This window comes from Diabrotica virgifera, chromosome 4, assembly GCF_917563875.1.
Source record: "Diabrotica virgifera virgifera chromosome 4, PGI_DIABVI_V3a".
In the NCBI taxonomy this organism is placed as follows: Eukaryota; Metazoa; Arthropoda; class Insecta; order Coleoptera; family Chrysomelidae; genus Diabrotica; species Diabrotica virgifera.
Genome location: NC_065446.1, coordinates 230,790,675 through 231,079,032, shown reverse-complemented (window position 1 = coordinate 231,079,032; position 288,358 = coordinate 230,790,675). Strand labels below are relative to the sequence as shown.

The window sequence follows — 288,358 nt, the reverse complement described above, 5'->3', positions numbered from 1 at the left end:
AAAATCAAACTTTCTCACTGATGGACCAGATAAATAAATTAAGGGTTATTATCCGTTAAGATAGGTGAAGGGGTGCCGGTGTTCAATAACCCTTCGGGGAGAGTCTTGAATAGTTATCAGTGTCTCTTTCAGCGGTTTTCACTTGCAGTAAGTTCAATGTGCCTCTAGCCTTCGATTGCTCAGTGGAGAAAATTTTAATGAACTTCCATAAGGTGCTGTAATTCTGGCCTGTTGAATTGGTTATTTAAATAAAACACTTGCTATTTTGTTATAACTGTAATGGAATTTGTAAGGGCAAGAAATAGAACATTACATGAACAATTGAGTAAACAGCTACCGTAAACAGCCACAACACGACTTTTTACACATTACCGGCTTTATTTGCAACGTGCAACGTGGAGAAAAAATGCTCTCCGAAAAGCGTAGAAAAAGATTATTTGCATGTTTTCGTAACAAGTGTCAATAGCTGACTGCCGACGCCGACTCCCGCCATACCCCGCTAACTACTTTCCCCTCGCATATGGCAGGCGGGAAATCAACAAGTTTTGGAACCTGATCTGCACACACTGCGTAATAAAATTATTTATGTTTTTGTCAGAGGCGTCATGGTATAAATATTATTGGTGAAATATAATTATTTGTTTTTTAATTACAGTTTTCCAACAATAGGCATAATGCCCTCACTAAAAGAATTACATTTTTTTACGTTCTATGTGGTTAAAAGATAAGACAGTAACCCAGGGACTTAAAAAAAATAAAAAAGAGCAACATCAGTCGGTGATTCGACTTTAGTTTTTAGAAGGGAAATCCCACAGGAAAATTAAAAAGCACTTGAATGCTGTAAACGGCGACTCTTCTTCTTCGATGGAAACCGTCAAAAAATGGTTTAACGAGTTTTGACGTGGTGGCACGTCGGTTTTGAAAAGTCACTCCTAGTTGCTCCGAAAACGGCTACCACTGAGGATAACGTGAAAGAAATTCACGATCTCGTATTAGTAGATCGCCGATTGAAGATGCGTGAGATAGCTGAGACAGTAGGCATCTCAAAAGACCTTGTTGGTCATATCCTACATGATATTTTGGGCATAAAAAACCTGTTTCTACATTGTTTCATACCCAACTATGAAACATGGTTCCACTGGTATACACTAGACTCCAAAGAATAGTCGATACAGTGGACGTCACTCGGCGAACGTGCTCTGAGGAAAGTGAGGACTGCTAGTGATGTTGATTATAGTACTTTCGAGTATTCATTACAAATCGTTACTTTTGTATAAAGTAATCATTTACAGTATTCGTTACTTTGATTACTATTATTACTTTTGTTACTCTTGTATTTGAGTACCGGTAATAATATCGAGAATCGTATTTCACAGTAGGTAGGTATTTTGTATAAAGTAATCATTTTTACACTATTCGTTACTTTGATTACTATGATTACTTTTGTTACTTTGTATTTGAGTACCGGTAATCATATCGAGAATCGTATTTCTCGAAAGGTATTCCGATATAACAACTACAATAGTCGTAGTCGTTATTCGCTCTGATACGATTGGTACGAAGTAACGAAGTAGTCAGACTAATCAAAGTACTCAAAGTAGATACAACAGTCGTTATTCGCTCTGATACGATTGGTACGAAGTAACCAGGGCCCCCGTAACCGGGCGTGCAAAGCGTGCGGCGCACGCGGGCGTAACCCCAAAGGGGCGCCAAACCGAAGGTTTGGTAAATAAGAAATATTTATTTTAAATGAGATAATCATTTTTTATATACAATTTTAATTATTTCATGAACAGCTAGAGAAATCTCAAAAATCAAATATTGTGTTATTACTGAAAAAATAATTATTCTCGTCCTGAAATGTTGAACTTACTCCGTCAAAAACGTATTTTGTTGTTTCTTCCTAATTTTTTTCTTTGAAGTAGATTGAATTACGCTTGGCATAACATCCAATCGATTTTATGTTGTAAACTAAACGACACTCAAAATAGTCAAATAAACATCAAATCACACTCCTTGACGAGTAGAAACATAAATCATTAACACCCATAAAACGCAACTTAGCAGTTTACTCCTTCAAAAACACAACTTGCTGGATCAAGCAGCTTTACTCCTATAAAGTGAATCTTTTACTCGAAGTAAAAAGATACTCTATGAATTATGATTATGTATTTGATAATACCTTTTCCCTTCTCGTCTATTAGGCACAAACATTATTTACTGTTACTGGTGAACGGGTGGTTTCCTGCAGTGAAAGGTTTAAAATTTTATTTTATATTGAAGTTAATCATTACGACTATTATTGCAGTATCCGTTGGGTTTATTTTGCCCTGATTTTTTGTTTTCGTCTAAAAGATATTGGACAATCTTTTTTATTTGTTGTTATTTTAAATGGTGTGTAAATTAAATGAATAATTGTAAAAATAGTAAGTATCAAAATCATTACATAGAATAATAATAATTCATTTTAAATACAATCGGGTTTCCTCTAATAAAATCCACAATTTACAATTTTTTTTGAAAAAAAGAAAATTAAGACCTTGTGCCTGCGTAACTTGGAACCATATGGGAAACTTTTTTATTAATAATTTTACGGAAAATTCCACACCTGTAATTTTGAACCAATCAAAATACGTTATTTTGACAGATCACCATGGCAACGGAGGTATTTTATCGGAAATTTTTTGCTCGTGGGGTACCCAACAGCGAATTATAGTGGAAATTTTTTGACGTTTACAATAACAGAACATTTTTGACAGACTGGTTTTTATTTGTTTACATAATTTAGTTTTGATTCATTTTCTATCACTTGTAGTTACTCAAAACTTATGTGAAATTGAAGAATATACTATTTTCTATCTTCAAATGGTATTCCCATGCAACTACAATGAGTAGAAATTACGAATTTGAAAGCCTAAATAATTGCTGACAAAGCTATGGCGCGCTATTAATCTGTTCATGCAGCTTTGGATTTTCGAATGCAAATTTGGTGTGGAATTTTCTTACCGAATACCACGCGAAGTCAAATTAATATCCGGAAATTTTTTTTTGATCATGAATATTTTTAGAAAATTTCCCTCGTCTGCGACTCGGGAAATTTTCAAAATATTCATGATCTCAAAAAAATTTCCGGAAATAATTTGACCTTTAGTGGTATTACTAGTGAAAATTTATTCTTCATAAAATGGTTTGCATAGTTTAAAAACTAAAATACAACCAAATATAAAATTGTATCAATCTTATACGATCACTATTATACGAGTGTAATTGTATCAATCTTATACGAGTATCAAAAATATGAATTTCGATCAAGAGTACCTTATATTTCACAATATCGAAAATTATCTATTATTATGAAAAGTTGTTTGGAATTAACTCAAAACTACTTTTTAATATGCAATTACATCCTTTTCATTGAATTTTTTTTCTCAAATTACAGACACCCAACGCCCTTTTTATTTATTATGAATAATGTGATAACTCTTTTATTATTGATGATTAAATAATTAATAATAATAAAAGAGTTATCACATTATTTGTAATAAATGTAAAGGGCTAATTGTTAATAATAAAAGACATAATATTAGTTCTAATAAACGAAAAGGGCGTTGTTGAAAAGTACAATTATTGTATGATAAAAAGTTCTTTATAAAAAGCTTTGCATAGTCTAAAATCTAAAATGCAACCATCAAATCCTATCAAATTTTATCAATTTTATATGAGATATGTGTAAAAAATATGAGTTTCGATCAATAGTAAAGTGCCTTTCTAGATCACAATATTTTAATTAGAAGGATGTAATTGCATATTATAGAAACATAGTTTTTAATGCTGAACAACTTTTCATAATAACTTTTCAATATTGTGAAAACTAAACGTAAGTAAGTACTTTGCTCCTGACCGAAACTCATATTTTTTGACATACCTCGTATAAGATTCCTAAAATTTGATATTTGATGATTGTATTCTAAGTTCTAGACAATGCAGATCTTTTTATGAAGAATAACTTTTTCTCGTAAAATTAATAATAAAACAGTTTCCCATATGGTTCCTAGTTATGCAGACAACCTATAGACAGAGATGGGCATCGACACGTCGACTTTAATTGTCGACACAGACGTGTCGACAATGTCGAGAACGTGTCAACAATGTCGACAATGTCGACAATGTCAGCAACGTGTCCATAATGGAAAAAAGTGAGGTTATGTTATGAAATTATTCAGTTGTAAACTTTGAATGTGATCTGATCTGATCAGAATCAAAATGAGTGGCAGAAAACTGAATAAAAACTATGATATATTATCATTCAAAGTATTAAAGATAGAAGGAAAGCACGCGGCTAAATGTTGTGTATGTGGAAATGTGATAAAAAATACAGCTGCAGCAAGATTGCAAAGTCACAGGTAAGAAGAAATATTTTAATTAATTTTAGCTGGATAGCTATAGAGATTTATTCTCTGAAATTGATATTTGTATCGGCTGATAACTAACCCCGTCCCGTACTTTCATTTTAAGAAACGTCTGCAAGTTAGATCGTGGCAATGGTAATCAATCCAATAATGAAATGTCGCATGTTTCGATATACGAAAATACTGGCTCAGACACAGGTTTTACACCTACAGTTAATCCACAAGTGAGTATATAGGACGTATGTTCTACTACATATTTAGCAGGGGCGGATCTAGAAAAAATTTTGGGGGGAACTTTTTGAAATTACATTTATCTATAATATAAAAATGAATCGTAAAATGTGTTCGGAGCCGCATAACTCAACAACGCATGGATCACCATTTCGGTAGTAGTATATTGGAGAAAACATGCAACAAGCACGAAGAGATTCAACACTGTTTCAGTAATTATTATACTATAATTATTATAATAAAGAGTTAGTAAAATTTAAAAAAAAAGTAAACGAAATGTTAGGAAACAAGGTAAGGTTTCAATGTACTGAGATATGTTTGATTGTGGTTTTGAATCTTACCTCGTTTACTGACGTTTAGGTTTACGTTTCTTTTTAATTTTTTTAAACCTTTCTGTAAATGTTACGAGTTTACGAGTAACGATAGAAAATTAAAAATCTATGAAAATTTGTTTTGCTGGTTTTTTCTGGTTTTGCATCTATATGGTAATATTTTAGATTCATTACATTGCATTACTCTATCATGAGGTTTGCACATAATAAATTGTCTCTATATGAATCTATTTAAAATTCATTTACACTTGAAAAACCTGCAATCAAACAATTATGGAATATCCTATGAATTTGACAATCGCAAGTTAATAGTGAGGTTAAAAGTTTCAAAAGTTTGAGATTATTTGGTCTCTTTGCAACTTGTTGAAACATTAATGCATACTTTTTCAATAAGTCAGCGCAGCCAGATTAACCTAAAATTTCAAATTAGTGCGCACGGAACGTCATTCTGATCGTTTGCTAATTGTCGACATACTCGACATTGTCGACATTGGCAACAACTTTAAATCACTCGACATCGACATGATTGTCGACATGTCGACAATCGAATTGTCGACATGACATTATCGACACCGCCCATCCCTGCCTATAGATATAAAATTTGTTTGAAAACTTTGAAATGACCAAATATTATTGTTAATTTACTTAAATGTATAATAATATTTTTAATTTATATACAGGGTGCTTCATTAATGTAGCAAAAAAATTGAAGGGAAAAGGCACAAAATGTCGCCTGTCAAAATTTTTAATGTGTTTTAAATGTACCTATTCATTTTTTTCGAATCCTGAGAAAACTAATAAGTATTTTTAAAAAATTTAAACGCAGAATGAAAGATAACGTTATTGCCGAGGGCCGACAGTCACTTAGAATAAATAAAAAGTTTCTTTTGAATTAAATATTTGCAATTAACCCGGGAACAGTCGGTCCCTTTTCTGTTGCGTAATCGGTCGTGCGTTAGATTTTATCTAACAAAACGAATTTAAATACGAATTTACAACAAACTTTTAGTTTATAGTATTTTTATTTACTTGTTATGTTAAAAATATTATTTCTAACAATTATTAAAGCTAATTAATTCTCACCAAAGCCATAAATTCCAAAAAAAGAAGAAGATGAAAAGAAAAAAGAAAAAAACCCACGCATTACTACACCCTTCCTCGAAGCACTTACGAGTGGAAAGTTATGTTGCAAAATTTTTCATCGAGTTATCACGAAAAAGGAAAAAATGTTAGATTTTTCTAACGGCGCGACTGCTTCCAGGTTAAAAATCACACTAAATTTTCTCTTTTATTTTCACCCTTGTAACTTATTAAAATAAAAATTATAGAAGTTTTCAGAGACTTTCGGCCTCAGTAATAATGTAATCTTTCATTCTGCGTTTAAATCTTTCGAAAATATTTATTAGTTTTATATAGTAGATTTAAAGGGCGCTAAAATATGCCGCGCACGCGGGCGCCTGTCAGTCTTGCGGGGGCCCTGGAAGTAACGAAGTAATCAAAGTTATCAAAGTAGATACAATAGTCGTTACTCGCTCTAATACGATTGGTACGAAGTAATGAAGTAATCAGAGTAATCAAAGTAATGAAAGTAGATACAATAGTCGTTACTCGCTCTGGTACGATTGGTACGAAGTAACGAAGTAATCAGAGTAATCAAAGTAACGATTTGCCTCTCTGTATAGTAATCGTTCCTTTTGGTATTCGTAAGTAACGAGTACTTTGTAACGAATAGTTACTTTTTCAACATCACTAAAGACTGCCCAATCGACCAAAAAGGTGTTGATCACCATTTTCTGGGATTCACAAGGTGTGATCAACTTTTATTTATTTATTTTTATTTTTTTATTTATTTATTGTTTTTACTTATGACCTGGCCTCTAGTGACTAATCCAGGTCGTTTTTTCCTGATGGGATTACAGATATTTTTTTATATTTTTACATTTTTTACTAAACTACTAAATCTTTTTTTACAATTTATTAACTAATTTGCCATAATCTATTAATTACATTACAAACATTTACAAACAAATACATTTAACAAATTTAAGTAAACATAAAATATTTTTGGTACCATCAACTCCCTTCTAAGTTATAAAGACAGATTATATTATCCACTTCCTGAAAAATGGCAGAACGATCACAGGGCTTTACTATGCCGCATTATTAGCCCGAATTTCACAAACCGCATTAGAGCCCCAATTGGAGAAGAAAAATGATCTTTAATTATTATCACAATGCTCCGGCTCACACATCCGATATAGCCATGGCCAAATTGGGCTACACACAGCTGTTCCATTTAACGTATTCTCCAGATTTGGGCCTGTACGACTTTTTTTGTTTTCCAACTTGAAAAAGTTACTCGCCCGGGAGAAATTTAAGTTGAATAAAGAGTTCATTACCGCCACAGAAGCCTACTTTGCAGTCCTCGAGAAAAGGTATTTTTTAAATGGGTTAAAAGAAGGTGAAGCATCGCTGGGTCAACTTATTTATTTATTTATCGTATGGGAATACAATAAGAACACATGATTTAAAAAAAGTATATAAAACATTACATGAAGTATCACAAACGAACATCTAATGTATTAATATAATGTAAAACATTTTCGGTCGCATTCAGGAACTCATCGAAAACTCCAGGGTACTGCCTTCGGGGGCATTCCTCAATAATGTGGCGGACGGTCTGCCGTTGCGCACCACAGTCACACTCAGGAGTAAGGGCCTTTCCCCATCTATTCAAGCTGTCAGCACATCTACCGGTACCTGTTCTTATTCTGTTCAGCGCCGTCCATATATTGCGGGGCAGTTCAAAGCCTGGCGGTTTCTGATCGATACAGGCCATTTGGTGTGCTTCCTGTGGTGAGTCGCTCTCCCATTGTCTTCTCCAAGTGTTGGTGAGGTCGAAATTTTCCTGATGTAGAGAGGTGGCCCTTAACAATGGGGATATCTGGAGCGCAGTCTGTTTATTTCGATATCAAGCTTATGATGGTGGATGGGTAGTTGATGGTTAGCCTCGATTTTTCGATATTCTCTGAGAAGAGAATGACTTCTTAGTTTCGGCGGTGGAATATGACTCAGAATGGGAAGCCAATAGTTCGGTATTGGTCGAATTGTACCTGAGATCATTCGCATTGTCTGGTTTAATTGGGTGTCAATGATCTTCGTGTGTTTGCTATTGAGCCATACCGGCGAAGCATATTCAGCCGCCGAGTATACGAGTCCGAGAGCGGATGATCTGAGTACGGAGACTGAGGACCCCCATGTAGCTTTTGGATTATATTATTTCGCGTCTTCAGTTTTTCTGCCGTTCTTTGTAGGTGTTCCTTAAAACTTAAAGTTCTGTCAAGAGTCACTCCAAGGTATTTTGGTGTTGAGTTATGAGTGAGTAGTCCGTTTTCAAAGTGAACGGAGAGTTTTTTGTTGGCTTGGGCATTATTCAAATGGAAACAGCACACTTCAGTTTTCATTGCATTGGGCCGTAGCTGGTCAACTGTGTCGAACTAAAAGGAGACTACGTTCAAAAACAAATCGCCCCTTTTCCAAAATTTTCGTTTTTCCTTTGAAGGCTAAGTACTTATCCCTAGTAAACGTGATCAAGAATATCTGCAAACATTGTAGATACCTGGATGATCTTGATCATATCGTTGGATCTATAAGGTGTCACCTTAAACAGGGTGTCCCGAAAAGGTTGGTCATAGATTATATCGCACATTCTGGGGTCAAAAATAGTTCGATTGAACTTAACTTACCTTAGTACAAATATGCTCATAAAAAAAGTTACAGCCTTTTGAAGTTACAAAATGAAAATTGATTTTTTTCAATATATCGAAAACTATTAGAGATTTTTAATTGAAAATGGACATGTATCATTGTTATGGCAGGAACATCTTAAAACGAAATTATAGTGAAATTTGAAAACCCCCATAAAAATTTTATGGGGGTTTTGCGGTACCATTAGTTAAACACAATGTTTTCAAAACTTTTTTGCCTCTTAGTATTTTTGCGATAAGGCAGTTTTTATCGAGATGCGGCTTCTTTTTTAATACATTTACATAAAAATTTTATGGGGGTTTTGTTCCTTTAAACCCCCCAAATGGCCCCAAATGTTTGTGTACGTTCCAATTAAACTATTATTGTGGTGCCATTAGTTAAACACAGTGTTTTTTTTGTGGTGCCATTTTTTTTTTGAAACTTTTTTGACTCTTAGTCTGTTTTTGATGTCACCTTTTATCGAGATGTGGCTTCTTGATCAAAATATACCTAAAATGTAAATTTTACATAAATTTTCAGATTATTAACAGGTCTCTATAATCGTACTTAACCATATACAAACAGTATATTATGGTGGATTCGACAAATATTGAAAATATCTCGATAAACACTGGCTTATCGAAAAAGTACTAAGAGGAAAAACAGTTTTAAAAATATTGTGTTTAACTAATGGTGCCACAATAATAATATAATTGTAACGTACACAAAGTTTGGGGGGTTTAATGGAACAAAACCACCATAAAATTTTTATGGAGTGCACAAATTTCACTTTAATTTTTGTTTAAAGATGTTGCTGCCATAATAATGCCACATGTTCATTTTCAATAAAAAGTCTCTAAGAGTTTTCGGTATATGAAAAAAAATCGATTTTCATTTTGTAACTTCAAAGGGCTGTAACTTTTTTGTGTGTACTATTGTGTATAGGTAAGTGAGGTTCAATCAACCTATTTTTGACCCCAGAATCTGTGGTATAATTTATAACCCATCTTTTCGGGACACCCGTATATTCCCCTAAATATTTTTTTCTACTTAATAGTTTATTTCGTATTAAGGATATAATTGCATGTTTTGCTAAAAAAGAAAATTTATATTTCTTTAAACTGGCTGAGTGACGAAAGTTATGCCACCAAAAAAAATTACAATTCACAATTCTTTAACTACTCATTGATTTTTGCCTACATACATTACGATACATTTTATTGATTTTTAATTAGTTTCCAGAATGCAATTAAATCTCCGTGGCAAAATGCTAATCACTAAAAATAGAGATATTGTAACTGATAATATTATTGATTTGTAGTATCCAATAAAGATACATAAATTACGAAACAAATTTTAAAAAAACCTATACAGAAGTAAAAACTTCAAATTGTATTTTGGTATAAAATCGTTTATTTAAAAACTATCTAAAAGTCATCCACATGGATTGCAAAACGTTTTCGTTCTGAACAGAACATCTTCAGTGCCTGGAATGAAGTATTTCCACGTTAGAATATGGCAAAAAGGTTAAAATTGTGACTGTTAATGAGAAAAATATGTGGAGAATACTTACATTCCGCAAAGTAGTTGTAACTAGCACACCAATGAAGGTGGTAACTTCATAATATATGGCTTACATTATAACTTTTGATAAAATATTGTGACTACAAGTCGATGTTACAAGATAAAATTATGTATGTGCCTAAAGAGCAACATGCTTCCCTGCTCGAAAAAACTAGGTACTTGCCATTTGAATTAGCACAGACCAACTGATGTAAAATGAAAAGGAATGACAAAGAGTGACATGACAAGACAAGGTAAAGTTAATTTTTGGTTACGAACTTCAAAAAGTGTAGTTTTAATTTTTGGATTTTATTTAAAATGTAAAGGTAGGTAATAGCTGATTGAAAATATAATTAAAACTGTTTAAAAAATATGTTGAGAATCTATTGTAAAGTCTAAAATAGCAACTCTCTAATCCAGAAAAAACTTTAGGTGTGTTGGAAATAAGATTGGTATATTTCACGGTTAGAAGGGTGACGTCATCGATTGTAAAATTTAAAGGTGAAAGTTTAATTTGGTATAATAGAATGAGATATACTATATGTAAACAATAAATGACCTGAAGTGGAGAGATTGGATGGTAAATAAAGCAGATTTTAATTTTAAATGTTATAGATATATGTACTGTTGGTTGCCTAACATGGTGAGGAATGTTTAAATTTGGCTGTATACTGTTGTAATCATGATTCTGTCTGTTAAAATTAAAATCTGCTTTATTTACCATCCAATCTCTCCACTTCAGGTCATTTATTGTTTACATATAGTATATATCTCATTCTATTATACCAAATTAAACTTTCACCTTTAAATTTTACAATCGATGACGTCACGCTTCTAACAGTGAAATATACCAATCTTATTTCCAACACACCTAAAGTTTTTTCTGGATTAGAGTTGCTATTTTAGACTTTACAATAGATTCTCAACATATTTTTTAAACAGTTTTAATTATATTTTCAATCAGCTATTACCTACCTTTACATTTTAATTAAAATCCAAAAATTAGAACTACACTTTTTGAAGTTCGTAACCAAAAATTAACTTTACCTTGTCTTGTCATGTCACTCTTTGTCATTCCTTTTCATTTTACATCAGTTGGTCTGTGCTAATTCAAATGGCAAGTACCTAGTTTTTTCGAGCAGGGAAGCATGTTGCTCTTTAGGCACATACATAATTTAATCTTGTAACATCGACTTGTAGTCACAATATTTTATCAAAAGTTATAATGTAAGCCATATATTATGAAGTTACCACCTTCATTGGTGTGCTAGTTACAACTACTTTGCGGAATGTAAGTATTCTCCACATATTTTTCTCATTAACAGTCACAATTTTAACCTTTTTGCCATAATCTAACGTGGAAATACTTCATTCCAGGCACTGAAGATGTTCTGTTCAGAACGAAAACGTTTTGCAATCCATGTGGATGACTTTTAGATAGTTTTTAAATAAACGGTTTTATACCAAAATACAATTTGAAGTTTTTACTTCTGTATAGGTTTTTTTAAACTATGGTATACAGCCAACTATTGGGATTTTCCCATTGATTTTATTTTAAACAAATTTTAGTTTCTTTAGCAAAGCCATTTTTTCGGTAATATTGTGCTTTGTGTGGTACAATTGAAACCATAAGGATGGAGGATACTGGATACTGGCAAATGAAACGGACTCAACTATCGGAGCTCCTATTTGCAGACGACATGGTATTGACAGCAGAAAACAGAGAAGACTTACAGAACAATCTTGAAATCCTAGAAGAAGAACTATCAAACATAAATATGAAAATTAATACAGAGAAAACAAAACCATGATAATTTCAAATACGAGAAAGGCACACGCAATAGAATTAGACGGGAAACAACTAGAGCAAGTGGAATACTTTAAATACCTAGGAGTAATAATCGAATCAAATGGTAAACAAGACATGGAAATAAACGAGAAAATGAGACGAATAGGAAGCTTATTTAACACTATAAAAACAATATTTTTGGGGAAAAAAGAGATACCGGAGAAAGTAAAAACGGCAGTCTTAAATCAGTAGTTAGACCAAAAATCATGTATAGCAGCGAGACATGGACATTGACGGGAATACAAAAATCCAGAGTCAATGCTATGCAAATGAGGTTCCTGAGGAAAATAGCAAACAGAAAGAGGACAGACAAAATACGAAACGAAACAATTAGACAAAAATTAAAACTAGAACCAATCAATGAAAAAATAGTGGAGGGACAACTTAGATGGTTCGGGCACGTGTGTAGAATATCGAACGAGAGGCTAACAAAACGAGTGTTCGAAACGAGAGTGCAGGGGAAAAACAAAAGAGGAAGACCAAGAGTTATGTGGGTAGATGAAATCAGGAAAGAAGCCGAGAAGAAGGGACTTGACATTGGAAAGGGCAAGAAACCTAACGCAAGATCGGAAAGCATGGAGACTACAATGCCAAACTCAACTCCACCAGCCTTACACCTAAAGGTAGAAAGGCTTAGGACTAAGTAAGTAAGTAAGGATGGAAGATGGGCAAATGGAAGTAAAACAACTTAAAATAATTTGCTATGCGGACGATACAATACTAATCTCTCAAAGTGACGATTATTTACAAGGTATGCTGCACCAATTTAATACAGGGTGAGTCATGAGGAACTGTATATACTCCTACCTCATATAGAGACCCCTATGGGGAATAACAAATGACCATTAAAAAGTGTCTGCTCCCATTGTTTAATAATATACAGGGCGAGTTTCGCATTTTGACAGAAATTTGTATTCGTCATAATTTTTGAATGGCCTGATCGATGTATCCGTTATTTTGGTCAATCTTTACACTATTACTACCTAATCAACTGACTTATTCAAACTAGAAAAAAATCAGGTCCGGCTTTAAAAAATTAGTTCGTTTTGGTCTTAGAAAAAATTTCACCCTGTATACGCTTTTTAAAAACTCTAATATGAATTTTACAAATTAGAGAAATAGGCAATTAAAATGGCCTATTTATTTTTTCCCCACACAAGTACTTAATTTTTTATAAAAAAAATCATATTTGACTATGAATTAAAAGTTTGGTAAAGTTAACCATATATTTAAAAAAATTAACTTTTATTACAAAAATTAATTTTTTTTAAACAAATATTTAAACTCGAATATAAATATTTAATTTATGTTACAACTCAATCAACTGATTTATTCAAACTAGAAAAAAATCAGGTCCGGCTTTAAAAAATTATTTCGTTTGGGTCTTAGAAAAATTTCACTCTGTATACGGTTTTTAAAAACTTTAATATGAATTTTACAAATTATTGTCTACAATGTCTTAGAAATTAGAGAAATAGGCAATTAAAATGGCATATTTTTTTCCCCACACGATTAGTTAATTTTTTATAAAAAAATCAAATTTTACTATGAATAATTAAAACTTTGGTAAAGTGAACAATAGATTAAAAAAATAACTTTTATTTCATTTTTAGGTTAAAATTCCGATTTTGACAAATTTGATTTTTTAATAAAAAATTAAGTAATCGTGTGGGGAAAAATAAATATGCCATTTTAATTGCCTATTTGTCTAATTTGTAAAATTCATATTAGAGTTTTCAAAAAGCGTATACAGGGTGACATTTTTTCTAAGACCAAAACGAACTAATTTTTTAAATCCGGGCCTGATTTTTTTCTAGTCTGAATAAATCAGTTGATTGGGTGGTAACATAAATTAAATATTTGTTCAAAAAAAATTTTTTGTAATAATAGTACATTGTTTACCGGGTAGGAAAAGCTTAACATTCCTGGACGACTGTGAAGATTGCTAAGTCGAGGCGCAAGCCGAGACTTAGCAACACAGAGTCCAGGAATGTGGCTTTTCCTACGAGGTAAACATACTATTTTTCCGCAAATCGTTTAAAATTCGACAGATATTGATTGATTTAAAAAAAACGCGATAATTTTATTCCCAAATAAATGGTGCTTTGAAATTCCTAATAAAATTACTTGGGTTACTATGGAAACGTATTGAGGTTGAATTGTCAAACTTGACGCTTATAAATTTAATTGCTGGTGTTCTCGAAAGTAAAATGATAAGTGATGATGAAATTTCCATTCCTGGGACTCCTCCAGAGCTGGTTGAGGCAGTGAATACTGCTTCATTAGAATTATTGCCAAAGAAATCAAGAGAAAAGTACGAAAATGCATACAGACGTTTTATGGATTATCGCATGAGTAAAAATACGAGTTCTTTCTCAGAAAATGTTGTAATGGCATACTTCCTAGACCTTTGTTTAAAGATGAAATCTTCAACATTATGGGCCAATTATTCAATGCTGAAGTCAACCCTTGCACTTAAACACAATGTAGATATATCTACATACTCAAAACTTCGTTCTTTATTGAAACGGCAAGCTCAAGGTTATAGGGCAAAGAAATCTAAGATTTTAACGAAGGAAGAAATTGAAAAATTTATCCAGGAAGCTCCAGATAAAGAAAATTTAATGATTAAGGTAATTTACAAGGTTTTAATAGCAATGTGTTTTCTATCATTTATGTAGAACACTAACAACTGTACGGAAATATCATTTCCTTACAGTAAGGAAATGACATTTCCTTACAGTAAGGAAATCCTGACTTTTTCTTCAAGAAATTTTGACAGGAATGTCAAAATTTCCTGGCGATTTGCGGAAAAAGTTATTTTTTTTTAATCTATGGTTCACTTTACCAAACTTTTAGTTATTCATAGACAAATTTGATTTTTTTATAAAAAATTAAGTAATCGTGTGGGGAAAAAAATAAATGTGCCATTTTAATTGCCTATTTGTCTAATTTGTAAAATTCATATTAGAGTTTTTAAAAACCGCATACAGAGTGAAATTTTTTCTCAGACCCAAACGAAATAATTTTTTTAAGCCGGACCTGATTTTTTTCTAGTTTCAATAAATCAGTTGATTGAGTGGTAACATAAATTAAATATTTGTTTAAAAAAAATTAATTTTTGTAATTAAAGTTAATTTTTTTAAATCTATGGTTGACTTTACCAAACTTTTAATTCATAGTCAAATTTGATTTTCTTATAAAAAAATAATTAATTGTGTTGGTAAAAAATAAATAGGCCATTTTAATTGCCTATTTCTCTAATTTGTAAAATTCATATTAGTTTTCAAAAAGCGTATACGGGGTGAAATTTTTTCTAAGGCCCAAACGAACTAATTTTTTAAAACCGAACCTGATTTTTTCTAGTTGGATTAAATCAGTTGATTGGGTGGTAATAGTGTAACGATTGACCAAAATAAGAGACACATCGATCTGACCGTTCAAAAATTATGACGAATACAAATTTCCGTCAAAATGCGAAACTCGCCCTGTATATTATTATACAATGGGAGCAGACACTTTTTAATGGTCATTTGTTATTCCTCATAGGAGCCTCTATACGAGGTAGGAGTATGTATAGTTTCCTCATGACTCACCCTGTATAACCGCCAGGAAATTTAACATGTTTATTTCCCCAAAAAGACGATGTGCATGGTTATAACAACCAATTTACCAAAATATAAATTAGAGCTGAAGGGTAAGATAATAGAACAAGTGATGGAGTTTAAATATCTAGACATCACACTATGTAGCTACAGAAAGCTCGAAACAGAAATGGAAGATCAAGCGAATATAGCAAATAGAGCCATAGGTTGTCTGAATGCAGCAATATGGAGAGATAACGGTAAAAAAATGAAGGGCAGAATTTACAAAACACTTATCAGACCAATAATGACATACACGACAGAAACACGACCTGAAACACAGAGGACAAAAATAATGCTAGAAACAGCAGAGTCGAAACATGAAAAATATATGATGATACTCTGTGGGACAGAGCTAGAAGTACAGATATACGACGGAAAAAAGGTGGATAACATTAAGATCTGGGCAAGAAATAGAAGAGCAAAATGGAATGACTTAGGCGACTCGTCACATTTTTTGCCATACCAATACGTCTCCGAACTTCTGCTTCACAGTTACCATCGTTAGTTATACTAGACCCGAGATAGACAAAGGTGTTTTCCACCTACCTCTACCGAAAGTATACTTTTCCGGACCTGATTGTAGGGAGCAAAGATGTACTATTCCTCTCTAGGGGGGAAAATATTTTTCCTCCCTAGGGAGGAAAAGTAAAAGCGACATCATGGTATTTCATTCATGAAATAAAACTTATTGACGCCCTGTACAATACCTATTTTCTATTACGTAAGTATCTATACATTTTAACGTTTATTTAAAAACACTCTGTATTTTGCAGAATGGTAAAAAACAGCAAATTGTTATTCTGATTTAACAATGTTTACATTAATAATTTGACTTATATTTGAAAGTTGTATTGTACCTACTTGTTAGTTTTATTTCTTATAAATTTTGTTGGTTAGTTACATAAATAGATTAAGTAAAAATGAAAAAATAACTTGTTATTTGAGGAAGGTGGAAAAACCATATGTATAACATGGGAGTAAAGTGCCTTTTCCTCCCTTGAATGATTACTAAACTTCATTCTCGGGAGGAAAAGTAGCACTTTCCTCCCTTGTTATACAAATAGCTATTACTATCTGGTATTCCTGTAACATGTTAGTCAGTTGAATAGTGTCGAATCTGTCGACCACCATTATTTTTGTCTTAGGTTTATTGATTTTCACACCAACTTTATTGCTTTCGTACTCAACTCTTCGCAGAAGATCAAACATTTCTTGCTCATTTGCTGCTATAAGGTAGTGTCATCAGCAAATCTTAAATTTAAGATTTTCCTACCAGCTACTGTTACTCCACCGGCCCATCCTTCTAAAACCATCCTCATGACATGTTCACCACAAATGTTAAATAAGTCAAGTGACAACACGCATCCTTGTCTAACACCTCTCTCGGTCTTGAATTGATTTGAGAACTTCTGATCTAGTCGTACTGTCGCTATATTAGACTGGTACAGATTTTTAATAAGTGTCACCAGGGGCATTGTTGCACCAATTTCTATTAAAATTGACCACAGATTTATCCAGCTTTCACAAGCAAATACCTTTTGGTAGTCAACGAAGCATACAGTGTGTCAATTTTAAAACTTACAATGACTATATCTCACGAACAAAAGCTGATATCGAAAAATGCTTGAAACCGTTTCTAGGATAGTAAGGGGGAACTAAAATGACATGAAAGAGAACTCACCCCCATCAACCTCCTAGGCCCCACCCATCACAACCAAAAAAGTTTAAATTGCAAACCCCTTCTTGTGATACATCATTGAAAAGGCTATAAAAAATACTATTCAATGGTATAAATAATAATTATACAGGGTGAAGCAATAATTGTGAAACTTTGGCTTAAATGAAAAATTTAATAAGGTTTTGTTGAATTAAAAATTTATTAAAAATGTCAATTAAGTAAATATTTAATGTGAATTCCGTTGTTAGGTAAACAATAATACAGCCTATTTTCAAATTCTGCACGAAATTTAGCAAATGTTGTAGTAATAGGGCGACATGCTTGAGTAATTCTTTCTCGCAATTTCCCAAGTGAAGCAAGTTGAGTTTTATAAACAACTGATTTAGGGTAACACCATAGAAAAAAGTAATATACTATTCTACTATAAAAAGTACTATCCAATGGTATAAATAATAATTATACAGGGTGTTAATATCAGCTGGCTTACTATGACTTTTGTATTTGTAATGCTATCTCCCGGACTATTATTTTAAATGGTAAGTGTCCGCTCGTACTTTTTTTTTGTTAATTAAAACTTAATTTGCCATTTTTGCCTTAAATCAGTTGTTTATAAAACTAAACTTGCGTCACTTGGGAAATTGCGAGAAATAATTACTCAAGCATGTCGCCCTATTACTAGAAAAACATTTGTCAAATTTCGTGCAGAATTTGAAAATAGACTGTATTATTGTTTACAAAACAACGGAACCCACTTTGAACATTTACTTAATTGACATTTTTATCAAATTTGTAGTTCAACAAAACCTCATTAAATTTTTAATTTAAGCCAAAGTTTCACAATTATTGCTTCACCCTGTATAATTATTATTTATTCCATTGGATAGCATTTTTTATAGCCTTTTCAATGATGTATCACAAGTAGGGGTTTGCAATTTAAACTTTTTTGGTTGTGGTGGGTGGGGCCTAGGGGGTTGATGGGGGTGAGTTCTGTTTCATGTCATTTTAGTTCCCCCTTACTATCCTAGAAACGGTTTCAAGCATTTTTAGTTTTCAGCTTTTGTTCGTGAGATATAGCCTTTGTAAGTTTTAAAATTGACACACTGTATATATAATCATAGGTACTTGAAATTCTCTAGACTTTTCAATGAGTTGTCTCAGGTTCAGGATTTGTTCCCTTGTACCTTTACCCTTTACAAACCCCGCTTGTTGCTGAGGTATTTGGTAATGTAGATAGATTTTTAATCTGTTTTTGATGATATGCAACAAGATTTTACTAGCATGTGTTATTAGTGACAGTGTGCGGTAGTTTTCACATCTGGTAGTAGTTCCTTTTTGAAGTTATACTTCTTTAGGCGCGATTGAGAGTAAAATTTCATAATATTGCGCGCATGCGCACACAGAAAGTATGGCGTTTAGTTGCTAAAACTTTCTAGTTATGTATAAATATATCAGTGCAAGAAAAGGTGTGAAAATAACATATTAGTGTTTTTAGTAAATATATTTATTATAATTTTTGTGTCTTTGGATTTGTCTTCCTCAGGAGTAAGATGAGTATTATTAAAACATTTTATTGTATATTTATTCACCTTGTCTGTTTGTTACCGTGAATTGTCATTAGGTACGTCCGAACCGATACAGACACAGTCCTCGTAGCGTATTTGGTATAGCATTTAGTCGAGGCATTGAAGGATTGAAGTGTCGATTTTTCGAAAGTTTTGTATAAATGTACCTATTTACGAATGTTTCTTCTAAAATTTAGGAATATATTAATTTTATAATACATTTAAGTATGTAGTAATTTTCTTTACAATTTTTACTTACCTATTTGTTTTTGTTTATACCTAATATCGCCCGTGTCTAGCAAGTGTCTGCGTAGGCTAGCGGTATGTGTATCTAGTTACGGACGTGTTAGTACTTGGTTCATTCCCCTTAAGGAAATTGTTTTTGTTTATTATTAATGGTTATTGACATCTTAGACTATTAATGTGGACTTAAAAATGATTAAAAATAATTAAAATAATTAATCGAGATGTTGCCCAACTATTTACCGAGTTGCAAATTTATAATAATTGCCTATTTCAAAATGCACTTTTGAAATGTATTTTTCTTGTGCACAAATGCAATTTCAGATTTCTTATTCATTACATTAGTTCACAAAATTTCCTGACATTCTCACGAATCCAACGCACCAAACTGCATTAAAATCCGTCTTACTGCGCCAAAAATCGACAGTAAGGCCTTTTTTTGTGCTTCAATGCCTGGACTAATTCGGCCAGAGATCGAGAGGTCTTGAGTTCGAATCCAGTGCAATCCTATACTTTTTTTTAATTTTTTTGAAAGCGGTAAGCACAAAATTAGTTTGGTCTTTAAAAAAAATTAAAACAAACTGTTTAAAGTATATTTATTTTTAAGAAATCATATAATAGAAGTTTAACTTCTTACGTGCGTACAAAGTACACATACATTCTTTTTTTGTGTAGTGGTATACAAATTGAGGTACATCAATCAGATGGCCATTTTCCTGAATTCCAAACAGCGACACAGATAGAATGAAAATTTTAAACTTTTTAAACCATACACCCTCTTTAAGGGCCGGGTCTTTTTCTTTAAGTGCCATCTCCGCGACGGAGGTCGACTTTTCATCATAGCTATTCGGATTTTAGAGGCGGCTACCCTGAAAAGTTCATTTGATCTATATTCGTACCATTCTCTCAGGTTGCGCAGCCACGATATTCTGCGTCTCCCTATGCTTCTTTCCTTGAATCTTTCCCTGCATAATCAATTGGAGCAAGTTGTACCTCTCTCCACGTATAATATGTCCTTCTTCTTCTTGTGCCACTCCTATCGGAGATTGGAAATCATCAAGGCTACCCTGATCTTGTTTACAGCTGACCTAAAAAGTTCATTAGTGGTGCAGCCAAACCACTCTCTCAAATTCCGCAACCATGACATTCTTCTACGGCCTGGATTCCGTTTTCCTTTTATTTTCCCTTGCATTATATTTTGAAGTAATGCGTATTTATTACCTCTCATCAGGTGACCCAAATACTCGAGTTTTCTTCGTTTTATCGTTAACAAAATTTCTGGGTCTCTTCCTATCCTTCGTATTACTTCAAGGTTTGTGATTCTTTTAACCTAACTTATCTTCAGCATTCGACGGTAGCACCACATCTCGAAACTTTCAATATTTTTTATGTTGTTCTGTTTGGGAGTCCAGGCCTCGACACCGTATAATAGCGTGGTAAATACGTAGCCTCTTAGCATTCTTAATCGTAGAGGGATGCTTATATCTCTGTTGCAGAAGAATTTTCTCATCTTTATGAAGGTGACCCTGGCAATTTCGATACGTCTTTTTATTTCATTGTTTTGGTCTCCAGTTTCGTTTATTAATGTTCCCAATTATTTGTAACTTGATACTTTTTCAATTTGAATGTCGTTTGTACTAATATGTGCTGGTTGTGTCATGATTTTACTGAAGACCATATACTTGGTTTTTTTGATATTAATGTTTATGCCGTAATTGTTGCAAGCAATATTTATGTTTGTAAGTAATCGTTGTAATTCTTCTACTGTTCTTGCAACTAGTACAGTGTCGTCCGCGTATCGAATATTATTTATAACCTCTCCATTGATTACGATTCCTTCATTTGCTTGCAAAAGGGCTTCCTGGCAGATGCTTTCACTATATACATTAAATAGCAGTGGTAACAAAATGCATCCCTGTCGTATTCCTCTACGTATTTCTATTGCTTTTGATATCTCATTTTCTATTTTGATGTTAGCTTTCTGATTCCAATATAAGTTGAGAATTATTCGCAGATCTTTATTATCAATGTCTTTTCTTTCAATAATGTCTCTTAGCCTATCGTGGCGTATATGGCTCACTACCTTCACTCTATATATATGAGACGCTGATTGAAATTCATTCCAACAAAACTAAGTTTAACATAAACTCCAACTTCCATGATCACCATACAAGATCGAGCGATGATATTAGAGCACAACGTTTTAGGTTGACGAAAAGTATAAAAAACTCAACTGATGTTAGTTTGTACAATTTTTTGCCAGATGAAGTAAAAAGTCTTCATTTGCAGTCGTTTAAAAATAAAATAAAATCACACTTTTTAAAACATTGTTTTTACACAATGACAGAGTACTTAGGTACCGCTTATAATACATTATAATAAGTACACGAGTTTGGTCAGGGTTTTTTTGCCGATTATGACGATATTTCATGTTTTTAAGTTTATTTCATGTCTTTAAGTTTTTACATAGTGTGTTAAATTGTTTAAATTTGTTACTACCTGTTTGTATATCTGTTCATTATAATTTATAATATTTATCTTTTAAATTTTGTCAAAATTTTATAATGTAGGTACGTACTCTTTTGACTTGTCAAAAACAAAAAGAAATTTTGTATATTTGATGAAATAAATTCTATTCTATTCTATTCTGTCAAACGCTTTTTCAAAATCGATAAAACATGCATGTACTTCTTGATTAACGTCTAGGCATCTTTGTGTAAGAACATAATATGTCCGAGATATTCTAATCTTCTTTTTTTTAAGATTTCCACTTCTTTAATCATCTTTTTCAGAACCTCTTTGTTGGTGACGTGTTCTGTTCACGATATTTTCCGAATTCTCCTGTACACCCACAGCTCGAACGATTCTAGTTTTTTCATTGAAGCGGCATTCAAGGTCCAAGATTCCATTCCATAAAACAAATTCGAGAAAACTTAGCACCTAACCAATCTAACTCTTAGCTCCAACTTCAAATCTCTTGTGCAGAGCACTTTTCTCTTTTTGTTCAAATTTTCTCTAGTCTTTTCTAGTTTGATTTTGATTTCCTGGAATTAATCACCTGTGGAGTTTTCTTGGATCATTGTTCCAAGATATGCATATTGGTCTACTCGTTCGACATTGGATCGGTTTAGGAAGAAATTCTCGTTATTTGTTGGAGTTTTCGACATTCTCATAATCTTCGTCTTCTTGTCTTTCATTGTTAGACCGTGGTCCAAACTTCGCTGTTCTGGTCACCAGCCGGTCCCCAATATTTTCGGTTAAGACGACAGTGTCATCCGCATATCTAATTTTGTTATTGGAAACTCCATTTACCTTTATTCCAGCTGTTTCACCCTCAAAAGCTTTCTTCTAGATCTCTTCTGAGTAAGAATTAAAAAGAATTGGCGACAACATGCATCTCTCTCCCACCCCACGTCTGATTTCAATTTCCTCTGACAGCTGATCGTTAACACGTACTTTTGCTCGTTACTGATAGTAGACATAAATTCGATATAATCCTGAGGTCATTGTAGTATATCTTCTTTGATTTCAGGATATGCATTAATTGTTCATATCGTGCTTTGTCGAGGCACCTTTGTATTTAGTCCATTCTTTCACGGTTTTTGCTCTAAATTTTAAAGAACCGCTTGGATTGACAAGAAATTTGGCATACGTATAGCTTATATGTCAAAGAAAAAAAGTGATACTGTGCCGATGTGTGCTTTTGCCCTGGGGGTGACTTTCACCCCCTGTTGGGGGTGAAAAAATATATGTCCAAAATAAGCCCGGAAATGGGTAAACTGACTAATTTTAAGTAACTTTTGTTATATAGAGCTTTTTCGCCAAGTCAACACTTTTCGAGTTATTTGCGAGTGAATATGTTCATTTTTCAACAAAATAACCACATTTTTAGACGGTTTTTCGCATATAACTCAAAAAGTAAGTATTTTGTCGAAAAAAACGTTCTCAGCAAAAATATAGCCTATAAAAAAGTAAAAAAAATGGTGTACGCGTTAGGTCTTTGGATCTCGCAGAACCAGAGTTATAGCCAATGAAAAATAGATTTATATTCACCAAATTTCAAATAGAATATTTCGACGTGAAATATCCAAAAAATTAAGCACTTTTTGTGGAAAACCCATTAAAACTTTTTTAAAGTGTTTAAAAAAGTATCTTTATTTCTGTTTTTACAAAAAGTTTTTAGCATTAAATTTAAGCAAGTTACGCTCAAAATAAAGTTGGTCCCTTTTGTTATTGCAAAAAATATCGGGAAGACCACCCCCTAATTAGCAACTTAAATGAAATTAATCGTTACCGCTCCACAATTTTTTTTCTTATGTTGTGTTTATATGATCTGTAAGATTCATCGATTCAAAGTGCTTACTTTTGAAAAAATTTGGTTTCAAAGTAAAATTTTTAAAAATTTAAATTTTGAAAAATATGATTTTTTTTCAAAATAACTTAAAAATTGTTAGAGATACCAAAAATCTCGAAAAACAAAAAAGTCAGATTTGCTTTTCTGAATATCATGTATTTTTTTTTGTTTTTCTGTTAGATTGAAAATTGATTAAGATTTGGTGTTTCTAAATTTGCATACATACGTGATCAGTGACTCGTTCAACCCCTTTTAACTACAGCCCTTTCAATAATAAGGACTTTGAACCGATGAAACTTACAGATCATATAAACAATATATACACGAGTCAAGAAACTTGTGAAGTCGTAACGTTTTAAGATAATAATTAGGGGGTGATTTTCTCGATTTTTTTACCAAAACCAAAAGGGACTAACTTTATTTTGAGCGTAACTTGTTTAATTTTGATGCTAGAAATTTTTTTATAAAACAAAAATGAAGCTTTTTTTAAACGCTTTAAATAAGTTTTAATGAGTTTTCCCCGAAATGTGTCTCATTTTTGGTTATTTCCCGTTAAAGTATTCCATTTGGAATTTGACGAATATGAACCTATTTTTCATTAGCTATAACTCTGCTTCTATTAGGTGTAGAGACGTGATATATACACCATTTTTTTTTTTTAATTTTTACAGGCTATATTTTTGCTATGAATATTTTTTCGACAAAATACTTACTATTTGAGTTATCTTCGAAAAACCGTCTAAAAGCGTGGTTATATTGTTGAAAAAATGAACATATTCCCTGCCAAATAACTCGAAAAGTATTGACTTAGTGAAAAAACTCTATAGAATAAAAGTTACTTAAAATTAGCCAGTTTATCCATTTCCTGATTTTCTTTGGACGAAAGAGGGGGTGAAAACCACCCCCAGGGCAAAAGCACATATCGGCACAGTATCACTTTTTTTGTTTGACTTGTTAGCTATGTGTATGCCAAATTTCATGTCAATCCAAGCGGTTCTTTAAAATTTAGAGGTTTTGCAATATTTTACCGTTAAAGAAAGGACTAATAAGTATTAAGTGAAAAAAGAGCTTCACAAGTTCCTAGGCCTTTGCGAAACCCAAACTGCGTATCATTAATATCTAAGGGCGGGGTGGGAAGGTGTAAATTAGTAGGCCTGAATGAAAAATTAAAATTAATCGCCGTATCTCACTGTTTTTCGTTTTTTGCACATATTATTGATTTTCCAGAAAGGATATGTAATAATTGTTCATGTTCATAATGTAACAATCTGTAGTTTAGTTGGTATTTTCGGATATATATTTTTTTGAGAACTGGGTCTGTTTTACCTTGAAATTGTACGGAAATCTTGCTCGCTTGTCTGGTATTGATCCAGGGGCGTAGCATGACGTCATTGTGACGCTTCGCCTACAGACGCGTCCATAGCTGCCCTTACCCATTCCGTCCTTATAGCGAGTTCTGGCGTATTTAAAATATTCTACGTTTACACGATTTACAAATATCTATTATAAATAGTGACTTACAATTTGGCGGGGAACTGTGTTTTCTAATGCAAACGTTTCTTTTATTATGGTTCTGAGGTTATTTTCTTTTGGTATATTACTTTTGTTTTCACCAAATAAAAAAAATATGTGAGAACGTTGAATTGTCCACGTCCGACTGTCCGTCCGTCTGTCCGTCCGCCTGTCTGTCTGTACACACGTCATTATAAAAGATAGAGTGACAAATGAGGTGTCGAATGAAAGCTTATAACCCAAGGATGGTACTAAAGGTGAGAAATTTCAACTAGGACTTCCGGTTTAGAAATGCAACTGGAAGTACCATTTAAAAGTCACCGAAATAGTATAAGCGATAAATTATTCGACGTGTCTTAACAAGATAATAACAAATGTAGGTACTTACTATACTTTTAATTTTAATTTTTAATTCTAAGCGGATGTGCCATATTATAGTCGCAGAAACGGTACATGTGACATATCAATCGAAGCGTATTGAAAATTTGAGCTTTAATCTTTAGTTCCAGTTTTCAAGCAATAGTCTAGGCGCCAAATAGAGGTCACCGTGTCCTTTTCAATTCTGATGGACAAACTCAACGGTTTCTTATGGATTTTTGGCTGCTGATTACGAATCTAGAGGGTGGATTTCGATCCGAGTGGTCAAAAAATTGTTATAAACAATGTAATTGCTTATAAATTGTTTATAAGGCTCTGGCTCATAAACAAAAAGATAAAAAAAAATTGTGTCAAATAAAATTTGTTCGTTAATAAAAAACGAAGAAAAAAACTTTTTCCGCAAATCTCCAGGAAATTTTGACATTCCTGTCAAAATTTCTTGAAGAAAAAGTCAGGACTTCCTTACTGTAAGGAAATGTCATTTCCTTACTGTAAGGAAATGATATTTCCGTACAGTTGTTAGTGTTCTACATAAATGATAATACATATTTTTACTCATGCGATAATCCATAAAACGTCTGTATGCATTTTCGTAATTTTCTCTCGATTTCTTTGGCAATAATTCTAATGAAGCAGTATTCACTGCCTCAACCAGCTCTGGAGGAGTCCCAGGAATGGAAATTTCATCATCACTTATCATTTTACTTTCGAGAACACCAGCAATTAAATTTATAAGCGTCAATTTTGACAATTCAACCTCAATACGTTTCCATAGTAACCCAAGTAATTTTATTAGGAATTTCAAAGCACCATTTATTTGGGAATAAAATTATCGCGTTTTTTTTAAATCAATCAATATCTGTCGAATTTTAAACGATTTGCGGAAAAATAGTATGTTTACCTCGTAGGAAAAGCCACATTCCTGGACTCTGTGTTGCTAAGTCTCGGCTTGCGCCTCGACTTAGCAATCTTCACAGTCGTCCAGGAATGTTAAGCTTTTCCTACCCGGTAAACAATGTACTATTACTAAACTTAAATCTAACAATTATAACTCAAGATATTGTAAAATTAGTGCACAATGCAAATTGCAAATTGCAAAATAAGTATTTTTCGACGCTTTATCGATCGCAATTCGGCTTCTGCGCATGCAAATGAGATTTAGAATGTCTCATTCTAAAGCATAATGAATGGGCTTCCACACATAGTTTATTAAATTACTTTGTCTTCATTTGTTTTAAAGTTATAACCGTTTGAATTTATAATTTTCTTTAAAAAATTGTACATTAATTTGTTTATAAGGGTTTCAAGCAAATTTGAGCTATAAACATTTATACTTTAATTAACAATAATAATAGAAGAACTCAAAAGGAACATTTTGAGCTTACGAAAATATTCGTAAGTTTATTTTTGGCCAAAATATCGATATTTTAATAGCGCGCTCTGAGGAGCAAGATCGGCTCACCGCGTAAAGGTTCACGCGCTAACTTCTCGATGCAAATTATAATTTCTATGAATATATACGTTATCTTTATTTTTCATTGTTGAAGATACTAATAAAATTTTATCATATAATTCTTATAATTAAATCATCATACTGTACCTCGTGTCCCCTTTCATTCTATTTACATTGTCTTCTATTTTTTGTACTAAATGAGAAAAAAAAACATTAAAAACTAATATTTCAGAAATATAACTAAAAAGTAAGTTGATATTATTTATTAATACTATTTTAACAAAAATTTTCTTTTATGCATCTGCATCGAGATATACAAGGAATCTCAGGTTTTTACATCTACATAAGTTCTTAGAGCAATTTTTACAGTTACATGGTGGTACTAAATCAGTTCTTGTAGGCAGTAAAACTAAAACTTTCTGGGGCTTCAGAGTCTCATTATCTATATGATGTCCATATAAAGAAAGTGGTTCTAGTTCTTTTGCAGGATCATCAAGGCACGTCAATAATGTGTGTATGCCGCCACAACATACATAAATGCTCGTTTTATATGCAATGATAATGCTGCACAAGAACTCGATCCAATTTTATATGGATATCACATATTGGTTCATTTGGATGTGTAGTAGCCGAGTTAATGCTGATTAATAAAGCGTCGAAAAATACTTACTTGACTGTGAGCCGATCTTGCGCCTCATAGCGCGTTATTAAAACATCGATATCTTGACCAAAAATAAACTTACGAACATTTTCATAAGCTCAAATTGTTCCTTTTGAGTTCTTCTATCATTATTGTTAATTAAAGTATAAATGTTTACAGCTCAAATTTACTGAAACCCTTATAAACAAATGAACGTATTTTAATTTTTTTAAGAAAATTATAACTTCAAACGGGTATAACTTTAAAACAAATGGAGATAAAGCAATTTAACAAACTTTGTTTTGAATCGTATTAACTAAGCTTTAAAGTGAGACCTTCTGAGGCTTACTTGCATGCGTAGAAGCCGAGTTACGATCGATAAATCTTCGAAAAATACTTATTTTGCAATTTGCATTTTGCATTTTACACTAATTTTAGAATATATTGAGATCTAATTGTTGGTTTTAAGTTTAGTAAACTTTTTTTCTTCGTTTTTTATTAACGAACAAATTTTATTTGAAACATTATTTTTTATCTCTTTTAGTTAATATATTAATAATTAAATTGTTTATAACAATTTTTTGACCACTCGGATCGAAATCCACCCTCGAAATTCGTAATCAGTAGCCAAAAATCCATAAGAAACCGGTGAGTTTGTCCATCAGAATTGAAAAGGACACGGTGACCCCTCTGGCGCCTAGACTACAAATTTCTTAAACAGTTTTGACCGACAGTTTAGTAAAAATGACTCAAAATTAGTGAAATATTGAGTTTAAATCAAAATCAACATTCAAAAAGAGCTCAAATATTGACTTCCGGTTCTACTTTCGGTCATTCTGGGTGAAAATCTAGGACGTACGAAGTTCAATTACTTGTATATACTTGGACCAATTTTTTGGAGGATAATTTATTTGATTACATGAAATTTACTTAAACTACAGAATCCCTGACTTTAGTATGCTAGTATCATACAAACAATCTTCAGCAGTGTCTTTCTCTCTCTATCTCTCTCACTCTCAAATGTCACTAGAGCTTAAGTCGGGCCTTGGCCTCCCCCAGCAACCCTCTCCCTCTCCAAGTATCTCTTCCCTTGGTTGTTCTCCTCCAATTATCAACACTCAATATCTATTTAGTATCGGCTTTTACTTTGTCTATCCACCTCTTACTTGGTCTTCTTACTGGCTGACGTCCCACCATAGTCCCTCTACGCCAGGGGTGGGCAAAAGCCGGCCCGTTGAGAAATCCCTCAAGCAATTTTTAAGAGCATAGGCGCAATGCTTTTTAAATGCATTCATTTTTTTTAATCCTGAGAAAACTAATAAGTATTTTTGAAAAATTTAAACGCTGAATGAAATATTACATTATTGCCGAGGGCCGAAAGTTCCTGAAAACTTCTATATTTATTTAATAAGTCACAGGGGTAAAAAAAAGAAATTTTAATGTGTTTTTTAATTTCAAATATCTCATTAAAAAGAAACTGTTTGTTTATTCTGAGGAATTTTCGGCCCTCAGTAATAATGTAATCTTTCATTCTGCGTTTAAATGTTTTAAAAATATTTATTAGTTTTCTTAGGATTCGAAAAAAGGAAAGCATTTAGAAAGCATTGGTCCGAAATTTTGCGCCTACGCTCTTCATCTCTTTTATGCGATTTTATTGAAATCAACAGTATTACTGTTCGTAGTTTATAATGAAATGAATCTCTATCTTGTGCTTTTCTTAAAAGCATCTGTGTTTATGCCGGTCCATGCGCGAATATTTTTCGGCCAGGGTATTTTTGTCGTCTACCAGGACCCTTTTCCTTCGATTCTACCCTTCATAATCAGCTGCTGCAACAACTTACAACAACGTACTTATCATTTCTAAGTATGTGCCCTTTCTCCTTGCTGTCTTTCTCCTTTTAATGATGGTCGAAAGTTCTCTGTTCCTTTTCCAACACACCATTTCGTTCATAATATGATCGGTCCATGGTATTTTCAAAATTCTCCTAAAGAGCCACATCTCAAAAGCTTCCAACTTTCTCATTAAGTCAGCATTAATAATCCAATAAACGAGAATAGAGTGGACATACCATTTTTATTAAAACTTAAAAGGGGTAAACCCTGTAGTTGGCTGTATACCTTCGTTAAAACAACGTAGAATGAAGTAAACACTTCTGTTTTATGTAGGTATATTAATTTACTTCATTCTACCATTTTTACTATTATCCCGGTTTTTTATAGGGTTCTCCGCCTTCCGGTTCCAAGTTTCCAGCTTCGTCCGTCCGTCGTTGCGTTCGCCAGGGTGAAGGTTCCTTTTTGACATTACCTTCTGAATGCCACACAGCTAGGATTGTTTCGGCCGTTCTCTCTTCTACCCCTTGGCGTCAATTTTAAAATTTGTTTTGGCAGCCTGTCGTCGTCCATTCTTTCTACATGACCATACCAGGTCAGTTGTCTCCTTTGAATGTCGTCGATAATGACTTGACATAACGTTTTACCATTCGATATCAGATTTGCAGATTGAATCTTTGGTTACTCAGAAATTTCCTTATCTTCATAAAGGCTGCTCTTGAATTTCTGAATTTCATTTTTTATCTGGATCCCTGTTATGGCTTAATATAATGGACCACATTAAAAATTTCGTAATTTTACTGGGAACAAATTGTTTTGTTCGCATATACACCCACACCCCAACGATGACAATTTATTATTAGTATTATCTATTACTAAATGTCTTTGTTTAAATGCTTTAAAATGATACTTATAGTATTTTTGTCAAAAAAATTTCTTGGGCAGAGGAAAACCTTCACCAAAAACTTAGCGTACATACTGGGTATAGTCCTCCGGCCCGGGAGACATTTTGAAAATTTCATTTTGGCCCGCGCTTAAAAGTATTTGCCCACCCCTGCTCTACGCGGTGTTCTGTCATTATCCATTCTTATTAGGGACGAGCCCAGTGGAATATTAAGCGTATTTCTGCATAATTTGCTATATATGGTTGTTGGCAATATTGATATAATTCGTGGTTGAACCTTATTTTGTATATAACATTGTCGTAGATCGGTCCCAATGTCCTTTCTTTCAAAAGTATTAATACGATTTATTGTCTTTCTAAAACCTTCTTCTTTATAACCGAATATGTAACACAATTATTGAGGACGCTGTACCAATTGAGCAAGCTGGATTTAGAAGAGGACGAATCTGCTGTGACCAAGTACTCTCCCTAACTACATTTATCGAAGCTGGCTATGAAAGACGTGAAATCTACCAGAAAAATCTACAATAACATTTATAGATCTGACGTTTGCCTATGACACTGTGTGGAGAGAGGGTCTTATTAAATGAGACTCTCTCTAAGATTATAAATTTTATAAGTTGATGAAAATCATAAGCTGCCTAAAACTTGTCAGCTGATAAACAATCTACTAACTAACAGACTGTGTCAGGTATATATAAGTGATGCACGGAGTGACGTTAGAAAACTTAACAACGGTTTACCTAAAGGCAAGATTACGACCTGTCACAGAGAGAACAAAAACATTTACTAAAAACAGCAAAAATGAACACCCTGAGAAAAACGGATTTATTTATTTAGCGTATGGCTTAAGTATATCACAGAATATATTTAGATTTATGCATTATACAATGCATCACAAACAGATGTCCAATTTTTTATATATTCGATTGACCCTTCGGTTGCCATTACAAAGTCTATAGGGTCGCCTGTGTATGCTCTGCGTGGGCAGTCCTGAACAATGTGACTGATCGTCTGTCTTGCAGCGCCGCAGTCACAAGAAGGCGAGGGGAGTTTACCCCATCTGTGGAGGGAGTCGGCGCATCTTCCACAGTTTGTTCGAATTCGATTAAGGGCTGCCCAAATCTTACGGGGACGTTCAAATTCGCCAGGTTTCCCTATGATGTCCGGTAGACTATGGTAATGCGGATCTGTCCTACTTTCCCAATCTTCTCTCCATCGGGTATTTAAGTCAAAGTTGGATTGCTGCAGCGCTTGAGCAGATTGTAGAGGGGGTAACCTGGATCGGAGACGGTTTCCAAGAATATCGGGGATGTCGTTGTGGACTAGAAGCTGGCGACTGTCCATTATTTTGTTATATTCTTTAACCAATGCATGTTCGCGGCGTAGGTTGGGTGGTGCTATATTACTAAGGGTAGGTAGCCACATTGTAGGGGTGGGCTTAATTGTGCCTGTTATCATACGCATAGTACGGTTTAGTTGGGTGTCGACCAGGTGGGTATGCCTGCTATTTAGCCACACTGGAGCACAGTATTCTGCCACCGGATATATCAGGCCACGAGCAGAGGATCTTAATGTTGATGCTGTGGACCCCCATGTAGTGCCGCAGAGTTTCTGTATTATATTGTTGCGTGTTTTCAATTTTGCTGCTGTTTTCGTCAGGTGTTCTCTGAATGTTAGCGTTCTGTCTAGAGTAACCCCAAGGTATTTCGGGTATTTATTGTGTTTTAACAGCTTGTTATTAAAATACACTCGCAATTCTCTGTTTGCCAACTTGTTGTTTAGATGAAAAGCTGATACTTCAGTTTTTGTAGTACTTGGCTGTAGTCTCCATTTCTTAAGGTATTAGCTGAGGATGGATAAGTCATTCGTGAGAGTGATTTCTATAGTTTCTAAAGATTGGTGGCTTGTTGCAAGGGTCCAGTCGTCAGCATATCCAAACTTCCGAGATTCGGTTTCAGGCATGTCAGCAATATAGAGGATGAAAAGTAAAGGGGCAAGGACAGAACCCTGTGGAAGACCATTGTTAAGTTTCATCTGTCTACTCGTCTCCTTTCCCATTATAACCTGGAAGGCTCTGTTGGTCAGCATGTTGTCAATAAGGTTAATTATCTTTCTGCAGGGGATAATGCGGGCCAGTTTATATATTAATCCCTGTCTCCAAACAGTATCATATGCTGCTGTTAGATCTATAAATACTGTTGCTGTCTTTTGTTTCTTTTGAAAACTAGCTTCTATAAAAGTTGTTAATGACAGCACTTGGTCCGTACAGCTTCGATGAGGGCGGAAGCCAGCTTGTTCAATGGGGACATTTTCTAGTATCCTGTGACTAATTCTGTTGAGGAGAAGCTTTTCTAATAGTTTATATACCATGCTGAGTAGAGCTATGGGGCGGTAGTTTTCTGGCTTATCGTTTGATTTGCCCGGTTTCGGAATTGCAATTATCTTTGTTCGCTTAAGTGAGAAAGGAATGTTACCTGACTGAAGTATATCATTAAAGAACATTGCAAGCCACTGTTTCGTGTATGCACCACTGTGTATCAAGAACTCTGGATGGATACCATCAAAGCCAGGTGCTTTACCTGATTTCATTTCTTTCAGCGCATGTGTGATTTCAGAAATAAGTATTCTTGCTGAATATTCGGAGTTCGTTCTGTTCATTTGTTTTAATGCCCTTAAGTCTCTTTTCACGTTGGTAGTATGTGTTCGATCTCGTGGAGCTCTGGATAGAGATACTATATGGGAGGCAACCTTGTTAGGAGACATTTTAGACTCTCTGGATTCCAGCTGGTTAGCTCCTCCAATTTTCCGCAACAAGGACCATGCCTGCCGGCTTGATTTTTTGAAGTCAAGGTTTTCGACAGTCTTTATCCATTTTTGGCGTCTAGCTGTATCGATGTTGTGTAAAAGCTCATCGGCTATTTCTCGGTCACCACTTTCGAGAAACTTCGTGTATAAGTCTTCACATGTTTCAGTCCATCCAGGCACATATTCTTTGCGATACCCCCTAGGGATGGTTTTCTTGGCAGTGCTTATTACTGCGCCCACAAACCTCTCATAATGTTTGCTGGTTGGAGGGACCCAGCTCAAGGTCCGGTCTAGTTGTTCAGAGAACTTCTTCCAGTTTGCTTTTCTAAGATTCCACCTGGGTCGAGGATATGATCTAATTATTGGAATTGATTTTCCGATGGTGATAAGCACCGGACGATGTTGAGTATGTGGGAAGTCTGCAAGGACACTTCTCGCAGTTGTTAGTGGTCTGTCATTGGTATCTTTTGAGACAAAACATAGGTCTGGGTTATATTTTTTTCTCCATGCAGCTGATTTAAATGTTCCTCTGTCTTTGGCATCAAAAACTAGGTATGTGTTTTGCTCTTCGGACCATTCTACTAGTGCCTCCCCATTTTCATCATTCGTGGTGTACTTCCACATTTCGTGGTGGCTGTTGAAGTCGCCGATGTATATAGTAGGATGTGGATGAGTCTTTAGCACTTCTGGGTTCCATGTAGTGGCTGGAGGTTTGTATATGTTAACTACGGTAATATCTCCAATCTTGGTGACTACTTCATGTATATTATTTTCATTGGAAGCAGAAAGTAGGAAACCATTTTCTATATTGCAGCGAATGTAGGTTGCGACGCCGTAATGTTTATCATAGGTGGCTCCCAGTAAATCGTAGCCAGGTATCTTTCCCCTTAAATCAAGCTGGACTTTGTCTTCAGTATGGGTCTCTTGTATGGCAACCAGGTCAATGTCGTTATCGTGTAGGATTTTTTGCAACACTTGGCATTTTGCCTGGCTTATGCCCTCGATGTTAAGGTGACAGACTCGGATACACGGTCCGAGATCTCTAGTCAGTTGGTTCTGAGAAGAACCTTTATTTGTTCCCATCGTATGTTTACGTATAGATAAGATTTCTGTTTGTGATCTGTGATGTTGGCAGGATATTGTTTTTGTTTTTCGTTCGTCTGCCGCCAAATTTTTGCTAGTTCATTTAGCGTTACCCAGGGTGCACCACATGGAGGCGAACTAGCATTACACCCCAGAAAAAAAAACGGATGGTGAGACACTATGGGACAGAGCTAAAAGTACAGATATATGAGAGAGATGTAAGGTGGAGACCATCAAGGATAAGATAATAGAAGAGTAGATTGGAACGATCACATAAACTGAAAAACAACAAATAGACGGCCAAAGATGGATCTCTAATAGGAAGACGATCAGTGGAAAGACCACTACAACGATGGAGCGACAACTTACTAGAGGCACATGGAAAAACAGACAGTCATGTTTTCTTCTAAATGTGCCTATCTTCTAGAGATTGGCGACCACATTGGCCCATCTTATTCTATTCACAACAGCTCGAAATAGATCAGTTGACGTTAGACCAGTCCTGGGGTGAGAGCACGCCAAATAGAATTCTATTTTGCTGACGTCACAAAATATAATTTCACAATGGGAGAATCGACGGTTGCTAGGCAACGTGACGTCACTAAAATAGAATTCAATTTTAGTGACGTCATGTTGCCTAGCAACCGTCGATTCTCCCATTATGAAATTCGATTTTGTGACGTCAGAAAAATAGAATTCTATTTGGCGTGCTCTCACCCCTGCCACAGTATATAGAGGTTCCCTCTTTTATACTGTGCCCCTGCTGTGGGAGCACGCTAAATAGAATTCTACTTTAGTGACGTCACGTTGCCTAGCAACCGTCGATTCTCCCATTGTGAAATTCTATTTTGTGACGTCAGCAAAATAGAATTCTATTTGGCCTGCTCTCACCCCAGGTAATGTCTACTAAAAAAAAGGGAAATAAATTTATCTCTAGACGATGGGAAATTTTCGTACAACTCTTACGTAAGAATGTGTCGATTGTATTGTATATAGATATTAATTAATTATAAATATTTCATAAATATTTTCGCAGAAGTACTAGCAAATACAATAGTTATAATAGTGATATTACGACATAGATAAAACTGATAGTCCTGATAACAATAATTATGGAATAAAAGCGATAAAAATTTATTATGAAATGCGTGATAAAAAAATAAGTAAGAAGAAATTAAAAATATTTGTACACAACTAATGATTTTGTTTCTTCTTCTTTAAGTACCGTCTCCGCGACGAAGGTTGGCAATCATCGTGGCTATTTTGACCTTCGAGGCAGCCGCTTTGAACAGTTGCATTGAGCTTCAACCAAACCATTCTCTCAGGTTCTTCAACCAGGAACGCGTCTCCTTCCTACGTTTCTCTTACCCTCTATTTTTCCTTGAATTATGAGTCTCAAGATGTTATATTTTTCGCCAATCATCACATATCCGAGATATTATAATTTCCTTTCTTTTATTGTGTTCTCAATTTCTGTCTCTCTGCATATAATAAATAATGTTTATTCAGAGAAGAGATACAATACATACAATGGTAATACATTAAAATCATTAGAATTCCCTATAAATAAATACAAAAATACCACTTGAAGCAGAATGCTTGTGCAGTGGTTAATTTGGTTCATTGTAATGAAACAAAAATATCCTGAGTAGGTACACATCCTGAGTCTCGTTGGAACTTTACCGCGCTGAGCAGATGTGACGTGAATTGTAAATTGTAGAATTCCCTCATCTTCCTTAGTCTCAGCATCCGTATGGCTTGCAAATTGTAGAAGCCTCGGAGGTGTAACCAGAGAAGGTTCCCATTGTTTTCATTCTGGTGGGATATGTTATATGCCATTAGAGTGAAAACTTAGTCTTTTGCTAGCAGTTGCCGCTAGGGCATCTATGCCATTTCGTTCGTTGCAATTCGGGACTGCACGCTGGGGTTTGTTTTGGTTGGATCAGGGAGAGCAGCATATGTGCCTCCTGATGAGAGACTAATAAGTTTCGAAACCGGTAGAGGTGCTTGCAGCACTCTCTGATTGGACTGGAATATGGTTCGGCTGTATTTTCGTTTTGCAACGAAATTGAAAATGGTTATTCATTTTTGATTTACATTTACTCTGTGTGGAGTATGAAGGGAACCAGTCTCGTTGGAACTTTACCGCGCTGAGCAGATGTGACGTGAATTGTAAATTGTAGAATTCCCTCATCTTCCTTAGTCTCAGCATCCGTATGGCTTGCAAATTGTAGAAGCCTCGGAGGTGTAACCAGAGAAGGTTCCCATTGTTTTCATTCTGGTGGGATATGTTATATGCCATTAGAGTGAAAACTTAGTCTTTTGCTAGCAGTTGCCGCTAGGGCATCTATGCCATTTCGTTCGTTGCAATTCGGGACTGCACGCTGGGGTTTGTTTTGGTTGGATCAGGGAGAGCAGCATATGTGCCTCCTGATGAGAGACTAATAAGTTTCGAAACCGGTAGAGGTGCTTGCAGCACTCTCTGATTGGACTGGAATATGGTTCGGCTGTATTTTCGTTTTACAACGAAATTGAAAATGGTTATTCATTTTTGATTTACATTTACTCTGTGTGGAGTATGAAGGGAACCAGTCTCGTTGGAACTTTACCGCGCTGAGCAGATGTGACGTGAATTGTAAATTGTAGAATTCCCTCATCTTCCTTAGTCTCAGCATCCGTATGGCTTGCAAATTGTAGAAGCCTCGGAGGTGTAACCAGAGAAGGTTCCCATTGTTTTCATTCTGGTGGGATATGTTATATGCCATTAGAGTGAAAACTTAGTCTTTTGCTAGCAGTTGCCGCTAGGGCATCTATGCCATTTCGTTCGTTGCAATTCGGGACTGCACGCTGGGGTTTGTTTTGGTTGGATCAGGGAGAGCAGCATATGTGCCTCCTGATGAGAGACTAATAAGTTTCGAAACCGGTAGAGGTGCTTGCAGCACTCTCTGATTGGACTGGAATATGGTTCGGCTGTATTTTCGTTTTGCAACGAAATTGAAAATGGTTATTCATTTTTGATTTACATTTACTCTGTGTGGAGTATGAAGGGAACCAGTCTCGTTGGAACTTTACCGCGCTGAGCAGATGTGACGTGAATTGTAAATTGTAGAATTCCCTCATCTTCCTTAGTCTCAGCATCCGTATGGCTTGCAAATTGTAGAAGCCTCGGAGGTGTAACCAGAGAAGGTTCCCATTGTTTTCATTCTGGTGGGATATGTTATATGCCATTAGAGTGAAAACTTAGTCTTTTGCTAGCAGTTGCCGCTAGGGCATCTATGCCATTTCGTTCGTTGCAATTCGGGACTGCACGCTGGGGTTTGTTTTGGTTGGATCAGGGAGAGCAGCATATGTGCCTCCTGATGAGAGACTAATAAGTTTCGAAACCGGTAGAGGTGCTTGCAGCACTCTCTGATTGGACTGGAATATGGTTCGGCTGTATTTTCGTTTTGCAACGAAATTGAAAATGGTTATTCATTTTTGATTTACATTTACTCTGTGTGGAGTATGAAGGGAACCAGTCTCGTTGGAACTTTACCGCGCTGAGCAGATGTGACGTGAATTGTAAATTGTAGAATTCCCTCATCTTCCTTAGTCTCAGCATCCGTATGGCTTGCAAATTGTAGAAGCCTCGGAGGTGTAACCAGAGAAGGTTCCCATTGTTTTCATTCTGGTGGGATATGTTATATGCCATTAGAGTGAAAACTTAGTCTTTTGCTAGCAGTTGCCGCTAGGGCATCTATGCCATTTCGTTCGTTGCAATTCGGGACTGCACGCTGGGGTTTGTTTTGGTTGGATCAGGGAGAGCAGCATATGTGCCTCCTGATGAGAGACTAATAAGTTTCGAAACCGGTAGAGGTGCTTGCAGCACTCTCTGATTGGACTGGAATATGGTTCGGCTGTATTTTCGTTTTGCAACGAAATTGAAAATGGTTATTCATTTTTGATTTACATTTACTCTGTGTGGAGTATGAAGGGAACCAGTCTCGTTGGAACTTTACCGCGCTGAGCAGATGTGACGTGAATTGTAAATTGTAGAATTCCCTCATCTTCCTTAGTCTCAGCATCCGTATGGCTTGCAAATTGTAGAAGCCTCGGAGGTGTAACCAGAGAAGGTTCCCATTGTTTTCATTCTGGTGGGATATGTTATATGCCATTAGAGTGAAAACTTAGTCTTTTGCTAGCAGTTGCCGCTAGGGCATCTATGCCATTTCGTTCGTTGCAATTCGGGACTGCACGCTGGGGTTTGTTTTGGTTGGATCAGGGAGAGCAGCATATGTGCCTCCTGATGAGAGACTAATAAGTTTCGAAACCGGTAGAGGTGCTTGCAGCACTCTCTGATTGGACTGGAATATGGTTCGGCTGTATTTTCGTTTTGCAACGAAATTGAAAATGGTTATTCATTTTTGATTTACATTTACTCTGTGTGGAGTATGAAGGGAACCAGTCTCGTTGGAACTTTACCGCGCTGAGCAGATGTGACGTGAATTGTAAATTGTAGAATTCCCTCATCTTCCTTAGTCTCAGCATCCGTATGGCTTGCAAATTGTAGAAGCCTCGGAGGTGTAACCAGAGAAGGTTCCCATTGTTTTCATTCTGGTGGGATATGTTATATGCCATTAGAGTGAAAACTTAGTCTTTTGCTAGCAGTTGCCGCTAGGGCATCTATGCCATTTCGTTCGTTGCAATTCGGGACTGCACGCTGGGGTTTGTTTTGGTTGGATCAGGGAGAGCAGCATATGTGCCTCCTGATGAGAGACTAATAAGTTTCGAAACCGGTAGAGGTGCTTGCAGCACTCTCTGATTGGACTGGAATATGGTTCGGCTGTATTTTCGTTTTGCAACGAAATTGAAAATGGTTATTCATTTTTGATTTACATTTACTCTGTGTGGAGTATGAAGGGAACCAGTCTCGTTGGAACTTTACCGCGCTGAGCAGATGTGACGTGAATTGTAAATTGTAGAATTCCCTCATCTTCCTTAGTCTCAGCATCCGTATGGCTTGCAAATTGTAGAAGCCTCGGAGGTGTAACCAGAGAAGGTTCCCATTGTTTTCATTCTGGTGGGATATGTTATATGCCATTAGAGTGAAAACTTAGTCTTTTGCTAGCAGTTGCCGCTAGGGCATCTATGCCATTTCGTTCGTTGCAATTCGGGACTGCACGCTGGGGTTTGTTTTGGTTGGATCAGGGAGAGCAGCATATGTGCCTCCTGATGAGAGACTAATAAGTTTCGAAACCGGTAGAGGTGCTTGCAGCACTCTCTGATTGGACTGGAATATGGTTCGGCTGTATTTTCGTTTTGCAACGAAATTGAAAATGGTTATTCATTTTTGATTTACATTTACTCTGTGTGGAGTATGAAGGGAACCAGGCTCGTTGGAACTTTACCGCGCTGAGCAGATGTGACGTGAATTGTAAATTGTAGAATTCCCTCATCTTCCTTAGTCTCAGCATCCGTATGGCTTGCAAATTGTAGAAGCCTCGGAGGTGTAACCAGAGAAGGTTCCCATTGTTTTCATTCTGGTGGGATATGTTATATGCCATTAGAGTGAAAACTTAGTCTTTTGCTAGCAGTTGCCGCTAGGGCATCTATGCCATTTCGTTCGTTGCAATTCGGGACTGCACGCTGGGGTTTGTTTTGGTTGGATCAGGGAGAGCAGCATATGTGCCTCCTGATGAGAGACTAATAAGTTTCGAAACCGGTAGAGGTGCTTGCAGCACTCTCTGATTGGACTGGAATATGGTTCGGCTGTATTTTCGTTTTGCAACGAAATTGAAAATGGTTATTCATTTTTGATTTACATTTACTCTGTGTGGAGTATGAAGGGAACCAGTCTCGTTGGAACTTTACCGCGCTGAGCAGATGTGACGTGAATTGTAAATTGTAGAATTCCCTCATCTTCCTTAGTCTCAGCATCCGTATGGCTTGCAAATTGTAGAAGCCTCGGAGGTGTAACCAGAGAAGGTTCCCATTGTTTTCATTCTGGTGGGATATGTTATATGCCATTAGAGTGAAAACTTAGTCTTTTGCTAGCAGTTGCCGCTAGGGCATCTATGCCATTTCGTTCGTTGCAATTCGGGACTGCACGCTGGGGTTTGTTTTGGTTGGATCAGGGAGAGCAGCATATGTGCCTCCTGATGAGAGACTAATAAGTTTCGAAACCGGTAGAGGTGCTTGCAGCACTCTCTGATTGGACTGGAATATGGTTCGGCTGTATTTTCGTTTTGCAACGAAATTGAAAATGGTTATTCATTTTTGATTTACATTTACTCTGTGTGGAGTATGAAGGGAACCAGTCTCGTTGGAACTTTACCGCGCTGAGCAGATGTGACGTGAATTGTAAATTGTAGAATTCCCTCATCTTCCTTAGTCTCAGCATCCGTATGGCTTGCAAATTGTAGAAGCCTCGGAGGTGTAACCAGAGAAGGTTCCCATTGTTTTCATTCTGGTGGGATATGTTATATGCCATTAGAGTGAAAACTTAGTCTTTTGCTAGCAGTTGCCGCTAGGGCATCTATGCCATTTCGTTCGTTGCAATTCGGGACTGCACGCTGGGGTTTGTTTTGGTTGGATCAGGGAGAGCAGCATATGTGCCTCCTGATGAGAGACTAATAAGTTTCGAAACCGGTAGAGGTGCTTGCAGCACTCTCTGATTGGACTGGAATATGGTTCGGCTGTATTTTCGTTTTGCAACGAAATTGAAAATGGTTATTCATTTTTGATTTACATTTACTCTGTGTGGAGTATGAAGGGAACCAGTCTCGTTGGAACTTTACCGCGCTGAGCAGATGTGACGTGAATTGTAAATTGTAGAATTCCCTCATCTTCCTTAGTCTCAGCATCCGTATGGCTTGCAAATTGTAGAAGCCTCGGAGGTGTAACCAGAGAAGGTTCCCATTGTTTTCATTCTGGTGGGATATGTTATATGCCATTAGAGTGAAAACTTAGTCTTTTGCTAGCAGTTGCCGCTAGGGCATCTATGCCATTTCGTTCGTTGCAATTCGGGACTGCACGCTGGGGTTTGTTTTGGTTGGATCAGGGAGAGCAGCATATGTGCCTCCTGATGAGAGACTAATAAGTTTCGAAACCGGTAGAGGTGCTTGCAGCACTCTCTGATTGGACTGGAATATGGTTCGGCTGTATTTTCGTTTTGCAACGAAATTGAAAATGGTTATTCATTTTTGATTTACATTTACTCTGTGTGGAGTATGAAGGGAACCAGTCTCGTTGGAACTTTACCGCGCTGAGCAGATGTGACGTGAATTGTAAATTGTAGAATTCCCTCATCTTCCTTAGTCTCAGCATCCGTATGGCTTGCAAATTGTAGAAGCCTCGGAGGTGTAACCAGAGAAGGTTCCCATTGTTTTCATTCTGGTGGGATATGTTATATGCCATTAGAGTGAAAACTTAGTCTTTTGCTAGCAGTTGCCGCTAGGGCATCTATGCCATTTCGTTCGTTGCAATTCGGGACTGCACGCTGGGGTTTGTTTTGGTTGGATCAGGGAGAGCAGCATATGTGCCTCCTGATGAGAGACTAATAAGTTTCGAAACCGGTAGAGGTGCTTGCAGCACTCTCTGATTGGACTGGAATATGGTTCGGCTGTATTTTCGTTTTGCAACGAAATTGAAAATGGTTATTCATTTTTGATTTACATTTACTCTGTGTGGAGTATGAAGGGAACCAGTCTCGTTGGAACTTTACCGCGCTGAGCAGATGTGACGTGAATTGTAAATTGTAGAATTCCCTCATCTTCCTTAGTCTCAGCATCCGTATGGCTTGCAAATTGTAGAAGCCTCGGAGGTGTAACCAGAGAAGGTTCCCATTGTTTTCATTCTGGTGGGATATGTTATATGCCATTAGAGTGAAAACTTAGTCTTTTGCTAGCAGTTGCCGCTAGGGCATCTATGCCATTTCGTTCGTTGCAATTCGGGACTGCACGCTGGGGTTTGTTTTGGTTGGATCAGGGAGAGCAGCATATGTGCCTCCTGATGAGAGACTAATAAGTTTCGAAACCGGTAGAGGTGCTTGCAGCACTCTCTGATTGGACTGGAATATGGTTCGGCTGTATTTTCGTTTTGCAACGAAATTGAAAATGGTTATTCATTTTTGATTTACATTTACTCTGTGTGGAGTATGAAGGGAACCAGTCTCGTTGGAACTTTACCGCGCTGAGCAGATGTGACGTGAATTGTAAATTGTAGAATTCCCTCATCTTCCTTAGTCTCAGCATCCGTATGGCTTGCAAATTGTAGAAGCCTCGGAGGTGTAACCAGAGAAGGTTCCCATTGTTTTCATTCTGGTGGGATATGTTATATGCCATTAGAGTGAAAACTTAGTCTTTTGCTAGCAGTTGCCGCTAGGGCATCTATGCCATTTCGTTCGTTGCAATTCGGGACTGCACGCTGGGGTTTGTTTTGGTTGGATCAGGGAGAGCAGCATATGTGCCTCCTGATGAGAGACTAATAAGTTTCGAAACCGGTAGAGGTGCTTGCAGCACTCTCTGATTGGACTGGAATATGGTTCGGCTGTATTTTCGTTTTGCAACGAAATTGAAAATGGTTATTCATTTTTGATTTACATTTACTCTGTGTGGAGTATGAAGGGAACCAGTCTCGTTGGAACTTTACCGCGCTGAGCAGATGTGACGTGAATTGTAAATTGTAGAATTCCCTCATCTTCCTTAGTCTCAGCATCCGTATGGCTTGCAAATTGTAGAAGCCTCGGAGGTGTAACCAGAGAAGGTTCCCATTGTTTTCATTCTGGTGGGATATGTTATATGCCATTAGAGTGAAAACTTAGTCTTTTGCTAGCAGTTGCCGCTAGGGCATCTATGCCATTTCGTTCGTTGCAATTCGGGACTGCACGCTGGGGTTTGTTTTGGTTGGATCAGGGAGAGCAGCATATGTGCCTCCTGATGAGAGACTAATAAGTTTCGAAACCGGTAGAGGTGCTTGCAGCACTCTCTGATTGGACTGGAATATGGTTCGGCTGTATTTTCGTTTTGCAACGAAATTGAAAATGGTTATTCATTTTTGATTTACATTTACTCTGTGTGGAGTATGAAGGGAACCAGTCTCGTTGGAACTTTACCGCGCTGAGCAGATGTGACGTGAATTGTAAATTGTAGAATTCCCTCATCTTCCTTAGTCTCAGCATCCGTATGGCTTGCAAATTGTAGAAGCCTCGGAGGTGTAACCAGAGAAGGTTCCCATTGTTTTCATTCTGGTGGGATATGTTATATGCCATTAGAGTGAAAACTTAGTCTTTTGCTAGCAGTTGCCGCTAGGGCATCTATGCCATTTCGTTCGTTGCAATTCGGGACTGCACGCTGGGGTTTGTTTTGGTTGGATCAGGGAGAGCAGCATATGTGCCTCCTGATGAGAGACTAATAAGTTTCGAAACCGGTAGAGGTGCTTGCAGCACTCTCTGATTGGACTGGAATATGGTTCGGCTGTATTTTCGTTTTGCAACGAAATTGAAAATGGTTATTCATTTTTGATTTACATTTACTCTGTGTGGAGTATGAAGGGAACCAGTCTCGTTGGAACTTTACCGCGCTGAGCAGATGTGACGTGAATTGTAAATTGTAGAATTCCCTCATCTTCCTTAGTCTCAGCATCCGTATGGCTTGCAAATTGTAGAAGCCTCGGAGGTGTAACCAGAGAAGGTTCCCATTGTTTTCATTCTGGTGGGATATGTTATATGCCATTAGAGTGAAAACTTAGTCTTTTGCTAGCAGTTGCCGCTAGGGCATCTATGCCATTTCGTTCGTTGCAATTCGGGACTGCACGCTGGGGTTTGTTTTGGTTGGATCAGGGAGAGCAGCATATGTGCCTCCTGATGAGAGACTAATAAGTTTCGAAACCGGTAGAGGTGCTTGCAGCACTCTCTGATTGGACTGGAATATGGTTCGGCTGTATTTTCGTTTTGCAACGAAATTGAAAATGGTTATTCATTTTTGATTTACATTTACTCTGTGTGGAGTATGAAGGGAACCAGTCTCGTTGGAACTTTACCGCGCTGAGCAGATGTGACGTGAATTGTAAATTGTAGAATTCCCTCATCTTCCTTAGTCTCAGCATCCGTATGGCTTGCAAATTGTAGAAGCCTCGGAGGTGTAACCAGAGAAGGTTCCCATTGTTTTCATTCTGGTGGGATATGTTATATGCCATTAGAGTGAAAACTTAGTCTTTTGCTAGCAGTTGCCGCTAGGGCATCTATGCCATTTCGTTCGTTGCAATTCGGGACTGCACGCTGGGGTTTGTTTTGGTTGGATCAGGGAGAGCAGCATATGTGCCTCCTGATGAGAGACTAATAAGTTTCGAAACCGGTAGAGGTGCTTGCAGCACTCTCTGATTGGACTGGAATATGGTTCGGCTGTATTTTCGTTTTGCAACGAAATTGAAAATGGTTATTCATTTTTGATTTACATTTACTCTGTGTGGAGTATGAAGGGAACCAGTCTCGTTGGAACTTTACCGCGCTGAGCAGATGTGACGTGAATTGTAAATTGTAGAATTCCCTCATCTTCCTTAGTCTCAGCATCCGTATGGCTTGCAAATTGTAGAAGCCTCGGAGGTGTAACCAGAGAAGGTTCCCATTGTTTTCATTCTGGTGGGATATGTTATATGCCATTAGAGTGAAAACTTAGTCTTTTGCTAGCAGTTGCCGCTAGGGCATCTATGCCATTTCGTTCGTTGCAATTCGGGACTGCACGCTGGGGTTTGTTTTGGTTGGATCAGGGAGAGCAGCATATGTGCCTCCTGATGAGAGACTAATAAGTTTCGAAACCGGTAGAGGTGCTTGCAGCACTCTCTGATTGGACTGGAATATGGTTCGGCTGTATTTTCGTTTTGCAACGAAATTGAAAATGGTTATTCATTTTTGATTTACATTTACTCTGTGTGGAGTATGAAGGGAACCAGTCTCGTTGGAACTTTACCGCGCTGAGCAGATGTGACGTGAATTGTAAATTGTAGAATTCCCTCATCTTCCTTAGTCTCAGCATCCGTATGGCTTGCAAATTGTAGAAGCCTCGGAGGTGTAACCAGAGAAGGTTCCCATTGTTTTCATTCTGGTGGGATATGTTATATGCCATTAGAGTGAAAACTTAGTCTTTTGCTAGCAGTTGCCGCTAGGGCATCTATGCCATTTCGGTCGTTGCAATTCGGGACTGCACGCTGGGGTTTGTTTTGGTTGGATCAGGGAGAGCAGCATATGTGCCTCCTGATGAGAGACTAATAAGTTTCGAAACCGGTAGAGGTGCTTGCAGCACTCTCTGATTGGACTGGAATATGGTTCGGCTGTATTTTCGTTTTGCAACGAAATTGAAAATGGTTATTCATTTTTGATTTACATTTACTCTGTGTGGAGTATGAAGGGAACCAGTCTCGTTGGAACTTTACCGCGCTGAGCAGATGTGACGTGAATTGTAAATTGTAGAATTCCCTCATCTTCCTTAGTCTCAGCATCCGTATGGCTTGCAAATTGTAGAAGCCTCGGAGGTGTAACCAGAGAAGGTTCCCATTGTTTTCATTCTGGTGGGATATGTTATATGCCATTAGAGTGAAAACTTAGTCTTTTGCTAGCAGTTGCCGCTAGGGCATCTATGCCATTTCGTTCGTTGCAATTCGGGACTGCACGCTGGGGTTTGTTTTGGTTGGATCAGGGAGAGCAGCATATGTGCCTCCTGATGAGAGACTAATAAGTTTCGAAACCGGTAGAGGTGCTTGCAGCACTCTCTGATTGGACTGGAATATGGTTCGGCTGTATTTTCGTTTTGCAACGAAATTGAAAATGGTTATTCATTTTTGATTTACATTTACTCTGTGTGGAGTATGAAGGGAACCAGTCTCGTTGGAACTTTACCGCGCTGAGCAGATGTGACGTGAATTGTAAATTGTAGAATTCCCTCATCTTCCTTAGTCTCAGCATCCGTATGGCTTGCAAATTGTAGAAGCCTCGGAGGTGTAACCAGAGAAGGTTCCCATTGTTTTCATTCTGGTGGGATATGTTATATGCCATTAGAGTGAAAACTTAGTCTTTTGCTAGCAGTTGCCGCTAGGGCATCTATGCCATTTCGTTCGTTGCAATTCGGGACTGCACGCTGGGGTTTGTTTTGGTTGGATCAGGGAGAGCAGCATATGTGCCTCCTGATGAGAGACTAATAAGTTTCGAAACCGGTAGAGGTGCTTGCAGCACTCTCTGATTGGACTGGAATATGGTTCGGCTGTATTTTCGTTTTGCAACGAAATTGAAAATGGTTATTCATTTTTGATTTACATTTACTCTGTGTGGAGTATGAAGGGAACCAGTCTCGTTGGAACTTTACCGCGCTGAGCAGATGTGACGTGAATTGTAAATTGTAGAATTCCCTCATCTTCCTTAGTCTCAGCATCCGTATGGCTTGCAAATTGTAGAAGCCTCGGAGGTGTAACCAGAGAAGGTTCCCATTGTTTTCATTCTGGTGGGATATGTTATATGCCATTAGAGTGAAAACTTAGTCTTTTGCTAGCAGTTGCCGCTAGGGCATCTATGCCATTTCGTTCGTTGCAATTCGGGACTGCACGCTGGGGTTTGTTTTGGTTGGATCAGGGAGAGCAGCATATGTGCCTCCTGATGAGAGACTAATAAGTTTCGAAACCGGTAGAGGTGCTTGCAGCACTCTCTGATTGGACTGGAATATGGTTCGGCTGTATTTTCGTTTTGCAACGAAATTGAAAATGGTTATTCATTTTTGATTTACATTTACTCTGTGTGGAGTATGAAGGGAACCAGTCTCGTTGGAACTTTACCGCGCTGAGCAGATGTGACGTGAATTGTAAATTGTAGAATTCCCTCATCTTCCTTAGTCTCAGCATCCGTATGGCTTGCAAATTGTAGAAGCCTCGGAGGTGTAACCAGAGAAGGTTCCCATTGTTTTCATTCTGGTGGGATATGTTATATGCCATTAGAGTGAAAACTTAGTCTTTTGCTAGCAGTTGCCGCTAGGGCATCTATGCCATTTCGTTCGTTGCAATTCGGGACTGCACGCTGGGGTTTGTTTTGGTTGGATCAGGGAGAGCAGCATATGTGCCTCCTGATGAGAGACTAATAAGTTTCGAAACCGGTAGAGGTGCTTGCAGCACTCTCTGATTGGACTGGAATATGGTTCGGCTGTATTTTCGTTTTGCAACGAAATTGAAAATGGTTATTCATTTTTGATTTACATTTACTCTGTGTGGAGTATGAAGGGAACCAGTCTCGTTGGAACTTTACCGCGCTGAGCAGATGTGACGTGAATTGTAAATTGTAGAATTCCCTCATCTTCCTTAGTCTCAGCATCCGTATGGCTTGCAAATTGTAGAAGCCTCGGAGGTGTAACCAGAGAAGGTTCCCATTGTTTTCATTCTGGTGGGATATGTTATATGCCATTAGAGTGAAAACTTAGTCTTTTGCTAGCAGTTGCCGCTAGGGCATCTATGCCATTTCGTTCGTTGCAATTCGGGACTGCACGCTGGGGTTTGTTTTGGTTGGATCAGGGAGAGCAGCATATGTGCCTCCTGATGAGAGACTAATAAGTTTCGAAACCGGTAGAGGTGCTTGCAGCACTCTCTGATTGGACTGGAATATGGTTCGGCTGTATTTTCGTTTTGCAACGAAATTGAAAATGGTTATTCATTTTTGATTTACATTTACTCTGTGTGGAGTATGAAGGGAACCAGTCTCGTTGGAACTTTACCGCGCTGAGCAGATGTGACGTGAATTGTAAATTGTAGAATTCCCTCATCTTCCTTAGTCTCAGCATCCGTATGGCTTGCAAATTGTAGAAGCCTCGGAGGTGTAACCAGAGAAGGTTCCCATTGTTTTCATTCTGGTGGGATATGTTATATGCCATTAGAGTGAAAACTTAGTCTTTTGCTAGCAGTTGCCGCTAGGGCATCTATGCCATTTCGTTCGTTGCAATTCGGGACTGCACGCTGGGGTTTGTTTTGGTTGGATCAGGGAGAGCAGCATATGTGCCTCCTGATGAGAGACTAATAAGTTTCGAAACCGGTAGAGGTGCTTGCAGCACTCTCTGATTGGACTGGAATATGGTTCGGCTGTATTTTCGTTTTGCAACGAAATTGAAAATGGTTATTCATTTTTGATTTACATTTACTCTGTGTGGAGTATGAAGGGAACCAGTCTCGTTGGAACTTTACCGCGCTGAGCAGATGTGACGTGAATTGTAAATTGTAGAATTCCCTCATCTTCCTTAGTCTCAGCATCCGTATGGCTTGCAAATTGTAGAAGCCTCGGAGGTGTAACCAGAGAAGGTTCCCATTGTTTTCATTCTGGTGGGATATGTTATATGCCATTAGAGTGAAAACTTAGTCTTTTGCTAGCAGTTGCCGCTAGGGCATCTATGCCATTTCGTTCGTTGCAATTCGGGACTGCACGCTGGGGTTTGTTTTGGTTGGATCAGGGAGAGCAGCATATGTGCCTCCTGATGAGAGACTAATAAGTTTCGAAACCGGTAGAGGTGCTTGCAGCACTCTCTGATTGGACTGGAATATGGTTCGGCTGTATTTTCGTTTTGCAACGAAATTGAAAATGGTTATTCATTTTTGATTTACATTTACTCTGTGTGGAGTATGAAGGGAACCAGTCTCGTTGGAACTTTACCGCGCTGAGCAGATGTGACGTGAATTGTAAATTGTAGAATTCCCTCATCTTCCTTAGTCTCAGCATCCGTATGGCTTGCAAATTGTAGAAGCCTCGGAGGTGTAACCAGAGAAGGTTCCCATTGTTTTCATTCTGGTGGGATATGTTATATGCCATTAGAGTGAAAACTTAGTCTTTTGCTAGCAGTTGCCGCTAGGGCATCTATGCCATTTCGTTCGTTGCAATTCGGGACTGCACGCTGGGGTTTGTTTTGGTTGGATCAGGGAGAGCAGCATATGTGCCTCCTGATGAGAGACTAATAAGTTTCGAAACCGGTAGAGGTGCTTGCAGCACTCTCTGATTGGACTGGAATATGGTTCGGCTGTATTTTCGTTTTGCAACGAAATTGAAAATGGTTATTCATTTTTGATTTACATTTACTCTGTGTGGAGTATGAAGGGAACCAGTCTCGTTGGAACTTTACCGCGCTGAGCAGATGTGACGTGAATTGTAAATTGTAGAATTCCCTCATCTTCCTTAGTCTCAGCATCCGTATGGCTTGCAAATTGTAGAAGCCTCGGAGGTGTAACCAGAGAAGGTTCCCATTGTTTTCATTCTGGTGGGATATGTTATATGCCATTAGAGTGAAAACTTAGTCTTTTGCTAGCAGTTGCCGCTAGGGCATCTATGCCATTTCGTTCGTTGCAATTCGGGACTGCACGCTGGGGTTTGTTTTGGTTGGATCAGGGAGAGCAGCATATGTGCCTCCTGATGAGAGACTAATAAGTTTCGAAACCGGTAGAGGTGCTTGCAGCACTCTCTGATTGGACTGGAATATGGTTCGGCTGTATTTTCGTTTTGCAACGAAATTGAAAATGGTTATTCATTTTTGATTTACATTTACTCTGTGTGGAGTATGAAGGGAACCAGTCTCGTTGGAACTTTACCGCGCTGAGCAGATGTGACGTGAATTGTAAATTGTAGAATTCCCTCATCTTCCTTAGTCTCAGCATCCGTATGGCTTGCAAATTGTAGAAGCCTCGGAGGTGTAACCAGAGAAGGTTCCCATTGTTTTCATTCTGGTGGGATATGTTATATGCCATTAGAGTGAAAACTTAGTCTTTTGCTAGCAGTTGCCGCTAGGGCATCTATGCCATTTCGTTCGTTGCAATTCGGGACTGCACGCTGGGGTTTGTTTTGGTTGGATCAGGGAGAGCAGCATATGTGCCTCCTGATGAGAGACTAATAAGTTTCGAAACCGGTAGAGGTGCTTGCAGCACTCTCTGATTGGACTGGAATATGGTTCGGCTGTATTTTCGTTTTGCAACGAAATTGAAAATGGTTATTCATTTTTGATTTACATTTACTCTGTGTGGAGTATGAAGGGAACCAGTCTCGTTGGAACTTTACCGCGCTGAGCAGATGTGACGTGAATTGTAAATTGTAGAATTCCCTCATCTTCCTTAGTCTCAGCATCCGTATGGCTTGCAAATTGTAGAAGCCTCGGAGGTGTAACCAGAGAAGGTTCCCATTGTTTTCATTCTGGTGGGATATGTTATATGCCATTAGAGTGAAAACTTAGTCTTTTGCTAGCAGTTGCCGCTAGGGCATCTATGCCATTTCGTTCGTTGCAATTCGGGACTGCACGCTGGGGTTTGTTTTGGTTGGATCAGGGAGAGCAGCATATGTGCCTCCTGATGAGAGACTAATAAGTTTCGAAACCGGTAGAGGTGCTTGCAGCACTCTCTGATTGGACTGGAATATGGTTCGGCTGTATTTTCGTTTTGCAACGAAATTGAAAATGGTTATTCATTTTTGATTTACATTTACTCTGTGTGGAGTATGAAGGGAACCAGTCTCGTTGGAACTTTACCGCGCTGAGCAGATGTGACGTGAATTGTAAATTGTAGAATTCCCTCATCTTCCTTAGTCTCAGCATCCGTATGGCTTGCAAATTGTAGAAGCCTCGGAGGTGTAACCAGAGAAGGTTCCCATTGTTTTCATTCTGGTGGGATATGTTATATGCCATTAGAGTGAAAACTTAGTCTTTTTTTTATAGAGTAAACTTCGAAGGTTTTTTGTCACATTCGCAATATGTAGGTTCCATTTTAAATGACTATCAATTGTAATTCCCAAATACTTTACAGAATGAGCAGACAGAATATGTTGATTCTTATGTCCTTCATTGGATATTATTAGTGTTTCGTAGTTAGGCAGACTTATTTTGTAAGATCCAAAAGGCAAAAAGAAAGTTTTTGTGAAGTTAACAGTTAGTTGTTTGTGTGCAAACCAATCAAAACAATTTTTTAAATTTTCTTCAGCCAATAATTTTAGATTCTCCCAATTATCAGCAGTATACAGTAGAGCTGTGTCATCTGCATAACTAATAATTTTACCTTTTAATTTCATTGACAATAAATTATTAACATAAATTATAAACAACAATGGACCAAGAATCGTTCCTTGCGGAACACCGTACTTCACCACATTTCTCTCACTCACACTTTCATTTATTTTTACCCTTTGTACCCTATTATCTAGATAACTTTCAAAAAATCTTAATACGTTGCCTCTGAAACCTACATCAGCCAAAGTTTCCAAGAGTTGCTTATGGCTTACTGTGTCGAAAGCTTTAGCCAAGTCTAAAAATACACATAATGTGGGCTTACCTCTATCAACTGAATCATAAATGCAACTCATTAGTGAAGCAATTGCATCATCTGTACCTCTGCCTTCAACAAAGCCAAATTGATTATTAGATATGATTTTATGTAGGTCTAAAAATTTTAGCATCCGAGTTTTAATCGCTTTTTCCATAATTTTTGCAAGGCTAGAGATTAGTGAAATTGGGCGGTAATTTTGGCTTAAATCCTTATTTCCCGATTTATATACAGGTTTGATAATTGCGTCTTTAAATTCTGTTGGACATTTTCCATTTTCTATAATTTTATTTAATAAATATGTTAAAGGGGATACAATTTCTCCTGAAACTTCTTTTAATATTTCTGCCTTTAATAAATCAGGTCCGGGAGCTTTATTCAACGTAAGGGATTGAATAATCGCTATAACCTCACTTTCACTTATTGGATCAAAAAAAGCACTTTGAGCGACTGAGATTCTATTCGGATTATTGGATGGCGGTTTTTTTATATTGTTAGCCAGTTTTTCACCAATAGTTGAAAAATAATTATTGAAGGTATTAGCGATATCCAAATCAGAGTTCATAATCCGGTCACCCTCTACGAACTGTTTAATGCCAACAGAATTTACCTCAGTTTGGGTCAGTTCACGAATAACCTTCCACGTATTTCTACTATCGGGTTTATTAGTAATTACGTTTTTGAAATATTCTGCCTTAGTATTTTTTATTAAATTTGTCAAAAAATTTTTGTAATTTTTGTATTCTTGTTTAAGAATTTCATTATGTGGATTTTGGATCATTTTTTTATATAATTTATTTTTTGTGTCTATTGATTTTATTATGCCAGACGTTATCCATTTTTTCCGTTTAACTTCGTTCCGTTTTATTTTTTTTTTTACATAAGTAGATTCTTTTATTTTCTTTTGAAGAGTTGTTACAATTTTAGTTGCAATATCTTGTACGTCACTTAAAAGGAAAATTTCGCTCCAATCATACTTTCTTAGTATTTCTCTTAATTTGTTATAATTAATGTAACTATTTTTAAATTTATTAATATTGTTTTTACAAATAATGTTCATGTTAATGTTTAGTTCTCCTATTGTACAGAAGTGATCGGTAGTTAAAGATGTAATAATGAAAGGAGAACAAATATCTTCAATAGACTCTTTAGTGGATTTAACAAACATATGATCTATACAGCTACCTCCCGATTTATTTGGTCTCGTTATTTTGTTTATTAATGAATGAAAATTATATTCGGACAGTAAATTTAAATAAGTATTAGCGATTTCATCGTCTGCAAGTATGTCAATATTAATATCGCCAACAATAATGTTATATGTGATTGGTTCTGCTTTTATTACATTTAAATAATTTTCTAAGGCTACAATAAACGCACTTTCTGAGGTTGCAGGCGAACGGTATATTGCTGTAGTAAGTATCATTATGTTATTGAGTTTAATTTTTAATTTTAAGAATTTAAAAATGTTAAGCTCTACTATTTCCACCTCGTAGTCAAGGTTATTTTTTATGAATATTATCACACCGTCATTTTGATTGAAATTACCTTCGTTATAATGGATATTATATCCATCCAATTTAAAAATATCTGTACATGCCACTTGTCTGGTCTCAGTTAATACAAAACAATCAATATCATTTTATATTTGTTGTGTGTAAATATTAAACTCATCAAAATTTTTAATAATCGACCTAATATTTTGGTGCAAAATACGAAAAAGTAGTTCTTATTGGAACACAAATTATATTCGTTTCTGGAGTCAACTACTTTTGTATCAATAGGAGTGTAATTAATATATTCCAGAAACGAATTCATGTTACAATAATTATTCTATATTCTACTTAACACTTCTATATTCCAGACTCTATCTACCCATGAAATCTTTAACACTCTTCTAAATGTCCGCATTTCAAACGCGTTAAGTCGATTTATTGCATTTCGTTTTAATGTCCATTATTCTGCTCCATAGTATAGCACACTGTGTACATAACATACGTGAGGACGTTTGAGTTGGAATAAATTCATTGTCTCGAGAATAGGCGACTCAGGAGATAAATCCCGAAACAGGTCGATTTTTATTTTTAAATTGTAATTTTTTTAGCATATACAGGTTATCCAGAAACTGTCTGTATCCCGAATAAAGTACGTGCCTTCTAGTGGCGGGATACAGACAACAATACATTGGCTTATAGGGCAGTCCTTACAGTAGGGATCCTGGCCTATACAGAAAAGTGCAGGCGGGTGTGGGGTAATACTGCACTTTGGTTGCATTGGTGGTGTATTGGCTTAACGTGCAGGGAAGGATATGGTGCTGATAGAAAAGGCATTGAGGCATCAAATATCCAAAAATCTTTTCGGGCCATAATAATGAAAAGACCTTCTCCAACGCAATAAAAACTTAAACTGAAATGATGGCATCTCCTGAGGTAAAATATTCCGGAAGTAAAATGAGCCTCCGTTCGGATCTCCGGGTGAGGACTATCTCAGGGGGAACACCATTACAGGTTAAAAAAATCAGGATAGGGTCTTGGAATCTTTGTAGTCTTACAGGTAAGATTCTGGAGTTCGTGGATGCGCTCAAACGAAGAAGAGTTCAAATTGCTTGTATTCAAGAAACTAGGTGGAAAGGACAAAGGGCGAAAAAACTAGGTGAAGGATACAAATTGTGGTATGTAGGGAGTAGTAACACTAGAAATGGAGTTGGTATAATTGCTGTTCAATTTTCACATGCAAAAAATATTCTTATATTTTTTACTGCATTAAATCTCTTATTACAACCCTTAACTTTAAATAAGTACCAGACCAACCCTGTCCTCTCCAGTACCACCTAGTTCATCCCCTCCTTTCACTCCCTTCCAATCAGTGGCGGCTCGTGGTAATTTAAGGAGGGTGTTCAATTAAAGAATGTAATTATACGAACGGTGAATACGCGCCGCAGGCGAAAAACTTTTGGGGCCTCGCCAAAAGATGTTCTGTAAAATGAAACCTATCTTTGACCCGATTAGTCAGGATGTCACACACTTTTTTTGTTTTGTGCAGAATATGATACCTACTGAATGATGGCGCTTCTTCGGTGGTGAAGGTGGAGGCAGAAGTTACGAATAATGAAATGGCTTTGTCAAAACTGTTTAAAAATCCGTTTATTTTAACGGCATCCAAAGACCGAGATTGAAATTATAGTTTTATTCTTTGAAAATACTAAACATGGAAAACAAAATAAAGAATGTAGTTTATCACACCCACATAATCACTAAGTTTTTCTATATTGTTCAACTTTAAAACAATGTTTAAACTTTTTGTTTCTTATTGCACATTCTTGTGCCAAGTTTATCTCCGGCCAAGTAAGTCCATTCTTTTTATAAGAAGTCGATTTTCAAAACTATTTGCATTTTCTTTTATAAACTTTACTGAATAAGGCTCCACCATCCTAAAAAAAACTACCTACCAATATTGTATTTAATAAAATCCCACAACAGAAAATGCCAAACTGTGAATCGAAACGCTTCGCCTCGGTCTCTGTGTGCAGTGCACAAATGGTCAATGTTTTACGATAGGAGAATCCCTGGTTCATGGATTTACGAGCTATCGTTCTTCTATAGGGTTACTGTATAGTGGCTGGGTTCAATTTGAATTCTGCACTTACCACGTTCTAGCGTAGCGGTGTTGTGCAAACAAATTATGTGATTAATAAATACAGTTATATTTTAATGATACTATGATATTTATTTATGATATATGAGATTTAAGAAAAAATATTTTAATGATATTTATGAGATTTTTAAAAATATGTATTTTAATGAAATATGATTGGGTGTTCACTGCACAAATGAACCAATGGAGAAACCGCCCCTGCTTCCAATAGACAATATTTGGACAATTTGCGATTGAGAATTGCTCTCTTCTCCTACGCCGTTCAAACGGTTAACAAGTATCTCTTGCAACACGCGAGGGTGCAATCTCTCAACTCTTACACCCGCAAAAGGGTGAGCTCTCTCCGCTTTATCTCATCAGTCGTTCTACTGTCAAGAAGTAACGCTCTCCTGCTATACCCACCGTAGGGTGTGTCCCTCTCGACCTTCTCAGCCTTTCTTTTGGGCTGAAACGAAATAGCAATATGTACGTTACGTGCACGAACAGTAATCATAAACAGTAATTCGGGAGTGACGCCATACAAGATTTCGCAACAGTCAAAACGCGAGGCACGTGGTACGAAAACAGTCATCTCGTATGTGACCGGCTTCCGCTTCAGTGTGTCCCGGACAAGGCTTCACAGTTTGGTAAAACTTTATACACATGTTAATATTGTCTGTGTAAAACCTTATATTTTATCTTTCCTTTTGAACCTAACCTAACCTAATTACAGTCCACATCCTCTTAAAGTATATTCATACTTTCACATACATATGTACAAGTTATCCTACAATTGCTGATAGTGAAATAAAAGATAACGTAGTAGAAGTTGTAAGAACGAGTGATAGAATGATGTCAGTGAAATTTGTAATTGATAAAGAGGTATTGGATATTGTATGTGTATGCTCCTAAAACAGGTCTGGGTGAGAATGAAAGAAGAGCTTTCTATGACCAATTAGGAGACGTCCTGAGTGATATTCCAGCAGAGGAGAAAGTTTTAATAGGAGGTGATTTCAATGCACATGTGGGCCAAGCCAAGACAGGATATGAAACAATACATGGGGGATTAGGCTTTGGAACTAGAAATGAATCTGGAGATGACATGCTTGAATTAGCAACAGCATTGGATATGGCGATTGTTAACACATTTTTTAAAAATAAAGAAACTCAACTTACCTACAAAAGTGGACAACATCAATCCCAAATAGACTACTTCATGATAAGGAAAGAAAACATACGTGCATTGTAAGGCAACTGATGGAAAAATACAGGAATAAAGAGACCAACGCTCATATGGTATTCATTGATCTTAAGAAAGCATATGATAGAGTTCCTCGAGAGATTCTGTGGTGGGCACTCAATAAGAAAGTCCCTGGCGAATATGTAAAGATTGTAAGAGATATGTATGACGGAGTAACGACTAGTGTTAGGACAGGTGTGGGAGAGACTGATAAATTTCAGGTGAAAGTAGGATTGCACCAAGGCTCGGTGCTTAGTCCTTATTTATTCTCATTAGTTTTGGACCAGATAACAGCGAAACTACAGGGTAGCATTCCATGGTGCCTAATGTATGCTGATGATGTAGTGTTAGTAGGAAATAGTGAAAGAGACTTAGAACAAAAGCTGGAACAATGGAGACAAGCTCTGGAGGATAAAGGTTAAAAACTTAGTAGGAAAAAAACAGAGTATTTGGAATGTTCATTTAAAGATGGAGTTACTACAAATAAAATGGTATTTTTGGATGGTGAAATGATTGTGAAAAGCAATAGTTTTAAATACCTAGGATCGGTATTACAGAGTAATGGAGAAATAGATGGAGATGCATGCAGTAGAATTAGGGCTGAATGAATGAAGTAGAAAGAAGCGAGTGGTGTGTTGTGTGACAGAAAAATTCCAATGAAGCTGAAGGAAAAATTCTATAAAACAACCATAAGACCGGCTATGATGTACGGAACTGAATATTGGGCAGTGAAAAAGAAAGAGGAACAACGAATGCATGTGGCGGAAATGAGAATGCTTAGATGGATGAGTGGAGTGACAAAGAAGGATAAAATTAGAAATGAGTATATTAGGGGAAGTCTAGGTGTGGCACCAATTGATGACAAAATGAGAGAGCATAGGTTAAGATGGTTTGGTCATGTTCAACACATCATCATTCAATGCATGTGGCAGAAATAAGAATGCTTAGATGGATGAGTGGAGTAACAAATAAGGATAAAATTAGAAATGAGTATATTAGGGGAAGTCTAGGTGTGGCACCAATTGATGACAAAATGAGAGAGCATAGGTTAAGATGGTTTGGTCATGTTCAACACATCATCATTCAATGCATGTGGCAGAAATAAGAATGCTTAGATGGATGAGTGGAGTAACAAAGAAGGATAAAATTAGAAATGAGTATATTAGGGGAAGTCTAGGTGTGGCACCAATTGATGACAAAATGAGAGAGCATATGTTAAGATGGTTTGGTCATGTTCAACGTCGAGACGTTAATCACCCAATACGAAGAATAGCTGAAGTGCAGATTCCTGGAAGGAGTAGGAGAGGAAGACCAAAGAAGACCTGGGGGGAGACGATAAGGCAGGACATGTTGGTAAAGGGGATTAACATTGATATATGACCCAAGATAGAATTGTGTGGAGAAATGCGATTAGGAAAGCCGACCCCGCATAGGGATAAGGCAAAGAGAATGATGACAGGGTGTCCAGAAACTCTATCGACAAACGAAAACAGAAGATTCCTCAGATAATTTTAAGATAATTTAACCCAATTGACCTAGTCCGAAAATGTTTACTAAGGGAGCTAAAGCTCCCTTGAGCTCATTTGAAGATGGCGTCTGGTAATTAGTTTTTCTTAAATACCCCCAGAACTCTTCTATTTAGAAAAACTAAAATTGGTACGCGTATTTATCTTCCAGAGATAAATGGATTCCATCCAATGCGAATTTCTGGTACCGGTCATAGGCGTCAGTTTTGGGTATGGCAACGGTTATTTTATCGCACAACTTTTTGTCTCTAGTTTTTAAGCATTTTTCACACTGTATTATTAAATTGTGAGGTATTCTAGTACTAAAGAGTAGTCCTGATTTAAGTCGATAGAATACACCGTTTTTCTTGAAAAATCGATTTAAAAATGTTTCGTACTTTGAATAAAAAAAAAATTAAAGAAAAACCCCTTAAAAGTAACCAATTTAGTTGGGAGATAAATCTTTAATACAAGATATAGTGTTATTTTGCATTCAAATATACAAAAATTTTGTTCAGCATTATGGTATAAAAATAAAGGGGTTCCTGTAAGCTGAAATTTAAATAAAAATGGTTAACATTCCTATTAATAGTCCTTCTTTAAAGGTTTATACCTAAATAAAATAAAATATTTTTTTATTACATGTTTAATTAATAGAAGAAACAGCAGCCGGACTATAGCTTAAAACCGTACTGATGAAACCTACAAATTTAACTATGTATACACTTGCGTCCAGGGTTCTTTACCCGTGCGTCATTAATACCTAGCGAGATAAAACACATACTTTTTATCTACCATCATTCTCTTCCACGCATGAAACTAAAGACCAACCAGCTACCGTCTGTTATTAAGTAAAAACACATGTTATTTTTATGAACACTCTAGTCTCAGTATATTGAAAAGAGATAGGTACAAAAAAGACGCATAGGACTGTTTTCAGATTTTAAGTACATTGTGACGTTTCTGATTTGTTTACTTTTGTGGCTGTCAGTCTGTTGAATTTTTTGCTGTTTTTTTGTCGAATTTTTGCATTTTGAAGTTTTTTATATTACACAAACAGTTTTTTTCACAACTAATTTTATATTGAAATTTGAAATTTTATGGTCAGTATTTTATTTTTATACCATAGTTAAGTGACAGTTAAGGAATAAGAATATAAGGTTGTGTTAAGTTTCCGCCAAAGTGTATGAAATAACAAAAAGAAAATATGTTATTGAATTTTTTTATAAATTGTTTATTTATTTATTAATCACTAATGATATTAAAATAATTTATTAAGCTACTTCAAATGTAGCTGCAATTCTGCACTAAAATTTTAAAGCAAAACTTACATTTGACAGTTTATTTATTTGATATCGTCAAATTTTAACCCGTGATCGGAGCCGTAGCTACTTACTGTCACTTGCTGTTGCGTTTAGTAAATTTGCGTACTATGGAATCTTTAACGCGAGAATTTTACTGTCATCGTTGCATTTGGTTGTCCTTTTAAAGACAGATCACATGCTATGATTTTTTTGCGGCGGATATTCTTGAGTTGGGATTGATTTCATGTAATCGAATGAACTATCTTTTAGTAAAGTAGTCCCAGGAACGCAACTCATAAATATTGGCGATATCATTTTAAAGTCTTCTACTTTAAAATGTATAATTTACGTCTGAATTGCCAATATAAATGAGTCAGATTAAATAAATTATTAGAATAATTTTTTTACTTAGCAACAACATTTTTGTTTATTCTAATAGTATTTTGTATTTTGACAACGAAACCCGATTTGGGCTTCGAAACGTTAATAAATTCATTTTTTAGTAAAATTGTGGCTTATTTCCCATAGAAAATACTTACTTATAAAAATTCCACAAGGAAATAGCTTCAGAACAACATTTATTTGCAAGATTTTTAACTGTTGCCAATGGTAACAGTGGTTACATGGACGCTTCGCCAGTGGCCACAATATAACATCGTAGACCTTACGAAGGTAAACCACCAAGAGAAATATCGCAGATGAGATGGGTAGATGACATAAAAACAATAGCTGGAACAAATTGGAAGTATGTTGCTCAGGATGGAAACTGATGGATAGAGTTGGGAGAGGTCCATGTCCAAACAAGGACGGTAGAAGCCTAAGAAGAAGAAGACTTAGACCATATTTTTTTGAAGGCTTCCTAACCCAACACACTTATCTGCCGATGATCAACGAGTGGTTACTATCGTAATTAAAAGCTCAAAGAACTGTTGACACTGTTTATTTTCAACAAGATAGCACTCCACTCAATTTTGCTCTCGCTGAATTATTCAGGCGCATAAAATGGGATAGTGATGCGCATCATAAGGTGTTGCTTCCAGATAACACCTCTAGTCTCTCCTACTAAATTCCTATCCTCACCTCCGAGAAGTATGATCCGGATCACACGGGTGAACCCCGGTAAACCTGAGCAACCCTACTGGAGACTGGGTAACCAACCCCAGTGGAAGGTGGGGTCAGGGCTGACGAGGAAGGGAGAAATGGTCCTCCGAAAAGGGGGTTGGGCATGAGGCTAACTCCCTCATCCGGAAAAAACCTATTGTTACGAAATCTCGAGATAGAAAAGCCGGACTGAATTCAAGACGACGACCCAGGCACCGAACTAAGGGCAATGATTTAAAGATTAGTACTTGGAATGTAAGAACGCTGTATAGGACAGCGGGACTGAAGCTGCTCCAAGATCAACTCCTAAAATATAGAATAGACATTGCAGCTATTCAAGAAATGAGATGGACAGGAACCGGCATTATGCAGAAAAAAGAACATGATATCTATTACAGCTGCAATCCGAACCGACATGAGTTCGGAACTGCGTTCCTAGTATCAAAGAAAATAAAAAAAATTATTATTGGTTTTAAAGCCATAAATGATTGGTTATGCATCCTTCGAATAAAAGGAAAATTTTTCAACATATGCCTGATCAATGTGCACGTGCCAACCGAGGAAAAAGACGAAGCAATTAAAGATTTATTCTACGAAGACCTCGAAAGAGCACATGATAACTGTGCCAAAAACGACATTAAAATAATCATGAATGCCCAGATAGGAAAGGAGATATGCTACCAAGATTATATTGGTAAACACAACCTTCACGACGTTACTAATGACAATGGCTTAAGACTTATTAGTATGGCAGCTTCCAAAGACTTAATTGTGGGAAGTACATATTTTAATCATAAGAATATCCATAAAGCAACTTGGATATCACCAAATGGACACACTACAAATCAAATTGACCATGTTATAATCGACAGAAGGCATTTTACAAACCTAATGGACGTCAGAAGTAACAGAGGCGCAAATATTGACTCAGACCATTTCATGGTAGCGGCCAAGTTACGACAAAGAATTTTCAATGCCAAGAGAGAAAGGGGCATTAGACAAGTAAAATATAATTTACATATGCTAAAAAAATGAAAACATAGAGAAACAGTTCTAGTCACATATAAAAGACCCTATATGAAACCCTAGAACACACCTGGGTAGTCGACCAGTCAAGCACGGAAATGTGGAACAACTGCAAGGAGGCTCTGAAATTAGCAGCCGAAAGCACATTAGGAATATCCCGAACCCAAGAAAGAAACGACTGGTTCGACCAAGACTGCAAAGAAATAACAGATGAGAAGAACGAGGCATTTAGGACCATACAACAACGGAAAACTAGGACAACAATAGATAGATACAAAAACTTAAGGAGAGAGGAAAAACGCATACACCGAAAAAAGAAACTAGACTCGGAAAATTACATATTACATCGGCTCGAAACCATATGAGTCACGGAGAAACAAGAAAGTTCTATCATCAAATAAATATTATTAGAAAAGAATTCAAACCGAGAATCAACTATTGTAATGATAAGGAAGGTAACTTACTTACCAACAAAGAGGATGTCCTGTTACGATGGGTAGAGCACTTTCGAGAGTTACTGGAAGGGTAACCTACTAACAATATAGAGCTGGAATACCGAAATGAGGAACTCGTGGAACCCCCCTCGGTAGAAGAAGTGAAAATATCTATAGAAAAACTAAGAAACCACAAATCCCCAGGCAGCGATGGCATCCCAGCAGAGTTATTTAAGCATGGTGGAGAGCAGCTCATTAACGTGATGCGAGAAATTGTTTGTAAAATTTGGTCGGAGGAGCAAATGCCTGAAGAATGGAGCTTAGGCTTAATATGTCCGTTACACAAAAAGGGAAACCAACTGGAATGCAATAATTACCGCTGAATAACTCTCCTAAATACAGCATACAAGATATTGTCAAACATTTTGCACGAGAGATTGAAGCCTTATACCGAAACGTTTCTAGGAGAATATCAGGCAGGATTCAGGCGTGGAGGCTCAACCATTAACCAGATCTTTACACTACGACAGATCCTGGAAAAAGCGCAAGAGTTTAACATAGATATGTACCATATTTTTGTCGATTTTAAAGCTGCTTATGACAGTGTATTAAGACCAAGTCTCTACAACGCTATGAATGAGTTAGGAATTCCAAAAAAACTCATATGTATGATAAAAGTGACAATGGCGAAGATGATATCAGCAGTAAAAATTCAAAAGGACTCGTCAACCCCATTTGAAATACATAAGGGGTTAAGGCAGGGAGATGCGCTGGCGTGTCAACTTTTTAATATAGCATTAGAAAAAGTCGTACGAGACGCTAATATAGATAGCAGGGGAACAATATTCAATATATCTGTCCAAATTCTAGCATATGCAGACGACGTGGACATTATAACAAGAACCAGAGCGAGAGCTGTGGAAATCCTAACCGAGCTAGTAGCAGCAGCAGAACGAATGGGGTTACATATAAATCGAAATAAAACAAAATTCATGGCGACTAACACAAACACAAGAGCTGGAAATATTGACGCAGATCTAATCATCAATGACCAAAACTTCGAAGCGGTCAAAGAGTTCATATATCTAGGGACATCGGTTAACCCCAATAATAACACATCAGAGGAAATAAAAAGACGAATAATAATTGCAAATAAGTGTTATCATAGTCTATCAAAGTATTTAGCTAACAAACGTCTGTCTCAAAAAACTCGTATAAGGCTGTATAGAACATTGATAGTCCCCGTTCTCACATACTCACATATGGATCAGAGGCATGGACGCTAACTAAAACAGATGAATCCGCTCTGTAGATTTTTGAAAGGAAGGTGCTACGTAAGATATTTGGAGCGGCCTGTCAGAACGGAATATGGATATAACTTTGAACCGCAGAATATCTACAAGCATATACGTTTGGTGGAAAAGATATCACTATAATTAAGCCAAACCGCCTGCAGTGAGCAGGACATGTAGCCCGGGTCCCTAAATCGAACATGATAAAAAAGATTCTAACAGCGCAACCCGTGGGAATGAGAAGACGGGGTAGACCAAAGCTGAGGTGGATAGACGGGGTAACACAGGATGCCGAGAAGATCGGAGTCGGCAACTGGAAAATGCAAGTAAGGGACAGAACAGAATGGCGTAGAAAGCTTGAGAAGGTCGAGGCCCTCTAAGGGCTGTAGCACCAAGATGATGATGATGATGATGATGAATTATTCAGGCGGTCTGGAACCGCCTGAATGAAATTCTTTTGGATTGATGGATTGGATTACTGTCCTGCACTAACGCCTTGGCCTCGAAGAAGTCCAGATTTGAAACAACGGACAATGCTTGGGTGTTGTTTTATTAAAGAGGTTTGAAAATGCAGATATGTTACCAATGAGGACTTATGAAACAGAGTTCGCCAAACTTTTACGTCAGTGACTTTCTGACACGGACGAACATAGGAACATGGCGTCGTATTAAGTTGTGTTGCGAAGATCGAGGTATGCTTACCGATGTTTTACATAAATTTATAAACAATAAATAGCTTACAAACAAAATTGTGTTAGTATTTTCCTCCTACATTATAACAAAAACAATTCCTTACTACAAAAGGACTTTCCAGCTACCCTGTAGAGCTGTACTAATAGAACGATAAATTCCGACCCACGCCGAAGAATGTAAATCGATAATTTACAGCATTCAGGAAGTCCTCTAAGGGCAAAGGGCACAAATATGTCCTAATTTTATTATCAACTACGCAAAACTATATTTTAAAATGTGTTTCATTCATTGGATATAACGCTGCTTAATTAATACACAAAGTGTTGCTTACTCTTTGGGGTGAAAAAGGGTAAATTCTTTTTATGTATTTATATTTAGGATATCTAAAATAGATGGCAAGGCAGCTAATACAGGAATATAGAAAATGGGGTCGGGGGGCGAATACCAAAAAAGCACAATATCTATGTTTAGGAAGGGAAGAAACGGAGAACTTGAACCTGGAACAGGAGACAATTACAAGCTGCAATGAATACATATATCTGGGATTAAAAATAACTAATACAGGACGAAATGAGGAAAATATAAAAAAACGATATTAAAGGGAAAACAGGTAATAAGAGCCCTGAATTCGGTACTGCGGCAAAAAATATGCGAACAGAAAATAAATAACGAATTTACAACACAATATTAAAACCAGCTTTAACCTGTGGCGACACGCTTCAATTACTATTTTACTATTTATTTTTTAATTGCTAATTTTGAATATTAACTTTCCTTTCTAAACGAAATAATATGGGTCATTTAAAATTCACATGCGTTTCGTTCCTAATATACAAACCGTATGCGTAGAGGGACCTGTTATTTTTTAAGAAACGAAATATATCCCTATTCAAGTAAAATGCCTATGCAGTTTTTAAAACACCAGATCTAATAAATTGTCGCCTGTCTGGCCATATGGTAGAACCACATAATGACAAATTAATGTTTGTGATCTAGTTTAGTAGAGTCACAGCGGGCACCCCGTGCGGTCACACTCTCGCTAAAGTGACAAACCCTCTTTCGAGACATTTTCACGTTCTTTTTACCGATTGAAGTAAATGTATTATTGACAGACAGTTTGTTGTTTTTACATTTATTTTAATTTCATTTATTTGTTTCCGTGGTCAATAAGGTTATTACACGCAACTCAACCATCCCACAAAACATTGGTGACCTTGCGAATAATTAAAACGACGCGAACTTTTAAAACTAGTGTTAATAATATACTTTTGCCGGTTAAAACAGTGAATAGTGAAAATGACGGACAGTGCCAATAACAGTGCTTCAGGAGTTGATCGGATTGCAGTTAAAATCCCACCGTTATGGGCCAACGAACCCGAAATTTGGTTCCTGCAAGTAGAAAACCAATTTGCACTAGCAACTATTACAAGTGACGTGACAAAGTTCAATTATATAGTTTCTAATCTTAAACAGCATATATATTAGAAGTTAGGGACGTCATTGTGTCACTACCAGCTACAGAGAGGTATGTAAAATTAAAATCAGAACTTATAAAGAGACTTAGTACATCACAGCAACAAAAAATTAAGAGATTACTTGAGCATGAAGAATTGGGCGATCTAAGACCTTCCCAATTCTTACGGCATTTGCAGTCTTTAGCAGGCACAACAGCACCAGACAATATTGTAAGGTCTGTGTGGTTAGGTAGACTGCCATCGTCTACATGGAGTTGAAGTCTGGCAATTAACCAAAAAGTAGATGGATAAATTACTAGCCACTGAGATGGATTTTTGGAGAAGATCAGCAAGAAGATCACTAGAACACATAAGAAACTACGACATAAGACAACAAATGAAAATGGAAAGAACAATCTTAGATGACATCGAAAAACAACAGCTACTATAATACGGATACGTAAGACGAATGGAGGAGAGAAGAATCTCCAAAAAAAGTGTTAGAATGAACCCCCACAAAAAAAAAAAGACGAGGAAGAACAACAACTGCATGGATAAAGGCATCTCCAAAGCGATGGCGGAAAGAAATTTAAGAGATGAATACTGCCACAATAGAAAGGAGTGGCTATTAGGAACGGAAAGGCGTAGAACGCTATAAAACCAATGTACCTATTATATGTGTCTGTGTTCTTTGGATAAAACTATCCACCTTAAATAACTTTTGAACCACTGATTTTTAGGAAAAGCGCAAAAACAAGTCAAATAATAATTGACGGGGGAGACATTACAGGCGAGCGGCAGCAACCCCTAAAATTACATTATACCGACCACGAAAATCAACTTTAAGGTAAATAACCAATTTTGGTGGTTCTTTATGTTTTCGAGGTCGCTGAATCTGAATATAAAGTTTATTTTTATCTAGAATTGGTGGAACATGTTCAAATATCAAATATGCAAAAATGCGAAAAATCAATTTTAATGAATTTTCTACTTTAACTCACTGTCCTGCATACTTGGTCGCTGTAAATATTTCCTCTTGAAAATTTTACTGTGTTATCTTTGATGTATTTAGATAACAACGAGCTTTGTACAATATGTTTATACAAATTAAAAGAAGAGTTGTTAATTTTTAAATATTTTGTCGTCAGGTTTCGTTAGTTTCATGTTTACTTAAAAAAGTTAAGTGACAAAATTTTTAGCTTATAATTTTAACCAACATAGCAATAATAGCCCGATCAAGTAACAAAAAACTTTACAAAAACCTCAAAAAAATTAAAGGAAGGATGAAAATTTGGGAATAGGTAGTTGAAATTGTCTATTGTTATATAAGAAAAAGTTTACAATTCTGAACCGTCTCCATTTTACAAAAATAGGGAAATAAGGGTTGGTTTTTCATTAAAAGTGCTGTATTTGAAAATAATGAAATAATAAAAAAATGTAACAGTGAAAAATAAAATAGTCATCAGAGTGATTTAACCTTAAAGATTGGTTTTACATTTTTTTTAGATCTCGATTATTTTATGAGATATAGCCTGTTTTTAATAAGGGTTGAAAACCAAAAATTTTTAAAACGGTCTTATTCGGTTAGTTTTGTATCAATTAATCTGAAAATTGGTGAACACACTCTTTACAGATCTATTAAGGGCTTGAGGTTAAGATTTTCCAAAAATTTTCAAAAAAAATTTACGGCTAGTGGAAAAATTTTTGAAATTTTTTTTTTGAATTTTTGGAAAAAAAACTGAAAACTTTGATTTTTCTTGTAAGTATGTACTTACCTGAACGAATTACATGCACGTGCACGTATCCTATATTATTTTATTTTTGAATTAAGTTAATAATTTGAAAAACTATAATTTTAAAGTACATAATTGTATTTTTAAGTTAATTATTTCAATATAAACATATAAAATGAAAATATATCAACATTTCTCAAAAAAATATTTCTTTTATTAAATATTAATTAGGTTTTCTAAAGTTCATTAAAAATTAAATTAACTTAATTAAAAAGAAATGTACTCTATTAAGAGGCTACATCAGCGCGTCATCAATATTTTTTTTCGATAATTCTCCGAACTTTCAGAAGTGCGGTAACAGTGTGTCGGCAGTACTACAGTGTCAGTGACACCATACACTATACACTATACTATCAAAAACAAAGGCACAGTAATGTGATACAATAATTATTATACTCATAGGCGCGCTAAATGTTGCCATGTCAGTCAAGTTCGATTTCTTCTTATAGATCATCGTTTTTTAGTAATTCCATTGTGACACAAAATCTAGACATGGGATAAAAAAGTTTATTTGAAGAAACTGTATTTTTTTTTTGTTCTTAAAACGGCCCAGACTCGTTTTTTATATTTAATTTAATTTTAGAGTAATTTCTACATACTAACATGTTTCTTAAAATGAGCTCTGTAGCACAATTTTTTACTATATAGCGAATATGTGTGCCAGATATCTCGACAGAATATTCAAAATTAAAGTTGCAATCTTGGAACGCGTTTTTTGCGCGCTGATGTTGCCTCCTAAGTTATAAAGGATCAAATGAGTATGAAGTACTAAAATGATAAAAGGTGAAATGAAAAATCGTTTATTGTATATCGAACTGGATCGTCACTGCTTACATTTAATTAATTAATCTAAATTATTCAAAGTTCATTTTCATCTTCGTCTGATGTAAAATTTGTGTCTGAATCAACTTCATTTATAATAGAATCAACTGTAAAATCATAATTTTGGGTCTCTTGGCAGCTAACATCTAAACTATTATCATCTTCATCATCAGAAACTAGAATGTCTTCCTTTTTATGATTTGTACAATTACCAGTTTGACAACTTCCGCATGCAGCATGAAAACGTTTCTCCTCTTTTTAATACATATTTTTGTCTACATTCTAATTTCATTACAGTCCAAAAGCATTTTGTGTCTATCATCTTTTCTTTCTAATCTTACACTTTTTAATGTTTCAATTCCACGTTTGACAATTACAATTTTTTCGTTATCACATTCTAAATGTTTTTCACAAATAAAACAAGAATTATTATTTGTTTCACTGTTCGCACTCACTGTAAATATTTACACAATTATTTTAAAACAAACAGATCACTTTTATTGATAATAAGTTATAAATTCAAAAACTTTGACAGCCGAAAACGATAACAAAACATTGCAGCGTGAACATTGCTCAAATTTTTTAGGTTATGTTCGTCTACTGTGTTTAGGAAGCGCGCCGTTTTCTCTTTTAAGCAACTTTTTCACCTGTGTTTACGTGCCCCATATATTTTTACCTTTGCAATAGACGTGTTGTATATATATGTAATATGTTATTCAAGCCTTTTTTAATATGTTCCCTTATTTTCATTAAAAAAAGGCTTTCAGAAAAGAATGGCATCGATTTTATTAAAACATGACATTTTTTTGTAGTTGTTTATAATGAGTGAGCCTTATTTAAAAAGTATTCTATGCATAAGAAAAATAGATACCGCTTTCGAAAGAGTACATTTTCAAGTACCGACAAGCATATTTTTAAAATTTTTTATGAATTTTCAACAAAGATATTATTGATTGAAATCTTGAAAATTGACTTAAAAAAAATCAAAAAAAATATCCATTTTTTATCGCCATACAAATTTTTATCCTTTACAGGAACGTTGTGCAATTTTAAATCTAAATGTTAATTAGCCATGTTAAAACGTAAATCTAAAAGGAATTTTAATTTAAATGTTTATGTAAATTTTTGTGACAAAAAATATGTGTTGCTCTCAAAACTTGTATTAGTATATTTTAAAACATATTTTTCTAAATTAAATAATTTGTAATTCACAATGAAAGTATATTCACGTTAAAATTGATATTTTTCTAAAGGTATTGTGTTTTTTTCGTACATTTTAATGTTTGATAAATGCCCCAAATTATCGATTTAAAAGTTAGTTAATTTTAAAATGTAACATTTTTGTTGCGCGCGCAATCCAAATAAGCGCCCCTGTTAAGTACTTTAAAGAGGGCAATAGGTTAGAAACGAATCAAGATGCAAACAAAGTTTTTAGTCAAAATGTTAGGATAAAAGTACCTTGATGATTTTTAAATAGAATTTTTTGTTATTATTGCCTTATTTTCCAAAATAGAGCACTTTTAATGAAAAACCCACCCTTATTTCCCTATTTTGTAAAATGGAGGGGGTGTAAAATTGTAAACTTTTTTTTTATAAAATAATAGACAATTTCAACTACCTGTTCCCAAATTTTCATCCTTCCTTTAATTTTTTTGAGGTCAGATTGTTCTTTGATCGGGCTATAAGTAAACATGATACTAACGAAATTTGACGACAAAATGTTTAAAAATCAACAACCCCACTTTTAATCTGTTTAAACATTTTGGACAAATTTTGTTGTCATTTAAATACTGGAGAGATCATACAGTAAAATTTTCAAAAGGAAATATTTACAGCGACCAAAGATACAGCGAGGTAAATATTACTTTTCTAATTATATATGCATTCTTCTGTCTGTAACACCATATTTCAAATACTTACTCCCAGTTCTAATCTAAGGTCTTTATTGTAAACAACTGTTTTCATTTTTACAAACGTATTTCTTGCTCTTTCTATCCTGGCCCTTATTTCCATTGTTTGATCATTATTTTCTGAAATCTAGGTTTCCAGGTATTTGTATTTATTAATCCTTTCTATCGGTACATTTCCCAATTATATGTTGAATAGTAATGGATACGTAATACATCCCTGTGGACTCCTCCTCCAGTAAAGAATTTTTTATTATTCCTAAGTCCCCCTTTTCTATGTTTTTTTGTCTTTAGAATTTGAAGTAATTTTTCGTCAAATCCTTTTTAAAAATCAATGTAACAATTATGCACATTATTGCACATCCACATCCATACAGAATTATTCACTGCAGTCTTTAGTGTTTGTATTTTTGGAAATATCACAAAAGGTGGAAGGTTAGCATTGTTTCGGTATGTGTCTTGTGTTGTACATTCTGTTAAACAAGTCTACTGTAATGTCTAAGATGTCATCATTTATGTACTTTAAGCTTTCAACAGGAATTTCGTCTGGAACGATAGCTTTGGTCTTATATTACTGAACATCATACATCGTCCAACATCATACATGTTAAGATATAGTGCAGCTAAACTACAATCCAAAATTTCTAACCTGACTAAGTATTGCCTTTTCATATCATATCATAATATAATATCTAACCTCTTATAAATTATTGAAATTTAAACAATGCTAATGTTTTGACCAACTCTATACAAAATTGAATGAAACCAGGCAGTCGTTTGATAAAACTGACCTCACCAGTATATCCCCACCCCTTTAAGCAAACATCTCGCACATTTTCAAGGCAAACCGTTTTAAGGTACTGTGTAAACGTTGTCCATTTTCAACGAACAGGGCCGTATTAGGATCAACATTTTATTTCCGGGTTACAACCTAAATAGAAAATAGCATATCCATTAGATCGTGTTAACAATTGAGTTAACCAAGTGTCCAAAAATCTTGAAAAGATCTTGGATTAGAGATGTAAGCACAGGTGCAGGATCGTAAATAGAAGAGCTCTTGCTTTAATATCGAAATATCAATATTGTGCCTCAATAGAAATATTGTAGATGGCAAAGGTACTAAAGAGAAAAATGAGCTGACATATAATTCCACTAAAGCTAAAGATAAATTAAAAAGAACGTATAACTAGGACAATTGTATATTGTAAATGAGAAAAACAAAATAATAGTAAACAAGAGTACAAAAAATATATAGTTAAATGAAAAAAAACCTGAAAGCCCTATTCTAGCTGAACTTTAGAAATAAATATAACAATAACTTAACTTACAAACTTGCAGACATGCTGTGAATAGTCCGTGATACAAACTTATACGAATAAACGCAAAAAATGTTCGTCTTCGGATCACAAAGGGTGGAGGCTGATGTTGTCTGCTGGTAGTACAAAGTATTCTGTTATCTGGAGTACAAAATGTGAGAACAAGGTATTGCTTCTCACAGTCAGTGAAAAAAAAACTATATTCAACGCAAAGTATTGCGTAAAACTTGGAGGAACAAGTTACTGTTTCTTGAGGGAAAAACTATCTTAACTTTTGCACAAAGTATTGAGTAAAATTATGTCTGAGAGGTATTGCTTCTTAAAAAAAAAGGGAAAAATTCAATTGACTTTTCTACTTGAAGTTTTTTGTGACAGTCCAGAGCACGGTGAATTGTTTTCATTTCCTTACACATTGTCACTTATTGCTAATCTTAAACTATACATACAAATATATTATAATGACAAATTGACATTAAGAGGATCGGTACGTATTTTCGGCTGCAATGCTATTCAAATGGGGATTCATTTTTTTCGAATCCTGAGAAAACTAATAAGTATTTTTGAAAAATTTAAACGCAGAATGAAAGATCACGTTATTAGCGAGGGCCGAAAGTCCCTGAGAACTTCTATAATGTTTATTTTAATAAGTTACAGGGGTGAAAAACTAAGAGAAAATTTAGTGTGATTTTTAATTTCAAATATATCATTCAAAATAAACTTTTTATTTATTCTTAGGGACTTTCGGCCCTCGGCAATAATTTAGTCTTTCATTCTGCGTTTAAATTTTTCAAAAATATTTATTGGTTTTTTCAGGATTCGAAAAAAATAAACACAATGCCGTGGTAATATTTTCCAAATCTATCTTTGTCTTACAACGCACTCAGCTGAATATAATATTGTCAGCATATATTGTCAGTCAGACACTGACAATCAGTGACAATTTTAAATATTTGACATTGCATCGGGAATATGTTGAGTTATTGATTAAATATTATTGGAATATAGTGTATTTGATAAATAATTGATTTAAGACGTGAACTTAATAAAAAGTTATTTATTGTGTATTATTTGTGGAAGATCCAAGCAGAGAATACATCAGGATAATATATTCTGTGATCCAAGTATTTTGTTGTTAAAGATGTTCAAAATTGTAAGCGTTCCATAACAATATATTATTAAAAAATCACTTTAACACTTTTCCTCTTTTCTCGATTGAGTATTAGTCTTTGTTACATTGTTACATCGATTGAGTACAAATAAATTATTACAATCACTGAATACATAGTTAGTGAGAAAATTATCACGTTTATTAACTGAATTAATAATTTCCAATTATAAAAATAACAGTTATCCAAGAACATTCAAAACCCATCTCTTTAAATTAATGATGACATTTTCAAGTAGAATGACATTCTAGTAATGTTTACATATCCATACCAGTGTGAATTTTACTACACGTAATTTGCCGTGTAAAGACAGAAAAAGTAGGGATACACGTAAAATATTTGCGAATTATGTACCCATAGCCTTAAAGAAAATGGAACTTGACGAAATATTTTAAATTATTTCGTATGTTTAAATGAAATTTAAACATACTCCACACCGCCGAGAAGAGAAGAAGAAAACAAAAAACTAAATGTTAGCAATGTATTTTCAAGACATAACTGCTACTACTATTTAATCGTACCCTGTATCGATAGGGAGATGGGCGATCTTACGAATTGAGCGAGTATAATATTTGTCTCTAGATTTTAATCTAACATTTCGAACTACTCCATCTTTACTAAGAATTAATTCTGTAATGAGAGCGATATTCCATTTAAGTGGAGGGGAAAAATCGTCTCTGACTAAAACAGCATCCCAAACTTTAAGTGTGTCTGTGATTTTTTGCCATTTTGGGCGATTTTGAAGTAAATTGAGATAATCGATTGACCATCTCTTCCAGAATAGCTGTTGTATCTGAGAAATTCTTTGATACATCGATAACTTGTTTGTTGGTGAATCTGTGACGTCTACTTCTGGAGGTGCCATGAGTGGTTTGCCTATAAGAAGGTGACCTGGCGTTAAACAACTAGGGTCAGATGGATCAGATGACAGTTTGGTGATTGGACGGGAATTTAATATGGCCTCAATTTGGCACAAAATTGTATAGAAAGATTTAAAAGTAAGAATCTCCTTCTCCATGAGTCGTTTAATATGATATTTTGCAGATTGGATTCCCCGTTCGTGAAGTCCGAACTGTTCTGGGTGCAAAGGGGTACCAAATTTAAAATCTATATAATTACTTATGCAAAAATCTCTGATTTCATCTGAAACATCTTGTTTTAGAAGTAATTCGTATAATTCATGCAACTCGTTCTTGGCTCCGTAAAAGTTTGTGGCGTTGTCTGACCAAATGCATGATGGTGCAGAACGTCCAGCTATGAATCTTTTGAGACATAGTATATAAGCTTGAGCAGTAAGACCAGTCACCAACTCTAAATGTACACATTTGGAAGTGGTACATATGAAAAATACAATATAAACTTTATATACGGGAGCTTTACGAAGGTGAGAGGATTTCACATGAAAATATCCTCCATAATCTACCGAAACATACTGGAACGGACGTGTACCAATCACACGATTATAATGCAGATCTGCCATAAGCTGCGTGGAAGGTTTCGTGGAGAATCTGTGACACTTGACACAGTTGTGAATGACCTGTTTGACTTGACGAAGTCCATTCAAAGGCCAGTATTTTAGTCTGAAGTGTGAAAGAGTTGATTGAGCACCAATATGCCCTAATGAGATGTGTGTATTTTGAAGCATTAGAGAGACTATATAATTTTTTCCTGGAAGTAAAATGGGATGTTTTTGGTCAAAACAAATATTTGCATTCTCAAGGCGACCGCCTACTCTTAGGGTAGAATCCGACGGGTTATAAAAGGGGTTCAAAGATCTGAAATTTTTAGTCGTGAGTGGTTTTTTGTTTTTCAGTTCTGAAATTTCCTTAGAGAATGCCTTAAGTTGTAGGTATTGAATAATAGTGAGTGTGGATTTATGGATCTCTTCGACAGACAAGGGTCCAACAATTAGAGCTGTTGACAATCTTCTATTTTTAAGATTAGTTATGAACCGCAATATTTGTGCCAAAACACGTAGCATTCTTATGAATGTTGAATAGCGAGAGAAAATCTGTTCAAGTGTATCATTATCGAGATCCTTGTTTACGATATTAGCTAACGAGGTTTGTGTTGTACGTAATTTACGTACATTCACTGTGAGAGGAATTAATTTAAAGGAAGAATAATCAATTTCTGGATTTCTTAGAAAATTTGGACCAGTCGCCCACATTTTAAAGAGGTCTGGGTCATTTACTAGATTTTTACATCTTGTGGGAATATCAGCGGGGTTATCCGAAGAGCCAATGTGATGATAAATGAATGTATCATTGATACATCGTATTTTATTTACCCTGTTCTGAACATAAGGCGTATAAGAGAATTTTTTAGAGAGCGACCATGTGAGAGCTATCAAACTATCTGAGTATATATGAGTACTTGAAATAGTGAATCTATTGTGTAAGATCTGAAGAACGTTTTGTGTCAGAGTAACACCTAACAAAATTGCATTTAATTCTAGGCGCGGAATTGTTAATATTTGTTTTATTGGAGCAATTCTACTTTTTGATGTTATTAAATGAGATGATACTGACTGATCATTATAGAGTATTCTGAGATATATACAAGTGGCGAATATGACATTTGAGCTGTCGCAAAATGTATGCAACTGAAAACAGCAACTGAAGCAACGTGGAAAACTCAGTTGTTGAATTGAACTAAAATTTTCAACTAATTTGTCCCACTCTTTCATTAAAGTAGAGTCGTTTATAGGCTCATCCCATGAGAGAGTTGCAATCCAAAGCTTCTGCAACAATAATTTTGCAGCAGAGAGACATGGTGAGATTAGTCCTAGGGGATCAAAACATCGTGCAATCACACTTAAGATTTTTCTTTTCGTGAGTAGTGGCTCAAAATCAATACACGGGGGAGAGAAAGAAAATGTGTCTTCTTTCGAAGACCATTTAATTCCTAATACTTTAGAAGATGAATTTTCCAAATTTAAATTCATTTCAGAGTGTGGATTTAGGTTGTGTCGATTTACAAATTCTACATTGTTAGAATGTATTTTATGCAAAGAGAAATTATGCCTTTGTAACAATGAAGAAAGTTGTTAAAAGGGTATCTCCAGCTCATTTGGTGTGTCTGCGCCGCTGAGAAGGTCGTCGACATAAGTGGACCATAAAAGAGTTTGTGATGCGAGTGATGCATCTGAGTTGTTTTCTGCAATATGTTTTAAAACACGTGTTGCGATAAAAGGAGAGCACTTTAATCCAAAAGGGAGTCGAGTCAATTGGTAACATTTTAGAGGATCTCGTGGATTATCACGCTACAGGAAATTGAGCAAATGTCTATCCTTTTCAGGAACACTAATTTGCATGTACATAGCCTTTATGTCGCAGGTTAGTGATTGGCGGAAGGTACGAAATCTAACGAGAATTTGAAACAGATTTGGTTGGCAAACAAAACCTTTGTCTAATACTTTATTTAGAGAGATATTTGTAGAACTAGAACTATTGGGATCAAAAAATACTACTCGAATACTAGAGGAATTGTCTTTGAGTACTGGAAAGTGTGGGAGAAAATAATTTTCCTTATTTTGAGGAGTTCTTATAGCCAATGGAACTTGTTGAATTTGATTATTTGTTAAATAATCATCAATAATTTTTTTATACCCTTCAAATAGACCAGGGTTCGAGTGGAGTTTTTTTCTAATTGAAAAAATCTACTTTTTGCTACAGAGAGAGAATTACCGACGTTTAAGTCATCGACTATTTCTTTAAAGTTTAGAGACACTTGATATCTACCTGAATAAAGAATTTTTACTGACTGTAAGAAGTTAGTTTCTGCAGGATGAATTGAGCTATTAGAGATGGAAAGTGGGATTTCTTCAGATTCCCAAAAGGATTCAAGCAATTGCGCTAAGTTTTCTTCTTCCGAAAAGTCTTTGTTTGCATGACAAGTAACTAAAAGTATGTCACTGACATATTCTGCGCTTAAAAGTATATCAATTTCTGAAGGAGTGCAAAAACTACTATCGGCAAGTTTTATTTCGGGAGAGATATTCAGTTCATTTGCATTAATGCTTACTTGAGGAAGTTTGCATGTGATCTGATCCAAAACCAAACAACGAACATCCAAATATGACTTAGATGATACCGAATTTATGCGAACTATGGTCTCCTGGTTGAAGTCACTAGACAAACAGCCAATTCCACGAACCTTTACTATGTGTTGTTGTGAGGGAATATTTAAAATTTTTAACAGTGAGCTTCTAATAAAAGATATTTGAGAGGCTGAATCAAGCAATACCTTCACAAATACTTTCTTCCCGTTTGAAGAATTTATGTAAGCTTCTAATGTACCCAATAATATAATAGAATCCCTATTATTGACCTTAGAAGTAGCTAAACTTATTGAATCTTTTTGTTTCGAAGTAGAGGGTCTATTTTGCGATAGAGAATCGGAACGTGGTTCATTACGAATCGGAGCGGCATGTTTTTGAGAGTTACTTAAGAGAGTGACTGATTCTTTTTGTTCTGCAATGTTTACGTTAGGTCTATGAGGTTGAGGATCTTTATTACCCGGTTTATTAGAATCAAAATGTAGAAGAGTGTGGTGTTTATGTCCACAATGAAAACAGGTTCTCTTATAAACGCAATCCTTGATAGAGTGTTTACTGCCCAGCAATTAAAACAAGGTGAATGTTGTTTGGCAAAATTTCAACGAATGTTAACATGTTGAGCTTTAAAATCGTTACATGAATAAATTAAGTGATATGTTCTTTTACAATAACTACAAGAATTGTTAGAGATAGAATGAGTCGATAAACTGCTTTGTTTATCATCAAAGCTAGTGTGTAGAGAATGCTTTACATGTTTTGGCGAATGAGAGTTTAAGTGTAAGTTTTCCAAATGCTGGCACGAACATTAATATTTTCTAAGAATTTACTGAAGTCATCCATTTGATCACCTTCTGAGGTAAATTCAAATTGTCTAAGAGTATTAGAGTCTAACTTATTAGATACCAGATATATCAAAATTAAATTTAACAATTTTTCAGGTGAGAGGTTCAGGTTCAAAAGAGAGTTGTATGCATTTGATACAGAAATGTGTAGATCTCGCAATTGTGAAAAATGGGCATTGTTTTGTAAACTTTTACAATCAATGATCTTAGAAAGCAAATTCTTAATAATCAATTTGTTATTTGAGTATCTATTAACTAATGTGGTGAGAGCTAACTGATAGTTAGTTGCAACAAGTGGCAAGTTTTCTATTAGCTTGTATGGTTCGCCCTGTAACAGCGACCGCAAATAGACAAATTTTTCAATAGTTGACAGAGAAGAGTCTGAATCAATTATACTTAAGAAAATTTGATGAAACCTTTGAAAATTGTTAATGTCGCCATTAAAAGAATTTATTTTTAGTTCGGGAAGTTTTACTGTTTTATGAGAAATACTAGAGTTGTGACCTACTGATTCGGAACTTAAATTGTGTGATTCATTACTTGCGGGTGATTGAAAATTTCGCAGCTTATCTTGCAAAGTTGAGATTATAGAAAAATATAAATTATCAATAACATCTGAATCTTCTGAGGAATTGTCATAATCTTCCTCAGAGTCCAGCAAATCTTGTGAAGAGGTATACAGAGTGTAGGCCTCCTTTAAATGAATAATTCGTTCTTGAACAGAGTGAATATTTAAATCATCCAAATTATTTGTCAACCAATTGCTTATTTTGGTAATTTTAATCTTAGCTAAACGCCGTGACTTTAACGATTTTTCAAGCTCCATTTTCCGTTTATTTTAAATCCAACAATTAAATCTAATATACAATTGTCCTAATATATTTGAAAACCTGGAACGCTAATAAGGGAGTCTAGCAAGAAATTTGTGAGTTGGGATGAGTTAGAACAAGATTATCGTTATTGTGGTGCTTGGGTGGTGTTGTCAGATGATTTAGGATTTCAGAGGTACTAGAGAAAACGTTTGAGGACGATTTTAGTGGAATTTTTTAACTTTTCACAAAGTGGAAATTTCGGGGTTTGAGCAATAAATTGAGAACAATGATTAGAGCAGAATAGAGCCTTTAAGATCCGGCTCGAAGGACCAAACAACTTGTGTTAACAATTGAGTTAACCAAGTGTCCAAAAATCTTGAAAAGATCTTGGATTAGAGATGTACAAGCACAGTTGCAGGATCGTAAATAGAAGAGCTCTTGCTTTAATATCGAAATATCAATATTGTGCCTCAAAAGAAATACTGTAGATGGCAAAGGTACTAAAGCTAAGAAAAAGTACAAATCTACTAAGAAAATAAGAAAGAGTACAAAAAATATATAGTTAAATGAAAAAAAACCTGAAAACCCTATTCTAGCTGAACTTTAGAAATAAATATAACAATAACTTAACTTACAAACTTGCAGACATGCTGTGAATAGTCCGTGATACAAACCGTTTATACGAATAAACGCAAAAAATGTTCGTCTTCGGATCACAAAGGGTGGAGGCTGAGGTTATCTGCTGGTAGCACAAAGTATTTTGTTATAAAATGTGAGAACAAGGTATTGCTTCTCACAGTCAGTGAAAAAAACTATATTCAACGCAAAGTATTGCGTAAAACTTGGAGGAACAAGGTACTGTTTCTTGAGGGAAAAATTACCTTGACTTTTACACAAAGTATTGCGTAAAATTATGTCTGAGAGGTATTGCTTCTTAAAAAAAAAGGGAAAAATTCAATTGACTTTTCTACTTAAAGTTTTTTGTGAAAGTCCAGAGCACGGTGAATTGTTTTCATTTCCTTACACATTGCCACTTATTGCTAATCTTAAACTATACATACAAATATATTATAATGACAAATTGACATTAAAGAAAATGGAACTTGACGAAATATTTTAAATTATTTTATGTTCAAATGAAATTTAAACAGATCGATAATATTTTAAAATAAAGTACCGAATCGTCTTCTTATTTTTCTAGCAATTTAATTAACAGTTTTTCGTGATGTGAGAAAATAGGGAGTGTAGAAATTGTAATGGGTAGTTCTTTCAGACAACAGACAAAGTAAAATGCAAGTTTAACTAGAATCAATAAATGTACTTTTCTGCAGCCGTTCCGAAAATAAAACTTTCGGTATGATTTATTAAATCGAAAGTACCATTTTACACAACTCCTACCGAAAGTAGCTACTTTCGGGACTAATTTTTTCACTTTCGGGACGCCTTTTTTACTTTCGGGACGATTTTGGGTAGCTAGGTAACGGTTTTGACAATAACATCAACTTTGTATTTTATTATGACAACGCTTGCCATTTATGATTCGTCTGTGTAAAAATGACCGCAAAAAATTAATATCTCAAAAAATAGTAAAAGTACTGACACATCTAACACTAATTTTAACACTGCGACTTCTGTCAATATTCCTAACAATATCAATGTAAATAATTGTATAATTGTGTTATTAATATTCATAAGTAGATTTTTCTAATGTTGAATTCACGAGAGGAACTTAAAAGTGTTTAATAAAAGTTCATAAGTAAAATTTAACCATATATTGTTTATAACATAAAAAACGGCTGCAGAAAAATGTTGTACGTAACACGATCCAAAAGCGAATTTACGAGACTCGCAGGATTCCAGGACTCACCTACGGCTTGCCCTGGAAACTTCCTACTAGTCTCGTAAAATATTACTTTTCGAAATTGTTACGTAAATTACTATTAAATAATTATTTCGTTGTAAAACGAAAACAAGAAACAAGAGCTGTCTTATTTTTCTTTAATTCAGAAAGATCCAAAAGCACTGTGACCGGTTTCCATCCTTGTTAAGATTTTCTTTAGAGAGAATCTTATATTAGTGGAGTCACTGAAGGTGGGTATGAGCTATTACCTCCGAGGAACAAAGGTGACATGGTGCCAACTTGCGCTTTTACGTTGGGTGTGGATGCCACCCCTTCTCGGAGGTGAAAATTATTTCTATTAAAATTAACCCCATAATTCGATAGAGGGACAAATTTCAAGCAAAATTTGTTATATAAAGTTATTAAAATAAATCAAAACTTTCTGAGTTATTAAAGATCAAAGATTTTAATTTTTCTTGAGAAAAATGCATGTTTTTAACCAATTTTTCATCAATAACTCAAAAAGTGTAAGTTTTTACAAAAAAGTTACTATTATTAAAATTAAAGTTAATAAAAAATGAAATAAACCCCTTACTAGAAAAAACCATTTAATTTTAAATAAAAGTAAGTTATAGGTAATTGAATGTATATTTTTTTCGGCGAATAAAAAACTCTAAGTATTCAAGCTGAAATAACGGGAAATTGATGCATTTTATAACATAAACTTATAAAACATTTGTCAAAGTACTTAAAAATATCTATCAAATGAGCCCCCGAATATGTTGATAGCGTTAAAATTTATGCTCCAAAATTTTTTCAAAATTTAACTTTTAAAATTTTTTCCAAAAAATGTTATTGTTTTTTTAATAACTCCGTTCGTGTTTACGATATCAGGTCCATCTAAAAACTGTTTCAAAGCTAATTACAAGTGCTATTTAAGAACCTTAAAATTAATCTTTTAAACTCCTCACTTTTTAGAAAATAAAAGGTTAAATGACCCCAGTTGCATGGTTCCCACAGAAAAATTTAAGATGTAAACGTTTCTATCTCGGTTATTTTTTACCCTATAGAAATAGTAAAACAGATAAAATATTTGGTATAGAAAAAACTAAAATTTGGTTAAATATAATTTTTTACGTATATTGAGTATTTTTGGAGTTATTATCAAAAGAATGTGAGAATTACAATAATTTTAAAAATTATGATTTTTAAATTATACCTTTTTTTTTAAAATATGCATTCTAAACCGGTCAAAATTGTCAAAAACGTTAATTATGCTAATATAAAGAAGTTCTTGTAAGGATTACTATAAATTTTAATTTTTGCGGAAATGGCGTGTGTTTTATTTTTCACTTTTTCCTAAAAAAATTCGAAACGGTTCTTTTATTTTCATTATAACTTGCTTAATTTTGACGCTATTACCTTGTTCTGAAGCTCATTTGATAGGTATTCCGAAGTACTTTGACAAATGTTTAGCAGGAATATTTTATACATTGCATCGGTTTCCCGTTATTAGGGCTTGAATACTTAGATTTAAGTACTCATCGAAAAAATACACATCCAATTGCCAATAACTCACTTTGAACTGACATTAGTTTAGTTGTTTATGTGAGAAATGTATTCAATTTTTTATTATCTTCAATTTCAGTAATAATAACTTTTTTGTAAAAGCTTATAGTTTTTGATTTATACGTGAAAAACCAATTTAAAACATGCATTTTTTACGAAAAAATAAAATCTTCGGTCTTTAATAACTCAAAAAGTGTTGATTTATTTTAATAACTTTATATAACAAATTTTGCTTATAATTTGTCCCTCTATCGACGTATGGTATTATTTTTAATAAAATAATTTTCACACCCGAGAAGGGGTGTCATCCACCCCCAGGATAAAAGCGCAAGTTGGCATCATGTCACCTTTGTTCCTTGAGGTATCCTCTAATTACTCACCAATTTTCATGAAAATCGATGGAGGTTTAACGAAATCGGAGGTGAAAACCTTCAGTGACTGCACTATATGCACTCTCTGAGGGAATCCTAACAAGGATGGAAAGCCGTCAGAGTGCTTTTGGCGCTCTCTGAACTAACCTTTTAACCTAAAATAAGACGGCTCTTGTTTTCGTTTTACAACAAAATAATTGTTTATTTATATTAGTTTTACTCCTATTCTGAGTATGGGGGACTAATCTTCGCTGGAATTTTACCAGCTGGACAAGCGGGAAGTGAGATGCAACTATTTAGATCTCCCCCGGCCTTATTTGCTCCGGCAATTCGTTGGTTTGCAAATTTTAGAAACCACGAAGGTGTTAAATACCAGAAGATTGGTCCCAATTATGCCTGAATCCCGCGTACCAAAAAACAGTTTATTAGCAAGCGGAAAATTTGTTAATAGCTTAACGGTGTCTAGTAGGACAAACTTTGATGTATGGGAACACTACAACAGGGGAAGTTTTAATTGTGGAACGTCATTTTAATTGTGGAACGTGTAATCCTGACAAGTTTATCTTCTTGTTCTTCCTACTTTATAAATAGGCTCAATGCCTGTTTTACTTCAGTTTTTAGCCTCAATTGACATTGTCTGACCACTTTTTCCTCGGTAGTCCCAATGATCTTCTTCCATTTTCCGATTTGTCTCTTGCTTTTTGTACTATTCTATATTCTGTCATTCTTTCTATGTGTTGATTCCATTCTATTTTTCTTCTTTTGGTCCACATGTTTATTTCTTCTATACCACATCTCGCTCGTATTTCCTCACTTCTTACTCTGTCTCTTAGAGTTTGTTTTGTTATTTTTCGTAAGACTTTCATTTCTGCTGTTTCCAGCAGTCTTTGTGTTTTCGCCGTATCTGCTCTTCTTTCCGCTGTGTGCGTCATTATCGGTCTTATTGTTGATTTATATATCCTGGTTTTCGTTTCCATTGTGAGGTATTTGTTTCTCCAGATTGTGTTGTTGAGACATCCTGCTGCTCTATTCGCCATGTTCACTTATTTTTGTACTTCTTCTTCCACTTTTCCGTAGCTTGACAGTTTTATTCCCAAGTATTCCGTTTCCATCACTTGTTCTATTATTTTGTTATTTACGACCAGTTTACATCGTCTCGGTTCCGCTGATATTACTATCGATTTAGTTTTCTCTGTTGAGATCACTATGTCGTATATGAGCGCTGCGCGCCGTGTCTTCGAATTCTTTAAATAATCTTTGTAGGTCATTTCATTTTCGGCTGTTATTACGGCGTCGTCGGAGTAGCGGATAATCTTTATTTCCTTTGCTCCCATTCTATATCATCTTCTTCTTTTTTAACTTTCTTTATGATTTCATCCATTATCAGATTAAATAGTAATGGGCTCAGCTCGGCGAATCTCCTTGTCTAATGCCAATTTCTGACAGAAACTCACAAGTTTATGATTGTAAAAACTAGCAGGTTGTTTATAAGTTTATTCAATAGCAAACTTTATATAAATGATAGATAATAGATAAAGTTTTTCAATCCTAATGGCAACAATAATAATATTGAAAAATATTAAACATATTACTAAAAGATTTTTAAATTGAAAACTTATTGGTACATTTCCCTGGTGACACCTCCAAGGCTTCTACAATTTGCAAGCCAAATGGATGCTGCAGTGAAGACAAAAGGGAAGGAATTCTACACTATGCAATTCACAACCCCCGTCTGCAGCTTGGTAAAGTTCCAACGGAAAATGCACCTAGTTACTCCACGGAGTAATACTACTATAAAATAAAAATGTATACCATTTTTATTCAGTTGCAATGCGAGGCCAAAAATGTCTTAATTTTTACTTAGATTAGAGAGCGCAACCAGCACTCTTATCGACGATTTCACCTCTTGTTAGAGGCTCTTCAGAGAATGCATAGGTTGCTTTTCTCTAATCCAGTAAATTTTTCGACATATATTAGTCCCACACTGCAACTGAATTGAATGGATTAGGTGACTAGCGCCATCTGGCAATTGAAAGATAAAGTTTTTCAATCCTAATAGCAACATTAATAATATTGAAGAATATTAAAAATATTACCAAAAGATTTTAAATAATTGATGGATTCGACCGTTACTTGATGAAAATTCATTTTATCTAACAATAAAACACTGAAAACGTTTGTTTTCTATACTTCCACAAAATTTATTACAACTATGTGACTACAGCTGTTTCGGCAGAGTGCCTTTCTCAGGTGATATCATTTACAATGTGTTTGCCTTTTTAAGTCTCTAACTGAAGAGGTTGAGGAGTGGGGAGCTGTTTGTCTCGAGTTGGTCATTCAGAATTATATCTGTATTTTTCAGTTTATTAATTTCCATAGATTCTAAAATAGATTCCTTAAGCTATCTTTTTTAGAATCTATGGAAATTAATAAACTGAAAAATACAGATATAATTCTGAATGACCAACTCGAGACAAACAGCTCCCCACTCCTCAACCTCTTCAGTTAGAAACTTAAAAAAGCAAACACATTGTAAATTATATCACTTGAGAAAGGCAATCTGCCGAAACAGCTGTAGTCACATAGTTGTAATAAATTTTGTGGAAGTATAGAAAACAAACGTTTTCAGTGTTTTATTATTAGATAAAAGATTTTTAAATTGAAAACTTATTGGTACATTTCCCTGGTGACACCTCCAAGGCTTCTACAATTTGCAAGCCAAATGGATGCTCCAGTGAAGACAAAAGGGAAGGAATTCTACACTATGCAATTCACAACCCCCGTCTGCAGCTTGGTAAAGTTCGAACGGAAAATGCACCTAGTTACTTCACGGAGTAATACTACTATAAAATAAAAATGTATACCATTTATATTCAGTTGCAATGCGAGGTGAAAAATGTCTTAATTTTTACTTAGATTAGAGAGCGCAACCAGCACTCTTATCGACGATTTCACCTCTTGTTAGAGGCTCTTTAGAGAATATAAATAAAATAAATTTCGACCAAGAGTCTACTTGCAATAGCCTCTTCGACAAAGGGTAGAGACACAGAAACACTGTGTCAGAGGATGGCAAGAGACTCGAATTGAATCAAAACGAAAACGATTATTTTATTTTTCTTTAGAGAATGCATAGGTTGCTTTTCTCTAATCCAGTAAATTTTTCGACATATATTAGTCCACACTGCAACTGAGGTGAATGGATTTAGGTGACCACAAAAATGGTATACATTTTTATTTTATAGTAGTATTACTCCGTGAAGTAACTAGGTGCATTTTCCGTTGGAACTTTACCATGCTGCAGACGGGGGTTGTGAATTGCATAGTGTAGAATTCCGGCCCTTTTGTCTTCACTGTAGCATCCATTTGGCTTGCAAATTGTAGAAGCCTTGGAGATGTCAACAGGGAAATGTACCAATAAGTTTTCAATTTAAAAATCTTTTAGTAATATTCTTAATATTTTTCAATATTATTAGGATTGAAAAACTTTATCTTTCAATTGCCAGATGACGCTAGTTACCTAATACATTGACCTCAGTTGCAGTGTGGGACTAATATATGTCGAAAAATTTACTGGATTAGAGAAAAGCAACCTATGCATTCTCTGAAGAGCCTCTATCAAGAGGTGAAATCGTCGATAAGAGTGCTGGTTGCGCTCTCTAATCTAAGTAAAAATTAAGACATTTTTGACCTTGCATTGCAACTGAATAAAAATGGTATACATTTTTATTTTATATAATATATGAAAAAATCTTTTCCCGACAAATATATTGGTCAATTTAATAAATCCGACACGTAGAACATGTTAAATGACAGGAATTATGTTGGAGGTAAATTGCAGTCTGATTTTTACATGAGAGTTTAAAGAAAAGGTAACAAATCAATTGGAAGTTCTGTCCGACAAAATACATTAGGTGTTTTCGTAGTCTGACGTCCGAAACCTGTAACCTGTTCCACAATTAAAACTTCCCCTGTTCCAGTGTTCCCGTACATCAAAGTTTGTCCGACTAGACACCGTTAAGCTATTAACCAATAATTTTCAGCTTGCAATTAATAAACATTTTTTTTGTACGCGGGATCCAGGCCTAAATAGTTTTATTTTTGACATTATTTTTAATTTTATTAAAAGTAAAACTTACACTTGTAAAAATATATTATTTTTATCCCAATACAAAATAAAAATCAAAATAACAAAATATAATTAATATTCTACTCTTCGTTCTGTTTCGAAGACAGTTCCCTTGAAAGTTATCTGTAACAGAAAATCAAAATTGAATTTACTAATATCAAAACACGGTAACAATATTAGTACAAGAAGCAAACATTCAATAGATGATTACAAGCGATTCCTCAATTCGGAATCAAGTTGTTATATCTACGCACATACATCGACTAGTCCCCAAGCTAGAGTTGGAAGCAATCGCTCCAACTACCCATTCCTCCGGTATTTGCTTCTTGGTTCATATTAATGTTATTAGATAATGAATTCTTCCCCAGGGTTCGAATCCTCCATGTTTTAGCAGTTATGGCGAAATTTCGTCCGTTCTAGCACTTTATTGTTTTTTAATTTAGTTATTATTTGGACCACTTTTTCATAACTCATCATTCATCAACAGTAGCAAACAGTCATCATTAAATTTTGATCATTTTCAACGAAAACTTTTCGTTTATTAATTCGCAAAGTCTGTGTGTTATTGCGTCGCCGCTCCTGCAATACTTAGAGTAGATTTATTGATGGATTCTTGTGTAATTTTGTCTTCTGAATTCAAATCTGAAAACGGAATTTCGATATCTCTAACCGTCTTCGAGATAATCGACCTCAAAATCTAAAATGTGACGTCACAATCCTTTTATTTTCCGCCGACACACTAAACGTCAGCTGCAATTGTCTATAGTAAGTTGGCTAGTTTTTTAATCTGAATTTGTTAAGCAAAGCATAGGTTATCTACATTTGAGTTTGACATTTCGTGAATGTCAAACTAAATTTTAAATTAAGCAATAATAAAATATCAATGACGTTTGATAGCGAATTTAATTATTATACAATAAATAAGATGTTCAAAAATACAATTTGAGTGTATTTTGAAAGCAATAATTTATTTAAAGCTTTAAAAAGGTTTATACGAGTATACGGCCTCCCCTTTAATGGAACTACCTAATGATAAATGGACTGTTCCATTTGTTATGAAATGAAAATTGTTATTATAGTCGGTTCGCTAAATTTAGACACAACTGGCTAGTGATTTTAGTAGGAAATTTTTTGTTTTTTGCCAATTTTGCCGAAATTGGCAAAATTACTAATTATTTACTATTTAGTAATTATTTTTTTGTCGAATTAGCAAAATTACTGACTAAAATCACTAGCCAGTTGTGTCTGAGTTTAGCGAACCGAATATATGAAATGTTGTTTGGAATAAAAGATTATGGTCTTATATGTGCAATTTACATCCTTCTAATGAAAAAAAATATTTGAAGATTTTTCTCAAATTGTGGAGACCAACAACATTTTAATTTATAACTCTTTTATTTTTAATTTGACGAAGAAAAGTTATTCTTCATAAAAAGCTCTTCATGGTCTAAGATTTATGATGCAATCATCAGATATCAAATTTTATTAATTTTATACGAGGTATATAAAAAATATTAATTCCGATCAAGAGTAAAGTACCTTTATAATTCACAACATTTAAATTAGAATGATATCATTGCACATTAAAACGTAATTTTTAATTCTGAACAACTTTTCATACTAGCAAATTTTCCATATTATGGATTAAAAGTTTTCGTTATGATAATGCTCGCATTTTCAGCTTGTTAGTATAATTTTTTGCTTCTCTGTTAGTAGTTTTCCGTCCTTGTCTTTATAAATAACTGTGAGATTTCTTTTATTCTTTTATAGAATTTTCTGCTTTTATGTCTGTTGTGCTCTAGGATTTCTTGTACTTAATTTTTTCAAAGCCTTTCTTTTTTATCCACAAGGAAGAATTTCTTGTAGCTGGCTGTATACCATTAATTACAAGTAAATTTATTGAAAAATCCATCTTGGTAAAAGGTACATTAATTTAAAAAGCCCCTAGAAGGGCTACAAATATAAAAACAAAACGTTTTCGCTCTGTAACAAGAGCATCATCAGTGTTACAAGAACATGGTGAGCCACCCAAAAATATAAAGGTTAAAATCTTTTAAAAATAGACTAAAAGTCTTATATATGTGTAAACATAGTAAATTCCAAAGGATGGATATAAATCCTATGGATATGGCCTTAGGACAACATATAACTCCCACACGCGGTAAGTGGGTTACTAGGTAACAATTAATTAGGTTGTTGTCCTAAGGCCATATCCATAGGATTTATATCCATCCTTTGGATTTTACTATGTTTACACATATACAAGACTTTTAGTCTATTTTTAAACGGTTTTAACCTTTGTATTTTTGGGTGGCTCACTATGTTCTTGTAACACTGATGATGCTCTTGTTACAGAGCGAAAACGTTTTGTTTTTATATTTATAGCCCTTCTAGGGGCTTTTTAAATTAATATACCTTTTACCAAGACGGATTTTTCATTAAATTTACCTCTTTTTTTCTTCTGTATATTCTTGTCGCTTGTATTCTCTTGTCGTTGTAAATTTCCCTGCATATTACACTCTAATTCTATTAAACTATAATTCACTCTAACACAAATCATATCACATTCATGAATTTATCTCAAACCATCCCTGGCTGTTCTCTTCCCAATTCCATCAACGACGAATACCCCAACTGATCCCGATTTCAGTCTCCTCCAAACCTTTGGATGTATATCTCGCTACTCCATTGACGTTTTCATCCCTTAGGGTCGAGTTTCCTGTGCAAGCACATGCTCCTTATTGATTTGTGGAAAGGTGCTGCTCACTAACGTTTACAGTGAGCCGAGATCCTAGTGGAAAATTTCCAACTTGTTAACGAGGAACACTTCAAAAATATTATTCCAGTGAATGTGTAAACTAGAGTGGTGCAGTGAATAGTTGAATAATTAATAAATGTGAATGCATTTGTGTGATGTAATATTGGACTATTTGATTCTCTGGAGGATCGATTGAGAAACAACGTAGTAGTTATATTTTTTAGACGCAAAAAGAGATAGTATGGTATTTTTTCTTACTATATAACTATATTTCATAAATATCGAACAATATTATAACTATAGTTTATTGCAAAATGAAAGCTTTTAAATTTGAGGTAAAGTCAAGGTTACTGAATATATTATTGGAAAGATGTGCCGGTGTACCTACCACCGCCCAATTCTCAGTGATATTTTACTGCTACTATAGTATGCAATCTATCCCGAGGACGCGGTCTACCCGTGTATATCTATTAAAGTGTGCAGAATAAGCTTTTGTAGGTTATTTCCAACTAAAATAAGAAATTGATATTAGTCCATGTGGTCATACCGCTCCTGTTTGAAAAAATTTCTGATTCGGTTTCTTTATGGATTCCGATTAAAAAATAGGAATCCATAAAGAAACCCCTTTAAACAAATCTGAAGGGTGTCGGGCTGAATTTTTGGGCAGAAATTGTTTAAACAATTTTTTTAAACAAATACAAAAGATCACCTTTTTTTGACCAGAAAAATATTTTTTTTAGGTTTTTTGGACCATTCTTAACAAGAAAGGTATCTTGTGATTTTTCACAAAAATTGATAGTTTTCGAGTTATAAGCGATTTAAAATCTGAAAAATGCGAAAATACGCATTTTCAATGCTTAAAAACTCATATGTAAATTAGTATTTTTGAGGTTGCCAAATCCTTAAATTGTAGTTTAAACATTCATTTTCAAGATTTTGAAGAGTTATTGGATCTAACATTATTTTAGACCAACGTTTTTTAATGGTTAATTATGCGTGTCCATCCGATTTTTTTGCCGGTGCGACGCGCTCTATTTCAAAAAACTACTTTCCTCTTAAAAAATTGGTTTTAAGATTCTTTGTGACATTCTAAATAAAATATTTTTTTTTGTTATTTTTCGAAAAAGTTAATAGTTTTAAATCTATAAGCGATTTAAAATTCAAAAAATGAGAAAATGCGCATTTTCGGATTTTAAATCGCTTACAACTTTAAAACTATTAAACTTTTCAGAAAAATAACAAGAAACCTATTTTATTTAGAATGTCCCAAAGAATCTAGAAAATATATTTTTTGGACAAAAATAGGAGATTTTTGGAAATAGTACTCGCCGCATCGGCAAAAAATCGGATGGACACGCATAATTAACAGTTAAATAACAACGGTGTACATTGAAGTTAGACCCGATCAGTCTGCAGATGTTTAAAAATGAATGTTTAAACTACAATTTAAGTACTTGGCTACCTCAAACATACTAATTTAAATATGAGTTTTTAAGCATTGAAAATGAGTATTTTCGCATCTTTCAGATTTTAAATCATTTATAACTCGAAAACTATCAATTTTTGAGAAAAATCACAAGATACCTTTATTGTTTAGAATGGCTTATAAAACCTAAAAAATATTCGGGTCAATTTGGTCAAAAATTTGATCTTTTGTATTTTGTTTAAAAAAATTGTTTAAACAATTACTGCCCAAAAATTCCACACGGTATCCTTCAGATTTGTTTAAAGGGGACATTTTTGAATAGGGATCCACAAAGAAACCGAATCAGAATTTTTTTCAGACGGGAGCGGTCTCACCAAATGGACTACATTACAAAGTATTAATTTGTAGAATTAACATAATAATTCTTCTGATTTATGCGTTCTATTCACTTTGTAAAGATTTTTTTGCCGGTACTGTGTAACTGTACGGCTCATCAACACCATTATCTATTCTCGGAGGGGTTTGACACAATAATGAAAATACTTTACAAAAGTGAATAAAACGCATAAATCAGAAGAATTATTATTTTAATTTTACAAATTAGTACTTTGTCATATCAATTTACTATTTTAATTGGGAATAATCCAGAAAATGAGCTGCACAAAGAACAAAAAATATTGGTGATAGTATACACCCTTGTCGAACACCTCTTGGTATTTCTATTTCTTCTGATGTTATGTCTTCTATTCTCACTACATCTTTGTGGCCATAGTATGAGTTTACCTCTGGTTCTTATTTTTGTTGACTTCCACAAAGCATTTGACACAGTGAAAATATCTTAAAAGCACTATCAGAATGCAGAATACTCTACATATGAGATAATAGATTATATGAGAAACGAAGATTTAAAAAGAAGAACCTAAAGAAGAAGTAAAAGGTGTTATTGAAGCTATCGCAAAAGATAAATGGAAATGAGCAGGGTATTTGGCAAGATTTTCTCACTCGTGTGTAATAGAATCTTTTATAACACTCATTATGTGTTGCAATATTTTCTACTGGTATAGTGCTTTGTCATTAACTAGTAAAATTAATTGAATATTAGTAGGGAATTTGATGCCTCATTCAGTCATTAAAGTTAGGAAAGTTTTTTAAGTAGTAGGTACTTGATAATTTGTGTATTATCTACTCATTAACACCCTAGCACTATCGTTAAGTAGTACACTATGTAATAAAATATGATGCATCGTTGGATGAAAATTAAAAAGATTAATCTGCTAGCGATTGATATCGTTTTGATAAAATAGCTAATAGTGCAGTCACTGAAGGTGGATATGAGCTATTACTTCCGATTTCGTTGAACCTCCATCGATTTCCATGAAAATTGGTGAGTTGTTAGAGGATATCTCAAGGAACAAAGGTGACATGGTGCCAACTTGCGCTTTTATCCTGGGGGTGGATGCCACCCCTCCTCGGGGGTGAAAATTATTTTATTAAAGATAAACCCACAATTCGATAGAGGGACAAATTATAAGCAAAATTAGTATATAAAGTTATTAAAATAAATCAAAACTTTTTGAGTTATTAAAGATCAAAGATTTTAATTTTTCGTGAGAAAAATGCATGTTTTTAACCGATTTTTCATAAATAACTCAAAAACTATAAGTTTTTACAAAAAAGTTATTATTATCAAAATTGAGGCTAATAAGAAATCAAATAAACTCCTTACTAGAAAAACCTTTCAATGTTAACTAAAAGTGAGTTATAGGTAATTGAATGTATATTCTTTCGTCGAGTACCCAAATCTAAGTATTCAAGCTTAAATACCGGGAAAATGATGAATTTTATAACCAGGGCCGGCGATAACGGGCCTGCAAAGGATGCAGTGCAGGCGGGCGCCCCTGCTTGGAGGGCGCCAAAATGAACTTTTTATGGCTGGTATTAAACAAAATACTAATTAAAAGGAAATCAAAGGGCGCCTATGCTAGTTTTGCAAGCCGGCACCTTATACCCTAGCGCCGGTACTGTTTATAACATAAACTTATTAAACATTTGTCAAAGTTCATAGAAATATCAATATCTATCAAATAAGCCCTCGAACAAGTTGGTAGTATTAAAATTTATGCAACAAAAATGTTTCAAAATGTATCTTTTAAAAATGTTTCCAAAAAATGTTATTGTTTTTTTGTAAATAACTCCGTTATTTTTTAAGATATCAGGTTCACCTAAAATCTAATTAAAAGACGATTCCAAGAGCTATTAAAAAACGTCGAAATTAGTCTTTTAAACCTCTTACTTTTTTAAAAATAAAAGGTTAAATGACCCCTGTTACATGGTTTTCGCAGCAAAATTAAAATTTTAAACGTTTCTATCTCTTTTATTTTTTATTCTACGGAAATAGTCAAATGGTTAAAGTATTTGGAACTGAAAAAACTAAAATTTAGTTATATATCATTTTTTACGCATATTGAGTATTTTTGGAGCTATTATCAAAAGAAATGAAAAGTACGATAATTTTAAAAATTCTGATTTCTTTAAATTATATCTTTTTTTTCAAAAATATGCATTATAAACCGTTTAAAATTGTTGAAATCATTAACTATGTTAACCTAAAGAAATTATTCTGAGGATTACTCCAAATTTTAATTTTTGTGGAAATGGCGTATGTTTTATTTTTCACTTTTTCCTAAAAAAATCGAAAGGGTTCTCTTATTTTCATTATAACTTGCTTAATTTTGATGCTATTAACTTCTACTGGAGCTCATTTGATAGGTATTCCAAAGTACTTTGACAAGTGTTCGACAAGTATATTCTATAAAATGCATCGTTTTCCCGTTATGTAAGCTTGAATACTTAGATTTGAGTACTCGTCGAAAAAAATATACATTCAATTACCCATAACTCACTTTTAAATAACATTAGTTTAATTTTTTAAGTGAGGATTGTATTAAATTTTTTATTTTCTTTAATTTTGGTAATAATAGCTTTTTTACAAAAGCTTATAGTTTTTTATTAATACGTGAAAAACAGCTTTAAAACATGCAGTTTTTTAAAGAAAAATAAAATTTTTGATATTTAGTAACTCAAAAAGTATTGATTTATGTTAATATCTTTATATAACAAATTTTGCTTTGAAGTTGCCCCTCTATCGATTTCTGGTATTATTTTTAATAAAAAAATTTCACCCCCGAGAAGGGGTGGCATCCAGGGTAAAAGCGCAAGTTGGCATCATGTTACCTTTGTTCCTTGAAGTATCTTCTAACTACTCACCAATTTTCATGAAAATCAATGAAGGTTCAACGAAATCGGAGGTGAAAACCGTCAGTGACTCCACTATAAGTATTTAGTATTTTATTAAACAATAAATCAAGATCATAGATATAATTATTTTAAAACATGCAATAATAGTTATTTATGATATACCTAAGTGTTAAAAGTACACGTTTAATGCCCGGTTGCACCAACAGATCTTAAGCTTAAGTCGAGAATATCATAAGAATTAATATAATATAATTATAATATATTACAATAAGAATACCATAATATAATAATAGATATAATTGATAATAAGGTAAGAATCTAAAATTATGGTGCAACGTAAGTGGTACTCAAGGAGGCCCTATCTATAAGTTGAGCTTAGCTAAGCTGGAGCTTAAGATCTGTTGGTGCAACCAGGCATAAGGCACGCATGTGAAAGTTTTCAGAATGAGCGATAGCGAGTTCTGCAATTCACATGAGTCCCTTAAAAATGTACTTTTTAACACGCATATCATACAATATTTTTTTCTACAAACGTAATTACAGGACAATATCTACAAAAACTTTTACTTGAACTTGACTGACATTAAAATTTTATATTTTTTTGACATTACATCAAAATTGCATATACGGTCAATACGAACTGCAGTGCCTTAAAATTTTTTTAAAGCCCTAGTGCCTTAAAGTAGCGTTTTTAACGCTCGTATGGAGTGGTAAAAATTGCATTTTTAACACGGTTGTAGAAAAAAATCATTATCATTTGATGCAATATTTTATATAGGGATACGGTATTCAAAAATTAAATGTAATTTTACAAAAAAAATCAGCATTTCAGTAAAGTTGACAAATGTCATTTAATATTGAAGTGTAAAACTAATCGAGGAGGACAAAATTCATGTTTTGGTAGCGTTAATCGACGTCATACAACTGGAATAATACCAAATGGCTGGTTTCAACGTTTGTAACCCTTCAAAAAAAAAAAAAAAAATAATGCAAAGAGTTGCTCTGACTATCGTACCATAAGTTTGATACTTATGTTATTTACTTATGCTACTTATTTTAGCAGAATTTTGAGTGTGTGACTCATCAAACTTATGGTATGATAGTCAGAGCAACTCTTGACATTATTTTTTTTTGAAGGGTTACAAACATTGATATCAGCCATTTGGTATTATTCCAGTTGAATATGACGTCGTTTCACTGAATTTAAATAAAAAGTACAAAAATGGTTATTTCCATGAAGAGTTTCAGCAAAACTATATAAATTTCCAAATGATTCTGCTCATATTGATTTATAAATAACTTTTGAGCTATTTAGGATTATTCTTCATCCAGCCTCAAAAGTCCACTGCTGAACATAGGCCTTCTCCCCTCGTTTCCAACCCCATCTATCCTGCGCCTCTCTCATTAAGTTTTTATTTAGCTTTCTTAAGTCTTCTGTCCATCTTTTAGTCGGTCGACCTACGCTTCTCTTGGCTCCTCTTGGCTTCCATTCTAATAACCTCTTTGTCCATCGCCCATCTGTCGTTCTGGCTATGTGTCCTGTCCATCTCCACTTCAACCTGGCTATCCTTTCGATGAAGTCAGTCACCTTTGTTCTTCTCCTGATTTCTTCGTTTCTGATTTTGTCTCGCAGAGTTTTTCATAACATTGACCGCTCCATTCTTCTCTGCGTGACTCTTAGTTTGGTAGTCGAGGCTTTAGTTAAGGTAAGTGTTTATGATCCGTACGTCAAGACTGGGAGGACGTACTGATCAAATACCTTTCTCTTTAGGCATGTGGGCAACTCACTTTTAAAAGTTTCTCTCAGTTTTCCAAATGCTGCCCACCCAAGGCCGATTCTTCTCTTCAGTTAACGAGTCTGGTTATCCCTGCCAATGGTAATTTCATGTCCCAGGTATTTATATCTATCTACGAAATCTATTTCTTTTCCACCAATACTGATGTTCTGGTTGGGTACCAAATTTGTCATTATTTTTGTTTTCGAGATGTTTATATTTAAACCTGCATTTTCTGTAGCCACAACGTGTTCCTGTACCATCTCTCTTGCCATACCTAGATCCTCACTAATCCTCAGCCACTATGACTATATCATCGGCGAAACGTAAGTTGTTTAGGTATTCTCCATCTATTTTTATTCCCTTTGTCATCCAATCCAAATTCTTGAAAGCATGTTCTAAGACCGTATTAAAAGGTTTAGGTGACATTGGGTCTCCTTGTCTAATCCCCCGTTCTATTTTTATGCAATTACTGTTAGTCTGTAATTTGACGGTGATTGTTGCCTGTATCGTTGTATTGTTGTATTGTTGTAAGTATATTTTGTATAATAATTTTGTATACCTATAATCTAGCCTGCATTCTTTAAGCGCCTGTAATATGTTACTAAGCTCAACTGTGTCAAAGGCTTTGAGAAAATCCAGAACAAGAGGTTTATTTTATTCCACTACTTTCTCTATCAGGGTTTTTATACTTTGTAGATGGTCATTTGTTCCGTAACTTTTTCGGAATCCTGCCTGTTCTCTTGGTTGATAAGTCTCTAACTTTCTTTCCATTCTCTTAACTATTATTCGCGCAAATAACTTATATAAATGGCAGAGGAGGCTAATCGGTCTGTAATTCTCTAAATTGGCTTTATCTCCTGCTTTGTGTAATAGAATCATAGTAGAGTTGTTCCAGTCTGTTGGAATATTGGCGTTGTGAAGGCAGATATTGAAAAGTAGTTTAATTTTTTCAAGTAGTATATTTCCTCCAATTTTTAGTGCTTCTGATACTATTCCATCTTCGCCTGGGGTTCGATTATTTTTCATTTTCTTTAAAGCCTCTTTGATTTCTGATTTTGTTATATCGGGCATTGAATCTGATCCTTGATTTAATACCCCAGTTTTTACTGTAATTGGAAGTTGCGTATTGTCATATTTTTTCTTGATTTGTATAACTCTGTGTAGAACTCTTCAACTATTGTTAATATTTCATCTCTGTTTGTAGTTTCTTCTCCAGTTCTGTTTCTTAGTTTGCTGATTTCTATTTTTCCTTTTTGTACGCTTTTCTTCAAAACTTTTATGTTCTTATTTTGCTCTATTGCTTGTTTTGTTTTTTCTACATTGTAGTTTCTTATGTCTTTTCTTATTGCCTTTATGATCGTCTTATTTATTTGATTTAGCGCTTCTTTGCTGGAACTGTTATCTCCCTTCATCTGATGTCTTAGTTCTATACCGTTTTTAGTAAAGTAAATTAAAGTTCTATAAAACCTTAATTCGACTAATAGCATGCTATGGCAGTGAAGCACGGGTCCAGAAACATCCAAAAAGCAAACTCGACACATTCGAAAGGAAAGTACTGAGGAGAATACTAGGACCTGTGAGGGAAAACGGAATCTTCAGAAGTCGATACAACAACGAGCTTTATCAACTTTATAAGGAAACACCTATAACCCTGTCAGACTTCATTGGAATACAAAAATTGCAATGGGCCGGACATGTGATAAGAATAAGAGAGGATAGGCTACCAAAAAGAGCACTGAATGCTAGAATTCAGGGAAAGAGACCGGTTGGAAAGCCAAGAAAGCGCAGGGAAGACACAGTAAACAGCGACGCACAAGCCCATTTAGGAGTCCGTGTATGGAGAAGAGCAGCCATAGACAAGCAAGGGTGGAGGCAAAAAAAAAGGAGACCAAGGCTCAATTTGGGCTCTAGTGCCGTAGAAGAAGAAGAAGAATTATTCCTGCCCCCATATTCGATCTTCTTCGATACTACGTATATGCCTCCACCATCCAATGCGGATTTTCATCTGACCGATACCTGCAGTTTGGTTTATTGACCGTGTCATTTAAATGGAAACTAGCCCCATCAGAAAAAAGGTTTTGGTTAAAACAATTAGGATTAGTATTACAGCTACGTAACATTAAAATAGGATAAAGTTGAATGATCGAATATATGAATTTTTACAAATTAATGGCAAAAATCGATCACAGTTGTTTATTAAATTTTGCCAAGCACTTTCACTCTCACAGCATCATCAGGGGCGTTTCGTCAAAAAGGAAAGAAGATATCCCAGAGTGTCGTAGACATTTACTTAAAATTAACAAAACAACGTACACTAGATAAAGGACAAAGAGATCAAAAATATTTGAGCGAGGCTACATTGTAGCCGTATTGGCCGTATTAGCCGTTGACCGTATTACGAAGAGTGGGTAAAGAAAGAGAGGTGATGTATATTATTAAAAGGAGAAAGTTAGAATATCTCGGACACATAATGAGAAACGGCACTAAATACAAATTACTGAAGGTAATCCTTCAAGGTAAAGTATTCGGAAAGCGAGGAATTGGTAGAAGAAGAATATCATGGTTAAAGAACCTCAGGAAATGGTTCTCCACAACAACAACTAATCTATTTAAAGTTATCAGTTAATACAGTGTTTCCCAAAGTGTGGGTCGCGATATCCTGGGGGATCGCAATGAGGTACTAGGGGGGTCGCCGGAAATTTCCAAAATAAGACAAAAACACTAAAAAAACAAAAACAAAAAAAGACAAAAACGAAATATAAAACTAAATATTAAAAGTCCTTAAAAGTAAAAGAAAAAAATAAAGTCAATTATTACAATGTTAATGAGTCCCATGCGCCTGATTTTTTGAAACTAGTCTTTCAAATCTAGGCTGTGTATTTGAGACACACACAATTATATCGTTTTCAAGTACGAGACGATTTCTCACTTTTGTTTTAATGGCAGTCATAGACGAGAAACTTAACTCACATAAATATGATGTTACAAATGGAACCAAACATTTTACAGCTTCATTCGCCAACTGAGGGTATTCGTGCATCTTTTTGGTCCAAAATTCGTCCGGGTTCTGGGAAAAAAATTGGAGCTTCAACATTCCATCACTTGATATTTCAATAAGTTGTTCTTTCATGTTTATTGGTATTTCAGCATGTTGAAAGGAATCGGCTAAAAACGGATTCAGTATCCATCTGCAACTGTCGTAACTGTTTTGAATTTCTTCGGGGAAATAATCACAGAGCTGTTGTTTTAAATTAAGCAAAGTAACTTGCATGCCTGCATAAACTTGTTCAAAATTTGTAGCACTGTAACATACATTTTCTATAATTTCTTGAACGCACTGGAATGAATCGAGCTGCTTTTTGCCAAGTGAAGTTGACCATAAATCGATTTTTCTTATAAACCCCTTAATTTTATCTGTGGCTGTAATTATATTAATGTCGCGACCTTGCAAATTACTGTTCAAAATATTTAATTGTTCGAATATATCAGCAAGGAAACCTAGTTTCAAAAGCCAAATAGGATCGGAAAATTGATTTTCATATGGGGACTTCTCATCTTTCAAATACATTAAAAGCTCTGCTCTTAAGTCAAATACTCTTTTTAAGACATTGCCCCTTGAAAGCCACCTTACTTCGGTGTGATAAAGAAGATTTTGAAATATAGCACCCATGTCTTCGCAGATTTTTCGAAAAATACGGGTCTGTAAAGCTTTTCCTTTAATGGAATTTACAACTTTAATGATGGATTTCATAACACAGTCCATTTCAGGAGGTAAAGCTTTTGACGCCAGAGCTTCTCGATGTAAAAAACAATGTCTCCATGTGGCATTAGGCATTATTTCTTGTAATCTGACGACAAGACCAGATTGATGTCCTGTCATAGCTTTAGCGCCATCTGTGCATATAGCAATAAATTTTCCCCAATCAATAACATATTTACTTGTGCGTTTCACAAAACTGTCGAATAAACATTTTCCAGTGGTATTGGTCTCCAATGGGGAACAAAATAAAATATCTTCTTGAATGCCATTATTTGTATCATATCTTACAAACGTAATAAATTGGGCACAGTTAGATATATCCGTGGATTCGTCCATTTGAAGAGAAAAGTACGTGCATTTATTAAGATTTTCCACAACTTGCGCTTGAATATATTCTGCCATATCACTAATTCTTCTTTGGATCGTATTATTTGACAGAGGTATTGTTTTTAACTTTGCAGACTCTTTTTCACCAATCATTATATGTACCATTTCAACAGCTGCTGGCAAAATCAGATTTTCAGCAATTGTGTGCGGATTACTAGTTTTGGCAACGCGATAAGCAACTTTATAACTTGCTAATAATGCTTTTTCGTTAGTAGTGGTTGCCAATTGAAAAGTATCTTGCTTTTTGTGAAGGACGTTCAGCTTTCTTTCAAAGAATTCTACGGGTTTGTCTTTTTTATCTGGATGTTTGCTATTTAAATGTCGAAGTAACTTTGATGGCTTCATGCTTTCGTTTGACAATACTGCTCCACAAATAACACATTGTGGTTAATTGGAAATAATGGTAAAACCATATTTAAGATATTCATCACTGTAAAGTCTGTTTTTCTTTTTATTACTGCCACTTTTAGACGTAGATGGTTCTGCACTTCTTTTTAAAAACTTATCCATAATTTGTAATTTATCGTAGACGTAAATACGTAAACGGGAATACGTAAGTCGCAAAATATTTACTCATTACTTAATACCGCTGCATTCGCCACAACGTGCTGTTTCGAACTGAGGTCTCATTGCACATCGCCGCTTATATAAAGCCAAAACGAGGCTACGAGAACGTTCCAGAGTGCCATCTAGTAGCGAAGTAAGGAGCAGAGCCTTCGCGAATATCATGGAAAAGTATTGCGATGTAGACACAAAGATGTCGCGGTGTACAATGTGCAGTCGACTTTTTATTATTTATTTTTATTGTAAATGCTAGTCTGGCAGAAGTACTACTAGTGTACTAGTGGGACAGATCGCAATTATTAAAATAATTGTTGAATTTTTTAAATGTATTTAGTTTGAATTTAAACAGTAAAGTAAAATAAAATTTGAGAAACCATCAGTTGTAAATTAGGCACGCTATTTTTGTCGGTATCTTGGTTTGGGTGATAAGTAGGGGGTCTTGAACAATTTTTTTAACAAAAAGGGGTCGCGCTTTAGATAAGTTTGGGAAACACTGAGTTAATAAAATAATTATACACAGAATGATTGCCAATATTCGAAACGAATAGGCACTAAAAGAAGAAGATATTGTTCCGGAGATTTGAGATAATATCCAATCTCCGAAAAATATAGCTGAAATATTTTTTTAACCTGTCTGTCCTTTGTCTGGTGTATCTTAATTGTTTTGTTAATTGTTAATTTTGTTAAATAAGTAAATGTCTACGACACAATGGGATATTTTATTTCCTTTTTGACGAAATGCCCCTTACGATGCTCTGACAGCGAAAGTACTTAGGCAAGATTTAACGGTATCTGACTTTTATTTGTAAAAAAAATATTTAACATTACGTCGCACTAAAAGCTCACACTGTCTTCTTGTTCTTTTTGTATAAACATGACTCTGTCTGTTTTTTCAATGTGCCTCTAATAAGTTGTCGTTTCATCGTTTTCGTGGTCTTCCCACTGATCGTCTTCCTATTGGAGAACCATCTCCCGCTGTCCTGACTACCCTATTTGTTGTCATTCGGCTTATGTGGTCTTTCTATTCTATTCTTCTGTTTCTTACCCAGTTATTAATTTTATCCACCTTGCATCTCCGTCGTATATCTGTACTTCTACCTTTGCCCCATAGTGTCTTACCATCGATTTTTCGAAGGGTTTTCATCTCCGCTGTTTCCAGCAATATTTTTGTCTCACTGTGTCACGTCTTGTTTCTGCCGCGTATGTCATTATTGGTCTGATGATTGTTTTATAAATTCTGCCTTTCATTTCTTTTCCGATATTTCTTTTTCTCCATATTGTGTCATTCAGGCAACCTGCGGCTCTGTTTGCTCTATTCACTTTATCTTCCACTTCTGTTTCGAGCCTTCCGTAGCTAGATAGTGTGATGCCTAGGTATTTATACTCCATCACTTGTTCTATTATCTGACCTTCCAGCTCCAATTTACATCTTATTGGATCTGCTGTTATAACCAAGCATTTTGTATTTTTTGAGAAAATTGACATTTTAAATTTTCTGGCGGTTATGTTAAATTGGTGCAGCATACGTTGTAAGTCATCTTTACTTTGAGATATTAGTGTTGCATCGTCTGCATGACAGATTATTTTAAGTTGTTTTTCTCCCATTTGCTATCCTTTTTTAGTTCTTACTTTTTTTATTATTTCGTCCATAATCAGGTTGAACAATAAAGGACTCAAGGAATCCCCCTGTCTTATCCCATTGCCGACTTCAATTGGATCAGTTAGTTCATCTTCCACTTTTACTTTTATTGTGTTGTTCTGGTATATGTTTTCGATCGTTTTAGTTATTCCTGAGGTACCCTCTTTCGAGTATAACAAATGGATAACGTCCTTTAATGCGACCCTGTCAAATGATTTCTTAAGGTCCACGAAACATAAATATGCCGGTTTGTTTTATTCCAACGATTTTTCCTGAACTTGCCTCATTATAAATATAGCGTCAGTGCATGACCTTCCCGACCTAAAACGAAAACCTTGTTGTTCTTCTGCTAATGGTGTAATTTCATTCAATTTGTTTGTTATCACTTGGGTTGTTAATTTTAATGTTGTATTTAATAAGTGAATTCCTTTGTAATTCTCCGGGTTCGATTTATTTCCTTTTTTGAAGAGAGGTATGAGGATTATTGATCTCCATTCTTGTGGTAGTCTGTTTTGTTCTATTATTTTTTGTATTAGTTTTAATAGTTGTTTGTTTAGTTAGATCTTGTCCTTCGTACTTTAGGAGTTCGTTCGATATTCTGTCCTCTCCTGGAGATTTTCTATTTTTTAATATTTTTAATGCTTTCTTTCTTTAGGCGTTGGTGGCAAGGGCGGATCCAGGACCGATTTTCGGGAGGGGACATGAACTGTTTTTGCGATAACTTTGTAGAAAATCCAGCCCAACCTGAACTCACTCCTTGTAGTATGATGTTTTCATGGGTTTGTATAGCTCCGTCTTTGCCCATGAGTTTGGCGAAAGATGTTAAAGGTTTCATGACAAGGCTTTGGGTTGTCATCCCTTTATTGTAACCATATTGTTCATTAGAAAAATAAAACACAATACTTGCAGAACAATCCATTTTAAATGTGCGAAAATACCAACCAACTCCTTTGTTCTAAGTGCTGGTGATCTAAGTAACGCTTCATTTTTTTTATTTATGTATACTGATGTGATCTTGATTATTGATATGAGATAATATTCTTATTTGTCATTTAATTTAATCAATGCATTAATAATAATTTAATTAATTAACCAGATCATATGTTTTCAATCTCAGGGCGAATTATAAAATTAATTACTTACTTACGTGGCTTCTCAGTATTTCTCAATGGTTCCTAATCGGGATAGGAAAGAAAAGAGTAAAATAATACACACATATGGGTTACAATTATAATCAAAATATTGTTTATTTTATTTAAATGGCAATCACTGCTTAATATGTGCTAGATCTTATTATTCTTAAACATAACATTTACAAATGGGAATCTTATTTCCTTTTGGTTTCCAATTGAAAGTTTTTATTAACATTTAACTATTAGGATTTATTAGCAACAATTCTATTTAAGTTTGATGAAGCTTTTCTGATATTATTGATTATGTTCTTCAATTTATAATGTGGTATTTAATACGAAAAACCCATACATTCATGTCCAAACAAATGAGACTGACCTTTTTCTGGTGACCTGAGAATGTCTTCACACAAGACCCGTTTCCTGCTATCCTTGGCTGCGATCAAAACCTCGTCCTGGCTTTCAGTAATGTTCTCCTTTGAAAACTAGCTCGTATAGCTCTCGTTCCTGCTTCTGTCGTGATGCTGTATTCTACCTTTTTCGAAACTGCAATCAGCTACCGGGACACTCTTGGCTCAAGGAGGTTCTTTTACTCTCAACCTGGCCTACCTCTCGTTCCACGATAGATACTCCACACTCACGGACCTACACCGGCTTTCTCCTTTCCGTACACTACCGTCTACTACTGGACTTCCTTCTCGACAGCTCAAAACATTCTCCTCTCTATTTGTCATTCATTCCCCTACTTTCTAAATATCCCTTCCAGATTCACAAATCAACCTTCCACCACCAACTCTCATTCGCAGTATTCCTCAAAACCAATTTTTAATCTTTCTAAATATGCTTAATGGATTTCCAAAAAAAATAGTTAATTCCCATTCTAAAATTACTTTCTACTATTTACAAAATTTAATGACCTATTATCTACTTCAACTGAGTCTTATTTAGCATAGGCTAATGATTGAACCTTCCGCGAACAACGATAATGACCTATTATCGATTTCACTTGAGTTTTATTTAGCATAGGCTAATGATCGAACCTTCTGCGAACAACGATAATATTATCTACTTCAACTGAGTCTTATTTAGCATAGGCTAATGATTGAACCTTCCGCGAACAACGATAATGACCTATTATCGATTTTACTTGAGTTTTATTTAGCATAGGCTAATGATCGAACCTTCCGCGAACAACGATAATGGTACGCGCCATTCACTTTGTTTATTCTAAGCGCATTGTCCCGAGTTTCGTATGCTTCTTCTAATCACTTCTTAAAATTAAATATAACAATTTGTTGTATACAGGTTGTTCTAAATTTATATGCCCGTGGTTGAGAAAATTGAAAATATTTTATATTAAATTGAATCCTTTTTATAATTATCAAAATTTAATTTTCATATCAAATAGAAATATAACAAATCCCCGCCTTGTATTCGATAAAATTTATCTGCATTTTTAAATAAATTTTCTCGAGGCAAAACCAACTCCCTGTATATTTCCTTACTTTAATCTACGTCTTATACCCTAACTTACTATCTACTTCATGTAATTCTGTCTTTTATTCGTGATATTTGTATACATCGTGAATATTATAAATTCCTCGGATCTTTTCCGAGTTCCTGTGCCTCAACTCATAACTATTTATCCCATTTTCATTATTCACGATGTACGGGCCTTCGAAAACAGGCATCAACTTTGTGCAAATGCCCCCAGGAAGATTTGATACTCGTAATGCCCTCACGAGTACTTTTTCACCCTTTTGGAAAGTCACTGGTCTTCTTTTTTATTTTGTTCCTGTCTTTGGATATATTTTTCGTTGCTTCGCCGTAATCTTCTCTGTACGGTTTCAATCACCTGTTGATATTCTTTTGGCTCTTGGTCTTCCCGTGGCCTTATCGGCAGTACACCCTTCATGATGTATTCTGGGGTCTCTTTTGTTACTGTGCTCGGAATTGTATTTAGATACCTTTCTATTTCCGCCATTTTCCTGTCCCAGTGGCGATGTTGACCATCTGTTGCAATGCGAAGAAATTTCGTCACTTCTTGTATGAATCGTTCCGACGGATTACTCTGTGGATGCCTGATGCTGACAAAATTTGTCTCTATTCCTCGTTCTCGAAGTTGTCCCTTGAAACGATCATTTCGGAAATACGTTGCATTGTCCAGTAGAATCTTTTTTGGTGTTCCTACTATGGCTATAAAATTGTCGATTTTTCTTAATATTTCTTCCCCCTTTGTGGTGCGGCAACTATATAATTTTACGTATTTTGAAAACACATCCACCATTACCAGAATATGTTTGTTCCTTTTAGTGGTCATAATTAGATCGCTTAACATATATATTGCTACAATGTCTAGTTTGTTTCGGGCTTCAATATTTTTGGCAACATTTTCGTTTTTGAAATTCCGACTCTTATATTTTTGACATACATCGCACTTCTGGGTAATTTCCTTTGCAATGCGGTAATCCTGTCGGCTGATGTAATTTTCCCTAAAAACGAGCCAAACTTTTCTGCTACCGATATGCCCATTCTCCTCATGTAATTTCTTTATTATCTTTTCAGCCAATGTCTGTGTCACTAAATATAGTTCCTTTCCGTCTATTCTCTTAAAATATATGTTATTTTCTACTTCCGCTCTTCTTTTCTCTCTTTCCTCTAGGTCTTCTTGGTTTGTCCTTATCTCATTTAACGAATATATCCCTTCTTCTTGTATTAATCTATTTAGTCCCACCTGTAGAGTAATTGTTTCCTTTTTTCCGGTGTCCTCATCCCGTGTTAGAGCGTCGGCTATTATGTTGTCTTTTCCTTTTATATATCGGAACTCAAAATCATACTCCTGTAATAATAGAATTCCTCTATGTATTCTATTATTTACTAATCTATTCTTCATGATATGTACTAAAGCTGCATGGTCTGTTTCGATTGTGAATTTTGCTCCCAATAAGTAAAACCTCAATTTGTTTACGCAATATAGTACACTGGCAAACTCCAATTCTGTAACACTATATTTTCTCTCATGTGTTTTAGTCACTCGAGATATAAAACATATCGGCACTTCTTGGTCGTTTTGTATTTGAGACAGAACTCCTGCAAATTTTTGTATGGACAAAAAAGAAATGGAAAGTTTGGAAAACAAGTTGGAAAATGCTATTCAAGTAGACAGAGAAGAAGTGGAAAAAAGAATCACAGAAATAGAAAAACAAGTCACCGAAAACAGGACGCAACAGAATGTCGGAGAAAGAAGAGAAATGGTTAAACATAGCACAGATGACGTGAAGATAAGGTTTGGCGGGGATGTAAGAAGATTACACCCAGTGCCGTTCATAAATAGCCTAAAAGAAGAAGTTAACTTAACAAATTTAATTTACAAAATACCTAGGGTAAATTTAGTGGGCTCAAACAAACGGACATTGGCAACTATAAATGAAGGCATACGAGTAATGGTACGACTGGGTAAGAAGATGTATGCACTACAATGTGTAATAATGCCAAACATGTCACATGACATGATAGTAGGAGTTGACGAATTGGCAGAAAAACATGTAGTGATAGAGTTTAAAAATAATACGATGAATCTAACAGAAGAAAAAGAAGAAGAACAGGACAAGGAACAGGAGAAACAAAATACGGACGAATCAGGTAAAGAACAAACAGTGGAAATGAATTTGGCAACGAAGCAAGGACAAAGAAGAAAAGGGAGAAAAAGTCAGAAAAGGATAAAAGAAAATGAAACCTGTGGCTCCTCAAAAGAAGAGTTGAGCACAGAAGAAGAAAATTTGAGAGTATCAGAAACAAAGGAAACCTGGGATTCCTCAAAAGAAGAGACGAGCTCAGGAGAAGAAGAAATAAAGCTAAAAAATGAAAGTGAAAAGAATATGATTGAAACAGTGGTATTTGAAGAGGAGGTATATGCAAACGAGAATGCAGAATGCACGGTAAACATGTGTGAAGAATCTGAGAAAAAAGACAGAAAATTGATATGTGGAGAAGGGAAAGAAAAAGAATTGCGGTTGATGTTAAGAAACTACGAAAATTTGATCAATGAGGAAAACAGAGTGGCTAAAAAGTACGAACATTCATTTGAGGTGAAAAACTTGGGAAATTTTCGATCAAAGACTTACCCGATTCCATACAAGTATCGACAAAAGGTGAAAGAAGAAATAAATAAAATGTTGGAAGATCAAATCATCGAAAGATGTGATTCACCGTATGTTAACCCGATTGTGATAGTAAAGAAAAGCAATGGAGAATTGAGATTATGTTTAGATGCCAGGAATATCAACCAGCACACTGTATCACAATATGAATCACCTCTAAATATCGAGGCCATTTTTGGAAGAATCACCGGGTCACACATATTTTCGAAAATTGACTTAAAACACAGTTTTTGGTTGATACCGTTAGCTGAAAAGTGTAGAAACTACACCGCTTTTTCTATTGATGGTATTGTCTACCGATTTAAGGTAGTGCCATTTGGATTGCAGAGTGCTTGTGCTGCACTCGTCCGAGCTCTACATACCATTTTGAATCGCCGTGAAGATATCATAGTTCATTATATCGATGATTTATTAATTTTTTCACAAGATACTCAGAGTCATCTGGAACACATAGCAATAATTCTGGAAGAATTGGACACAGCGGGATTGAAATTAAACATTGAAAAATGTCAATTTTTTCAAAAAGAAGTCATTTATTTGGGTTTTCAATTGGACACCAAAACAGTAAGATTAGCCGAAGACAGAGTCAAGCTCATAGATGAATACCCAAGACCAACGAATTTGAAAACATTGAGAGGTTTTCTTGGCACGATTAATTATTTTAAAAAGCTGATTCCCGATTTGAGCCAAAAGGAAATCCCTCTGATAAAATTGCTTAAAAAAGGAATAAAATGGAATTGGAAAGAAGAACAGGAGGAAGCTTTCGAAACAATAAAACGAGAATTCGCAAAAGGAACGAAAATATACCACCCCATTTACAATTTACCTTTTATACTCCGAACTGTTTTCCAAACTTTCCATTTCTTTTTTCTGGCAATTCGTTAACTCCTTCATTTTTATTTCTTGTTCTTGCATGTGATCTTTCATTTTCATTTCATACTTTTCTATGCGTTCCTCCATTTTCTTGTTGTTCTCTTCTATTGCTTGTTTCATTTTTTTTTGTGTTTCATCCATTTTTTGATCCAATTTTTGTTGTGTTTCATCCATTTTTTGTTCCACTTTATCCATTTTCTTTGATGTTTCTTCCATGGCTTGTTTCGTTTCACGTTGATTTTCATCCATCGTCCTTTTTGCTTCATCCATTGCTTGTTTTGTTTCTCTTTGATTGTCATCCAGTTTTTGTTGTGTTTCATTCATTTTTTGTTGTGTTTCATCCATTTTTTGATCCACTTTATCCATTTTCTTTGATGTTTCATCCATTTTTTGATTTGATTCATCCATTTTCTTTGATGTTTCTTCCTGATTTTTATCCATTGTTCGTTTTGCTTCATCCATTTTTTGTGACTGGAGTTGCATAAGTTGTATTATCTTTTCTAATTCTGACAATTCTTTTTTTCCTGTTTCCATGATTGTTGTGTCTAAAATATCTTCTTGGTCTGAAATATCCTCTTGATTTGAATGTTCTTTTTGTTTTTTATTGTCTTTGCTTTGGCTTCTTGTCACAGACATTTGTTTTCAAGAAGTACTGTCCCCGCCAAATATGAAATTTTACTAGTATGTTACCAAGACGACTTTTTCTCACCCAAATATTATAAATTGTCAATAAATATATCAAATGTAAATATCGTAAAAATAAAATATTAAATCAGTTATGTAAAATTTGTACCTAAAGAGATCTAAAATTTTATGTTATCAAATGTAAGTATCTCACTTTTTACCACAGGCATATAAATTTTCAAATACCGGCTTTACTCTTTCTATCCTTCAAATTTGCCACTAGAAATACTTTTCCATGCTTTCCACGTTGGACGACAGTTGATGTGATCTTGATTATTGATATGAGATAATATTCTTATTTGTCATTTAATTTAATCAATGCATTAATAATAATTTAATTAATTAACCAGATCACATATCAATATGTTTTCAATCTCAGGGCGAATTTTAAAATTAATTACTTACTTACGTGGCTTCTCAGTATTTCTCAATGGTTCCTAATCGGGATAGGAAAGAAAAGAGTAAAATAATACACACATATGGGTTACAATTATAATCAAAATATTGTTTATTTTATTTAAATGGCAATCACTGCTTAATATGTGCTAGATCTTATTATTCTTAAACATAACATTTACAAATGGGAATCTTATTTCCTTTTGGTTTCCAATTGAAAGTTTTTATTAACATTTAACTATTAGGATTTATTAGCAACAATTCTATTTAAGTTTGATAAAGCTTTTCTGATATTATTGATTATGTTCTTCAATTTATAATGTGGTATTTAATACGAAAAACCCATACATTCATGTCCAAACAAATGAGACTGACCTTTTTCTGGTGACCTGAGAATGTCTTCACACAAGACCCGTTTCCTGATATCCTTGGCTGCGATCAAAACCTCGTCCTGGCTTTCAGTAATGTTCTCCTTTGAAAACTAGCTCGTATAGCTCTCGTTCCTGCTTCTGTCGTGATGCTGTATTCTACCTTTTTCGAAACTGCAATCAGCTACCGGGACACTCTTGGCTCAAGGAGGTTCTTTTACTCTCAACCTGGCCTACCTCTCGTTCCACGATAGATACTCCACACTCACGGACCTACACCGGCTTTCTCCTTTCCGTACACTACCGTCTACTACTGGACTTCCTTCTCGACAGCTCAAAACATTCTCCTCTCTATTTGTCATTCATTCCCCTACTTTCTAAATATCCCTTCCAGATTCACAAATCAACCTTCCACCACCAACTCTCATTCGCAGTATTCCTCAAAACCAATTTTTAATCTTTCTAAATATGCTTAATGGATTTCCAAAAAAAATAGTTAATTCCCATTCTAAAATTACCTTCTACTATTTACAAAATTTAATGACCTATTATCTACTTCAACTGAGTCTTATTTAGCATAGGCTAATGATTGAACCTTCCGCGAACAACGATAATGACCTATTATCGATTTCACTTGAGTTTTATTTAGCATAGGCTAATGATCGAACCTTCCGCGAACAACGATAATGGTACGCGCCATTCACTTTGTTTATTCTAAGCGCATTGTCCCGAGTTTCGTATGCTTCTTCTAATCACTTCTTAAAATTAAATATAACAATTTGTTGTATACAGATTGTTCTAAATTTATATGCCCGTGGTTGAGAAAATTGAAAATATTTTATATTAAATTGAATCCTTTTTATAATTATCAAAATTTAATTTTCATATCAAATAGAAATATAACAATACAGAATATAAAAATTTATACGATTTTGATGGCCGCCAAGGTCATTCTAACAATGGGCACTTTGTAAAAGTATCAACATGTTGATTTATCAAACATCCTACCTATGTCATTCTTGAAGATTCCGTTACTGCTTTTCTTCCATTCTAGTCCAGAAGACGTAATTATATTTACGTTTTGTACCTATATATGTGTTTGAAACTATAAAAATTTGATCAGCAAATATTTAAATTTATATTTTTTAAATTCTCGGAGGGGGCCATGGCGCCCATGGCCCCCTCCCTGGATCCGCCCTTGGTTGGTGGTCATAACTTCAGGTGTTGGTGGTTCATTATCGTCGCCTTTAGCAAATAGAGATCGGAAGTAATCTGCCCAAGTTTCCTTCTGAATGTGTTTCGCTTTTATTAATTCGTTCATCTCCTTTCTTTACGTACTCACACTGTGTATACGTATATTAGAAACTAAACTACTCCAAGAAATTAACGCACCACTTTTAGTCTAGGCGCCAGAGGGGTCACCGTGTCATATTCAATTCTGATGGACAAACTCAACGGTTTCTTATGGATTTTTGGCTGCTGATTACGAATTTCGAGGGGGGATTTCGATTCGAGTGGTCAAAAAATTGTTATAAACAATTTAATTGTTTATAAATTGTTTATAAGGCTTTGGCTCATAAACTAAAAGAGATAAAAAAAATGTTTCAAATAAAATTTGTTCCTTAATAAAAAAACGAAGAAAAAACCGTTTACTAAACTTAAATCTAACAATTAGAACTCAAGATATTGTAAAATTAGTGCACAATGCAAATTGCAAATTGCAAAATAAGTATTTTTCGAAGCTTTATCGATCGTAACTCGGCTTCTACGCATGCAAATAAGTCTTAGAAGGCGTCATTTTAAAGCTTGATTAACAGGCTTCTAAACAAAGTTTGTTAAATTACTTGATCTTCATTTGTTTTAAAGTTATACCCGTTTGAAGTTACAATGTTCTTAAAAATATTGTACATTCATTTGTTTATAAGGGTTCCAAGCAAATTTGAGCTATAAACATTTATAATTTAATGAACAATAATGATAGAAAAACTCAAAAGGAACAATTTGAGGTTACGAAAATGTTCATAGGTTTATTTTTGGCCAAGATGTCGATATTTGAATGGCGCGCGCTATGAGGCGCAAGATCGGCTCACCGCGTAAAGGTTCACCCGCTAACTTCTCGATGCAAATTATAATTTCTATGTATACATACGTTATCTTCATTTTTCATTTTTGAAGATCCTAATAAAATTTTATCATATAATGCTTATAATTAAAGCATCATACTGTACCTCGTATCACCTTTCATTCTATTTACATTGTCTTCTATTTTTTGCACTAAATGAGAAAAAATATTAAAAACTAATATTTCAGAAGTATAACTAAAAAGTAAGTTGATATTATTTATTAATACTATTTTTGCAACCATTTTTTTCATGCATCTGCAAATCTGCATAGAGATATACAGGGAATATCAGCTTTTTTACATCTGCATAAGTTCTTAGCGAAATTTTAACAGTTACATGGTGGTACAAATCTGTTCTTGTAGGCAGTAAAACTAAAACTTTTTGAGGCTTCAGAGTCTAATTATCTATATGATATCCATATAAAGTGGATCTAGTTCTTTTGCAGCATCATCAAGTCCCGTCAACTGTGTGTATGCCGCCACATCATAAATGCTCGTTTTATATGCAATGATGATGCTGCAAAAGAACTCGATCCATTTTTATATGGATATCACATATTGGCTAATTTTCATGCGTAGAAGCCGAGTTACGATCGATAAAGCGTCGAAGAATACATACTTACTTAACTGTGAGCCAATCTTGCGCCTCATAGCGCGCCATTAAAATATCGACATCTTAGCCAAAAATAAACTTACGAACATTTTCGTAAGCTCAAATTGTTCCTTTTGAGTTGTTTTATTATTATTGTTAGTTAAAGTATAAATGTTTACAGCTCAAGTTTGCTTGAAACCTTTATAAACAAATTAATGTACAATTTTTTTAAGAAAATTATAACTTCAAACGGGTGTAACTTTAAAACAAATGAAGATCAAATAATTTAGCAAACTTTGTTTGGAAGCCCCTTAATTAAGCTTTAAAAGGACATCTTATAAGGCTCATTTGCATGCGTAGAAGCCGAGTTACGATCGGTAAAGCTTCGAAAAATACTTATTTTGCAATTTGCAATTTGCATTGTGCACTAATTTTACAATATCTTGAATTGTCGGATTTAAGTTTAGTAAACGGTTGTTTCCTCGTTTTTTATTAGGGAACAAATTTTATTTGAAACATTTTTTTATCCCTTTTAGTTTATGGGCCAGAGCCTTATAAACAATTTATAAACAATTAAATTGTTTATAACAATTTTTTGACCACTCAGATCGAAATCCCCCCTCGAAATTCGTAATCAGCAGCCCAAAATCCATAAGAAACCGTTGAGTTTGTCCATCAGAATTGAAAATGACACGGTGACCTCTATTTGGCGCCTAGACTACTTAGCAATGAGTCATTTTATGTCTAGAATTTCCTAAACCTTTTGTCTGATTTAAGTGATTTTTTTAATAGGTTATAGCCTTATTCTTTAACAATGTCGCTGTAATAATGTTGTTGCTAGAGAGGCAAACTGTCGTTGTATACCGGGTGTACCAATCAATCTGTGTTTTTTTCTCAATGTTCACAACACTCTGTGGAATATTCTAGATTTTATAAAATACTGAAATTAGAACCCAACTATAGCCTTTTCTAAGTTTTCTTAACATTCTGTTTTTTTGATTATTTCGCTTATGTTGGATAATAAAAAAGTTAGGTATTTTAACAACTAGCATGTTCTTCATCAATACAGGGTGTTTCTAAGTAAGTGCGACCAACTTTAAGGGATAATTCTGCATGAAACATTAATACAGTTTGCTTTATAAACATATGTTCGGAAATGCTTCGTTTCCGAGATACGGGATGTTGAAATTTTTCTTACAATTTGGCGATTTATTTATTGCTTCAAAACCGGTTGAGGTATGCAAATGAAATTTGGTGGGTTTTAAGAGGTAGTTATTGCGCATTTTTTAACATACAATTAATTGGCGCGCATAAGTGTCATATTACACGTATGCACGCCAATGGTGAATATAAAATTATTAATTTTATGTCAAAAAATCCGCAATGACTAGGTACCTCCTAAAACCCACCAAATTTCATTTGCATATTTGTTTGTTAAAAAAATTCCCAAATTTCGTTTGTAAGAAAAATTTCAACACACTGTATCTCAGAAATGAAGAATTTGCGGACATGCGTTTATAAAACAAACTATCATTTCTTTTGCATGCAGAATTACCCCTTAAAGTTTGTCGCACACCCTGTATTGATGAAAAATATGACTTATGGTTTTGAAAGTATCTAAATTTTTTATTATCCAACATATAGTCCAAGTAATGAAGCTTAAAATAGGACAAAACCCCGTAATTTTTACAGAATAGATCGATTTGCTTGAAAATTTGAGAAGAAGTAGTGGATAGTCCAAGGATCAAAATCTATATGAGGAAGAAAGGCGCTTTTACCGTGGAGGTGGTTGCCACCCCATCTCGAGGGGTGGAAATTTTTTATTTATTTTGACCGCAAAAGTTGAAAAAAACGTTCATTCTAAGCAAAAAACGTTCTATACATTTTTGTAATAAAATTAATAGTTTTCGATTTATTTCCTATCGAAAGTGTTAGTTTTATATCGAAAAAATCAATGTTTTTAATCAGTTTTCTGCTAATAACTCAAAAAATTTTCGTTTTATCAAAACAACTTTGCTTAATAAAAATGTGCCTTTTGAAAAAATAAACAGAATAGTTTTTTATTTTCTTTAATACCAATAGTAATCGAGCTATACTTTATTATATGTTAGCTCTTCTTCGTCAAATGCTAAATATTGTAGTTTCAAACTCAAAAGACGGGAAAACTGTGTATTTTTCGAGGATAACTTGTTCAAACTAATTTAAAGAATTTAAAAAATATCTATCTACAGAAAAAAAAAGTATTAGGCTCAAAAATTAAGTGACTTATTATGAAAAGAATGTCAGTCCTTATTTTTTTCAGCGAAAAGTGATCGGAAACTTCCCCATACTTAACACCCTAATTAAAATTAGTCGTTGACCTTACTTGGTCTTCTATATTTATGTATTATTAATAGGTTCTAGAGGTTTGAGCGGCTTAGAATGATTAGTTTTTAAAAAAATGGAGTTAAAAGCGAGTAACGAATTTTTGTAGTTTGGTAAAAAAATGCCTTTTCTTCAGAATAGAAAGATTACCATCAGAGATACGAAAAAATATGTAAATATAAAATTGTAGCTTATTTAATTCCCAAGAACGGGGTTAGCAAATTTTTTTTCTCGCAAAAACTGAGTGAGCTATTGACAATTAAAACTTGTAATAACATGCAAAAACCACCTTTACCAACCCTTTTACAGTCACCTCTTTTTGCGACTTAGGGTTTTAAAAGGATTTAATATTAATAGCCTTATAGATATTATAGAGACCTACAAAATTATTTTTTACTAAACTTTCTAGGATAAAAATAAAAAAGTTACGATTAAAAAATCAATATATTTTTTTGAAAAAAAAAAAGAAGAAATCCAATTGGAAGCTTAATAATGTAAGTTGGCGGTGTTTTTAGTCATTGTCCTTTTTCATACTTCCTTATTTATATATTAGTAATAGATTCCAGAAGTTTGACTGGCTTAGAGTGATCAGTTTAAAAAAAATGGAGTTAAAACGAATAACGAATTTTTGTAATTTGGTAAAAAATGCCATTTTCTTCAGAATAGAAAGATTAGCATTAGAGATACGAAAAAATGTTTCAATATGAAATTGTAGGTTATTTAAATCCCAAGAACTTGGTTTGAAAAAAAAATTTCTATGGCAAAAATTGAGTGAATCGTAAATGAGTATAATATCGAATAACATTGATTTTTTCGATATAAAACTAACATTTTCGATAGCGAGTAAATTGAAAAATATTAATTTTATCAAAAAAATGTATAGAACATTTTTTGCTTAAAACGAATGTTTTTATCAACTTTTGCTGTCAAAATTTAATAAAAAATTTGTACCCACAAGATGGGGTGGCAACCACCCCCATGGTAAAAGCGCCTTTCGGCATCATATAGATTTTGATCCTTGGACTATCCACTACTTATTCTTCAAATTTTCAAGCAAATCGATCCATTCTGTAAAAATTGCGAGCTGAAATGCTTCGGTTCCTGGACTAATACGCGATTGAAACAAAATACATAATGTTAATAAAATCTGAGGCTGTAGTTTGGTTTTAATTTTATTATTTTATAAATGCAAGCATATTCGACAGGATGTGGTGAACTTTGAGAAAAAAACATAGTTTGATTGGTACACCCTATAATATATGTACAATGAAAATTTACCTGTTTAGCAACAATATTGTTACAACGAAGAATTTAGACATTGTTATAATAAAATGTATTGTTATACATTGTTAAAGAATAAGTCTATAACATATTAAAACAATCACTTAAATAATTCAGAAAATAGGTTTAGGAAATTGGAAATATCAAAAATGAACAATTTTTATGTGGGTGCGTTAATTTCTTGGAGTAGTTTATAGTAGGAAAAATTAAAGATTACCCATGAATGAACATATAAAACACGCTGTATTTTTCTGTCACCGTGTCACAAAAAAGAAATTGGCCAGCGCAAATACATGTAATAATGTATATAAACTGTCCTTATAATACTGGTACTATACTAAATTTACAATCAAGATGCAGAAGAAATAAACAAACCAAGACACGTTAAATGCTGCTAGGAACACTGCCGAATCATAATTTACAATGCATAAATGATCATCATTCTCTTTGCCTTATCCCTATGCGGGTTCGGCTTCCCTAATTACATTTCTCCACACAATTCTATCTTGGGTTATATCAATGTTAATCCCCTTTACCAACATGCCCTGCCTTATCGTCTCCCCCCAGGTCTTTTTTGGTCTTCCTCTCCTACTCCTTCCAGGAATCTGCACTTCAGCTATTGTTCGTATTGGGTGATTAACGTCTCGACGTTGAACATGACCAAACCATCTTAACCTTTGCTCTCTCATTTTGGCATCAATTGGTGCCACACCTAGATTTCCCCTAATATACTAATTTCTAATTTTATCCTTCTTTGTCATTCCACTCATCCATCTAAGCATTCTCATTTCCGCCACATGCATTCGTTTTCCTCTTTCTTTTTCACTACCCAACATTCAGTTCCGTACATCATAGCCGGTCTTCTGGTTGTTTTATAGAATTTTTCCTTCAGCTTCATTGGAATTTTTCTGTCACACAACACACCACTCGCTTCTTTCCACTTCATCCATCCAGCCCTAATTTTACTGTATGCATCTCCATCTATTTCTCCATTACTCTGTAATACCGATCCCAGGTACATAAAACTATTGCTTTTTACAATCAGTTCACCATCCAAAGATACCATTTTATTTGTAGTAACTCCATCTTTAAATGAACATTCCAAATACTCTGTCTTTGTCCTACTAAGTTTTAAACCTTTTTCCTCCAGAGCTCGTGTCCACTGTTCCAGTTTTTGATCTAAGTCTCTTTCACTATTTTCTACTAACACGACATCATCAACATACATTAAGCACCATGGAATGTTACACTGTAGTTTCGCTGTTATCTGGTCCAAAATTAATGAGAATAAATACGGACTAAGCACAGAGACTTGGTGCAATCCTACTTTCACATGAAATTTATCAGTCTCTCCCACACCTGTCCTAACACTAGTCGTTACTCCTTCAGATATATCCCTCACAATCTTTACATATTCACCAGGGACTCCTTTCTTATTTAGTTCCCACCACAGAATCTCTCGAGGAACTCTATCATATGCTTTCTCAAGATCAATGAATACCATATGAGCGTTTGTTTCTTTACTCCTGTCTTTTTCCATCAACTGCCTTATAATGAAAATTGCATCTGTTGTTGATCTGCCGGCTTAAAGCCAAATTGATTCTCGGATATTTCGGTCACTTCACTTATCCGTCTATCAATTATATTACTCTTTCGCATATTTCCATGGTGTGGCTAAGCAGTTTTATAGCCCTGTAGTTTGTACATTGTTGTATATCTCCCTTGTTTTTGTAAACAGGTACTAGTATACTGCTTCTCCATTCGTCTGGCATTTGTCCAACTTCCATAATTCTATTAAATAGACCTGCTAGCCACCTTGTTCATGTCTCTCCCAATGCTCTCCATACTTCCCCAGGAATATCATCTGGTCCTACCGCATTTCCTTTCTTTATTTTTTGAAGCGATTGTGCCACTACCCCGTTTGAATTTACAATGCATAAAATAAATATACATTGTAAATCCCAAATCATGATTTCCAAAGTTTATACATTGTAAATTATGATTCGTCAGTGCTTCTAGTAGCATTTAACGTGTCTTGGTTTGTTTATTTCTACTGCATCTTGATTGTAAATTTAGTATAGTTCATTATTTTTTTGGAGCATAGAAAATATATTTATGTTTAATATAATGGCTCATGGGTAATCTTTCATTTTACGTACTATATATAACAATAAATTAAGTTAAGTCTTATTTTAACAAATCTTTAAGCTATCAAACTATTTCCTGCATAATATCATGGTTGTGACTTTTATTTAAAACATAAACGAAGAATAATTCCGTTAATCAATTGATGAACTTTTAAAATCTATGTGCTCAATATCGGACTTAAGTTCTTTCTTGGACTGATAGTATGCCCGACAAACTCCCATCGACAGAAATGACGAAGCACGGACACGAGTTGGCACCCCTGAATAACGGCATGAACGGCCCCGCAGAATCAAGGGGTAAGCAGGGAGTTACGATAGTTCTACAAGGCCCCAGGGGGTCTATCATTTCCAGAGGCAGTCAGGCGGCTGACGGTGATCCCAATAGGGCTGAATGGTCAGGAAAACTTCAGTTCTTTCTCTCAATTATTGGTTATTCGGTTGGATTGGGAAATATATGGAGGTTTCCGTATCTGTGCCAGCAAAATGGAGGAGGTGAGTTTTGTTTTTAGTTTTTAATTTTATAGATGTATTTATAACCTTTAACCGCAAGATGATTGTATTTAATCCCTATAAGTTTTTAAATTTTCATTGGGGCATTTTAATTTAAGATATTAATATTAAAAAAAGTAACATTATTCAACGTTTTAGCAGAAAACACAATACTGCAAGCAACTATAAGGAACATTCATAATATTTTAAGGATTTAGAAGCTCTTTAAAAAAATATTCATAAGGTTCAAAACAGACGTACCACGCTGTGGATCCACAAAAGTAGTTTCCGATGATTGACAGTGGATTCTTGTGGCCGGCCATAGTCGCTCTTCTGGGGGGCAGTGTCCACTCCACATAAGAACCCACAGTCCATAAGAATTCACAGCGTAGCGCTGCAGCGTGGTCCGTCTGTTTTGAATCTCATGTGGAGCGAACGTTTCATTACAGACGAGCGACTGTGGCCGGCCACAGTCTGTGATGGAACGTCCACTTTACATAAGAACCCACGGTCAATCATCGGAAACTACTTTTGGGGATCCACAGCGTAGCGCTGCAGCATGGTCCGTCTGTTTTGAACTTTTTTTTTGGATCGATGTGGAACGCTGTTAGCAGACTAGGGAAGGTGTCCCTAGTACTTTTGGACTCGGACAGGAGAGGAGAACACGCTGGGGCCCACAGACCAGAGTATGGTTCATGCGTCCCGCGTGCCCAAAATCGGTCTTGGTCTTGCAGTCTTGGTCTTGTTCTTGCGTTTTAACAAGACCAAGACCAAGACCGCCTTATTTTAGCAAGACCAAGACCAAGACTGACCGTGCAAGACTTGAGCAAGAACAAGACTAAGCCTGCGAGACTCTTGCGTCTTGCAGTTAGGATTGAGTGTTATTTTATGGAATAATACAGGGTGTAACAAAAATAAAGGTCATAAATTTAATCACATAGTCAGGGACCAATAATAGTTCGTTTGAACCTAACTTACCTTAGTACAAATGTGCACATAAAAAAAGTTACAGCCCTTTGAAGTTACAAAATGGAAATCGATTTTTTCCAATATATCGAAAACTATTGGAGATTTTTTATTGAAAATGAACAAGTCGCATTATTATGGCAGTAGTATCTTAAGAAAAAATTATAGTAAAATTTAGACACCCCAAAAAATTTTATGGGGGTTTTGTTCCTTTAAACCCCCCCAAACTTTTGTGTACGTTTCAATTTAATTACTATTGTAGTACCATTAGTTAAACACAATGCTTTAAAAACTTCTTTGCCTCAGTACTTTTTCGAAAAGTCAGTATTTATCGAGATATTTTGCATATTTGTCAAATCCACCACATATTTGTATATGGAGTATGATTATTATATGGAGACTTGATAATAATAGGAAAATTTATTTATTATTTACATTTTTAGGTATATTTTAAACCATATTAAAAAAGAAGCCACATCTCGATAAAAGGTGCCTTATCGAAAAAATACAAAGAAGCAAAAAAGTTTTAAAAACACTGTGTTTAACTAATGGTATCGCAGTAATAATTTAATTGGAACGTACACAACCATTTGGGAGGTTCAAAGGAACAAAACCCCCATAAAATCTCTATGTAAACATATTAGAGAAGATGTCGCAACTCGATAAAAACTGCCTTGTCGAAAAAATACTAAGAACCAAAAAAGTTTTAAAAATATTGAATTTAACTAATAGTATCACAATAATAATTTAATTAGAACGTACACAAAAGTTTGGGTGGGTTTAAGGGAACAAAACCCCCATAACATTTTTATGGGGTGCACAAATTTCACTATAATTTTTCTTTAAGATATTCCTGCCATAAAAATGCCACATGTCCATTTTCAATAAAAAATCTCTAATAGTTCTCGATATATTGGAAAAATCGATTTTCATTTTGTAACTTTAAAGGGCTGTAACTTTTTTTATGTGCATATTTGTACTAAGGTAAATTAGGTTCATTCGGACTATTTTTGGTCCCAGAATAGGTGATTTAATTTATGACCTGTATTTTTGTTACACCCTGTATATTAGTTCGGGTATATGCTTAGAGACTATGAGATACAAAAAAATATGTAATAAAAATTTGGAAAATTGGATTTATCCGCATTATGAACAATACGATAAACATACATACCGAATTAAAATATTGATATAAGAACACCCTTATTTATTGGATACGTACTCAGAGGTCACAATAAATTATTATACAATGTAAAAATAGAATATTTCATTCTTTCCTAATATCAGACGACGCTTTCGCTCCGAAATTAATTACAATTGAGTAATTGTCTAGATTTTGAGAATAGCTAACCTTTCATAAAATAATCTTCTTGTGTTGTGTGACGCCGACACGACAGTATAATAATATCGCATTGAAACTTTTAAAGAAGTATGTCGCCTAAGGTGATAAAAATATAATACGAATTGCATATCCAGTGTTACGGACAACCACTCAATTGTTTTTCCTTATTCATATCGTAAAGACTAAACGTCCTACTTATAAACTGTTTGCAGGGTGTGCAATTAGATATTAGATCAATCGGCCAAACAAAATTTTTTGCTGAAAAAGCACTAGATAAGATAATGCCTGGCTACCCTGTATAGTCCATTCACGCACGGTAAAATGTTACAAAACCTTCAAATTTCAAAAAAAGAGATATTATTATATAAAAAGAGATATTGGCCCATGTGTGATTTTTCCCTGGGGATGAGTTTCACCCCTTCTTGGGGGGTTAAAAAACAAAGGTTCAAAATAAGTTAAGGTTGAATAAACTGACTAATTCTAAGCAACTTTTGTTCTATTTTATTCATCTACAAATAAACCAAGTCAATATTTTCGAGCTATTTGCGACTGAATATGTTCATTTTTCAACAAAGGAAAAACATGTTTTTCGACGGTTTTTGCGCAAATGACTCAAAAAGTAAGTATTCTTTTGAAAAAAATATTCTAAGCAAAAATATATCTTATAAAAAATTGAAATAAAACGATGTATTTAATGGTAGGAGAGCCCAAGCGGGGATTTTTGCAGTTACTGGAGCGCGTCAGATTATCACATGGGGAGAAACCTTGTACCCTGTAAATGTACCTCTACCATATATTGGCTATATATATACAGGGGAATTCGTTAAGGGAGGCCAGAAAAAATATATATCCTTAGAAAAACTCAAAATCGTCAGATTAAGATAAGGTAAGTTAAGTATGTAGGTACATGCAAAACAGTGTATATTTAAAAAATCTGACGATTTGTGCGGGGCGTAAGGAAATGGGCGAGTCACAAAGTTTGACAAAAAAGCGAATATTTCGCGAAATGAATGTCAGATCGAAAAATTAAAAAATCCGTTCAATATTTTTCAAAAATCACGACCACCCACGAAGACGGCTGGGGGTAAATTTTAAATTGTAAATGCGAACCTCGCGATATTTCGCGAAATGAATATCAGAGGGATGGCGGTTTTTGACAAAACACCGGTTTTCGGTTATACCGGTTTTTTTTGCTTACGGTTTAACCTGGCGGTTATAACCGGCCGAAAAAAACCGGTTTTTGGAAAAACCGGTTATCGTTTTTTTTAATCCAATAGGTTACAAAGTTACATTTACAATGCACTTTAGTTTGCGATACTCCATTCGACTCGATATCAATATGATCAAAATTAGTACTATCGAAAGAACATCAATATCAATATAAATAAAACACAATTTTTAATAAAACCATTTTATTCTATTAATTATTATATTTATTTATTATCTAAAATACCCACCAATTTTTCTCTCCTCCCAAACTTAAAAAATTCCCCAACCATTTCAACTTATAAAAAATTTCCCAGACTCTTTGAAATGGGATTTAAAAAAAAAATAATATCAACATAAATATTTTACTTAAAACTAAATTGGATAATGCAATTTATCTTTTATTTTTACTACCATCAAAAAAAAATTATCATGTATTACTTTTAACACGTTTGTATATATTTGTAGAATAGGTACATTTTAACTCATTTAATACTTTCTGTATGCGTGTATCGTTTTGAAAACGTAGCGAAATTCTTAGAAATTCGTATTCGTAATCAGTAATACGATATGCATAGTCAGAGCATTATTTTTGGTAATCAGAAAAAGTCATTCAACCACTTTCAATGTCAAGAGTTAAGAGTTTAGTGTGAAAAATAGATGATGTTTGCATCTAATTCAAACAGACACTTCTTATGTAAATATTATGATTAGAGATACCTTTTCAAGGAAATATTATAATAAAAAAACTGCTTCTGGCTGATGTGAGATTGCACTTTCAGTTTGCTTCTGTATTTATAAAATTAAATAAAATTTGAATTATGGTTTTGTTGGGAATAATTACTTGAGAATAATAATTATGATTGGGATAAAAAATAATACCTAACCTAATCCTAATCACCGTAAAAACCTAATAACCGGTTTTTAATTTAAAAAGATAAAACCGGTTATAACCGGGACAAAAAAATAACCGGTAAAACCGGTTATTGCGAAGTAAAAAAACCGGTTTTAGGTTTAAACCGGTAGGTTTTTCCCATCCCTAATCAGATCGAAAAACTGAAAATTACACGTATTCGATATTTTTGAAAAATCTATCGAATGACAAATGACACCAAACACGGCCCCTGCGGAGGTGGGGGGGGGGGGTACTTTAAAATTTTAAATAGTATCCCCCATTTTTTATTACAGATTTGGATTCCTTACTTAAAAATAAATTGGAACGTAAAAATTGGAAATGGAAAATTAATTTAAAAAAGTGGATAAAAAAGGAATTTTTTCAAAAGAGGATTCAAATTTACCGCACAGTAATGCTAGTTTGTAACTGGTCCAACATCCGCCAAGTTTACTCCTCTGTTATGAAATTTTGACACTACTGGCATTTCATAGGTTAATTAAGTTATATCGGCGATTTTTGTGTTTTCTGTGCTATTCCTTTAATTTTTAGATTTTTAGTCTACTTTTATATAAAAAACAGTAGTTGTTTTTGAGACCCTTTAGCGACGTATTAGTATAATATAATATGTATGGATTACGATCGAAGGCCGATATGGTCAACCAAAAAAGAAGATGTACAGACTGACTCCTGTGAGACATGGTAGATAGCCCAATTAGTTAGAGTATAGGCAGGGTTAGTTTAGATCGTGGGTACAAACCCACCTAATGTGAGTTGTTTTTTAATAAATAGCAATATGCTAGTGGGTAACTGCGAGACTTGCAAGACTCTTGCTGCAAGACCAAGACCAAGACCAAGACTGGGAGTGCAATACCAAGACCAAGACCAAGACCAGGTGTACTGGTGCAAGACCAATACCAAGACTGCCCAAGTCTCGTCTTGGTCTCGCATTTGGGCAACACTAATGCCCCCATAACCAGCCGCCTACCAACTAAAACCACCCCCTCTTCCGACCCGGAACATCTCTGGACGTGTTCATTAGTGAACGATACATAGGGATATTCCGCCCGGTCTGTAAGTAGGTCCCAAGAAGATTTGAATAAGCCCTGCTATGCTATCCTCACCTTCCTAAGAGCAGAAGGAGGATAGGGGTGATCTTTAAGTGACGTGTTGAATTGAAAATAAAGATAAGGTAGGGGTTGAGGTCATGTGTATCCGTGTACAATATAACTAAATCTTATTCTTAACGTAAGATAGGGGAATAGGGGTATATCTCTGTATACGATGTTTGTAAATCTTACTGCGAAAGGTATTGTTCTTTTTGTATTATTTAATTTTTTTTTCTTTTTTGTTATTTTTTATTTATTTTTTTTATTTTTTATTGTTATTTTTATTTTTTTTTTATTTTTTATTCTGCTGACTTTGAAGGCCCACTTCACCCATTTTGTTGTTCTGCCCGTTCTAGAGCCGCTTTACGTTTTACGATGGCCGTAACGATGTCAATTGTAAATTCAAAATTTAATTTGTTCTCGATAGCGACGTTAATTATATTATCTGGGCCTACCTCACCGAATCTGTTCCTGAGCTGGACCTGTTTACGAGCGAAGACGCTACACCGGAAGTCTGTTTTGAACACAACAGTGTCTTTAAAATCTATGGCCAAGGCAGATTTTTTTCGTGGAACTAGCCATACTCATATTAACGACTTAGTAATATGACAGGCATCGGCTTAAATACTACGATTAACGATTATGTAAATATTAACCTAAACCTAAGATTAACCTAAAATAACTGAAAAGTCATTTTAGGATTAGGAGACGTTGCTATCTTGACGATTAAGGAGAATAAGAGATAATGAGAAATGTAAACGAAGGTCGTCTCACAGACGATACCTTACCAGTTACTAAAGACTTAATACCTACTTAAGAATTAAGTCTATGAATATTTTTAGAAATAGACTTAATTTTGTCTTTAATTATTTTGGATAATTAATAATCGATTTGTAGTGATTATAGTAGTATTGAATATACAACAAAATTTGTTGAAACTATTTAAATAAATTCATTTTTTTCAGTATTTTTCAAAAATTTAAACGTAGAATAAAAGATTACGTTTTACCGAGGTCCCTGAAAAATTCTATGTTTATTTTAATAAGTTACAGAGGTGAAAGAAAAAAGAGAAATTTAGTTTGATTTTTAATTTCAAATATTTTATTCAAAAGAAACTTTTAGTATCTCTTAGGGACTTTCGACCCTCGGTAATAATGCAATCTTTCATTCTGCGTTTAAATTTTTTTAAAATATTTATTAGTTTTCTCAGGATTCGAAAAAAATAATGCATTTAAATAGCATTGAGCCAAAAAATTTTGCCTACCTCCTTAATGCAAATATATATATCCGGTTCCTATTTCTGTTGATTTGCACAAAGTATTTGAAAATATAATAAACCACAGTTATATGAATATTAAAACCATTGCATGACTGAGAAGATAAACATTGGCAGAAGGCGCACCCTTCAGGGAGATACTTTTTGGCCTTTTTTATTGATAATAGTCATGAAGTAGGTACGCATTTAAACGATTCTAATGAGACTCAATGGACGTCAATTGACAGGAATCCACAGTTATAAAATGCTTTGAAATGCTGCTAAAAACAGAATTATTTAATCCTGCATGACTAACTAACATCTCACTTGTACAAAACAATGTACGGTGGACGCCTACGTAGAAATGCACGGCACCTTAAGAAGAAGAATGAAGAATGAGACTCAAAGGGTTTTGTCATTGATGGACAGAAATTAAATTATCTCCGATATGCCGATGGCATTGTTCTCATAAAATACCACGTAGAAGAAACCAGAGTTCTCTTAGGGTTTGCTCACTACGGAGACCAAAGGATGGTATCCTAGCCTAGAGCATGGTATCGTACTCTTAATATTCGTGAATTCTCGCATTTAAAATAATGTATTTATTTTACCTGGCGATCGAAACTATATTATCGGATACTATATATATTAAGTGGTAACAATTAAGTTCATTTTTGAAATGCTAATTAGGGGGTGATTTTCCCGATTTCTTACCAAAAAAAAGGACCAACTTTATTTTGAGCGTAACTTGTTTACTTTTGATGCTAAAATTTTTTTTTTTAACAAAAATAAGCATTTTTTAATCACTTTAAAAAAGTTAAAATGTTTTATCCAAAAAAGTACTTCGTTTTTTGGTTATGGCACGTTAAAATATTCGATTTGGAATTTGACGAATATGATCCTATTTTTCATTAGCTATAAATACTTACTTTTTGAGTTATTTGCAAAAAACCGTCTGAAAACGTGGTTATTTTGTAAAAAAAAGTAACATATTCACTCGCAAATAACTCGAAGTATTAACTTGGTGAAAAAACTTTATAAAACATAAGTTGCTTAGGATTAGTCATTTTATCCATTTCCGGACTTATTTGGAATATATATTTTTCATCCCCAAAAAGGGGTGAAACTCACCCCTAGGGCAAAAGCACACATCGGTACAATATCATTTTTTTCCTTGACTTGTTAGCTATGTGTATGCCAAATTTTACGTCAATCCAAGTGGATCTTTAAAATTTAGAGGTTTTGCAATATTTTACCTTTAAAGAACGTACTACATAGAAGTTGTGAAAAGATATATGTATTTTGGCTACAAAAAAAATTACCGCAAGACAACCAAACATCGGAGGTACTCAGAAGAGTAAGTTTAGGTTGGGCTACATTAGCAAAAAATGAGAAACGTGTTTAAAACAAATGTCTTAATTCATTTAAAAAGGAAACCAGTGTGTTTTACCCTAAAAAAATGATTTTATTAACGTTTTGAAACCCAAATCGGGTTTCGTTGTCAAAATACAAAATACTATTAAAAGAAACAAAAATGTTGTTGCTAAGTAAAAAAAAATTCTTCTAATAGTTTATTTATTCTGACTCATTTATATTGGCAATTCAGACGTATATTATACATTTTAAAGTAGAAGACTTTAAAATGATATCGCCAATATCTATGAGTTGCGTTCCTGGGACGACTTTGCTAAACGATAGTTCATTCGATTACATGAAATCAATGCCAACTCAAGAATATCCGTCACAAAAAAATCATATCATGTGATCTGTCTTTAAAAAGACAACCAAATGCAACGATGACAGTAAAATTCTCGCGTTAGAGATTCCATAGTAAACCACGAGGGAAAATAATTAAAAAAATACCTTGTGAATGCGAACAATTTTTTTTAGGTGAAACATCAAAACCATTAAACGATAGAATAAGTGAACATCAGTCTTATATTAAAAATAGACAATTTGATATATCTCAAATATGTCAACATGCATGGGATAATGAACATAGAGTTCAGTGGAGAGATTCAAGTATAGTCCTGAAAGAAAAGAAAAAAGTCAAAGAAGCGGCTCTAATTCTAAATGAAACCAATTGTGTCACAAATTCCTCGGTAGAATGCAGTAAGATGTGGTTACCCATACTGAAAGAGGAAGTCAATAGAAAGAAAATACCACGATTAGTAGGTCAATAACATATCGAGTCAGTACAAATTTTATATTTTAGTATTACTTATTGTATATGTATGTATTATTAATATTATTTATAATTTAAACATATTAAAGTCAGAATTTGGTATTAGTTTTTTGAAAGTAAATGAAATGTAAGACCAAATACTTACGATGTCGGGATAGTATCACGAGGTTTTTTCCTGGTTTTCCCTCATGATTTACTATGGAATCCCTAACGCGAGAATTTTACTGACATCGTTGCATTTGGTTGTCTTTTTAAAGACAGATCACATGATATGATTTTTTTGTGACGGATATTCTTGAGTTGGGATTGATTTCATGTAATCGAATGAACTATCTTTTAGTAAAGTCGTCCAATGAAAGCAACTCATAAATATTGGCGATATCATTTTAAAGTCTTACTTTAAAATGTATAATATACGTCTGAATTGCCAATATAAATGAGTCAGATTAAATAAATTATTAGAAGATTTTTTTTTACTTAGCAGCAACATTTTTGTTTATTTTGGTAGTATTTTTTATTTTGACAACGAAACCCGATTTGGGCTTCGAAACGTTAATAAAATCATTTTTTTTTGGTAAAATTGTAGCTTATTTCCCATTAAAAGTAATTGATGGTTATTCATTTTTGATATTTTTTTAGGTTTTTTGGGTCATTCTAAATAAGAAATGGTCTTGTGATTTTTCTCACAAAACACGCATTTTCTAGGCTACAAAACTCATATTTAAAATAGTATTTTTGAGGTTACCAAGTACTTGAATTAATTGTAGTTTAAACATTCATTTTCCAGATTCTGAAGAGTGATCGGGTTTAACTTCAATTTACAACGTTGTTATTTAATTGTTAAATATGCGTCTCAATCCGATTTTTTTACCGGTACGACGCGCTCTGTTTCAACAATCTCCTATTTTTCTCTGAGAAATATTTTTTTAGTTTCTTTGGGATATTCTAAATAAAGTAGATTTCTTATCATTTTTCTCAAAAATTTATAATTTTCAAATTATAAGCGATTTAAAATCCGAGAAAAGCGAAAATACAAATTTTCGGATTTTTAATCGCTGATGGCTTATAACTTTAAAACTTAACTTTTGGAGAAAATGACAAGAAACTTATTTTATTTAGAATGTCCCAAAGAATCTAAAAAAAAATATTTTTCGGAGGAAAATAGGAGATTGTTGAAATAGAGCGCGCCGCACCGGCAAAAATATCGGATCGACACGCATATTTAACAATTAAATAACAACGGTGTAAATTGAAGTTAAACCCGATCACTCTTCAGAATCTCGAAAATGAATGATTAAGCTACAATTTAAGTATTTGGTAACCTGAAAAATACTATTCTAAATATGAGTTTTTAAGTCTCAAAAATGCGTATTTTTGCATTTTTTAGATTTTAAATCGCCTATAACTCGAAAACTTTCCATTTTTAGAAAAATCAAAAGATACCTCTCTTGTTTAAAATGACCCAAAAACCGTAAAAAAATATGTTCCAGACCATAAAAAGGTGATCTTTTGTATTTGTTTAAAAAAATTCTTTAAACAATTTCTGCCCAAAAATTCTGTCGGGCACCCTTCAGATTTGTTTAAAGGGGACATTTTTGAATAGGAATCCACAAAGAAACCGAATCAGAAATTTTTTCAGACGGGAGCGGTTTCACCATATGGACTAAACAGTTTTTTTACTTTTCTGGGAACAACGCAATTAAGTCTACAACAACAACTTACGTAACTATCATTACATAGTATTCGGCAGTATTACATAATATGTAGACCATAAGTGTTACTTGGATATTAAGTGTTATTTGGAAATTATATTAGACAGATTAGATAATAGATTATATCTTAACAAACCACCGATTTCGAAACAATATTAAACATGTAAAAACTTAGCCCGGCGCTGATATAAAATCAAATCATAATTATTTAAATAAAAAATAAAAATAAAAATGTATACCATTTTTATTCAGTTGCAATGCGAAGCCAAAACTGTCTTAATTTATACTTAGATGAGAGAGTGCAGCCAGCACTCTTATCGACGATTTCATCTCTTGTTAGAGGTTCATCAGGGACTGCATAGGTTGCTTTCTCTGGCCCAGGTAAAATTTTTTCGACATATTAATCCCGCATTGCAACTGACGAGAAGGTAGTAGGTGCGTAGCGGCATCTGCTAAATAAAAGACTAAGTTTTTCAACCTAATAAAAATATTTGTAAATTAAATATTTTTAAAAGATTTTTAATTGAAAAACTTATTGGCCCATTTTCCTGGTGACACCTCCAAGGCTTCTACAATATACAAGCCAAATGGATGCTGCAGTAAAGACAAAAGGGAAGGAATTCTACACTATGCAATTCACAAGATAATGGGCCAATAAGTTTTTTAATTAAAAATCTTTTAAAAATATATTTACAAATATTTTTATTAGGTTGAAAAACTTACACTGTTACTAATAAACGAAGTATAAAAGTTATACTGAGAATAAATCAGGTATAGGCAAAATCACTACCAATAAACATGGAATAACTTAGGTATAGGTTATACTTGGTATAAGAATTTAGTCCAAGTTTATACCGACCCACACCCTTGTTTAAGTCTGGTATAACCTATTTTATGACTGTCAAAGTCATCAGAGACAAAAATATATTATTTTTTGATTTGTTTTGTGAGTAGATATACAATAAAAAAATGTGTTTAAGAGGTATTGCGGCTAACGAGGAAGTTGATAATTTAATTAACATGATGGAAAATACACGAAAAAGGAAAACTTTCAAAGAAAGCATACATTCTTTTTCAAACAAAGCAGAATAAAAATCCGGTTTCCTAAAGATGATGTAAGATTTTTAGAAAAATTAGTAGGTGATTCACTTATTGTGAACAAGCGAGGAGGAGGCTTATCCTCCACTCTACAAGAAAAATAAGGTCTTTATTTTCTATAATATGTAGAAAATCTCTCACAATATTCTTCAAAATATGCTGAAATTAACATATTTACATTGCATTTATAAGTCAAATAAATAAAGTTTACTTTTTCTTCACTTTCCCATTTAATGTAACGTTCTGTTTTATTTGAAGCCATTTTATGAAATGCTCAAACATAACATACAACATACGAAATAACGATTTATTACAATACAGCAGAAAATACAAAGTTCCTTTTATTCGAAGCCATTTTATAAAATGCTCAAACTCAACATACAACATAAGAAATAACGATTTTAAAAATATAGCAGAGAATACAACGGCCATAGTCCATCAAAAAATTATGTAATCTACATATTTTTTGAGTTTATACGACTCATAAAGGGAAAAGCAACTGCGGGTAGTTCATCAAAAAATGACGGAATTTGGTGTATTATTTGTAGAGAAAAGTCAAAATTGACATATTTTACCCAATATATCGTTGTTTTATGCATTTGTGTAGAAGAGTGCGTCGTTGCCAAACTAATATTTCGGAATAAAGTGGGAATACTTATAACTAACTTATACGGAGTTTATTGGTAACAAATTATTTTTGTATTATATCTACCTTATACTTAGAATAACTATTCTAGATATAAATACGGAATAACCTTAGAATACGAGTGTTTTATTAGTAAGGCAGTATGTCTTTTATTTAGCAGATGCCGCTACGCACCTACTACCTTCTCGTCAGTTGCAATGCGGGATTAATACGTCGAAAAATTTTTACCTGGGCCAGAGAAAGCAACCTATGCAGTCCCTGATGAACCTCTAACAAGAGGTGAAATCGTCGATAAGAGTGCTGGCTTGCACTCTCTGATCTAAGTGAAAATTAAGACAGTTTTGGCTTCGCATTGCAACTGAATAAAAATGGTATACATTTTTATTTTTATATTAGTATTACTCCTATAGAGTAACTAGGTCCATTTTCCGTTGGAACTTTACCACGCTGCAGACCGGGGTTGTGAATTGCATAGTGTAGAATTCCTTCCCTTTTGTCTTCACTGCAGCATCCATTTGGCTTGCATATTGTAGAAGCCTTGGAGGTGTCACCAGGAAAATGGGCCAATAAGTTTTTCAATTAAAAATCTTTTAAAAATATTTAATTTACAAATATTTTTATTAGGTTGAAAAACTTAGTCTTTCATAATTATTTACTCTGCTCCAAAATACAAATAGGCTATTGATTATATTCAAAATAAGATAGCTAAAAGGAACTACAAAGTTAACGGGTTTTATTATTTCATATGATCAATGGACATCTATATATGAAAAAACCGCGGAGTGCTACCATTTAAAGGGGTGCGTTTTTGAGAAATGGGTGAATTAGTTCCTGGGCACAGGTTACATTAGGATGAGTTCTATGCACTTTTGGTACAAACATATCTACATAAAAATTGTTCCTGGTTAAATTTCCTATCTAAATATCACTTTTTAAAGTCAATGGTACTTTTTTTACAAAAATATGTTCAAAAGAAAAAGCACAAAGATACCCAAAAGAAAGGAATTTTGTTTTTTGTCCCATAACTTTTGTCCACGAGGATGTAGGTATAGACATTGCTTTACAGAAAAAAAAACCTACATATCTCTTCTTTAAAATGTTGTTTAGTAGAGGTAATTAGGATATAAAGTTTTCGAAATATGATTTTTCAAATTTCGCCACTCACAGCAATTTTGGGCAATTTTTCTTGTTATTTTGCAAATATTGTTCTGTAACTTTTTTCTACGTTACTTTAGGTATATACAATGGTACATGCAATAGGAACAGAAATGAAATGTCTTTAAAATGGTCTACTGTATAACGTTGTACGACTTTTTTTAAAGAGATTATGGTTTTTCAAGGTTTTATACTTTTAACGATTTTTTATAATTTAATATAAAAATAAAATAATATTATTATATAATACATATATTATATTATAATATTATATTATAATATATAGTATATATAATATAATATTATATTATATATTATATTTTATATAATACCTAATATAAAAAAATATTATTTTTTACATTTTTTACAATTATTTTTGAAATTTCTCATTATAACTTTTTTTCTTCTAGATTTAGGTATATATTATATTATATAATAAAAAAGCTTATTTTGTTTACTTTAAAATGGTGTATTACAAGAAATTCTAGGATTATTCTTTAATAAGATATTATTTTTCAAAATGTAATAAGTACTTGCAACGATTTTTGATTTTAGGATTATTTTTTTAATTTCTCATTATACCTTTTTTTCTTGTACATGAATATACTATATCTATATTGCTCAATAAAGAGGGCTTACTTTCTGTTCTTTAAAATGGTGTATCATCTATATTTAAATAATGGAAACCGAGTGATTCTTTGATATTTTTTACCTGTATTATTTAAAATTATTTCTTTTACAAAAATTACATAAACATTAGTCTTAGAAAACAAAATCAAAATACATCTCTTCGTTAGCATTAGCTTCAATATCTTCCTTTGACACCTCAGTTATCTTAGAGTTCCCACAATTACTACCCTTGCAACCCATATTATGCACCCTTTGCAGAATATTGAACAACTAATTCATATCTTCCTACAACCGCAATTTTTTGTACATCCTTTGGTACATTTACATGCTATTTTTTCAAGCAAAGTAAATATTGGAATTAATCCATATTTTGAAGTTTGCCCGGCCGAGTCAAGTGGATCGAAAGTATTACCTATAAAAAATAAGATTCAATCATAACACACAATCACATAAAAAAGTTATAATGAGAGATTTAAAAAAAATCCTAAAATCAAAAATCGTTGCAAGTACTTATTACATTTTGAAAAAGCGTACCTTATTCAAAAATAATTCTAGAATTTTTTATAATACACCATTTTAAAGTAAACAGAATAAGCTTTCTTTTTTATTACCTATATAATATATACCTAAATGTAGAAAAAAAAGTTATAATGTAAAATTTAAAAAAAAAAACGTAAAAAATATAAAAACTCGTTAAAAGTATAAAATCTTGAAAAAGATAACCTCTTTAAAAGAAGTCGTACAACATTATACAGTAGAACATTTTAAAGGTAATTTATTTCTATTCCTCTTACATGTACCATTGCATATGCCTAAAGTTACGTAGAAAAAAGTTACAGAACAATATTTGCAAAATAACAAGGAAAATTGCCCAAAATTGCTGTGAGTGGCGAACTTTGAAAAATCATATTTCGAAAATTGTAAATCCTAATGACCTCTACCAAACAACATTTTAAAGAGAAAATGTGTAAGTTTTTTTTCTGTGAAGCAATGTCTATAACTATATCCCCGTGGACAAGAGTTATGGGACAAAAAACAAAATTTCTTTCTTTTGGGTTTCTTTGTGCTTTTTCTTTTAAATATATTTTTGTAAAAAAAAGGAATTATTGACTTTAAAAAGTAATATTTAGATAGGAAATTTAACCAGGAACAATTTTTATGTAGACGTGTTTGTACCGAAAGTGCATAGAACTCACCCTAATATAACCTGTGCCCAGGGACTAATTCACCCATTTCTCAAAAACGCACCCCTTTAAATGGTAGCACTCCGCGGTTTTTTCATATATAGAGATTCATTGACCATATGAAATAATAAAACCCTGTTAACGTTGTAGTTCCTTTCTATAGTACATAATCAATAGCCTAAAATTAAATTAACGAAATTAACAAAGCAAAATAAGCTAAGTATGCTACATATTGACCCGTGAATACATATAAGAAAAATACAGCAGATAAATAGAAAAATACAGAAAATAACAAATATACCAAACCAAAACAAAAAATATGAACGAATGCGGGTACGACATACAAAACTCGATTTTAGAAGAAGTAAGAGAGTCTGAACTGAAATCATCTAAAATATAATCACCAAGCTGAAAATCCGGGCATTATCATAACGAAAACTTTGTTTATTTACGTATTTTAATTCATAATATGGAAAATTGCTATTATGAAAAGTAGTTTAGAATTAATAATTATGTGTTAAATGTTATGAACTATAAAAGTAGTTTACTCTTGATCGAAATTCATATTTTTTATATACCTCGTATAAAATTAATAAAATTTTATATATGATGGTTGCATCATAAATCTTAGAACATGAAGAGCTTTTTATAAAGAATAACTTTTCTTCGTCTAATTAAAAATAAACGAGTTATAAATGAAAATGTTGTTGGTATCCATAATTTGAGAAAAATCTTCAAATATTTTTTTCCATTAGAAGGATGTAATTGCACATATCAGACCATAATTTTTTATACCAAACAATATTATTTCATATACTGTCGGTTCGCTAAACTCAGACACAACTGGCTAGTGATTTTAGTCAATAATTTTGCCAATTGGACAAAAAAAAATGATTACTAATTAGTTAATAATTACTAAATAATTAGTAATTTTGCCAATTTTGGCAAAATTCGCAAAAAACAAAAAAATTACCTACTAAAATTACTAGCCAGTTTTGTCGAGTTTAGCGAACCGACTATACTTTAATTTCATAGCAAATGGAACAGTCCATTTATCATAAAGGGGAGGTCGAATACTCGTATAAACCTTTTTAAAGCTGTTAATAAATTATTGCTTTTAAAATATATACTCAAATTGTATTTTTGAATATCTTATTTATTTTATATAATAATTAAATTCACCATCAAATGTCATTGATGTTTTATTAATACTTAATTTAAAATTTAGTTTGACATTGACGCAGTGTCAAACTCAAATGTAATTAACCTATGTTTTGCTTAACAAATCGAGATTAAAAAACTAGCCTACTTAATAGCAACGATTTCAGCTGGACGTGTAGTGTATCGGAAGAAAATAAAACGATTGTGACGTCACATTTTAGACTTTGAGGTCGATTATCTCGAAGAGGGTTAGAAATATCGAAATGCCGTTTTCAGATTTGGATTCAGAGGAAAAAACTACATAAGAATCCATCAATAAATCTGATCTGAGTATTGCAGGAGCGGCAACGCAATAACACACACACTTTTGCGAATTTATAAACGAAATGTTTTCGTTGAAAATGGAATGACACAAGAATAGTGCAGTCATTGAAAGTTTTTAGTTCAGAAACTTTTTACTATAAACCGATTTACATGAAATTTTGGAATTAGGCTTATCCTACCCTTAACTTCAAAAGTGATATTGACCCGAACTCCGTTCTCACCCTGGAGTGGTTTACACCCCTTTTCGGTGCTGGAATTTTTTTTTAAATAACCTCGTATATAGATAGAATACTTAATTTTAAGCAACAAATGTTGTGTAAAGTTTTTTCAAAAGCCCAATACTTTTCAAGTTATTGGCAATTGAAAATTCGGAATTTTCTCACGATTTTCAATAGTTTTATGCAAATATCTCCAAAAATATACGTTTTAACGATAATATTTTTATTTGCGTTAAATTTAATCGATGTATTCAATGCCATCTAGCGGAGAGCGAATAAATTTTATGCATGCTAATGAGAAAGGATTTTATAGTGCTTAAAATAAGCTTTAAAATGAGCACTGTTAAAAGTCTTTTGTACGTAAAATGAGTGAGCTGTAATGAAAAAAGAGGAACATTTACGGGTTTTTTTTTAATCAATCAATGGATTTCATAAGTGCTATTTCCACCAAAATTCAAATTAATGGTATTCCATCTATAGTCAACTTATCAGTCAATCTAGCAGTTTCGCTGCTTTGGAACACACATTTTTTGAAAAAATCACGATTTTAAGAAAAAAAAAAATTTGGAATTTAAAAAAAACAACCTTTTCATAATATCTCAAAAATAATGAAATATAATAATAAAAAAATAGGTTTTTTGACAAAAATTTTGGTTTGTTTGTTTTTCATCTCACCCAAAAATTGACGAAGATATGATTGATTAAAGAGCGAGCAGTAGCGCAACCACAATCTCTCTCGAGCCCTTTAACCCTTTATCGTTTCAAAATAAAAGGTTTTTCACTACATATTATAAAAAAAAGTTGTAGCTCTTTTAATTACCTTCAAAATGGTTTTTTATAAGTTGTGATAGCTTCAAAATTGAAGTAGTTATGGCCCAAAAACTAAATCATACATATATATTCAATGTTTTAATTTAGGGGTAGTTTTAAGGGTTAAAGAACTTAAGCATATATTTTTCACCCCTATATATATTTTTCAGCTTAGCTTTTTCGAGAACGTGGAACGATATTTAAATCCTTTTTAGTTTATCAAAAGAAATTTTTTATACAATTTTTAATCGAGGGGTTGATTTTAAGGGTTGAAAGGGGTTACCAATTAAATAACTAAGATAGAGAACGTAAAATATTACTTACTCTATATTTAAGTCCTCTTGTCAAACCAAATTAATTTTTTGTAAATTTTTTCTATTAGGGGTTGTTTTTAAGGGTTGAAAGGGGGTTAACAATATGATAATTAAGATAGAGAACGTAAAATATCATTTTTACTCTATATTTAAATCTTTTTATGTCATACTAAATTATTCTTTTGTAAATTTTTCAATTGAGGGGTTGTTTGCAAGGGTTGTCCGGTATTCAAGGGGATGAAAATGAGTTTAACATGAGGTTATTGTGTTAGAAAACACTTCACAATGCCACTCTTTATTATTAAACACGTTTTATGGCGATAAAATGGCTCAATGTCAATTTTTCCCTTAAGGGGTTGTTTTCACCTCTTAAAAATAAAAAAAGGGAGTTCGGGTCAATATCACTTTTGAAGTTAATGGTAAGATAAGCCTAATTCCAAAATCTAATGTAAATCGGTTCATAGTAAAAAAATTCGGAGGTAAAAACCTATTTTACGCTTCAATGACTGCACTAGAAATCCTAAACTTAATGGAAGTTCGACGGAAACATAAAAATAGAAACAAAAAAGAAATATAAAAAAAAACACGGCAGTTTTAACCTCCAACAGAAACTTAAATATACCCCCGAAATTAGAATATAGAAAAATGCTCACGTTCACGTTATAAACGTAGACGGAAAAATTTGTGATCACGAATAACAGTGCAAAGAAAGGGAGAGGTACATCAGTGATATTTTTGACGATACTTCTAGAGAAAATGCTAGACATACACATACTACCTATAACAACCAGTTAGACAGGTCCATATATATATATATATATAAAATGATGTTGGATAATCGAGTACAAATATAAAAATAAATAAGCAAAATCATTGGCTAATACTCGTAAGTTGTTTGTTAACTTGTAAAAGGATTACTACAGGAGCAAGGTTACCAATTTTGGTCAGGTTGTTAGAAGACCCGCAGTCGCAAGGCTACAACTAACATTGCCAAGGAGGTAAAGCTACCTGAGGAAATGAAAAGCCATAACATTATTAAATAAAATGATGTTGGATAATCGAGTACAAATATAAAAATAAATAAGCAAAATCATTGGCTAATACTCGTAAAGTGAATGTGAATTTAGTTGGAAATATATAAAATGATGAAGGGTCATCATTCCATACATTTCTGTGCAACTATATACACCGGTGTTTCGGCCTATTTGGGCTTCGTCAGTATAGTGTAGCAAGTTAAAAAAGTTGTTTGTTAACTTGTAAAAGGATTACTACAGGAGCAAGGTTACCAATTTTGGTCAGGTTGTAGCTTTACCTCCTTGGCAATGTTAGTTGTAGCCTTGCGACTGCGGGTCTTCTAACAACCTGACCAAAATTGGTAACCTTGCTCCTGTAGTAATCCTTTTACAAGTTAACAAACAACTTTTTTAACTTGCTACACTATACTGACGAAGCCCAAATAGGCCGAAACACCGGTGTATATAGTTACACAGAAATGTATGGAATGATGACCCTTCATCATTTTATATATTTCCAACTAAATTCACATTCACTTTACGAGTATTAGCCAATGATTTTGCTTATTTATTTTTATATTTGTACTCGATTATCCAACATCATTTTATTTATTAACGTTATGGCTTTTCATTTCCTCAGGTAGCTTTACCTCCTTGGCAATGTTAGTTGTAGCCTTGCGACTGCGGGTCTTCTAACAACCTGACCAAAATTGGTAACCTTGCTCCTGTAGTAATCCTTTTACAAGTTAACAAACAACTTTTTTAACTTGCTACACTATACTGACGAAGCCCAAATAGGCCGAAACACCGGTGTATATAGTTGCACAGAAATGTATGGAATGATGACCCTTCATCATTTTATATATTTCCAACTAAATTCACATTCACTTTACGAGTATTAGCCAATGATTTTGCTTATTTATATTTATATATATATATATATTGTTATATTTCTATTTGATATAAAAATTAAAATTTGATAATTATAAACAAAATTCACTTTAATATAAAATATTTTTAATTTTCTCAACCTCGGGCATATAAATTTAGAACAACCTGTATACAACAAATTGTTATATTTAATTTTAAGAAGTGATTAGAATAAGCGTACGAAACTCGGAACAATGTGCTTAGATAAACAAAGTGAATGACGCGTACCATTATCGTTCTTCTCGGAAGGTCGATCATTAGCCTATGCTAAATAAAACTCAGTGAAATAGATGATAGTTCATTATCGTTTTTCGCGGAAGGTTTCGATCATTAGCCTATGCTAAATAAGACTCATTTGAAAGAGAGAATAGGTCATTAAAATTTGTAAATAGTTAGAAAGTATTTTAGAATGGGTATTAAATATTTTCTTTTGAAATCCATTAAGCATATTTAGAAAGATTAAAAATTGGTTTTGAGGAATATTACGAATGAGAGTTGGTGGTGGAAGATTGATTTGTGAATCTGGAAGGGATATTTAGAAAGTAGGGGAATGGATGACAAAGTGAGATCAGAATGTTTTGAGCTGTCGAGAAGTGAAGTCGAGTAGTAGACGGTAGTGTACGGAGAGTGAGAAAGCCGGTAGTTCCGTGAGTGTGGAGTATCTATCGTGGAACGAGAAGTAGGCCAGGTCGAGAGTAAAAGAACCTCCTTGAGCCAAGAGTGTCCCGGTAGCTGATAGCAGTTTCGAAAAAGGTAGAACAAAGCATCACGACAAAAGCAGGAACGAGAGCTATTCGAGCTAGTTTTTCAAAGGAGAACATTACTGGAAGCCAGGACGAGGTTTGATCGCAGCCAAGGATAGCAGGAAACGGGTCTTGTGTGAGGACATTTTCAGTTCACCAGGAAAAGGTCAGTCTCATTTGTTTGGACATGAATGTATGGGTTTTTCGTATTAAATTCCACATAAAAAAAATTGAATAACATAATCAATAATATCAGAAAAGCTTCATCAAAGTTAAATAGAGTTGTTCCTAATAACTCCTAATAGTTAAATGTTAATAAAAACTTTCAATTGAAAACCAAAAGGAAATAAGATTCCCATTTGTAAATGTTATGTTTAAGAATAATAAGAAATATCAAATATTAAGCATTGATTGCCTTTTAAATAAAATAAAAAATATTTTGATTATAATTGTAACCCATATGTGTATTTTTTTCACTCTTTTCTTTTCTATCCCGATTAGGAACCATTAAGAAATATTTGAAGCCACGAAAGTAAGTAATTAATTTATAATTCGCCCTGAGATTGAAAACATATTGATATATGATCTGGTTAATTAATTAGATTAGTATTAATACATTGATTAAATTAAGTGACATATAAGAATATTATCTCATATCAATAATCAAGATCACATCAATATATATATATATATATATATATATATATATATATATATATATATAATCGGTTTAAAACGTCCTCCGACGTCTTCCGATGCCCAATCTCCATGCATCTCTATCTTCCCAAAGGTCTTCGTCTAAACCTCTCTCTCGGATCTCTCTGTCTATTCCTTCTCTCCAGCTCTTTCTGGATCGGCCTCTTTTTCTCTTACCATGTGGTGACCAATCTAGAATCTGTTTTGACAGACGGTGTTCTGGCATTCTCTGCACATGTCCATACCACTTTGAGTATAATTCCTATATTATATTCCTTCTGTGCGAAAGTAGAATAGGAAATAAGCAATTTGGATTTAGAAATGGTCTAGGATCTAGATAGGCACTATTTTGTACGCGCGTTCTCTTACCAAAAAGTTGTTAATGCCGAAAGAAAGCTTATCTCTTTCTTATCGATTTCGAGAAAGCATTCGACAGAGTACAACATCACCATACACTTTTCGATTGCTTCAGGCAGCAGGAGATGACCAATATTATAAAACACTACTAAAATACTTACAATCAAGCAGCCTCTATCCAAATTTGAGATATGGCAACTGGCTACGAGGCTACTGGCTCTATCCAGTAGCCTCGTACTGAAAAACTACCCATCAAACATGGAGTACAATACGGTTATGTTTTGTCACCCAGTCTTGTTAATTTATATTCTGAAAAAATCTTTAGGCATACTTTGGATGAGTGAGAGAAAAGAGGGAGTAAGACTAGGCCGAGAGAGAAGTAATCAACAATATCCTTTAGGTGGACGATACAGATTCTTGCAGAAAATTTACAATATTTTCAGAATATAATATCTATTCCAGAAGGCTTTTATGATCTGGAAACCAGTATTTTGTAACAGAAACTTATAGATCTATACCTATTTGCAGGAAGATCCTGAAATGTTATTTGTGGTCTATCCTATTATGTGGTTGTTAAAGACATGGGCATTAAAAATCACGATACCAAACAAATTAGAGGCATTCGAACTGTGATGCTATCGAAGAAACCTGAAAATATCGTGGGTTTCGTACACTTCCAATGAAGATGTTCTTAAAATAATGAATTCATAAAGAGGAGGAAAACAGAATACTTTTACTATATAATTAGAGGATCCCTTCGGTCATTTAATAAGAGGACCATTTACTTCGCCTTCTAATACAAGCAAAAGTGGAGGGAAAGAGATTGACTGGTCCAAAGAAACAACTGGTTGTGTAATATTAGACAGCGGTGTGGTTCCGTAGTAGAATAAGTATTTCGCGCAGCAGCTGATAAAGAAGGGTTTCAGGAAATTTTAAAAATGGTGAAAGCCAATTTTATACTCTATTCATTCATTTCGTAACTGATGTGTCGGCATCTGATATGTTATCATTATGTCTCATAAAATAATTGAACTACTCCAATTATTGTACGAAAAATGAACAACTATAGCTATATAAAATAGATAACATAATAAAAAATGCATTAATAACCACTTAAGGACATCCGATTGCGTTATATTTTAGTTGTTAGTTGCACTTATTGTAGTAACTACGCAGAAGTAAAAACACTTCAAACTAATATTTTACAATTGTACTACTCGTAATTATCTTGATCCACGTAATAATGTCATAATATAATTTTTTGAAGATTTTCATCTCTTATCTGGTTCTCACGTTTTACGTTGTGTAAATCCCTAAGATTTTGTCTTTGTCATTATAGTTATATGGTTAGTGACATAAAATACAAAATAACGTTAAACAATACAATTTGATGTATCATTAATGGGCTAGAGATTAAACTATCCTTGTTTTTCTAACCTAAGTCAAGAAACTACTTCTTTGTGGATCTTGGTCGTAATAACTTTAAAACTAGATGTTTTAGATAAAAGTGATCAACTTACTCATACAGAGTTTAAGCATTTCTTCTTGCAACACTGGTCAGATCAAGAAAATATCGTGGTTCCAGTTTCAATGTCTAGTATTAACATAATCAGCTTCCATCCCTTAGGCATGTCTCGAATAATAATAAATGATGTTCAACTCAATGACATTTATTTCTTCTGCATTAATATTCCTTCTGCATGGAAGTGATTATGAGTAGATACACAGCCTGCGTAGCATTCTGTTAATCCATAACTCTATCTACATAAAACTATTACATTACAGTTGTTAATAAATCTTTTAATGGAACATGTTGAATCCCTTCTCTGGCTCCGTTGTAATCCGGAGAACTACATGGCGTTCTCCATCGGTAGCAAGATTTTAGCCCAGGATTAGCGCTTCACCATGAGTCCCCCATTTTGTCTACCAGATGGACTAATGTTATCTTCAGATTCGTACCTTGACTCTCTGGAAAAATTCGCACAAAAAGCAAATCAACTGGCAGGATGTCTTAATAACACTCTATGGCGAAACTGAATTATTAACACTGAGATGAAGTCAAGAATTTATAAAGCCAGTGTTAAGACCAATAATGACATATGCATCATCATCATATGTCATCAACGTCATTATTTAATGTCGCAATAGAAGGAACAGTAAGAGCTACAGAAATAAAAGGTACAATTATTATAACATCGACGTTGCAACTTGTGGCGTATGCTGACGACATAGCATTAATTATTAGCAGAAACCTGAACAGTTTAAAGGAAGAATTTACGAAGTTATGCAAAAAGCATCCAAAAGGGGTTTAGAAATAAATCAAAACAAAACAAAATACCTAATATGCTCAAGAAAAAATTTTAAAAAAAGTTTAAATATTGGTGAATATAAGTTTGAAAAGATAGAACACTTTAAATATCTTGGAGTCTCGATTCATGGATCTAATGATAGAATCATCGTAATCAGTGAAAGAATGCGGACAGGAAACAGAGCCTACTGGAAATACAATAACTTCCTCAAAGATAAGAAGCTTACTCAGAATACTAAACTGAAAATTTACAAAGCAACAATTAGACCAGTAATCACGTATGGTGCTGAAGTAATGTGTCCGAGCCAGAAAGAGGAAGAAAGATTGAGGATCCTAGAGAGGAAAATAATTCGGAGGATAGCAGGCCCACTAGACTTAGGTAATAATGAATTTAGAAAACTCATGAACCACGAGGTAAGAGGACTTATGAAAGGAGAAGACATATTCAGATTTATCAAGGCACAGAGACTCAGATGGATGGGGCATATAAAAAGGGGAAATCCAGAAGCCGTCATCAAAAAAATTTCCAAATGGAGACTTGTATCAGGCAGACCACGAGGAAGACCCAAAACTAGATGGGAGAACCAGATAGTGGAGGACTTTAAGAAGATGGGAGTCAGAGAATGGGTAACCAGAAGCAAAAAGAGGAACGAATGGAGAAAAATTGTAGAAGATGCGAAGTCACACAACCATTTGTAAAACCAAAATGTTAATGCGGATTGATTCACCGCGACAATCGAATCGAAAGAACCCAAAGAGGGCGGCAATCACTCCACTAGGATTGTGGATGCCATGATGATGATGATGATGATGATGATGATGATGATGATGATGATGATGATGATGATGATGATGGTGATGATGATGATAATGATGACTTAATCGTAGAGTAATTTCCACATACTAACATATTTCTCAAATTGGGCTCTGTACCGCCATTCTTTACTATATTATGAATATGTGTGCCAAATATCTCGACAACATTCAAAATTAAAGACATAATCTTGGACCGGGTTTTTTAGTTTTGATGATGCGTTACTGTAGCCTCTTAAATACTGGAGAATAACAATGGCGCTTGTTTTTATTAACGGATATTAAACAACTTGATATGATCGATTGAAGGCAAGAAGTTTGCAGGAGCCATAGAATCTGTTGATCAAGTTACATTAGATTATAAGAATTTTGGTGTGAGACTGCAGAAACTGAACAAGATATAAGGGAAGATTGGACAACCGATATGTGGTTTTAGTTGAAAAATAAATTAAACAGAAATTTTAAAGTGAAAAATAATTTCGACCATGAATCAAGTAATCTGTTAACCTTCCGATGACCAACCTTTTTTTTGTTACACGGATGACCAACTGGGATCAAAAATGACCCCAAGTCAAAAATGACAATTGACAAAAAAATTAAGTTATTTTAAAAAATAAAATAATGTATTCGTAATTTTAATGTTAGTATTGTATTAATAAATGATAAATAAACATTAGTAAATCATATCTTCACTACAACTGAACAAAAACAGGAATCACCATTCTGAACATAAAACTAAAGAAATTTTTAAATATACACTAATTTACGTTGCGTCGCCACAAGTTTAACAAAGATTTTTTTGAAATATTGGAATGTTTCTTACAAACCATTCCACATAATAGACGGTATTTACTTATTATAAAATTGGAACATGGAAGGCCAAGGGAGTTCGTCTTTGACCCCAAATTCAGAAAATATTTTTTTTTCGTAAAATATAGGAAACTTTTTTTATTACAAAATACGAGGGTATCTAGAATGCCATTAAAGTCAAATAAAAAGATAATGAGTTTAAAATTTAAAATATTTCTGAATTTATTGAACAAAAATATACATTGGGGTCAAAATTTACACCCCTTGGTCATCCGAAGGTTAACCGAGGTACAAAGTACCAAGCGTCGTCGCGCTAGGAGAACACTCCAATAATTCGTCGCAGATTACTTATATGAAACGTGGTCATTTTGTACTCTAATGCAGAGTATGGTATGACAAGAAAGAAAATAATCGTTTCGTTTTAATTCAATTCGAGTCTCTTGCCATCCTCTGACACCTGATGTTTCGAAATTTATTTATTTTTCGAAATGATATTTTTCAATATTAATTATTTGCTATTAGGATTGAAAACTTGCTTCGTATTTTTACGGCCAGATGGCGCTAGCCACCCATTACCATCACTTTGGCTGCAATATTTGGGAAAACCTTTCGATGCAATTTGATTGGATTAAGGAGAACAGTGCCTACCTTCCTTCTGATGACGCTCCAATAAGAGCAGAAAACTGCAGTTAAAGGGACTGGCTGCACTCCTTATTCTAATTAAAAAGTAAGATTGTTTTTCCTTCGTATTGCAGCCGAATAAAAATGGTACACATTTTTATTATTTTATTTTCGTATTACTCAGTAGAGTAACTATGGTGCATCTTTCAGTTCCTAGCCGGCTGCAGACGGGGGATTTGAATTGCAAGGTTTAGAATTCCTTCCCTATCGTCTTTACTGCAGCATCCATATGACTTGCAAATTGTAGAAGTCTTGGAGGCGTATACATGGGGATGTACCAGTAAGTTTTCAATTTAAAAATCTTTTAGTGATTTTTGATATTTTTCAATATTAATTATTTGCTATTAGGATTGAAAACTTGCTTCGTATATCGAAATTTATTCCTTGTCAAAGAGGCTTTGCAAGAAGATTGAATTGGACCATAACGAAACGAAGAAGATGGCTCAAATATTAAAATAATTGCACCGTAGTATGTTTAGACTATCCTATAACGGGGAACGATGAAGATTAGAGGACAGTCTAACCATACTACGGTGCAAATATTTTAATATTTGCACCATCTTCTTCGTTTCTTTATGGTCCAATTCAGTCTTCTTGCAAAGCCTCTTTGATAAGAAATAGATTCCAAAACATCAGGTGTCAGAGGATAGCAAGAGACTCGAATTGAATCAAAACGAAACGATTATTTTTTTTCTTGTCATACCATACTCTGTATTAGAGTACAAAATGACCACCTTTCATGTAAGTAATCTGCGACGCATTATTGGAGTGTTCTCCTAGCGCGACGCCACTTGGTACTCTGTACCTCGGTTAACAGATTACTTGATTCGTGGTCGAAATTATTTTTCACTCATTTTATCGTTCCCCATTAGAGGACAGTCTAACCATCTTCTTCTTCTTTAAGTGCCATCTCCGCGGCGGAGGTCGGCAATCATCATACCTATTCGTAGTTTAGAGATGGCTGCTCTGAAAAGTTCATTTGATGTACATCCGTACCACTCTCTCAGGTTGCGCAGCCACGATATTCTGCGTCGCCCTATGCTTCTCTTTCCTTGAATCTTTCCTTGCATAATCAATTGGAGCAAGCTGTCTCTCTCCACGTGTAATATGTCCGAGATATTCCAATTTTCTTGTTTTGATGGTATTTAGGATTTCCATTTCTTTATTCATCCTTCTCAGAACCTCTTTGTTTGTAACGTGTTCTGTCACGATATTTTCAGAATTCTTCTGTACACCCACAGCTCGAATGATTCTAGTTTTTTCATTGATGCAGCATTCAAGGTCCAAGCTTCCATTCCATAAAACAGAGTCGAGAAAACGTAGCACCTAGCCAACCTAACTCTTAGCTCCAACTTCAAATCTCTTGTGCAGAGCACTTTCCTCATTTTGTTAAAATTTGCTCTAGCCTTTTCTATCCTGATTTTGATTTCCTGTAAGTAATCTCCTGTGGAGTTTATCATTGTTCCAAGGTATGCATATTGATCGACTCGTTCGATATTGGATCCGTTGATGACGAGATTTTCGTTATTTCTTTGAGTTTTCGATATTCTCATAAACTTTGTCTTCTTGACATTCATTGTTAGCCCGTATTCTTCTCCAAACTCTGCTATTCTGCTCACCAGCCTCTGAAGATCCCCAATATTTTCAGCTAAGATGACAGTGTCATCCGCATATCTAATGTTGTTAATGGGAACTCCATTTACCTTTATTCCAGCTGTTTCACCATCCAGAGCTTTTTCAAGATCTCTTCCGAGTAGGCATTAAAAAGAACCGGCGACAACACGCATCCCTGTCTCACTCCACGTCTGATTTCAATTTCCTCCGACAGCTGATCGTTAACACGTACTTTTTCTCGTTGCTTATAGTATAAATTCGATATAATCCTGAGGTCATTGTAGTCCAGCTTCCTTGATTCCAGAACATGCATTAATTGTTCATGTCGGACTTTGTCGAATGCTTTATTATAGTCAATAAAACACGCATATATATCTTGATTGACGCCCAGACACCTTTGTATAAGTATGTTAAGTGAAAAAAGAGCTTCACGAGTTCCCAGGCCTTTGCGAAACCCAAATTGCGTATCATTAATGTCTATGTCTAGTTTATGATATATTCGGTTATGGATGACTTTCAGTAGCAACTTTAGCACATGGGACATCAAACTAATGGTGTGGTAGTCGCCGCATTCTCGTGCGTTTTTCTTTTTAGGGAGGCAAATAAAGATCGACGTCAACCATTCTTTGGGTAATGTGCCTGAGCTATAAATTTTGTTCAAGAGTACCACTAAAATATCAATATGTTGCTCATCTATAATTTTTAAAAGGTCGATAGGAAGCATGTCAGGTCCTGGGCTTTTTCTGTTCTTCATTGTTTTTAACGCATGTATTATTTCTTCCGTTGTAATATATGGACCTATTTCTCCTGAAGTAAGTTCTATGTGTTCCAGGTACCCTCTTTCATCATCGAACAGTTCAGCGATGTATTCTGCCCAACGTTGTACTTTCTCATCGGTCTCTGTTATAGCGACCCCGTGTCTATCCAGAAGTGCACCAGTTAGATTTTGCTTTCTTAGTCCAGCCATTTCTTTGACTTTCTTATGTAGGTTAAATAGATCGTATCTTTTTTGGAGATCCTCGATCTCTTTGCATTTCTCTTCAAAGTGTTTTTCTTTTGCCTGCTTTATCATCTTCCTTATCTCGTGGTTAATCTCCCTGTATTTATTGTCATTTTTGTTCTTATATTGTCTCCGTTGTTCCATCATATTCAGTATCTCGTCATTCATCCATTCCTCTTTTCTCCTTGTGGAAGTCTTTAGTATATCTTTACAAGGTTCTAGTATGCAATGTTTTAGTTGCTCCCAGTGCTCGTCAATGTCATTGGTGTCTATGTTCAGATCTCTACAGTTCTTATGCAGTTCGTGTTGAAGATATTCTTTTACGTTGGGTTCTTTAAGCTTGCTTATGTCTATTGTAGCTGTTCTCTGATTTCTTTTAATATTTTTAAGTGCGAGTGTAATTTTGGCGATAAGTGGGTTGTGGTCTGAGGCCACGTCTGCTCCGGGATATGCTTTTACGGCTTTAACAGCATTACGGTATCTTTCGTTTATCATAATGTAGTCTATCTGGTTCCTAACTACTTTCTCCGATGAATCTGCGGGCGATCGCCATGTATACAGTCGTTTGTTGGGTAGTTTGAAAACTGTGTTTGTGATAATGAAGTTCTGCTCTTGGCAAAATTGTAGTAGACGATCACCTCTCTCATTGCGATTTCCCAGACCATATTTTCCTACACATTTTCCGCTTTGCCCCTTTCCAATTTTTGCATTGAAATCACCTAGGACTATCGTGATTTCTCTGCTTTTTGTTTTTTTTCAGTGCTTCTTCGATATGCTGGTAAAATAATTCTAGTTCTTCTTCATTGGCATTCGTCGTAGGAGCATATACTTGTATCAGGTTCAACGTGGCATGAGATGTCTCTAATTGTAGTACCATGACTCTTTCTGAGATGGGGACAAACCCTTTCACTGCTCTATTAGATATTTTATTAACAATTATTGCCACTCCGTGTCTATGTAGGTTGTCATCGCTACCTGAATAATATATTGTAGCTTCTGCTGTTGAGAAGCAGCCTGAGTTAGGCCACCTGGCTTCACTGATACCCAGTATATCAATATTCAACCTGTTCATCTCTTGAATTGTATTGTGCATCTTACCAGGCTGAAACATGCCCTGAACATTCCAGGTTCCAATTTTAGTATTGGACAGTCTTATTCTCTCATCTCCGCTTTTGTGACAAGGAATTCGCTGATTAACGACCTGAGAGGCCTTGTCTTTTCCTCCCCTGCCGGATCTTGGCTTCCGAGGGCCATAATCAGTATCACTGTTGTTGGTTTCTACCACCATGATGATTGTACTAGGGATATCCATAGGGATCTTTAATGTAGTGGTTTCCCCTTGCCTTCTACATCCTTATGCCGTTGACCATTACTTGGTTCTTCCGCCTTCGGGGCCGATTTCTCAACCTCAGGGCAAAAGGGTGCCCTACCACTTTCTAACTCATCCGCCCAAAGCCGTTGGCCAATAAGTGGGGGATTTCTTATTCCGGCAATCGTTCGGTGAGTAATTTGATTCCATATTACCCCTAAAATCGAGGGTTGCCACTTCCGCCATCTACACCGTACCTAAGCTCCGCTTCTCCGCCGTAGCTGCCGTTGTGGACTTCATCCGTAACCCTGGACAAGGGACCCTAAACAGGTACTAGTTTCCCGGGTCAGGAAACCCCCAGAATCTGCGGACGGCAGGGATTGATTCATTTTCCCTGATAGGACTATCTTCAAGAATTTAAAGAGTTCCTACCCGCTACCCGTCCAACCATACTCCGGTACAAATATTTTTATATTTGAACCATCTTCTTCGTTTCGTTATGGTCCAATTCAGTCTTCTTAGAAATTTTAAACTCACGAACAATGCATTGATCCTCCATTGGTGAATATCATTATTCAAATTATTATTAATGGGATGGATGGGCTTGATATTCACTACACCACTTCTCAAATTGTGGAATTAAATTGAATATGTCGACGTTGACCCTCATTTCTACTTTTCTCCGACCTTCTTGTTCGACGATAATTTTCGAGCTATATTTACTTTGTATTAGCTCGGTTGCCGAAATCCCAGCTTCGCACGGATATAATGCTAATGGAATTAGTTGGAAATAAGGAGAAATTTAACGTAGGTTAGATTTCTCCCCAAAAATATCACATAGGTACATGTATGTGAGATTTATCAAAAAGTCTGTTTCCACAAAGTGTTTGGCATATTCATGTTTTTCTTCTTCAAGATAAGAGTCTTGTCATAATTAGAACATCTTCTTCTTCTTCTTCTTCTTATGCCGTCTTCTAACGAAGACTGGCGATCACTTATTTAAACGCTTTTCTGTCTTTTGCAAGGTGAAATATCTGTTCAACACTGAGGTTAGTCCAATCTCTGATATTTTTTAGCCAAGATTTCTTCTTTTTTCCCAAGCCTTTTTTCCCCTCTACTCTTCCTGGCATGATGACGTGTAGCAGAGAGTATTTATCGTTACGAAGTATGTGGCCCAGATACGATGTTTTTCTTATTTTAATTGTGTTCATAAGCTTCCTGCCATGTCCAATTCTTCTTTAACACTTCTTCGTTTGAGACTTTTGCAGTCCAAGGAATTTTCAGAATACGCCTATATAGCCACATTTCGAATACCTCCAATTTTTTACGGATTGTGCTTTTAGAGTCCAAGCTTCTACGCCATATAGTAGTTGCGACCAAACATAACATTCGACGAACCACAATCTAATGTCCATACTCAATTTCTTATTTGTAAACATTGACTTGAATTTTATAAATCCTTTTCGAGCTATTTCTATTCTGACCTTTATCTCCTCATCTTGATCTAATTTTGAGTGTATAATTGATCCTAGGTATTTATATTTCTCGACCCTTTCTATCGGTTTACCCTCCAATGTCAGATGTATCTATGTTGTTAACAGGGTTTTTTGAGATCACCATGAATTTTTATATTCATTGTTATTCCCATCTTTTTGCTTTCTCTGTTAATGATACCTAGGAGACTTTGTAAATCGTCTATATTCTCTGCCATGATTGCGGTATCGTCTGCAAATCTTATGTTATTAATGCCTCCTGAAATATTAGTTGGGAGTACACACTGAATAATTGTGGCGACAGCACGCATCCCTGTATTAGAATTATAATTAGAACGTACGCGCCAATATACTCCCATGAGAGTGCAAGTGCAATCGTGAGTGGCAGTAGTACGAAAAAGATACCTATATATGGGTTCAGCTCCCATATCTTCACACATTTGTTTAAAAAATATTGCTGTCAGTGCCCGAATTCTTATACCGGGTGGTGAATTGGAAAACGGGCCATAGGAAACTCAATGTAAAGTTCTAAACTGTTGAATTCCTGCCTCCTTAATCATCAAAAGACATGAGAAACTATTTGTAGAGGATTGAAATCTTTATTAAAAACAATTGATAAAATTGTTCTACGAATTAAACACATTTCAAAATTTTGTACAACACAGTAAATTTCAAGTGGGAAGCTACTCATTTCTATTAGGATTGTAACGATGGGGGTTTAATTTTTACATTTCAAAAAGAAAAAAGCAGAGAGTGACTTTATTTTTATCATAAGTCAGTCAGTTCTTATGCAAAAAACTTTTATCAGAGCTTATTTGAAAGGTTTTTTAATGAACTTTAATAGATATTTGTTAAGTTTTTCAAAAAAATTGCACCATATTCGAGTTATTTGAGATTAAGCGTTCTCCATTTTGATGTTCTTCGAAAATAACCATCCTTTAAAGAGCAATAACTCGGTCGCTATTGAGTTTACCTAGGTTTTTTAGATGCGAATCTCTTTGTTATTTTATTAGTATTATCATTTTGTTCTTAATAATTTTCAACGAAAACATTTCGTTTATAAATTCGCAAAAGTGTGTGTGTTATTGCGTTGCCGCTCCTGCAATACTCAGGTCAGATTTATCGATGGATTCTTATGTAGTTTTTTCTTCTGAATCCAAATCTGAAAACGGCATTTCGATATTTCTAACCGTCTTCGAGATAATCGACTTCAAAGTCTAAAATGTGACGTCAAAATCATTTTATTTTCTTCCGACACACTACACGTCCAGCTGAAATCGTTGCTATTAAGTAGGCTAGTTTTTTAATCTCAATTTGTTAAGCAAAGCATAGGTTATTTACATTGGAGTTTGACACTTCGTGAATTTATCATTTGATAGTGAATTTAATTATTATATAAAATAAATAAGATGTTCAAAAATACAATTTGAGTATATTTTAAAAGCAATAATTATTTAATAACAGCATTAAAAAGGTTTATACGGGTATACGGCCTCCCCTTTATGATAAATGGACTGGAAACTCGACACAACTGGCTACTAATTTTAGTAGGTATTTTTTTTGTTTTTGCGAATTTTGCCAAAATTGACAAAATTACTAATTATTTAGTAATTATTAACTAATTAGTAATTATTTTTTTTTGGCAAATTGGCAAAATTATTGACTAAAATCACTCACCAGTTGTGTTTGAGTTTAGCGAACCGACAGTATGAAATAATATTGTTTGGTATAAAAAATTATGGTCTGATATGTGCAATTACATCCTTCTAATGGAAAAAAATATTTGAAGATTTTTCTCAAATTATGGATACCAACAACATTTTCATTTTTATAACTCTTTTATTTTTAATTTGACGAAGAAAAGTTATTCTCCATAAAAACCTCTTCATGTTCTAAGATTTATGATGCAACCATCATATGCAAAATTTTATACGAGGTATATAAAAAATATGAATTTCGATCAAAAGTAAACTACCTTTATAGTTCATAACATTTAAATTAGAATGATATAATTGCACACTAAAACATAATTATTAATTCTAAACAACTTTTCATAATAGGAATTTTCCATATTATGAATTAAAATACTTAAATAAACAAAGTTTTCGTTATGATAATTCTCTCATTTTCAGCTTGTTTTTTCTATAAAATTAACTCTTTTTAAGTTATTCATGAAAAACCGTTATAAAACGTGAGTTTTTCCAATGAAATATGCATAGTTTCAATCGCAAATAACTTGGAGTGTAAATTTTGCAAAAAAAATTATAAAACAAAATTTACTCAGAATTTATCACTCTATCGATTTTCATAGTTATTTTGATTAAAAAAAATTTTCATCCGCTAGATGAGGTTGTTTTCACCTTCAGAGCAAAAGCGGCATAGGGTAGATTTTAACAAAGGTTATAATTACTACCTAAATCCAAATTTTTAAGGAAATCGACGTTGGTTCTCAAAATTCCACGAGAAAATGGCTGTTGATTGGACTATTAACTATGGTTGTTTTAATCTGGAATTTTCTTGAAAATTCCACACCTGTAATTTTGAACCAATCAAAATACGTTATTTTGACAGATCACCATGGCAACGGAGGTATTTTATCGGAAATTTTTTGCTCGTGGGGTACCCAACAGCGAATTATAGTGGAAATTTTTTGACGTTTACAATAACAGAACATTTTTGACAGACTGGTTTTTATTTGTTTACATAATTTAGTTTTGATTCATTTTCTATCACTTGTAGTTACTCAAAACTTATGTAAAATTGAAGAATATACTATTTTCTATCTTGAAATGGTATTCCCATGCAACTACAATGAGTAGAAATTACGAATTTGAAAGCCTAAATAATTGCTGACAAAGCTATGGCGCGCTATTAATCTGTTTATGCAGCTTTGGATTTTCAAATGCAAATTTGGTGTGGAATTTTCTTACCGAATACCACGCGAAGTCAAATTAATATCCGGAAATTTTTTTTTGATCATGAATATTTTTAGAAAATTTCCCTCGTCTGCGACTCGGGAAATTTTCAAAATATTCATGATCTCAAAAAAAATTCCGGAAATAATTTGACCTCTAGTGGTATTACTAGTGAAAATATTTAATTTAAAACCAGGAAGTAAGGTTAAAAATCTCTAGTTAACACCTGTAATCCTACGTTTTTGAGCGATTAACATAATCTCTTGTTAACAGATTATATGGTTAAGTGTTAAACTTGCATTAAACAACACAATATTAAGTTTAATTGAAGATTATTTTTAATCTTAAGATAATCTCCAAATGAACAATCATAAACTTAATTAAATATATGTTTTTTTTTTGTTATCAGGTGCTTTCCTTATTCCTTTCGCTATCATGTTGGTACTGGAAGGTATCCCATTGTTCCTTATAGAGTTAGGTATTGGCCAAAAAATGAGACTAGGCTGCCTTGGAGTGTGGAGTACAATCCATCCCTGGTTAGGTGGCATCGGAATTGCTTCGTGTATAGTAACGTTCTTTGTTGCCCTCTATTACAATGTGATCATTACGTGGTGCTTTTATTATCTCTTCAACAGTTTTCAGGTAAGATTCATTCATATTACTACTATACACTGTTTTTGAACTAGGAAAAGTAATTCAAATTTATCGAGCTGAAATGCTTGTTTGTAATTGGTCCAACCTCAGGCAAGTTTACTTCACTGTTAGCAAATTTTGACACTATCGACATTTATGAAATTTTAGCACTATTGGCATTTAATAGGTTAATTAAATTATATAGGCGATTTTTTGTTTTTTCTGCGTTAGTCCTTTTATTTTTAGATTTGTAGTCTGCTTTTATATAAAAACAGTTATTTTTAGAACTGTTTAGCGTTTTATTAGTAAAATTAGTATAATATAATATTTATGGAATGCCGTTGAAGACCGACATTATTCGTGACTCGTTAAAATGGCTCGATCAAAACAGCCCCGCCAGAAAAGCCCAGTCAAAATAGCCCGGATACAAAAGAGCCTCGACAAAATAGCCAGCAAACAAAATAGCCCTGACAAAACAGATCGCACACAAAATAGCCCCGGCCAAGAAAGCCCCGGCTAAAACAGCTCCAGCGAAAACGCCCTCAACAAAAGGTTTTACCTATTAACGGAGTACCATTTATTTTATCATAACATCAAGAATTTAATTCATTCTGGTCCAAAACATTACAATTCTAATTTGACAACAATTATCCTTACGATTTGTCAAATCCTTTACATAACAGAACGCATTGTAAGAACTTGACCTAACAGAAGACACAGAGTTTGAGTTATGAATCAAGGATAATCTTTCTTCTTTTACGGCACTACAGCCCAAATTGAGCCTTGGCCTCCTTTATTTTTTGCCTCCACCCTTGTTTGTCTGTGGCTGCTCTTCTCCATAATAGGATAATTACCATTTCCGAAAAAATGTATTTTTAAGGGATTATTTCATGACGATTTCTGAAGGGAGCTTTTTTGTCGGGACTACTTTGTCGGGGCTATTTTGTGGGCTAGCTATCGTTCCGCGGATATTTTTTCTGCAGGCTATTTTGTCGGAGATGTTTAGTGTGCGGGATATTATGTCGGGGCTATTTTTTCGTAGCTTTTTCGACGGGGCTACTTTGACGGGGTACCGACATGATCAGCCAAAAAAGATATATTTGGTGATTTTTCTAGTAACATTTTTGGGTGTGAATCTGTCTTTTGAGTTTACTCCTCCTGATTTAAAAACAAGGTGTAGTAAAATATACACACATCGGAAAAGTCTAGAGATATTTTTAGAAAGAGACGTAATTTCTTCTTTAATTGTTTTTGTAATGTATCAGCACTAACTATTCTGCTGAAACACACACGTGCTCGAGACGTTACTACTTTAAATAAAAGCCGGACATTTAACGGACTAGTTTTATTGTTGAATTGAAGTAACATACAAGAGGTCGATACAGGTTACCATTGCCTTATATACTACTACAGTGAAGTGGGATGGTCACTGATGTCAAAATGAGCAGTGACACCGCACGAAATACAAATAACCTAAACTTAGTAGAAAATTTCGAAAAATACAATTTAAAAGAAAATTGGTAATCACAAAATATAGTTGTAATAATGTAACGACGAAGTTCACCCTGTAGGAATAATGAAAAAAAAATCGACAAGATGTTGGTATGTCATAGAAGGGGATGTTAGCGTGTTACAAAATTTGAAGAACATGTCCTCGGTTGCTCAGTACGGAAGATATATGGGGGTGGATCTTAATGGGGTGTTATTAGTATTCTCTTATTAGCTTAAAAATAGAAAAAAAAATAGAAAGTCAAATAGAATATCAAATAAAAAGAAATAAAATATTAGGCGCCACTGGTTTCTCGTCGATTCTCGTCGTCCTTGATTCTCCCACACGTACTCTTGGATGTTGCGAAAGGTCCCTCTCGTCCAAACTGCTTCACACACAAACAAACAGGACTCGCTCCAATTCTCGACTCAGTTTTTTCTCTGCTCGATATCTTGTGCAACTAGATACCAATGGGCTACTCGTTCTAGACAGAAGCAGGAATCTTCCTCGGACACAGGAAAATTACCTTCTCAAACCGGTCAACGATTTCGTTTTAACTTGATTCTGTTTGCAAAGGCCAATTTCACCACTTTACACTGACTTCTCACTTTTCAAAAATTGGACTGCTGTCTTCAGATATTCATTTCACAGTGCCCATTTTTTCTCTCGTCAAAATCAGACTCCACACTCTTATCCCTTCCATCCATCATTTTTGCACCAATCACAAAACATCCTTTCTACCCACTACCCATATTATCATTTCTCAAGAACCAATTTAATTTGTATACAACTTTCCATTTTGTTAAATTCTCGGAGACATCAAATTACTTTCGTTGTTTCAAACTGCTAAACAAAAAACCTTACATTCTAAAATCAATAAATTTGTTTACCGCTTAACCTTCTTCGAATTTTTTATAAAATGTCTTATTGTCCAATGCAAAGCGAAATAAACGGTATTGTCTAATCCGACCGCACCATTGTTTAAGTCCGTTCAAAAACCCATTAAGAAAAACCACCTTCTTAACGATTTCACTTTTCCGCGAAAACACTGATTACCAACTAAATTATCCTATTACAATTTTTGGTCATATACAGGGTGATGAAAATCTATAATTTCGTGGTCTCTGATATAAATTTATTTACTAAATTTTTCCAAAAAAATTATACAACAGTATATATATTAATTATTTATAGAAACTTTTTAATTCCTGGTTTTCCGGTCTGATAAAAATAAAACACTTTGTTATGGCTTTACAAACAATTTAACTAATAGAAGAACTATTTTATTTTCAGTATCCCCTTCCATGGGAATCATGTCCTATTATCAATGGAACAGTTGATGCCGAATGTGATAAGTCCTCAGCAACAGCATATTTTTGGTACAGAGTTACTTTGGACGCCTCCCCTAACATTGAAGATCCAGGTATGCCAAAATGGTGGATAGTGCTATGTTTACTTCTCTCGTGGATTGTGGTTTTCTTTATTATGATGAAGGGAATACAAAGTTCTGGAAAGGTAATAGCTCGTATTGTATAATATGAATATGATATCTTATGGACTAAAATATTTAATGGAGTAAAAGTTCCTAAAAAAATTTTGTTTACTTATCTGTAGAGATACAGACATTCTTGCAGAAAATCTACAAGATCTCTAGACATTGGCTAGTATGAATAAAAATGAGAATATAATTTATACTCCAAATGTGGCAGCATATTTTCCATCTACTCTTATGTACTGTGAGTAGAAACTCATCACATCAAAATATTTGTATTCATATGAAATAGAGTATAAACTTTTACATTATGCTCATACTCATGAGAACACACACGTGAGTTTATACTTCGTTTATGCATACCACTAATTATTAAATGTAGTCAGTGAAGCATATTATCGGAGAGGCCTAAAAATCAATATTTCAAAAACAAAGTGGATGGCAGTTGGAAAGATTAAGGTAAACCAAGGATTCATTATCTTGGTGGAGAGTATTTAAAACGGGTGAACCAATTTAAATACCTTGTCAGTTGGTTAAATGTAAATTGCGACTCTAATGAAGAGATAATCATTAGGATCGAAATATCACGAAAGGTATTCAGCCCTATTCTGTAACTTTTAACAAATCGAATAGAAATGACCAAGTCGAATCGTAATTACCCAAAATCGGAATGTTTGATATCTATCGCGTCATTTTTGTGTTTGGATCGGTATTCTGTAACTCATATCGTAATCGAAATCTCTTGACTTCTATTTCACGCGGTTCTGAGGAGGTGGCAACCGCGCAGTAACCAGCGAAATTGTGTTCTGTGACCTATTTTGTTACTTGAAATATGACACCGTTGCCATTTCCTCAATGTTTTCATACTTTCTTCATACTATCCTCAAAGTTTTGAGAAGTAAATAAAATATTCGTGTAAATACTGGATGCAAAAAGCTCAAAAGAGGATAAATGGTTTTAAATTAAAGTTAATTAAAATTGATATAAAAAAGAAGATAAACTGATAAATAAAAAAGATAAGTGAAGATAAGAAGTATAAATGCTTTTAAATCAAAGATATTTAAATTGATGTTATTAATTCATTATTATTAATAAATTATTTAAAATTGATATTACTAATAATATGCAATCTTTAAGATTCGATTCCAGTTGAAATAACTGCTAAACAGCGTTTCCCAAAAATGGCATCTTTTCTATAATTTGTTCAGACTATGAGCGTTGACTGATAAATATACAAGTATACTGGTATAATATGTATTTATCAATTAACGCATAAGAAGTCTATCGTATGCTATTCTTGTGCATTATACCATTGATTGCAATTGTACAAGAAATATGCGAACAAAATATGGCAACAATGTGAATGGGAAACATTCAGACGCCAAGTAGCAAATAAATAAGGTTAGGTCCAATTATTCATACTCGTACAACATGTCTAAATGAAATATATATAGTTCTCTAAACAAATAACACCACAGACTAAAAATTAAGCAGCTAAAAAAGGTACAAATACTATAAATAATTATAAATAAGTAGTATGTAATTAATTATTTTTATATATAAAATATAAACGTCAAATCAAAACAAAATGCGCTTGCGTCAACCACAATTCCGATAATCGAAATCTCATCTCGACAGGGTAAATGCTGTCGAAGTGATTTCTATTCACATTACGATTGTAGAGATTCCGAAGTAGTTATGGAATACGGATTTGGACTATTTCTATTCGACTTGGTCACTTCTATTCGATTTTACTGACTTCTATCATCGAAATGAGTTACAGAATAGGCATGATTGATGACCTGGAAACCAGTTTTATGTAACCGAAACGTGTCGGCAATATTGGCAAGAAGGTCCTGAAATGGTATGTATGGCTATCTTACTGTATGGTTGTAAGATATGGACGTTAAAAATCACAATGCAAAACAAATTAGAAGCATTTGAATTGTGGTGCTATCGACGAATGCTAAAGATATCGTGAGTTTCGCACACTTGCAATGAAAATGTTCTCCAAATGATGAATTCAGAACGTCTGCTCATAAACATCATAAAGAAGAGAAAAACAGAATACTTCGGCCATATAATTAGAGAACCTAAATACCATCTATTTCGCCTTACAATACAAGGAAAATTGGAGAGAAAAAGATGGATTGGTCGAAAGAAACTTTGGTTTCTTTCTGGACAATGGTGTGGTTTCACACGTCTAGTCCAAATTGCGTTCCGTTTCTTGGGCCTTGTCGAATTGCGTCCCAAATATTTTGTTTACCTGGCCACCGATAACGTCTAGTCCGAATTGCGTTTCATTTCTTAATTAGCCAACAGGGGCTAATTTTGACGACAACATTTTGTGCAATAATCGAATGTTCCATCCATAAATAAAGTGGAATTGTTACACATAAATGAAAGATTAGACAGACATGAAAAAACAACAATATTAAACTGTTAATCATTAATCAACAAAAACTGTTCATTTTTGATAGTAAATATTTCAATTTGTTTCAAAAATTCTTGAACATCCTTGGCTGATTTTGGCAATTTTGGAACCGTTTTCAATCGCGTGCGATTAATGTTCTTTCTTATGTATTGGACATTGTTTTGTTGACAGAGAGGTAAGTACTTCGCTTCGCTTTTCGATTTCCTTGTGTAACAACTTCGCAGGTCGTTCCGCAATATCTGCTGTTGCTTTTCTTTTAAGAGAATTGTTAACTTTCTGGTGAATTAATACTTCTTTAGCAAGCTCATGATTCTGTTTACCACTAACTTGTGAAAACACATTATTTAATGTATATAGTTTTGCTTTACACTTTTTATTTGTACAATACCACACAGTTTCACCAAACTTTTTTAATTCACGAAACTTTCTAAATTTGAATTTTTGAAAAACTGTAAGTGGTTTCCCCGTTCACTTAACATCATTTCAAAATCCATTGCGCGGTGCGATTGTCTAAAGGCGGCTGCACAATTGCCCGGGAACGGGAACGAGAACGGAAACGGGAACGGGAAAAAAGTTAACCTCTATGTAAATTAATGTTATAGATGCACAATAACCGAGAACGAGAAGCTGTTCGGTAACGGGAACGGGAAAGTTGACCATGTTTTAACTTTCTCGTTCCCGTTGTATTCCCGGAACCAATCAGAAGGCAGTATTAAAAATACTGTCAAATGCCCAATAAAAATTTGTTATTAGAAGTGTGTGATCAAGTTTTAGTGACAATTTTTATACATTTTGCATTAAAATAAATGACGAAACGATTGATTTCTTTATTGGAAAAATGTCATCATCCGTATGATTGATGTAGATCATAGTACGTACTTATATGGTAATATTTGAATGATATGCTTTTTATCTTTATGCTGACAAACCTTTGCGATTGCACACATATTGTGTAAATCCAAGATTATAAAAAACGAAAATATTATAAAAGCTCGTCATCAAATAAATCCATATTTTTAGAGTTAACAGTTCTTTTAATAAAATTAGAAAAAGATCGTTCCACAAAATTTATTTTGAGAAGAAAAATAATTAATAGCACAAGTGACAGTGTCACAAAACAGCTGTTTACCATTTAATTGTGAATCTGCTGATGCTTTCAGTTTCCGTTCTCGTTCCCGTTTCAGTTCTCGTTCCCGTTCCCGGTCAATTGTGCAGCCGCCTTTAGTTCACTCTTTACTGTTTGGAAATAAACTGCAATTTTAAAAATTCCATCCTATCAAGTTAACCTCCACTTTCTCTTATCTTTACTAAGAAACTAATTAGGTAAACCCTGTAAACCCAGGTAATACTGTGTAGGATTAAATTTTATTGTTAGAAACGGAACGCAATTGACCATACAAAACACATTAGCGATTTGGGAGTTTTTGTTGCTACGTAACGTACGCATCTCCGTATACGTAAAGCAACTAACGTGTCGTAGAGGATGAATGTTAAAATAGGTAGTTTTTGTAACTGCCTTAACGCAACGTAAAGCAAATCTTAAAGTCATTTTTAAATTCCGTTGACATTAAAAAATAAAACAATGTTCACACAATATACAATTAATATACAAATGTAAAAAAAGATAAATGAATGATGAAATTGTATGGTTTTAATTGCTTCTATTTAAATATAAAAATATTATTTTTCCTTAGGTTAAAATTTTTTTATTTTTGTTGATACCTACTTTTTAGTTGTAAATTATTGTACCTACATCAGAATTCCAGTATAATGTAAATAGTTTGGTAATATTTATTTGAAAATTTTACTGAAACTAGGTCATTTGTTTATCTAGTTATTAATTGTGGTAATCACTGTATATCTTAAATTAATACAAGATTTGTTTGTTTTGCTTTACTAATAGACAACTTAAAAACAATACAATTTTAAATCTATTATGAAGTTCCAATTTCCAGTTACAAACACAGAATAATTTTACTCAAATAGACTAAACCAATAACCAATATATAACCTTAAAATGTTTATAAATGGGTAGTACGCTGATGAAATGTTCATTTGGTAGGTAATCGGGCAAGATCCTCGTGTGCATTCGGTGACTTTCGGTTCGATAGGGATGCGTATGAACCTAACGTACCAGCCCGTAACCTTAGGTAATACGTATCGCGATACGGGAGTTCAACCATTAATGCGCAAGCGTATATGTCAAAAAGATGCGTTACGTTTACGTATTTGTGTGCACAAAAACTCCCTATTACCTGAAAATCCCTCAAAATTTTGGACGCAATTCGGATACCTCCGTTTCACAGTAGAAGAATTATTTCGCGCAGCAGCCGATAGAGAGACGTTTCAGAAACTTGTAAGCATGATGACGTCTGAATACGGACACGGCATCTAAAGAAGAAGAAGAAGAAGGGATAAGAAACATCTGAATATAAAAATAGTTAATTATTTATATGGAAAATAAGCCACAATTAAAATGAAAAAATAATTTTATTAACGTTTCGACGCCCAAATCGGCTGCCGTTGTCAAAATACAAAATTATTAATAATAAAATATTATTAATATAAAATAATTAATCATAAAAATGCCACAAGGAAATAGCTTCAGAACAACAATAAAAATAGTGTACCTATAACGATTTCTAATGTTAATTGAAGGACATAATGAACTAAAAGAAAGAATATTCATAATAAATTAGCCTAAAGGCGCGTCCAAACCAAATTTGCGGTTCGCGAACAGCTCGCGAGCTGTTCGCGAACTATTGCGAGCTGCTCGCTAACTGTAACCGAACAAGACGTCTACACCAAAAATTAGAGTGGTTCGCGAACAGTTCTATAGAACAGTACGCTGAAGTTCGCATTGGTTGCATTGCTTTGCTGTCCTCACTATTTTAAAACAAGGCTGTTATATAGATACTATAATTATTTTCTTTTTGTATTCTGCATTTGTGGGGTCCCATAAATTGGAATGTTTAGGGTATTCCTCTATTAATGTAATAATTTCATCTTCGGACCATTCAATTTTCAATAAACATGCTTTCAATAAACATTAACTATGAATTAATTAACTACCTATATTATTTATTATACTACTTACTATTAATTAACTATTTACTATTAATTAACTGTATTAATTATTAAACTTAACTCTATTAACATACTAATTAACTATTAGTCTAGTAAAATAAAATTCCACTACATGTAAATCACAATGTAAATTCGTACAGGTTGAAACTAATTTTATATCAAAGTTTAGGTGGAGACAAAAGATATTTTCAAGAAAGTATCCAAATCATACAAGGGGATCATTGTTTAAATAATTAAAAAGGGGTCATTTTTGCAAAAAAAATTACTTTTTTAACTGCTGGGGTCATTCAATTACTAATGAAATTCTATATGATTTTTTCTGCAAAGTTGAGGGGTAAATCTTTTACATAAGACTTACTAAATTAAATTTGACCCCCTATTTATTTAAATAATTGTATATAAAACTTTAAAAACAAATTTGCAAACAATTATGTTTAGCATTTTAAATAAGCATTATAAAATATCTTATTTTACAGGAGAAGTTGGGCTATGTTATCAGTATTAATAAGAAAAAAATCGGGCTAAAAATATTAAATATTTTTTGAGATATTGAATTTGTTTTTTAAATGTTACTCTATTTTCAATTGCAAAAACGCGGTTGTTGTCAAAGAAATATTCACCTGTATTAGATCTCATTATTTTTATTTCTATGTATATTTTCGATAAATGTATTGATAAATTAAAATTTCAATTAAACTTCCCCCTAAAATGGCATTTGAAAATTATTCAAATTTGTTTATAATTTGTTTTTTTAATAACATCGCGTGGATTAAATATTTTAAAATGCCGTTTCGATAATTGGGTTCCTGGGAAATTTTTTTGTCTTTTTTTCTTCTTATTTTTTTTTCTTGGAGTTTTATGTATTAAGGGCCCTTTTAGGGTTAAGTTTCATTAGGAATATCGAATCTCTAAGTTGTAGATTCTAGACCTAAAAATATTAAGATTGGTCTAAAATCACTTAAATAAAATGTGGCTACTTACTGAGTTACAGGGTGTTTTATTTAAAAATTTAAAAATTATTTTTACCAAGTACTTTCAAAGTAATTGGCGTATCCTTATCATACTTGGCAGAAAGTGTGGCTACTATACAGTCTACTAAATTGTGATAAATAAAAAGTTTCTATCTACTACCAGAGGCGTACGACAGGGGATAGTGAATGGTTGACCCTTTCCAAATTCTACGCCACTGAGGGTATTGCTTACTTACTTACTTAGTCCTAAGCCTTTCTACCTTTAGGTGTAAGGCTGGTGGAGTTGAGTTTGGCATTGTAGTCTTCATGCTTTCCGATCTTGCGTTAGGTTTCTTGCACTTTCCAATGTCAATCCCTTCTTCTCGACTTCTTTCCTGATTTCATCTACCCACATATTGGTCTCCCTCTTTTGTTTTTCCCCTGCACTCTCGTTTTGAACACTCGTTTTGTTAGCCTCTCGTTCGACATTCTACACACGTGCCCGAACCATCTAAGTTGTCCTTCTACTATTTTTTCATTGATTGGTTCTAGTCTTAGATTTTGTCTAATTGTTTCGTTTCGTATTTTGTCTGTCCTCTTTCTGTTTGCTATTTTCCTCAGGAACCTCATTTCCATAGCATTGACTCTGGATTTTTGTCTCCCCGTCAATGTCCATGTCTCGCTGCTATACATGATTGTTGGTCTAACTACTGATTTAACGACTGCCGTTTTTACTTTTTCCGGTATTTCTTTTTTCCCAAAAAATGTTTTTTTTTATAGTGTTAAATAAGCTTCCTGTTCTTCCCATTCTCTCGTTTATTTCCATGTCTTGTTTACCATTTGATTCGATTATTACTCCTAGGTATTTAAAATATTCCACTTGCTCTAGTTGTTTCCCGTCTAATTCTATTGCGTGTGTGTTCCTCGTATTTGAAGTTATCATTGTTTTTGTTTTCTCTGTATTAATTTTCATATTTATGTTTGATAGTTCTTCTTCTAGGATACTATACAGTCTACTAAATTGTGATAAACAAAAGTTTCTATCTACTACCAGAGGCGTACGACAGGGGATAGTGAATGGTTGACCCTTTCAAATTCTACGCCACTGAGGGTATTACTATTTTAGCAAAATTTTTCGATTCTTCAATACCTTCTCTGTAAATAATATACTCTTTATTGGTAACGATTAAGTCATTAGTTTTCGAGATATTGGACGTTCAAAATGAAACGGCATAGTTATTTTGATTCATTCATTCATTCATTTTAAACTTCCAATATCTCGCAAACTGATGACTTTATCGATACCAATACAGTTATTTACACACAAAGTATTGGAGAATCGAAAAATTTCGCTAAAATAGTAATTCACTCAGTGGCGTAGAATTTGGGAAGGTTCAATCATTCACTATCCCCTGTTATACGCCTCTGGCAGTAGCTACAAACGTTTACTAATCACAATTTAGTAGGGTGTATAATAGCCACACTTTATGCCAAGTATGATAAGGATACGTCAAATAGTTTTAAAGTACTTGGTAACAATAATTTTTAAATTTTTAAATAAAACACCCTGTAACTCAGTAAGTAGCCACATTTTATTTAAGAGACTTTAGTTAAATCTTAATATTTTTAGGTCTAGAATTTACAACCCAGAGATTCAACATTCTTAATGAAATTTAACCCTAATAGGGCCCGTAGTAATATAACTCCAAGAAAAAAAGAAGAAGAAAAAGAACGACAAAAAAATTTATTAAGTAGTAAAAAATTCCCAGGAACCCAATTATCGAAACGGCATTTCAAAATACTTAATCCCCGCGACGTTATTAAAAAAACAAATTATAAACAAATTTGAATAATTTTCAAATTCCATTTTAGGGGGGAGTTTAATTGAAATTTGAATTTATCAATACATTTATCGAAAATATACATAAAAATAAAAATAATTGGATCTTACGCAGGTGAATATATCTTTGGCAACAACCGCGTTTTTGCAATTGAAAATATAGTAACATTTAATAAACAAATTCAATATCTCAAAAAATATTAAATATTTCTCGACCACTTTTTTTTTGCTTAATATTAGTAACATAGCGCAAGTTATTCTGTAAAATAAGATATTTTATAATGCTTATTCAAAAAGCTAAAAATAATTTTTTGCAAATTTGTTTTTAAAGTTTTATATACAATTATTTAAATAAATAGGGGGTCAAATTTAATTTAGTAAGTCTTATGTGAAAGATTTACCCTTAAACTTTGCAGAAAAAAATCCTGTAGACCTTCGTTAATAAATGAATTACCTCAGCATTTAAAAAAGTATTTTTTTGCAAAAATGACCCCTTTTTAATTATTTAAGCAATGATCCCCTTGTATGATTTGGATACTTTTTTGAAAATATCTTTTGTACCCACCTAAACTTTGATATAAAATTTGTTTCAACCTGTACGAATTTAAATTTTGACTTTTTTTTATTTTATTAGGCTATATAGTAGCATTGTTTATCTACACATGGTCTAGTTATACAATGATAGTAGTATACAATAATAAAAAAGCAGCAAGCCACGTTAAAATATTTTAACATCAAACTAAAGTAAATACGAACATAACCCCTTTTTCGTTTAAGCGAACTTCAATACGTCCAGACCGTTTTGTTTACTAACTGGTTGTTCGCGAACAAACCCTTTGATGTTACCGCTATCCAAGCGAACTTTGAGCGAACAGCGAACTGTTCGCGAACCCATTACGAACTGTCGTCCACACAGCTGTTTGCGAACAGCTCGCTAACAGTTCGCGAACAGCTTGCGAACTTGGTTTGTACGCGGCTTAACAGATCGAATTTTTAGATTTTTATTTTTTTTGTCAAACTTAAATAATAAATATTTATCATATTTAATCATTTTTAGGTAGTATACTTCACATCTCTGTTTCCATACTTAGTGTTAACGATATTTTTCATACGAGGAATTACGCTTAAAGGTGCTAGTGCTGGGCTAGCCCACATGTTAACTCCAAAGGTAATTATCTTGTTTTATATACAGAGTTGGGATAAAGGATGGAACCAAGCAAATATCTTTGAAACGAAAAGAACAATATTTATGAAACTTTGCATGCAAGTACAGTGACGCAAAGGGCATCCGTTGCCATATTTTTTGTTACTACTTCACTTCCGGTTTCACCGGAAATACCCTTAACTTATTTACTTTAAATGGGACACCCTGTATATTTTTGCAGATTTTAAAAGAATTTGTTATTTTTAATTCATACATACCAAGTTTGGAAGAAAAAACTATTAAAACAAGAAATAAATCTCTTTAGAGTTAAAAAATAGGTTAATTTATTTACGTTAGACCAATGATGACAACACCTTTTAAATGCCATTGACACAGTGGGAAGAGAGTTTGGCCTAAATATAAACTGTTCAAAAACAAAATACATGGTATTTAGCCGTTTGGCCCATCAATATTCACGTTTATATGTTGATGGTCATATAATTCAAAGAGTACCCAGTTTTAAATATCTTGGTTGCCATATTACTGAACAACTAGATCCAGATAAAGAGATAAAATGTAGAATCGAGATAGCCCGCACGACATTTTTAAAAATGAGGTTATTCTTCTGTAATGATACCTTGCAACTTCAACTTCGAAAGCGCATGATTAAATGCTACATTTTGTCAGTCCTCTTGTATGGTGTCGAAGCATGGACATTAAAAATATCCACCATTAACCGTTTGGAGGCCTTTGAAATGTGGCTGCACAGACGTATTCTGAAAATACCATGGACGGCTATGCTGACAAATGTGGCAGTCCTTAAGAGAGCAAATGCTACCCGCGAGCTGCTTGATAACATCAAATATAGAAAGATGGCCTATTTTGGACACGTAGTAAGGGGAGACCGGTATAATATTCTTATAAACTTAATTATTCTTATAATAAACTTATTATGATGGGTAAAATCGAAGGACGCAGAGGAATTGGTAGAAAGCAGGCCTCTTGGTTGAAGAATATCCGGGAGTGGACAGGAATAAAGAAAGCAGAACACCTATTTGGAATAGCTCGAGACAGAGACAGTTTCGCCATGTTAATCGCCAACGTCAAGGGGACTTGATAGGGCACGTTAAGAAGAAGAAGACCAATGATATTAAAAATAAAAAAAAAATAATTTCAAATGTTGAAAATGTTTGCTGTTCACCTCCTGACAACGTGCAAGCCTATAAATAAATCCGTGAGTCACTTTTTGCAAGATTTCTCCACGTATTAGTTCACATTCATCGATTATTATTTTTTGTCTCAAATCCTGCAAGCATGTTGGTCGCCTAACGTAAACACGTAATTTTAGATAACCCAAAGAAAAAATCTAACGGGTTGAGGTCCGGAGAACGAGCGGGCCACTCTATGAATCCTCTACGTCCAATCCATGAATTTGGAAAATTCACTTCCAAAAAATGAAAATTCACCATAACCTATTATCATTAATATTTCAATACGATCTTTTCCACTAAAATGAACCATTTTTAATACAAATTATTTCTGTCAATTAGTTCAGTAACAGTTTTACCTACTATAATTCAAATAAGTCATGCAGTGCATGTAAACAACAATTTTTTTTCTATGGATGCTATACAATGTGCAACTTTTCTCACTACTTACATACATTCAAAACGAACAATTTCTCAGGGTGTGAGAAAAGTCGGCCATTGCAGTGAGAAATATTTTTTCTCACGGGTTCCATACGTTGAATCGCGGTTTCCATGGTAACATGCACAATACAAACACAAATATTTTTGTCAAATAAAATGTGTCAAATCAAAACTTACGAGGAATTACCTTTCAAACTGTTCAAATATAACTGGTAACTATAATTTTAAATAAATAAAAGTATATAAATATTAAGAATATTAAATACCTACATATGTGTATAATATGTATTTTATTTCAATTTTGGAATATAATCTACAACACCTACATTATTTAATTTTGAAGATTGAACTCTTGACAAAAACTCATCCAGAGAAAAAGTACAGTGTACAACACGTGAGAAAACGACATACTTCTCCCTCGCTTGATTTGCGGCACTCGCCTCGTACCTCGGCTCGTACCAACAAACTTCTGCGCTCGTGAGAAATATGTTTTTGTTTTCTCTTGTTGTACAATATACTATAGTCTACAGTATAGATGGTCCTCGTTTATTTCCAATTACGTTGTATTAATACAAAAAAATATGTACAGACACTTTTTAACAAATTTTCTCTATTAAATTTGGTATGTATGAGTTAAAAATAACAAGTTCTTTTAAAAACCGCAAAAATATATAGGGTGTCCCATTTAAATTAAATAAGTTGAGGGTATTTCCGGTGAAACCAGAAGTGGAATAGTAACAAAAAATATGACAACAGATGCCTTTTGCGTCACTGTACTTGCATGCAAAGTTTCATAAATATTGTTCTTTTCGTTTCAAAGTTCTTTGCTTGGTTCCATACTTTATCCCAACCCAGTATAATAGTAATAGAATAGTAATAGTAATAGTATCGAGCTAAAAGGAGACTTCGTTCAGAAATAAATCTCCATTTTTCCAAAATTTTCGTTTTTCTTTTGAAGGTTAGGTACTTATCGGACCGCCTTAGTATTCTACGTGTCGGACTTGTTAAAATGCCCAACATTTACATTTATGTCGGAAAAACATTTTCTCTTATATTATACATCGTTGGCTATTTAAAAAAAAATTAAAAACCAGCTCCTAGTTTTCATAATCATGAATTTGTCAGGTTTTTCGCGTTCCACAATTAAAGCTTCCCCTGTTCCAGTGTTCCCATACATCAAAGTTTGTCCGATTAGACACCGTTAAGCTATTAAAAAATTTTCAGCTTGCTATTAGTCAACTTTTTTTACGCGTGATCCAGGACTAATATCTTTTTTTTTTTTCAAAATATTTATTTTAGGTTCACAAACTGACGGAGCCGAAGGTCTGGTTAGATGCGGCTACTCAAGTGTTCTACTCATTTGGGTTAGCCTTCGGATCCCTGATTGCCTTTGGATCATACAACACTCCAAAAAACAATTGTGTCAGAGACGTTATTTTGGTCTCCATTTGTAACGCAGTCACAGCAATTTATGCCAGCGTTGTTATATTTGCCATTCTCGGATTTAAAGCTGTTTCCAACGTCGACAAATGCCTTCTGGAGTAAGTATAAATTAATAAATAGCGACAAAACTAAACTCTTTCCTATTTCCTAAATTTCTTTCCTATACTGTTGTACGGAGTTGAGTCGTGGACTCCCACAGACGCCACCTACAGGAAAATTGAAGATTTTGAAATGTGGCTTTATCGTCGAATCCTGAAGATATCTTATACCGACCACATTACTAATCACGGTGTCTTGCTGAGAATGCAAAAAGAAAAAGAGCTGTTAATCACAATAAAAACAGCCAAACACGAATACCTCGGTCACATCATGAGGAACAGTGAAAGATATGGACTGCTGTAACTAATCTTTCAAGTAAAAGTAGAAGGAAAGCAAGGACCAGGGAGGCGAAGGATTTCCTGGCTGAAAAACCTACGTACGTGGTTCAACACAACAACCACAAATCTTTTTAGAGCAGCAGTATGCAAAGTACGGATTGCTATAATGGTTGCCAATATCCGAAACGGATAGGCACTACAAGAAGAAAAAGACAAAACTAACTATGTATAAATACAATAGGTAACAGGCAGCGACAATAGACTAATCAGAGCAGTAATTGTTCTAGATCTAAAACTAGTAAGGATCAAATTAATCACAAAACCAACAGTAATCTGTATATGGATTATATTCAAATGTTGTTATGCCTCTGGTAGTAAAATAATTTTTACCTTCAAAAGATGTTTTACCCACCGAAATCTTGTACCCAGGAAATCCAGGGTAGCAAACATTCAAAAGTTGGTTTTACCTAACTAATAGAAAATTCGAAGTTGTCTTACGCCAACCCCCTGGTAGGAATTACAATTATTATTAGACTTAGGCAAATATGCAAATAAAAAAGTATGAAATATGCGCATAAATATGCGCATAAATATGCAGTATTTTATGCAAAAATATGCAGTATTTTATGCAAAATATGCATATTTATCTAGGAAATAAGCATGTAGTAAAAAATATTTACAATATTTTTTTATTTACAAAAATACTTACAATATTATAAATACATAACATATACAATTATTTTAACATATAAATATTATTTTGAATTGTGGTAACAATAGATTATCAAATGATGTTCAAAATTTTCTAATAAAAACTTATGGCTTCTATCTGAATACATATATTTGTAAATAGAAAAACTTCTTTCGACATCAACTGAAGTAACTGGGGCATGTTTCAAATTTACTATAATAGATGGTTCTAAATTAAGTGGTTCGGAAAAGGTCCCAGCTAGTACTTGAACCACTTCAGAAAGAACCTGGTAACCACTATTTTTTTCAATGGTTACTTTAAATTTTTGAAAAATTTCCTTTCCAATAGTACCTTTAACGTTTTGACACAATGACTCAAATTCTTTTATTAAAACTGTACTCTCTAACAATGATAATTTGGAGGATTCTAATTGAGTTATAGTTTTCTGGATAAAACTATAATTTGATTTTATGAATGACAGTTGCTGTTGGAGGATGTTATTTTGGAAGGCTTGCTTAGCTTCCAATAAAGATTGGCAACTATCATCTGTTAAAAGGTTAATTTTTTTTTTAAATCAACAAAATGATCAGCATAGAAATTAGCTGCTTCCAACCATGTTCCCCAACGTGTTAAGATGGGTTGTGGCAGTGGAACAGCAGGAAGCATATCTCTGTAACATTGTATTCTTACAGGTGATTTCAGGAATACCTTTTTGACGCTCCCTATTAAACTGTTAACTAGTGGAAATTTTTTTCTTATTTCCTCCGCAACTCTATTTATTCCATGCGCTAAACAAGTGACATGTATTAAGTTTGGATAAAATATTTTTAAATTTTGTCCTGTTTTCACCATATATGGTGCGGCATCAGATAAAATAAGCAATAATTTATCATTAGGCACAGCAGCAGGAAGAAAAAAGTTTGCTAATGCTTCTTGTAGAAACCGTGATATTGTTAGAGCGTTGGTTTTTTCCACTTGCTTACAGGAAATTAAATACGATTTTGGAAAGGTTTCCTCGCTAAGTACACCAATCAATAAGTGCACAATGTACCTTCCTGACCAGTCAGTGGTCTCGTCCACACATATGTAAAAGTAATTATTACCTATTTCGGCTTTTATGTTGTGGATAACTGAGGAGTATAACAAATTTACATTATTTCTCTTTAGAGTTCGTTCACTGGGAATGTTTTGTTTGCAATATTTTTTTAAAAAAGAACTAAAGTTTTCATTAGATAATTTTGAAAGCGGTATATTAGAAGATACTAATGCACGACACAAGTCTTCGTTAAAAGTTTCTTGTTCGGTTTGTTTTTTGGAACTTGACTGAAAGCACTTGGACACTGAAGGTTGATATTTTTCACCGGATGTGGTTTTTACTTTTTTAGCTAAATGTTTCGCGGTTCTGACCCTAATAGCACAAGGACGTCCAATGGACGTCCATTGGACGTCCTTCACGGACTTTAGGGACGTCCATTGGACGTCCGTTTTCGTCCGAGGAACGTCCTTTATAAGTCCTATTTTGGTCCAAATGTCGCGCTACCGAACGTCCATTGGACGTCCATCTAAGGTCCGAGGGGGACGTATATTGGACCTTAATCGGACGTAATTTGGACCTTGATCGGACGTCCTAGGGGACGTAAATTGGACCTTAATCGGACGTAAATTGGACCTTAATCGGACATAAATTGGACCTTAATCGGACGTAAATTGGACCTTAATCGGACATACATTAAACCTTAATCGGACGTAAATTGGACCTTAATCGGACGTAAATTGGACCTTAATAGGACGTAAATTGGACCTTAATCGGGCGTAAATTGGACCTTAACCGGACGTAAATTGGACTTTAATAGGACGTAAATTGGACCTTAATCGGACGTAAATGGGACCTTAATCGGACGTAAATTGGACCTTAATCGGACGTAAATTGGACCTTAATCGGACGTAAATTGGACCTTAATCGGACGTAAATTGGACCTTAATAGGACGTAAATTGGACCTTAATCGGACGTAAATGGGACCTTAATCGGACGTAAATTGGACCTTAATCGGAAGTAAATTGGACCTTAACCGGACGTTCTAGGGGACGTGAATTGGACCTTAACAGGACGTCCAATTTTGGTCCAAATGCTACGTTACCAAACGCCCAATGGAGGTCCACTTAACATCCGAAGGGACGTTCGGTGGACGTCAATTGGGCCTTCATAGGACGTCCCAGTTTGGTCCAATGTCTTGCTGCCGAACATCCATCTAATGTCGTGGGAAATAAAAAATATATTTTTTAAGGAACTTATATTACATCTTATATTAAATTACAATTATTGGATATTACATTATTTACATTAAATTACAATACACTTCTCCAAGAAATTAACGCACCACCTTAAATATGGGGTATTTTTTATGTCTCGTATTTCCTAAACCTGTTGTTTCATCTAAGTGATTTTTTTATAATATTATAGCCTAGGCTATAGGTTACCTCCTTAAGCTTGTCATGCACAGGGAGCTATGCTGTAATATATGTACATTATATCATATCGCTCTCTATAGTAATGAGTGAGCCTGCAGACAGAAAACAAATAGTTCCATATGTGCAGGCTCACTCATTACTATAGAGTGCGATGTGATATAATATATATTACAGTATAGCTCCCCGTGCATGACAAGCATAAGGAGGTACTTAACCTATAGCCTAGGGCCTAGGCTAGAATATTATAAAAAAATCACTTAGATGCAACAACAGGTTTAGGAAATTCGAGACATCAAAAATGCCCAATTTTTAAGGTGGTGCGTAATCGGCTGTATATACAGGGTGTAACAAAAATACACGTCATAAATTAAATCACATATCCTGGGACCAAAAATAGTTTGAATGAACCTAACTTACCTTAGTACAAATATGCACATAAAAAAAGTTACAGCCCTTTGAAATTACAAAATGAAAATCGATTTTTTCGATTATATCGAAAACTATTAGCGATTTTTTATTGAAAATGGACATGTGGCAGTATTATGGCAGGAATATCTTAAAGAAAAATTATGGTGAAATTTGTGCACCCCATAAAAATTTTATGGGGGTTTTGATCCCTTAGATCCTCCCAAACTTTTGTGTATGTTCCAATTCAATTTTATTATTGTGGTACCATTAGTTAAATTCAATATTTTTGTTTCTTAGTATTTTTCAGATAAGGCAGTTTTTATCGAGTTGCGACTTCTTTTTTAACATGTCTACATAAAAATTTTATGGGGGTTTTGTTCCTTTAAACCCCCCAAATGTTTGTGTACGTTCCAATTAAACTATTACTGAGGTACCATTAGTTAAACAGAATGTTTTTAAAACTTTTTTGCCTCTTTGTATTTTTTCGATAAGGCACATTTTATCGAGATCTGGCTTCTTTTTTAATATGGTTCAAAATATCCCTAAAAATGTAAAGCATAAATAAGTCTGCATATTATTACCAAGTCTCCATAATCGTACTTAACCATATACAAATATGTGGTGGATTTGACAAATATTCAAAATATTTCGATAAAAATTGACTTTTCGAAAAAGCAATAAGAGGCAAAAAAGTTTTTAAAACGTTGTGTCTAATGGTACTGCAATAATAATTAAATTGAAACGTGCACAAAAGTTTGGGTGGTTTAAAGGAACAAAACCCCCATAAAATTTTTATGGGGTGTCCAAATTTTACTATAGTTTTTTCGTAAGATACTGCTGCCATAATAATGCCACATGTCCATTTTCAATAAAAAATCTCTAATACTTTTCGATATATTGGAAAAAATCACTTCATCTTGTAACTTCAAATGAATGATAAAGGCACAGAGACTTAGATGGCGAGGTCACATTGAAAGGATGCCAAACACGAGGACTCCAAAAATGGTACTAAACTACACTACAGCTTCAAGAAAGAGAAGAGGAAGGCCGAAAAATAGATGGAAGCAAGAGGTCGAAAAAGATTTGGAAAGAATGGTGCTACAGGGTCAGAAAAGAAAAATGAATAACAGGAAGGAATGGAGAAAAATCACATATCAAGCCAGAGAAGATCTCAGTACATAAAGAAACATGAAAATGAAGAAAAAAAACAAACTTTTCAAGCCATGGGCCTCTAAGACCCTTGGTGCTATTATATATATATATATATAACTTCAAAGGGCTGTAACTTTTCTTGTGTGCACATTTGTACTAAGGTAAGTTAGGTCCAATCAAACTATTTTTGGTCCCAGAATATGTGATTAAATTTATGACCTGTATTTTTGTTACACCCTGTATATATCTACATACTTCGTCTAATTTACTAACTGTTGCGCGTCATCCGCGTCGTAGCCTGTGAGGTTGCATGATACCAACACGAAATATTTAGGCGGTAGGTGTGTTCTTTTTTAGAATCACTTTGCCGAGTACACTGGAATTACAGCCACTAGACATATTTTATTATATACGCGTAGAAATAATATTTGAAGATTTCTATTAATGTTAACCTAAAGAAATACACAATAATATGTTTCATTTAATTTGTATAAATGGATTATAAAGCGTTTTTATGAAGCAGATTTGTTCGGATCACACTGTAACTGTAATCGAACGAAGGTGACATTTTAGAATAAATTGGTAACATTTATTTGACAGTTACGGTGATGACACTTCATATTTGTTTATATTCTTTACTATAAGTATCTGTTTTATTTATTATATTTACTGTTTTTATTATTTACTTTACTATAAAAAGATCCTCTACTATAAAAATATAAATTTCACCTAATTTTATAACGACTTGGAATAATCGAGGTATCTGACAACTTTTGTAGTTGTTATTGTAGACATACTTATACAAAGAAACCTACCGGCTTTTTGCCAAGAGTTCGGAGCCGTTTTTTAATTATTAACAATGCAGTGCAAAAACTCTTGCACTGCAAATCTTAAAAGATTATAACTTAATTCTTGTTCTCTATTTCTTAAGTTTTTACTTATTTACATTGAATATTAATTTGTTTTGTTGTATAATCCACGTTTACAATAATTATGTGACATATTTGATTTAAAATGGATTCAGGATCTTTTTATACTTTGGCAACTATGTCAACTTAGATCTCTGGCGTAGATAATGACGTGCAACAGTAAGTAAATTAGATGGACTGTAGGTTATATTTGGTTCTTGGGACATCAAAGTATATTTTTTAGACATTCTTAGTCACTGATGTGACATACCTCCGATTTGTTTTTTCATGAGTTTTGTAAGAGAGACTAAAAACTTTTTTTATAGTCACCTCCTGTTTTCATATATTTTTTGACATGTTTTGTAGTAAATTCAACTATCTATTTACTACAAAACATGTGAAAGTAGATGATCCTAAAAATGGTTTTTCGTCTCCTACAAAATTCATGAAAAAGCAGATAGGAGAATTATTGTACATTACAATTCTCTGATGTTTGGGAAAAAGGGCTTAAGTCAGAATTGCACATCGATAATGTTTTGATGATTTCTACAGTACTGTAGTAGATTCTACTGTACATACAGTTTACATCTACAACAGTTTTTTTCTGGTCCAGAAATCATCAAAACATTATCAATGTGCAATTCTGACTTAAGTCCTTTTTGCCAAACATAAAAAAACAATCTGGTCATAACTGACCAATGAGCAATTTTAATTTAGCCTAAATTACTACTGTTTCTTAAAATGAAGAGCTTACCCCATAGCATCTCTTATCTAATCTAACAAGATCGTGCACTATTCTAATATACACAGGCACAGCACACAAGCACTATGCTCCGTTTTTCACTATCACCTATCACTCAAACTAGTTCAAAAGGATTTGTCCTCTTCAATCTTCTAGTTTGCCCAGTAGTATCGAGGAGCTGGATTTCCTCGATATTCTTGAACTCATGAAGTTGATGCTCGTGACCCTGCTATCTTCTTGATATTTGTTGATAATGTAATAACTTATTATGCATGGACAATGTGGACTTTCTTCCAACTAGCCAATACACTTTTTATATCTCTCTTTTGCCTTTCATAGCCACAAGGCTATACATTTCCTTCTTGGTTTTTTTTTTGTAGGCCACTTTCAGCTGATTCTAAAAAAAATTAAAATGAACGGTAATTTTTCTATTCTTTACAATTAAAAATCAAAAGAAATAGGTACCTATTTACAGGTAATAATATGCATGTATAAATGATTCGTTTCATAAAGAATAAAGAAAATTGAAAACGGATTTTATAATACTTACAAAATTGTTTAAACAAGAGATCTAGCCAGTGCCCAGAGCAAAAACTAGCAGACAGTACAGCAAAAAAGCCACTAATTTCCATTTCCCACATCCCCTTATCGATGCATTTTTTTCCAATCAAAATTTTTACTTTTTTACTAAATTTTTAGGTTATCGGTTATGTTATGAAAATGAAATGTGATGACCAATGACCACGAGACGCTACATAGATACTCGCGCGGCAAATTTGAAAATGAACGCAAATTGAACAGTACAATAAATGGCCTCTCTTAAAATCTTGTAATGGAAAATTTTACCCCTCCAGGAAGACATTGTACTATGTTCATAGAATCTTGTGGTAACTTTCCACCCATAATTTAATCAGATAGATGTTCACGGAATAGAACGGTAGTACCTACATTCCTGGAATGTTTTGTGTTGTTAGGATTAAACTTTTATTTTATTTATTCTTGAATATTTCCTATTGTTAAACATTGTAACCAATAATTTACAAATAAGATTTTCATTACATTACATAAAATCAAAAACATTTTTTGGATATTAAACTATATAGTTTGTTTATAATTGTAATAATTGTATATACAATTTTGAATTAAAATTTAATCTTTTCGATTTAAACTACAGTAAAACCTGTGTTACCGGCCCCCTGCAAACACCGGCCACCTGTACTAACGGTCAGTTTAAAAATTCCCCAAACCAATTACAGTAAAACCTGTCAGTAACGGCCACTAAAAATGAAAAAGCTATTGGCCGATATAGAAAGGTGACCGGTATTGCCAGTTTTTGTAGTCTAGATATAATTGGTTTGGGGAATATTTAAACTGGCCGTTAGTACAGGCGGCCGATTTTATCAGGTGGCCAGTAACACAAGTTTTACTGTATATCTAGACTACAAAAACTGGCAATAACGGCCACCTTTCTATATCGGCCAATAGTTCTTTCATTTTAGTGGCCGTTACTGACAGGTTTGATTGTATTTCATTAACGTAAAGTTAACGCGTAAGTTAATATTTTATTGAATTATTTTGCTATTTGATCCCGTAATTGGTATAATGTGTCCAATATAATATATACGCGTTCATAAAACGTCCGTATTTCGTCCAGTATGGACGTCCAAAGGACGTTCAACGTCGGAAGTCCAAAGGACGTCCATATTTATTCCGTCCGAAGGACGTCCAACGTCGGACGTCCAAAGGACGTCCATATTTATTCCTTCCGAAGGACGTCCAAAATGGGACGTCCAAAGGACGTCCGTTTATAGTCCATGGACGTAAGGACCAAAAATGGACCTATTTTGGACGTCCAAAGGACGTCGTGTGCTATTAGGGGACATGCTGATCTATTTGAAATTTTTTTTCACATGAAATCTAAAAAAAATATAAATATTCTATAGTTGTACCCATTTTTAAAATCTAAGATTGTAGAAATAAACTAAAAATGAACCGTTTTTTTGCATAACAATTAAAATATCTAAATTAAATCAAATAAAAATCGGTGTAGTAATCTTGAAAATGTCAAGAAATGACTGTGCAAGAAGGAAGAACCCCCAAATATTCACAAGAGGCTCTTTTCTGTTTACATTTAAAGAAAAAATACTGTGAAAATAAATTAAAAGCACTTAACTAATTAAGTCCAATATATGATATGTTTTTGTCTTTAGCAAAATTAAAGCAAACTATACTATTGTTAGAAAAAAAAATGTTAGCGACCTTTCAAGCGACCTTTCAGTAGACTATTTAATGATTTGAATTTTAAATAGGTATCCTATTTTTTATCGCAAGGAGTTTAAAAAATGCTTGAAAAAAGAAAAAATACATCGATTTATTGTGAACTAGCCTTGTGTCGGTACTTTTCTTAAACATAATCTCCAATTTTAAAATCTTTGTTTGTACCACCACCGTGTAAATTTTTAAAATAAAATAAAAAAAATAATACGTATGTACTCTTTTTCCAAAGTCAGTTTGCCAAGTGGCGGCTTTCGAGTTTCTTTGATGCCAGTGCCGACCATTGGCGTGGAAATTAAGAAAAAGGATCAGTTCATCAAACGCATATTTCAAGAAAAATCATATAATTTTTATTAATTTTTGCATAATTATATTCATAAAAATCTCTCAATTTTTGGGCAGAAATTGTTTAAACAATTTTTTAAACAAATTCAAAATATCACCTTTTGTGCTCCAAAAAATATTTTTTTAGGTTTTTGGGTAACTCTAAATAAGAAAGGTACTTTGTCATTTTTCTCAAAAGTTAATAGTTTTCGAGATATAGGCGATTTAATATGCATTTTCCAGGCTTGAAATAGTTATTTTCCTAACAAGTGCAGAAAGTCATACTTTTCCGCACGCGACTGCAGTTTGCTGAACGACGCGAAGCGGGAGTTCGGCAAGCAGTCGAGTGCGGAAAAGAGACTTTCTGCAAGCGTTAGGAACAATATTTTTTCTACGAGTCTTTAAAAAATGACCAAATCTTAGGGCCGGTTGTTCGAACGCTAATCAACAATGATCACTATCAAATATTTAATTACTGTCACCAAAACTGTCAATGTCAACTTTTATTGGGTTGCTGAAAACATAATTGATTAAAATTATGAGATTAGGTAATCAACTAACATACAGTCGGAAAAATGAAAGAATACCCATGAACGAACATATAAAACACGCTGTATTTTCCTGTCACCGTGTCACAAAGAAAATTGTCCAGTGCAAGTACATGTAACAATAATTTTTACATGTACTTGCGCTGGCCAATATTTTGTGTGACACGGTGACAGGAAAATACAGCGTGTTTTATATGTTCGTTCATGGGTATTCTTTAATTTTTCCTACTGTAACAATTATTAACATAATTGATTAAGTAATTTCATATTATGTTTTCAGCAACCCAAACAAAGTTGACATTGACAGTTGGTGACTGTAATTAAATATTTGATAATGATAATTGTTGATTAGCGTTCGAACAACCGGCCCTAAATCAATTAATTTAATTAATATGAAAATACAGTCACAAATTAATTCTTTGACAAGGTTGTCAAAACCAAACTTTCAGCATACTAATTGGTTAGCATGACGACGATCTTGGTTTCCATGACGACGATTCAAAACCACTGTGATTGTCCACTGATTTGACCTTCGAATAATATGTCAAATTTATTTTATTTCATTGAATTCTCACGTTAATTTCATTAAAACATGAACACAATAAGATATATTTGAAATAAATTAGTAAATAACATCTAAATATTAGTTTATTGCATGTATTATAATTACTTTAAGGCCATATTAACATACCTAAATTAACACGCGTGCGGAAAAGTAAAACGCGTGTGGAAAAGTAAAACGCGTGCGGAAAAGTAACACGCGTGCGGAAAAGTAAAACTTTTTAAACTAAAACGCGTGCGCGAAAGTAGACATTTTTGCACGTTCGTAGAAAAAATATGTAAATGATTATTTTTGAGATTCAAGAGTAACTGAAGTCTAAACATTGAGTGTTAAGATTTTGGTGAGAAATCTTGTGAATTTGAATTGTTTCAACAATATCTGCCCAAAATGTCGCCCGGCACCCTTCGATTTGTTTAAACGGGGCATTTTCGAATAGGAATCTTTAAAGGAACAGAATCAAAATTTTTTCAAATGTGAGCGGGCTCACAACATCGAATGAATAACAAATTAATTCTTTCAAATTAAAACTTGTTAATTTTAGTGATTTATAAGAATATTGGACTCATTATTTAGTCATGCGTACAACATCATGCGTATCGAACCAGGTTTCGTCTAAATAGATTATGTTTCTGTTTGAATTACGATATTGTTTTATTTTACTCAAATACTCTCGTCGAAGTTCAACGATACGCCGAGATTCCATTATTACCATTCGATTATCTAATTTCTTATATTTAAATCCACAACTTATCAAAATCTCGCGCAGTGTTTCCAAAGATGTATAATTATAATCAGGGAAATTTCTCAATTTGTCACGAATCAGTTCTAAAGTAGGCACTCTATTTTCTTTGCAAAAATTGTAAACTGTTCGTTGAATAACATCTTTTGCAGCAATGTCAATCCTACCTAATTTTTTATTTGGTCGCTTTCGTTTTAAGGAATGATCTGTAACAGTGCCTAATTTAATAATTGTGTATATCGTCTTATTCCCGATTTTTGTTAATACATGAATTCGCGAAACAATTGCATTATCAGTCATCCCAATATTTTCTTTTTTTAAACAATCGTACATATTTAGAACGATTCTTTGGGATTGTACGTGCAAATCTTTATTTTTTAATTCGGGGCTGTCATTAACGTAATTATCATTATTTATTGATACCACAGAAGATGATGCATCTTGATCATTCCTATCAAATGGTCGCCAATATGCCATCGTAGCAAAAATATATTACTTACTTTAAAATAATCCTCCGCCTCTGTTTAGCTGGTGCTTAAATTTCAAGATTTTAGGTGGTCGGATAACCAGGCAAACACGTGTTAATTTTGATTTATGGCTTTTCAGTTCGGTGTTGCCATAATGCACGATGTAATATAATTATTATTTGCTTCCGTCTAGGTCATTTATTAAAAACTACTCAAACTGTGTATTAGGCGGTAATATATTTTTTCTACAACCACTATTCAAAGTGCACTTTTCTGCACGGTTTTATGTTAGCAAACTTGATATTTTCTCACAGTATAAGATATTTGACATTAGTGTGCAGAAAAGTGACGTTTCTGTGCCGCAAAGTGACGTTTCTGTGCCGCAAAGTTCTTTTCTGCACAGTTGACTACCTCATTCTGAGTAACGTTATATTCTGTTTACATCCGTGGACTACCGCATTCTGAGTAACGTTATATTCTGTTTACATCCGTGGTTAAACTTTAGACAAATATATAACCTATAAGACAATTATTATATTTAACTATAGCATAGAAACTAAATTATGGATGTTACAACTGTTTTATTTTACAATTTTATTCTTATTAAACATTTTATAATTATCAAATAACCAATAAGGATTTAGCAACCTGTGCAAGAGACGTCGAATGAAGTAGGTTTTGTGTAAATCCGTGACTGCATAAATATAATGTTAATAATGTGTAATAATTGTTTAAATTTAAACAAATTAAGGCAGTGCATTAATCTTTTAACTGATTTCTGTGCAATTTATTTAGGTATAAGGAATTTAAATTGATTAGTAGGTATTAATTAAATACAGTTTAAAATTTATCACATAGGTACCTATTATAATTAATCGTCGTTTGGAAATTGTGATTTTTATTTTTAGGAAAAACTGTGCTTGTAGAAAAAGTATAGTGTGAAACACGTGCAGAAAGGTAATTTCTCACTCGTTTGAATTGCGGCACTCGCTTGCGCTCGTACCTCAACTTTTCAAACTCGTGAGAAATTCGTACCTTTCTGCACTTGTTGCACAATATACTATTTTCTACGAGCGTGCAAAAATGTCTACTTTCGCGCACGCATTTTAGTTTAGAAACTTTTACTTTTCCGCACGCGTGTTACTTTTCCTCACGCGTTTTACATTTCCGCAAGCGTTTTACTTTTTCGCACGCGTGTTAGTTTAGATATGTTAATATGGCCTTGAAGTAATTATAATACATGCAATAATAGTATATTGTGCAACAAGTGCAGAAAGGTACTAATTTCTCACGAGTTTGAAAAGTTGCGGTACGAGCGCAAGCGAGTGCCGCAATTCAAATGAGTGAGAAATTACCTTTCTGCACGTGTTACACACTATACTTTTTCTACAAGCACAGTTTTTCCTAAAAATAAAAATCACAATTTCCAAACGAAGATTAATTATAATAGGTACCTATGTGATAAATTTTAAACTGTATTTAATTAATACTAATCAATTTAAATTCCTTATACCCAAATAAATTGCACAGAAATCAGTTAAAAAATTAATGCACTGCCTTAATTTGTTTAAATTTAAACTATTTTATAAAATTATTAGGTACATATTATTGACGTTGTATTTATGCAGTCACGGATTTACACAAAACCTACTTCATTCGACGTCTCTTGCAGATGTTGCTAAATCCTTATTGGTTATTTGATAATTATAAAATGTTTAATAAGAATAAAATTGTAAAATAAAACAGTTGTAACATCCATAATTTAGTTTCTATGCTATAGTTAAATATAATAATTGTCTTATAGGTTATATATTTGTCTAAAGTTTAACCACGGATGTAAACAGAATATAACGTTACTCAGAATGAGGTAGTCAACTGTGCAGAAAAGAACTTTGCGGCACAGAAACGTCACTTTGCGGCACAGAAACGTCACTTTTCTGCACACTAATGTCAAATATCTTATACTGTGAGTAAATATCAAGTTTGCTAACATAAAACTGTGCAGAAAAGTGCATTTTGTATAGTGGTTGTAGAAAAATAACTATTTCTATTTACACGTTATACAATGTATGTCCATACTTTAAAAAAAAGGTCTTCTTTAATTTCTTTGTTAGGAAAGGTATTAATTTTTATTACTCATTTCAATGACGTACTTATCATAAAAAGAATTATGTGGAGTTTAAAATTGAATGTAACGCTGTGCTATACATGGTGTCCAGAAACTCTCCCGACAAACGAAGACTGGAGATGCTTCAGATAATTTGAAGACAATTTAACCCAATTCACCTAGTTCGAAAATGCTTCCTAAGGCCGATGTCAGATTATGCGTTTTAACCGGATGCGTTTCCGCCGCATCCGGTGAAAATGCATAGTGTGACAGATCGGTCCGGTTGCGTTGGAAACGGATGCGTTTTCACCGCATCCGGTCAAAACGCATAATGTGGCATCGGCCTAAGGGAGATAGAGCCCTTTGAAGATAGCGTCATGATATTAGTTTTGCTTAAATATCTCCAGAACGCTTCTACTTAGAAAAACGAAAACTGGTACACGTATTTATCTTGCAGACATAAATCAATTACATCAATTACGAATTTGTAGTACCAGTCATAGGCGCCCGTTCTGGGTAGGGTAACGGTTATTTTATCATATAACTTTTTTATCTTTAACTTCTAAGCATTTTTTATGCTGGATTAGTAAATTGTAAGGTATGGTAGTACTAAAAGGTACTGTTTCTTTAAGTCGGTAGGATGCACCGTTTTCGATAAAAATCAATTTGAAAATTTTTCGTTTGTTGAATTTGAAAAAAAAAAATCAAAAAAAAACTATTTAGAAAAACGAAAAGTGGTACGTTCATTTATCTTCCAGAGATAAATCGATTTCCTTAGTTGCGAAATTCTAGTACCGGTCATATTCGTCCGTTTTGGGTAGGTCAATGGTTATTCTATCGCATAACTTCTTTGTCTTTAATTTTTAAGCATGTTTGACACTTGATGATTAAATTATGAGGTATTCTAGTAGTAAAAGTTACTATTACTTTAAATCAGTAAAATACACCATCTTTTTGACAAAAATTTTCAAATTTTTTTCAAATTTAATCAACGAAAAATTTTCAAATCGATTTTTCTAGAAAACGGTGCACCCTATCGCATTAAATAAAGGGTACTTTTTAGTACTAGAATACCTCACAATTTAATAATCCATTGTCAAGAATGTTTGGAAGTTAAAGACAAAAGAGTTATGTGATAAAATACCAGTTGCCCTACCCAAAACGGGCGCCTATGACCGGTACTAGAAATTCGCAATTGATCGAATTGATTTATCTCTGGAAGGTAAATAAGCGTACCAGTTTTTGTTTTCCTCAATAACAGTGTTCTGGAGATATTTAAGAAAAACTAATTCCCAGACGCCATCTTCAAAGAGCTCTAGCTCCCTCAGAAAGCATTTTCGGAGAGGTGAATTGGATTAAATTGTCTTAAAATTACCTGAAGAATCTCCTATCTTCGTTTGTTGGGAGAGTTTCTGGACACCCTTTATAAAAGAGCTTGAACATTCAAAATCGATTTTCTCCAAAAGTACATGCACGGACATACAATAAGTGTTATGCCATCACATAATGTGAAAAATAAGTTTTAAAACAATATAATAATAGTGGTGTTCTTCTTTTATTCTTGAAATGAAACGAAATATACTGCATCTGACCATCACATCTAGTGATGATCTTTGGATCTATTTGGTTTTTTATTAGTTAAAATTTCGTATCTACTTTCAATCTTTAAAGTTCATTAAAGCTAATTCTTATCATATTTTCATAATGAAAAAGATTAAATTATCTGAACTGCATTATTATGTAGATATTACAGTATGTAGCCACTTTAATACCATATCAATATATCTTAAATTTTTCATGTTTCCAGGTAAGGTATAAAATCAGTGAAATTTGGAAAAAAATAATAAAATTCTTGAAACCGTTTTTGAGAACTTGGATTCTTAAAAGTTGTTTATGTTTGATTTTTTAAAAGTAGATCATTATCTAAAATTCTATAAGAGTACTACCGCTAAAATCATCAACATGGCAACGTCGATATAGACCGAACGACCAAATCGTCTCCAGACTACAATGTTGCCGATATTCGAAAATTTCTTGAGAGCATACGTAAATATACAAAGTTCACAGTTGCATTAATTCATTAGTGAAGAGTTCATTGAAATATTAAGTACCTAGTTAATTAATTTATAGATATATTTTTTGAGAATATTTTCATATTATTTTTTTAAGAGTGTCGTTGACTAGCAATTGAATAATAACGAATAGAGAATAGAGAATATTTTTTTAATATAAACTTAGGAATTTTAGGAAATATATCTGACAACCTTGATTCGGAAGCGGGTCTCTTTGATACCTAAATGAGGCATGTTTATGATGGAAAATTATTAGTGGATGTACTGTACTTACGGTTTTGCCACAACATGAGCAATAAACTTTATCCATATCCATAGATAGCTCTTTGTAAGGTTTTATCCAAGTTGAAACATTGCTTATTTTTGGCATTTTCAAAGCACAATAATTATTCACAATAAGAAATACTAATTTTTCACAATAAGAAATACACGTTGTTTACGCCTCCAATTTTACAACAAAAGTGAAACCAAGTGAAACTGACCGTCAAAATAAAAATTTTTACCTAGAGTCATAAACACAAACCCTTAATTCCAGGACAAAACGTGACAAAACTATAAGCCGCTGTCTTTTATTAGTTACTATCTATAACCAAGAATTTGAATACCAAGTGATTATAAAACAAAATTAAATATTGGCATTTTCATGCTATCTGTAAGTTTGAATATAAAAATATATAATAAACACCAAATTTTCAAATTATATGCAGTTTGTGCTCACTTTTATAAAAATATGCAAAATTTGACATTTTTGCATTTTTTATGCATTATATGCAAAATATGCAATTTGCATATTTGCCTAAGTCTAATTATTATAATAATTTGAATGTAGCTAGTAAGAAGTTAGAATCCACCCAGGGTGGACGCTGCGTTTATTAGTTAGTCTCAACTTGAATCCAGCGAGCTCTAGACGCTGTACTTAATTAGTTTAGAGTAAAAACTCTCGCATATTTTAACATAGTTATTGTGTGTCTAGCTTATAGTTTAAAAGCTACACGTTTTACAAACGCTTATTACTAATTACTAATTAAGTTTATTAAAACTAAAGGACATATCCTTAGTTCATGTCCTAGTTAGTGACCTTAACAGTGCTATTGTGTTTCGCGGACTAGTCTAAATTGAAAAGTGAATAGGCGGTTTAAATATAAGAACTCTACGAAAGAACTTTGACCAGATCTTAATTTAGTAATAGTACTCTGGGCTAATTAGCAAAATTCATGGAAAAGTTATTTACCAGCAATTTTATTGCTGGAATCGAATTATAAGATCCTATATATTAATAATATAGGTATGCAAATCCGCAGATAGTGTGCTACTTTTTTTATAAACAAAATGGCGCCGACAAATCGTTTTTTTTTTTCAATTATTGCTCTATAACTCCGAAGATTTTAACTTTACAACAAAAACACCCAAATAAAAATTCACCGCAATTAAATTCTGCATAGAGATATGTTTTTCATGATTTGCTCCGACGAAAATTTTCCTCGGAAAATGCGGGTTTTCCTAACAAAAACTCTAATTTTCAAATAAAGTTTTAGGTAAGTAATTATTAATCAATAATTAAATAACTTAGTGACCTCAAAGCTTTCTTGGTATAGATTGTAATTCCAGAAGCCGGTGAAAATTAAAGGAATATTTTAGCAACAATTCAATTGTTAATTAACAATTTACGATCACAATAATAACCAAAATAATCATGATACATTGATCAAACTTATAAAGATTATAAAGATGAGATGCTTATTTAATATTTTATCGACAAAATATAAATTTTTCTTTTTTTTGCATAATCTTTAAATTTTGAAAAAAAAATAGTTATAATACGCTGGTCTAATTAGTAAAGTACAAAGAAAGGTTATTTACCAGCAATTTTATTGCTGGAATCGAATTATAAGATCCTATATATTATTAATATAGGTATGCAAAGTCCGCAGATAGTGTGCATTTTAACTTTACACCAAAAACACTCAAATAAAATTTCATCCCAATTTAACTCTACATAGAGGCATGTTTTCACGATTTGCTCCGACGAAAATTTTCCTCGGAAAATGTGGGTTTTCCCAACAAAATATCGAATTCAAATAAATTTTTTGGGCGAGTAATTATTTATCAATAATTATATAACATGAAGAGAAGTATCCATATTGCTCAAATGTGGTCTCGAGGTAACCAATTACAAAAAAACTCGAAGAGGTACCACAAGGTTATTTATTATTGTTAAAAATCATAAAAGGACGCGTTTCGGCTTTACACAAGCCATCATCAGCTTAAATACAGGACATAGAAAACAACGGACTGACCTACAATGTAAAAATATCCAACATTACACATGAGAATAAAGCAAGTGGTGACAACGCCCACCTCAGTTAAGGAACTTACCAGAAAAACAGGAAGGAGGAAGAATCAGCTAGTTTACATTATATAGTATAGAGATGCACACACTTCATTATTAATATGTAAGCTATTTATAGCATTTTGTTCTTATTGTACGGTAAAATCTTGAAGAATTTCAGCATGTAGAGGAACCATCATGTGAGCCGGTCAGGTGTAAAGACCTTCCGGTGAAAAGTCAAAATACTGTCAATGATGACATAGAGTACTCAACAATGAAGTGTCATTAATGGTGGTAAATTTAGTAACTAGGAGACCGCTCGAACTAAGGAAAGAAAAAGAAGAATTAATTTAAGTGTATTGAACCGAGTGGAAAGGAAACTGAGACTGTAAAGTGTCTCAGTTTCCTTTCCACTCGGTTCAATACACTTAAATTAATTCTGACGTTTATCGTCTTCTTTTTCTTTCCTTAGTTCGAGCGGTCTCCTAGTTACTAAGTTTACCACCATTAATGACACTTCATTGTTGAGTACTCTATGTTATCATTGACAGTATTTTGACTTTTCACCGGAAGGTCTTTACACCTGACCGGCTCACATGATGGTTCCTCTACATGCTGAAATTCTTCAAGATTTTACCGTACAATAAGAACAAAATGCTATAAATAGCTTACATATTAATAATGAAGTGTGTGCATCTCTATACTATATAATGTAAACTAGCTGATTCTTCCTCCTTCCTGTTTTTCTGGTAAGTTCCTTAACTGAGGTGGGCGTTGTCACCACTTGCTTTATTCTCATGTGTAATGTTGGATATTTTTACATTGTAGGTCAGTCCGTTGTTTTCTATGTCCTGTATTTAAGCTGATGATGGCTTGTGTAAAGCCGAAACGCGTCCTTTTATGATTTTTAACAATAATAAATAACCTTGTGGTACCTCTTCGAGTTTTTTTTTTGTAATTGGAATAATTATATAGCTTGGTGAAATAAAAGCTTTCTTGGTATAGATTATAAATTCAGAAGCCGGTGAAAATGAAACGAATATTTTAGCAACAATTCAATTGTTAATTAACAATTTACAGTCGCAATAACAACCAAAATAATCATGAGACATTGATCAAACTTAGAAAGTTTATAAAGGTGTGATGCCTATTTAATATTTTGTCGACAAAATATAATTTTTTCAATTTTTTTGCATAATCTTTAAATGTTTAAAAAAAATTGTTATAAACAAATTAACATTTCTCAGAAATTGTTTATTATATTCTAATTTTAAAAAATACTTGCTTTAAAAAATGAATGCTTTAAAAAATTTTCCAACCATTTGCAAAAAAGTTATGAAACAGCAAAATAAATATACGATTTATCCGTTGTTTATAATTTGTTTTAATTGTTTCAAAGCTTAAAAGTGAGTCTATGGTACAATCTAATTACTCACAAAGAATGTCAAAAATTAGTGCAATGGTTATATTTTAATCAAAGATTAAAAATACTCCTTTTTGTAATTTTTAGAGCAAAAGTAGGCCTGATACAGAGTCGGAGCTAAAATGTTCACTCGAAGCGACTGACACGCAGTATACATTATTTTATTAAAAGTGTACCTCGCGCGGCCGATCGTCGCTCCGAGTGACAATTTTAGCTACAGTACTGTATTAGTCTACTTTCGCGCCTGTAAATTACAAAAAATATATTTATAATCTTTAATTAAAATATAACCATTAAACTGATAATCGATATTTTTTGTAAATAATTAGCTTGTACTTTAAACTCACTTCTACGCTTTAAAAGAATTAAAAAAAATTATAAACACCGTAATAATCGTATGTTTATTTTGCTGTTTCATAACTTTTTTGCAAATGGTTGCAAAAAAGTTTTAAAGCATTTATTTTCAAGATATTTGTAATGCGCATTTTAGCTATTTTTTTAAATTATAATATAATAAAAACTTTCTGAGAAACGTTAATTTGTTTAAACCTATTTTTTTTAACATTTAAAGATTATGCAAAAAAATAAAAAATTTATATTTTGTCGACAAAATGTTAAATAGGCATCTCATCTTTATAAGATTTCAAAGTTTGATCAGTGTATCATAATTATTTTGGTTATTATTGCGACCGTAAATTATTAATTAACAATTGAATTGTTGCTGAAATATTCGTTTAATTTTCACCAGCTTCGGGAACTATAATCTAAACCAAGAAGGGTTTAAAGTCACCAAATTATTTAATTATTGGTAGATAATTACTTATCTAAAACTTTATTTTAAAATTAAAGGTTTTTTTTTTGGGAAAACCCGCATTTTCCGAGGAAAATTTTCATCGGAGCAGATCTGGAAAAACACGTCTCTATGCAGAATTTAATCACGGTGAATTTTTATTTGAGTGTTTTTGTTGTAAAGTTAAAATCTTTGGAGTTATAGAGCAATAATTGAAAAAACACGATTTTCGGGCGCCATTTTGTTTATAAAAAAAAGTAGCACACTATCTGAGAACTTTGCATACCTATATTATTAATATATAGGATCTTATAATTCGGTTCCAGCAATAACATTGCTGGTAAATAACTTTTCCCAAAAATGGCCTATTCTCCGATAATCATCTCAGACTATAGTAACAAAGTTAGTAATTAAATTACTTATTTGTTAATGCTTGCATTCTTTTATTACCACGTGAGTGGGAAGTCGTTCAAATTGGAGTTTATTACATTACTTAATATGATCTAAATGGTAGTAAGATTGTAATCCTAATTTATTGTTTATCTCCTAAATTTTTGTTGAACTATTCTTCTATCAGTATAAATATCAACAATCTAAAAGAAATCTCAAATCACTGCAAACGATAATCTATGAAAGAGTACATAACCAAAGACACAGTTCCCAATTAATGAAAATCATCCTTAATAGTGCTAGAGAAATCGGAGGTCCTTAACAACAATATGAGCAATAGAAAACTATGTGGTAAAACCAGAATAATGCTAAATCAAAGAAAGGAAGTGAAAGTAAGTAGCAACATACAGAGAATACTACTATACGCAGAACTTGGGACAGGAAAGAAAAATATTAAGGGGGTATAATAAAATATAATGAAGGACTGGTGAAAAATGCAAGCGATAACAGAAGATGCTATGCGAAATCAAGACAAGCATTAATCACTGGGAAGAAACTAATCATTTCTCTAACAAATAAAAACACCAGGACTACAGGTAGAAATGAAATAACACAGTCTAATAACACAACTCATGAGGAAGCAACCAGTAATCAAGAAGATGTACCAAAAGAACTTCTGAAAGAAGTGCAATCGACAATCACAAAAATTAAAAGCTGTAGAGCAGCTTAAATAGATGGCATAACAGTAGAACTGCTGAAACTCTCTGGCAAAAAACCTGTAAAATCTTAGCAGCTATATTTACGAAGAAGTTAAGGTCAACATGCATATCGGATGACTAACATCAAACATAATTCTAATTTTATATTAAAGAGGATATCAAAATCTCTTGACGCAAAATTCTACTACTAATCATATACAAGATATTCACAAAGATCATCAACAATAGATTAGAAAAGGTATTAGTTGCCGCACAGACAAGAGAGAAACTGGCTTCAGAAAAGGATTCAGTACCATGGATCATATTAATACGCGTTGAAAACTAGTAAGTAGCGCTAAAGGATATGAAATGACCTGCATAGACTTCCAGAAGGCTTTCGATTCTATTATATCCAAAGGCAGTAATAGAAGCTTTGACCAACCAAGACATTGACAAATCGTACATAGAACCTCTAGCAAATATGTATAGAAAAGCAAACGCTAAATACTTAATGAATATTCTCCAGAATTTCCCACTTCCAGAGGCGTCCGACAAGGAGACGCAATATCCTCAAAGCTCGTTACCACTGCCCCAGAAAATATATTCCGCAAAATGAACTGGCAGAACAAAGACATCTTCATTGATGTAGAATATCTCTGTCATCTAAGATTTGCAGATGACATCGTTCTGATCGCTAATAATTCTGCAGAACTACAAGAACTTATGTGACCTAAATGCTGCTAGCAATGAAACTGGCATAAAAGAGAACTTAGCAAAAATAGTGCAGTCACTGAAGGTTTTCACCTCCGATTTCGTTAAACCTTCATCGATTTTCATGAAAATTGGAGAAAATACATCAAGGAACAAACGTGACATGATGCCAACTTGCGCTTTTACCCTGGGGGTGGATGCCATCCCTTCTCGGGGGTGAAAATTATTTTATTAAAAATAATACCATAAGTCAATAGAGGGACAAATTATAAGCAAAATTTGTAATATAAAGTTATTAAAATAAATCAACACTTTTTGAGTTATTAAAGACCAAAAATTTTATTTTTTCGTAAAATAAATACATGTTTTAAATCGGTTTTTCACGTATAAATCAAAAACTTTAAGCTTTTACAAAAAAGTTATTATTACTGAAATTAAAGATAATAAAAATTGAATACACTCCTCATACAAAGAACTAAACTAATGTTAGTTCAAAGTGAGTTATTGGCAATTGAATGTGTATTTTTTTCGACGAGTACTCAAATCTAAGTATTCAAGCTTAAATAACGGGAAAATCATGCAATGTATAAAATATTCCTGCTAAACATTTGCCAAAGTACTTAGAATACCTATCAAATGAGGTTCAGAACAAGGTAATAGCGTCAAAATTAAGCAAGTTATAATAAAAATAAAAGAACCGTTTCGATTTTTTTAGGAAAAAGTGAAAAATAAAACATACGCCATTTCCACAAAAATTAAAATTTATAGTAATCCTTACAAGAACTTCTTTATATTAGCATAAGTAATGTTTTCCATAATTTTGACCGGTTTAGAATGCATATTTTTGAAAAAAAGATATAATTTAAAAAAATCATAATTTTTAAAATTATTGTAATTCTCATATTCTTTTGATAATAACTCCAAAAATTCTCAATGTACGTAAAAAATTATATATAACCAAATTTTAGTTTTTTCTGTGCCAAATATTTTACCTGTTTTACTATTTCCATAGGGTAAAAAATAACCGAGATAGAAACGTTTAAATCTTAAATTTTGCTGTGGGAACCATGCAACCGGGGTCATTTAACCTTTAATTTTTAAAAAAGTAAGGGGTTTAAAAGATTAGGTTCAGCGTGCTTAAATAGCACTTAGAATTGTCTTTCAAACAATTTTTAGATGAACCTAATATCTTAAACACGAACGGAGTTATTAAAAAAAAAACAATAACATTTTTTTGAAAAATTTTTAAAAGATAAATTTCGAAAAAATTTTGGACCATAAATTTTAACGCTATCAACATGTTGGGGTGCTCATTTAATAGATATTTTTAAGTACTTTGACAAATGTTTAATAAGTTTATGTTATAAAATGCATCAATTTCCCGTTATTTCAGCTTGAATACTTAGAGTTTTTTACTCGCCGAAAAACATATACATTCAATTACCTATAACTCACTTTTAGTTAGCATTAAAAGGTTTTGTAGTAAGAAATTTATTTAATTTTTTATTAGCTTTAATTTTGATAATAATAACTTTTTCGTAAAAACTTACACTTATTGAGTTATTGATGAAAAATTAGTTAAAAACATGCATTTTCTCAAGAAAAATTAAAATCTTTGATCTTTAATAACTCAAAAAGTTTTGATTGATTTTAATAACTTTATAGAACAAATTTTGCTTGAAATTTGTCCCTCTATCGAATTATGGGGTTATTTTTAATAAAATAATTTTCACCCCAGAGAAGGGGTGGCATCAACCCCCACGGTAAAAGCGCAAGTTGGTACCATGTCACCTTTGTTCCTTGAGATATGCTCTAACCACTCACAAATTTTCATGCAAATCAAGGGAGGTTCAACAAAATCGGAGGTAATAGCTCTTATCGACCTTCAGTAACTCCACTAAAACAAACACCATGAAAAATAAGATATTGGATGTCCAAGATGTAATAATTAACAACACTGCACTTAAGACGGTGGACGAGTATGTATACCTGAGACAATTAACGTATAAATCTGGCTCCTTACTCCCAGATATTAACAGGACAATGAAATTGGCTTGGTTGGGCATCTTTTGGCAAAGTGCTGTACTATTTAAATTCAGAATGCCACTTCACTTGAAAAAAGACCATTTTCAATTAGTGGATAATACCAATCATGACATACTATGCGTACTACATAATAGCAAAACCGAAAGTCACTCAAGTATCAATGGACAATGCATGTTAATGGAAAAATGCATGTTAAGCATAAAAAAGAGAGATCGCAAAAGAATAGAAGTGATCAAGCACAAAATTCAGGTAACTGATGTAATACACATAATGAAATCTTTTAAATAGCACTGGCAAATAGTACTCTAGAATTACACTGTGGTATTCAAAAAGCATAAAAAATCCAAGGCGATGTCCAAACATATGGCATAAAGAAATAAGCAGGTACAACATGGCATAGAGAAGCTATTATATGATATATTATGAATCATTAGGCTGCACCATATGAGCCCGCTCAGAGGAAAAGTGGTATATTAACTGCATATGACTTAACTTTTGGTAAATGAAAGATTTGGAATGTTAACGAACTAAAAAATCTCAGTAATACTGACTGAGCCAGTTGTGACTGATTCTTGACAAGAGTTTGTTGAAATTTCTATGTGATTCCGAATTGCAATGGTTGAATTTCGTTGTTTTTTTGTAATTAGAAGAATATCATTTCACTATCAAACGTTTGTTACTTTTTGTCTGAGCGGCTTTATATAAATGCGTAGGGGTAATTCCATTTCAAATCACTCAATTTTGGATCAAAAAAATTTTGGATCTCCGATTTGTCTGAACATTGGTGTATAGCATCTGCAGAATGTAAAAATAAGACATTTAAGGTCGAATTGTCTTTTCTTCTTCTTCTTCTTCTTCCTTTTTTCTCAAAATGTTATTTTAAGCGATTTTAGAGTGATTTGGTATTTATTTAAACAAATTTGCATTTTCTATCGCAGAGTGTCAATGAAAAAATAATATTTTAATAAAAAGGACTCAAAAATGTCACTAAATGGCATTGTAACAAATTATTATTGTTATGATCAAAACAAGTTTTTGGTCAAATTTTAATGTAGAAAACGTTAAAATACCGTTTTTTTACATTTTCCTCAATTCCCAAAATATGTCATATTTGATTTGGCTGAAAATTTGCCCGCAAATAGCCAAAACGTAGGATTTTAAGTGGTTAAGAGGATTTGAATAATTTTATAATACAAAAAAAGTTACATGCCATATCAGTCAAAAATATAGGCGTCTACTGTAAGTACAATTAACTCGGAAAATATCGTCCTCACGACAAAAACTGTTAAAAATAAATTGTAATAATTGTAAATACAATTTATTTGGAATAATTTTAGTTCCTACCATTTTTGTCGAAAGGTTCTCCTTTAAAATCAAGATGGTGGCTAACGTAACGGAGGAATTCATTGGCGGTTTTAAATTTAGACTACTATTGACCCTGCTAAACATTAGAAAAAAAATAAAATTTCGGGCAGCTCGGCTTGAAAGGTCAAATGCTATCCCGACTGGACTAATATACTTTTGAGCATGATATTATTGCATATAACTTTTTTTATATTGTAAAATTATTCAAATCCTTTTAACTACTTAAAGTCCTATGTTTTGGCTATCGGTGGGCAAATTTTCAGCTAAATCTAATATGACGTATTTTGGGAATGTAGGAACATGTAAAAAACGGTATTTTAACGTTTTCTACATTAAAATTTGATCAAAAACTTCTTCTGAATCAAAATAACTTAATTCCTTATGTTTGAGTCCCTTCTATTAAAATATTATTTTTTTCATTGATATTTTACGATAGAAAATGCAAAATAAACACCATATCACTCTAAAATCGCATAAAATAACATTTTGAGAAAAAAAAAGAAGAAGAAGAAGAAGAAGAAGAAGAAGAAGAAGAAGAAGAAGAAGACTTTTTGACCTTAAATGTCTTATTTTTACGTCCCGCAGAAGCTATACACCAAGTTCCAGAAAAATCGAAGATCCAAAATTTTTTGCCCGAGTGATTTGACATGGAATAGATAATTATAGTAGATAAAATGTATTGAAATCATAAAAGATGTTATCCATTTTGGTATTACTGGCGCATGCGACAAAATCTCTGATATAGTATAGTATGTAGTAGTTAGAGAATAATAAAACCAATTTAAGAAAATACATTCAGTTTATGTAAATATTTTCCTACATGTTGACATTGTATGCAATCTAAAAGCTTCTATTTATAAAACAATAATACCAACCTAAAGGATTTAGTTAAACATGCATTGTCTTATTTATATCGTTTCTTTGAATTATAAATGAAGCATTACTGAATAATCGTATATAAAAATAAACCGAATCAATAAATCGAATAATCAACGAATTAAAAATACCATTTGCGTAATCCCAGGAGAAATCCAACATACGAGAATGTAATAAAGTATTCAGTTTTTAAATAAAAATAGAAGTAGACAGTCTGGGAAAAATGTCTGGAGACAAATCTCCTAAAAAAGCAGTTTTTAATTTCTTTGTTAAATCTGATTATCTTGAAAAGGATTTTGTTGCAATATCATTATGTAATATAAATAGGCGAGCGACAAACGCCCAAATGGGCTTTTGTTTTCGATAAACCCATAACTATCTGGTTACCGGTATGATTTGTTACCAACATGTTTGTAATGAAAATCTGCATAAGTTTTCAAGTTTTCTTTTTAGTGGGTGGGGAACCTGTAAATAAATAAGAAAAATGCAAATATTTTGATTTGATAATTTTATTATTTTATATTTTAACTCGCGATATCTCAGCTCTGTTTAAATGTTTCGATTTTTAATTTTGACACAATATGCTATCGACATTTTCGCAAAAAATGAGATAAATCAGAACTCTTAATATTGACTATAAATACAATGGCGATTTTTTGAAAAAAATCATGTGCCACTTGTGGAATCTTTTTTTTTCGAATTAAAAATCTGCTCATCCATCCAAACATTTCCATTTCCACCATATGCATTCGCTGTTTCTCTTCACTGTAACTGTCCAACATTTAGTTACATACATCGTCTTATAGCATTTTTAAAAAATCTTCCCTTCAGCTTCAATGGAATTTTTCTGTCACACAACGATCCACTCGCTTTCTTCCACTTCATATACAGGGTGTTTGGTAAAGAATGGGCATAGCTTAACCTTAGATTTCTGAGCTTAAAATATATCGATTTAAGCTAACTTACTTTAGTACGAAAGTTGATAATAACCAAAATACAGGGTGTCAAAGTTAAACTTTTATTTTATTTTATTATACAGTCTACTTGCATAGCCTCTTTGATAAGGGGTAGAGACCCCGAAACACGGTGTCAGAGGATGGCAAGAGACTCGAATTGAATCAAAACGATTATTTTCTTTTCTTTTTCATACCTTACTCGGTTTAAAGTACAAAATGACCACGTTTCGTTAAAGTATTCTGAGACGCATTGTTGAAGTGCTCCTCCTAGCGGCGCCGCTTGGTACTATCGTATCTCGGTTAACAGAATCCTGACTCGTGGTCGAAATTTATTTTTATTTATTTTATTTTATTTATTCTTGAATATTTCCTGACATGCATGGGATAACAACATGAAATTTGGTAAGCGGTGGTTTTTTGGGGCGAGAAATCCAAATTCGCCACCAAAAATGATGTATTACCCAGAGGGCGCCACATACGTCTTTCAGCGCTCATTTAATACGTTCAATTTTTTTTATCCCCAACTCTACATTCTTTTTGAATAACAATTTTTCTTCTCTTAATATTTGTACTTAAAAAAGGTATACTAGATTCATCTCGCTAAATTCAACTGTCTTCGAGATAAACTTATTTTAAATCTGCGATACAACATATTTTTTGCATAATATCATTGATATCATTGTAGTTAGACAGTTAGACCCGAAAAATAAACTTGAAACCACAATAATTGTACCAGGTTTTATATTTATGTCATTGCACCGCAAATTCCATTTGAAGAAATTTGCGATACATTTTTGTAAATTTTTATGGCTTAAAGTTATTTTTCGGGTGTAACTACAATGATATTATGCAAAAAAAAAATATGTTGCCTTGCAGATTTAAAATGCGTTTATCTCGACAACGGTTGAGTTTAGCGAGATGAATGTAGTATATCTTTTTTAAGTAAAAATATTAAAAGAATAAAAGTTTTGATTCACAAAGTATGTAGAAAGGGTAATAAAAAAAAATTGAACCTATTAAATGAGCGCTGAACGGCGTATGTGGTGTCCTCTAAGTAATACATTATTTTTGGTGGCGAATTTAGATTTATCGTCCCAAAAACCCCCGCTTACCAAATTTCGTGTTATTATCCCATGCCTGTTACGAACCATTTAAGAATAAATAAAACAAAAGTTTAACTTTGACTTCCTGTATTTCGGTTATTATCAACTTTTGTACTAAGGTAAGTTGGCTAACGTCGACCTATTTTAACCTTAGGAATCTAAGGTTAAGCTATGGCCCATTCTTTACCAAACACCCTGTATACAGGCCTAATTCTACTGAATATAATATCACCATTTATTTCTAATGAAGATGAAATCATTTTCCGTGCGCATTTTATACGTATACACAAAAAATATATGTATATATGATTTTTTTTTCAGATTTTTTCGTAAAGTGGCCTTTAAAAATCAGGAAAATTGTTTTTTTAGGGATTTTTGGGATTTCCTCCATTTTATTGATTTCAAAATAGATGAAATAACGGTATTTTTATATATTTATATTTCTTAGTACATGAGTCCTTTACGACAAAAAATTGACCGAAAAACCTTTAAATATCCAAAAAAAAAAATCTTTCTTCAAGGTTTTAAGGGTATTTGTGAATTTTTGTCACTTTGAAAAAACATGGTTTAGTTATCGGTTTTAAATTTGTTTCGCCAAATTTTTTAATGTATTTAAGGACTCATTTGCTTTAAATTATATACTTATAACCTGTAAAAAACCTCGATTTTATCTATTTTGAAGTCCATAAAATGTGATAATCCCCACAGCTACAAAAAAGCGGGTTTTGAAAGTGACACACTTTACGGAAAAATGTGAAAAAAAACGGAATATATTTGTTGATAACATACACAAAATAAAAAAAATTATCTGCAGCTATCTCCAAAAAATTTAACGCTTTTTTCGAAAAGAACAATGCATTAAGTTATGTATAGTGTTATTCACTATATTTTGAACCCCCTGTAAACTGCTTTATTTACAGAATTAAAAAAATGTAAAATATAGAAGTTATTCGATTTTTAAATTAGAATTTTTTCACATATATATCATACTAGTGACGTCATCTATCTGGGCGTGATGACGTAATCGACTATTTTTTAAATGAGAATAGGGGTCTTGTGCTAGTTCATTTGAAAGAATATTCAATTCTCTATTCAGTAATATAAACACTAAGATAATTATTTATATAGGGTGCCCAAGAAAATTGTTTTTTTTAATTAAATGAATTGACACAAAAAGAAGAATGTATGTAATTTATTTAATTCAAAATACATTCTAGTGCTGCCAGAAAACATAATTAAATGTTTATTGAACAAATAAACATTACTTTTCACTTAAATTCAATGTTCCAGCTGCCACCCATCCGCCTCTTAGCAGTTTGAACATTGAATTTAAGCAAAAAGCAATGTTTATTTGTGCAATAAACTTTTATTTCTGTGTTCCAACAGCAGTAGAAGATATTTTGAATTAAATAAATTACATAAATTCTTCTTTTTGTATCAATTAATTTAATTAAAAAATTTTTTTTGGACACCCTGTATAAATAATTATCTTAATGTTTATATTACTGAATAGAGAAATCAATGACCTTTCGAATGAGGTATCATACGACCCCTATTTTCATTTAAAAAATAGTCGATTACGTCATCACCCCCAGATGGATGACGTCACTAGTATGATATATATATGTCAAAAATTGTATTTTACATTTGTTTCTATTTTTGTAAATAAAGCAGCTTTAAGGGAGGTCAAAATATAGTGAATAACCCTGTACACTCAACGTACAAGTATATAAAAATAGACAAGCTTTGTAAAAGCCTCAAATAAACCTGTGAATTTTTGTAAATTTTAAATTGATTGCATCGCATCTAAAAAAAAAATAAAAACGAAATAATTTCGTTTTTGTTAAAAGTGGGAGGCTAGAAGGGGCGGTGGGCTAAAAATGTACTGTCTTATTTTTTAATCACGGAGAACGTAAATAATAAAAAATTAATTCTGGGGATAAGGGAAATCTTAACGGGGGATAAGAGTTATATGTCATAGTCATCTTTGTAGAAGGTAGTCGCTCATCTAAAAATAAAATAAGGTGTGATAACTAAATTGATGGGATGGACATGTAGTACGTTTAAATGATAATAGGTGGACCAAAAGAGTCATGGAGTGGAGACCTAGAGCCGATAAAAGACACAGAGGTTGACCACCAAAAAGATGGATGGATGACTTGAGAAAAAAAAAATTTGGAAATTGGATACAGATGACATAAGATAGAGAACAATGGAAGAATATCTGTGACTCTATGAGACCTATATCCAACAGTGGATGCAGGAGGTTGAGGAATGATGAAGATGATAAATTAAATTTCGTATCAATTTCGTATTTTGTAAATTTTGAATATTAATATACGATGCAAAATTAACGACAAATTTAACATTATCTAAATAAACTTTCTTTTTATGTCGTTGCTTAAGCCCAGCGCCGTAACTACCATTGGCCACTGGGGGCCCCGCAGGGGCCCTTATTTGGTTGGCCGTGCATAGGTTTTAAAGAGGAAAATAAAAAGATGTTTAAAAGCCGATCCCAATGAAATATTTTCAAAACATACAATTTTAAAAAGACCTTACAGGATCACTCTAGACCTCAACATAAAGTTTTAATTTTTTACTGGGGAAATTAGTTTTTTCGACTAAAATGCAATTGGGACAGAACAGGGTCCCCTGAGGCCTGAGCTAAGCTGGGGTCCCGAGACCTTAACATAAAAATTTAAACTACTACTTAGGAAATTAGTTATTTCGGCGTAATAAATCCTAAAATGCCATTGGAAGAGGGGGCCCGGGCTAAGCTAGGGCCCTCAAGGCCTTTCGTAAAGTTATAAAGAATTGAAGAATAAATTAGCGGAATCTGTAAACCACGAAGTAGAAATTTGTCAAAACTTTAAAGAAAATGATCAAAATCTGCTTGACCTGCAAGTAGAATCAATTACTAAAGAGTCTGGTCGTAGTGAAGATACCATTCAGGTTTAAGTACCTACCTCTACAGATAAAGAAGTAAGCTTGTGCGATGTTTTCCCAAGAACTGTGAATGAAAGTGACATGAAACGCAAACTTATCCAGGCAGTACCTTTTCAGCATGATGGACCTTTTCCAAGAGATAAAGATCAACAGGGTAGATATTTCTCAAACCACTTTTACACCTCAACCAGTAAGGGTGGAATGAAGCTAAAAAGAAATTGGTGGTGCTACTCTAAAATAAACGATACTCTTTATTGTCTTCCTTGCTGGTTATTTTCTGTCGGTCATGGAATGCATTTGCATTAAAATGCGTTTCAAAAGGTTAAATATCAAACACTTTTCCGGACCCCCCCCCTTCCACTGGAAGGTAAACCCCCACGGCACTCCGTAGGGGGCCCCCAAATCACGTTTGCCCCGGGGCCTCCAACATCGTACTTACGGCCCTGGTTAAGCCTCTTTGATATAATAGTTTTATTAAAACATAATATGAACAATACATTATACTAACAATTTCTTGTCATTTTAGCAACAAAAATATATTAATGGCACATGAAATTTTAAGAAAAACTTCACCAGCTGCAATATCTGACGAGGCTTATAAAAATGCGTTAGCTCATGCCAGTGCATTGAATTTAACAAACTGTTCGTTAGCCAGGGAGTTAGATGCTGTAAGTATTTTCTTAATAATTAAAAATGAATAACCATTTTCAATTTCGTTGCAACACGAAACTATATCCGCATTTTATTCCAGTTCAATCAGAGAGTGCAGCAAGTACCTCTACCGGTTTCGAAACTTATTAGTCTCTCATCAGGAGGCACATATGCTGCGCTCTCTGACCCAACCAGGACAAACGCTGGCGTGCAGTTACGGATTGCAACGAAGGAAATGGCAGGGATGCCCTAGCGGCAACTGCTTATAAAAGACTAAGTTTTCAATCTAATAGCACATAAAATAATATCAAAAATATTACTCTACACCCCACCAGACCGAAAACAATAATAATTATTTTTAGAAAACCAAAGAAATTGTCTCTCGGGGGTGGGAAGTTTAAGGTCACATCCTACATGTTTGGTAAGATCTGTTTTGGGATGTTAAAGTGGGCAATTACAAACAATATATGGTCGAATTAGAAGCCTTTGAACTCTGGCTTTATAGAAGGATATTGAAAAGAGCTTGGACAACACAAACCACCAACGAAAATATCCTTGGGGAATAGGTAAAATTATAGAGCTGCTAAAGATCATCAAAGTTAGAAAATGAGATATCATATCATTATGATTAACGGAAAGTACCGCCTCGCGCAACTGATCACCTAGGGGAAGATTGAAGGAAAACGGGGTCCGGGTAGAGGCCAGATTCATGGCTTTAAAATATCAGAGACTGAACTCGCTTTGCTTCAACATTTTTGTTTAGAGACAAATTTGCTAGTGTAGTCGCTAACCTTCACTAAAGGAGCCAGCACCACAAGAAGGAGATATATGGCCAAATATGTATAATGTATATATATACACCGGTATTTTAGGCGTCAACTCCCTCCCGGTAGGGATCTATGGGGGAGTATCACCGAGCCGCAAGCACTTATTTCTTGCCGTACTGCTCCCTCATAGGCCGATCAGATGCCCGCATATTCCAGTCTAAGCACCAGATTCATATTTAGAATTTTATACTGACGCGTTAGCCTTTTTTGTTTTTCCGATGGCCTGGCTGGGCTTGAACTCACATATCTCACGTCGAAGTGAAGAGCGGGTCAGCCGCTAGTCGCACTGAGCTATCCGATCGACTAAATTCGATCGGTCAAATATGTCGAAGGCTACAATACATGCAATAAATCTATCAAAATCGAATAAATCCCATTAAAAATTTATTCAATAAATATTAGAACATCAAATAACTGTGCTTGTTCTTATAGAATCTTCTTCTTTTTTCTTCTTCAGCTTTTCTTTTTTCAGGTGTCTCGATTCTTTGCCACTTGACACTCATTCTATTACTTCTTCTGGTTACCCTTAAAAGATGTTCCTTCCACTTGTTCAAAATAATACCTATTCCATTTCTCCCATGACCGTTCGAACTACTGTGTATTAACTTGCATGTATCTACAAGATCTTTCGACTTATTAACTTGCTACTACTATTATAGAGAATATAGAAGAGTAGAATTATATTACAAGAACTAAAATGTAGAATAGAGAAGGCTAGGAGTGCATTCAATAACATGGCGAAACTCTTTAAAAACCACAACCTTAATCTGGAGATCAAAATAAGGCTCCTACGATGTTATATCTTCTCAATGTTGTATTACGGAGTTGAGTCCTGGACACTCACTGAAACAATGGAAAAAAGAAGCCTTCGAGATGTAGTTATACAGGCGAATCCTAAGGATATCATGGACGGACAAGATAACCAACGAGACCGTATTACGAATAGTGGGCAAAGAAAGAGATGTGATGTATACCATTAAAAGGAGAAAGTTAGAATATCCCGGTCACATAATGAGAAACGGCACTAAATACAGATTGCTGAAGGTAATCCTTCAAGGTAAAGTATTCGGAAAGCGAGGAATTGGGAGAAGAAGAATATCACGGTTAAAGAACCTGAGGAAATGGTTCTCCACAACAACCACTAATCTATTTAAAGCATCAGTTAATAAAATAATTATAGCCAGAATGATCGCCAATATTCGAAACGAATAGGCACTAAAAGAAGAAGACTACTATTATAATACTAGGTAATGAGTGTCTTGCACACAAAGTACACTAATAATTCTCTGTATAAAATCGCCGAACTCTCTTTCGTTACCTGTCATACTTCCGACATTGAGCGTTGCAATCCTCCGGACTAGCCCCTTTAGCCCCTTTCGTCCTATAAGGGCCCTAGAATACTTTTCGCAGGGATTTGGCCAGGCAGCAACTCGTCGCTTACGGGGAACGCCCTAGTAGTCTCTAAACCATTTTCCATATTACTTTCATCCATGGTTTTAGCAAGGCTTTTAATTCCGGATGCCGCTCCTGACGTAAATCCTTCTTTATCCGAGCATGGGACCAGCACTGCTAGTTACTGAGCTACTTAATCCACCCAGCAGCTACCAAAGGCAGAGAAGAAGAAAAGTACTTATGCTAGAATACTGCTTCTACATTTGCATGCGAATCTGCCTATCCCCAAAATAAACTGTGACTGTTCAAGTTTCCCAGTAAAAGCTAATAAGGTTATGATTTGAAGTACCTAAGGTGGGAGTAAAAATAAAAAGGGCTGGTTTTAGGGTTTTTATACTGCATATATTTATATTTATAAACTGTACTGTAATCGTACATTTTCCAATCTCAATGGTTATAATTTCTATACTGTTCAGGTTAGTTGTTTCCACGGATGAGACTATGGATTGAGTTTTCATAAATACTATGCTCCGATGCTTATTCTGTGGTATCTCCGCAATCAGTTCCATACCTGATATTTTCGGTTTCGCTGGAATTAAGTCTCTGTGGGTTTCCTGGATGCATGAAACCTCAGATTTTGTTTTCATGCAGAATTTCGGTACCATATCTTCTTCTACTGCAGTGATGCCCTTAATATTTATGTTAGGTACTGTCAGTGCTAGTTCTGAGAACAACTGTTGTGGCTTAATGTTCACCAAATGATTTGGTTTGGTCTGATGTTGAGAGGATTAGACATCTACTAGTAGATGCTTCCGGGAGACGCCGTCAATAGTGTTTGTTATTGTGTAGTTGATGTCGCGCTATCTTGAATTCCTTGCCCGCTTTCTCAAATGAAGCGTGATTTCTATGGTCTCCAAGAGGATATATAGCGCTTTATCACAGATCAAACAATGAAGGGATAGAAATATTTGTGCCGATGGAAAACAAAAATAAGAGAGTACAAAAAAACCGTTTATGTGCAAATTTAGAGTACAAAAAACCAGTTATAAAGGAAAAACTATTTAATAGTCTGGGCTGATTATCGGAGAATAGGATATTTTTGGGAAAAGTTATTTACCAGCAATTTTATTGCTGGAATCGAATCTTATGATTGTATATATTAATAATATAGATATGCAAAGTCCGCAGATAGTGTGCTACTTTTTTTATAAACAAAATGGCTCCCGAAAATCGTGTTTTTTTCAATTTTTGCTCTATAACCCCAAAGATTTTAACTTTAGACCAAAAATACCCAAATAAAAATTCACCGCAATTAAATTCTGCATAGAGATGCATAGAGACGTGTTTTTTCCGGTTTACTTCGACGAAAACTTTCCCCGGAAAAGCGGGTTTTTCCAACAAAATCTTTAATTTTCAACTAAACTTTTAGATAAGTAGTTGTTAATCAATAATTAAATAACTTGGTAACGTAAAAGCCCTTCCCGTATATATTATAATTCCAAAAACCGATGGAAATTAAAGGAACAGTTTAGCAACAATTGAAATGTTAATTAAAAATTTACGGTCGCTATAATAACGACAATAATTATGACGCATAAGAATAACTATGATTTTTTCATAAAAAGATACTATACCTATCTAATGTACTTTACAGTATTGAAATTGGACTATTTAAGCGGCCTCAGGAATATTTTAAAATTATAAACAATTTTTTGGCTTATAAACAAATAGAATATCTCGGGAAATATTAAACTAAATTAAATTGTGAAAACGGTATTCGAAAGACAGCGGCAGGATGCTTCTTCTAAAGGAAAAAACTTTTAATTATGACGAGTAGTTCCTGAGATACAACCGGTCAAAGTTGACCGAAATTTACGGCAAAGATATAAACAATAGGATCATAATTTTCAAACCATCACCTTTTTATTTTTATCGTCTTTCTCCATACCAATTTTCATATCTTTAAAATCCTCATAACATATATTATTATAATAAAAACTATCGATAATCCGTGTGAAAATTGACAAAAATAGCAAAATTCCAATCAAAAATTAGGTTGGAGAAAATGTAACCCTCAAAGTTCAAAATCGGTATACGTTAAAAAAATGCATTTTCTCGGCTTCCCATGGAGCAATTTCCTTCATTCTTTTTTTGTTCCCAAGTAACTCGAGTAGAGCCATCGAACTAACGCATTATTAAATGTCAAACTTGCTTTTATTTTGTTATAATCAATTAATTTATTTATTATAACACAATATTTTAATTTGTTTAAAAAAAATGTTTAAATAATTATACAGCTTTCAAATGAGAATATTTATGTTTTTAACTTTAAAAGGTACACTTGTAGTAAGTTTATCTAAAAAAAAGCCTACAACTGGAAAAAATATGTAATTTTTTGTTCTTATAAATAAATTAATCTATTATAACAAAACAAAAGCAAGTTTGACATTTAATAATGCGTTAGTTCGATGGCTCTACTCGAGTTATTAGGACACAAAAAAGAATGAAGGAAATTGCTCCATGGGAAGCCGAGAAAATGCATTTTGTTAACGTATACCGATTTTGAACTTTGAGGGTTACATTTTCTTCAACCTAATTTTTGATTGGAATTTTGCTATTTTTGGCAATTTTCACACGTATTATCGAGAGTTTTTATTATAATAATGTATGTTATGAGGATCTTAAAGATATGAAAATTGGTGTGGAGAAAGAGGACAAAAATAAAAAGGTGGCGGTTTGAAAATTATGATCCTATTGTTTATATCTTTGCCGTAAATTCCGGTCAACTTTGACCGGTTGTATCTCAGGAACCACTCGTCATAATTAAACGTTTTTTCTTTTAAAAGAAGCGTCCTACCACTGTCTTTTGAGTACCGTTTTCACAATTTAATTTAGTTTAATATTTCCCGAGATATTCTATTTGTTTATAAACCAAAAAATTGTTTATAATTTTAAAATATTTCTGAGGCCGCTAAATAGTCCAATTTCAATTCTATAAAGTGCATTGGATGGGTTTAGTGTCTTATTATGAAAAAATCATAGTTATTCTTATGCATCATAATTATTGTCGTTACTATAGCGACCGTAAATTTTTAATTAACATTTTAATTGTTGCTAAACTGTACATTCAATTTCCATAAACTTCTGGAATTATAATACATACGGAAAGGGCTTTTACGTTACCAAGTTATTTAATTATCGATTAACAACTACTTATCTAAAAGTTTAGTTGAAAATCAAAGATTTTGTTGGAAAACCCCGCTTTTTCCGGGGAAAGTTTTCATCAAAGTAAATCGAAAAAACACGTCTCTATGCAGAATTTAATTGCGGTGAATTTTTATTTGGGTGTTTTTAATCTAAAGTTAAAATCTTTGGAGTTATAGAGCAAAAATTGAAAAAAACACGATTTTCGGGCGCCATTTTGTTTATAAAAAAAGTAGCACACTATCTGCGGACTTTGCATATCTATATTATTAATACATACAATAATAAGATTCGATTCCAGCAATAAAATTGCTGGTAAATAACTTTTCCTTGTATTTTGCTAATTAGCCCAGAGTATTAATTGTTTATTTAATTTACATAAATAAAATATAAATAGTATATTAATATGCACCTTATTATAAGCTTGATTGTCTTTTAGGCTGCAGAAGGAACAGGCCTCGCTTTCATAGTATTTACGCAAGCAATTGTTGAGTTACCAGGAGCTCCATTTTGGGCAATTATTTTCTTCATGATGCTGCTGGCTCTTGGTATCGGATCACAAATTGGAATGATGGAAGGAATGTTGTGCACTGTTTTTGATATAGAGATATTTAAAAGAATCAGCAAAATATATGTTACAGGTATGTACCATGTCAATACAATTATTGTAATAATAAGGTACACTGGGGTAAGTGGAACCCCTACAATTAAAAATTTAAGCTCAAACATGCATGGAGAATAAAATTATGTAACTAAGATCAAGTGATCACAATATGCAATAGTGCTACATATATTGTTCAAATTTATACAGGTACAACCCTGCTTTTCTTAAAAGAAAACAAAATTAAATGGATAATAGAAGCTGGTTGTACTAGGTTCCACTTTCACCTAGTTTGGATTAAGTGGACCACAGCGTTATTTAATTTATTTAGCTATTTATAAACAACAATAAATAATGTTTTTATGCTCGATATGGCGTCATTTGCTTTTTACTGCTATTTACTACTCCTGCATCCAGGTGATCCTGGTTATAGCACGGGGGTGGTCTTTTCTAATGTACTTTTCAACCATTACAACCTGCAACAACAAAAAAAATTAGTTTTCGAAAAAATTTTTTTAAAGAAAATTTTTTTCGGCTCAGTCAGTCAATGTTGTGTTTTAAATTAAATAAACAATTAAATCAAAAAATAAAGTGATACCAAATGCAAGTATCCACTTGCCCCTTTGTTATGATTTCCACTTGCCCCAAATGTGTAAAACCCCTGACGCAAGTGGAACCTATCAACTAATACTTACGACCAAAAACACAACGCTGATTTCACTACTCTTAAGGCTATGGGTACATAATTCGCAAATATTTTACGTGTATCCCTACTTTTTCTGTCTTTACACGGCAAATTACGTGTAGTAAAATTCACACTGGTGTGGATATGTAAAGATTACTAGAATGTCATTCTACTTGAAAATGTCATAATTAATTTAAAGAGCTGGCTTTTGAATGTTCTTGGATAACTGTTATTTTTATAATTGCAAATTATTAATTCAGTTCATAAATGTGATAATTTTTTCACTAACTATGTTTTCAGTGACTGTAATAATTTATTTGTACAACAAAAACTAATAATCAATCGAGAAAAGAGGAAAAGTGTTAAAGTGATTTTTTAATAATATGTTGTTATTTTGGAACGCTTACAATTTTGAACATCTCTAACAACAAAATACTTGGATCACAGGATATATCTGATGTATTCTCTGCTTGGATCTTCCACAAATAATACACAATAAATAACTTTTTATTAAGTTCACGTCTTAAATCAATTATTTATCAAATACACTATATATCAATAATATTTAATCAATTTCTCAAAATATTCCCGATGCAATGTCAAATATTTAAAATTGTCACTGATTGTCAGTGTCTGACTGACAATATATGCTGACAATATTATATTCGGTTGAGTGCGTTGTAAGACAAAGACAGATTTGGAAAATATTACCACGGCATTGTGTTCATTTTTTTCAAATCCTGAAAAAACCAATAAATATTTTTGAAAAATTTAAACGCAGAATGAAAGACTAAATTATTACCGAGGGCCGAAAGTCCCTTAGAATAAATAAAAAGTTTATTTTGAATGAGATATTTGAAATTAAAAATCACACTAAATTTTCTCTTAGTTTTTTCACCCCTGTAACTTATTAAAATAAACATTATAGAAGTTCTCAGGGACTTTCGGCCCTCGCTAATAACGTAATCTTTCATTCTGCTTTTAAATTTTTCAAAAATACTTATTAGTTTTCTCAGGATTTGAAAAAAATGAATCCCCATTTGAATAGCATTGCAGCCGAAAATACGTACCGATCCTCTTAAAATCAACAACGATTCAGGTGCAAAATTATATGCGTAGTTTAATAACTGCCCAATAAATGACCGTTTTGGAGTGTAATTTCCAGGGGCAACTCCGAATTGAATGAAAATTTGGATTTAGGTTCTACTTACCCTCCACTTTAAAGTTGAATTTGTGCCGTTGGTTGCTTTTACTTGGGGGGTGACATTTACCCCTTCTCGGGGGTGAAAAACGCGTGTTCAAAATAAGGAGGGAAATGGATAAATTGACTTATTTTAAGCACCTTTTGTTCTATAAAGTTTTTTACGTATGTCAATACTTTTCGAGTTATTCGCGATTTAAAATGTTGATTTTTCGACAAAAAAACTACGTTTTCAGACGGTTTTTCCCAAATAACTCAAAAAGTAAATATTTACTCGAAAAAGATATTGTTGGAGAACTGTATTCTCCACCCAAAATAAATTCTATTTCACCAACAACAAATTTCCGCGCCGCCTCTGTAACAACCATAAATAATTTCATTACGCAGTGCCTGAAGAAAACTTCCAAGAATCTCCGCCCTCTCTTTTACCCAAAGCACCCAACGGAAATATTTGTTAACGGGATGAAAGAGCGGGGTGCAACAGTCAGTCAACTATCAACACTCATTAAGAACGTACGCAAAAACCTCTTTTCATTTACGCTTTTTCGAAGAGAATTCTTCACGCCGCAATTAGCAAAAAGCCGGTACAAAGTGTAAATATATGTGTAGTGGCGTCTTTCACGGATAAGTTGTTAACTCAATTGTTCACATGTAAAATTCTATTTCTTGCCCTTTTCAACTTCATTACAGTCATAGCAAAATAGAAAGTATTTTATTTACATTAACAATTCAACAGGCCAGAATTACAGCATCTTACGGTTCATTAAAAGTTCTCCTCTTAGCTATCGAAGGCTTAGCGACACATTGAACTTACTGCAAGTGCAAAACGCTGGAAAGAGACATTGGAACTACTCCAAACTCTCCATGGAGGAATGTTGAACACCGGCGTCCCTCCATTTTGTTCCTCCGAGACCGGATTTTATTTCTAAGAGCCGAATTTGGCCCTTAGAGCCACATTTGATCCATCGACCGAACTTTTCTGGCCAAAAAACACTCAATTCAAGTTTCTATCTAATTCTATTATTTTGTTAAAAAACATTTCTGGCTAATGCCAACTCTTTCTAAAAGACATTATAAGTGTCGCGTTTTTCGGATATTCTCGTCGAATAGACAATAATTCCAAGAGACAAAGTGATTGCGTTATTTATTCTACGGACAAATAAACATTCTGTGAACAAAAACAGTGATAATAGTTTACTTCAAGAAGTGGTGTTCAAGGACTAGCTGATTCCAGGAAAAGCAGCCCACATTCAAGTACCAAGAGCCCAGGGGTGACGTACAAAATAAACTTTTCTATATATGTAAATTCAAAAAGTTAATTTTCAAAGATCTCTTGCGAAATGTTACTCTAATAAAGTTAAACACTATTTAAAGAACTATTCAGGGTTGAATTTTTGGTTTAATATTGCATGCTTGTTAAAATTCAAAAATAATTAATAATTTCATTCAAAAATAAACAAATTAAAGTTATTACAATGAGCAAAAAAGGTTTAAGTAAATTATTAAACAAAAAGCATTCCATTCTAGATTCTGTTAATAGAATTCAAACGTGGCTAGAAGCAAACCATGACTCGGAAAAAGATGTTTTCTCATTCAAAACAAGAGAAGGTCGATTACAAGACCTGTTCTCTGATTACAATAACGTACAGGATGAAATTGAATTCCTGGACGATTCTCAAAAATGTGATCGTGCCATATTTGAAGAAAATTATTTTGCGGTTCTGTCAAAAATACAAAGTTCGATTAGAGCATTGGATATTACCAATACAGGGAGCGTCGCTGCCGCTAAGCAAGTGGCCGTAAAGCTCCCGGAAATAAGCATATGCAAATATTCCGGGCAAATAGGGGACTTCGAAAGTTTTTTTGAGCTCTTCGACACACTGATAATACAAAATCAGTCCCTTTCTGACATCCAAAGGTTTCTTTATTTGAAAAGTTACCTACAGGGTGATTCTCTTAAGTTGGTGGATTCTTTGAAAGTCACAAATGAAAATTTTTCGATTGCTTTAGATATTCTAAAGAACCGCTATCAGAATAAGGTCACAATCATAAATTCTTACTTAACAGAAATTATAGACATTCCTACACTGAGAAACAGCTCACCGCAAGCCCTCAGAAATTTTCTAACTACCGTAACAAAAAATATGCAATTGCTAAAAAATTTGCAATTTTCAAGTACAGAGCTCATTGATATAATTTTAGTTTTCCTGCTAGAAAGCAAATTAGATTTTTCAACAAGGAGACTTTTTGAAACTGAGCGAAATCATTCAGATGTACCAAAATTGGATGTTCTTCTTAAATTTCTTGAAAAAAGGTGCATTGTTCTGGAAAGCCTGGAAAATACAAATCCTAGGCAAGCCAAAAACGTGAAAGTTTCACATCATGCATCTAGTAATAACACATCAGAGGATTCAGATAAAAATAATACGTCAAATAATTTAGTTTCTGATTTTTATTGCATTTTCTGCAAAAAGCAAGGTCATAAAATTTACAAATGTCACTTTTTCAAAAACATTCAGCATGATGACAAAATAAAATTCGTGAATTCAAAAGGTCTCTGCGTAAATTGCCTAGGTAGGCATAATTCTAAAGATTGTTCATCAAAACATGTATGTACCGTTTGTAAAAGGCGCCATAATACAAATTTGCACATTCTGGCACCAAATAATAATTCGGGTAAACATAATACTTTTTCTACGACCCATAAAAATGAAAGTCCGTCCACTTCTACAAATTCAAACAATTACGAACGCGAACATTCGTCAAATTCAAACTTTCAAGGTCCTTCGTTTCAAGGGCAAGAACCTTTTACAAATTCCTTTTCTGCCTTGTCCGTAAAAAATTTAAACATACTTCTAGCTACGGCCAAAGTAACCATTTTCGACAAAAACGGGAAACCTTTAACGGCCCGATTGTTACTCGATACGGGAAGTCAAAATAGCTTTTGTACCCAGTGTCTCGCTGATAGGCTGGGCTACAAGCCATATGACATATCTCTAAACATTTCTGGCATAGGCCAAAGTAATTCGGTTTCAAAAAAGATGGTCAACATAAAAATGCATTCTAACTATAATAAAAAGTCTTTCAAAATTTCATGTGGCATCTTAGAAAATATTACTTGCAATCTTCCACAGTTCCGCATTCTTACAAAAAATTACCAATTCCAAGGGACGTTTTTCTCGCCGACGATTCATATCACAAACCTAGTCAGGTAGACATCTTGGTTGGGGCTGATTTGTACTACGACTTAATTCTTCCTGACATAATTCCTCTGGGCCCTAGGCTTCCAGTTTTGCAGGCTTCTCATCTGGGGTACCTAATAGCCGGCGTGATTGCTCCTCACTTGACGGCACCTGCAGTAGCAAACAATGCTTCTGGAGATGTTGCTCTACTTTCTACGTGTAGCACGGACGAGCTGCTCACGAAATTCTGGAACATGGAAGAACTTTCTCAAAAACCTATTCTGTCGGAAGCTGACGAGCTGGCCGAACAAATATTTCAAACTACAACAAAGATCCTTGAAAATGGACGCTTTGAAGTAGATATTCCATTAAAAAGTGCACAAGAACACCAATTACTGGGTGATTCAGTTTCTATAGCCAAACGGCGTTTTCTTTCACTCGAAAATAAATTCCAAAAAGATAAAAAATTATTTTTCGAGTACAAAAATTTCATTGACACATATATTTCTTTAGGGCATGCTGAATATGTACCTCTTTCGTTCGTAAATGAAAATTCGGACAAAAAATATTTTATTCCACATTTATGTGTCATCAACGAACAAAATAAAAGTACAACTTTGCGTGTCGTCATGGACGCTAGTTGTAAAAGCTCTACAGGAAAAAGTCTGAACGACATTTCATTAAAAGGGTATCAGGTTCAACCAGATTTATTCGACATTCTGGTTCGTTTCAGGCAATACAAATTCATATTTTCCTGTGACATTCAAAAAATGTTTCGACAGACGTGGATCAACAAAGATCAACGCTTTCTACAAAATATTCTATGGAGGGACGATACCCACGATTCTATAAAATGTATTCAATTAAATACTATCACATACGGGACGAATAGCGCCCCGTTTCTTGCGACGAGAGTCTTGCAAGAAATTTCAAATAAAAATAAAGTTCAATTCCCATTGGCCTCGCATTTTCTCGAAAACCAATTCTACGTAGATGATGGTTTATGTGGGTCAAATAATATTCAAGAATTGCTCGAAATACTTCAGCAATTAAATTCTGTTCTAAACCGCCATGGGTTTACTTTACATAAATTCCATTCAAATTCATCCATATTCCTGCAACAAATCAACCCAGAACATTCAAAAAATACTACTCAGGAATATGACCTAAATTTCGATTCCACTTCCAGTAAGGTTCTAGGCCTAAAATGGGACCCTGCGGAAGACCAAATAACAATTTCCGTCCCCGAAAATAATTTCTGCCCACCAATAACAAAAAGAAAAATCCTATCTGCGTTAGCGCAATGTTTCGACCCTCTGGGACTCATCAATCCGTTTATTGTTAAAGGCAAAATGCTTATGCAGAAACTCTATCTGCAAAAAATTCACTGGGACACAGAAATTTCGGACAAAACTATTCTAAACGATTGGAACAACTTTCTACAGGACTTGTCACAATTAAAACAATTAAAAATTCCTCGTTTCTATTTTTCTGAAAAAATAATTCTGAAGGTTGAGCTTCATGGATTTGCAGACAGCAGCATGGCAGCTTATGGCGCATGCGTATACCTAAGAACTTTCTATTCGGATGAGACCATCTCTTGTGCATTAGTTTCTTCCAAATCAAGGATAACTCCGTTAAAGACGGTAACACTTCCTAGGCTTGAGCTGTGCGCAATGGTTCTTCTTTCAAAACTTGTTGCAAAAATAATTTCTATCTTTGAAAATCAATCTATAAAATTTCTTTCAGTCAGCCTCTGGTCAGACTCCCAAGTAGCTCTGTCGTGGTGTAAAAGTCATCCAAGTCGGTGGTCGGTTTTCGTGGCTCACCGGGTAGCTCTTGTCCAAGAGTTGACTCAAAACTTTACATGGCTTCACATAAAGTCTGCGCAAAATGCCGCAGAGCTTCTTTCTCGAGGAATGTCTGGTTCTGAAATTCTCAATAGCGACTTCTGGTGGCAAGGTCCCAAATGCTTGCGAGATAAAAATTTCAATGTTTCCAATCTAGTAAATGACAAAGTTCTCGAAAACCTACCCGAGGAAAGAAAAATAAGCCTCGTGGTAAATTCTAACGTGGAAAATTTCTGGATAAAAATTTTCTCACGTTTCTCAAATATTTCACGCTTAAAACGTACAGTAGCGTACGTATTTCGTTTTATTTCTAATTGTAAAAAACAAAAAATTTCTGAACCTCTTTCTGTTGCGGAGTTAAATTATGCAATGGATTTCATCATCAAGAAAATACAGGGTGATGCATTTTCAAAAGAAATTTCGGCGCTTAAAAATAACAAATTTATTTCGAATAAAAACTTCACGTCACTAAAACCATTTTTAGATTCTTCTAATTTTCTCAGAGTTGGAGGCAGACTTACGAACTGTCCCGACATAGACTATTTGCAAAAACATCCGATACTGCTCCCATCCAATAATCCTATCGTCAATCTTATCATCAAAAATGAACATCTCAGATTGGGACATGCTGGTGCGCAAACAGTTCTCTCAAATCTTCGTTTGAAATTCTGGGCTCTCAATGGTCTAAAGGAAGCAAAACGAATCATTCGCAACTGCACCATATGTTTCCGATTTTCGTGTGCTCCTGCACAACAGCTTATGGGTAATTTACCTGAAGATAGGTTGTCCATTACAACAAGACCCTTTCAAAAAGTGGGTGTAGATTATGGTGGACCCTTTCTGTTAAAATCTTCTTCACTCCGAAAAGCGCCAAAAATCAAGGCATACATAGCCATTTTCGTGTGCATGGTGACCAAAGCTGTGCACATTGAGGTTGTTTCTGATCTAACAACTTCTTCCTTTCTATTAACACTTAAGAGATTCATTTCCCGACGTGGTAACCCAACCGTCATTTACAGTGACAATGCCACATGTTTTTCTGGTGCAAAAAACCAACTCTATGACTTATACAAATTTTTTCAAAATAAGTCTAATTCTCAAACCATTATGGAATACCTTTCTGAAAATCAAACCTCATGGAAGTTTATCCCCCCTAGATCTCCTCATTGGGCTGGGCTCTGGGAAGCTTCAGTAAAAAGCGCAAAATATCATATGCGTAGGCTAATAGGCTGTTCTTCTTTCACTTTCGAACAGTTTTACACTGTCATGGTTCAAATTGAAGCTGTGATGAATTCAAGGCCTATCTGTTCCATGTCCAGCGACCCTTCAGATTACACCTTTCTCAGTCCTGGGCATTTTATAATTGGCTCCAGCCTGTCAGCGCATCCTGAGCAAAACTTACAAAAAATTCCGGAAAATAAACTATCCATGTTTCAGCAAATTGCAAAAATACAACAAAGTTTCTGGAAAAAGTGGTCTGTTGATTACTTGAACCGGTTACAAAATTCTCCAAAATGGTCCCGACCAAGGGAAAACGTAAAAGTCAATGACTTAGTTCTTCTGAGAGAGGATAATGTACCTCCTCTAAAATGGCCTTTAGCACGGGTAGTTGATACAATGCCCGGGCAAGATGGCAAAGTCAGAGTGGTCAAGTTGAAGACCATCGATGGTCAATTCACAAGGGCAATCTCTAAAATTTCGGTTCTCCCTAATCAAGGTAAAGAAGAGTAGGTTAGACCACAAGGCTCTAACGCCGGGGGGAATGTTGGAGAACTGTATTCTCCACCCAAAATAAATTCTATTTCACCAACAACAAATTTCCGCGCCGCCTCTGTAACAACCATAAATAATTTCATTACGCAGTGCCTGAAGAAAATTTCCAAGAATGTTAATCTCCGCCCTCTCTTTTACCCAAAGCACCCAACGGAAATATTTGTTAACGGGATGAAAGAGCGGGGTGCAACAGTCAGTCAACTATCAACACTCATTAAGAACGTACGCAAAAACCTCTTTTCATTTACGCTTTTTCGAAGAGAATTCTTCACGCCGCAATTAGCAAAAAGCCGGTACAAAGTGTAAATATATGTGTAGTGGCGTCTTTCACGGATAAGTTGTTAACTCAATTGTTCACATGTAAAATTCTATTTCTTGCCCTTTTCAACTTCATTACAGTCATAGCAAAATAGAAAGTGTTTTATTTACATTAACAATTCAACAGGCCAGAATTACAGCATCTTACGGTTCATTAAAAGTTCTCCTCTTAGCTATCGAAGGCTTAGCGACACATTGAACTTACTGCAAGTGCAAAACGCTGGAAAGAGACATTGGAACTACTCCAAACTCTCCATGGAGGAATGTTGAACACCGGCGTCCCTCCAGATATTTTTAGCAAAAGTGTAGCCTATAAAAAAACGAAAAAAATGGTGTACCAGTAAAGTCTACAAATTGAGTAGAAGCAAAGTTGTAGCTCATGAAAAATACGTTCTTATTCGTCTAATTCCAAATCGAATAATTCAACGCGAAATCACCGAAGAAAGAAGCGCGTTTTTCGGGAAAACCTTATTAACATTTTTAAAGTATCGAAAAAAAGCTTATTATTTGTTTTTTGCAAAAGTTTGCAGTATCAAAAATAAACGAGTTACACTGAAAAAATTTGACCCCTTTTTTTTTGGTAAAAAAAATCGTGAAAACCTCCCTCTATTTAGCACCCTAAATAAAATTAATCGTTTGGCTGTACCAACTGTACCATCTATTTTAACTGTATGTGTATTGTTTATATGATCTGTAAGTTTGATTGGTTTGAAGTTCTTATTTTTGAAAACATTTGGCTTTATAGTAAAAAAAAATTTTTTTAAATTTTTGAAAAATTTAATTTTTTAAAAATAACTTAAAAAGTATTATTGATAAGAAAAATCTTAAAGAGTAAAAAAATGTAGGTTTTGCTATTATAAATATGCTAGTTTCATTCTGTTTCTCCGGAAGATAAAATTGGTTAAGTTATGGCTGTTCAAAATTTGCATACACTCGTGATTAGTGACCCATTCAAGCTTTCTCAATTATAACCCTTTCAAAAATAAACACTTTAAACCGGTGAGACTGACAGATCATATAAAAATCGAAACAAAGCTTTTTATAAACACTTTAAAAAAGTATAAATGGGGTTTTCCCGAAAAGTGCTTAATTTTTCGGTGATTTCACATTGAATTATTCGCTTTGGTATTAGACGAATAAGAACGTATTTTTCATGAGCTACAACTTTGTTTTTATTTGATTGATAGACTTTACTGATACACCATTTTTTTGGGTTTTTTATAAGATACACTTTTGCTAAGGATATTTTGTTTTACAAAATATTTACTTTTTGAGTTATTTGCGAAAAACCGTCTGAAAACGTAGTTTTGTTTGTCGAAAAATCAACATTTTCAATGGCAAATAACTCGAAAAGTATTGACTTAAGTAAAAAACTCTATAAAACAAAAGTTGCTTAAAATCAGTCAATTTATCCATTTCCGGTCTTATCTTGAACGTATGTTTTTTCACCCCCGAGAAGGGGACAGTCACCCCCACAAGTAAAAGCAACCAGCGGCACAGTTTCAACTTTGAAGTGGAGGGCAAGTAGAACCTAAATCCAAATTTTCATGCAATTCGGAGTTTCCCCTGAAAATTAGACGGTATCGCCGAATTTCCCGTTCATTTACTGGGCTAGTTTGACGTTCAGTATATGGAGTAGCAGAGAAATTCTGTACCGTAAATGTATTCTATAATAAGTATACAGTTCTTTACGCTATTTCTCAATAGATGGCGGATTTAAATATTTTTAAATCGCATTAAGTACGCATTTAAATATTTTTAAATCTCATGGTTTCTACTTACCTAAAATCTTACATGTTTTCTTAATAATTTTTTAAAATGTCACTGCGTTGTATTGTAAATATCTTTTAAAGTGATCATAGATCTTGGGCCCACCATTTAAAAAAATGATTACCTCTCTCATGAGATTTTTTTTTTCAGTTATTCATGTCGAGTGGGGCAACTTTTCTATTTCGGAAAATTTTCGGGAGGGTGGCGTTTCGTAAATATAGAGGTTTCTAAACTTTGGTGCGTTCTACAACTGGAGTACTCCTAAAAAATTGTAGGACAATATATTACCAGTTAATTGTACATATTTTTATCAAAGAATCATGCGAAAATCAGCTGTGAGGGTAACAATTTTATTACGGGTGCCCCCCACTAGGGGGGAAGCCAGGCACGTAGCCAGGAAATGTACTTGAGGGGGTCCAAACACAACTCAAATTTTTTGTTAGATTAGACGGTAAGGTATTGAAAAAAATACTCAGAATAAACTTTAGATCCATATGCAAAATTTATAAAAAAAATATTTTAACCCTAGAATACTAATACTCATAAAATATACGACGCTGAATTATTTTTTGCGAAATTTCTCAGCAACGCAAAATCCCAAGAACTTGGGTTCCACAGTTCTTTAGTAGGTAAACGTTTTGGTGTATAAACGTCAGTTAAATTTTGTGCGGAAGTGTGTGAATTAGGTATTCTGTCGTAAATATTACGACGCTTTAGTGTTAACGATAATAACATAAGCCGTCTATGTTCGGGCATAAAGATTGCTATGCTTTGCGATTCATTCTCCAAATACATGATTGATGCCAGTCCCTATCTTGGCAAAAACTTCGATACCGGAGGATTACCTCTTACAAATTTTTATACGAAGGAATTGACAAAATCGGTCCATGGATACTGGATACCGTAACATTACCATGGATACTGTGTACTGTGTGTTTTTTAGGGAATGATAAACATAAGTACTATCAATCGTATGTGATATACTGCCATAATTCGCACAAAACAAATAGGAAGCCTGTTTTCCACTCTCAGTTTATGTTTGATTTGGGCAAAAGCCTTGCTGAGTCATAGATGCGCAAAAGATTAAAGGCGCGTTCCAAGTGACATGAAAACCGTCCTTCGTACTGCCCTCGTCATGCGCATTATAAAAAATGCGTTCCAAGCGAACATGAACGATGATTGGTATCGTACACCGTGTTGTTCCAAGCGATCCATGTACCGCTTCGAAATCGGTAACTGAACGGCCCTTTTGATACATGCCTTCAAGCAGAAACTATTTGTACTGACTTGCGCAGTTAGGATTGTTTTCATTTTTACTGGTCACTGCTATGAGATCAGCTGATGATTCAATAATAGAATAATCCACAATTTACGCTATTAGTACCTGTGAATCTTGATTTCCGTTTAAATAATTATTAATTCTTTTTTTTTTTCAAATTAATCTTATAAAAATGGATAATTTATTATTTTCTGTTTTCATAGAAGACAACGATTTAATGTCAGATATCGATTCTGGGGAAGGTTTTGAAGCTGAAGTGATGTTTAATGAACATGTTAAGTCCACTTTACATCAACAATAAATTGAATAAGAAATTGACAAAGTTATTCAAGGTCAAATTTGGCTTACACAAAACACAATTCTACATCCAATTTTGCCGTGAATAAAAAGAAAATTGACAAAATAAAACATATCCAATTGTTCTATTTCATCAAATTATTTCACTTTCTTTTACAAACCATACATTTTGTACTCGTCAAATTTGGTATTGAATAACTTTGTCAATTTCTTGTTCAATTTATTGTTGATGTAAAGTGGACATTAGAAATATTAATTTCTAACCATCTAGCAAACTACTAGTGGTACTCGCACTGAAAATTGCTCAGGCGCAACTCGAACTTGAAATGGTACACGAATTCGTTCCAAGAGGGTTACGTACCGGTAATCGGATCGAGATCGAAAGAAAACCGTTCAAGGTCGATTCTGCGCATTAAAACAGTCCGATCGATTTCGTGGCGGTTCAAGGGATCGTACAAATGTGTCGTCTTGGAACGAACCTTATATCAAATTTACGGTGCAATATTCGACAGGACATAAACGAAATTCTAACTATACAATCAGTTTCTCAACCGAATAATCCTATCGAAAGAAAACGGACAGTATGCTACTTATGCCCTAGCCGTCTAAGAAGAATAACGACAAACTTTTGGGTATAGTGTAAACGAGCAATCTGCGGACAAATATTTTTAAATTTAAGATATTTTAAACATGTAAAACTTACATTTAAAAAAATTTCAAATTACTTTTACTAAAGGCAAGATATAATGTACGGAATCGGAATGTAGAACGGAATCCTATAATATTTTGTTAGTAGTCACTAACATCATCAGGGACGCTAAAATGATATTAAAGCTACAATTGTGAAATTAGGTATTAAAAACTAGGGTAGGATATAACATCTACATATGTGACGACAATCTCACCCTAGTAAGTTGTTTTTAATACCTAATTTCACCATTGTATCTTTAAGAGTAAACAGTAGCTATCAACAGGTAGCAACAAAATATAACTTCGGGAGATAGTATCATAAACTTTGGCAACAGTGGTAATCTTTGACATTATCTAAGATTAATATTTTGACAATATCATAGTCGCGCTAAATGGAAGTAATAGAAAACGATTTTATTATTAATACATAGATATTTATAAAAATAAACCAAAATGGGTGAAAATTTTATGTTAAGATAGGTAGGTATTTGCATGAAATATCTAATAATAAAACAATAATAAATAATCATTTTTTGTTGTGAAGCGAAACAAATTTTAATTTTCGCATAATTTTGACACGGTTTTTAATGGACTTTTTCTTGGAAGGTTTCACTTTATTTTTCGTTTGATTTACTTTTTCCATTTTGTTAAAATATTGATAATATTTTTAGAATAAAAAAAGAATGTGTGTGTACTTTTTACGCACGTAAGAAGTTATACTTCTATTATAATATAATTTCAACGAAATAAATATACCTACTTAACAGTTACAATACAAAAAATTAACAATAATTACCAAAAATGAACCAAAACTTAACAATGCCAGATATTAAAAAAAAAAGAAAAAAATATGAATCGTCCGGGATTTGAACCCGCAATCTCGCGATTTTTTGATCTCTGGTCCAATGCTCTACCAACAAGGCCATCAAGCCGCATGCTAGTTACCTTTCAGATATACATAATTATACATCACGGTGACAAGTGAAATATAATTTTATTATTTTACGCCCAAGGAAGACAAATCCAAAGACACAAAATTATAATAAAAAACCTTTTAAACCACCTTTTTCAAATTGCGCAAATTGTATTATTAATATTAATGTTAATAAATGAAATATAAATATTTTGACGTTTCACAATTTGACAATTCACTTTTAACTGCAGTGCCTTAAAATTTTTATAGCACTAGTGCCTTAAAGTAGCATTTTTAACGCTCCTATGGAGTCCTAAAAATTGCATTTTTAACACGTTTGTAGAAAACTATTTTTAAAAACACTAATATATTCTTTCCACACCTTTTCTGGACTGATACATACATAAATTAAAACATTTTGAAGTATAACTTCAAAAATATAATATGAAAACTATTTAAAAAGACAGTATAACTATTAACTAACCTTTGTTGTTTCTCTTCCCACAAATTTTAAAACGCAACAACTATACATAACCAAACCGTCAACCGTCCAAACCACAGCTGCGCTACAGCTGCCATATTGGATAATTTTTGACATGTCATTTGAACATCCAATCAGAACAAAGTTATAATGCGCATGCGCCGGGATCGTAGGTTTTAACATATAAAAATTCACCCTCATATCGCGCGTAAAGAAGTATAACTTCAAAAATCCTCCTAAAACTTTATATACTCGCATTAGAATTCGAAATATTTTTACGTAAAATATACTTACCTACCTACATATAACTAAAACACACAATTAACAACAATCTATTCTTTCAAAGAGGCCTACAACAACAACAAATATATATTAAATTAACTATCAATAAACACTACTTTCCTATGAAACAACAAAAACGAATTCTTAAATTAACACACTACTGCACTGAACAGATATCGATAAAGATGACAGAAGAGAATTGAGAAAATCTGACGCAGGTTTGTCAAAATGACAGTGATAATTTCTCTACGTTGCCTAATTAGTTATTTGGTTGTAATATGTTCGATTTCTTGTTAGAAATAAAAAATTTTAGTAGTTCCAAGATTCCACAAAATCTAGGTATGGGATAAAAAAGTTTATTTGAAGAAAGTTTATTTTTTTTTTCTTCTTAATGGCGGTACAGGCTCCTTTTTTCAATATTTTGTTTAGTTATAGAGTAATTTCCACGTACTAACATATTTCTGAAATTGGGCTCTGTACCGCCATTCTTTATTATATTACGAATATGTGTGCCAAATATCTCGACAAAATATTCAAAATTAGAGCCGCAATCTTGGAACGCGTTTGTTGCTACCTGTTGATCGCTACTGTAGCCTTTTAATATCATTTTAGCGCCCCTGACGATGTTAGTGGCTACTACCGAAATATAGGATTCCATAGAAAAGAGTACACGACCTGGTCCTCTATAAAAAGTAAAAAGTAAAAGAATTTTAAATGCTGATAGAATACTTTCGTTTTTGGTAAATCTGATGATTAAATAGGATATAAGTTGATCCGTACACTGAATAAAAATATAAATAATCCTAGCAAAAAATAATAATAATTTCGTTCACTTTTTCAAAAAAATAGTATCTAATACCTTGTGGTAAACTTGCTGCATTGGTACCAAAGCCGAGACAGTTTTGGGAGGGGTCCGGACCCCATGAACCCCTCCCTTGGCTACGTGCCTGGGGGAAGCACCCGTTTTATAAAGGGTTGAATAAGTCAGAAATGATGATTTTTTGCAGGATTGTTTGATAAAAATCCTTAAAATTTACTGGTAACATTGTTTGAAACGTTTTTAAGGGTACTCCAGTTATAGAACGCACCAAAGTTTAGAAACCTCTATATTAAGAAAATTCCCCCTCCTGAAAATTTTCCGAATTAGACAAGTAGTCCAACGTGACTTGAATAACCGAATAAAAAAAGTCTCATGAAGGAGGCATATTTTTAATGGAAGCTTTTAAAGGGAATATTAGATCCAATACAAGCCTTACGTTCTTGGCTTTTAGTCTGTAATGTTGCAGTCGTTACATTCACATACACCATACATCAAGTTAGTTTTCTCAAAAAAACATTAAAAGGGAATTTTCTAGATAGTTGACTATATAGGTACTTACAAAAACTAAAAATATAGTAAAAAGTGTAAAAACTTTTAATGCATGAATATATATTTTTTATAACAAGTTTAAAAAATATCCAAACGGGTTAAATTTTTTTTTCAAAACGTTTTCGGTCTAATCTGACCATCATTAATCAAATATCTTGACGAGTAGTTAAAACTAGCCACATTTCTGGGTGGTAATAACCTCTAAGCTCTCTTTTAATCAAATATTGAGTACACGGAATCAACTTTCGTTGGAATTTTTCCTAGACGAATAGACGGAATGTGACTGCATATTGTAGAGTTCCTTTCGTCTTCTTTATTCGTCGTCTCCTTGCCTTACAAATTGTAAAAGACAGAGATTAAGGATGTTACCAGAAAGTGTTTCCACGAGAATTTTTATATTTATTGTTTTAAATCTAAATTTAAAAAATTCAACACAACTTATATTTCGTTTCTGTTCAGGGATGATCTACCATCCCTATAAGTCCATTTTGATCTCTCCAAACCTCTTCAGTAGGGCTATATGCACACCTTCTTCTCTGGGACTTCTCGTTTCTTTTCTTTCGTCCGATATACGCGAATTATTTTTTTAATTCTGCTTAAATAGGAAGCTTGGTTTCGTTTCAATTCAGAGGTGTTCCTGTAGCACTACTGAAGAGGTATGGAGAGACCGAAACGGACGTATGGTGATGGTGGATCATTTCTGAACTAAAATGAAACATAGGCTGTCTCTTAATTTTTGATTTTACTCAAATTTTATATACATAAAATATATACATATATACATAATGTATATATATACATATATACATATAAATGTATACATATATACATAAAACTGGTTTCCAGGTCATAAAAGCTTTCCGTGATATTTCGATCCTAGTTATTATCTCTTCATCAGAGTCATAATTTACATTTAACCAGCTGCCAAGGTACTTCAAATGATTCACCCGTTCTAACTCCTCTCCATCAAGAGAAAGCTGACCCTGATCTATATTAATCTTCTTGGACTACCATCCACTTTGTTTTTGAAATGTTGATTTTAAGGCCTCTCCGATAACTTCACTGACTAGATTTAGGAGTGTCTGAAGATCTTGTAGATTTTCAGCAAGAATGGCTGTATTGTCAGCGTATCTAATATTGTTGATTACTTCTCCGCCTAGCCTTACTCCCTCTGGTCTGTCATCCAAAGCCTCCCTAAAGATTTCTTCAGAATACAGATTAAAAAGCGTGGGTGATAAAACACAACCTTGTCGTACTCCACGTTTTATCGGTAGTTTTTCAGAACGACTGTCTCCAATTTGGATAGAGGCTACTTGATTGTAATATAAGTATTTCAGCAGTCTTATATCGTAGTGGTCAAGTCCTGCTGCCCGCAGACAATCGAAGAGTGTATCATGTTGTACTCGGTCGAATACCTTCTCGAAGTCGATGAAACAAACATAAACGTTCTTTCGAATTCACAACTTTTATGTGAAATTATTTTTTTTTTTTTTTTTTTTTTAGCACTTCTTCTATTTGATGGTAGAATTCTTCAATTTTCTGTTCATCTGCATCTGTAGTGGGAGCATAAACTTGGATGATATTTATATTTACAGGTTTAGCGTTCAGCTTTATTAAAATTACTCTGTCTGACATTGCGCATTGGGATGAAGTTAGTCACATATTTACTAATATGCTGTTTCATTATTATTGCTACTCCGTTTCGATGCATATGGTCTTGCTTTCCAGAAAAATAAACGGCGTATCCGTTTGCTAAGAAATTCCCTGTGTTTAGCCATCTTGTTTTACTCACCCCCATGATAGTAATGTTTAGTCTGTCCATTTCAGAGAGTAGATTTCTCAGCTTACCGGCTTCATATAAAGTTGTTACATTGCATGTAGCTATTTTATACGGATTCTTCATTTTTATCTTATGTCTGGTGATGATTTGCTCACAGGGATTTCGGTGGCTAGCGACCTGGGAAGCCTTGGGTTTAATTTTGTATTCCCTCCCCTGTGGGATCTTGAGTTCCGCAGCCCACGATCAGTAATGTTATTCGTTTCACTAATTGATTTGATGATAACTTTAGTAGGGATTATAATGGGGTGGTTTCCCGTTGCCTCCCCATCTCAGTATTTTAGCCGTATCAATCTAATATGGTAATTGTCGCCTAAAGGTGTCCGTATTAAACTGTTCCGAAACTTTTTCTCCACCTTAACACAGTAACGAAAATGCTGCTTCCCATTTCCATGTGTTTTTTATACTAACGCTAAAATCCGGGGTCGCCACTTCCGCTATCCTCGCCGTACCGAAGGCTTCCCTCCCCGCCGTGGCTGCCGTTGTGGTCTTCATCCGTAACCCTGGACAAGGGACCCTAAGCAGGTACTAGTTTCCCGGGCCAAGAAACACCTGGAATCTGTGGAGGGCAGGGAATGATTCAGTTTCCCTGATAGGACTATCCAATGAGTTCCAAGGAGTTCCTACACACTACCCATGAATTTTGAGTACACGGAATTAACTTTCGTTGGAATTTTTCCTAGGCGAATAGACGGAATGTGACTGCATATTGTAGAGTCTCTTTCGTATTCTTTATTCGTCGTATCGTTGCCTTATAAATTGTAAAAGGCGGAGATTAAGGATGATACCAGAAAGCGGTTCTAAGAGAATTTTCACATTTATTGTTTACATCTGGAACTTCTCACTTCTTTTCGTTAATAGATGTCGCTACAGCGTGCAATATACGCGAATTATTTTTATAATTCTGCTTAAATAGGCAGCTTGGTTTCGTTTCAATTCAGAGTTGTTTATGTAGCCCCATTGAAGAGGTCTGGAGAGACCAACATGGACATATGGGATGGTGGATTATCTCTGAACCAAAATGAAACATAACCTGTCTTTTAATTAATAATAGTACTTACTTTGGCGGTACATATACTAAAATTGGAACGATACAGAGAAGATTAGCATGGCCCCTGAGCAAGGATGACACGCAAAATCGTGAACGTTCCACATTTTTTGCCAAAAAGTTTATATTAATAATATTTTTATCCCCTTAAAATCAGATGCCAACTACCTGGGGCTCCATTTGGACCGAAAGCACAACAAATGGACATGAAGGAACCATATCAAAACCAAGAAAGCACAACTACACTTAAAAGTCAGACAAATGTACTGACTGCTAGATAAAAGATCCCAGTTATGATTAGAAAACAAAGTATTACAATACAAAATTATACTAAAGCCGATATGGAGTTATGGTATAGAGTTATGGGGCTGCAGCAAACCGAGCATCGCTAAAATACTGCAAACCTTCCAATCAAAGACGCTGCGCATGATAGCAAATGCACCATGGTACGTTTCCAATATAACTATCCATAATGACCTTGGGGTACCATTCATTGAAGATGTTATTAAACTACATACAAACAAAACCCAAGAAAGAAATTTCGACCATGAAAATCAAACTATAAACAACTCTACCAGCCGCCACTTGTGAGAAGAAGACTGAAAAGGACATGGCCAGAAGACCTAACTGATTAGGTGTATTGGAGAACCGTCGATGGATGGTGTCCAAAGCTTGCCACGATTCAAAACTGTTCTACTATTTGCTAAATACTCTGCGTTGTTATTAGAGTAGATTGTAAATTTGCACCTAATAAAATGTTAAATAAAATTAATAATAAAATTATAAACTTACGTGCAAAGAAATAGGCCCACTAAAAAATTTGGTCACTTTTGATTTCTCATATTTCCTAAAGCTGTTGGCTGATTTAAGTGATTTTTGAACATGTTATAGCCTGATTCTTTAGCAATACCACTGTAATATTATTGTTGCTAAACAGGTAAATTTTCATTGTATACAACAATAATATAATATACAACAATGTATAACAAAGTTAGCATCACCCTGTGGAATATTCTTGCATTTATAAAGTACTGAATTTAAAACCCAACTATAGCCTCAGATTTTCCTAATATTCTGGTGTTTAATTCATTCGTTTATGTTGGATAACAAAAAAGTTAGGTACTTTTACAACTAGACATGTTCTTCATCGAATCACGGTGTTTCTAAATAAGTGCGACAAACTAAGGCGTAATTCTGCATGAAAAAATAATGACAGTTGGCTTTATAAACGTATGTCCGCAAATGTTTCGTTTCCGATATACGGGATACTGATTTTTTTCTTACAAACTGACGATATATTTATTGCTTTAAAACAAGTTGAGATATGTAAATGAATTTTGTTGGGTTTTTAGAGATAGTTATTGCGGATTTTTTGATATAAAATTAAGAATTTTATATTCACCATTAGCGTGCGTATGGGTAATATGATCGGTCAAATTACACGTATGCGCGCTAATGTTGAATATTAAATTCTTAATTGTATATCAAAACATGTGCAATAACTACATCTTAAAACCTACCAAATTTCATTGGCATATCTCAACGGATTTCATTTGCGGACATACGTTTATAAAGCCAACTGTCATTATTTTTTCATGCAGAATTACCCCTTAAAATTTGTCACACTTATTTAGACACATCGTGTATTGATGAAGAACATGTCTAGTTGTTAAAGTACCTAACTTTTTTATTATCCAACATAAACGAATGAATCAAAAAACAGAATGTTAAGAAAACCTGAGGTTATAGTTGGGTTTTAATTTCAGTATTTTATAAGTGCTAAAATATTTCACAGGGTGATGCGAACTTTGAGAAAAAAACACAGTTTGATTGGTACACCCGGTATGCAATGAAAATTTACCTGTTTTGCAACGATACTATTACAGTGGTATTGTTAAAGAATCAGGCTATAACATGTTCCAAAAATCACTTAAATCGGCCACCAGGTTTAGGAAATATGAGACATCAAAAATGACCAAAATGACATCAAAAATGTCAAAATGACACCAAATGACCTTTAAGTGGGCCGATTTCTATGCACGTAAGTTTAGTTCTTGTAGGCATATACTAAAGAAACTTTGATTTTTTCAGCTGCTCTTTGTCTGGTTTGTTTCTTCGTTGGACTAATTTTCACGACAGGCGCAGGTGAATACTGGCTCAGTCTCTTCGACTCTTTTGCAGGAACCATCGGCCTGGTAGTAGTAGCGTTTTTAGAAATGATGGCTGTGACTTACGTATACGGACACGAAAAGTTCACGAAAGACATTTTTGAAATGACTGGAGTAAGACCTGGACTTTATTGGCAACTAACTTGGAGATATTTGGCGCCAGTCATAATGGTGCTTATTTTGGGGTCGTCGATTGTGCAAATGTTTATGGACAGTCCGAAGTATCAAGCGTGGAATAAGGAGATGGTAAGATCTTTTACTTTCGCAAAAACAATATATTTATTTATTAAGCTCAACACGCCTTGTGCTAAAATGTTACATTTCATTTTACAATGCTAGTTGTTTCCATCTCTCAATGTCAGATCTTCGTACACACTATCCTTCCATCTTTTCCTTGGCCTGCCTTTCCTTCTCTTTTCTATTGGTCTTCGTGAGAGTACCATGTTTGGCATTTTTTACTTCCCATTCTCTCGATGTGCCCCAAATATCGAATTCTCTGTGCTTTGATCGTCGTCGTGATCGTTGGCTCGTTATATAGTTCTTCCAATTCTTTATTGGTTCTTTTTCCCACTGACCTTCTATCTTCACACCTCCATATATTCTTCTTTGCATTTTTCTCTCCCATCTTTCTAAAAGGTCTGTTTCTGACTTTTTCAGCACCCGTGTTTCACATGCGTATGTTACTGTATACCAGTCATAACAGTCTTCTAAATTCGGATTTTTGTTTTTCTTGATACGTATTTGGATTTCAGTAATGTGCGTAATGCTCCATACTTTTTATTTTATTTGTCTATGCTGGCCTTGATCTCCCCTCCCTCATGATATTTTCATCTATTTTGGCTCCCAAGTAATTCATTTCTTTGGTTCTTCTGAATGAGTATGTTTTTTCTCCATCTGTTTGTACTATGATCTTATTTTCTTTTTCTTTTTGGATCTCTTCCATTATCATATACATTGTCTTTTTTTCATGTATTTTTAGTCCCAATTTTTGGCTTTGGTCATTACGTTTTTCATTAACTGTTGTAGTTTTCTCTTGCTTGTTGCTAATAGTGTCAGATCATCTGCAAATGCTATGCATTGGTAGCCGTTTTTAAATATCGTTTCTTGCATGCTTATTCTGCTTTTCTTGATTATTCCTTCTAATGTTAGATTGAATGCAGTTGTTGATAGTGGGTCTCCTTGTCGTAATCCTTCCTTGGTTTCAAATTTTTGGATGTATACCCTTTCCATGCTATTTATTTTGTTGTGTTTTCCATCGTCATCTTTACCATCCTGACAATTTTACTTGGTATCCCCAATTCTTTCATCAGTTCGTACATCTGCTGTCTGTTTACTGTGTCGTAGGCCTGCTTAAAGTAGAAGAGCAAAGCAGTACTGTTTTATGTTCGTAGCAGGTAGTCTGTATTTCTTTTAAGGCAAATATTTGGTCGGTCGTTGATCTGTTGTTTCTAAAACCTGCCTGGTATTCTCCCACTATTTTTTCCGAATATTGATTTAGCCTTTTTCTTATACTCTGTGCCAAGATTTTGTAATCTATTTTTAGCAGTGCGATGCCTCTATAATTTTTTGCGCAGAAACAATAATAATTCTAATAAACATATTCCAAAAAGGCGAGGAATAGTTTAATGCTATGGTCCAAATTCGGCAATTTTCATTTCGGCAATCCTTAGCATCTGTTTCATTTTGTAGGTGTCTTCGCGCACCTCTATGCCATATGTCATGATCGGTCCTACGCAAGTCTTATAGATTCTAATTTTACTATCTGTGCGCATATACGGATTTGACCAGACTATTTCCCGCAGACATCCTGAAAATGCAAATGCTTTGTTGATCTGACTCCTCAGCTCCTTTATTGGGTCGTGGGTGCTTAATATATCTATGCCCAGATATCTGAATTGCATCACCTGTTCTATACCTTCAAATTTAATATACCTTCAGGAGGGAATTGTTTTGTGCTATTAATGCATTATATATTTTTTTGACTGTTAGAATTTGTTAGGTTGTTTTATTTTTTTCCTTTCTTTCATTTTTTATACCTATGTAATTTTATTTTTTTTTTGCTCTATAGCTAGTCATTACATCCTAATATTTCTTACACAATAGTAATGCCAAGCTCAGTCTGTCTTACATGTAGTACTGAGAAGCCTCTATTCGGTTCAGAGCCCTTCCTCCAAGGAAGCTAAGACTGAATAAATGGCGTCTGGAGAATTGTCCCTAAGGCAGTAAGGATTTTGCAAGGGTAAGAGTACCTACGGTAGAGGCAGTGAGACGCTAATTGTATCCGAACGTCTGCAGTCCCTTCGGTGAGTACCGATCCCACAAAAATAGAAATTATTTTCATTTATTCATTTTTCATAAATGAAAAATTCTCTACTCCCCTGAGATTCGAACTCACAACCCTTGGATCAAAAGGTAAGCTTTCTTATCACTGAGCTACAAAGGGGGTAGCATACATTAGAGGTGTATTAAAAATATTAATATTTCCTTTCATATGTCATTTTGTGTTGTGCAGCAAATATAATGTGATGATACATCTGTATCTGTAGAGTAGGGAGGGTGAGTCAAGTCCCACAGCACTTAGCCCACAATTGAACCATTGTGCATCCTCCCAGGAGGGTGTCGTCCTTAGTTAATTATCCATCCTGCCATTTCCATGAAGGCGGACAAATGATCAGGGGACATCTGCCCTATGTAGGCAGGTGTAGGCCAAGGCTCGCCAGTTTCGTGATCTCGTTCACACCTCCTCCAGCACAGAGGCGAGGCACTAGCGCCAGTGTGTGGAGGTGGTTTCTTAGTTGACAATGTCTAGTTAAAAAACTAGGTTTTTCTTGGTCATTCTCAAGTAATTTTCTGATGCTGACTTCCCAAGGTTCCTTAGTGTTTCTTTGTCAAGCCTACATCCTGGCCCTTCTTCCCATCCTTTCACGGTTTGCGTGTGGGAGTGACATTGGTCTGCTGTTTGTGCAGATTATTAGGATTTTACCGGCTATACCTTTCCGGGTTATCTCTTTTGCGGCTATGGAGATACTAGCCAGTTCAGTCTGAACTACACTGGCACTTTTGCCCATACCCCATTTTATACTAAGGTTCAGTGATCTGGAGTATATCCCGCATCCTGAGCCTTTCTCCGTTTTGGAGCCATCGGTGTAGATGCAATATGCATTTGCCACGTTTGACTCCCAATGTTGTCTTGTTTCGATTGTGTAGGGTTTGTCGAAGACAAACGTAGGTTTAATTGAGTCGCATCCATGGCCCGCGTGTAGCTGGGGCAGTGCCTCCAGCTCACCCCTCCAGAAACGACATCTCAATTGTCCCATTCCTACATCAAGGTTTGCACACTGTGACAATATTAAAATTTTATCGTCTAGAGTATGCCAATTAATTAAGCAAAACGTGTTTTATACCGTCTCGGACGGTATAAACGACGGAACGAAAAGCCTAGTTAGATTATTATTCTCGGAGCGTTGATCGGGGAATAATAAACAACAACAAGACATAAGAGGTGAGTTAAGTATATCCCGACCATTTTCCGAAACCCTACAACCCCCGTCGTCTTGGTGCGTTGAACGATTTCGACGGTTTCATTTTATCCATCCTATACGAGATGTAATCGTAATTCCTTACATGTCTTTTCTCCTGGCGAGTTGAGCGGGATGTTCTCTCTTTATACGTAAATTTCATATTAATAAATGTAATTCCTAATCCATGCGATCGTCGGTATTTTTCAATCATGTACCAAAAATCGTCACATCGGTCCGAACCTAAAGTCCGATACGTAGATTATAAATATATTTTTAACGAGTAATTAAGGCTAATTATCTTATCTTTTGTATGTTTTGATTCCAAATAAAAATGTCTTAAAAAATGAAATCCGAAATCTTAAAAAATGTTACCCGAGAGCTTCGCATTGAAAGAGATCGTTACAACACGCTGAGCGCAATCTCATCATCATCATCAGCGCCACCTCTTTGACATATATGTCTGTAATGTATGCCTCTTTAGGATTGTGGGACATTATATAACAAAGCTATTTACGATAGGTTTTATTAAGCTTTATAAAGATATGTAAATTAACATTGTTACTCTTGTTCACATCGAGTCCCTGACCTAAGTCTGTTGGCTGGCAATGTCTGGTTGTCATGTCACAGCTGTCACTTGTGGTTCCGTGTACCAAGTGCAACGTTGCCAAGTATAGGCGTACATGAGAACCATACATAACACGTCCCCTTTAATAAAAACAAAATAAACTAAAAATAATTCACATAATATATCAAAGGTACATAAATAACAATAATTCACAAATATATCAATAGGTAAATCTATCAGGAGGGCGAATAACTCTACCACTTCTGGAGGTTTTCAAACCAGGTGAAGTACTGTATGATGTAGAAGGTACATTAATGTCATTGATGGGTGATGTTCTATTAGATGTTGAAGGTACATCAATATCTTTGATAGTCTTATTTGTTTTACAGTCTCTTGTATCATCGGGTACATCTGGACAAAGAACTGTTCTCGTATTTCCCATACTTGTCCTTCCAGTAGTCACAATATCATTTTCATGACTAGCTTTCACGTATGCTTGCTCACAATTTTCATAAGCATGTTGCTGTGCTTCTGAATGTACAGATCTAAGATAGTGTCTATTACGTCTATAATCAGTATCATTTACTTTAACCACGTAATCCCTTGATCCTTTCTTTGCCACAACCACTCCAGGGTTCCATTTCCTTTTCTTTTCTTGAAGTAAAATTTGTTGTCCAGATTTTAATTCTGGTAACCTGTTTGTTCCTTTGTCATAATAGTGTTTTTGTTTTCTTTGATTTTCTCTCAATTGTGTAAAATATCTTTTATTAGAATGTCTGGGCTTTAGAAATTCCATACTGACTGGTAAGTTGGTTCTGAAATTTCTTCCAGTTAGCAACACACAAGGAGCAGGTAAATTTTGTTTTGGAGTTGTATTATAATCTAATACAGCTAGAAATGGATCTTTCTTAGTTTGTACAGATTTTAAAAACAAGTTTTTTATTGTTTGTATTGTTCTTTCCACCATGCCATTGCTACGAGGATATTGTGGACTTGATGTTGTTACTTCAATATTATACATACGGACAAAATTTAAAAATTCATGAGAACTGAATGGAGGACCATTATCAGAAAATATTTCACAAGGCAGTCCATTAATAGCAAACATATTTTTTAATTGTGTTACAACACTGCTAGCCGTTTTGTTCATTAGTTTGTTAACAATTGCAAACTTCGAAAAATAATCAACCACAACTAAAAAGTCTTGTGAGGCTACTGTCATAAAATCAATACCAATTTTTTGCCAAGGTATTTCAGGTACATCATGTGATTTTAATGGCTCCCTATTGTTGCTCTTATAGCTCATTTGACAAGTCAGACAGTTCAAAACAATGTTTTCTATATCCTTCATCAATCCCGGATAATAAATTGCTTCTTGAGCCTTTTTCTTACATGATACTACACCCTGATGAGACTGATGTATAACATCAAGAAATTCACCCTTCAATTCTTCAGGAATAATTAACCTTTTTTTATAAAACAATACATTCTTTAATAAATATATATCATGTCTATCAGACCAGAATTTTTTCACCTCAGAAGGTACAGAGCTTTTATGCTCAGGCCACCCATTTAAAACATAATATTTAACTTTTTGTAAAGATGGGTCAGTATCAATTGCATTTTGTAATCTTTTTTCATTTTCTTTTGATGTTGCTACAATAGAATACACTTTCAAATTATTTTCATCATCTATAAAATGAGTATTTATGGTTTCATTCAAAGGATCTCTACTTAAATTGTCAGGAACTTTGAGATTCTTACCAGGAACATATTTGAGTGAAAATTTATATCTCATTAATTGCATTGCCAGTCTTTGAATCCTAGGTGACATTTCATCTAAAGGTTTTTTTAACAAACCTAAAAGAGGTCTGTGATCTGTCTCTATTTCAAAATCTATGCCATAAAGATAGAATGAAAATCTTTCACATCCATACACTATACCAAGAAGCTCCTTTTCAATGTGGTTATATCTCCTTTGGGTTGGAGTTAATGACACTGATGCAAATTCAATTGGAAACCCATCTTGCGAGACCATGGCCCCTAAACCATATGGGCTGGCATCAACAGAGAGTATGGTCTTTTTGTCAGGGTTAAAATAACGCAAAGTAGTGGCTGAAGCCACAAGATTCTTTAATTGATCAAAACATGCCTGTTCATTATGTCCCCAATGCCATTCATTTTTACTTGAAAGTAAACATCTTAGAGGACTAGTGTGTTCTGACAGGTTTGGTATAAATTTTGCAAGATATACTATGGTTCCCAAAAAACGTTGTAATTCTTTTCGATTACTTGGTGGTGTCATTTTTGTAATAGCTTCTGTTTTATCATGATCAGGTGAAATGCCAATATTACTAATCTGATGACCTAAAAATTTTACTTTTGTTTGACAAAATTTAGATTTCCCTAAATTCAAAGTTAAGCCACTCTGTTTAATTTTTTCTAAAACACATTTCAAATTTTTATCATGTTCACTTTTAGAACAACCAAAAACCAAAATATCATCAAAATACGTTATTGTTCCTGATACACTATCTAAAAGTTCAGACATATATTTTTGAAAAATTTCAGGTGCACAGGTAAGGCCATATGGTAATCTCAGATATCTATAACGACCAAAAGGTGTAGTAAAAGTACATAAAAGTGAACTTTCATAATTCAAAGGCAACTGAAGAAAAGCAGATGATGCATCTAATAATGTGAAATAATTAGCCCCTGAAAGCTTAGCAAATAAAGTATCTTGAGTAGGAATTGGAAACCTTTCTCTTTTAACATATTTATTTAGATACACAGGATCCATACATATTCTAATATCAGATCCCTTATTTTTCGGAACAATTACAATAGGGTTTTGCCATTCTGTGGGTTCACTAACTGGTACGATAAGGTTTTTACGTACCATATCATCAATTTTATTTTTAACTTGGCTCCTTATAGCCAGTGGAATTTTTCGTGTCCCACTTATGAATGGTACTGCATCACTAGATAAAGTTATATTAAAATACCTGTTGACCTTTCCTACACCTGAAAAAATGCTCTTATAACTATTTATAATATGATCTGTTTCATTGTCTATCATACTAACACTAGGCTGATCACAAACAATTTTAAAGTCTCTTGCTGCCTTTAGGCCTAATAGAGATTTTTGTTTATCATTATCTAAAATATAGAACAGACAATCTTTAAATATGTTCTTAAAAGAGCAAGGTATATAAATTTTACCAACAACATTAATAACATGTCCAGTATAGCTAGACAATGAACTATTAGTATTTTCAAGCATATTATAATCAATATTTAAATTTTTAAAATCACTACTATTCAATATATTGACTTCACTTCCAGTATCAACTTTTAAAATACTCTCTTTACCATTAATAATAATTTTTTGGAACCATTCTGAAGAGTTCGGATTAATTTCATTAACGGTCCACACTAGCACCTGTTCATCAGTTAAATCTGTGTCAGAATTACTACGACTACTATCGTTATCATTGATTTCATGGACTTTGTTCTTATTATCAGGACAAAATTTACGGTAGTGTCCTTTTTTGTTACACAAAGAACAATATCTGAAAAATGCAGGACACTTACCCCTAATATGCTGAAGTCCACATTTATAACACTGAATATAATGGTTACCTGTATTTTTGTCAGTAACTTTGTGGCTTGTAGACTGCTCCTTCTCATACTTTGAACCATACCTTGACTGTCCTGTAGATCCAGGTCTGCTTTCTTCATTTCTTTTCTTCACAACACCAACACTTTCACTTTCTTTGGATATTTCACGTTGAGTAACAGCACTATTTTCCATAGCCCTACAGATGTCTATAGCTTGTGCTAGTTTTAAATCAGCACATTGTAATAATTTTTCTTGAATTCGTAGATCATGTATACCCAAAACAATCCTGTCCAAAATTAAAGTATCCTTTTCTTTAAACTCACATGTTGATGCTAATTGTTTTAAGGCAGTTACAAACTGATCGATACTTTCATTTTGTAATTGATCTCTTTTAAAGAATTTAAAATGTTCATAAATTAAATTCTTAAGAGGGCTGCAGTATGTATCAAACTTAGACAAAACAACGTTGTACTTCTGATCATCTCCATCATTTTCATACTCGAAGGTATTGAATATCTTTAGCCCTTCATCTCCCAGCTGATTTAGGAGAATAGCGATTTTTATGTGGTCTGGTTTTTCACTTTTGCCGGAGGCTGTTAAAAATAACTGGAACTTTTGCTTCCAAAATTTCCACTCGTGTGAAATATTATTTCCTTGGAAACTAAACGGTTCTAAGCCTTTACTAGTATCTGTCATCTTGATTCGAGCTTCTTTACTTACGTATATTTTTTATAGGTTTTTTCACATGCACCGGCTTTTAACACAACATATCGTCACCTATCTTAACCTATCGTCACTTTTACGCTGCCACCATGTAATGTATGCCTCTTTAGGATTGTGGGACATTATATAACAAAGCTATTTACGATAGGTTTTATTAAGCTTTATAAAGATATGTAAATTAACATTGTTACTCTTGTTCACATCGAGTCCCTGACCTAAGTCTGTTGGCTGGCAATGTCTGGTTCATAGATTAATAATATAGTATTACCGGATGTGGATATGGTCTGGTTGTCATGTCACAGCTGTCACTTGTGGTTCCGTGCTTAGACAAGGAAAAAAGAGAGGACGGGTAACACTCATTTAAAACACACGTTCCAAAAGTGAAGCCAGTTTTTGGTTTGTTTGTCACCAGAAACATGGCGGTCACGTCAAAAATAACAATGGGTTGCCAGTGGTGGGTGTTCGTTGAAGGTTAAAATTTCATAAAAAATAATGTAAATCATCATCTAAAATTCGTAATAAAAACATATGTATGTATTGAAACATATGTACGTAATATGAGCAACTTAATAAAACATTTACCGTACACAAATTCTTCATTTTAAATACATTTCATGTTTTTATTTTAAATACTCAATGCATAACAATACCCCAAAGATACGTCGATGATCAAAATCTCTGGTGTCAGTTTGGCTTCACTTTTGGTCATAGGATTACTCGTCCTCTCTCTTTCCTTGTCTAAGGTTCCGTGTACCAAGTGCAACGTTGCCAAGTATAGGCGTACATGAGAACCATACATAACATAAAGGGGCGATGCCAATGAGCAACTCTATTGCAGCAGTTGGTGTTTTTTTCATGGCACCTGTTATATTTAGGCAAGCCATCCATTGTATATGGCTTAGTTTTTTGATCGCTGTTGCCTGTAACACTTTTGGTACCAATACTGTGATGATACAATCATTTTTTTATTTTAGGGCGATGTGAATCCAACGCCATATCCACCATGGGTCATGTCGATTGCAATCGCGATGATCTTAGCAGGCATTCTTCCCATACCAATTGTATTTTTGTTAAGAAGATACCAATGTCTTAAACTCGATGTTAACATTCATGAAGGATCCATCAGAAGAATCGATACCACTGTATCGACAAAAGAAATGATCACAGATGTTGATGTAAGTAAATTTATATTTAGTTTTTTTTTGTAGATAAGCTACATATTTTTAATTTTTAACACACCTTTAAGTACTAAAATCCACACTATATTCTTTTAAGTTTATCATTTTGGTAGTTCACAGCCCTTAAGTTGTTGTTTTAAAATTGATAATTGAATCAATAACATATAAACTAGCTTTTTTTCGTGTTTTCGTGCCGCTTCCTTTCAGATTGTTGGCAACTATCATAACAATTTGTATCTTAACAGTTAAAAACTAAATTAGTTACAAATTTCCGTAGAAAAATTATTAGCAAGGTGGAGACTACTATTAATAATACCCCAGCAGAGACAGCCAAGATCATACGCCAACACTAAGATTTGCTTCAAACATCAAGAAAGGACAACAGTTCCATCTGATACCTAGAGAGAAGTCGTCAAGATGTAGAAAACTTTATTGCTTACCCAAGGTACGTAAGATAGGATTACCATTGGGGCCAATAATTAGTTCTATCGGATCTCCTCTACCACTATTGGCAAAATTTCTGGCTAACAGCTTTCTGGAAAACAGCTACAACCAGACGCAGAAGAAGCGGATTCTTATGCCAAGAATTATGAGCTACTTCATCGAGCGTACAAATGATGTGATTCTTGAACCAATATATTTGTTAGTCAGCTTCAATTATAATGTTACTGATAATAGCAAATCTGTTTATGCAAGAAGTAGATACAACAACGACCATGGAAGCAGCCAACCACAAACCCTAACTTTGGCTTAGGTACGTGGATGACACTTTTATCATCTGGCCTGGACACATGAAGAAGAAAAACTAAACATATTTGTCGAACACAATTATATCCATTATAAAAATTTGACAGAAAGAAAACAAACAACTAACATTTTTATATTTGTTATTAAAGAAGGGGCCGGCGTAGCTCAGGCGGTAGTATGATTGGCCCGCGTACTGGTAGGCCGGGGTTCAAATCCTAGCACCGGCAAAAACAACTAGACATTTTTAAAGTGTCTATAGGCCCCATGTTGACTCAGCCTGAATAAAATGAGTACCTTGGGAAAAACCAGGGGTAATAATAGGCGGTTGAAGCGTAGCACTGGCCCTGTTACCTTCCTTGCATACCGTAGGCCCTAGATATAGCAGATTACCCTGCTATAACCCCAAAGCCGTGTCAGCGGTATAAAACGGGAGACTATTATATAATAAAGAAGGAGGATAGACACATAGGATATACAGTATGCCAAAAACTCGCAAACACCGACAGATATGTATAGGCTGATTGGTTTAATCGAATTTCAAAACAACAACTTTCATCTTTTATTTCCACGAAATAAATCACATTGTTAAATTTAAGCACTTTTACATTCTTTAAACTATTCGAAAACTATACTACATACTAGTATAATAAAAACGATTTCCGAAGTGGAATTAGAAAGGTCAATATAAACATTTTAACTGGAAGTTTGTTTAATTTCTATTAAAAGTAGTAGATAATATTTAAATGTATCAAGAAAATAGTTTCAGGACAATGTAAGGAGAATCTGGATTCGTCAGTAAAATGCACGTGATTTCAGTACACTAATAACAAATGTCGATAAAAGTCTTGCTAGTATTTAAAGCGAAAGCAATTTAAGTTTAATTGCTAGTATACACGCTTTCAAACCAAACTAACTCTATAACTCCAACCTTTGACGATCTGTAAATAGTAAGATGTGTTTGTCACTTATGGTAGGGGAGCAAAGTATGCTAAATTTGCAGTCACTCGAGCGTTATGGGGACCTATTGGGTTGTGATTATTAGGTCCTAAAATCAAAAAAAGTTAAGTAAAATTTTCCATTTTAGTGGGAACTTTCCATTTTTTAATTTAATTTTCCATTTCCAACAATCGTTTTTTCCGATTATAGCGCCATCTATCCATAATTCGAAAAAATGTTTCGAATAAAAGTTGCTTATTTTTACGTAAAGAATCCAAATCTGCAATAAAAATTTGGGGTCCCATTTAAGATTTTAAAGTAACCCCCCACCCCACCTCCGTGGGGGGTCGTGTTTGGTACCATTCGATATATTTTTAAAAACATTTTGAAAGTGTATTTTGCAGTTTTTTGATCTGATGTTCATTTTGCGAAATATCGCGGGATTTCTATTTAAAATTTTAAATTTACCCCCCACCCCTCTCCGTGGGGGGTCATGTTTAGTACCATTCGATAGATTTTGAAAAATACTGAAGATGTATTTTTTAGTTTTCTGATCTGACGTTTATTTCGCGAAATATTCGCTTTTTTTTTGTGAAACTTTTTGACCCACCCATCTCCTTACGCCCCGCTCAAATCGTCAGATTTTTAAAATATACACTCTTTTGCATGTATAATACTTACTTACCTCATCTTAATCTGACAATTTCGAGTATTTTTAAGGATAGATTTTTTTTCGGGCCCCCCTTAACGAACTTCCCTGTGTTAAGAGCCAATATATGGTAGAGGTACATCTGCAGGGTACACAATCCCCGCTTGGCCTCCCCCTACCATTAGACTTTTTGAGATTATTTCTTGACAGCAATGATGTTTACTGACGATTTCACAAAGTTGTAACGTGAAGAAATCTGTCATAAATTGAAGTAGTGTTGCGTTTTCTGCCACTACCTGATCTTCCGTACGTTTATTTCCACTTGAGGAGATAAAATTGATATTCAAAAAACCAGAGGAAAAATGATTGTAACAATAATTGTAGCCATGCGTTTCACAATAGTATTGTGAACCGAGAGTATATCCAGTACCACAAGGAGACACATTTTTAGTAGATTTTTGTTAAAAGCACGGTGACTTATGGAGCTGAAGTATGGACGCTAACGAAAGGACAAAAACGAATCAAAGCGATGGAGATGATTTTGGAGGTGTTTTAAGTATGCTATTCTTTTTTCTAAGCTGTCGTGCATTTCTGTGTAGGTGTCCAACGAACATTGTTTTGTCAGGTAACTTGTTAGATAATCAGGATTGAATTATTCTGTTTTAAAACGATTTTATATACTTCAGTTGGTCTTTATCACTATATCCGGGAAATCTTGTAATTCATTATAAACATAGCGAATAAAGGGACGATTCCGAACAAGACCGCAAACCGCAAACTGCAAACCGCAGACCGCAGACCGCAGCGACAGGCCTACTGGTTCATATGGTTTCTTATAGTGATGTAACGAATATTCGTATTCGCATTCGCATTCGCGAATATTCGCATTCGCGAATATTCCCATGTTTTTGCATATTCGCATTCGCATCCGCATTCGCGAAATTTGTGCGAATGTTTTGCGAATATGAAAACCAAAAAAAAAATTATTTTAAGATAATATTAGGTTAATAAAATCAAAATCTATTCACTTCTCATCTTTTTTTATTAAGAAAAGGTAACTTTGACCTCAAACATAAAGCTATACTCTCAAATGGAAATATGCAGAACACAACAGCAGACAAAGAGACGGAAGATGGAATGAAGCGATAACTCACTGGAGACCTTGGGACTACAAAAGAGGAAGAGGCAGACCACAGCCGAGATGGTCGAATGACCTAAAAAGATGCGCAGGGACCAGATCGACAGCATTAGCACTGAACCGAGAAGAGTGGAAAACTAAGGGGGAGGCCTACGTTCAACTTTGGACAAATGAAGGGCAATAGATAGATAGAACTTAACCTTGTATAATCACATTATCAGCCTTCACTTTTTTTTATTATTTGGTATTATGTAATAAAGCTTAAGATTCAGATTGATTTACACTAAATGTCAATTAACTTTTCATTATAAATTTAGGAAACATTACAAAAATAGAAACAAATTTTAAAAAAAACTGAATATTCGCATTCGCATCCATATTCGCAAATGTCGGTAGCAGATATTCGCATTCGCATTCGTATTCGCGAATGTTCAAAAAATGACGTTCGTTACATCACTAGTAAATGTATGATTTTCGAATAGTTAATATTATTTGTTGTGTATCGCTAAAACGTGTATTACATTGATTAAATCTAGGAGCAATTAACTAGCCCCGAAGGCCCCTGTCTCACAGCTGCAAATACGCTCAAAAATAAATTCACTATTGGAGATTTTGAAGTATAGAGTAAGTATATGGATGACAAGTTGTAGGGGATGATTTAATGTAGTTTAGTTGTAGTACTTATGGTATAAGTTAAAATGAATAATTGTCCTAAAATGTTATATCGGCCAAACATCCAACTGTGTGTGCGTTTGTTCTCCGGTGTCCATAATGCCAAGCACCTGTATGATTTTATAGTCTTAGAATTGTGTCTAGATTGCATTCTCAAAATTTGTACATAACAATATACCTCGTGCACTCAAAATAATTTTTTCATGTGATTGCCACGATGTTTCATAAAAATCTATACAGTCGAACCCGCTTATTAGAATCCCTGTTATAGGAATATCCCGGTTTATGGAATATAAATTCGAGTTCCCGAAACGTTTCCATTTACTCCTTAATAAATTTATCCTTTTATTGGAATAGGTTCTAATTAGATAATACCGCTTATTAGCATATTTTGCAGGTCAACGACTATTTTTTTTTTACAATTTTACTAAAAATTTAAATTATGTTTGGTTATTATGGTCAGTCGTTAAGGATTATGGATTAGATATTATTAGGGTAATAAATATTTATTACTTTGTTACGAGTACCAATTCGATTTTTAGCCGACAAATGCATGGGTCATAAAGTAATTTTTATTTGTCTACACAAAGGCACTGTTGCCTGCTATAAAATTGTTAGAAGCAGTTTATTTAGAATTCACCCAGAGAGGCTTATGGCTTTGTTAAATTCAATTCATCCATTTCTTGCCGCCAATAAAAGTTCCATTCAACCAATGGATTAAGGATGACCGCACGGATTAACAACAAAAAGCTATAATTACCGATAATTTCTCAAGAAAAAATAAGTAATTTTGTTATATGCATTTTAATAAGAAAATATTTACATATCTACATATTGCATACATTTTATATTAATTACCTACTGCTACTGTATTCATTCACATATATAATATAATGTAATTTGGTATTTAACACATACATAGATAAGTAGTAGTTACACTACTGTATTATTGACGTAAAAAGACCTAAAACCATTTACATATACTGATTATGTAGGTGTACATATATGATATACATATTGGCATAGTATGTAAAACTACACATTGGCATAGTATGTAAATAATATTATTACGTATATTCGGTACACTTATTTCGACTAGCCACCAATGATCGGTTATTAGAATATCCCGGTTATAAGAATATTTTTGCCTGGTACAAAGGCTATTCCAATAAGCGGGTTCGACTGTATCAATTTGAAAGTTTGAGAGAAGTTTGATCAAGAATGACCACCGTAGATGTTATTTACAGTGTCATTCACTATCGAAAAGAATCCTCTTGTGACAAATAAATACATTACCGGTGAACACAAACATCGTACAAGTTTATCCACATACAGCAGATCAGAGTGATGAGGAAATTACAAAAAAAAAAGCTACAAACAAATAACCAACCTTATGAAAGATATACTAAAAGACTCCTTTTTCAATTCTTGACTATTATCAAGCAGTATTTGGAGACATTCAATGTTTTCTAGATTCAAACTGGAATCAATTCAAATTCAAGGAAAAATAGATGGTAGGAGAAGGGTAGGGAGGAGACGGGTTTCCTGTTGAAGAACCTGAAAAAATGGTTTGCTTGCAGCTCGCAACAGCTTGCAACTGTTCAGAGATGCTGCCTGGAAAATCAGAATAGCCGTGATGATTGTCAACCTTCGACGCGGAGATGGCACTCAATGAAAAATATTGTTTTCTGACAGAATCTAATTAGGGGAGAGGCTTGTACCTTGAACCGGATTTTTTCAAAGCTCAACTATTTTTAAATTTTTTAATTTCAAGAATAATTTTTTCGACTAACTTGTAGTATTAATATTTCAATCAACGCTTGTAGTTTGCACCCCCAGTATACTTTTGAATTTTATTTATTAGAGCTAATTTGGTCCAAGGTACAAACCGGTACTGTACCTTGAACCACGTAGTCTTGTACGTTGAACCACCCGTAAACTTTTAAAAATATATACAAAAAATTGTGTTATTCAACATTGAACGTCTCAAAATCTAAGTCAAACACATGTACTCCTTTTTGCCTTTCAGACAACCCAGCCTGACTTGGTAGTTTAAGTTTGAGCACAATATCTTCAATGTCAATGTCAAATTGTTGACCGTTTGGTCCAGAATATATATGTTGCTGTTCAGAATTCTCTTCAGATACTGGACCGTTAAATAGGGACTTACAGCAGTTACTTGTGCAACATAAAAATGCGTCTTCTTTTTTCCCATTAATTTTGTACGGCCCAACGTACAAGACGTGATAGCGGTCCAAGGTACAAGACACGGAAAAAAAGAAAACACATGTGAATTTAACCTAATAAAAGGGTTTTGTTATATTTCTCACTATGTTGTTTAATTACCTATTAGTATAGGCATTCACACCTTGTGATTTAATTTACGATATGTATTAACACACATGTTATAAAAGAAAAATATCTATCCCATAAAAAATAGTTACTTTTCACGAAATAAAACACTATATTTTTACGATAGCCGCAAACGATTTCTAATCACGTTCAACAACTAACCACAGAATGAAGACGATTTTAGAAGAACATGAGATAAGAAACATAGACAGTTCGAGCGCAAAATAAAAGCAAAATGTGGTGGCCCATGGTACAAGCTGGCCCAAGGTAAAAGCCTCTCCCCTACATTAAGGGGATGGGACGTCTACGAAAGGCAGCACATCTCAAACTGAGAAAATGTAACCGGTTAATACATGTTAAGATTTATATTGGACGGGTATATATGCTAATACGACTGAAGTGCTGTAAAAAACAATCAGTAATCAGCTCAGAGCCATAACAGGCTTAGGCTTACTTACTATATACACTACCTATATTATAATATATATATGTTACCGGCAATGTGTACAATTCAGGCATTGTATGGAATACCTAGGCATTGTATACATTGCCGAGTGAATCAAGGCAAAGTATGAAATAAACTCATTTCTTAACAATTGTACAAACTTTGCCTAGGCATTGTGTATAATGCCTAGGCATTATATAGAATGTCGAAAGTTTTGCAGGCAAAGTATAAAATGAACAACATTGTTAAAAATTGTTTATTGCAAATAACAAACATGAAATATATTAAACATAGGATCTGAAAATCCTCATATTTTACTAGAGTAAAATTTAAAAGTGAAATATTAATTTAAGAAATTACTTGTTACAGCAGGAAAGAGAACTATGGCACTTCGAGTTGCATTTTCGATTGTTTTTAACACAAGCACATTGTTTGGTTTGACATTTAGTTTTGCAAGTGCATCTCACAAATCCTTGGCCGCTTCCTGTTGACTGAGCTGTTGCAACGGTACGAAGTCATGTTTCTTGATCAGGCACGTCTTCTACTCGAACTAGGCTTTTTTTGCAAACTGTAAACTGTGACCTTGCGTACAGTTGTTTCAAAACTCCGTTGGCGGTCCCTAATTTGTAAAACCCATCTTCTGTCCATGACCACTGCCAGAATATTTCTCAAGTCACCTTTTCCTTTGTCAACGTCAGGAATTGGAACACGAACAGTGACTCCTTTGGTGACGGGGGGAAACTTTTTATCGGAATTAGCTTTCATTTTCTTAGCTTGTTTTTCAAGAAAAGCTTTTGACCTCTTCCTCTCTTTATCAATATTTTCCGAATTAAAACAAGGGACACACAACAGGGTTTTTTCAATATCATCACACCCCTGAATTGAATGGCCACATGAAATATGTATGTCCGCTAAACATTTTGTGCAGTTTTGTTTGTCATTAGTTTGCTGCAAACAAACGCTACACATTTGTAGAAGGCTAGAACTGACCGAGACATCAACGGTTGCCTCATTAACTTCTGAAGTGTTATGATCGGTTTGGAGTGGAGGTTCTAGACTTGACATTGTTTGTGTTTCTGTTGTGTGCATGTTATTAACCACTCTTTCCAAATCTTCTTCGCTGTTAATAGAAACCAAAATGTCTCGAGGCAGAGAAGATGTTGTAAGACCGACCTTTACTTTACAGCCGAAGAGAGCCTCAAAGGGCGTTCTTTTGATTCCTGAATGCAAAGCTCTATTTTTCATAAGTTGCACAAATCTCAATCCCTCACTCCAACGGTCAGTTTTTTCATCTTGCATCCAAGTCGAAATCATGTTTTCAATATCTTGGTTTGCACGTTCTACACTACCCTGACTTTGAGAATGACGTGGTTTGCCATGAACGATTTTTAACGTAGGCCAATAATCATTTAAATTGTAAACTATTTTATTTGCAAACTCCCTTCCATTGTCTGACTGCAATATACTTGGTGCTCCAATGAGAGTAAAAATATCAACTAGGTGATATGCTACTTCCTCAGCGGTTTTAGTTTTGAGAGGCCTAAGAATCACAAATTTTGTCAAATGATCCTGATAGACCATTATGAACTTAAACTCCCTGTCGGGCTGTGACTGGAAATCAATCAAATCTACTTGACAACGAGAATTAAATTCTGATGAAATCAGGGGCTTTACTACCACTCCTCTTTTCGAACCCTTTTGTTTCTTCTGACATGGCTCACACAAACTAATATATAGCTCAACATCATGACGTGTAACATTTTTGTACTTAATATCTAGCTCTTTTAACATTCGATCTCTTCCACCATGACCAATAGCTACATGAGCTTCATGGAGAACAGTAAATAAATCTGAATCGTGGACATAAAATTTTACAACACTGTCTCCTTGTTTTAATGGGTGTATTAGTTTTTGCACATTATTTTCTACGATCATTACATCATACCTGTTGAGTAGCCAGTAGTGACGAGGTTCCTTTCTGGGCTTGGCCTTGGCATCTTCGACCTCCAACACCAGCTTCTTATAGTCGTCTTCAGTCAAAAAAACACTATTTTTAGCACTTGCATTCCGAATTTTTACAAGTTCGGCACTAAAACGAAGTTTCATTAGCGATAAACGATCACTAGAACTACTGATACTACTGTTCACTTGTGACATTTTCAAGCAACAATACAGTGGCACGACAGAACAGAACTGAAGCGTAGGCCTAGCACAATACTGTGGCGTGACGGAACAGAACTGAGAGCAGCGTTATAGCGGGGATGGGCGGGGGAGTAGGTGAGGCAAGCACGTTGTAACTCGAAAACAATGGAAGAGACAGATTTTTAACTCTGCCTGAACTCCAGCAGGCATTCTATAGAATGCCTAGGCAAAGTATGAAATGTTTAAAATTTCACACTTTGCCTGCTTACTTTTGGCAATGTATAGAATTCTATACAATGCCTGATTTTACACTTTGCCGGTAACATATACACTACGTAAGGGACACCTGGATACAATTATACTGTTTCAAGGAAACTTGAACTGCAGACTCTGTAGCAGAGAACATGAAACAGTGCCCATCAATTAGACTTTTATAAGCTAGTACAGTATTCCAGAATCCTGGAATAGGTATCATAAAGGAAAAAAAGGTATGCAATAAACCAATTGGCTGAAATACGACCAGTTTATATGGAACAGATGGCTTCCACAAAGAAAATGATGTCTTGTTCTGCTCCATAGTCGCTGTTAGGGCTCGGATATATTCCTCATAAATAAAAACTGACTAATCAGAATTATCTATAATTTATCGGGCAAGTAGTTCAAAGCCAGGCTAGGCTAGGTTAGTATCTAATATAGAGTGCTGCTCGAAGTTGCACCACTTAGCGAAACATGTTTGAGAACTCCTGCAGTTTGTGCCTTGTTTGGATTGTGGTCAGTCTTCCATATTTTTCGCATAAGAGTTAGCAATAGCTAAGTCGTCTGCATAACTGAATGTTCTAGAAAATAGAAAAATATTTTCCACACTTTAGAGGTTAAAAGGAAGCTGAGCCAATAATAAGAACGCTCATGGAAGCCATTAAATGTAAGCGTTTAATGCCATTAATTTTTTGTTACCAGTGGCGACCTCTTCGGTCTATTTTCTAATCACACTAACTAAATAAAAAGAAGTACATAGAATCAACTGCCAAAGAAAGAAAGCTGAGCTACCTGAGGTACATAATACGATGATGAAAAATATAGCATCCTAGGACTTGGGATGCCAGGAAAAATAGTGGTAAAAAAATATCGGGCTGAGAAATTTGAGGTTTGTATGCAGAAGATGGTACCTGAAGAAGAAGAGGAGATCTGATAAAAGGAGATAAAAGTTAACATTTTAACGACTCATTTTTATTTGTAAGTATAGCTTGGTCATCGTGTGTAAATACAACTTTTATTATGGCATATTTTCAAAAACCATCCATTATAAACTGTGTAGGGCAGTGGTTGGCAAAGTGCGCCTCCGGAGCCGCATGTGGCTCTTTGGCCCCTAACGTTGGGAGCCCCTAACGTTGAGCTCTTTGGCCCCTACCAAAGGGGCCCTTTGGCCCCTTTGCGTTATCTGCGGCTCTGGTACAAATATCCACGGAAAGCGCAATACTATTTTCCGGTAATAAAAATTGGTAGGAAAAACATTAGGTACATCTTATTCTGATAAATTATCTTTTATAAAACTTACAAACTTTAGCATTTGTCAAAAATCCTCTTAATGCTAAGAACTTTTGAAATTTGAGCTACAACAGAGTTGACATTTTCTCGTTTTGAAATTGGCATTAATACACTCACCGGCACAAAAAAAGGGCACCCCTAAAAATGGGTCATTTTTAATGTCTGGTATTTTCTAAACCTGATGTCCGATTTAAGTAATTTTTTTAATATCTTATAGCCTTATTCTTTATCAATATCGCTGTAATAATATTGTTGCTATTAGACAGGTACATTGTCATTGTATACAGGATGTACGAATCAAACTGTGTTTTTTCTCAAACTTTGGAACACCCTGTGGAATGTTCTAGCTTTTATAAAATACTGAAATTAAAACCCAACTATAGCCTCAGGTTTTCTTAACATTCTGTTTTTTGACTCATTCGCTTATGTTGGATATTAAAAAGTTAGGCACTTTAACAACTGCCCCTGTTTTTCGTCAATACAGGGTGTTTTTGAATAAGTACGGCAAACTTTAAGGGGTAATTCTGCATGATAAAATAATGACAGTTTGCTTTATAAACGTATGTCCGCAAGTGCTTCGTTTCCGAGATAGGGGGTGTTGAAATTGTTCTTACAAACTGACGATTTATTTATTGCTCTAAAACGGTTTATGATATGCAAATGAAATTTGGTAGATTTTAAAAGGAAGTTATTGCGCATTTTTTGGCATACAATTAAGAATTTTATATTCACCATTGGCGTGCATACGGGATAGGTATATCTAAAATGTTTAAACCCGTATGCACGCCAATGGTGAATATAAAATTCTTAATTGTATGCCAAATAATGCGCAATAACTACCTCTTAAAATCTACTAAATTTCATTTGCATATCACAAACCGTTTTAGAGCAATAAATAAATCGTCAGTTTGTAAGAACAATTTCAACACCCCCTATCTTGGAAACGAAGCATTTGCGGGCATACGTTTATAAAGCAAACTGTCATTATTTTATCATGCAGAATTACCCCTTAAAGTTTGCCGTACTTATTTAAAAACACCCTGTATTAACGAAAAACAGGGGTAGTTGTTAAAGTGCCGAACTTTTTTATTATCCAACATAAGCGAATGAATCAAAAAACAGAATATTAAGAAAACCTGAGGCTATAGTTGGGTTTTAATTTAAGTATTTTATAAAAGCTAGAACATTCCACAGGGTGTTCCAAAGTTTGAGAAAAAACACAGTTTGATTCGTACACCCTGTATAGGTGACAATGTACCTGTCTAGCAACAATATTATTACAGCGATATTGTTAAAGAATAAGGCTATACATAACGTATTAAAAAAATTACTTAAATCGGATATCAGGTTTAGGAAATACAAGTCATTAAAAATGGCCCATTTTTTAGGGTGCCCGTTTTTTGTGCCGGTGAGTGTAGGTTTGAAATACAATTTCTGGAATAATTGATGGATTCGACCGTTACTTGATGGAAGTTCGTTTTATCTCACAATAAAACACTGAAAAACGTTTGTTTTTCTATACTTCCACAAAATTTATTACAACTATGTTATTACTACAGCTGTTTCGGCAAAGTGCCTTTCTCAAGTGATATATTTTACAATGTGTTTGCCTTTTTAAATCTTTAACTGAAGAGGTTGAGGAGTGGGTTAATGTAAGATACAATTCCCCTTACAGATACCCTTATTTAAACAGTTCTTATGTTGGTGGAGATACGTGGATGACATACTAGTCTGCTTTACAGGAACTAACAGACAACTTGACCAATTTCTATCTTACATTAATTCACTTCATAGTAATATTGAGTTCACAATAGAAACAGAACAGAATAATTCCATAAACTTTCTAGATGTAACGATTACCAGACTACACAACAAACATGAGTTCTCCGTATATCATAAACCTACCCATACTGACACAACTATACACAATTCATCATCCCATCCTACACAACACAAATTAGCAGCCTACCATAGCATGATACATAGACTGACAGAAATTCCTATGACAAAAAATAACTTCGAGACAGAACTAAATATCATTAGACAAATAGCAGTAAACAATGGCTATAACGAACAAACAGTTAACAACATTTTAAACCAAAAACTCCATAAGAAAGCCTTGAAATTAGTGTATCCACCACCACAGAAAGAACCCAGTACCTTCTGCTCTCTCACATATACTGGCAAAATAACAACAAAAATAGCCAGATACATAAAAAAGAAAGGAATAACACCAGCTTTCAGAACTAACAACAACTTAAGCAAACATATTAAAAACAATAAAAGCCGAAAGAGAAAGCAACTACAGAGTGGTGTGTACAAACTAACTTGTGGTGACTGTCCGAAAACTTACATCGGTCAAACTGGCAGAACTTTTGACAAACGGATAGCAGAACACAAAAGGGCTTTCAACAATAGAAAAACAGACACTTCTACATACGCACTTCACCTTCTAGATCATAATCATTCTTTCAATGAAGAGTTTCAAATTCTACATATTCAAAATAAAGGCCTTAAGCTATCACTTTTAGAATCAATGGAAATTAATAAATTGAAAAATACAGATATAATTCTGAATGACCAACTCGAGACAAACAGCTCCCCACTCCTCAACCTCTTCAGTTAAAGACTTAAAAAGGCAAACACATTGTAAAATATATCACTTGAGAAAGGCACTTTGCCGAAACAGCTGTAGTAATAACATAGTTGTAATAAATTTTGTGGAAGTATAGAAAAACAAACAATTTCTGGATTTAAAAAACAAGGAGGTATGGCGCTCTAAATGCGAACATCTTTGTGTTGAATTGAAAATATTGGAGAAGAAAAAATATTCACAACACAAGAAGTGGTCTGCTTTGAATGACCTGGAGAAGGAAGACATAATCATTTTCAACGCTTGGAATAGTATTCCTGATTCTTATGATCCGCTAAAAAAGCTCACGTTTGCAGTTTTTTCTCTTTTGGGTTCTACATATCAACATTAAAAAAATTGGATTTTGCCCCAAAATTTTGTAAAAGATACAGTGTTGTAGGAAATAAAACCCTACAAAACGAAAGAAAATAGAAGTTTCTACGATGATTAGAAACGAAGATATCGCCAAAAAACGAAAAAATACATTTTTATTTTTTTGGGAGTCATGAATGGAGCTAGGGGTTTAAACATTTTTTTGGTCGATTAATTTTTGATGTAGTGGTTTTGGTGTAGTGAACATGTGGTTCTTTTATTTTTGGAATACCGCTGGGAGCATTTTTCATTATCTTAACCGCCTGACTAGACCCTTTAGCTTTATTTAGCGTAATATAAGCTTGCTGAACAAGCAGATTTGGCTCCCATTTTTTTTTTTAATTTTTCTAATGTTCATATTTGGCACTTTGGCTAAAAAGTTTGCCGACGACTGGTATAGGGAAATGTATATTGAAAAGGACAATTATTTTTAATTTATACTATAACTGTTTTAACAAATTGATATTTATGTCAAGAAATGAATAGATAGTTGCATGGTGAGATATTAAGATATGAATTGGACTGGGTTATAAAGAAAACGGATTGAATGTTACATGTTACGTTATTTGTGCTTAAAGAATGACATATGTGCATGCAATAGTTAGAAGGCTTCACAAAAAAATATACTAATACCTCTTATCACTCATGCTTTCAAATTTTAATTTGCCTTTCCAGCATGCTATTATTTACTTACACGCATGCTACACTACAAAAGACTGTTCGATAATAAGCTTAATAGATGTTTACCTCCGTGTTCGAAATTTATCACATGGTTACAAATCTGAACTATATAACGGATGTTTTATGACTTGATACTTGCAATATTTAATAATAGAAGTAATAAGCGCAGAAATCGAAAATATCTATATACATATTATACGAATTAGGACAATTTCTATTTTACTTACGGCAAAACTTATTAAAAAAACTTGTATAGGTACAACATGTTTGCACACAATAGTGGTTGGTTTGAAATTACTCTTCTTTTGAGAAAAATGTTGACTATATTATATGGAAATTAAAACTAAGTAATGCATTTTAATTTTATTTTGGTTTATGGTTGGCATTTTGCACATCGTTGGTTGATTATGGACGATGTCTTTGTATATGAAACAAGTCAAATAATCAGAACAAATAATAATTATTGTAGATAAATGATAATTTATAAAATGACACCTCATATTTAAAACTACTTCGGAGAATCAAAAAAGTTCTACCGACGGTAACTGAATAGGCAGCCAGTAATACAAAATCAACTGTTAAAATTCGAAATAAACTGCGGTGTAAAGTGGTCGGTTGATAAAATATAAAATTTTGCTTTAAAACAAGTTTACGTATTAAAAAATTCTTAAATTGTCTGTAATATTGCAAAAAGTTATAATATCTTATTATCTTTAATTTTCTGTATGTGTAAATCATATCGTCGGCTTAAGAGCACACAGTAGCGATCAACAGGTAGCAACAAACGCGGTCCAAGATTGCGAAAGTTCTGCGAACTTTCAAAAGTGAGGCAACAGTGCGTCGGTAATTCGACACTGACAGTGACGTTTATACTATTAAAAACAATAATTTTTATACACATAGGCGCGAAATGTTGCCAAGTCAGTGACGTTCGATTTCATGTTATAAAAAATCGATTTTTAGTAGTTCCAATGTGACACAAAATCTAGGCACGGAATAAAAAAATTTATTTGAAGAAAGTGTATTTTTCTGTCTTTCTTAATGGCGTTACAGGCTCCTTTTTTCAATATTTTATTTAGTAATAGAGTAATTTCCACATATTAACATATTTCTGAAATTGGGCTCTGTACCGCCATTTTTTATTATATTACGAATATGTGTGCCAAATATCTCGACAAAACATTCAAAATTAGAGCCGCAATCTTGGAACGCGTTTATTGCTACTTGTTGATCGCTACTGTTTGCTCTTAATAAGAAAATCCATTAGTCTCAAAAACCGAATTTTTGAGGAGACATAAAAAACATTTTAAAAAATAACGGAACATATTGGAGAGAAAATATTGTAGATATACACAAGTTTTATAAAGACGTTTAATGTGTTAATAAGTATAAGAAAAATGAATTTCAAATAAATTTTAGTGGACAATATGCATTGTAGAAGGAAGAATAAACTTCACTAAACCTCACTCAAAATCGGTATAACTTTAAATACGTAGAAACTTTTAAATACCTTCGGACTGAGCATGATTTTGCTGAGTGGTTGGTGTGTCCGCGGTGTATATAGTATACAAAAAGAGTGACAATAGTCTTCCCTGTGGCACTCCAGCCTGGATCATCCCAACTTCAGAAGGACGTATCTTATCTGAAATCTGAAATTTCTATTTGGTAGGTAGGACGAAAAAATACATGTCATTTTCTTGCTGTATCCAAATTGGCTCATTTTGTGAATAGGTCCTTAACCCTTAAACGCCCAAGGGTGGGTAAAAAATGTCCACCTAATGCGTATTCTCTTGTAACATATTTATTACGTGTTTAAAAATAAAAAAAAAAATATTTATTGTTAAAAAGACAGCCGAATCTATTTTCGAATATTAATTTATCGAATATTAATTTGGTTCTACCGATATTTTTGAAAACAAAAGTAGCATCTTGAGTTAAATATGGGTGGGTATAAAAAGTACACCCTTGGTAAAACTTGTTACTAAAGGTTTGTATATAATTTCTCGTTGGTAGGAAGATAATGCATATAATCATCGACGTATAATTACATAATCTACATAATTATCCGCCAATGAGGAGGATGGTAGGAAGAATGTGGAGAAAATCGAAAAATCTGAAATACTGGCTTTTACTGGTATGTTAATTTTGATGTACATTATAATTTTGTTGTAAGGTTTTTAAATTGTTTATATTAATATTCTATAAGATGCTGTGTTTATTAAGCATAAGAATCTTAAGTTTAATCCATTTCCAACAACTCTCAATAAATATATTAGCTATTTTCGAGGTGGACATTTTTTACCCACCCTTGGGAGTACATGGAACCTAAAAAAGGTTGGGCGTTTAAGGGTTAATGCCATACTTTGTCAAATGTTTTACTGACATTTAGGAATGCCGCAGTGGTAGTGTATTTTTTCTGTGTTGTGTTCGTTCCGGAAGATCCTGCGTAGACGCCGTATTTGTACTGAGACAAATCACAGAAAAGGCCATTGAGTACAATAAACCAGCATATCTATGTTTTATAGACCTGACAAAGGCTTTCGATCGCATCCAAGTCGAAGACGTCTTAAATTTACTGTACAGATAGAAGAAACATACCAATCAATATTAAACAAAACATCGAAAACATCTATTTTCATTTTCGAATACATACAGGCAAAAATAAATGGAAAACTAACGCAGTTTATACCAGTGTCAGACAAGGTGACTCATTAAGCCCACTGCTCTTTAATATAATAATAGAAGAAATAATAGAAGCAGTACGTAAAGGTCATGGTTACAGTTACAGAATGGAGAATAAAGAAATCCAAATATTATGTTATGCAGACGACGCCCCAATAATCGCCGAGACAGAAGACGATCTCCAAAGATTAACACACATCTTCAATACAACAGCCAAGAAATACAATATGATAATATCAGCAGTAAAAACCAAATGTATGACATCTAAATACCCACTACGATGTAAAATTGAAATTGATGGGAAAATAATAAAGCAGGAAGCAAAGTTTAGATATCTGGGAATATATATAACCAGTTACGGAGATGTTGAAGAGAAAGAGGAAGTACGACAACAAAGCTTAAAAGCAAGTAAAGCGGTGGGATCTCTTAATGACACCTAAGAACAAACACCTAAGACAAGACACAAAAGCAAGAATCTATAAAACAGCAATTAGACCTATATTGACATACATGGCGGAGACAAGACCTGACACCTCTAAAACGAGACGACTACTAGAAACAACAGAGATGAAAATACTCCGACGAATATCAGGGAAAAATCTGTTGGATAGGGAGAGAAGCGAAAACATAAGAAGATCATGCAATGTAGAAGACATAAATGGATGGCTGACAAAACGGAAATAGGAGTGGAACGAACACATTAGTAGAATGGCAGAGGATAGAATAGTACGAATAGCACGAGATAAGTCACCAAATGGACGAAGAAGTATTGGCAGACCAAGAAAAAGATGGTGCGATAACTTAAACAATTTAGAAGGTTACTACTGAAGAAGAAACAGGCTTTAATGCCTACATACAAGAAGGAAGAAGAAGAAAAAGAAGTATTTTGTTCCACCATAACACGTGTAGCTCGCTAGTGTCTTCAGTTATGAAACTGGACTAGATTGTGCTTTCGGTATCGTGCCTAGTGCCAACCTATTGTTCACAGATGAAGAGACGTAAAAAGATTCCCATAAAATCGCCATGCGATGCTTTATGTTTTAAAGTTTTTCTGTAATAATTATTATATATTCTTTACCAGCTGCAGACGGGGGATGTGAATTGCATAGTGTGAAATTCCTTCCCACTCGTCTTCACTGCAGCATCCATTTGACATGCAAATTGTAGAAGTATTGGAGGTGTCACCAGGAAAGTGTACCAATAAGTTTTCAATTTAAAAATCTTTTAGTAATAATTTTAATATTTTCAATATTAATAATTTACTATTAGGATTGAAAACTACTTCGTCTTTCAATGCCAGATGGCGCTAGCCACCTACTATCATCACTTCAGTTGCAATGGGTGGGAAAACCTCTCGATACGAATCAGTTAAAATATGGAGAACAGTGCCTACGTTCCTTCCGATGAAGGCTCCAATAAGAGCCGAAAATCGCGATTCAAGGGACTGGACTGCACTCCGTATTCTAATTGAAAAGTAAGATTGTTTTGCCTTCGCATTGCAACTGAATAAAAATGGTATACATTTTTATTTTATTATATATTCATTTAACCTTAATTTAAAAAACATTGCTAAAATTTATGAAGATGATTCAAGTTGGCTAACAAGTTATTATGGGTGCGGCACATAATATGACCCCCAAACTAGAATATTTGAAAAAAGTATTAACTACATTTTTTGGCGTCATGATATTTTACCGTTTTTTATAAGTGTAACAAGATCGTTCGTTACAGATTGCCTGCAGTCAGGTTTTATTTTTAACATCTTTAATGGATAGAAACTGACCTTCAAAAGATCAATTTCATAAAAGTCGACGTGATTTTTTTAAAAATAAGAAACATACTTGCAACGCGAAATATATCTATCGACAGGGTGTTTGGTAAAGAATGGGCCATAGGTTAACCTTAGATTCCTGAGCTTAAAATAGGTCTATTTACGCTAACTTAAATTAGTACAAAAGTTGATATTAATCTAAATACAGGGTGTCAAAGTTAAACTTTTATTTTATTTATTTTTGAATATTTGCTGACAGGCATGGGTCAACAACACGAAATTTGGTAAGTGGTGCTGGTATTGTACAGTCTACTAAATTATGTTAAACAAACGTTTCTGGCTACTACCAGAGGCGTACGACGGGGGAACATGAATGGGTGACCCTTCCCAAATTCTACGCCACTGGCGGAATTGCTATTTTAGTGCAATTTTTTTATTCTCCAATACTGTTTATGTAAAAAACATACTTTTCATTCGTAACGATAAAGCCATTAGTTTTCGAGATATTTGAAACTAAAAACGAAGGAGCATAATACATTAATCAAAATGTATGTACAATACCTACACTTTCTGACAAGTACCATAAGGATATGTAAAACAGTTTTATAGTATCGGGGACACATAGTTCTTAAAGTTTTAAATAAGGAATAAATTATTAAAAAAAAAAGAATAATTTGAAATATCCGTGTGATACTTGGAAGAAAGTGTAGGCAATGTACACCCTACTAAATTATGTTGAATAATCGCTTCTGGCTACTACCAGAGGCGTACGACAAGGGAAAGTGAATGGCTGACCCTTCCCAAATTCTACGCCACTGATGAAACTGGTATTTTGGCATAGGATTTTAGATTCTCCAATACTTTCTATGCAGATAATATACTCTTCATTCGTAACGATAAAGTCATGAGTTTTCGAGACATTTGAAGTTAAAAATAAAAAGGCACACTTATTTTGGATAATGTATTATGCTCCTTTGTTTTTAGCTTCAAATATCTCGAAAACTAATGGCTTTGTCGTTACGAATGAACAGTATGTTTTTGCACGATTGATCATTTTTGACTGTTTACCGTGACAGATTTTACGTCAGTAGGTGACATTTACTAGCAACTCGACGGTAAGTACTCCAACTCGACGGTAAGTAATTCACTTACCGTCGAGTTAAAAAATCTCGTAATTTTAATTTATTGTTTGAAAGAATAAAGAAATCTAACGAATTATTTATTAATATTGAAACTTATGGTACAATTTGTTAAATTATTTAATGAAATCCCACTTGTTTGGGCTGTGGTTTCACTTCTAACAGAAACTCCTGCAGAATCGCATAGATTAGTAGTATTACTAGTATTGCACAATATTTTTTGGATTTTTCGGGAATAATTGCAGAACACCCTTCTTCCCAAGCCCGTTCAATTTCTTCAAATTCACTTTCGCTCATATTTTAATTTATAATAATCAAAATTGTACTTAAAATTATTGACAACTAAATAAAAACTCAATGCTCCATTGTTGTTATGCACCCTAGTTACTACCTAACAACCAAAGTATCTATCTTGATAAAATGAATGAAACTAGTCAACATGACGAAAATGTTTAATTTTATAATTTATAATGGTATCAATCGTGTAAAAAACTTTATAAGCATGTCGAACGTTAAGGGTAACCGATCTCAGACAATAATTGTCACTCAGACAACAATTGTCTTCGATCGGTATAAAACCCTTACCGTTCTCCATACTTAATATACTATTTTTGCATATAAAGTATTGGAGAATCAAAAAATTGAACTAAAATATCAATTCCCCAGTGGCGTAGAATTTGGGAAGAGTCAACCATTCACGTTCCTTCGTCGTACGCCTCTGGTAGTAGCCAGAAACGTTTGTTTAACATAATTTAGTAGATTTTACAATACCAGCACCACTTACCAAATTTTGTGTTGTCCCATGCCTGTCAGGAAATATTCAAAAATAAATAAAATAAAAGTTTCACTTTGACACCCTGTATTTCGGGTATTATCAACTTTTATACTAAGATAAGTTAGCTTAAATCGACCTATTTTAAGCTCAGGAATCTGATTAAGCTATGGCCCATTCTTTACCTAACACCCTGTATATTCAGAAATACAGAATATAGGTTAAATTTAAAATATTGTAACAACTAGGGAATAGCTATTTGTATAACAAGGGAGGAAAGTGCTAATTTTCCTCCCGAGAATGAAGTTTACTGCCCGACGCGTAGTGGAGGGCAGTAATCATTCAAGGGAGGAAAAGGCACTTTACTCCCATGTTATACATATGGGAGTATATATACCTTCCTCAAATAACAGGTCATTTTTTCATTTTTACTTAATTTATTTATGTAACTAACCAACAAAATTTATTAGAACTAAAACTAACAAGTAGGTACAATATAACTGTCAACTGTCAAATATAAGTCAAATTATTAATGTAAACATTGTTAAATCAGAATAACAATTTACTGTTTTTTACCATTTTGCAAAATACAGAGTGTTTTAAATAAACGTTAAAATGTATAGATACTTACGTAATAGAAAATAGATATTGTACAGGGCGTCAATAAGTTATATTTCATGAATGAAATACCATGACGTCACTTTTACTTTTCCTCCCTAGGGAGGAAAAGTACAACTTTGCTCCCTACAATCAGGTCCGAAAAGGTATACTTTCTGTAGAAGTAGGTGGAAAAAATATTTTCATTTAACATAGAGGTAAAGAACTTATGCTATATTTATTAGAACTTATTATACATATTTAAATAAAACGGGATAATTCCCGAAGGTTGGCTGTATACCATTTAGTTAAATAAAATTTAACGTGAACTAAAACACTGCCTGGTGTAGTTGGCATATTTTAATAAAAATTTTAAAAAATTTTAAAAATCCAAAAGGATTACGTTCAAAACGTTTTCGGACTTATCAGTCCATCATCAGTGAACTCCCTGTCCTTGCAAAATAGCCACAATGCCAAACACTGGTTAAGTTATATGTTCCAACTACATAGTAAAAATTATAAAATAGTTTGGCTTAAAGTGGATGCCAATGGATTACTTCCAGCAACAGATCATCATGTTGTAGAGCATCATCAAGACAGCGGGTCTTCCTGTCAAAGTCCGGTGTTTACGCCGAACGTCTTTGAAGTTTTACCTTATATTCTAATTTGTGCAAAGGAATTGTTTAAACACACATTTGCGCAACCATGGTCAACCTTTGGTACGCCTAGCTCCACCATTGTACTTTACAGTTTTAATCAATTTATGGAATCATATGCTTGTTTAAAGTCTATAAAGATCTGGTGTACGCCTTTATTACATTCATACATTTCCAATACTTTTCTAGCATTTGTCTGATAATAAATATTTAAGTGTTAATCTTCCAGGCCTAAAGTTGCACTGGTAATCGCCAATAATTTCCTCTGTATATGGCAGTAATCGCTTTAGTACCACTGAAGCCAATATCTGATAATATTATACTGATTAGTGAAATTCCCCTGTAGTTGTTAGGTACATGTATCCTTTCTGCCTTTTTATGTATTGGCTACAAAAAATCTAATATATACGCATAAATTTATTGTTTTTTTTTAGATGCACTAACCGCTTCATTACAGCTGCATTACATTATATAATTAATCGCAATAAAAATATCTCACGATTGAGAACCGAGGTCATGTATGAATTAAAAAAGGTTAAATCGCTTTGGAGTACATTAAGATGATATGTCTATTTTCTATTGTTTTTTTATTAATTCATGGACAAAAACATTTGGTAATAGTTATGATTACTTTTAATAGGGCGATTCAAATTACCTGAATTGTTCGTAATAAAAGTTTTTAATTACAGTTTAAAAAATTTTTGTTGGATATAACCCGGTCGCATATTTACAGATGCTAGCGTGTGTAGACACCAGGGTGTTGAAATCAGTTAGGGTTTGGAAAAACAATACATTTACAGATGCTAGCGCGTGTTGACACCACGGTGTTGAAATTGGTTAAGGTTTGGAAAAACAGTACGTTTACAGATGCTAGCGTGTGTTCCAGCTAGCGTGTGACCCAAGATAGAATTGTGTGGAGAAATGCAATTAGGGAAGCCGACCCCGCATAGGGATAAGGCAAAGAGAATTATGATGAAACCAGGATATTTCTATAACCGGTACTCTAATAAGCGGGTTCGACTGTATAATATGAAGATGACATTGAAATGGTTGGAAAGTTTACATACCTGGTAGTAGAAATATATGCCGACGGATCAAAAAACGTAGAAATGCGGAAGAGAATATCGCACGCAAACAGAGTTTATTTTGCCCTGTCCCATATATTTCGGTCTAAAACGTGTTTTCGTGTCTGTATTAACAGAGAAAAAACAAAAATAATGATACAGATGAAAAGAAATATAGTCCCCCAAAAACATTATACATGAAGGTGACATTGAAATGGTTGGAAGGAAAGTTTACATATCTGGTAGTAGAAATATATGCCGACGGATCAGAAATAGGAGAAATGCGGAAGATAATAACGCACGTAAACAGAGTTTATTTTCCCCCTTTCCCATATATTTCGGTCTAAAAGTGTCCACCGAACTACAAAGATGAGAATCTATAAAATCTTAATTCGACCAATAGCATGCTATGTCAGTGAAGCTTGGGTCCGGAAAGAAACAACCACAAATAGACTCGACACATTACAAACGAAAGTATTGAGAGGAATATTAGGACCTGTGAGTGAAAACGGAATACAACAACGAGCTTTATCAACTTTATAAGGTAACACCACTGTCAGACTTCATTAGAATACAAAGATTGCAATTGGCCGGACATGTGATAAGAATGGGAGAGGAGAGGCTACCAAAAAGAACACTGAACGCTAGAATGCACATAAAGAGACCGGTTGGAAAGGCAAGAAAGCGCTGGGAAGACACGGCAAGCAGCGACACATAAGCCATTTTAGGAGTCCGTGTATGAAAAAAGCAGCCACAGACAAACAAGGGTTAAGGCAAAAAATAAAGGAGGCCAAGGCTCAATTTGGGCTGTAGTGGCGTAGAAGAAGAAGAATGGTGGTGCTCTGTATTGAAATTAAATCTTAACTGTTTTTCGTATTTCACAATATGAGTACGAGAAATCAGTTTGCTATGGGATTTTGCCTAGATAAGTTTTGACGTGTTATGGAATGCAATTTTTATATTCCTCATGTCATTTCATTTATCGTTTGTTTGTTTTGTGTTATAGTTATAGTGACTACAGATTTCGCTTTTTCCTAAATTGATTTCGAACGTAAGACATTTTCGGAGTTCTGTTGTACTTGAAATATTATAATAATACTTTAAAAAGGGGGTCAACCCTGTAGTTGGCTGTATACCTTCAATATAACAACGTGGAATGAAGTAAACACTTCTGTTGTATGTGACCATCATCAGTGTAAACCTGGAAATAAGTGAACCACTTAGATTAAAATGCAAAAGGGTGAAATTTTGACAGTTAAAAAAAGAAAATGTGGTTACTTACGTCCAGTGTACAAGTAATTGTAACTAGCCACTTCAATAGGTATAAAAACCTCTAAATTACATTATTTAGAGGTTTTTACACCTATTGAAGTGGCTAGTTACAATTCATATGCCTACATACAACAGAAGTGTTTACTTCATTCCACGTTATTATAATAATGATTTTGTTTATTTTAGCTCTATGAAGATGATGACATAGATGATTTAAGGCCGTACCACGACTCCGATACGTCGGACGATGACGGTCCACAACTAAACACTTCTAGCGGCCGAAAAATCCACATTGAGCTTTAGATTTTTAACTTAAGGAATGTTTTTAAGTACAATTATCGTTCGTAGTCGACACAGGCTGTTTGATAACAGGGTACACAATCATCTATCTCTAAACTAATTCTAGATCTACGAAAGATTAAATAATAAATTTAGAAACTGCTTTAACTGCTTCAAAATTAGTGCGAAAAAATTAAAGATCGACTTATTTTCCGTATGCGGGAGGTTGAAGTATATCTGGTCGTGAGAAGGTTTCTCGTAACGCGACAGTTCGTAACCCCACAATTTCGTAACGGTGACACTTCGTAACGCCATCAATTTGTAACGATAACAGTTCGTAACGGCGACAATTCGTAACAGTATAGTTCGTAAGAATTATTTTCAAACCCTACTTGGAAAAAAGTAGATAATATGGAAGCTGAAATGGGTACGAACCACGTAGAAGAGAATGAAGTAGAGAATTAAGTAGAAGCTTCAACCATAGAGAAAGTTCTCGAAGCTATTAAGGCCCAGGACCTCGATTTTTGACCCTTCGCTTTGTTATCAAACGTATTCGCTTCATATCTGTTTAGTATACGAAGCGAATATGTTCGATAACGAAGCGAAGAAGGGTCAAAAATCGGGGTCCAGAAAAACAATAAAACCCCGGGAGTTGACGAAATTACAGCAGAACTGTATGAGGTAGGTGGCGACCACCTAGCAAGTCATATCCACTCGCTTATCAAAGACATATATGGCAATAAGAGAAAATACCCGACGACTGGAAGAAAAGGATACCTAGTATGCCCGATCTTTAAAAAAGGAGACAAACTCCAGTGCAAAATCTACAGTGGAATTTCTCTACTATGTACAGCATATAAAGTCCTCACGTATATTATAAACCAGCGGCTTCAACCACTAGCAGAAAATATTATTGGAGGGTATCAGACCGGCTTCAGATGTGGAAGATCGACAATGGATCAAATATTTACAGTCAAGCAGGTCTTGAGTAAATCATCGGAACGTGACATTGATGTTCACAACGTGTTTGTAGACTTCAAACAGGTATTCGACTCAGTCAAAAGAACTCACTATGCTATATATTGGCTGAATGGGCAATACCACACAAGCTAATAAGACTCATTAAAGCGACATTGCATGTAACTCAGGCATGTGTACGAATACAAAACCACCGGACAGACTTTGTCAAAATCTTGCAGGGACTGAAGCAAGGAGATGGGCTGTCCCCAACATTGTTTAACCTGATACTGGAATATGCGGTTAGGCGACGAGGAAACCTACTGACCAACAGACTGGTTTAACTGGCCGCTTATGCTGATGATATTCATATTATGAGTACAACATCAACAGGAGCACAGGAAACCTACTCAGAGTTAAAAACGCAAACGAGAAGATTAGGTCTGGAAATTAACATAGAAAAAACAAAAATAATGATACAGACGAGAAGAAATAATATAGCCCCACAAAACATTATACATGGAAATGACATTGAAATGGTTGGAGTTTACATACCTGGGAGTAGAAATATATGCCGATGGATCAGAAGATGGAGTAATACGGAAGAAAATAACGCAAGCAAACAGAGCTTATTTTGCCCTCTCCCATATATTTCAGTCTAAAAGTGTCCACCGAAATACAAAGATGAGATGTGATAAAACCTTAATTCGATCAACAGCATGCTATGACATGGATCCCGAAAGAAACGTCCAAAAACAAACTTGACACATTCGAAAGGAAAGTATTGAGGAGAATACTAAGACCTGTAAGGAAAAACGGAATCTTTAGAATTCGAAACAATAACAGATTTATTAACTTTATAAGAAAACGCCCCTGTTAGACTTCATTAGAATACAAAGATTGCAATGGGCAGGACATGTGATAAGAATGGGAGAGGATAAGCTACCAAAAAGAGCACTGAATGCTAGAATGCAGGGAAAGAGACCGGTTGGAAAGCCAATTTCAAGAAACTGCTGTGAAGACACAGTAAGTAGCGCCGCACAAGCACTTTTAGGAGTCCGTGTATGGAGAAGAGCAGCTTCAGACAAATGAGGGTGAAGGCAAAAATAAAGGAGGCTAAGGCTCAATTTGGGCTATAGTGCCGTAGAAGAAGAAGAAATAAGTTATATTTACATCCAAATATATTTGATCCTCCTGCTTGTCATTTGGCCTAAGTCTTTCTAAAATCGAACATTTCTAATATAGGCATGTGCTCCAAACTATACCACAGTTCCTTATACATACTCATATTATTTAGTTTGTACTCTGTTATATAAAAAGTCTGTTAAAATCATCCAGAATAAATTTTTTATTTATATTTAAGTGTTTTTATGATGCATACAACTGTTATGGAAATCACCTTTAAATAGTATATTTTGGGGACAATGTTTTATTTTTCCACTAGACTATTTGGTTCGGAAAAATGTAATAGAATTATTTAAAACTATGTCTGGCTAAAGTCCTCAAAACGTGGTCGAAGATTTAATCGGGTTTAATCTGAAAAGGTTGGAGCCCACTACAGCTCGGAGAGGGAACAAATCTCTGCTGTTGTCAAATCTATGGAATGAAATACATTTTGTTCTTTATTGATAATTACCGACTGAATATTATTTAATGAACATTTATTACTGTAAATTTATTTATAAATCTCGTATAATAATTACAAGAAATGATTAATAGACGATTAGAGGTCATACTCAAAGCAAATTACAGTACAAATATTTCCAAACCAAACCATCTCTCTCTTAAAATCAAACACATATTCTTCCACTTTTAAGTCGGCAAAACACGAAATTGCATTGAGAAATATTAAACATATAACATTCTTTTGATATGTCCAAACCATCTCTCTCATGAATTCAAAGACAATTTCTTCCACCTTTAAGTTGGCTAAACAATTGTTTGCATTGCAAAGATTAAATCTTCGACCCCGTTCTGAAGACTTTAGCCCTATTTCTGTATATATAATAATGGATGTAATTAGTTACGTATCTCATAGATACATGTTTTTATTAACTTGATACAAGTATATGGTAACGAGAAGATAGAGAATTTTTATTTTGTTTATACCAAGTGCGTAATATTATGGTTAATCTGTTTGAAAGTTCCAAAGGTATTGTAATGTTTATTTTAATATATTTTAAAACCTTTTAACAGTAACTCCAAAAACACAATTAATTTATAACATTTATTTACTTAACAGTACAAATTTGTGTTTTCGACTGACTTCTAAAATTTAATTTATCTTTATGTATAGTCGCTTCAGTCGCTGATGTAACAATAACACATAACTTGAACATGCATCCTTCCATTTTCTTCTCAGAATATAAAACATAAAAGACATTACGTTATCCTGAACTTTGGATTCTTTCAAATAGATTGATCTATAAATATGACAAAAAATGTCGTTCAAAAAATATTCTACTTAAAATTAAAACTTACAGATCTGGATGAGTTTCATTTAATCGATATCTTAATATTACAATGTTGTGATATTAGTTAGTACATTAGATGAGATGAATTATTTATAGAAAAATATTGCTTAAAAAGTAAAAAACTTAATCGTGATTGACAACAAAATATTCCAGTTGATAGAATTATCATTAATTATTGTATTTATGTGTCCAAACGTAGAGAATAAGAGATATTTAAAAAATTATATTCTAGAACCAATTTTTGCGTTATAACAAATACATACTAACCATCTACAAATCGAAATTAGCAAAACTATTTGAATTAAAAGTTGTTCAAAATAATGTTCATTTGATTCTTGACCGACACAACATAGGAACAAGTTTGGAATATTCAAGTTTTGGATAATGTCGAGTTTTTGATATTCTCTTTATTCTAATGTAAAAAGAATCAGTGAAATTAATGTCTGATGTTTCTTTTTGTTAGGCTAGATTAGGTACAATATGACTAGATGCTAAACCACCCTTTCAATCGACTTAAGGAGTCAATCTTGGCTCATCTCTAGGTTAAAGTTATCCTCTCAGCCCAGCCTTTTTAACGAAATCTATTAAGGCTTTTAGTGACTCTTCAACGAAGTCATAGAGCTCGGGTTAATAATTATAGGCACTTGCACAAAAAGCATTTAGTCTAACAATAGCCTACATTTAGTCTACGATAATTTGGATCTTTTCTTCGAAAGTTTTTGTGTAAATGTTTTCAAATGTTTAAGACCCATTTAGTCGTAACAGTGGTTAGGTTTCATCAGCTCCACCAAGTAGGTACTATACCGTTCTTTTGTCTGTTCTTCTTGCAATGAAAACGAAGGGTTCAGCGCCTATGAATGTTTCTTTCGCCCCTCCCCTGGCAAGTATATCAGCTTTTTCGTTCCTTTAAATACTAGTAAATTCGGGCTCCAAAAGTAAGCCTGCCTTGTTTCTAATTCTGAAGACAGATCCAAACTAATTTAGTGGAGTCATTACCTAGGCTTTCATCAAGGCTTATCGTTGGTTTCCCTCCATACACTCCAGCTCTAACTACTTTAATGGTTTTAAAACCTTCTGCATATCAAAAATGATCTGACATTATGACATTCGTTTTTATTCGGCTGTCATTCGTCCCTTCCTGGAAAGACAGAGGTGAACGATGTTTTTAAAATTTTGAGATTTAGGTTGCACTTCATCTGGTACTATTCCCAACTCTGGAATATTTCTTAAAATCTCCCCAAATTTGATCCCAGTATCCTTTCAAACCACTTCCTGGCATTTTGTCCGCCTTCTGTATATGTAATGGAGAGGGGTCAAGTATGACCCCCATGGAGGCGGTTGAAGAGTCGAAATCATTCCTGCTATGATTAAGCATACTTGTTGAAGCTTGTTCAGTTTTTCTCTAGTGGTCTTTTGTTGGCATTAAAACCATCATACTAATTCTCTGCAATAAATATAAAAACACTTAATATCCCGAAACAGTTAAAGATATGTAAGGGATAATGTACATAAGATAATATGTCTATAATATTCTAAACAATACAAAAATTGAATAATATACAAAATATTTTGTATCGAAGTCTTAGCTTTAATCGAAGTGACTAAGAGTTTTTTTGTTTGACCACGCCCCCTTTATTTATTATCGAATTTATTCCATTGACACATATCCAATATGAATCTCAGGTACTTAGATTTGTATAGAAGGTACTAAGTATGTGCTGCAAGGCTTTTCCTTCTATGTGACTTGTAGTTTCTCATCTCGTCAAGCTAAACACCAAATCGCATATTCATAGCATATTCCATTATGGTAAATTAGTCTTAAGTTTAGATTAAGACACGTCTATACGTTATCGACTTGTTGACATCCTAGTAAAATGTGATAACATTTAATCAAATTCTTATAGAAGATATTTGCGCAAACGTCCGGATACAATTGCATCTCTTTGTATAGATAATGAAATTGACTTTACTAAGTAACAAGACATTTAATCAACACACACTACACATTACACTACAATCTGATTACAAAATCAATTGCACCATGATGCCAATGGCCTTAGTTATCGAGACATTTTAAGCTAAATAAAAAAAAAAATCTTAGCAACTATTCCTTATTATATTCTACAGTTAATGACTAAATTTCAATAATTAACGTTTTCCCAAGACTAAAAAAAGTAAAAAAAAAATATTACTAATATTTTTGTAAAAAATTGGTTTTAAAATATGATTTGTCTTGTTTGTAAAATTGACTTCAGAAATCAAAAATTGTTTCTTACTTTTAAACGAATGGCCACGTCTGTATTTTGTTGACCTGCGTTAAGAGGTTTAAAAATTTAACTTGTGTATAAATATTGTAAATTGAAATCAGAATTTCAAAAAGGTTGCCAACTCTTTCATAGAGACTATATTGCAATTGAAAAAAATAGTTTATTGCAATTCATAACACAGAAACAAACATTTTCGATAACTTTAAAATGAATATTAAGTTAATAACTTTAGAAACGTTCACAGAGATATTCTTTGTGTTTATTACCATTGTCATTTGTGTCACTAGTTTTTTTATCAATATTAACACAAAGTTAAACAACGGTTAAACTGTTTTATCAATTTCTGTTTCATCTTCACACTCCTGGATTTATATGTCTTACTTTCTAATAGCAACCTTCTTAATGCCACCATTTATTCCTACAGGATAATAATAATATGATAATATTTACAAAAAAATACAATGGGAAAAAATACATCAAGAAAAGATTAAAACAGACAACCGAAATAAAGTGTTATAGGTGAACAAGAATTATTAAAATAGTAGCAAATAAATATATCAGAGGAAAAATTTATATCTTATCCCAAAATGGAGGTACCTTAAAATAAAACAACTACACATGTGGTGGGAATGTCCTGAGTAAATCAACTGAAACAAGCCATTAAAAATTGTAAAAACGGCGAAGCACTGGAGATGGATCACATAAGGCTGAAACAAATAAAAAACATGGACGAAGCGGCGAAGAAATGGCTCTTAATGCTTTACAATAACTGCATACAGAGAAACCATATTCATACGATCTGGAAAATCTGGAGGAGAACTAAGGGCATAGTCATACCAAAACCAGACAAAGAAGCAACCAACACAAAGTGCAACACAATATCCGATAAAAAATGTATCAGATAAGAGATTCCATCTTTACAGACATGGTTCGCACCCAATTCAAACTCAGCTAAAACTTAAAAGAATAAGTATCCGGAAGGTCTCCAACAGTTTTTAACATTTATACCAAGGACCAATCACAACCACAAAATTCAAGAAGCGTGTTATACGCTGATGATCTGGTGCTTGCGGCACAGGCCAAGGACTTCAAAACCTTACAACGAACCCTCAATGCAGCGCTTGGTAAATTTACAAAATACTATCATGAAAACTACCTACAACCCAACCCAACAAAAACCCAGGTAAGTAGAGACGCCCAAAGAAAACTGATATTTGCGCGGGAGGAAGTAGCAGTAGAAAACACTTTCTGACCCAAACGCCCGATAATTACCGTGTGCTCAATTAGTCGATGCTAATAAATTCAGGTCGGGCCATATTTTACTCTGTTACAGAATATTCTTGCCCGATCTGGCTAAAATCTACCCAGGCTAAACAATGAGATACAGAATTAAATGAGACCTGCAGAATAATTATGGGATGCTTAAAACCAACCACAAAAATAAGCTTCAATATCTGGTCAGTATAGCCTATCTGAGCATTAAGCGTACTACTACAACCAACATCGTAGGAAATAAGACGGAAACTACCGAGTCTAGTTCACTATACGAGCACCAAGTACTAAGGTGACTAAAACCGAAAAAGAGTCCTACACAGTTGATTCTATTATTCCAGAGTCGAGCACAGCAAGGATAGTTAGATGAAAGGATCATTTGTGCTATCTACCACGATGGAGTAATCCCACAAAGGCTTTAGACTTAGAACCAGAGGGCAATACCAAAGATAATCTGGTTAGATGGAAATATAGTCTGTTCGCTAAACTCAGACGCAACTTTCTAGATATTTTAGTCGGTAATTTTGCCAATTTTAGCAAAATTGGCAAAAAATAATTTTTAAATAGTTAATAATCACTAAATATTTAGTAATTTTGCCAATTTTTGCAAAACTGGCAAAAAACAAAAAAAATATCGACTAAAATATCTAGCCAGTTGCGTCTGAGTTTAGCGAACCGACTATACCTGCAAACCTTACGTGAATACGGAGAACTGAAAACAATGCAATATTTTATACAGCTGCCCACAATACCCGTTAAATCCTTGGAAGTCCTCCTGCTGGAGAGGAAAAATGCCATAAATGTTTCCATTGTTTTGAAGTTTTTTGAAGTTTCTTGAAGTTTCTTAAAGTTTCTTGAAGTTTCTTGAAGTTTCTTGAAGTTTCTTGAAGTTTCTTGAAGTTTCTTGAAGTTTCTTGAAGTGTCTTAAAATATCTTAAAGTTTCTTGAAGTTTTTTTAAGTTTTTTAAAGTTCCTTGAAATTACATGAAGTTTCTTGAAGTTTCTTAAAGTTACTTGTAGGTTCTGGAACTTTGTTAAAGTTTCTTGCATTTTCTTGAAGTTTCTTGAAGTGTCTTGAACGCTCTTAAAATTACTTAAACACTCTTTTAGGGTTTTTTGAAATTTCTTTGGGTTCTTTGAAATTTCTTGGGAGTTTATTTGACTTTTTTGAAGTTTATTGATGTTTATTGAGGTTTATTGAAATTTATTGAAGTTTGTTTAAGTTTCTGGAAGTTTCTTTAAGTTTTTTGAAATTGCTGGAATAATCTTGAAATTTCTTGAAGTGTCTAAAAACTACATATTGAAGTTTTCGAAAGTTTCTACTTACGACAAAGATTGCTTAAGAAATGAATTCCCTAAAGATAATTGATCCTTAATCTATATTTGATAAAGTTGGCATCCTTATTTAGATGTTGTAAGTAAATAAATATTTTTAAACGAATGCTACGATTATAAACTGGTACAAATGCAATAGATCTTACTGTTATAATTTTTATCATATTTTCTAAATTAGTCGCCAAATACTTGCAATACTATCGTTTTTATGTTACTACTAGGCCTGGATCCCGCGTACCAAAAAAAAAGTTGATTAATAGCAAGCTGAAAATTTTTCAATAGCTTAACTGTCTCTAGTCGGACAAACTTTGATGTATGGGAACACTGGAACAGGGAAGTTTTAATTGTGGAACGCAATTTTATTTCTGGAACGTGTCATTATGACAAGTTTATGATTGTGAAAACTAGTAGATTGTTTTTAAGGTTATTCAATAGAAAACTTTATATAATATATGAAAAAAATTTTGTCCGACAAATATGTTGGGTATTTTAATAAGTCCGACACGTAGAACATGTCAAATGACAGGAATTATATAGGTGGTAAATGACAGTCTGATTTTTGCATGAGAGTTTAATGAAAGGTTGACAAATCAATTGGAAGTTCTGTCCGACAAAATACATGGGATGTTTTCGTAGTCTGACGTTCGCAATTTGTAACCTGTTCCACAATTAAAACTTCCCCTGTTCCAATGTTCCCACACATCAAAGTTAGTCCGACTAGACACTTTTAAGCTATTAACAAATTGTCAGCATGCTATTAATAAACTTTTGTTTGGTACTTGTAATCCATGCCTATACACAAATAGTCAATTTATCAGGTCACACAATCTATTAAATAGTCGAATTACTTGTTAAATAGGCTTTTTGGATAGAATGTTAATATAAACTTAAGGTACTTAAGAATTAACTTATTACGGTGCTACTATGGTATGCGGTCTACCTGTGCATATCTATTATAGTGTGCGGTGTACCGATCGAAATCTGAAAATTCCTGGAAGATTTGCGCAAAATAATGAAATGCAAGAAAACTTTCGTAGGAAAAAATATTTATTCACAAGTAATAAACACTTGGAGGAAAATAAATGTAAAATGAAAGGGGACTAATAATTTACAAGAAAATGCACCCCAACTAGGTATTTACAAAAACAAAAATTACATGTAACCTAATTATTTACAAAACGATCTAGCTTTATTATTATTAAAGAAACAGGTAGTCAATGATTACAGCTTAAAAAGTCATGCAGGTACCCGTATCAAAAAGATTATTGAGTTATTGTTTGTGTTGTTGTTTGTGTTTAAATCTTTACTACATACTTAGCAATAAACATTTTGCTTACAAAGGTTGGCTGCCCTTCATTATTGTGTGCAAACCCTTCTAAGAAAGAAATATGGTATTGTTTAGCCGAACAGGTAGACCGCAAATTAGGGCAGAAATGCGACGGTAGACCGCATACTATAGTGATACCTAAATTACTTGCTCAGTTTAAATTAAAATGTGAAATGTAACATTTGGGATTTGAATTAAATTAATTTGTACTTGTATAAATGCATACATCATTCAATAATATCTAACATCCAATTGCCTCAAGAACTTTGTGAATAAAAATTATTAAACTGAATATTTACAAACAAAAATCCTATACTTTCTTCCAACATGAACTTGTATATTATGCGTAAAGTCATCCATTTGGACATTCCTTGCTTCCATTCTCCCATAGAGCTCTAGAGCCTACCGTGATTTTTCACCGTACGATTATTTATTGGGCGACCTGGCAATAACGAGTAGACGGGTTAAAGTACTTGGAAAATATATTTTCTTGTAGTTTCTTAAGAAATTTTTAACTGCAATGTCCTCGCTTATGAAACAGACACCGCGTCTTGCTGAAAACAACGGTTTCAACAGGACGGGGCAACCTGTCACACGGTCTCTTTGAATACTGCGCAATCATTTTGGAGATTATTTTACGTGGCAGTAATTTTCCATAGCCATCGCATTCACCAGACCTAACACCACCTGCTGCATACATATGGGAATGCTGAAGGAGGCAGACCGATCCACCGTCTGACATTCCGAAATTCGGAGTAGAATTAAAGGTTTTTTTCGTGCCATAGAGCATCTTTAACATCTGTTTTATCAGGAACATCGTCGTGAATAATGTTTGCAAGGCTATATCGTACATACCAGATATATAAATAACAATTTCTTCTTCTTAAGGTGCCTATCCTTTCCGGATGTTGGCGATCAGCATGGCTATCCTAACTTTGCTTGCTACTATTCTGAATAGTCCGGTTGTCGATGTATTAAACCACTTTCTCAGGTTTTGAAGCCAAGATATTCTTCTTCTCCCTGGTCCTCTCTTTCCAAATACCTTACCTTGAAAAATGAGTTGCAACAAGCCATATCTCTGTTCATTCCTCATAACATGGCCAAGATATTCTAGTTTGCGCTCCAAATAACACCAAAGAACTCTTCGATAAAATTACACTATCCACACGCAAATTCAAGCAGATACCTTGTTTTGTCAAAGATGATCTTCTTCTTAAGGTGCCTATCCGTTCCGGATGTTGGCGATCAGCATGGCTATCCTAACTTTGCTTGCTGCTATTCTGAATATTCTGAATAGAATTCATTATCAAAGATGATGAAATTAAAAAATATGCTCTCGGCCTGACACAACGCAACCTCTACAGATCTATTGTGCTTCCGTTTATCACTTAAAATTCATTTAACCCTATCCTTCTAATGCGCTTCCACAGCCTTAACAGGTCCTTTCATATGAACTAATGCTTTTGGTTTTTGATCTGCGAGGATCCTGTAGACTTACAATGCCTTCACAGTGACATAGGACTTGCAGGTCTGATGTCTTAGTCCCAGGAGTGTTCAGATTGCTTAAAATACTACAGTTCACTCTTCACTGCCCTACTTACTGATATATGACTAGTATATATATTATTGCGTATATGAATGGGTTACGATCTATATAATTTTCTATACTTCGTTTGTTTTCCTTTATATTGTTCAATCATGCTAACCTGCTTTTTCCTGAGTTTATCTTATTGGACTTTATTCTGTAATTTTATTAATCCGGCGTACTGATATTGCGTACTCATATCAGAGTCGCTCATAGCCATACTCTTAGGACTACAACTCTTCCTCAGAAATACATATCGTAATTTCATCATCAGCATCATAATCATCTGCCGTTTTCCGCTGCTAGTCTCTGCTAAACATTCTTGTAGATAATTCCATTACATCCGATCTTGATCACCCTGAATCCAGTTGTACTGGATACGATAAGCATCGTGTCTAGGTTTCCACTCTAAAATTTTATTTGTTTGTCTTCCATCTTTGAATTTGGCAACATGTGGCGATTAGTTCCATTTCAGCGTTGACATTTTTTGAGCTGCTTCCGCAACACCGGTATTTCTCCTTAATATTTTATTTGGAACTCTGTCTGTGAAGAATATGTTCAACATCGACCTCTCCATTGCTCTGGAGAAGGACTGGGAGTACACATTGATCAAAGACCTTTCTTTTCAAGCACATGGGAATATCTGATCTAAAGACTTCTCTCAGCTTTCCGTAAGTCGACCATGCCAGTCCTATTCTCCTGTTTAACTCTGTTGTTTGATTACCTCTTCCTAATTTAATCTCGTGGCTCAGATACACATTGTTCAATTTACGTGCCATTAGTTGAGATGTTTTTGGTCAGTACATACAAGGTTGGTCACGTATTGTGTTTTGGAAAAGTTTATTTTAAGGCCAGCTCGTGTACAAGAGCTCTGAATGTATCGAAAAAGTTGGCAGGCATGATCTACCCGATCTGTAATAAGACCTATGTCGTCGTTTACAAATTCTCTAATCTCCTAATAGACCAGGGCGGATCTGTAAAAATATTAGTACATTTGGACGTTGAGAGGTGACTCAAATTTTTTTGCAGAAATTGCTTGAAAATAACTCAAATAATAATATTTGAGTTATCCTCCCTCTCAAAAAGGTCCGGAACATTGTTTAAATAATCAAAATGTCAAAAAATGAAGGAAAAATTCGATTTTTTTCTTCGTTTTTTGATTATAACTTTAAAAGTATTCATTTCCGAGAAAAGTTGTACTAACATAAAAATTGTATAATTAAATTTCCTATAATATAGAATTAGTCAAAAATTTAGAAAATAGTCACCCTTGTTGCAAAATAGCAATAATTGCGAAAAAACTATACAAAAACAAGTATTCGCATTTTACGTTTTTTCAACCCTTTATGCTACACTTAGGACCTTCATATTTCACCCAGAAACAGTATATGATACAGTAAAACAATACTGTAAATTTCATTAAGATCAGTTCAAAAGATTTTGCAAAATAAATTTTGTAATCCAGGTTTCGCAAAGAAAATTCGTTTTTTTAAATTGTTACAGGACTAAAAATAAAGCAGATAGCAAGTTGAATTTTTTTTGCGTATAGAAGTGTACTGTACCTTTTATTTGCAATTTGAAAAATTAAAATTGATTAACTGCCACGGCGTCAGGAATTTTTTTTAAATAAACATTAATTATTGGTGCTACGCGCAGGACAGCGGATAGTTTGCTCTGATTGGGCATTTCAATGACCTTTAATAATGATTGATACATTTTAATTTTTATTACATTTCGATATAAATAAATAAATTTGTTTATTGCAAAATAAAAACACATACTCTATCCTTTGAAATAACACTTTTTTTAGCAAAAACTTTCTTTGTTCATATATTTTAACTTAGAGAATAAAAGTTTATTATTTTTCAACATATGCAATTGTTTAAACAATATTTCACAAACAGTAATAAAATTAGTTTGATTTTTGTGGAATTAAAATATTAAAATACAACAAAATATAGAGTAATAAAATAACATATTAGATAAAGATTAGAAGAAATTTTGGTGGAAATCAACTTGTGTGAATCGAACACAGCTGTCCTGCGCGTAGCACCAAAAATTAATGTTTATTTAAAAAATTTCCTGACGCCGTGGTAATTATTCGATTTTAATTTTGGAAATTGCAAATGAAAGGTACAGTACACTTCTATAAGCAAAAAAATTAAACTTACTATCTGCTTTTTTTCAGTCCTGCAACATTTTTAAAAAATGAATTTTTTTGCGAAAGCTGGATTGCAAAATTTATTTTGCAAAATTTATTAAACCGATCTTAATGTAACTTACAGTGTTGTTTTACTATATCATAAAGTTTTTCTGGGTAAAATATGAAGGTCCTAAGTGTAGCATAAATGGTTGAAAAACCTAAAATGCGAATACTTGTTTTTGTATGTTTTTTTTTCGCAATTATTGCTATTTTTCAACAAGAGTGACTATTTTTTAAATTTTTGACCAATTTTATATTATAGGAAATTTAATTACGCAACTTTTATGTCTCTACAACTTTTCTCAGAAATGGACAGTTTTAAAGTTATATTCAAAAAACCAATAAAAAAATCGAATTTTTCCTTCATATTTTGACATTTTGATTATTTAAATAATGTTCCGGACCATTTTGAGTGGGAGGATAACTCAAATATTATTATTTGAGTTATTTTTAAGCAACTTCTGCAAAAAAATTTGAGTCACCTCTCAACGTCCATCTTAAAACAGATGAGCCCTGGACTATAAATGTTTAAATGTAAAAATAGGCCCATACCTTATTCTTAATATTGCCATGAAATTATTTCCCTGTGACATTTCGATGTTATCTACTGTATTTAATGAGAATTAAATATAGTATATAATTAAATACAAATATTTAAAAACTTATTTAATTTTTTATTACTTTATATTAGGAAAAAAAGTGTTATTTCAGGTTTTCAGAGTTTTCTGCACGTGGTATTACAGAATTTTTAAAGAAACGATATCTCACTAGATGTTTTAATAAATATATTTTATAATATAGTGATGATAGCTGTGAATTTAAAGTGATTGTTTATACAGTGTTAGGAAGATATCAGATTGTAATTTATATTATAATAAAACCTATTTCTTATTGTAATAATTTTAAGGAAATCTAGTGGTTTGGAATCAATAGTATATTAAAATTGGAAAGTCATTGGATATTTAATTTAAAAATATTAATTTTTTTCTGCAAATTCAGCGGTTTTTTTTGTAATTAAAATAGTGATTTATTAATTAAATTATTACAAATTGTCCAGGGGTCACTTCAGACCATAGGCGCCCGAACGCATGGGTAGGGGGCTTTAAACTAATTGTCATCCAAAGTAGGTATACAAAATGATGTAATGTGAAACATCTTCACGTCTGACGCCCATGCTTCAGACTGAAAGAAAGGCGCATTACGAATTTATGTATAATTATAAAACTCCAGTAAACTCCACCAAACTAAATTTATAATATTGTATATTCATCATACACCATCATATTATGGTATAAGAGAATAAGAAATAAAAAAGCATGCACTGGTAAGAAGAATTAAAACGAGCACTGGAAACCTTTCTCAGACGAACTAGAGCATGATCTTTATGGTTTACAAAAATAAATATGGCGCTTTATAGAGCGGAGGTCAAAAAGCGGAGGTAAAGGAATTAATAGACCCGAAACATATCGAAAAAGAAGCATAAGGTACTAAAAACACTTGAAAATCTAAAGAAGAGAATAGCTGCAGTTAAAGATGGGATACGAAATGTATTATTAAAATATGAGGGAGCGGTAATGACGGATCAACTGACAACATTAATTAACAAGATTATAAGAGGCAATCAAATTCCAGAAGAATGGAGGACAAGCGAGATTGTCAAAAAACCAGAAGAAGCAACCAGAAAACTACAGATTTATCAATTTGCTAAATACTACCATGAAACTTAGAACTAAAATTTTGCAAGAACAAATAAATCAGCTCATAAACAGATAAGCAACAAGGTATTTGTACGGGAAGGTCGTGTACAGATGCAATATTCGTCATAAAACAGTTTACATACAGAGAAAGCATCAGAATTCAATAGAAGACCCGCATTCCTATATTTTCCCGACTTCAAAAAGGCTTTCGACTGATAAAAATATTTGAAAACGTCTGTCAAAACAATAATGTGGAAGACAGAATAGATGGACAACTTACGGAGCCTATAGATATGTACATGCAATGGAATAAGATAAGGCGATTCTCTAAGCCCTATGCTATTCAATGTAGTCATGGATGAAGTCATACAGAGCGTTAATTAAGAGGATACAGGACACAAGATAGGAAACCAAAAAATTAAAATTCTCGGTTACACAGGCGATGAGGTGACGCAATATTGATAGTTACAAATGAAGATAGACTTCAAATACTAGTTTGCCAGTTTGCAGATATAATTCAAGAGTAAAGTAATTTAACATGAGAATTGCAACCCAAAAAACTAGAGTAAGGAGTAAGTAATAAGTAAAGAACCAATAAGATGTTAACTATATGTCGATGAAGTTGAACAAGTAATGAAAATGAAGAACCTAGAAATTACAATGTCCAGCTATGAAGATGTTAAAAAGAAGAAGATATTAAGTGCAAAAAGCAAATAGATTGGGCAGGATGCCCTAATAACAAAATATCGCGTAACAGACAAATTATCTCTGAGATAAAATCAAGAATCTATAAGGCCAATATAAGATCAATAATGAAGTATGCAAGAAACAAGACGCAGGAAACAACAGAAAAGAAAATACTAAGAAAATTTACAGGAAACACACTGAGAGGCCGAATAAGGAGTGATGAGAGTAGAACAAAATCTACAGGGGCATAAACAAGTGGACGCTAAAGAGAAAAAAAGAGGGAACACTGACATCAGTCGAATGAGTGACACATGGGTTGTTATGATAGCAAATGACAAATCACCAAGTGATAGAAGAAATATCAGTCCACCCAGCAAGAGATGGAGTAGGAATCCGCAGTAGAGGAAATAACCTGCCAATAAACAAGCCAAACTGCATATATACAGGAAGAACAGGAATAAGAAGAGGGTAATACTACGAAAAGGCGATGGTATATTTTGAGAGCAGAAATTCTGAGATTTTCCTGGGAAGTAGGAAAATAGTAGGAACTGTTGATGGCTTCTTTGCAAAAGATCTTTGCAGACTTAAAGTAACCGTTTGAAATAAGGATTTTTTAAAGATGAAACGGTTTTTCTTTGGAATTGTTTGTTCTTTAAATGTAAATAGCACGATGAATAAGATAATGATGACAGAATTCTTCTACGTTAGATGATTACGAGATAAAACCTATAAATCCAGATTTTTATAGTCAATTTTCTGTTGGTCCACGGAATAAACCAAATTGTACATTCGGCCTAAGGTAACTAACATATCGAGAGGAAAATCATCGATTATTTGCTATCTCCGTTGTAAATTTTATACTTGGATGTACTGTTTTTATATAACTATGAAAGAAATGAAGGGTCTTTTGACATTAGGACTTCTTCTTAACGTGCCCTATCAAGTCCTCTTGACGTTGGCGATTAACATAGCAAAACTGTCTCTGTCTCGAGCTATTCTAAATAGTTGCTCTGTTTTCTTTATTCCTGTCCACTGTCTGATATGCTTTAACCGAGGCATGTTTTCTACCAATTCCTCTGCGGTCTTCGATTTTACCGATCATGATAAGTTGAAGAATATTACATCGGTCTCCCCTTACTAGGTATCCAAAATAGGCCATCTTTCTGCATTTAATGGTATCAAGCAGCTCATGAGCAGCATTTGCTCTCTTAAGGACTGACACATTTGTCAGCATAGCCGTCCATGGAATTTTTAGTGTACGTCTTTGCAGCCACATTTCAAAGATCTCCAAACAATTAATGGTGGATATTTTTAATGTCTATGCTTCGACACTGTATAAGTCACTACATTTGGACTAGATAATTAAATTATAATCAATATATTGGAGCCATATAAGCGATATAAGGGGTTTTGATTAAAGGAATAAGGACTCCATTAAGATATCATCAATAGCATGAGAAAGTTCATTGGAGACTCCGATTCTTTTCAAAAAAGTCCATGTAAAAAACAAGAAGTAGAAGGTAAGCACATGAATATAATATGATTTAACAATTTTTAATCTAAGTATTTAAAAAATATTTTTATGATTGATAAAATACTCCCTTCTTTTCAAATTAACGTATAATTTTTAATCTACAATTTAAAATGTCAAATTAAAAATCAGGTTTTAGTAGATATTTTTAAAAAATGACTCAAAAATTTTAATATATTGAAACTTCAAAATCACTAGATTTTATTGCATTTTTAAATTTAAACTTCGTATATGTTATTGCATATTTTGAATATGATTACATATAAGTGACATATTTGTGAAAAGTTATTAGATCTTGACGTTGTTCATCTATTTTGATTAACAAATATAGAACCTATTTTAAAATACACGGTGACAAGTACCTTCAGTTCTGTATCGTTCCTTGAAATGATGTTTCTAGTATCGCTTATAATGTAATTAATATAGAAGATAAAACCAATAAATATCAAAGACTGTGGTTTCAGTAAAATAGTGTCGAATATTGTAAGAAAGAAGAAAAAGTGTATTTAGAAATAAAATGCAGCGAAGAGTGTTGTTTTATTTTTGTTTTTCCTCTCATATCAGATCTTCTGATTCCGATATCAAGTCGTACTTCAAAAGTATCGTCTATAAACTTTTAAAAGAATGCTATATAATGGACGTCACCTTGGAAGAAATTAATAAGTGGCAACACCGCACAATGTATTTCCGATGTCTGGTAATCGTCGGAAGTGTTCGAGTGTGTGTCGCAGGCGACCAGAAGTGTGAACATGTAATTTAATAATTTTGTAAACATTTTTGGAATTAATTAATAATTATACAGTCCGCTTGTCGAATCATCTCAAATGACTGATCCTATTGTAACTATTAAGTTACCACCTCTTAGTTTACCTGAATTTAATGGAAACCTTGGAAAATGGTTACAGTTCTATGATTAATTTGACAACATTATTTATTCAAATAAAGTGTAAATCTGTCTTTCATCCAAAAGTTTTATTACCTATCTTCGTTATTAAAGGGAGAAGCGTTACAGACAATTCAATCCTTGCCAGTCAGCTATGCAAACTTCTTTGATTATTTCATAACACGAACAGAAAATTTACATCAATATAAGCACTGCAAGATAATAGTTAGTGGGTCTGTAAGCCAACAAGATAAGCCGCTTAATCTGGACATCGAAGTAAGAAGCGAAACGAAACCAAATTATTGGAGAGAAAAAGTGAAAAAGTTTTTCTTTGGAGATGTTTGTTCTATAAATGCAAATTTCGATAGTTGGTTTACTGTAGTTACACAGAATAAACCAATTGTACATCCGGGTGGATATTAATAGATGGGAAAAAAGGTCTATGCAAGGCAAGAATCATAGAAAATATGCTGGAATACGAAAGGTAGTCCTAATACAATTTGGAAGAAAGTGGCTAATACCATTAGAGATACTGCAATTGAAATACTTAGAAAAGTGCCAGGAAAGAAGTTTGAGAATAAAAAGACTTAGTGATAGTCAAAAGAAGTATAAGAAAAAATAAAAGAAATGAGAAAATTATATAAATAGTGGTCAGAAAATATGTGGGATACAGATTTTCAAAACTATACTGTCAGCAAAAAGGAAGTGAAAGTAGCAGTAGTAAAAGCTAAAGTAGAAGCGTATACAAATCCACACGATCAACTTTATACTAGGGAAGGCGAAACAAAGATATATAAAATAGCCAAAGATAGAGCAAAGAAAGCAATAGATTTTAATCAGATTAGATGTATCCGAGATGAAAATAATAAAATATCAGCGGCGGCTCGTGGCCTAAAAAAGTGGTGAAGATGAGGAAAGTCTGCCGGACCCAAAAGAAATTTCGGTATACTTATACCTATGACGCGCCCAAATCTCATTAAAAATCCTTTAAAAAATGTTTAGAGTTTAGGGCCCTAACAACTTGAAAATTTTTTTATGGCACTTATATTAGAGACGAGGATGAAGAGATACTTAAACAAAAAAGCAGTGTAAGTATTAGATAGATTAATAAAACTGACTTAATTAATTTTTATAAATCAAGTCGAGTCTTTGATCGTTTATGGAAGCAAATCTATCAATGATATATCTTCGTAGAAAGGATGCTTGTGCAAAGTTTATATAATAGTTCTCTATGAGTGCGATAACAGTCAAACTAAAAGTTTTTAGCCTTTTTAAGCACGAAAAACTTCTCTTTCTACAGATACGGTATTCGATGGAATTGTCTGAATTAAACAAAACAAATTATAGGCTTCTGTAACAATGTCTTTAATTGGTTGTAATTTTATAACCATTTCTTGCAAATTACCATTTTTTAAATTTCCGTCAGCATAAAAAAGGCAGAGCTCTCTTTTAAGTCTTTGAATTTTAGTAAATATTTGCCAAAAACTCAAAATAAATTTTGAAAAGTGTCTGAAGGAATGATCAAACTATATGACCCAAACTTTGTTGTATCTGCTAAGCTTATTCATCACAATCACAATTCACAAAGAATTTTAATTCATCACAATCCTGAAAATGTACATCCATTTTTATTAAAATATATATATTAAATAGAAAAATTGGGTAGAATTTGCATTCGTGCTCATACCATCATCACACCTATAGATCTTTTCAAAGTATTAATAACGGTCATTGTGCTTGCTTTGTCAAAAACAGAATTAAAAAATTATTCGTTTCTTTTATCACGTATTAATTGATGAGTCCTTTTTATCTAGTTTAAACAAAAATGAATATCTAGGGACGTTTTTTTTAAGAACGTCATATAAAATATCTGTTATAATATGAAAAATGTCGATAAAAACTGCTAAAAATGTAAACTCAAAATCATTTAAATCTCATAAAAAGCCTTTAGCCAGCTGAACTGATTTGCGGTCTTCCATCTTCCGAAAAGAAAAAAGGAATACTGCCCATCATAGCACGCATCCAACTAAAATTTTACTAGGTGAATACGGTGGACTTATTTTTAAATTCATCTGCACTTGCTAATTTGGGTACTTACCAGTGCCGATATGATGACGTCACGTTGCCATGACAACCGTTGACGCTTGTGCAGCCGGGAACCGAAATTTCATCTACATTCTACATCATCATCTAACTGCTCGAGTCATAGAAGTCAAATGACACAGGTCAGTATCTGACCGTCAAGGACCTACAGTTTTAATTTTTGGATTACATATTGAAATTCTTTTTTAATTTTTGGATTACATATTAAAATTCTTTTTTAATTTTTGGATTAATTAAAAAATAGGTTTATAATTAATTTCAGTATTTAGATATAATAATGCTACTTATATTTTTTATTTTTTTTGTCTCAATTTGATTATATTTTTTGGTGAAGATCACCTTCACCTACTTCACCTGGCCGGCCGCCGCTGTAAAATATTGATTCACCAAAAGAAATAGAAACTAAAAAGTTATTTAAAGGTTTAGAATAACTTGACAAAAACTCAGTTGAGTTAACGGAGGCAGTAACAGCAATTATCACCAAAATAACAAACGAGGGAAGTGGTTCAAGCTGTTCAAAAAATTAAGAAAGATAAAGCAGTTGAACCTGATAATTCCTGGGGAAGGGTGGACAACATTAGGAGACACAGGAATAAGTTGGCTAACGGGTTTATTTAATATAATTATAGAAAAATGCCAGACAAATGGAAGAGGAGTCTGTTAGTAGCTATTTACAAAAACAAACAAAACTACTTAGTGACACCATGAAAGGGAGAGGGTAATTGATATCCGGATACATAAAGGAACAGAAATATTCGATAATTAATTTGGCTTTATGCAAGGCAGATAAACAATATGTGCAATTTTCATTATACGGCAGTTGATGGAAAAATACAGGAATTAAGAACCAAACGCTTATATGGTATTCATTGATCTTGAGAAAGCATATTATAAAATTCCTCAAAAGGGTGATACAATTCATGTAAAATAAAGGTAGGATTTCACCAAGTCTCGGTGCTTAGCAGATCTTATTTTATTCAGGAACACAACTCATAAATATTGGCAATATCATTTTAAAATCTTCTACTTTAAAATGTATAATATATGTCTAAATTGCCGATATAAATGAGTCAGATTAAATAAATTATTAGAAGAGTTATTTACTAAGCAACAACATTTTTGTTTAATATTAATATTTTTTGTTTTTGGACAACGGCATCCGATTTGGACATCGAAACGTTAACAAAATCATTTTTTTAGTAAAATTGTGGTTTATTTCCCATTAAAAATAGTTAATTGCAAAAATTCCACAAGAAAATAGCTTCCGAACAACATTATTTTATTCTCATTAGTTTTAGATCAGATAACAGCGAAGCTACGGGGTAACATTCCCTGGTGCTGATTATATAGTGTTGTAGGAAATAGTGAATGTGACGTAGAAGAAAAACTGGAACAGTGGAAATAAGCTTTTGAGGAAAAAGGTTTAAAACTCCGTAGGACTAAAACAGTGAAAAGTAATAATTTTAAGTACCTATGATCGGTGATAGAGAGGACCCCAATCGTATAATATAAATAGCAGCGACATAGAGCAAGTCCATGAATACATCTACCTACATAGGCCGAATTCAAAAACTTAACAAAGAAAACCTCTTCTTCTTCTTATACTTGTTGTAGATCTGACGCTTGCCTGATGGTTTTCCTTCTAGAGCAATTATTGGTACTCTGTGTTCCTACATTCTTTTTACATGACTAAACTACTCTCTTCGTCTTTGCCTGCCCCATCTGACTACATCTTGCAAGCCACATTGTTCCCTGATGATGTTGTTTCGTATTTTATCTCTCCTTGTCTTCCCTGCTATTGTTCTTATAGTGTCTTCATTTCGGCTGTTCGTAGCATGCTTTTGGTTTTATTGGTGTCTTCTCTTGATTCAATGCCATAGGTCATAACAGGTCTGATGCAAGTTTTATAAATTCTAACTTTGCTGTCCATTCTCATATATGGGTTATTCCAGACCACATCTCTCAAACATCCGGACAAGACAGCGGCCTTTTTAATTTGTCCTCTTAGGTCTCTGGCTGGGTCATGATAACTTGATAACTCTACACCTAGATATTTGAAGTGGTTTAGCTGTTGTATGGGTTTCTCCTCTACCACGAGCTTGCTTCTAATTGGGTCTTTCGTAGTGGTAATGCATTTTGTTTTCTGCGTGGATATTTTCATGTTGAGTCGTCGACATGCTTGATAGAATCGATAAAGTTGTCTTTTTAGGTCATCCTCGTCCTCTGCAATCAGGGCTGCATCATCCGCATAGCACACTATACTGATTCTACTGTGACCGAGTCTGTATCCTCGTTGTAGCGATTCCACCTCTTCTATTATTTCATCCATTAGCATATTGAATAGAAATGGACTGAGGCTGTCTCCCTGCCTTATTTCTCCTAGTGTTGGTATGTTGGCCGTAGTGGTGACGTTTGTTTTAGTTTTTGTCGTGTTGTTATTGTTCATTTGTTTTATGACTTCAACATTGTTTGCCGGTATCCGTTTTTCCTTAATTTTCTTTATTATATCGCTAAGTCTGACTCTGTCAAATGCGTTCGTTAGGTCTACGAAGAAAATATATGCAGGTTTGTTATATTCTATCGCCTTCTCTTTCACTTGTTTCATGACAAATGTTTCGTCTGTCGTCGACCTGTCTTTTCTGAATCCTTGCTGTTCTTCTCTGTTCTTTATCTGTGATTCCAATTTATCCTTGAGTATGCCTGTGAATAACTTCATTGTCGTATTTAAGAGAGTTATTCCTCTGTAGTTGTCCACGCATGATTTTTTTCCTTTCTTAAAAATCGGTATTGTGATACTGGTGTGCCAATCTTGTGGTATCTCTGCTCTGTCTAAGATTTTGTTAAACAATGTTTTGAGACAATTAGTGAGTTTCTGACCGCCGTATTTCAGCACGTCGTTCGGTATACCAACAAAGAATGGTATGGGCAGGATTTGGTAAGCTTAGTTGAATACTTAAGAACCGCAAAATACCTCAATACTTGAGCAGAGTATTCAACCAGTGCATCCTTCCCATCATGACATATGAATGTCAAACATGGACCATAACCAAGACCAATATGAAGAAACTAGCCACAACAGAAAGGGCAATGGAAAGAGCAATGCTAGGTATGCGACTATCAGATCAAAAGGGGAACGACTGGGTAATATCAAAAACAAAAGTCGAGGATATCACAACGAAAATTGGAAAACTCAAATGTAGCTTCGCAGGCCACACCGCTAGATAAAAAGACCAACGTTAGAATGCCACAATACAGTATTGGTACCTTACGAAGGTAGACGACCAAGAGGAAGATCACAGATGAGATGGGTAGATGTTATAAAAACAATAATCGGAACAAAGTGGAAGTATGTTGCTCAGGATAGAAATCGATGGAAGGAGTTGGGAGAGGCCTATAGTGATACGCTTCATTTATTATTTTTTTAATTGCTAATTTTAAACATTAACTTTCTTTTCTAAATGAAAATAATATGGGTCATTTAAAATTCACATGTGTTTCGCTCCTAAAATAAAAAACCAGATTGTATAAAATTAATGTTTTTTTCTGGGAAACAAATTCCCCATTAAATAGTTACCTTATCAGACCTTATGTCAATAAATCACTTTTTATATCAATCACTTTTTTATATCAGTCAGCCTCTTTATATCAATAAATTAGTCTTTAACTTAAAACCACAGGCATGTGTTTTCAGTTAAGTCGATCCACAACAACGAGTCGATACACAACCCCAGCAGGCATCGGTCGGTTATACAACCCTCGCTGGACCAAACAATAACGAACCCTCTTACGAGATATAAGCAAGCCTTTTTAACCAAAAATAAATAAATATTACTGTTCGTTGTTTTTACACTTATTTTAATTTAAGTTAATTGTTTCCGTAAACCACCCAACGGAACAGGCCTATGTCCATAAATGGACGATAGAAGGCTAAGAAGAAGAAGAAGGATCGGTAATTAAGATTGGGTAGATGAACTGTTAAATGTAAATTGTGACTCTTGAAGAGATAATAACCAGGATCGAAATGTCACGTAAGGATTTTATGACCTGGGAACCAGTTTTATGTAATAGAAACCTGTCTATGAAGATTGGCCAGAAGGTCCTAAAATGTTATATGTGGTTTATATTATTGTATCGTTGTGGGTATGGACGTTAAAAATCACAATGCCAAACAAATTAGAAGCATTCGAATTGTGGTGCTATCGACGAATCCGGAAGGTATTGTGGATTTCGCACACTTCCAAAGAAGATGTCCTTCAAATAATAAATTCAGAACGTCTGCTTATAAACATCATACAGAGGAGAAAAACAGAATACTTTGGCCATATCATTAGAGAACCTAAATACCATCTACTTCGCCTTATAATACAAGAAAAAGTGGAGAGAAAGATATGGATTGGTCGAGAGAAACTTTCATGGTTGCGTAATATAATATTAGACCATGGTGTGGAACCACAGTAGAAGAATTATTTGGGATAGTAGCTGATAGAAAAAGGTTTCAGAAACTTGTAAACATGATGACGGCCACCCTCTGAATACGCACACGGCAGCTAAAGAAGAAGATGATGTGGAGGAAGCGAGCTGTATTTGAGATAAAGAAAATTTAAATGAAGCTGAAGGGATAATTCTATAAATAAGCCATAAGAATAGCAATGATTTACGAAACTGCAAGTTCATTATTTAAAAAGAAAATGGAACAACGAATGCAAGTGGAGGAAATGAGAGTGCTTTAGATGGATGAGTGGAGACCAAAAAATTGATACCAAAATGAGACAGCATAGGTTAAGATGGCTTGGTTATGCTCAAAGTCGAGACGTTAATCACCCAATATGAAGAATTGCTGATCCGCAGATTGCTGGAAGGCGTAGGAGAGGAAGACCAAAGAAGACTTGTGGGGTGACGCTTAGGCAGGTCATGTCGGTAAATGAGATTGATGTTGATATGACCCAACATATACAGGATCATCTTGACATATTTTCTTTTATTATTTTAGTAGTTACCTACACAACCTCCCCTCCTTTAATGATTATTTCTGATATTCTATTTATTTTTTACGAAATTTATGAAACTTCTGGTGTGGATTGGTGGAAATTGGTGGGAACCGCATTGCGTCGGAAGTAACTTTCATGTATCATGTAGAAAAAAAGTGTTAACAAAAAAGTTGTAGATCTTTTTATTACCTACAACTTTGCCTTCTCATTTCTTTCCATAGGTCATGTAGTCTTGCTATAAATCATAATAAACCGTTTTCTGCCCTTCAAACTCACTCCCTTCCTCTTCCCTACAGCACATCGATCGTAAATAACGTTTTCTTTAATTTTGTTATATTTTATTCCTTTTACGATAGATTCTATCCTCTTACTATTTTTTTCAATTTTTACCATTTTCAAATTCAGATTCGGCGCTGGTTTGGAATTGGAAATCCGAAAATGTTGTTCGATGAATTCAAACTTTTAAAGTTTACCCTGCATCTTTTTTTAACCACAGCACAAATATTTTAAATTCTTATAATTTGAACATGAGTTTATAGTCCAGGAACCGAAGCTTTTCACTTT

At 33.9% G+C, this 288,358-nt stretch overlaps 1 protein-coding gene, 1 long non-coding RNA gene and 1 other non-coding gene across 4 annotated transcripts; 2 read left to right on the top strand and 1 right to left on the bottom strand.

The window, feature by feature from the left end:
* The first annotated feature begins 88,483 nt into the window (after positions 1-88,483).
* Positions 88,484-264,799, top strand: LOC126883329 (sodium- and chloride-dependent transporter XTRP3). Of its 2 annotated transcripts, XM_050648714.1 has the most exons (12): positions 88,484-88,812; positions 117,564-117,994; positions 153,290-153,522; positions 156,296-156,517; positions 165,863-165,973; positions 168,898-169,139; positions 201,042-201,183; positions 207,029-207,230; positions 228,257-228,579; positions 237,739-237,939; positions 241,949-242,036; positions 262,393-262,587. In XM_050648714.1, exons 2-11 carry the CDS (start codon positions 117,706-117,708, stop codon positions 242,033-242,035), a joined length of 2,052 nt encoding a protein of 683 aa, XP_050504671.1. In that variant the 5' UTR covers positions 88,484-88,812; positions 117,564-117,705; the 3' UTR covers position 242,036; positions 262,393-262,587. The 2 variants fall into 2 exon arrangements, with proteins under 2 accessions (XP_050504671.1, XP_050504670.1); XM_050648713.1 differs by lacking the exon at positions 241,949-242,036 and having other exon boundaries at positions 262,393-264,799.
* Positions 173,823-176,787, bottom strand: LOC126883331 (uncharacterized). Its single transcript, XR_007697613.1, has 2 exons — positions 176,340-176,787; positions 173,823-176,186 (listed from the first exon to the last, which is right to left on the bottom strand). It is a non-coding gene; the product is annotated as an uncharacterized LOC126883331 (long non-coding RNA).
* LOC126884150 (U6 spliceosomal RNA) lies at positions 226,171-226,277 on the top strand. Its single transcript, XR_007697869.1, has one exon. It is a non-coding gene; the product is annotated as a U6 spliceosomal RNA (small nuclear RNA).
* Positions 264,800-288,358: the final 23,559 nt, after the last annotated feature.

Excerpts from the sequence above, each read along its gene's own strand:
- LOC126883329 (XM_050648713.1), top strand. The coding sequence starts at position 117,706 with ATGCCCGACAAACTCCCATCGACAGAAATGACGAAGCACGGACACGAG. Across the intron at positions 165,974-168,897 it reads CCCACATGTTAACTCCAAAG|GTTCACAAACTGACGGAGCC; the intron begins GTAATTATCTTG and ends TATTTATTTTAG. Across the intron at positions 169,140-201,041 it reads GTCGACAAATGCCTTCTGGA|CAACAAAAATATATTAATGG; the intron begins GTAAGTATAAAT and ends TTGTCATTTTAG.